This window comes from Dermochelys coriacea, chromosome 9, assembly GCF_009764565.3.
Source record: "Dermochelys coriacea isolate rDerCor1 chromosome 9, rDerCor1.pri.v4, whole genome shotgun sequence".
In the NCBI taxonomy this organism is placed as follows: domain Eukaryota; kingdom Metazoa; phylum Chordata; order Testudines; family Dermochelyidae; genus Dermochelys; species Dermochelys coriacea.
In genome coordinates, this window is record NC_050076.1 from 39,980,309 (window position 1) to 40,266,313 (window position 286,005).

The window sequence follows — 286,005 nt, forward strand, 5'->3', positions numbered from 1 at the left end:
CACAGCCAGCTTCCTTTCCTCCCCCCCCCCCCCATTCCTCTTTATAGTGACTCCAGTAGAGATCCTTTTATGTAACTCTTACACAGCCCTGGTTGCTCTGCAAATATTCCAAAGCTTGGAAAGCAGAATAGAATCACTAGCATAGCCTAGATCAAAGGACATATTATGATTCTTACCATTTCACAACCGAAATGGGCTTGTGTTCATCTAGGTCAGTGATTCTCAAACTTGAGTTTTGTTGACCCCTTTCACATAGCAAGCCTCTGTGTGTGACCCCCCCTTATAAATTAAAAATGATTTTTACATATTTAACACCATTATAAATGCTGGAGGCAAAGAGGGGTTTGGGGAGGAGGCTGACCACTCGTGACCCTCCATTTAATAGCCTCATGACCCCCTGAGGGGTCCCAACCCCCAGTTTGAGAATCCCTGATCTAGGTCATGGATTTAAAGGGGAATGGAATGGCATTAACTGCATTCAACTACTTGCATTTCAAGGCTCAAATTCAAACCAGCAGATTGCTCAAACATTTAGAGTAAATATTAGGAAAATATGTTAGGAAAATGTTCTTAATATTTAGAGCAATTTGGGCTTTGGAAGAAATGAAGTAGCTATCGGCCACACTAATGGGAAATTAGTAGGGACAGAGTGGAATAGCCCCTGAAAAATTTGAGGGTTAAGCTCGATGGCTCCTTTAGCTTTTCTATCCATATCAACCGGTGGACAAATTCTGCCTTCACTTACACTGGTGTATCCCCACTGCAGTAAGTCACTGAATTACCTAGTGATGAATTTGGCCCTGTGGGGTTGCACCAATATAACTGAAGGCAGAATCTGGCTCTTTAATTCCAAGTGTAGCACAGCTAGGCATCAGTCTGGCACATGAACCATGGTATTTTCAAATCTAAAGGGTCAAAAAATTCCCATTAAATTAAATGTCACCATTCATGAAGGCGAGATCCAGATGCTGCCCTGACCGATCTACAAGAGTCAGGTTTTAAGTAATGGGATTGTTCGACAAGCAATGCTGACTTTGCCGAGTCGCTGGTGGAGCAACCAACTGTGTCAGCAGAGCTAATGTGACGTTCCATTACCTCCAGTTTTTCAGATGAGTCACCAGACCACCTTTACTCTCTTCACTAGAATGGGGAGCAGTGGAGCCCGGACAGCAGGTCACCAGCATTAATCAAATCTAATTGCAGTCACACCAAGATTGGCTGCAGGAACCTGGCAGAGATGTGGTGGATTACTCTCCCCGCCACAAAGTTGTTCCATAGTGAGTTTAACTATTTCATCCTGGATCATTCCCAATGTCCAGAGGAGTCAGACTATAATTTTAAAACAACTTTCATTTATATGGAACCTTTTTCTTGAAAGGAGAGGTCACAAACAAACAGGTGACTGAACGTACATTTTCATGTAACCAGGGGGTGGGGACAAATCAACTGAAGACCCTTCTTTATCTGATAACTTACCGTCCACACTCAAGAACGCATGGATCACTGAGTGAAAAATGTGTAAGGATTATAAAGAACTGTTGAGTTGATGAATGAATATGGAGCTATGCCCAACTGAGATTATCATGGCTGGCAGATTCAGGCCTAGAGTCAAATACTCTGGACTTGACTCTGATCACATTTACCCAGGCATAAATCGGGAGTATTTCAGTTGCAGTCAGTGAAGTCACACCAATGTAAAACCAGACCAAGAAATCAAATGCAATATCGCTATCCCTTCCTTATCCTTTGCTGTGAGATATTCCCTAATTTTCAATTGCCATTCCGTCTCCTAGCTACACTTCCTTCCAGTCAATCAGTGATAAAACTATGTAAATTCTACAAAGGAAATTAAAGAGTAGAATCATAGAAGATTAGAGTTGGAAGAGACCTCAGGAGGTCATCTAGTCCAACCCCCTGCTCAAAGCAATAATTAAATGGTATATCCAATAAAGATACTTCATAAAACTACTTCACCACTCCAGTGAAATTGTTTTAGTTCTCTATGTCTACATATATTTCAGTGTGTTATCACAGCAGAGTAAGAATGGGAATTCAATAGGAAGAAAGTTTGCTTTATTCGTCCCAAATCCAGTTCCAGCTTTGATGGGTGCAGAAGTTCCTCCTCAGGAAGGAGAACCAGAGCTGTTCCATTGTGCAACATGCAGAAGAGTTCCAGCAGTTTCACACAGATGACATGTACCTGCACAACATAGACCTAAGCTCCTGGAGGGACCCCACACATGGTAGTATGCAGGCATCAGGTAGGGACAAGGCCATTAGTGGGTCAGAAAAAGAACAGGAGGTTCCAGACTGGCACAATCCTCCTGTCTCCTCTCGTTGAAAAGGAGAAGGCCATGAACCAGCCGTGAATACTATTTCTTTCACTGTTCTATGCAGCAGTTCTACTGCCACTCTTGCTCGTGAGGAAAGATTTCTATCACCACCCCACCTTCATCATCTAGTTGCTTTAGAGAAATAAATCTCATCTACCCAAACTTGGTGAAATTAGAATATATAGCAAAGCACAACAAGGAGCTTTTCATTCTGATACTGAAGATAAATATTAATTCTAAACATAGAAGAGCCATCATCAGACCTCTCATCAGCATGTTTTCCCCACGTCCATATGGTGCATGCCTATGACTATTCGCCGTTTTATCCAGGTATAATAAAAAGATGACACACACGCCTGCATCTTTTGTCTTGTAAAAGGATTTTCTCAGGCAAAGTGCCTTTTCTTCTCCACCTTTACATTTTTTCCTGTATAGATTCTTATGGTTTATTAGTAACATTTGCTAAAATCATGTTAAATAAAAAGCAGAAGGAAAGAAATATAGTGATAGGTGAAGACACTAATGTGCTTTTGGGCACACCTTTAAAAAGTGTTGAATTAGCACTACTCCTGCATATTTATACCACATTTTGTGGTTTGGAGAGATGTTTTATCTCTCACACCACACCACTACCAACCTAAACAAAAAGTCAATCACATGTTCCCCTCTTTTCCTTACCCTATCATTGTTCTGCTGTATAACCTCTGGCCAGGGCTGGATTACCCAATAGGCAGACTAAGCACGTGCTTAAGGCACCAGCAAAGCAAAAAATTAGATTTTTTTTTTAAATTTGATATTTCAAAAAAAGCAGTTCTTAAAACATATTTGGGCAATGATCGTGTGTTGAAATCTTTCTAATACTTGCTGGGAGGCACATGCAGTGGCAAAAAGTGCAATTCTGGAGTCCTACTCAAACATTGTGGATGCATTAGAAAGTATAGCTGAAGACCATCACAAAAGGGAGAAACTATACGAGAGGTAGAAAACATTGCAAACAAGATGCAAGAACTAGAGTTTGTATTTATGTTGACGATGTGGAATGAAATTTTACATCACTTTTTACCAAACAAGTCAAGCTCTCCAAGAAAAAGAATTGGATTTGAAAACATATGCAGACCTCCGTCAATCATTAGCAGACCACTTACACAATTTGAGGAATGATTTTGAAAGATGTGAAGACTCTTTCATGATGTGAAGACGTTCCCCTCTATTCGACACTGGTGAGGCCTCATCTGGAGTACTGTGTCCAGTTTTGGGCCCCACACTACAGGAAGGATGTGGATAAATTGGAAAGAGTACAGCGAAGGGCAACAAAAATGATTAGGGGTCTAGAGCACATGACTTATGAGGAGAGGCTGAGGGAGCTGGGATTGTTTAGTCTGCAGAAGAGAAGAATGAGGGGGGATTTGATAGCTGCTTTCAACTACCTGAAAGGGGGTTTCAAAGAGGATGGCTCTAGACTGTTCTCAATGGTAGCAGATGACAGAACGAGGAGTAATGGTCTCAAGTTGCAATGGGGGAGGTTTAGATTGGATATTAGGAAAAACTTTTTCACTAAGAGGGTGGTGAAACACTGGAATGCGTTACCTAGGGAGGTGGTAGAATCTCCTTCCTTAGAGGTTTTTAAGGTCAGGCTTGACAAAGCCCTGGCTGGGATGATTTAACTGGGACTTGGTCCTGCTTTGAGCAGGGGGTTGGACTAGATGACCTTCTGGGGTCCCTTCCAACCCTGATATTCTATGATTCTATGATTCTATGACATACCAAAAGATATCTTGCCTGATACTAACTACAAAGAAGCCCAGTCCCACAAGCGAATCAGGAAAAAACAAAGCAAATGAGAGCAGCGCAACAGAAACAGCATTGAATCCTAGAAACAAATTTCACGTATCTACTTACTACACTATAATTGATGCACTTGAAGCTTATATGAAGAGGAGAGGTGACGTGTACAAAGACGTATCAAGTTCATTTTCTTTTCTAAACGATATGGACTTATCTGACGAACAATATTCACAAAGTTCCCAAAAGCTAGGTGACTTGTACCCTGTTGACTTGAACATGAATCTCTGTGGAGAAGTACGGCACTCCACTGTTATATGCGCGCAACATTTAGTGAAACAGGAAAAATGAAATTCAGTCACATTGATCTTCATGACACAATATTGAAAGACGGAATACAATGTCTATTTCCAAATGTAGAGATCGCATTACATATTTTTCTAACATAAGTTACACCGACACAAACATTCGTGTGCACAGCACTATGTTGGCGAGAGAGCTTCTACTGCCACCATAATGTATGCGGCTTGCAGAGGTGTTTTTTTTATGCTGACAGGAAAGCTCTCTCCTGTTGGTACAGAGCGTCTTCAACAGATGTGCTGCAGCAGTGCAGCTGTATCAGTATAGGTGTGCAGCTATAGTGCTGTACATCTAAACATACCCATCCTGAGTTGTGTTCATGGAAAGCACATAGACTTCTGTAAAAGAATTCCCAATCCATAATATCCTGGAAATCCCCTCTCTCTCTCTGGCTTTGGGATGAAGGAATCTGCCTAGTTCAGAATGCTTCCATATACCCAGTCGGATGGAATACTGAGATGCCCACAACGCTTTTTTAAAAAAACAAAACAAAAACAAAACAAAAACAAAACACACCTTTAATTTTACCCCAAAGACAAGAATATTGCAGCAGAAATGAAACAGTGAGAAAGAGGCTTTGGCATATATTGAAATTGACAAATGCAACATGTAGGCTTCTCCTAAGGGGCAATCTACAGGTTTCTGCTGACTTAGAAAGCAATCAGATGGGTGATTTTCTGAAACCATGTTTGTATTTAAATGGATTTTGAAAAACATTGTGAGCCTGAACCTACTAATTCAGGACAATGCCTCTTGAAGTGATATTCACAAGTTTAAGCCAGCTCAGGGAGTAATTCATTGAGCAATTTCCAAGAAGTTGGATTCTATAAATACAGAGCTCTGCGGAGTAATGCCTCTTGATGTGAAGAAATTGACAGAATTTTGTCCAACCCAGGCAGCATATCAGATTGGCAATTTCTGCACTAAACTTTCAAGCTTTAGGGGGAACAATCATGACCAGAGTCCCTAACAAAAACAGACCACCACATTCCTCCCTTTCCCCGATTCTGATTATCATATCATTTCAGGTGTAAGTTTTCAGGATGGAACTCAACTCAGCTTTAACAACCTAAGAGTGATTTCTAAGAGTGGAGAAAAGCCATGACACTTCTCATTGTACTTCTGAATCATAGCAATCTGGTTGAAAGAAAGGAGATTTTATTTGCAGAAAGTAAACACTAGGGTTTGGGGGTTTCTTTGAAAAAGGATTTCAGACCTTTCAGGTCTCACTCAGCCCACAGGCTACTACCCCTATGCTACACTCTCCCACTGATCTCCCCTGTTTTGCTCTTAAATTCCTTGATATTTTCTTGGCCCACGCTCCGAGTTTTGAAGGGTCAGGGCAGAGCAACAGAGATCTTCAGTATTTCGTGACAGACCACAAAAGACATCACATGGCTACCCACTGACTTTGTTTACACATTCTTGTAAAAATGTGAAAGAGCTCAAGTTCAGCCCTCTGTTGGCTATTTTTTTAATCACCAAAGGGCATGAAACCTAATAATTCAGTTCTCTCCAATCCGACACCTTCTCTTAGTGAATTGTTTTCAAACTTGGTACACTAGCAGTACAAATAGTATTATATTTCTTTGCAGGATTATGAAGCATGTGCTTTGTTAAGAATATATTATAATAAAAACATAGGGTGACACCTTGGCTTCACTGAAGTCAACGGGTGTTTTGCCATTGACTTCAAGGGGCCAAGATTTCACCCACAGCATTTTTTCAGGTTTCAGAGTATCAGCCGTGTTAGTCTGTATTCGCAAAAAGAAAAGGAGTACTTGTGGCACCTTAGAGACTAACAAATTTATTAGAGCATAAGCTTTCGTGAGCTACAGCTCACTTCATCGGATGCATTTGGTGCAAAAACAGAGGAGAGATTTATATACACACACACACACACACACAGAGAACATGAAACAATGGGTTTATCATAAACACTGTAAGGAGAGTGATCACTTAAGATAAGCCATCACCAGCAGCAGGGGGGAGAAAGGAGGAAAACCTTTCATGGTGACAAGCAAGGTAGGCTAATTCCAGCAGTTAACAAGAATATCAGAAAAAAGAAAAGGAGTACTTGTGGCACCTTAGAGACTAACAAATTTATTAGAGCATAAGCTTTCATGAGCTACAGCTCACTTCATCGGATGAAGTGAGCTGTAGCTCACGAAAGCTTATGCTCTAATAAATTTGTTAGTCTCTAAGGTGCCACAAGTACTCCTTTTCTTTTTGCGAATACAGACTAACACGGCTGCTACTCTGAAACATGGGGAAATAGTTTTACTTTGTATAATGACTCATCCATTCCCAGTCTCTATTCAAGCCTAAGTTAATTGTATCCAGTTTGCAAATTAATTCCAATTCAGCAGTCTCTCGTTGGAGTCTGTTTTTGAAGCTTTTTTGTTGAAGTATAGCCACTCTTAGGTCTGTGATCGAGTGACCAGAGAGATTGAAGTGTTCTCCAACTGGTTTTTGAATGTTATAATTCTTGACGTCTGATTTGTGTCCATTTATTCTTTTACGTAGAGACTGTCCAGTTTGGCCAATGTACATGGCAGAGGGGCATTGCTGGCACATGATGGCATATATCACATTGGTAGATGCGCAGGTGAACGAGCCTCTGATAGTGTGGCTGATGTGATTAGGCCCTATGATGGTATCCCCTGAATAGATATGTGGACAGAGTTGGCAACGGGCTTTGTTGCAAGGATAGGTTCCTGGGTTAGTGGTTCTGTTGTGTGGTGTGTGGTTGCTGGTGAGTATTTGCTTCAGATTGGGGGGCTGTCTGTAAGCAAGGACTGGTCTGTCTCCCAAGATCTGAGAGAGCGATGGCTCGTCCTTCAGGATAGGTTGTAGATCCTTGATGATGCGTTGGAGAGGTTTTAGTTGGGGGCTGAAGGTGATGGCTAGTGGCGTTCTGTTGTTTTCTTTGTTGGGCCTGTCCTGTAGTAGGTGACTTCTGGGTACTCTTCTGGCTCTGTCAATCTGTTTCTTCACTTCAGCAGGTGGGTATTGTAGTTGTAGGAATGCATGATAGAGATCTTGTAGGTGTTTGTCTCTGTCTGAGGCGTTGGAGCAAATGCGGTTATATCGTAGCGCTTGGCTGTAGACAATGGATCGAGTGGTATGATCTGGATGAAAGCTAGAGGCATGTAGGTAGGAATAGCGGTCAGTAAGTTTCCGATATAGGGTGGTGTTTATGTGACCATCGCTTATTAGCACCGTAGTGTCCAGGAAGTGGATCTCTTGTGTGGACTGGTCCAGGCTGAGGTTGATGGTGGGATGGAAATTATTGAAATCATGGTGGAATTCCTCAAGAGCTTCTTTTCCATGGGTCCAGATGATGAAGATGTCATCAATGTAGTGCAAGTAGAGTAGGGGCATTAGGGGACGAGAGCTGAGGAAGCGTTGTTCTAAGTCAGCCATAAAAATGTTGGCATACTGTGGGGCCATGCGGGTACCCATTGCAGTGCCGCTGATTTGAAGGTATACATTGTCACCAAATGTGAAATAGTTATGGGTCAGGACAAAGTCAAAGTTCAGCCACCAGGTTAGCCGTGACAGTATCGGGGATACTGTTCCTGACGGCTTGTAGTCCATCTTTGTGTGGAATGTGTTGGTGTAGAGGGCTTCTACATCCATAGTGGCTAGGATGGTGTTTTTAGGAAGATCACCAATGGACTGTAGTTTCCTCAGGAAGTCAGTGGTGTCTCGAAGATAGCTGGGAGTGCTGGTAACGAAGGGCCTGAGGAGGGAGTCTACATAGCCAGACAATCCTGCTGTCAGGGTGCCAATGCCTGAGATGATGGGGCGTCCAGGATTTCCAGGTTTATGGATCTTGGGTAGCAGATAGAATACCCCAGGTGCGGATTTGTTCTTGTGCTTTTTCAGGGAGTTTCTTGAGCAAATGCTGTAGTTTCTTTTGGTAACTCTCAGTGAGATCAGAGGGTAATGGCTTGTAGAAAGTGGTGTTGGAGAGCTGCCTAGTAGCCTCTTGTTCATACTCCGACCTATTCATGATGACGACAGCACCTCCTTTGTCAGCCTTTTTGATTATGATGTCAGAGTTGTTTCTGAGGCTGTGGATGGCACTGTGTTCCGCATGGCTGAGGTTATGGGGTAAGCGATGCTGCTTTTCCACAATTTCAGCTCGTGTACGTCGGCGGAAGCAGTCTATGTAGAAATCCAGGCTGCTGTTTCGACCTTCAGGAGGAGTCCACCCAGAATCCTTCTTTTTGTAGTGTTGGCAGGAAGGTCTCTGTGGGTTAATATGTTGGTCAGAGGTGTGTTGGAAATATTCCTTGAGTCTGAGACATCGAAAATAGGATTCTAGGTCACCACAAAACTGTATCATGTTCGTGGGGGTGGAGGGGCAAAACGAGAGGCCCCGAGATAGGACAGATTCTTCCGCTGGGCTAAGAGTATAGTTGGATAGATTAACAATATTGCTGGGTGGGTTACGGGAACCATTGTTGTGGCCCCTTGTGGCATATAGTAGTTTAGATAGCTTAGTGTCCTTTTTCTTTTGTAGAGAATCAAAGTGTGTTTTGTAAATGGCTTGTCTAGTTTTTGTAAAGTCCAGCCACGAGGAAGTTTGTGTGGAAGGTTGGTTCTTTATGAGAGTATCCAGTTTTGAGAGCTCATTCTTAATCTTTCCCTGTTTGCTGTAGAGGGTGTTGATCAGGTGGTTCTGCAGTTTCTTTGAGAGTGTGTGGCACAAGCTGTCAGCATAGTCTGTGTGGTATGTAGATTGTAATGGATTTTTTACCTTCAGTCCTTTCGGTATGATGTCCATCTGTTTGCATTTGGAGAGGAAGATGATGTCTGTCTGTATCTGTGCGAGTTTTTTCATGAAGTTGACAGATTTCCACTCTATACGGCTAAATTCAGTGCCTTGCATAATAACAGGTTTCAGAGTAGCAGCCGTGTTAGTCCGCTTCCTCAGCTCTCGTCCCCTAATGCCCCTACTCTACTTGCGCTACATTGATGACATCTTCATCATCTGGACCCATGGAAAAGAAGCCCTGGAGGAATTCCACCATGATTTCAACAATTTCCATCCCACCATCAACCTCAGCCTGGACCAGTCCACACAAGAGATCCACTTCCTGGACACTACGGTGCTAATAAGCAATGGTCACATAAACACCACCCTATATCGGAAACCTACTGACCGTTATTCCTACCTACATGCCTCTAGCTTTCATCCAGATCATACCACTCGATCCATTGTCTACAGCCAAGCGCTACGATATAACCGCATTTGCTCCAACCCCTCAGACAGAGACAAACACCTACAAGATCTCTATCATGCATTCCTACAACTACAATACCCACCTGCTGAAGTGAAGAAACAGATTGACAGAGCCAGAAGAGTACCCAGAAGTCACCTACTACAGGACAGGCCCAACAAAGAAAACAACAGAACGCCACTAGCCATCACCTTCAGCCCCCAACTAAAAACCTCTCCAACGCATCATCAAGGATCTACAACCTATCCTGAAGGACGACCCATCACTCTCACAATCTTGGGAGACAGGCCAGTCCTTGCTTACAGACAGCCCCCCAATCTGAAGCAAATACTCACCAGCAACCACACACCACACAACAGAACCACTAACCCAGGAACCTATCCTTGCAACAAAGCCGTTGCCAACTCTGTCCACATATCTATTCAGGGGATACCATCATAGGGCCTAATCACATCAGCCACACTATCAGAGGCTCGTTCACCTGCGCATCTACCAATGTGATATATGCCATCATGTGCCAGCAATGCCCCTCTGCCATGTACATTGGCCAAACTGGACAGTCTCTACGTAAAAGAATGAATGGACACAAATCAGACGTCAAGAATTATAACATTCAAAAACCAGTTGGAGAACACTTCAATCTCTCTGGTCACTCGATCACAGACCTAAGAGTGGCTATACTTCAACAAAAAAGCTTCAAAAACAGACTCCAACGAGAGACTGCTGAATTGGAATTAATTTGCAAACTGGATACAATTAACTTAGGCTTGAATAGAGACTGGGAATGGATGAGTCATTACACAAAGTAAAACTATTTCCCCATGGTATTTCTCCCTCCCACCTCACCGCCCACTGTTCCTCTGATATTCTTGTTAACTGCTGGAATTAGCCTACCTTGCTTGTCACCATGAAAGGTTTTCCTCCTTTCCCCCCCCTGCTGCTGGTGATGGCTTATCTTAAGTGATCACTCTCCTTACAGTGTGTATGATAAACCCATTGTTTCATGTTCTCTGTGTGTGTGTATATAAATCTCTCCTCTGTTTTTTCCACCAAATGCATCCGATGAAGTGAGCTGTAGCTCACGAAAGCTTATGCTCTAATAAATTTGTTAGTCTCTAAGGTGCCACAAGTACTCCTTTTCTTTTAGCATTTTTTCAGTTCATTAATTAAAAAACTAAAAACACTATGCAAAGTCAATGATGCAATAGGAAAGCCAGCGTGGCAGCTGAAAGTGGAAAATAGAGGCAACAGTACCTTAGTGTTTCAGAGTAGCAGCCGTGTTAGTCTGTATTCGCAAAAAGAAAAGGAGTACTTGTGGCACCTTAGAGACTAACAAATTTATTAGAGCATTTGCTTTGTATTTCGAAACCTTATTTGTCAGGTAGCCTACTATGAGCCTATGTTAACCTTATTTACAATGAATAGCACTTTATTCCACAAGTAGTGCCCTTCATCCAATGGGACTGCTTGCAGATTAAAATACTACTCAGCAGGATTAATGGTGGCAGATAGTGGCCCTATGTTAGCACTGAGGAAACAATGAAAAGCCAGAGAAACACCACGATAGAAATATATTCCTAAATCATTAAATCTTTTAATAACAAATACAATATTAGGAAAATTTTAACTGAAGTTCTTACAAGAAGTCAAAGGGAGTAAGTGCTCACTGGCAGTAAGGTATGCACATGTTTCATCTTTAGAAGAATGTTCCTGAGATAATACAGTAGTCATTAGTAGTCCTGTAAGCAATTCATTAGTAGAAGTTTTCCTCATTGCCTCTCCCTCTCATCCTTAAAAGTGGTTCCTCACTGATAGGGTGAGGCAATGATCTCCATTACCATTACCATTACCTGATCTTTCTGCTAATGCAATTAAAAAGGCTGCTAATCAGGGCCAATTCTGCTAGTGCTTAGTACATATCCTGTACTAAGAAACTCCTTATCAAATAAGGAAAAGAAAACTAGCAGAAAAGATAACAGCTACTTACCAGATAAGAAAGAAAAGAATGCAGCAAGCAGAGACCAGTTCCAAAATGGCCACTTACAGACTGAAGCTGCTTGGCTCTGCCAAATTTAAAAGGCCAGCCCAAGCAAGGGCTGCTGGGGAAAAGATCTGTATACAAAGGCAACCCTGCAATACAGAGAGCTGGTAGATTCCAGAGAATCACCAAAGAAGAAGCTCCTAAAGAAGGAGTTGCTTTGGGGTTATTTTATATTGCACCACTAAATAACCATTAGGTTATTATGAAAGGTTAGTTTGAAAAATGGCAAAAATAAATTTTAAAAGTGTTATTACTGAAATGGGCAGCATTTGAAGCCGCTAGACATTAAAGGTTCTCGGAGCCATCTTGTCCTTATGTTATTTTAAGGTAAAACTCACTCAGCTGATGCAATTATGATATTATTATTATTACTATTTATATTACAGTAACATCTAGAGTAGTGGTGGGCAACCTGCGCATGCAGCCTATCTGGGTAATCTGATTGCGGTCCAAGACATTTTGTTTATGTTGACTGTTCGCAGGCATGGCCCCCTGCAGCTCACAGTGGCTATGGTTTGCCGTTCCCGCCCAACAGGAGCTGCAGGAAGCCGCACAGGATGCAGGGACATGCTGTCCGCCGCTTCCTGCAGCTCCAATTGGCTGGGAACGGCTAACCGCAGCCACTGGGAGCTGCGAGAGGCCGTGCCTGTGGATGGTCATCATTAGCAGAATCTCGGCTTGCAATCACCCTGATGGGCCACATGTAGCCCATGGCCTGCAGGTTACCCACCACTGATCTAGAGGTTCCAAATGAGACCAGGGTCCCATTGTGTTAGGCACTGTACATACACCTTACACATAGTAAGAAAATGTCCTTGCTCCAAAGAGCTTAATGTCTAAATAGATAAGACAGACAAAGGGTGGGAAGGGCAAGAGAGCTGAAGTGATTTGTCCAAAGTCATAGAATAAGTCAGTGATAATAGAAATAGAACCCTGATCTCCAGCTTCATAGACTTGCAGCCTATCTACTGGACCACATTGCTTCTCCTAGATGAGAGCATAATGTTGGCATGTAGGATTGGACGCCAAAGGCTAAAAATAGGGAATGAACGTTAAAATGCTGATGAAGTGTCACTGCCACTTTATCCAGCTTTGACCCCTTAACAAACACAAAAAATGACACCACAGCAAATCTTCCTCAGACAGTTCCTTGCCTCACCCCCTAAAATAACATAACAACATGATTTAAAATTTGTAATGTCACTTAGATTGTTTAAACTCTCACGCCTTCCTCTGGGAGGCCACTTTAAGTTAATGACTGAATAAAACAGAAGATTTCCATTTTATTGCCTTTCTTTATGCTCTTGAAGTGAATTTGGGGGGTTTTGTCTTGCTGATTTCCGAATGTTCTTTCTCTGTTTTATGCTGTTACCTCCTCCTTTCAGGTTTCAGAGTAGCAGCCGTGTTAGTCTGTATACGCAAAAAGAAAAGGAGGACTTGTGGCACCTTAGAGACTAACAAATTTATTTGAGCATAAGCTTTCGTGAGCTACAGCTCACTTCATTGGATGCATTCAGTGGGAAAAAAAAATCAGTGAATCATCTGAATTTGGAATCTCATCAGGTCTATGTGTTCAGAGCTGTAATTCTAATTAAGCTTTTGCAAAAGTAGATGTTAACTTTTACTATAGCTATAAACCAGTACACGAGAAAAAAACATCAAGAAAACAGTTTTGAGGGAGAGAATCTAGAGTGTTGCTAGGCGATGTGGCCGTTTGTAGTCTTTGCTTTTCTTCACTGGACACTTTCTCCATTCTTTGTAGCTCATTTTAGGCAGCTTTTCCTCCATATAGTTTTCATCAAAGTGGTTAAAAGATGACAGCAGCGCAGCCTTGGATCTCTCGTCCACTGCAATCATTTACGCAATTCTCCTCTGCACACATGGACCTAGTTTCCCCAAAAATTAAGTAGCTGGATTTCGGCTACGTTCTTTGCTATTTTTGCAGCTGATGTTTCAGAAATCTGAGACTATGCCATTTAGGAAGAAGATGATAGAGGCAAGGGGTCAGGCATTCAGAAGCTGCAACCCATCATCACTACCCAGTGACCCAGGCTTCCACTGCAGTGAAGCAAAAGACAACATTTCTACATGCTGGGTAAGGCAGTTAAAAGGTCATACATAATTCATATTAAAGAGCCATATTTTCAAAACAAGGCACAGAGGTGCACACTGGGGAAATGTATGTCTCCTGAATTCATGGTTCCATATGCACCTCAGATAGTGATACGCATGAAAGGTGATTCTCAGGGGGGAGGGGTTTATTGGGGATCCAGTATCAGACATGCCAACTCTCATGAATTGATCATGAGAGTTGTGTTTTCTGAGAAAAATTAAGCCTCACTCATGATTTCAGGAGAGAACTCTCAAATGTCAGGATTCTTTTTTCTTCAGCCAGCACAAATGTGTTTCCACTTTCAAACAGGAGTTATCCCACCCACCCTAAACAAAGGAATGTGGTTTCTCCACCGGGCAGTTAATTCCAAACTATTTTGAAAGACAATGAGAATTCATGTACAAATATCAGACAAACAAAGCTATCAAGTTAACCAGAGACAGGGGGGCTACACCCCAGCAGAGAAGAGAAACTTCATCTGAGATATAAAGAAGGTGAGGTTTCAGAAATAAATTTCAGAGTAGCAGCCGTGTTAGTCTGTATTTGCAAAAAGAAAAGCAGTACTTGTGGCACCTTAGAGACTAACAAATTTATTAGAGCATAAGCTTTCGTGAGCTACAGCTCACTCTAAGGTGCCACAAGTAATCCTTTTTTAAAGAAGGTGAGGCCACCCTCAAATAAGTAATTGAATAAATTGGAAAAAAAAATCCTGACATTTGAAAGTCCTAAAAGTGAGGCTTAATTTTACTTAGGCTTTGTCCACACTGGCAAGTTTCTGCCCAGTAAAGCAGATTTTTGTGGTGTAACTCCCAAGGGGTACACACTGCCAAGCCACTTTGGCCTTGTCTACACTGCCACTTTACAGCGCTGAAACTTTCTTGCTAAGGGGTGTGAAAAATACACGCCCCTGTGCAATGCAAGTTTCAGTGCCATAAAGTGGCAGTGTAGACAGGGCACCAGTGCTGGTAGCTATTCCTCTTGTGGGGATGGGTTTTTTACAGCACTGGCAGAGCTCTCTCCTTGTGCTGGTGCTGCAACTACACAGCCACGTTAAAGCACTGCCATGGCAGCACTTTGATGTTGGTAATGAAGACATATCTTTAGTGTGCAGAAATCATGCAGTTGGAGTGCTGTAAAAAACCCCACCCCCACGAGAGGGGAACAGCTTTCTGCGCTGGGGCTATAGCGCCACAGTGCCAGTGTAGATACCTTGGTCGATTACAGTGCTGTGATTGGCTTCCGGGAGGTGTCTCACAATGACTGTTCTTGCCTCTCTGGTCATCGGTTTGAACTCTACTGCCCTGCCTCAGGTGACCAACCGTCATCCCCACCCCATACATTCCTTTGCAAATTTGAAAGTCCCCTTCCTGTTTGCTCGGTGATTTGTGCAATGGTCTCAGCGCATCTTTCCAGGTGGCCATGCCAGCTCCATGCACCAGGTGATCCCCCGATTGGAGCAATGCCGAGTTGCTGGACCCCATCAGCATTCAGGGAGAGGAGGCAGTCCAGTCCCAGCTGTGCTCCAGCCATAGGAATTATGATACCTATGGACAGATTTCACGATGCATAACAGAAAGGGGCCATGACCGGGACATGCTACAGTGCAGGGTCAAAATGAAGGAGCTGCAGAACGCCTACCACAAGGCGCAGGAGGCAAGCCGCCGCTCCAGTGCTGCGCCCATGAGCTGCCAGTTCTACAAAGAGCTGGACTCAATATTCGGAGGTGACCCCACCTCCATTGCAAAAGCCACTGTGGATACTTCGGAGGCTTGTGTGCCAGCTGAGAGCGGACTGAGCCAGGAGGAGGAAATCTTGCACAAGGAGGGGGAGGGAGACCCAGAGGCAGAGGATGACTAGGACGTCAGAGATGCATGAGTCAGGAGCTCTTCTCTATCCCAGAGGTTAGCCAGTCACAGCTGTCAGAGCTTGGCAAAGCACAAGCAGGAGAGGAGCCCCTGTTAAGGGGCTTTGATTTTGGGAATCATTGCAAAGAGTTGTTGGGGACAGGACAGTTGTAAAAAGCAGGCCTTTCTCTGTATGATGCAAGCACCACCACATGCCTAGTCTGAGCGGCAGAACAGGGTGTTGATTGACTCCCTCACTTCATGGGAATCTGCCTCAGAGATCTCCAGATCATGGAGATACTGGGCAATCCGCTGCTGAGTTTCTTTGGCAGAGCTGCTTTGTTTCTTACCCCATTAAGGGTAACTTTCCCGCACCACTCTGCCATCACTGGGGCGGGGAGAGGGGACAATTGCTGGACACAGGTGAGCCTCATAAGGGCCAGAGCAGAAGCCACAGTCTTGGAGAAGACCCTCCCTTGATTCCCTGATCACCCTCAGCAACAAGATATCTTCCATAATGAACACAGCCCTATAGTGCTGGCTGTCCCCAAGAGCCACATGCCCAGTGCACAGTACAGTCCTGGAACACTGATTTCCCCTACCCCGTGGTTACTCACGATTTTGGGGGTCTTGTGGCTCATGTGTGCTTGCCTGCGGTCAGCCAGTTAGCGACCAGTATGTGAACACTGGCTCTGATTTAAATCACTGAATCAGTGGTCTGTGTGTTGCAAACAATACTGCTTCTGTAAAATGTTGCATTTTGGCTTCACAGATATGACCTTGGGAGCCCAGCCTCCCTCTTTGTGATTGCCAGCTGAACGGCTGCGCAGAATTAGAAAGTGACCACAAAGAACTAAAGAGGACTTTCTGCATGATGTCATGATGCACTCTGCAGCCCAAAAACAAGAATTGAAGGAGTGGTGGGACAGCGAGAAGAGGGACCAGAAGAAGAACATGGCACACCAGAACGAAGTCACGGAGCGGCTCTGAAATGTTATGGAGCACCAAGCGGACACGCTCCAGGCGCTACTAGCACTGCAAACCGAGCAACTCTGTACCCTCGCTCCTCTGCAGCCGCTGTCGCAAAACTATTTCCCATGCCTCCTCCCCCCACCCCCCACCTCCCCAGACACTGCCAACACACTCTTATCAACCTCCTGGCTCCAGTCTGTTTCCGCACAGCATTCCACTCCTCTCCGTCACAGTCCAGCGCTGCCGACTCCCAGCACCCAACACTCCTCCCACTGCAGTTTAGCCCTGCTGAAGTACACTACCCACTGCACTGTACTCCAAAGGACAAAGTTGCATATGATATCTAGACATACACAAATCTTTAACCATCCTGGGACCCCACCTCCTCCTGGGTCCCTCCCTTCCCCCATCCCCCACAGTGCTGATGTGTATTTTTGTTTGTCGCTCTCCTCCAGTTGTTGTGTTTTAATAAAAGAATTGTTCTGGTTTGAAAGCAATCTTTATTCTATTAATTGAAAGCAAACAGAGTCCTGCAAAGCAACAGGCAATTTTCTTAAACCTTCATATTGCATCATCTGCACCACCACAATCACCTCCTAGCATTACAAGTACTGCACTCCCAAGCATAGCAACAAATATTAGTGGCTTTCAGCTTCAAACTGCTGCCTCAAGGCATCCCTGATTCTTATGGCCCCGCGCTGCACTCCTCTAATAACCTTGGTCTCTGGCTGTTCAAACTCAGCCTCCAGGGCTGAGCCTCTGTTGTCCAGCCCTGAGTGAAGCTTTCACCCTTCCCTTCACAAATATTATGGAGCATACAGCATGCGGCTATAAGCCTAGGAATATTGTCATCGGCCAAGTCCAGCCTCCCATATATGCAGTGCCAGTGAACCTTTAAATGGCCAAAAGCACAGTCAACAGTCATTCTGCACTTGCTCACCCTGTTGTTGTACCGCTCCTTGCAGCTGTCAAGGTTTCCTATGTATGGCTTCATAAGCCACAGCATTAAGGAGTAGGCAGGGTCTCCCAGGATCATAATGGGCATTTCAACTTCCCCTATGGTGCTCTTCTGGTCCAGGAAGAAAGTCCCGGCTTGCAGCTTCCTGAACAGGCCAGTTTTCCGAAAGATGTGTGCGTCATGCCTCTTTCCGGACCAGCCTGCACTAATGTCCGTGAAATGCCCGCAGTGATCCACAAGCATCTGGAAAACCACAGAGAAATACCCCTTCTGATTAATGTACTCAGTGGCTAGGTGCCAAAAGTGGTCTGGTGCCAAAATTGGAATATGCATGCCATCTATCACCCCTCCGCAGTTAGGGCAGCCCATTTGTGCAAAACCATCCACAATGTCTTGCATGTTGCCCAGAGTCACAGTTAAGATGCGATTAATGGCCCTGCACACTTCCGTCAACATGTGTCCAACGGTCGACTTTCCCACTCCGACCGATAACCAGGAGTTATCCGATAATCTGGAGTAGCCAGCTTCCACAGTGCAATCGCCACGCACTTCTCTAATGACAAGGCAGCTCTCATTCTCGTGTCCTTGCGCCGCAGGGCTGGGGCGGGCTCCTCACACAGTCCCATGAAAGTTCTGCAGCCACGGCTCATCATCCCAGATGTGCGTGACAACGTGATCCCACCACTCAGTGCTTGTTTCCTGAGCCCAAAAGTGGCATTCCACTGTGGTCATCACCTCCGTGAATACTACAAGCAATCTCGTGTTGTAGCTACTGTGTGTGGCGAGATCAATGTTGAACTCCTCTTGCCTTTGCAGTTTAAGGAATAACTCCACTGCCACTCGTGATGTGTAGTGAGAGCAAGCAGCATATTGGTCAACAGTGTGGGATCCCTTCCTGCAGCCCGAAGAGGCAGACTTCATCGTACACAAACCATTGAAAGATGGCGCCAAATGTGGACAGAAGCACAGGGGTAGCTGGGATGCAAAGCAATGCATCTTGGGGCATTAGGACAGGACCTAGGATGCCCCATTACCCCCTCTGCCTTCCCACAACTTTTAGCAGCAGAAGAGGAAGAGATGCTTTGTGGGATAGCTGCCCAGAGCTTCAAATACTATGGCAAATGCCACAAGTGTGAACATGCTATTGCGCAGGCAGCTGTCAGTGTGAACACACAACAATGGTTTCCCTTCAGAGCTCTCTGAGCAGCGATGTAACTGCCAGCACTGTAACTCTGTAACTCCGGTGTAGACATACCCTTAGAAATCCTATCAGCTGCTCTAGGTGCAGCCATGCTCCAGCTGTCAGGCCCAGTTTGCAGCCCACTCCCCAGGCCAGGAGAAGGTAAAGAACCCTAGGAGCAGAGGTGAGGCAGGCTTACGGGTGGGCTGAAGTGAGGAGGGTGGGGGCTGATGGGGTGGAGGGGCTGTATTGATGGTGGGTTCTGAGCAGATGGGGTGAGTGCTGGGAGTGTGAACTGAGGGCAGTGGGGTCAATGGGCTGAACTGAGGGGGGGTGATGATGGGGGCTGAATTGAGGGGGTTAGGTGGGGAGAAAACTGATGGGGCACTGGGAGACAGGACTGCTGGGCGGGAGACGGGGGCAAGAGCACCTGCAGCCAAAGATCACCTTATCCAGTACGTGTGAGAGAGTGGGCACCACTAATTGTCACACGCACATACCTGGGGATGAGCAGAGGGAGTTCAAAAATCAACAGACTGACCTAAATAGCACAATATAATCTTTTTTAAAAAATGTCATGATTTTTGGGCCAATCTCATGACTTTTGGTGGTCAATTAATGATTTTTGATCTCTTGAATTTGGCAATACTGCATTGTGCTAGGTGCTGTACAAACAGATGGTTCCTGCCCAGCTGAGCTTACATTTGAGAGAAGACAGGCAAACACCAGGGGAAGGGCTAGAACAAAACAGCAGAGTGAACAATGTGATGGCAGCAAACAATGTTAGTTTCACAATATTTTTGTGGTTTTTATTAATATTTTTAATTAATATTTTATTTTGTGGTAGGTTTATTTAGGAGGGGATCAGCTAAATGGAAAGAGAAAGGACAGAAAAGGATGTGAGTGAGACAGGGCACGGGAGAAGATGGGAAGAGGGGCAGGTGTGGAGAGGACTGTGAGAGGGCGAAGGTTTCAACAAACTCAGTGAGCGCAGGGCAGAGAAAATGCAGTCAAAACAGTATAAAGTTCGCTTGATGCTTCTGCCCTGTGGGCTGGTTCCTCTCTGCAGCCCACATAGGAGACCACTTGAGTCCAGATTGTAAGGCGTGTCTCCTGCACGGTTCTGGGTCTAGGAGAGTAGGAGCAGGGGTGGCCCTGGCTGAGCCCCCATTTTACCCTCTCCCCTCAAGTGTAACAGACCCTGCTTTGGCGGCTTCTGCCCCTATTTGCTGGAGTCTCTTGATGGCTCCTCTCTGCCTCCATTATTTCTATTTTTACTATTATTGTAGGGGGAGTGGATAGTGCTGCCAATAGTTAAGATTGTCTGACACTTCCCACACCCTGTTTTCAGTTACTTGTAATGCTCTCAAATTCTATTGTTTTGGGCTGAATTTTTCCATGCTTGTTGTCTGCTTCGGGCTGAATTTTAAGTTTAATCTTTTATTTCCATGAACAAAGTTCAGGAAAACACAGCCCCACATTCTTCAGAGTACAGTGTAAGTGTCTCAAGTTGGGCACCCAAAATTAGTGAACATTTTTGACAATTTTGGCCTGGATCTTTCTGTGCCTCAACTTCACAGCTGTAAAATGGTGTTAAGAATACCATCACCTATCACAAGTGTATTGTGAAAATAAATCAATTGATGTTTGTGAAGCACTCGATTACTATGGTGAGAACACCACAGAAACACCCAAGTGTAAATGAATACTGTTATTCGGTGCAGCGTTGGAAGATGTGTGGGAAATAAGGCCTAGGGCCACACACTGAATGTGGAGGATAAAAAAGAATAGTGAATAACTATCCATTCACTAAATGAGACAGGGTCCCGTGGAAAAAAATAGTACATGATTATTAATAATTAAAGACCGTATCATAATGCATGCATACAAGGGGGATGAATTAAGATTACTTAGGGCGTACTCTGGCATTTCCTAACTTTGGCATGCTTGACTTTGCAAGCTAATGTCCTTGTAACATAGTTTTTTAAATGTAATGAAATATATTATGGGAGTGCCTACTGGCCCCAAACAGGATTGGGGTCCCACTTTGCTGGGTGCTGTTAAAAATATAGAAAATTGGCAATCCCTGCCCTTCAGGGTTTACAATCTGAAGATAAAGTGAATCTATTGCCCTTTGCTCAGCAAAGGTAGCACATAGGACATTATGAGCTAGACTGGGCCCCTCTTATTGGGCAAGGGAGGGAGTAATGTAGAGTAAGAGTCCTGTCATCATATTGCTTTGCCTACCTGGACAGTGGGTCTGATGTGGCCCCTATTCTCTGGTCACTCCTCCTTATGGGCACAGAGGGGACAGAACCTTGGCTGATCAGAGAAGTAGGCCAAGCACATGGGAAAAGTAAGCTTTGCCCTTTCAAGGGCATTCCCACCCCCCAGCCTGAGCAAGACAGGTGTAGGGGACGAGTTGTGAAACTGAGTCACATTTCCTTTCCAGAGCTGCTCCTGGGGTGGAGCAGATATGTGCCATCCCCCACTCAGAGCTGAGCTTGAAGGCTCAATCTAGCTCTCAGAGTCTTTTAGCTACTTCCCCTTGATCCCCCCCATGAAATATGGCTATTTTTAAAATATGAAGAAATTACTTGTGCATCTGAGATCTAATATATTGCTATTTGAAATAAGAAAAGCAAATAGTGACACAGGTGCTTAGGTAGAATATCATAAAAATACCACCTAATGGTTCAGAGAGACTCTTGGACTGTATTTATCCTCTGGATATTTCCCATAATAGTCTCCCTTTCTTATGCAGTATTTTCACAAAGATTCCAAGAGCTACATTACAGTATTAACAAGAGATGAGCCAAAGCCTTTCATAACCATTAATTAATCAAATAAATGAATCAGAGATGGAATTCTTCCAAACAAGACCAATGTTGCCTCAGCCCATTCTGTCTCTAAGCACAACACAAACACAAACCTTCTCTCTCTCTCTCTCTCTCTCTCACACACACACAGACACACGAGTCACATCTCCTTTATTAACACACTTATTTCAAGTGTTCCCCTGCAAAAAGAAAATCTGTGGAAAAGCCTTTGATAGGCAGTCTGAACACAGACATGTAGCTAGTGCTCAGATACTTAACTTACTTGTTTTACTGAGTTGTCAGTTATCTCCCTGTCTCTTTTCTCATCATCCCAGCATGGCCTCTTAAAATGTGACTCAAACGTGCAGTGCATTTGACCTTGGTAGACTATTAAAGGAAAAGGGATTTGGGATTGGTATATAAAAGTCTAAAGGCAGCAGGACCAGAAAAGAACTCTGATGGACAAAAACCCAGAAGCCTGACAGTATTAGAGGTGGGCTGAAGATAAGCCAGCATGTCTTGTGTTCTTTTGCTAATAGATATGGAATGAGAAAGCTGGTGCTAATAGAAGAGCAATCCTTATTAATGAACTAACTATGGGAGGATGATTGTGATAGAAAGGCCAACAGGATCTGGACCCAGATTATAGCGTCTGGCTTTTCATGACAAGTTATTTGCATTTCATGTCTGAAATGACTGATATTGTTCAGACATACTTCTTGTTAGATCATAAAACTACTATAATGGTAGAAATGTGAAGGTGAGTTTATTGTAATTCTTGCATTGTTTTGAGGTGGAGAATTTCTCAGGACCAAAGGGCTGGGTAATATGCCCATCCCATTCCTCGCCTTTGGCAGCTATTGAGCATTGTTATGGGATGGGAGCCAAAGTGTCTTTGAAGTGACTTAGAGTGGGTGCACTTAAAATGTTCATTCTAAGTCTAGAGCTAATACTGCTTTGAGCAGTATTCCCCATTTTACCAATGGAGAGTTTGACTGGTACCCACTAATATCTCTGTAACCAGAATTAACTCTTTCAATGTGCCCATATTGTAGGACCTTTATTTAAGGGCAATTGGAATGAAGTTATTCTACAAGGATAGGCAGTGCATACTTCCAAAGTATGACATACTTTTGTGTTTTATAATCTTAAAGGGAAGGCAAGGATTTTGAGTGGGAAACTCTGATCCATTTTTTTGGATTAAAGATATGTGTTAATGTAAAATTGTCTTGAGCTTTAGAATTTTTAAACAGACAGATCTTTGAGAGTTAAATTTTCCAATATTATTGTCCATTTTATCAAAATGTGGCAAATTAAGCTTCTCACTAGTTATTAATTGCCTGATCCTAGCTATTAGTGGGAATTAGTTAATGAAAAGATTTCCCGTTGTATTTGTATGGACAAATTTGGGTGGAGTCTCTTTTCAAGCTGGTCAATAAACACAGATGGGATTTCACACTGACTTTCATGGAGTTGCTCCTGATCTATATCTACCCAGTGCAAGGGAGGTGAGAATCACACACATTTTGTGGTGCATGTGTATGAGGGGTGTAGTAATATGTGTGAAAGAGTGTGCAAAAATTACTATTCCCTGTTACTTTTCAAAATATAACTTTTTATTGAAAATTGTTAGGAAATTAAAAAGCAATAATTTCCTTGGTCAAAAATGAAAGTTAAATGCAGTTATGGCAGGACTGTTGTAAATTATACACTGAGCTACAACTACCAAATGGGACAAACCCTTTTTGGACAAAGGAAGCCTCCTTTTTAGTTTGCTTGCCAACAACAATGCCAACTACTAACCAGCATTGTCTTAGGTCAGACTTAAGCTACCGCAATGTGTAGGACACACACAAGAGCAAGCTCAGGCACTGGGAAAGGAGTTCACTAATTGATTCAATCTGCTCCGGTGTCTACCAACAGCTGGCAAGCAACACAATGAGGTCACAAGAAGAGACCTGGGGGAGGGGGGGAAAGGTTGGAAAAGCCTCAAAAGAAAATAATGAAACATTAGGAGACCCTGATTTTTTTTAACTTCACCTGTAAGCAAGTCAAGGCAAAGCCCAAGTACAAAATACACAAGAATCATCATATTTCTCTTTTCCCAAGTGTTCATAAAGGTCTGTGAGCATGGCACACACCCCAGGGAAGAAAGCTAGTGCACAGAGGCTGTCATCCTGGGCCATCTCTCAACAGTCGGAGTTTGTTCTGTTCAGAACTTCCTCCTGGTTATAAATAGGCATCCAACTTCATTATCTTATGAAAGAATTGGCAACTAAAATCAAATATTTGCTCAATAAAGGTCTGAAATGTCTGATACTCCCATAGTGCCACTGCGAGGCCATGCAGAGGTACAGCAAGGGAGCGCTATGGAGAGTAGGAGCTGCAGAAAGTGTCCCCAAGAGACTCAGAATCAGTAGTGCCAACCCCAAACGTTCAAAAATCATGAGTCGGGCTCACTAAAAATCATGAGATTAGCTTTAAAATCATGAGGTTATGTAAAAATAATAGATTTGGTGTTCTTTTTATTTGCCTTCTGTTTTTTGAGCCTTTAGGGGTCACATTTTGAACCTTTTTCCACAGCCCCAAGACTAGAAACTTACTTTTTCTTTAAGAATGAAGGTTGAAATCATCACATAGCCCCAGCTCCTGGAGTCAAGGGGATTTAAGGAAAACAATAATTATCATGAGACCCATGCTAAAATTATCAGAGTTGACAACACTGAGAGTGATGGTACCTTGCAACCCTCTGATTGGTCAGGCCCCCTGTTTAACCCCATGGGTTGCCCCAGGAAATTGTCTGGACAACCACACAGACTTTGGCCTGCTGCAACACCAGTCCTTGCTTGATCTCCTGATCTCGAGCCTCTGACTCCAGCCTGATTCTGAAACTGATTCCTGCCTTCCAGTTCTAACCGGGTAATGCCTCTGATTTCCGGTCTCCAACTCCAGCCTGATTCTGACCCTGGCTCTTGCTTACGGAACCTGGCTCTTGCGATTCCTCCCGCAGTTGCCTGGCAATTACCATCCCTCGTGGGCAGACCTCAGCCCAGCCATGACTGCTAGGCCAGGCTCCCTATGCCCCATTCCATTAGAGTCCCCTGATGTTTCACAACAGCTAATGGGTCCCTATAGTTCCATGCTGCAGCAATACTCAATGGAGAGGACTACAACATTCCCTGTTCAGTGATTCCTGCCCACTGACCCTGTTAGGGGAACAGAGTGTGCCATGTCTATATTCCCCACCTACCCAGCCTCCACATGCTGGCAGCACAGGAGTGTTGCACTGGGGTCCAATGGGGCTATGTTGCAGGCTGTCTTATGATTTCCCAGAGAATCTTCGCAAGATTTGTGGTGGCTGGGAGGAGATAATGTGCATCTTCTTTGCCCTGCCCCACCCCTCCTCCATGTGCACTTTATCAGCCTTTTCCCCTATACATGACTCTGCACCATGGCCCACTGGAGAGTCATACAGAAGTAGGAGGATTCTCCCAGGGAGGCAGCTGAGTCTCTTTTGCCCACAAGAAGGGAGCTGTTCATGCAGAGGAACCCACCTAGACATGGATCTCAGGGGTGAAATCATGCCCTCTAATACTTACTTCTGAAGTACTGTCAATATGCTCAGGCTGCTGTACAACATAAGAAAAACATTGCTAAAAATACGTTGAAACATTATTAAAAAATAAAACTCTCCAGTTATAACATCAAAACAAATAGGCCGTGCACAAAGCACCTACAGAGCAAGCTGACTTATTGCTGTCATAAACGGCAACAATGTCTCAGTGTAGGAGCAGGATTTTATAATTGTACTATAAGAATCGAGGTACTAATGTATGTCTTGATTTCATTTTAAGAATGACCCTCTGGGACATTGGTAGGAATGCATCTGACAGACTGCCAGTGTCTGTACTGATGTTAAGGCAGGGACAGACCAGAACAATCCTTATGACTGATTACGCTCACCCTTTTGTTTTAGGATAAATTATAATGTCTACTGTGGTTTCCTAGATGTATTACAAATTAGGCACTCTAGTTAAATATACATTTCTTTGTTTTAAGGTTTAGTAAGTAAAAGATAGGGTTTTGTATTGTGTCTATGATAAATAGATTAGAGAAATGTTGAAGGCCTGAAGCCCCAATGTGAATTGTTTTAGTTATAAGATTTAGCAAGACTTAATTTACAATGTATTCTGTATACCTTTGAAGGTTTCTGTGAGAGACTGTTTGTGTGAATGAGGAATGCATGCATCAGGAAAAGATAAGGTGTGAAAGCCATCACAAATGTCCAGATGGTCAAGAAAAAGTGAGAGACTTGGAAACATCAGAAGACAATCAGAAAATATCCATTGTTTCTGAAGCTAAACATATTAACAGCATTGATGACCTCAGAGGTGAAACAGGCACTCCTGAAGGCAAGACAACAAATAAATGATAACACTGGAAAACCCCAAGATTACCACTACTTAAGGACTAATGATTACAGGATGACATTGCAAAATGCATGGACTCAACTGGGAATTTACAACTATAAAGATGGGGTGTTTTGCCATGGAATTCTGGGTTCGGTCCTGCAAAGCCTCGGAGCATTGGATCGCGACCGACAGAGCCTAGCTCCTCACTCGTACTCAATCTAACTGGCCATTAGATTGACTTGAGCTACAACAGACTGGTAACAATAAAGACCATCTGCAGGACTGTTGTGTGTATGTTGTGTGCCTGAAAATCATATGCTAACTGTTGTATTTTCAATAAATATGGTGTATTTGCCTTCTCTCTTATAAAAGATCCTGTGTGCTTTGTATAGCATAACATCAGGATACAGTACAGTTCATTTTTCTACTTTCTCCAGGTTAGATTTAATGCAGCAAATATATACATCATAGAATACAAAACTCCCCATCAGACGCGGAATTGTCACAGGAATAATAATGCTGAAACAATGGCACAAACAGGTGAGGAAAGAGGTTCCTTATTAGTGTCTATTTTGGAGAGGAAAAATTATGCTTTTATTAAAAAGAAAAGGAGTACTTGTGGCACGTTAGAGACTAACAAATTTATTTGAGCATAAGCTTCCGTGAGCTACAGCTCACTTCATTGGATGCATCTGCTGAAGTGAGCTGTAGCTCACGAAAGCTTATGCTCAAATAAATTTGTTAGTCTCTAAGGTGCCACAAGAACTCCTTTTCTTTTTGCGAATACAGAGTAACACGGCTGCTACTCTGAAACCTATGCTTTTATTGTAATTGTGTGTAGCAGTGGAGAGAATTAACAAACTGCAATTAGCCAGGAAGTATTCTCTAGTTAAAGGCTTTAAAGTAGACATTACAGAACAAACAGAAGGAAAAAGTGCTTAAGGGGAAACCCTGCCAAGACAAAGTACAGATCTTGCTGTAAGGGTCAGAACTTGTGCTATTAACAATGTCCTATGTTATTAAAAATGGGGAGGGGAGAATCAAGAGCTCTATTAGCATCAGTACCAATTATTAGGTTCTCCCTCCAGAGAGCAGAGGTGGGTAGTGCCTCTGGGACACTGAGGCAGCATTGCAGAGAGGATGCAAGAGACAAATGAGCTGGAGGTGGAAGTGGGTTGGGAGGATGACACATCAGTAAAACAGTTAGCAGAAAATCAGAAGCCAGAGATTGCCGTTGTCTAACCAACGCCAGACAGGAGCGATTTAGGTATCAAGTGCCCAGTATCTGAACCAACGCTTACTGAGTTTTGTTTTGTCTTCAGATGAATGCATCGGTACCCCTTTGTTACTTGCAGCTTATCGGCAACAGTAAGTCCACTAGACATGTGGGCACACCAGCCAAGCTACCTGCAACTCCTACTGCACTGAGATCCCAGGGTCTGCACGTCTAGCTCCAAAAATGAGCAGAGCTGGCCCAAAGGGAGTGGGCTTAGGATAGGTGGGCCATGCACTGATGCAAATCATCTCCCAGGGATCCTCCCACTGGCTGTGCTGCGATTTTAAAACTACCCCTCCCTAAGAAACTCTCCATAGGGCACTAGTGGAGGAACAGGGACATGTTTTTCCTGAAAAGGGAGATTGTCCACCTGTGTGAGAGCCAGGCACAGTGAAGCCTTCTCTGATGTCCACAACCCACATAAGGGCCATGCTCATTTGCTGTCCCTATGCTGAGCAGTGCTGCCTCCGTAATCCCTAGGGCACACTAGTCAGAAAGGGACAAGGTGCGGGGAGAGGGAAAGTCATCAATACTTTCCCTTTCCAAAGCAGACTCCAGTGTGGGCAGGGGAGATTATGATGAACCTCATAGACGTATGCAGTAGTAGATGTATTTGCCACGGAACTGCAACTCTGTGTAACCATCTCCAACACAGGCTATGTCTTAAGGACAGCTGAGCCCATAGTGAATAACCCTGCTAAGGAGCAAACTTCCTCTGCAAACAATCCTAGCAGTCACTGTGATTTAGCTGTGTTTAGAGGACTAGCTTTTCAATGAAAGGGGCTGGTAACACATTCTTTTATAACCATGAAAGAAAGATTTCAGATTCAAAGGAAGATTTTTCCCCTGAGAGAGATGTAGTCAAAAAATGTGATCCTGGAGTAGAAACTATGTTTCCGTTGTAACTTTAGAGCAAAGTTCTGCATCCCTTCCCTGATAGATACTTATGTGGTAGATAGGATTGGATCTAGTTAGTGTTGATATAACAGTCAATTATTCATGGATCCAGCACTCAGCCTGCACAGTGTTAATTCTCGATATGTATGTATTAGTTATACTGAAACAGCATTTTCCCTGAGTCTCATGCAGGTGTATAACACATGTGCATTGTATGTCTGAAAATCTGTTTTGTGCTTGATCTCATATTACTGTCAGAAACACTTTGTCGCACATGCACAATAAAGAATTTACCTTGTAATCAAATGTTTCCATGTTGTCTACACAGCAGTGGCTGAGCATTTCAATGCATTCAGGGAGATAAAAGGAAACCTGTAAGTTAGTTAAACTTTACACAAACAAAACTATTGGCCTTGATTCTCCACTCCATCCAAACACAACTTGGATGAAGCAGAGAGGGCCAGTAGGCAGCAGGTTGCAGGTCCCTAATTCAGAGCCGCCTGGCTCTAATGCAAGTTAGGGATGCACAAGGAAAGTGCTAACTTATACCACTGGAGAATCAGAAGTAGCAAAGCTCTGCTCTGCCACACCCCCTCTTATTGGTGTCCTGCCTGTATCCTGCTCCCGTAATGTCCCAACCTGCCCCCTCCTTCAGTTTTCAGCTGGGGAGAGGAAAGGGGCGACTGATAGGAGCCAGAGAAGCTGTGTCTGCCAGATTTCACCAGTGGGGTACAGGGAAATTCTCCTTTGGTCATCTCCAATTGATCTGAGCGACTTTTGCAACACAATGTGGCATTAATGGACTGATGAATCAGCCTGGGGCCTGTGTCAAAGGTGAGAGAAGATTCAACTCTTTCATATACTATAGCCCTATGCCCTGATTTTTGACCCTACCAGAATCATGAAAATCAAATTTGCTAGGCACCTACTGGGATTTTACACTGAAATCAGGAGGAGTTAAATGTCTCACCAGGCACCATCTGTATCTTTAAAATCTCACCCTAAGATCTGAGACTTTCCTTTTACCTCTTCAGTTTAATTTATGTTTCTAGGTCAAATGAAATAGTTTAGGTCTTAAGCTTTATCTGCATGCAGAGGAGTGCATAGACAAAACAGAGAGGGTAGTTTACCCAATTATTTGAGTAGGTCTATATTTAAAACCTTGCAGCGGCACAGCTGCCAAATATGCTACTATGCCAATGGGAGAAGCTCTCATGTCGGCGTAGTTAATCCACTTCCACGAGAGGCCGTAGGCAGTAGCTATGTTGACAGGTGAAGCCATCCTGTCAACATAGCGCTCTCTACACTGCAGGTTAGGTGGGTATAACCGTGTTGCTCAGGGGGTGTGGATTTTTCACAACCCTAAGTGATGTAGTTATACCATTGTAAGTTTACAGTGTAGATGTGGCCTTTATGTAGCCTTAAGGAAACCAGGTGAGTTAGGTGCTGAATCACTGAGAAGCTCTCATTTCATCAGAAAAGTTTTTTTCACACCATAGAAAATGCTTTTAAAAATAGGTTTTGTGCAATCAACCAAATTTTTCTTAGCAATTATTTTGCTCTGGAATATCAGCAGAGAAACCTTTCAGATGGGTTCCATTCCTTTTCCTTTTAATGACTCATTAGCAAAATGCCTTCTTACCAGGCTTCACTTTAGACTGCACCTTTCTCTAGTGAGCCAAAATCTAAATGCAAAGGTCAGTCATATTTGCATGTCACCACTTATGCTATAGTAATCACAGCACCACATTCTTTAAGGAAAGTTATCAATCATCTTGAACATAATTAAACAATAAAGTGAGCAAACAGCTCACAACGGTGATCTCTACTGTTTTTCGGCCAATGAATGTTGTAGTATATTCCGTCTGTTCAGAGAAATGCTTTGGCTTGTGTCTCCCTCCGCCATTCCTTTATTGTACAAGGTAGCAAGCATAAATTGCACCTTTTATCATTAGTTTTGATAGCACAGACATGTATCTCCAACTGGCTGCAGTTCCTTGAGTGTGTGCTTTCCCAGATGTAGTCCAGATGCCTCCTACATGCATGTGGCAGGAAATTCTTAGCAATCTTTCTGTTTCCCATATATTATTGGTTTATAATTGCTGCTATCCATCATAATTTTTTTTAGCTACTGACTACTGCCCTTGCGTTTTTTTTCAAAGAGTTTTGCAGGTGTGTAGATGAAACTCAGGCCCAGCAAGCTGAGCTAGTTTTGCATCTGTCTCAGTGAGGAGAGGTTCAGCTAGTCATTTAACATTAGCTTAAAGGGACCCTATTGGAAAATTCCAGTGTAAACAAGGTACTGAATATGAATATGCATTGCATCCAGAAGAGTAGCATGCAGCTCCTGACAAGCAATTCTGCCATTTTCTTGAAAACTGATTTAATTAGGGGAAAGATTACTTAGAAAGGTTTCAGACATTTTCTTTTGTTAACCTAAAAGCTGATTTTTACATGGAAAAGAGGAGGCCTAAGACAGGGTGATAAACTGTATGTAGGACCAAGTGTGTAGCATAATAGGCTATTTTGGTCTAAGCTTCAGCTTAAAAATGCCCATACAGGACTAAGATGCTTTAGCTGATGGATGAAAATTCACACATGAATTTGTGTGCTTTAGTCTGAGCCATGTGAAAAATGTACTCGAAAACAAGTGACTACTCCAATGTATATAATCATCATAATAAATAGATGACTCCACATTTTCCAACTTTCATGATTGTATTGCAAGTTTCACAATATTTTGGAATTTTTTTTCCTGAGGCCACTGCTGCTGGAATCAAGAGAATCTCAGCTTTCATTCAAAAGACTAAGTAAGTTTCTAGTCCTTGAGGTTGCAGAGAAAAGCTTGAAAATGTGAAGTATGTGCCTCCTGAAGTCTCAGAAACCAGAAGGCAAAGAATAAAAACCCAAAATTTAATATTTATTTTAAAAATCTCATGATTTTTCTGTCATTGTCATGATTTCTTTGGTCCAGACTCATGCTTCCTGAGCACTGGGGTTGGCAATGCTTTGACACAATCATTTCACTCACCCTAATGGAAGGTTTTCAAAATCAAAGCAAAGAACCCCAAAAGAGGTCAGAAAATGAATACAATTCAGGCTTGACTGAACCTACCTGTATTTTTCCTTAGCTTCTATCTTTGTGAGAAAGTGCCAGCTCTTCAGGGATAAGAAAAGGGAAACAACAAAAGTTAAGGACCAGCTCAAGAAGAAGGATGAGGAGCAATGAAGGAGATACAGCAAGCAACAGACCTTTGCAAAATGGTGGGTAAGAGTCTGTGCTGCATTTCTAAGAACCATCGTTGCACCACCCTAGCCCTGGGGGCTTACCTTAGTTACTGTAACCTCCCTGAGCTACTGTATGGGCTGCAAACCTGGGGGGCGGCCTTAAAGCTGTCTTCCACATTTCCTGTATTGCAGGACTCCTCCCCCTTTTTTGCAACCTTTACACCACTCCAGCTTTTTTACCCAGCAGTATGAAGGGGTCAGAGCAGGAAAGAGGATCTCACCTGGCCACCTGAAAGTGGATGCTACTTGACAGTGCTAAATATGAACGAGCTGACCCAGAAATGCATGCTGGGAAATGTCTATATAAGAAGTCAACTCCTTACTGAAGAGAGTTGGTAGGTGCTAAGCAGCCACAAAGATTGGTGCCTCCGTGTGTTACTGCTATATCACAATTATTTTGTATAAGATCTAGTATTGAAGCTGCTAGAAAGATACAGTGCAGTGCTAACTTCCTCTCCTTGAAACAAAAATCAATCACAAAGGCTTGAAGTGTTTGGGTCCATGTTATTTTTCTAATCACTTAACTCTAAAGTTTAGTGCTGTAATTGAGTCACTGTAGCTCTTACAAATCATTCTCAGTCAACTGATTTGGCTAAAAAGTGAACTAGGCAATTGGGAGTGTTTTTAAACTTGTCAGAATCTTTAGTCCTTGGAGTTTCTGTGATTAGTGATTTATTGCTTATACAGTAGTCAAAGTTTCTCCCTCATTAGATTAGTGGTGATGAATACTTGATATTGATTTTTTTTTCTAATCTACCTCATCTGCTTTATGGACTTTTTTCAGAGGCCAAGTTAGGTGTGACAATAACAATTTTTTTTAATTGAGAATATTTTAGAGCTCATTCAAATGAGCAATTGTGCACACTAGACAGAAGTAGTTATAATTGTACTGTACAGACTTGGCTACAAAGCTCTGCTAATACATCTTATATCTGACTTGTGCAACAGGCCCATTATTCTAGTCTTGGATCTCTCTGCCGCATAGCTTGCCATTCATCTTTAACTGCGTGGTGGGTTTGTGATGCACAGAGAGAACTAGGATCATCCATTTAGCTACTTCTACTCACAATTTCCAGCCACACTGATCAAATCTCATTAACCTATAGACAATGAGTAATGCTCAACAAAATACTGCTGGTTTAGTAATGAGCTTAATTCATGCCATTTTGGATTGGAATAAATCTAAACTTTTAAGAAAACTCAAGTGGTACAAACCCATGAGAATCAAAATAGACCAAAAAAGTTAATTTCACCCTGTAGAAGAACAAAACTAGTAAGATACATGCAGTCCTAGTTTGGGCACTCAGTCCCCTGATCTCAATTACTAGCCTTTATCCTCCCTGTATGTATCTGTGTGTGCGGAACTGACAGAGAGTATTCTCCTTTTCAGAGTGGTAGCCGTGTTAGTCTGTATCAGCAAAAAGAACGAGGAGTACTTGTGACACCTTAGAGACTAACAAATTTATTTGAGCATAAGCTTTCGTGGGCTAAAACCCACTTCATTGGATGCATGCATTGGAAAATACAGTAGGAAGATAGATAGATAGATAGATAGATAGATAGATAGATAGATAGATAGATAGATAGATAGATAGATAGATAGATAGATAGATAGAGAACATGAAAAAATGTGTTTTTTACCTCTATTCTTTGTCTCCTCTCTCTGCTAGGTTCCACTGCAGCCCTACATGGCTAGTCTATCAATACTCAGTACACTTGGTTCAAGGGTTTACCCACCTACTCTCCCATCTATCAGCTCACAGTTCTTTAATTCACTCACACATTCCCTCATCATTCATCAGGCCATTTACACATTCTCCTATCCATTCACACATTCTCTCTCACTCTTTTTCATTCACATGCATATTCCCTTACCACCACCACCACCACCACCCCTGTCATTTTTGCATCACTTCCAGTTGTTACAGCCTGTCTCTTGTGGGCTCCACAGCGCCGGCTTTCAGAGTACAACACAAAGTATTATTGTATACCATCTTCCATTCAAAAGTACCATGAAACACTTCACAGCTTATCACAGTCCATACCTGCAAATACAAGTGAATTATATAGATTCATTGGGCCGGTTACCTCAGCGTGTTCCTGCTCCAAGCCCTAACTCCAGTTATTGACTTTGGTTTGACCGTTGGTGCAACTCTGACTTTGACTTCAGTTTAAACCCTTGGCATGGCTTCTAACTCTGACTCTGGCTGGACCTCTGGCGTGACCATCCATGATCCTGTCTCTACTCTGAGCTCTGACTAGTAGGTCATACCACCTGTGTACTGCTCTGACACCACCGCACAGCAAGCCAGGGAGTGATCAGACAGCAAGAAGCACCTCCCAAGCCAGTTGTTTACATGAACCAACTTCAAGTACCCATCACTCAGGAAGGGACAATGCTGGACAACTGAAGTTAATGGAATAGAATAATAGAATCGTAGAAGATTAGGGTTGGAAGAGACCTCAGGAGGTCATCTTAGTCCAATCCCCTGCTCAAAGCAGAACCAACACCAACTAATCATTCCAGCCAGGGCTTTGTCAAGCTGCGCCTTAAAAACCTCTAAGGATGGAGATTCCACCACCTCCCTAGGTAACCCATTCCATTGCTTCACCACCCTCTTAGTGAAATAGTGTTTCCGAATATCCAACCTAGACCTCCCCCATGGCAACTTGAGACCATCACTTCTTGTTCGTCATCTACCACCACTGAGAACAGACTAGCTCTATCCTCTTTGGAACCCCCCTTCAGTTGAAGGCTGCTATGAAATCCCCCCCTCACTCTTTTCTTCTGCAAACTAAATAACCCCAGTTCCCTCAGCCTCTCCTTGTAAGTCATGTGCCCCAGTCCCCAATCATTTTCGTTGCCCTCCACTGGTCTCTCTCCAATTTGTCCACAACCCTTCTGTAGTGAAGGGACCAAAACTGGATGCGATACTCCAGATGTGGCCTCTTCAGTGCTGAATAGAGGGGAATAATCACTTTCCTCAATCTGCTGGCACTGCTCCTTCTAATACAGCCCAATATGCCATTGGTCTTCTTGGCAATGAGGGCACATTGCTGACTCATATCCAGCTTCTCATCCACTGTAATCCCCAGGTCCTTTTCTGCAGAAGTGCTGCTTAGCCAGTCCCCAGCCTGTAGCGATTCATGAGATTCTTCCTTCCTATGTGCAGAACTTAGACATGCCAGCTCCCAAATCAAGAGGGTTTCCACACTCTGAATAAAAGTGAGTCACAATAGGCTAAGAGAAAAGAGAATAAAGCCTTTTAAAGGAAGGCTTGTGTCTGAGGTTTGGCAACAGGAAACCGAAGGGCAGGTCTTTGTTGTGCAAACTGTTAGCGTATCCTCTAACAGTCTGTTGTGCAAACTGTATGGAGTGTGGGTGCCAAACAGAGCTGATAACTGGGGGACTGGTTTCACTTGTGAAGGGGAAAATGATCTGAGTGTCTGGTACTTAAGAACTCAGGGAGAGTGGATTTGGAGAGACTCGGGATTGAAAGGGCTGTTGCTGTCACCCTGTCACCCTGCAAGGAGTAAATAGTGGAAGCCAGGGTGAGAGCTTGTGCTTGTAGGCAAGCTACTGAGGTCAGGGATCTGAGCCATAGAAGCATAGCATTAAGGTTACAGGGCAGACAGTGACAGAACTCCTTATGGGTCTGGGTGATCCCCAACACATCACATTGTTAATTTTTCTGTAGGGACGATGACAAAGGTAAGGTTTAAGGAGAGTTGTGAAGGTAGAAAATGTTGTAGCTTTGCAGATGTTTATGGGGAGCTTCTCCCAAGTGGGAGAAAGCAGAGAGGTGCTTGTGGGGATTTGAGGCTGGCCTCATGTCAGAAGTGGGAGTCAATATCTTGGAAGTGAACAAGAGATGATAGTTAGGCTGGGGATAAGCTGGAAAGTGAAGACAAGTGACTTATTCTTGGCTGAGAGGGAAGAGGAAGCCAGTGGAGGAATTCAAAGAGAGGAGTCACAATACAGCAGCATTCTGAATGGATATGAATGGGGCAAGATTGCATTTGTCAAGGAAAGAGAAAAGGATGTTGCAGTAATTTAGATAGAAGATGAGAGCCCAGCTGAGAGCGTTAGCTGTATGGATGGATAGGAAGTCCATATCTTAAACTTGTTAAGCAGAAAGAATTGCAAGACTTAGACATGGCCTGAATGTGGAGACCTAGACAGTAGTCTGAATCGAAATGATGGCCCAAAGGATGGGCCTGAGTGACAGACAGGATGGTGATGTTGTCTACAATGACTGAAAAAGGAAGTAGTGGGGAGGTTTTGGGGGAGGGAAAGATTAAGAGCGCTGCTTTTAGCCTTGTTGAGCTTGTGCTGACAGCTAGACATCCACAAGAAGATGTCAGAGACACAATGTAAGATTTTAGTTTGGACAGAAGGAAACAGGTATGGAGTAGAGAGGTAGCTATATAAGTCATCAGCATCGAGATGATAGATGAACTTATCTGGAGACAAAGTGTAGTGGGAGAAGAGAAGGGGATGAAAGACAGAGCCCTGTGGAACCCTCACAGAAAGTTAGAGAGAGGATGAGGAGGATCTTGTGCAAGACAAGCTGAAGTAACAATTAGAGAAGTAGGAGGAGAAGCCAGAGAGGACAGAGTCAGAATCCTGGAAGCCAGCGGAGGATGGGATTTCAAGAAGAAGAAACTGGTCAGCAATGTTGAAAGTGGCTGACAGGTCCAGGAGGAAGCAGATGAAGTAACTGTATCCAAACTATGGTGCTTGTATCCCCCTTTACCTACACCTTGACATTTCAAGTGGTATAACTTTTGGTGGTCTACAAGGCCTTAGTGACCACAGTGTAGAGGTAGAAGTTGGGAGGTATAAACCCCAACCACAGAAGACCAACTATGCAGCCACTGTGGCTGAGCAGAGATTGAAACAGAAATACAAATGCTGCTCCAATGTCAAAAATACAAAGTGAAAGAAAGATATTTCCTCAAACTATCAGGAATCATAAAACACATCTAATAAAAAAGCACTGAGGATAAATTGTTCCTGACCCAGAGAGAAGGAGATAGACATCAGAATTGGCATCATGCTATGTATCAATTTGGACACTGGATCAGGCATGGGCAATAATGACAAATAGACACAGGGGATCATTCACAAACACATCATGTAACCCTATCCTGGATGGGTCATACCAAGCCTCTGATAGACCCCTGAGAGGTATGTCTTTTTCCTGCACTTTGGCAAAACTTGTATAGTTTGTCATGGCAATAAAGTCTCAATGAATTGAACTGAATTAGAGGGAAGCATGGGGAAACAAAATGAATTCTGTCATGAGTAGTGGAGGGAAAGTCCTCAAAAATAGGAAGAGAGATGAATGAGATCAGACTGGTGAGGTAAGTCAAGCCCAGAGAGAGTCTGGAAGACCTGAAAGAATAATTTTTTATACTGGGTTCTGAAATGTCCAGGGAGCCAGTCATTATCACAGAGGATAAGATTCCTGCTTCCAGGATGGATTGAAGTGGTTTGAACTGGCCCTAGTGGGGACCATTTAGGGTGGGAGGGAGGATGGTGAAGATTTTATGAACCCATGAATCAGAGGAGGAACTGAGAAATGGTCATGGGCATTTTCAGTGGGAAAATGTTTTGGAGATAATGGTGGGCAGATTTACAGATTATGGAAGAGGTGAGAGCCATAGGAGTTCAAAGAGACAAGTCTAAAAGGCCTCGCTTACTCTGCCATTCATTCCTGACCCTCTAGAATACTTGGGGTTTATGATGAAAACACTGACACAAACTTTGCAATAAACATGTTAATTAATTAATTATCTAAGGCCACTGTCATAGTAAGACTTAGATAGATTGCATTCAGAAAAGATTGTCACTTACCAAATCAAGTTACAGTCAAGGGAAAATATTTGTGTGGGCTTTTCCTCCCCTTTTTCAGGCTATTGCAGAAATATGATGATGTGTTAATGGGTCAAAAGTACCTTTGGCAAGTTGGTACAGGGCTCAGATTTCATTGATAATCAGCAGATGAATGAGCTTGTAGTAATCCTTCAGAGTCAATTCTGAGCGGTTGAGTTCCTTTACACTCTCCAGAGCATTCATGTGGTTTTGATCTCATTGCTAGCTACCTTGACCAGAGAAGATTACTGATAGCTTTTTTGGGGGGGGGTGAAATGTAAATTTCTAGGGGATAGTTTGTTGGATTTAACATCTTGGAAGCTTTTATTTCCTTTAAACTACAGCCAAAATGACTGGGTTCTAAAGGAACTGTAACCACTATGGAAAGATTTCAGAGTAGCAGCCGTGTTAGTCTGTATTCGCAAAAAGAAAAGGAGTACTTGTGGCACCTTAGAGACTAACAAATTTATTAACGCATAAGCTTTCATGAGCTACAGCTCACTTCATCGGATGCACTGAAGTTGTTTAGTTGGGGGCTGAAGGTGATGGCTAGTGGCGTTCTGTTATTTTCTTTGTTGGGCCTGTCTTGTAGTAGGTGACTTCTGGGTACTCTTCTGGCTTTGTCAATCTGTTTCTTCACTTCAGCAGGTGGGTATTGTAGTTGTAGGAATGCATGATAGAGATCTTGTAGGTGTTTGTCTCTGTCTGAGGGGTTGGAGCAAATGCGGTTATATCGTAGAGCTTGGCTGTAGACAATGGATCGTGTGGTATGATCTGGATGAAAGCTAGAGGCATGTAGGTAGGAATAGCGGTCAGTAGGTTTCCGATATAGGGTGGTGTTTATGTGACCATCGCTTATTAGCACCGTAGTGTCCAGGAAGTGGATCTCTTGTGTGGACTGGTCCAGGCTGAGGTTGATGGTGGGATGGAAATTGTTGAAATCATGGTGGAATTCCTCCAGGGCTTCTTTTCCATGGGTCCAGATGATGAAGATGTCATCAATGTAGCGCAAGTAGAGTAGGGGCATTAGGGGACGAGAGCTGAGGGAGCGTTGTTCTAAGTCAGCCATAAAAATGTTGGCATACTGTGGGGCCATGCGGGTACCCATCGCAGTGCCGCTGATTTGAAGGTATAGGTTGTCCCCAAATGTGAAATAGTTATGGGTGAGGACAAAGTCACAAAGTTCAGCCACCAGGTTAGCCGTGACATTATCGGGGATACTGTTCCTGACGGCCTGTAGTCCATCTTTGTGTGGAATGTTGGTGTAGAGGGCTTCTACATCCATAGTGGCTAGGATGGTGTTTTTAGGAAGATCACCAATGGACTGTAGTTTCCTCAGGAAGTCAGTGGTGTCTCTACTCTACTTGCGCTACATTGATGACATCTTCATCATCTGGACCCATGGAAAAGAAGCCCTTGAGGAATTCCACCATGATTTCAACAATTTCCATCCCACCATCAACCTCAGCTTGGACCAGTCCACACAAGAGATCCACTTCCTGGACACTACGGTGCTAATAAGCAATGGTCACATAAACACCATCATATATCGGAAACCTACTGACCACTATTCCTACCTACATGCCTCTGGCTTTCATCCAGATCACACCACACGATCCATTGTCTAAAGCCAAGCTCTACGATATAACCGCATTTGCTCCAACCCCTCAGACAGAGACAAACACCTACAAGATCTCTATCATGCATTCTTACCAGTACAATACCCACCTGCTGAAGTGAAGAAGCAGATTGACAGAGCCAGAAGAGTACCCAGAAGTCACCTACTACAGGACAGGCCCAACAAAGAAAAGAACAGAACGCCACTAGCCATCACCTTCAGCCCCCAACTAAAACCTCTCCAACGCATCATCAAGGATCTACAACCTATCCTGAAGGACGACCCATTACTCTCACAGATCTTGGGAGACAGGCCAGTCCTTGCTTACAGACAGCCCCCCAATCTGAAGCAAATACTCACCAGCAACCACACACCACACAACAGAACCACTAACCCAGGAACCTATCCTTGCAACAAAGCCCATTGACAACTCTGTCCACATATCTATTCACGGGATACCATCATAGGGCCTAATCACATCAGCCACACTATCAGAGGCTCGTTCACCTGCGCATCTACCAATGTGATATATGCCATCATGTGCCAGCAATGCCCCTCTGCCATGTACATTGGCCAAACTGGACAGTCTCTACGTAAAAGAATGAATGGACACAAATCAGACGTCAAGAATTATAACATTCAAAAACCAGTTGGAGAACACTTCAATCTCTCTGGTCACTCGATTACAGACCTAAGAGTGGCTATCCTTCAACAAAAAAGCTTCAAAAACAGACTCCAAGGAGAGACTGCTGAATTGGAATTAATTTGCAAACTGGATACAATTAACTTAGGCTTGAATAGAGACTGGGAATGGATGAGTCATTACACAAAGTAAATCTATTTCCCCATGTTATTTCTCCCCCCCAACCCCACCCCCCACTGTTCCTCAGATATTCTTGTTAACTGCTGGAAATAGCCTACCTTGCTTGTCACCATGAAAGGTTTTCCTCCTCCCCGCCCCCCTGCTGCTGGTAATGGCTTATCTTAAGTGATCACTCTCCTTACAGTGTGTATGATAAACCCATTGTTTCATGTTCTCTGTGTGTGTATATCAATCTCCCCTCTGTTTTTTCCAACAAATGCATCCGATGAAATGAGCTGTAGCTCACGAAAGCTTATGCTTTAATAAATTTGTTAGTCTCTAAGGTGCCACAAGTACTCCTTTTCTTTTCACTATGGAAAGAGACCTTCATGACAATGGATATATATCTGTTCAGTGTGTACTCATGGTCAAAAAAAGCAAGCAAAATATTAGGTTACATAAGGAGTAGGATGGAGACTAATACTGAAAATATTATAATGCCATTATATACCATCACCTCTCATCTGGAATACTTTGTTTGGTTCTGGTCACCCTATCTCAAAATAGATATAGCAGAAATTAAAAAGGTACCCACAGAAAGCTGATGAACTAGTCAGAGCTATGGAAAGATCTCCAGATAAAGAAATACTGAAATGATTGGGCCTCCCCAGAGCCTTTATTCCAGTTGCTCCACACTGCTCCACACTGCTGCTAAGCAATTAGAGCTAGCAGGGAGGATTTTCAAAGGCACAAATGGGAATTAGGTGCCCAACTCCCATTGATTTTCAATGGGAATTGGGTGCCCATTGCCCTTTGTGCCTTTGGAAGTCTCATCTGACCTATCCAAAACTTGTGTCTTGGGAGGATCCCATAAGCCGCATGGTGGCCACTATACTAACCTTTTTGCTGCTGGTGTAGAGGCCGTACTGTCCTGCAATTGGCCCTTTGGGCTATTGGTAGCTAAGGTAACTTAGAGCTGCCTGGAACGTAGCTGGCCTAGAATCAAGGGAGAGCAAAGACCATCTTTGCATTCAGACTCCTACAAAGTTTCACAGTGCAGTTCTTGGCCGTAGCAGAGGATTTAGTCCCATTCCACTCAGAAAGGAGAGGGACAAGCATGGGAGCAATATGCCTTATCTTTATCATTCATTATTTTGTACATGGAGTGCTCCTACTCACCCTTTCAAAACATGAGAAAAAGGTACTGCCAGTGACAAAGAAGAGACAAAGTTAAAAGCTATTAAAAGAAAATACTATTTTCCTCAATGCATTAGAGGAAAGCATGACCATAGAACTCTCTGCCACAAGATTACACTGAGTACAAGAGCTTAGCAGGATTCAAAGAAAGGATTGGCCATTAATATAAATTAGCTTCCACAGCTATCCCATATTTATTTTTAAAATCATTTAATTAATTAATTAATTAATTGATAAACTCTCAGGCTTCAGGCCAGGAACCAACCATTAACTGATGGGGTCAGGAAGAAACTACCCCTATAAGCAGAGTATTCTAAAATTGTCTGTGCGGAGGTATCTTACACCTTCCTATGAAGCAACTGGTCCCAGGCCACTGTCAGAGAGAGGACAATGGACTAGAAGTCCAAGGGTAGGCTCTGATATGGCTTTTCTTATGTTTCTATCAAAATTATAGCCAGAGAAATCATTTTATTGTGAGCCTTCTCTGCAAAATCTTGTAGTGTTCCATCTTGTTGCATCTATTTCATAAGTGGCATGTCATTAGTAATGTTCTTTTGTGCACTTTTTCATCGGGGCTGGTATTCCTTTCCCAGAATTATTGTTAAAAGCCAGTGTCAGTTTCAGAGTTCTATAACTCTATGTCACACGTGAAATAACAGAGATTAAACAAGGCTGTTGAAATGTTGATTAATGAAAAAGAGCATGAAATCCTGTAAGCTTCTGGCAGAAACCTTAAAGGAACAGTTTTCCATATTCTTTCTTCATTTATGTATATGACTTTCTATGGGACTCAGCACTACAGTATCTGAGCACCTCAAAGACGTTAATGATTTAATCCTCACAGCATCTCATTCAGGAAGAGTGGTAGCCCCATTTTACACATGGGGAACTGAGGCACAGAAAATAGAGTTTCAAAAACACTCAGCATTGGCCTAACTCTGCAGTTAGTGAAATCAAGAGTGAAATTCTCATTGACTTCAATGGGAACAGAATTCGGCAGTGCTGAGCACTTTTGAAAATCCCCCTCATAGAGATAAAATGACATGCCCATGGTCACACAGGAAGTCCATAGCCCCAGGGCTGGCTCTAGGTATTTTGCCACCCCAAGCAAAAAATTTGCCACCCCAAGCACCGAGAGCACAACTGCCCAAGCAAAAAAAAAAAAAAAAAGTGGATGGCCAGAATGCCACCCCTGGAATTGTGCCGCCCCAAGCACATGCTTGCTTTGCTGGTGCCTAGAGCCGGTCCTGCATAGCCCAGCCGAGAACAAAACCCAAATCACCTCAGTCACAGGCTCATGCCATAACCACAAAACCATCTTTCCTCTGATCTTGTGGCTATTACTTCAGCAAGTAATGCTGAAGTCAGCTCTCTTGAAAATTCTGAGTCCAGTCTGAGCAAAACAGCTGGTAGTCTCCAATCCGTTCCAAGGAGACAGCAATCTGTTATGCACAAAACTACCAATGCAATTTTTATTATATTGCATTGATAAACACCCTTGCTGGCAGTGTTAACACACACCAAGGAAAGGAAGAACAATGTGGAGTCTAACCTGCCTTCTTCAAGGGCATTGTCAAAATACCTTGGTGGAGAAGTGTGTGGAAGAAAGTGCACAGATTCTTCCTAGGTTCTACATGTTCTGTGTCTGTATAGAGGAATTCAGACTACTAAGCTGCCAGTCCAGCATTTTTTCATAAGTTCTGAATTCATTTAATTCACCCATTAAGCTTGTACTAGGTTTATAGACAACTAGACTTTGAAGGAAAAAACTCTTTCCAAGATCAGCTTCAGTGAGCCAATTCAAAATGGGGCAAAGCTTCCAACTACACAAGTAGTATATGAAGAGTGTGGAACAATTCAGAAAAATGTTTCTTATTGATATGCCATTTCCTACAACAGTCACCAAATATTACATATCTTAGAAATTTGCTAAGAGTTTACTTTTTACCGAAAAGTTTGGAAGAAAAGATTTCCCCCCTCAAGATTTCTAGTATCTAGTGAGAAAGATATCTCTTCTCTCCAAATGTTACGGTGACACAGAGGGTCAAATTCAGCACAACTCTTTGGAAGTCAATGTAATTTCACCTGATTGTGATCTTACATTTATTTTATAACACATTTAGGCTGCAGTCCTGCCACGGGGCCCACAAGTGAGGACACAGACACCTGCGTCGAGTTCCAACGGAGTGCAAACCGAACTTCCTGGAGTGAAATGCTGGCCCCATTCAAGTCAATAGAAGATTTGCCCTTGATTTCTATGGGGCCAGAATTTCACTCTGTGGGAGCATAACACTAGCAGACTTTATTGTGAGATTGAAGTATTAGTTTTACACCAGAAGCGGTACAGGAGTCCCTATATTTTTAATAGGCCTAAAGAGTAGTGGTTTTTTGGTGCCCCAGCCCGAGACACTGCAAAAGGAGCTGATATTTTAGAGGGCAGGGGCACAACACTTTCTGAGACCAGGCCCCTTTAAAGTGACAGAGTTGGGAGCCCAAGAATTTGGGCAGCCAAAATTCGTAGTCATTCTTGAAAATCTACACTGAATGTTATTCTTTGCTGAGTCATCAAATATTCATCTAAAGCAGAGGTGGGCAAACTATGGCCTGTGGGCCACATCCGGCCCGCAGGACCCTCCTGCCCAGCCCTGGAGTTCCTGGCCTGGGAGCCTAGCCCTCAGCCTCTCCCCTGCTATTCCCCCTCCCCAACATCCTCAGCTCACTGCACCGCCGGCGCAATGCTCTGGGCAGTGGGGCTGTGAGCTCTTGCCAGGCAGTGCAGCTGCAGAGTCGTGGCCTGACCCAGTGCTCTGTGCTGTGCAGTGACATGGCTGGCTCCAGCCGGGCAGCACAGCTGCCTGTCCTGGTGCTCTCAGTGGTGCGGCTGGAGCGCTGCCAGCCACCAGTGCTCCAGGCAGCGCGATAAGGGGGCAGGGGGATTGGATAAAGGGAAGGGGAGTTCAGGGTGGTAGTCAGGGGTCAGGAAAGGGGTCAGGGCAGTCAGAGGGTGGGGAACAGGGGGCTTGAATGGGGGCAGAGTTCCTGGGAGGGCAGTCAGGAAGGGCAGGGGGTTGGATGGGGCATCGGGGGGCACGGATTCCAGGAGCAGTCAGGGGACAGGGAGAAGGGGTGGTTGGATGGGGCAGGGGTCCCGGGGGGGCAGTCAGGAATGAGAGGAGGGGTTGGATGGGGCGGTGGGAGGCAGTCAGGGGCAGGGAGTCTGGAGGTAGTCAGGGGACAGGAAGCGAGGGGGTGGATGGGGTACGGGTCCCAGGGGAAGCCGTCAGGGGACAGGGAGGGTTGGATGCAGCAGGAGTTCCAGGGGGGATGTCAGGGGGTGAGAAGCAGGGAGGGTTGGATGGGGGCGGGGGCCAGGCCACACCTGACTGTTTGGGAAGGGACAGCCTCCCCTAACCGGCCCTCCATACAATTTCGGAAACCCAATGTGGCCCTCAGGCCAAAAAGTTTGCCTGCCCCTGTTCTAAAGAAACACTGTCTACTTATATATAAGAAAAGCCATAGCACAGTGAACAAAACATTGGGAATAGCCAAGATAAAATACACTTGCCAAAAAAATATATTCCACAATTCTTCCCCAATTTACCCATTGTAACAGATAGAATTTCAAAGCCATTTCTCTGTAAGATGGTGATTATTCTGGAAGTGATGGTCACATCTGTTAACTTCAAATAGGAATCCATGAGCAGAAATGCAGGGTATTTTGGTGGAACAGACAAAGATTCTCTCTTTCACTTGTCTTTACTTTGTTATCAGCCACATTAGGATTTTCCTACCTTATGCTAAGAGACTGATCTTTGTCACTTCACTCTATGAATCTTTCTCAAACTGCTTTTTATTTCCAAATCAGAGCACTAAGCTGACTGCCCTACACTACCATTTTTAAACATATCTCTCACTTCTGACCCTTGCTTCTCAACAAACAGCAACTCCCCCAAGAGGAAGATTGTCCCAACAGCTGGGAATATTGAACCAATATTTTAAAACATAGGTACTGGCAGGACACAATCACCCTTGTGATACTGGGGGATGCCAAGTGCTTGATTGCTAACATTTTTATTTTGCTGTTCTCATGAAGTTTATATCTCCATGAACCACTTGCCACTTCCTTCCCAAACTCGATGTTGTTTATGCTAAACTTCCAGATGCCATTGCTCAACCCCATGGCTGTTACATTAATTAGAGACTTGTCTGCGTTTAGAATTGAGAGCCCTCTTAACATCCAGAATATACATATATGGTTCTAATAAATCCTTTATGCTGAGAATCAAAATATAAATAAGGAAATTTTAAAAAGCCACCTTTAAAATAAAAATAGAGTCAATGCCATGGACTATACTGAGGCAAAACAAGAGCTACATTTCAGCATTATTGCAACACATTTCCTTAGCCAGACAAGAATAACCCTCTCCCTCACTTGATGGGATATTACATTTTATAGCTAAACCTCTTTTTTTTTTTTTTTTTAAAGACAGCCAAAAGCTCTTTGAGTCGTTTAGGGTTTCCTTAATTTCTTTTGCATGTAATATGTTTTGATATTTTTTAAGAGTTAAACCCGCTGTATATTGGCCCAGGCAATAGAGGTCTTTAAAAATGTTAAACAGTTGAAATCCACAACATCCATAAACATTTTTATTATCCTTTCTAGCTTAGCGGAATGGCTGGCAGCACGCGTCTTTCATTTGGCACAATAACTAGCATAATTTTGGAAGTGAATGAGCATAGTAACATTATCTCACTTTAGACAGTCTAAATAGAGAGGGGAGTCTAAGTACACTCTTCCCGTAGAGCAAGTGTTATTAGTGCTATAAAGTGTTCATGACATAAAACAGCAAAGGAATCTCAGGGAATTTGTATACAGAAGAGTCGCTATTGTTGAAGGTTGATTCATGATGCTGACAGACACATTACTATACGCAATACCACTGCTTCTTCTAGCAACCACAGGCATGATGGGGACCTTGCTGAGTGAGTGCTAATGCCCTCTGGACGAGACAGCATCACATCTCTGATAATGAGTTGGCTGATGATTTTTCAGTTCTATCAACCAGAGAAACTAAAGTTTTTCCAAGTACCAGAGCTGTAATCCCTATCCAAGGAGTCAGGTAGGCACAGTGGGAATGGACAGTTTTCATAAGATCAAGGATCATAATTTATGGGTCTGTTTTAACTGGGAATGAATTTCTGAATCACTGTAATAGGTAGGATTTCAAAGAAAATTGGTAGCAAGCATCATTAGAGCATTCCAGTGAATTGAAGCCAAGAGCTGGTTTCCTTGATGTCAGTTTTTCCATTGGAGAGAACATAAGTGTATTGCTAGTGTTTGATACCAATACAAGGTGAGTGTCAGTCTCAGCTATGCATTCCACCAAACATTAAGCTTCAGATTTAAAACAGGCTCATACCACAAAAATGTACCTAATTCTTATTCTCATTTGAGGTATGATATATTGCCTTTTTATTACCTCTAAACTAAGCTCTGCTCTGGTTTTAAAACAAGCTCAGTTCGCTCAAATGGGATACTCTGCGGAATGAATATATTTGCTAGAAAGCTTGCCCAAAGATTATGATCCCAATCTTCAACCTCTGGTGGGGTCTTTTGGGGCAGTCACAGTAAAGGAACCTTATATCAGCTTGAAAGGGGCCACTGAAGATTCCCCCAGCATAAAACTGGCTTTGTACCATCTATTCCCTCACCTCTGGCCTGGGGAGCATGTTGAGGTGAGGACTGCAAGGGGAAGCTCTTTGTTATTCCCCAGGACCAGGGGAGCAAGAAGGAGGTTACAGGCACCTTGTTCTCCCATCTTTTGAGTTGTACTGGGTATGAGTAACTGGTCTCTGTGTGTATGTACATATTACAGGCAGGCCTGGTAGCATGACCTATTAAGGTTGCCCAACAACTCTCATTATAAGATCCTGTTCTAAATTGCTTATCACTTTGCCTAATGTTAACCATTCAAGCTGAAATATTCTATGCAAGGTGTCTGCCTCAGGCTGATTCTTTTTGGAACATCTTGGCCAAAACAGTTCAGCCATTTCTGAGAATGAGGATAGGGGAAAATATGTTGTTTGGCACATGTTAAAAAACTCTGGCAACCCTTTCTTTGAACTATTCTAGTGCCTTCATGCTTTGGAGCAAGGACTTGAAATTTAGCAGAAGAGTGGCCCTTGTGTCTGGCCTTTGCCCACCCCTGTGAAAATCTGCCCAGATTTGGCCATATTGTAATCTTCGAAATATCATAGTTCCCACATGCTCCGTAAAGTCTTCTTCAATTTCCAAAGATTCCATTCTCACCGAGCATGTTTGAGCCTCTCACAGCTCTTAGCACTAACTGGGTTGTGCGCGCACCATCCCCACACAGGTCCTAGTGCTAACCAAGCTGCATATGAACCATCCCCACAGAGCAACTGAACATGCTCCATCCCCTTAAAGCTCCTATAGGTGACTGGACTATGCATGCAGCATTCACACAGAGCAGCTGAGCAAGCTCCAGCCCAGGGCTATAGTTGAGAACCTGGACTTTCTCTATAATGGCTGCTCCCGGCTACTCTGGCTAGGATGAGGCCAGGAATCCAAAATAACAGTGGGAAGCCTGTGTCTCCTGCACTCTCAATTATCCCCCTGTTGGCAGGAAGTGTGGAAGAGGAACCCATCTGATGTGAATGCAGAGAGGGAAAAGGCTGGGTGGGGTCAGATGGAAAGGAGGATATTGGAACAATTAGTCTTAAATTGGGAATGGGAGGGGCATGGGAGAAACTGGGACTGGCTGGGAATAGAGACTGGGACTGGAACCCAGTGTACAGAAACTGGGAAAGGAAGAGTGAAGAAATGCTGGGATTGGGAGCTGGGTGGAGAGAGACTGGGACTGAGAGCTGGCAAGGGAAACAACGACTGGGAGCCAGTTGACCTCGGGATGTGGGGTGGGGCGGTGGAGCAGGATACTGAGATCAGATGAGGAGCTAGGGATCCATGGTGAGACTGGAACTTGCTGGACAAGAAACATGGATGTGGGCAGGGAGGGCAGGGAGGGGAGACAGATTGGACAAGAGGCTTGGGTGTGAGGAGAGAACTGGAGTTGATTGGACAAAGAGACTGGAACAAGGATCTTGGGGGGAAGGACTGGGGACAAGGAACTGGGGCAGGTGTGGGGAAGTGGGAGTGCTAGGCAAGGAGACTGGAACTGGGTGTGGGCAGGAGGAGTGACAGAGTGGGTGGGAGTTTAGGACTTAGATAGCAAGCCCGGAGGAAGACACTAGCACTTGCTGGGCAAGAGGACTGAGTCTAGATGAGAAGCCTGAGGAATAGGGAGTTGGACTGGGAAGGCATTTCCTGGGTGCCCAACTTGATACTCCAGGGTAGGGGTGGTGGAGTCTTCCCAAAAGTGGGGGACCAGGGACTCCCCACCTCCTCCGTGGCCCCTCCTCTTCCCTACAAGGCCCTGCCCCCAGCAAAGCTGGAGCTGGCCAGGGAGCCCAAGACCCCCCAACTGCCCGAGAACAGCTGCTGACCCGTGTCCCCACCCCCAGAACTCCCTGACCCACAGCCTATGGAAGGTCCAAGGCTCCCCACAGCTCCCCATGCAGCTCTTATCCCAACCCAGCTCCATCCAGGGGGTGGAGCCTCGGAGTGCAGCCTGGCCATGGTGAGAGCCACAGACCCTCCATCTGCCCTGCAAATTTTTGACAGGCTGTGTGCGCAAAAACTTTCTTCTGTGTAAATTTTTGACAAGCCGTGTGCACAAAAAATTTCTGTGTAAATTTTTGTGCTTCTGCGCAAATTTTGTGTGTGTGGTGTTTTGCTGCGTGCGCGAGGTTTAGGATCTGTGTGTGCGTGCACACGCTCACAGCTTAGAGGGAACAGTGGCTGCCAGTCTGGCTGGGGAGTGGGGCTTTGGGGGAGAAGAGCAGGGACAGAACCCATAGTGAAAAGTAGACAGGCCAGGCCTGTCCACTTTCAAAAAGTGTTCCAGCACCCCTGCTCCAGCGTCTGATTAGCAGAAGTGCTGAGGCCTTCACCTGAAGTCAATGGGATTGTACGCTAAACATAGAACATGCTATATAATGCTCTGTATTCTGAAAAATCAGTTCCTAGGTGTCTCAGATTGGGCACCCACAATTATTGAAAACTTTTTATCTTAATCTCTGTGACAACTCCTCATCTGTAAATTGGGGATAATATGACCTCCTCATCTCACAGAGTTGTTGTGGAGAAAAATGAATTAAAGCTTGGGGATGTCAAGGTTCCTGCCCCACTCTGAACTCTAGGGTACAGACGCGGGGACCTGCATGAAAAACCCCCTAAGCTTATTCTTACCAGTTTAGGTTAAAAACTTCCCCAGGGTACAAACTTTGCCTTGTCCTTGAACAGTATGCTGCCACCATCAAGTGTTTTAAACAAAGAACAGGGAAAGAGCCCACTTGGAGACAGCTTCCCCCAAAATATCCCCCCAAGCCGTACACCCCCTTTCCCAATTTGTACAGGTGAACACAGACCCAAACCCTTGGATCTAAAGAATAATGAAAAAATCAATCAGATTCTTAAAAAAAGAATTTTAATTAAAGAAAAGGTAAAAGAATCACCTCTGTAAAATCAGGATGGTAAATACCTTACAGCGTAAGCAGTTTCAAAACATAGAGAATCCCTCTAGGCAAAACCTTAAGTTACAAAAAGACACAAAAACAGGAATATACATTCCATCCAACACAGTTTATTTTACCAGCCACTAAACAAAAGGAAATTAACACATTTCTAGATAGATTACTTATAACTTAACAGGAGTTGTAAGGCTGCATTCCTGATATGTTCCCAGCAAATGCAACACACAGACAGACAAACCCTTTATCCCCCCACTCCAGATTTGAAAGTATCTTGTCCCCTCATTGGTCATTTTGGTCAGGTGCCAGCAGGGTTACCTTAGCTTCTTAACCCTTTACAGGTGAAAGGGATTTGCCTCTGGCCAGGAGGGATTTTATAGCATTGTATACAGAAAGGTGGTTACCCTTCCCTTTATTTTCATGACAGGGGAGCATTCAGATACAGTAGTGATGAGTATGGTGGAAAACCCCATGAGGAAATTAATAATTCTTTCTTCATAGCAGTGTTTGAATAGTGTGCAGTAACAAGGCCTGGGTCCCTACATTGAACAATGAAGATGAAGTATTGAATAGCTGCTATTTAAGTGAGCAAAATCCATCTTGTAAACTGAATGAGGCAGGGGTCCTGTGAAAAAACAGTATGTGTTCATTTAATTAAAGACTATCATAATGCATATATACAAAAAGGTTGAATTAAAGTTGCAAAAGCAATGTTATTTTGGAATTTCCTAACTTCTGGAGTGCTAGACTTTGCAACCTTAATAATATTCATTTAGCAGGCTGAGTTTTTTGTTTTGTTTTTGTAATATTTATATATATTCCATTTTACTTTGATATCTATTAGACATCACTTGAAATCAAGAAAAGACCACAAAGCATAAATGTATTAAATAGACAATGCAATCATTATATATATTTCAGACAAACCATCCAATCCTTCCTCAGCACAGAGGTAAAACATCCAAAGGCTGGGGAAAGCAAGCAGGGATAAAAGCAGAGCAGGGTTTCTACTCCGTCCACCGACAGAATATACCTCTTTTTTTTTTTTACTCAAGTTTGCAAGCATATTCATGTCAGCTGTTTCAGGCTATCTGGGCAGTAGCAAGAGCCAAGAGCACTTACTCACATCTGCTGCACAAATAGATTGAGACTTTTTCTTCTGGAAATTTTGCCAAAACTCTCCATGCCTTTGTCCTCCATGTTAGATGACAGCAATGCCTTCTATATGAGCAGAGTATTGAAGGGCTCATAGAAACTTCAGCTAGTACAGAATGGGGCAGTCTATTTATTAAGTGGATGTTTATGCAGACTCTTACTCTTGGGGGAATTCTGCACCTAAAAATTCTACACATAATATTTTAAAATTCAGCAAAATTCTGCATATTTTATTTGTCAAAATAACAATATAATCACACCAGTTTCAATTATTTTTTGTCATTTATTTCAAAATATCTGTCAGCAAGCAGGTCTGTAACAATACAGACAACAAAAAAGATTCAGGAAATGTTTTTTGACAGATAGATTCCTTACTAGGCATATTAATACAGAACTCTGAGTAATAATTCATTTAAACTACAATACAGAACCGTATTTCCTGCACCCCTCAGAAGCAGTGCAAAGGCTTGGTGGAGTCAGGGATAAGAGAGGGAGAGGGAAGTAAATTGCTGGGAAGGAGCCTGGGTGTGAACTTGGAGGGTTGCTGGGTATGGGTGGGAAAAGTATGGAACAGGTATTTTGGGGGGGGCGGGGAGGGATTGTTAGGGAACTTCCCCCATGCAGACCTTAGCCTCTCCCATTCAGTCAGGCACATCTACCCCTGTCCCCATGGGCCCCGGCACCCCTATGTGTCCCTCCACCCCCACTCAGACACACACTCCCTCCATCCCCATGTGGCTCTGTGCCCCCCACCCAGCCACTCCCCTGTCCCTCTGTGTCCCTGCTCCCACTCCCCTCATCCCTATGTGGCTCTGTGCCCCCACAAAACCACTCCCCTGTCCCTATGTGTCCTTGTCCCCCCTCCCCATCCCAATTTGTCTCTATACCCGCTCCCAGCCACTCCCATCCTTATGTAGCTCTGCACCCCCACTCCACCCCCCGTGGCCCTGTACCTCCACTCCCATTCAGCCCCGTCACAGTCTGTCCTTTCCAACTTGTCCTTATGAGTCCCCATCTGACCCCCCAGCACCCTACACTGTCTGTCTCCCCAGTGCCCATAACCCCTGTCTCCTGACCTGGCCCTCTGCGAAGAAGGCTCTGCAGGCTCTCTATCTTCCCTCACTGGCTGGGAGTTGCTGCTTTGTTCTATCTTCACAACTCCCTTTGGAGGGCAAAAGGTAGAACTGCAGAAGTTATTTTCTGCTGGGAGTGGCTGCTGTTCTTTTGATACAGTGCCCTCTGGTAGGTAAAAGGCAGAACTGCAGCAATTATGCATTAATTATGTGCATGTGCAGTAAGTCAGAATTCCCCCACGAGTAGCAGACAGAACATTTACACCAGCCATGCATCCTAGTTGCTATGTTTATATACTGGTTTCTTGATGAAGGCAAAGGTGAAGACGTTGGATTTTAGAGCTGGTCAGTAATTTTCTGATGAAATGTTTTTCCATTTTTAAAAATGCTGATTTGTCAGAACCAAAACTGTTCACTGACAAAGGCTGATTGCAACAAATCTCCCAATTTGAAAAATAAAATTAAAAGGTTTTAATTTTTTCAATTTTTTGGTTCAAAATGAGTTTTCATTTAAAAATGGAGTTAATTTATTCTTTCAAAAGAGCATATTTTGAAGTATATTGAGATTTCAACTTTTCATCCCAATTCTAGACAGGAAGAAATTTCAAAATCTTGAAAACTCGCAGGGTGGGAAAACTGTTTCCTCCCAGCTCTATAGCGGCCCTGACGTTTTGAGGAACCACATCTCTCCTTAGGTCGTGCTTTACAGTTGTGATCAGGTAAGGCCCTAAAGCCAACATCCTCAGCTTTAAATAGGAGGTGGCAGGGCATTTTCAGTGTTCATTCCTAAAATCTGACACCTCTTCACCAGATCTCAGACTCAATGGGGTTAGACTAGATGCAGGGCCTGCTCCAGGCACAAGCTAAGGAAGCTGGTGCCTGGAGCGGCAAATCAGAAGGGGTGGCACTTCGGCTGTTTTTGGGGCAGCACTCCGGCTGCTTTTTAAATATTTTTTCTTTCCTCGGCAGCACTTCGGTGGCAGCTTTTTCCTTCCTTTCATTTTTTCTTCTTTGGCAGCTGCTTTTTTTTTTTTTCCCCTTCGCTGCTTGGGGCAGCAGGAAAGGTAGAGCCAGCCCTGACTAGATGACCCTTGCAGTCCCTTCTAACCCTATGATTCAAAGAGGCACTACCACAGTTGTTAGCCCTTACCACTGTCAAATTCCTTCAGTTATTTGATATTCCAGACTTCAGTGATTCTGTAATGCAGCTGGTACTTTACAGAAAATATCAAGCACTTATTTAGGTCATTACATTTTCAGAGAACTTGGCAAACATTAACTAATTTTCACAGCATCTCCGTGGGTCTTCTAACTATTGTTATAGATGCAGGAGTCAAAGATACTTGCCCAAGACCACATGGTATCAATTAAAATTCCAGATTCTCCTGGCTCCTAGTTCTGTGGTCAGGCCACTTGAAAAGAATGAAAAGGCCAGTTGTACTAGTGCACTCAAATTGAGCCTGATTCCCCTCTGTCTTTCACAGATTCATAGAATCTAAGTCCAGAAAGGACCATTCTAATCATCTAGTCTAACTTCCTATATAGGCACAGGCCATAGAACTTCCCCAAAATAATTGCTATTCCATAAGTACCAAGGTGTAGCAGGGTGATCACCTGCTCCGGCCCTGAAAGGGTTAAAGCCAGCCCTGGGAGAAGGCTGGGGCTGCAAGCAAAGGCTAGGCTGATTGGGGGAAGCAACCGCAGCTGGGCCATGCCCCAACCAGGACTCACCTGGCCCTGTTATAAGGGCTCATGGAGGAGCTGGGTCAGGACTTTCCCCTCTAGCTTCAGAGAGAGAATCATAGAATCATAGAATATCAGGGTTGGAAGGGACCCCAGAAGGTCATCTAGTCCAACCCCCTGCTCAAAGCAGGACCAAGTCCCAGTTAAATCATCCTAGCCAGGGCTTTGTCAAGCCTGACCTTAAAAACCTCCAAGGAAGGAGATTCTACCACCTCCCTAGGCAACGCATTCCAGTGTTTCACCACCCTCTTAGTGAAAAAGTTTTTCCTAATATCCAATCTAAACCTCCCCCATTGCAACTTGAGACCATTACTCCTCGTTCTGTCATCTGCTAAAGACCTAGAAGGACCTAGCTGCCCAGGAGCTGAGAGTGTAGGCAACCAAGCAGGGCTGGGGAAAGGTGAGAGGGGCAGGGGAACTCCCTCCTGGCAACTCCCTAGGCTGCAGGCCTTGTCAAAGGCCAAACCAGGTACTGGGGTTGCAGAGGCTGCAGCCCAGGGGTTAGACAAAGGCAACAGGTCCAAACCCCTCTTTGCCAGTGATCAATGGCTTACACACTGCAGTCTGCCCCAGTGAGTGGGGACCTAGATGGTGACTGGCTGTAGCCATAGACTGAGATGAGGTGGGGATAGAGGGTTGGGGGTTCCCCTGTGTGGGGAGACCCAGAGAGTGGGTGTACTGCCAGGGGGCTGCACCCAAGATAAAGGGGCACAAGGGTCTGGGAGGGACACAGGGGCCTGGGGCAAGCGGGACACCAGCCTGCAGAGGATGCTCTGGAGGCAGGAGAGCTAATTCCTAGGATGACCAGCAGGAGGTGCCATGCTGGTGAATCCTGCCTTGCTACACAAGGCAAAGTATCAAATATGAATTCTCCCTCACTTTCACCAGTGGTAACCTTTTAACATCTATATTAATGAGTGCACATGGTATATGACAGTGAAGCATCAGATCTACTATTGCATCACCTTTTATAGTGCACCAGTTTATTTACTAACTAATGAAAGGTATGTTTGACATTTGAGAGCTTTCCTACCCACTGCAGGTAGGACTGTTTTTAAAAATTAAGCAATATTTTGAATGCTTTGCACAAAAACTGAAACACAGACAACTCTCAAGGTAACAGCAGAGTAGGGGATGCCTTTTTTTTTTCCTCCCTAGAAACTTCAGCCCTCCCTCTAAATTAGATAAATCAAGGATTTGGATCCAGATTTGATTTAAGCCAGAGTTTGAGTCAAACCAGAGCTAATGTTTGGGCTTGAGTATCCAAACAAGGACTAATGTTAGATTCAGTGACACCAAACTCTTTATTCTCTCAAGCTAGTTCTGTGATTATTTCAGCACCAAATGATGGAAATATTATGAGATTAGCTGTTTTCATCAGCTTTCTGAGCTCTTGGGTTGCATCTGACCTATACTCAGAAGAGATCTAAGATTTAGATTCACTCTATACTCAAAACAGGCTAACATTTGAAACCCCAGGACTGTGTAAGATACTCCAGTAACCATCCTAAGAATTTCTTTATTCTATAATGTCAGTGCTATTATGAATGCAGAGGTTTATTAGCATATATGACACTCTATGTAATAGGATGATTTGAGATCTAAATGACTGGATTAAGGTCCCCACTCCACACTGTATTTGCAATTCATGATGAATGCATTTGCTGTCAAACTGTCATTTTATATTAGAAGTGAATTTTCCTGCTCTTGATTCTCTTTCTGCTTATGCTTTCCCCATTCTTCACTTCCTCAGCATTTTGGAAGAATAATAAAAACTGAAATATAACAAACTACTGGAGTCACTGAATACATTTTGCATGGTATTCATTTCCATCACCATCAACTTCAACATGTGCCTTAGAATGACATAGAAGAACCTGATGCAAATTACCATTAATACAGCAATGAATTTGAATAATGAGTCTGTTTTATAATAAACAAATAAATGAAGGCCTCTTGCTGTCATGTTACAGTGTAACTGAAATAAAGCTATTCAGCACAGTAGGTGTATATACACAATAGCAGTTAGTAAGCAAAGCACACAACTTCGGAAAACAAAGTCAGCACACAAATATGGCCAAGAAATTAGGTCTTGGATTTCAGGAATGAATGAATAGAGGATATCTGAGTTAAATGGCATTAGATAGCTTATTGTTTAAAAAAAACACTGAGGGGTACAACAACTGCCCTTGATGCATTCAGGCTAGATTCTACCCCATTAGTATGCCCCGTAAATATGGAGTTTCCCATGAGTTGGCTGAGACTGCCCTATGAACAATCATTCAGTAAACCTTCCCAAATATGACAGGTTTCAGAGTAGCAGCCATGTTAGTCTGTATTCACAAAAAGAAAAGGAGTACTTGTGGCACCTTAGAGACTAACAAATTTATTTGAGCATAAGCTTTCGTGAGCTACAGCTCACTTCATCGGACGAAAGCTTATTCTCAAATAAATTTGTTAGTCTCTAAGGTGCCACAAGTACTCCTTTTCTTCTTCCCAATATGTTACTCTCTTATACAAACATGAACACACTCCAAAAGTGCCTCAAACAGTTTATCTAGCTGCCTGTTTCTTCTGAGATCCATGAAGCAAAGTAGTATGGATGTGTTACTGTTAAGGTGTGTATCTAGCTCATCTTCCCCTTTTTGTAAATGGGCAGCAACGCTGGGCTAGCTGCTGGAGAAAGTGACAGAAAGCAGGATTGACTCTGAGAAGGGGACACTGATGAGATTCACAGTGCCTCAGAGTTGAAGCCAGACAGGCATGAAGGTGAGTTGGGATTTTTAGATCTAGAATGATGCTGCACAGACCCATCTCCGGCACTACTGGCAAAGAGGCAGGTGCATACAGATGTAAGACCTAAGATACAGATGTAGGATCAAAATTCTGCAGATTCATAAAGTGAATGGATAGTTACCTGAAGTGAAAAGCCAGGCTATTGTAGGGGGTAGAGGTAGCAGTGATTCATATCACAGTGGTGAAGTCATAATATCAGTCTGAAGAGCCTGCTGAGTTTTCTGATTCTATATTATGAAATGTGCCATTTTCGATGGCCCAGATAACTCAGGGTAACTTCCAAGTTACACAAGTTATTGAAGGAATGCCACAAAGTACAATGGAGAAATGTCATGATGCCTACCAATCTGTTTCAGAGTAGCAGCCGTGTTAGTCTGTATTCGCAAAAAGAAAAGGAGTACTTGTGGCACCTTAGAGACTAACAAATTTATTAGAGCATAAGCTTTCGTGAGCTACAGCTCACTTCATCGGATGCATCCGATGAAGTGAGCTGTAGCTCACGAAAGCTTATGCTCTAATAAATTTGTTAGTCTCTAAGGTGCCACAAGTACTCCTTTTCTTTCTACCAATCTGTATTATCAATGTCTGCTCACTATAGCTGCCTCCTGGATGCTCAATATTATGAAGTCATCAGTCACTTCAAGATGACTAAGGTGATAAAAATAAGGTGTGTGTATATATAAACTATATAAGATTTTATTCAAGTGTACAGTCAGCTGTTTATACTCCCATCTACATGTCACAGCATCCTCACATCACCACGACAGCCCTTCCCGCTGCATAAATAACTTGTTAACCCATCACTTCATAGGACAGCTTTGTAGCCAGGGCAGCTGGTGGTTTTATGTACTCTGCGCTGAACGTAAATTTCAGCAGCTTTAGAACACTAGCAACAGATATGAAAATTGAATATGTGTGTTTTCTTTGCGAACAAACAGGACTATCCATGGGCTAGTTATAATTGCAATGTGTTTATTACAGCACATAAGGCTGAGCTTTTCAAAAGTAACTAGAGATTTTAGATGTGTCCATTTTTTGAGAGCCAGTTTGAGACTCCTTAAAGGGCTCTGATTTTCAGAGGGGAGGGAGGTCAGCCCTTTCAGAAAATTAGCCCACTTTACGATGTCTCCAGCTGAGCACCAAAAACCAAAGCACCCAGAAGCACTAGTCACTAGGCAATACTTCAGGGTCAGATTCAATACACTTACTGTTCACAAATAGTTTCTTACTCATGCAATATCTCTACTGATTTCAATAGAACTGATTAGGAAGTAAGGTATGACTCATTATGAGCAGGGGTATCAGAACAGAGCCCTTTGTGAGCATATAAATGGTTGTATGCAGTATTCATTCTAACTTAAGAACTGAGCCCAGTTAAAAGGACAGCTGGGCAAATTATGCAACCACTTCTCCCCCTCAAAAAACAAACACCCCCACCCCCCACCCCTGTGAATTTTCATTCAAATATTTTAATTAGTCAAATTTTACTGGCAAGCCTATTGATAGATAGCAAATTTCAAAAGAGTGCCTGATTTGGATCTTACACCATTTCATATCTAGAGTACTTTGTTGACATCAATTGATTGATGTCAATGGAATTACAACTACTGTACAAGGGTGACTGTGAGAGAAAAAAAATCAGGCCTCTTCTCTGTAAGTATTCATGGGAATTAAATTTTAAATTCATTTGAGCTACAAGTGTTTCCATGCTCACTCAATTAGTGAACAGGAAAAAAAATCATGTGATTTATCAGACTCATCACAATTAACATAGCTCAAGTATTGATGATCAGGTTCCTAATGCAAAAATATTCAGAGATGTTCAATAAACAAATAACCAAAAACAGTAAAGGAATCATGCCTTGCTAACAGACATTCCAGGAGCAAGAGAGGTTTAATTCATGAAATAAATTGTGAATTATTTTCTCAATTCTAAATAAAATCTTACAAAAGAGTGTATCTGATCCCATGATTTGAATGCCCTCCTCCTACATTTGGAAACAAATGTTATTTTGAATCATTTCTGAGTGAAACAGGCATTTTTTGCCTGTCTGCACATCCCCTCTGTTTATTAGGCAGGACTTATAATCAATAAACATTAAAATAGCCCAGATTACAATGTACGGCTGATTTCTTTGTTTAAAGACCTGTGGTGCCTCTTCTTCCCCAGGGCTTTCAGCAAATGAAATTTTGTAACTTCTAGGGCTATCGTCTCCTAACCATTTGTAATGAATTAATCACATTTGCATTTGTGCAAATTCATCCAGTCACGGCTGTGAAGACTCTTTATGGGATGACTGTAACAGGTGGTGTGAAAAAATCAGTATCACATTGTGAGTGGACAAACCTTCAAGGGAAAAGAAGAGCAGGGCTTATGTATTACCTGGTGTCAATGACCAGGGCAGTATGTGACAGAACAGTAAATACCTGAATGGTTGTAGCACTTGAACCTGAAGGAACTGTTCAGCACTGGGAGCCCTGATGAATAGGATGGTCTAGAATAAGCTTTGTTTCCATTGGCAACAAGGCCTTGAGGAAACACCTGGGGAATTCTTCCTATACCCCGAGGTAAGTGGCTGCTACTTCCATACATGAAGAATGACAGGAGAATCTCACTGCTGAATTTCTAACCAGGACATTGCTGACCAGTATCTTAATTTAATGCTGCTACAGGAGAGGTGGGGGAGAGTCCCAGCTCACTGATGTAAATTTCATTTGACATGGCTAATATATTTCCCCTATTTGGTAACTTCTATTCTAACCACAGCCTTCATGTTCTATGACATGTCTCTAATACAATACAAATGAACAAACCTAAGGAGACTCTCTCAGCATGCAGCTTAATTTAGAAACAGTCAGTAAAGGTTTAAAGCAGCAGTGTACAGATCAGCCCTATCTTTGATCAAAAACACTTTTATTCCTCACTATTTAAGTCACTGTTCCCTTCAGGGCATGAAAGAAAATAGTGGGGACAGGTATTCCAGCCCTGAGGAAGTCTGCTGGGAGAATTTCAACAGCTGTGTCACACAATGGTGTTCATTGCCTGAGGCAAATTGGAACACATTCCTGCCTCCACATCTCTGGCTCATTAACTAGTCACCTGGGACAGAGCACCATCTCACATTGAGTAGTACCTTATGCTGCTGGTAGCTCCATTGAAATCAACATTTCCACATTCTTATTCGATTAGCCTGGCCTGATGATGGTTTCTTACAGAGATGTGACACACATACAATATTGAATGACCTCAGAGCAGAACTGAGATTTGCAATGGAGTGTCATATTCATTAATGGCCTGATCCAAAGTCCATGGAAGTCAAGGGGAGCCTTTCCATGGACCTCAAAGAGCTTTGGATCAGACTCTAGGTGAAAACAAACAACTTTTATAGCAGCATAGCTATGTGTTTTAGCACCCTACAATGGGTCAGGGTAAGTTCCTGCCCTGGAAGTAGATACACCATACAAATGCAGGGAGAAGGAAGAAGACAACAGGAAGTGAATGAACAGGGGAGTGTGCCACACTTTTTGTAGTTTCAGTATATTTTTATAATGATGTAAATGGGAGGTTATGAGCATTTCCCTAAGTGCTAATCTAGTAAACTAATGAACCGTTTAGTCAAGCGGGTTATGGGTAGAGATCACTCACATCCCTCCCCACCAAAAATCTCACATCTTTCACCTTTTCAGTCCAGCAGAATGCAAATTATGGCTGACCACTTTAAAGCTGTTCCTGTGTCCCGTGGACAGGGCATTGGCCTGGGATTCAGGTGACTGGAGGTCTAGTCTTGGCTCTGGTAATGACCTGGGGCAAGTCATTCTATGCCTGCCCTTTGTTGGTCTTGCCTATCGGTTAAGGATTTCTCTCACTGTGCATATGTACCCTGTCTAGCACAATTGTGCCCTATCTCACTTGAAGCTTCTAGGCCATAATGAAATACAACCACCAATTTTTTTTTAAAAGAAATATGAAAAGAAATGGAACTACAATCATCAACTTTGCCATTGTGTGCACTATACCTATGTAAGAAACCATCATCGGTCTAGGATACTTAGATAAGAAAATTTATGAATCATTTGGAGGAATTTTTAAAGCAATCTGTAATGCCATGTACCCAATATAGAGCGTAAACCTATAGCCTAGGCCTTGATAGTTCTGTGCTGTATTACATTAACACAGCAGCAGCAGAATATTTGTAAATTGCTGTAAATATTATGGTGAACACTTGCCTAAAAATAAAATAATTAATGTCTCCTAGTTCAGATGTGCCATCATTTACAAACTGGATTCTTAAAGAAGGAATTTTTCAAAAGCAGAAGAGTTTGTAGGACTCCAGCTGTCCACCAGCCAGCTCTCCCATTCTATAGCCCACGGGATATTGACTAGTTCCTGACCTGCTTGGGGTCACAAAAATGGGACTGATTTTCAAATGTGAAATTTATTGCATTTTTGATGATTTCCAATTTCACTGAAATACTTTGCATCCCTCTGATATTAGCCATCAGCAGAGGCATGTTCTCTTTCAAAATGGAGGATCAACAATCTGATGAGTACTTCCTCTTAGGCCTGGTCTACACTACAAGGTTAGGTTGAATTTAGCCAGGTTAGGTCGATTTAAAAATGACTACATCCATACAACCAACCCCATTCCGTCAATCTAAAGGGCTCTTAAAATCTACTTCTGTACTCCTCCCCGACGAGGGGAGTAGCGCTAAAATCGACCTTGCTGGGTCAAATTTGGGGTAGCGCGGATGCAAATCGATGGTATTGGCCTCCCAGGAGCTATCCCAGAGTGCTCCATTGTGACCGCTCTGGACAGCACTTTGAACTCCGATACACTAGCCAGGTTCACAGGAAAAGCCCTGGGAACTTTTGAATTTCATTTCCTGTTTGGTCAGCTTGGCGAACTCAGAAGCACAGGTGACCATGCAGTCCCCCCAAAATCATAGAGCTTAGAATGTTTCTACGCTCCCCCATCATCTCCATTCCTGAGGTTATCGCAGATTAGAAGATGAAAAAAATGCACTCGCGATGACATGTTTTCCAAGCTCATGCAGTCCTCCTGCACTGATAGGGCACAGCCTAATGCATGGAGGCATTCTGTGGCAGAGGCCAGGAAAGATTTAAGTGAGTGCCAAGATGGAGGCAGGAAGCGATGCTAAGGCTAATGGAGGAGCAAACAAACATGATGAAGTGTCTGTTGTGGGAGCAAATGGACATGATGAAGCATCTGTTGGAGCTGCAGAAAAGCCAACAAGAGCACAGACCCCTGCTGCATTCACTGTATAACTGCCTACCCTCCTCCCCATGTTCCATAGCCTCCTCACCCAGATGCCCAAGAATACGGGGGGGAGGCTCTGGGCACCCAGCCACTCCACTCCAGAGGATGGCCCAAGCAACAGAAGGCTGTCGTTCAAACAGTTTGATTTTTAGTGTGGCTACAATAAGCAATGTGGCCTTGTCCTTCCCGCCTCCCTCACCCCACCTGAGCTACCTTGTCCATTATCTCTTTTTTTTTAATTAATAAAGAAAGAATGCATGGTTTCAAAACAATAGCTACTTTATTTAAAAGGGGGAAGGGTGGTTGGCTTACAGAGAATTAAAATCAACAAAGGAGAAACAAACACACAACTGTCACACCGAAGCCTGGCCAGTCATGAAGCTGGTTTTCAAAGCGTCTCTGATGTGCAGCGTGTCTTGCTGTGCTCTTCTAATCGCCCTGGTGTCTGGCTGCTCAAAATTGGATGCCAGGCAATTTGCCTCAACCTTCCATCCTGCCATAAATGTCTCCCCCTTACTCTCACAGATATTATGGAGCACACGGCAAGCAGCAATAACAATAGAAATGTTGGTTGTGCTGAGGTCTGACCTAGTCAGCAAACAGTGCCAGTGAGCTTTTAAATGTCCAAAGGCACATTCTACCACCATTCTGCACCTGCTTGGCCTATAGTTGAACTTCTCCTTACTACTGTCCAGGCTTCATGAGCCATGGGTGCAAGGGGTAGGCTGGGGTAGGTGCGACCACGCGGTGCTGCCGGCTGGGAAAGCAGCCTGAGGTGGAAGCCTCCAGCTCACATGATATTCCAGGCAGGACTGAATCTCCATGAGACAAAACTTAAAGAAGAGAATGACCTGGGGTCTCTGGTTCCCATTCAGTACTCTAAGAGGAGAATAGCCATGTTTGTCCAGGCACCCCTGATCGATCTCACTGAGGTCTGCCAGGAGCACCCAGGAGACGTATGATGGCTATCAGTCCTACTGCACCATCTGCCTTGAAGACAAGGAGCTGCTGTTGTGTAGCAATGCAGTACCATGTCTGCCAGCAGCACCCAGAGATGTATGGTGATGGTGAGCTGAGCGGGCTTCATGCTTGCTGTGGTATGGTGTCTGCATGGGTAACCCAGGAAAAAAGGTGCAAAACAATTGTCTGCCATTGCTTTCACAGATGGAGGGAGGAAGGGGGGCCTGAAGACATGTACCCAAAACCACCTATGACCATGTTTTTGCCCCATCAGGCATTGGGAGCTTAACTCAGAATTCCAATGGGCAGCGGAGACTGCGGGATAGCTACCCACAGTGCACTGCTCTATAAGTCGATGTTAGCCATTGTAGTGAGGACGCACTCTGCCGACTTAATGTGCTTAGCGTGGACGTACGCAATCAACTGTATAAAATCCGTTCCTAAAAATCGACTTCTATGAAATCGACCTAATTTCATAGTGTAGACATACCCTTAGTGGGGCTCCAACAAAGAGGATCTGTTTCTTAGTTCACCATAAAGATGATAATGAAGGGAGATGATTCCTTCCCAATTCCTGCATATCTTACTGATCCAGCTACTGGGGCTTACTGTTTACCCCTAAATGAATAGCATTAGGATTCTGCATTCAAGCAATTAATTGGGCTATCTTTACGATCAACTCTGGATCAATGTATAGTATATAACAGTGTATTTGTGACCTAAGTTTCATTATTAAATAAAGTAAGCACAATTGAATACAAAAATCAAAAATTTCACAGTAATCCATATAGCAGTACATCAGTTAATGTTGCCATGCTGGCCGTACAGGGAGAATGATCATCTTAGATTTTTGGTGCATTTCATTCTGAAGGATCTCAAAAGAGCTTTGCAAAGGCACCAAAATGCTATACAAACTATACATATTATGTCATCATTCACCTCTGAGGAGACCCTAGCATCTGTTTAACAGCGCACCGCAATACTACACAGCAGTAGGGCAGGAAGTAGAGAACAGCTTGTTATATTGAAACTGCAGGGGAACTTGAGATAGAACAAATGTAATTATTCAATCTGGAATGTAGTCAGAACACCGGGGTTAACATCCCTTTCACTGCTTTGTCTAAAATCAGAAAAACTTTAGTTAATCTACCACTTTGTCTTAGGTAGCTTTTATTTTGCAGTGACATCTAGGTCACAAATACGGAAACTATAATTCACCACCAGTATGGTCCCACTGGTAAGAGCTATAGTGTAGATGGAGTTCAGGTGCTTCTATCTATAGGGAATCTAACCCTGTACCTAGCAGGGCTACGCAACACGATGATGAAGATGCCTGAGCTCTGTCTACACTTCCACCACTGCTCTCACTCATGATGGATTGCAGGTCCCATTTTTGCTAGTATAGATACAGTGCTAAAGTTTCCAGAAAATAACCTGACTCCTTTAGAGCTGATTGTTTACGTGTACTATTCTTCCTTCAAGTTGAATTGCCCCAGTTGTTGGAATGACTTGGGACTAAACAGTCTGCTTCCCTTTAAACCATTGACTAGAGTAGCAATAAGTATAACTGTGGAAACACTTAACTGCACCATATTCCTGGGCAAAAGTTAATTACAGTGATGGCAGAAGGTAAGAACTGAAAATGGAAACTATGTGCCAGATTCTGATACCCTTATGTTGAATAGCACTTTACTTCCCATTGACATCATTAGAGCTCCTTGGGGAGCAGGTATTGTTGGTGTAAGTGACAGTCAGCATGTCTACACTGCAAAAGAAGCCCTGTGGCAGCAAGTCTCAGAGACCAGGTCAACTGGTTGGGCTCGTGCTATAGGGCTAAAAATAGTTTTGTAGGCATTTGGGCTCAAGGTGAACCCCAGGTTCTGAAACCTGATGAGGCAGGTGGATCTCAGATCTCTGGGAACCAGCTCGAGCCTGAAGGTCTAAACTGCTATTCTTAGTCCTGTAGTGCGAGCCTGAGGCAGTTGTCCTGGGCTCAGAGGATGTGTCTATGTTGTAATTAAAAACTGCAGCTGGCCCATGCCAACTGTCTCGGGTCCATGTGGCTTGGGCTAAAGGGCTGTTTGACTGTGGTGTAGACGTTCAGGCTCGGGATGGAGCCTGGGCTCTAGGACCTTGTGAGGTGGGAGGATGGCAGGGTTAAGGTTGCAGCCCAAGTCCAAATCCCTATGCTGCAATAAAACAGCCCCTTAGACTGAGCCCCTTTAAACAGAGTCAGCTGGCACAGGCCAGCCATGGGTGTCTAATTGCAGTGTAGACATTCTCTGAGACTTGCTGCCATGATTTTTTTTTTTTTTTGCAGGGTTACATACCCAGTATCATAGCAATGCCTGAAGAAAGCCAAAATATGAGACACAGGAAGACAAAGAGCCCTAACTTTTCAAAAACTTGCATGTGATTCAGCCACATGACTACCATTAATCTTTATGTGAACTGTATTGATAAATACCAGGCAACTCTGGAAAATTAGACCAACATTTTAAAAATGTCAGTCACTACAGTTAGACACTTAAATCCATATGTAGGCACCTAAATAAATGGCTTGTTTGCCAGAGAGGCTGAATACCCATGAGTTCCTATTGACTTGCTCTGAAATTCAGGATACTTATTAAGGTGCCTAAATATGGATTAAGGGGCATAACTTTAAGCAGCCAAGTCTGAAAATGTTGACCCTAAAGTTTAAACTTTTATAAATTGAAGACTAGCAGTATTTCCTGAACTTGAGCTTTCTTTAAGACTGCAAACAAAACCTTATCTAGTATCTGTGGATTCTTCTTTGGAGAGACTATAGCCTGTCTTTCAACGGAAGTGGACTTTGTTACAATAAATAGCTTCCTGATAGGGGTAACTGCAGTTGAATTATGTATAGAAACTTCACAAAGTCTGCTCGCAGAAGGTGCTTGATGAGACAGAACAGTATAAATGAAGGAAAGATTAAAGGCCAAGCATTGCACTCTCTTGATCCTCTCTCAGTGCTTACACACTGAACAGAGTTGATGATTTAGTAGTTTGGTTTCTCTGTAACTATGTTCATCCTGTTACAACATATGTGGTTCTGTGTGCACACACACTAAGACAGAGGCACTGTTTGGATTTGTGAGAATGCCAAGCCTTGGAATGATTACACCTCCTAAAAAAACCCTTACCGCTTCAGCATACATTTATGTTCTTAGTATACATACTGCACTTTTAAATATATCAGTCATGAAAGGGGTAAGGTTTGATCAAGCATGCATCAAGCATGCCTGGATTCTATGTCTGGAGATCACCTCTTGTATACATTTTACTAAAGCAACCTGAGCTATCACCGACTTAACAGGAAATATTTCAATCTCTTTGGAGGGAAAGAAAGAAAGAAATGAAAAGTAGCAGATCCAGACAGTATATATTTTTCCCTATGGAGATTTTTTTGGCAGGAACCCAGGGAAGAAACCTACATTTGCAAACTCCTCTGGGTATTGAGGTTGCAGAGAAACTACAGCCCTGCCAAGTTCTGTGGCTCAGTTTTGACAGATGAAAAGTCATCATATAGTTGTACCTGACTCGCAGTTCTCCACGTCAGAAACTTTGAAGAAGAAGCTGTACACTTTTGAAATGCTTAAGTGCTTTGGCAGGAGACGTCCATGAAAATAATCCAGCCGTGTTTTACACGACAGATATTAGAAATGTAGGACCTGAATCCCTTATCGCACTGTAAAAATATCTCAGTTTGTAAAACTGAGACACTCATGGTATCAGGAAATGCAGCCTTCTCTTTATTTTAGGTCAGATTAAACTGCACACAGTACCCCATTATACAGACATACAATTGGCACTGAGATCTAGAAACTCTGTTTAGTTTATCCTTGAAATGAATGAAAACCAAAAGAATTTGGCAGAATTTCTGCAACCATCAGTATTTACGTACATATTTTTTACCCTTAGCTATTGATAGATAAGAGGGCTGGTTGAAACTTTTTGGTCAAAATTCTATTTCCAAATAAAATTGGAGAGTGAGAGAGAGAGAATGTGTGTGTGTGCAAAGCATGTGCACGTGAAGTGTCTCCTTTCCTTAAAATCTTTTTTAAGTTTTGGCCCAAAATGTTGGGTTTTTCAAGGAAAAATTGACATGTTCCGTGGGGAAAAATAATTTTTTCTGACCAGCTCTCCTAGGACTATATTTTAGGAAAGTGGGTCTATTGAATTAACATTCAGACATTTTAGGTAATATGTTTATAACCCTTCTGCCAGGTGGAGCCAACAGCAACAAGGGCCAAGTTCAGTATCTAGGAGTTCCTTTTCACCAGTACAACACAAACTGGCTCAAGCCCCTATCCAGTGACCTGGGACAATTATACACCACCCCCTGGGTGCCTCAAAGAGGCAATACTTCCCCTCTTACAAGCACAAAGTCTGAGTGTAGCAAAAACTTTTAATAAAAGGAGGGAATTAACTCAGCATTAATTTGGGAAAACACTGCAAATAGGGTTCATAAAAACAAGCCATGAACAAAAGACCCACCCTCGAGTAAGGTGGGCAGTGCCCTTTTCCCCTCAGGGTCTTATGTCCAGCAACCCAAGAGTCCCTTTAAACACTCCCATCCTTTCTCTGTACCCCACTCATAGTTGCTGTCCTTGGCCAGTGCAGCCCCAGAGTTCAGAGGTTCATCCACAGAGTTCACCTCCCACCCTGTGTAGAAAGCAGAGGGTGCAGGTAAGGAGACACCTTTCACACTGCGCTGCTCGGGCACTCGCTCATCGCCCCATTGACTGAGTGCCACGCCTCTGCAGGGCTCTGCTCTGGTCCTCTCCACCAGCTTCTCTTCTGGCTGCTTTCCACGTCTCTCTGCCAGCCATCCTGCTAGATGCTTATCATGCCTCTCCAACAGCTGCCCACATGCCAAACTGTCTTCAGCCCCCCCACCCCCCAACACACTTAACATAACTCTTGGTGATTTCAGCTGTTAGTGGGGGAGCCTCACTGATGGTGCACACTGGGAAGTCTCTTGCAATAGAGACTGTCCCAAAGTAGGTCTAATACTTAGACCCAGGTATCAGTGATTTCAGTTCTGCAGTGTGCAACAAGACTCTCTATTGATTCTAAATTAGCTCTTTTATTATACCATGGAGAGAGGAAGGGTCAAATGGTGTCTATGCCCCTTAAACAAGGCCCACACCACCAAGTATACCCTCTCTCAACTCATTGGGCTTTAGAACCCATGTCCCCTGCCTAGCGAGTGCAGTGAATCCCTTCATTGGGGTATGCCAGCTATAGTTCCGCTGTCCTCAGTCACACAACAAGGATAACAACAGTTTATTACTCCTACCCCAATAACACCAACACCATCCACAAGTGATCATTTGGGCAAGCAGGGTGGATGTGTCCATGCAAATAAGATCAGCTTCTAAAGTCTTTTCCCACAGCTCACCATTAGATGTCAGGGGAAAGCTCATCCAGACTCTGCTTAAATGTTAATGGGATTTGTATCAATGCTGTGTGAAACAGCAGTTGTGGATCACAGGAGTTCATGCAAACAAGTTCTTGGTTTATGGAAACAGAGCTCCACTTTAAGATTTGGGTTTAATCAAATTCAAATACTCCAAGTAAAACAAACAAAACTAGCAATGTTTGCTGCCCAAAGGTGCGGGACAGCTCCTCAGATGGTATTAATTAGCCTAGTTCCATTGATATTTAATTCCTTTGGTCTTTACTATGCAGGAGCTCAGACCAGATGATCATTGTGACATTGCACTCTATATGATTTTATGAAAGTATGCTGATGAGTGTGAATATAATGTAACTAAGATATGCTTCATGCAAAAGGTCTCTTGTAAGGTATCATTACAAAACTTATCTACTGAGTGCAGTCATCCTATTTGTATAAGTGTATCACTCTTGTATCTGAAACTAGAAATATGAAATATAACTCTGAGGACCTATTGTAATTATACAAAGTGTGGGCCATTAATGGTGGTTTGAAATCTTGATGGCTCCTATCAACCAGGACAATTGACTATGGATGGCTCTGTTTGCAGGCAGGCCTTCCTATGAGTCAGACTGGGAGGAATGAAAGCTTGGGGTCTTATTGTGACATGTGATCATGTCACCTGAACTGGACTTCATCTTTAACCTAGTGTTTTTCCATTGAGAAGTAGGGGTGGAAACCCAGAGGGACAAAGGATTCCTGCCTTATGCAAAAGATATATAAGTGGGTGGAACAGAACAAAGGGGGCAGCCGTCATGAGAAATCCCCTAGCTACCACCTGAGCTGGAACAAGGGCTGTACCGGGGAAAGAATTGTGCCCAGACTAGGAAGGCATCCAGTCTGTGAAAGAAACTTATTGAAATATCTGAGGGCGAGATTTTATCTGTATTCAGTTTCTTACTGTATTAGACATAGACTTGCGTGTTTTGTTTTATTTTGCTTGGTAATTCACTTTGTTCTGTCTGCCACTACTTGGAACAACTTAAATCCTACTTTTTGTATTTAATAAAATCACTTTTTACTTATTAATTAACCCAGAGTATGTATTAATACCTGGGGGGGCAGGGACAAACAGCTGTGCATATCTCTATCACTGTGATAGAGGGCAAACAATTTATGAGTTTACCCTGTATAAAGTTTATACAGGGTAAAACGGATTTATTTGGGGTTTGGACCCCATTGGGAATTGGGCATCTGAGTATTAAAGACAGGAACACTTCTTAAGTTGCTTTCAGTTAAGTCTGCAGCTTTGGGGCATGTGGTTCAGACCTTGGGTCTGTGTTGGAGCAGACTGGTGTGTCTGGCTCAACAAGACAGGGTGCTGGAGTCCCATGCTGGCAGGGAAAGCAGGGGCAGTAGTAGTCTTGGCACATCAGTTGGCAGCCCTAAGGGGTTTCTGTGATCCAACCCATCACAACCATATCGCTGCTTGCTGGTCTAAAATATCTGAAATAAATGGAACTACAAAATTTTCCACCCTGATTATCTAGCCCAATAAATCAACTCAAATTAGCTTGCCTAGTCTTGCTTGCCCTTCTGTCCAGACTTGTGCCAACTTTGAAGAATATTTTGGCACATTTGGTCTGAATTTTATAACACAAGTATTGTTACAGACCTCTTGCACACTTTTCACTGGTAGAGGAAAACCTTGTTTGATGGCCATGTTGGACTAGATCTCCCTCGAGGTCTTTCCTAACTTCATCATTCAGTGCTAGTAGATCCATGGAATAATTATATTTCTTGCTGTTACCTAAATTCAGGAAGAAGAGAATGAACTAAACTGTTGATTTAAAATAAGATATTGGGCCACATTCCGATCTCAGCTACCCCAGTTTACTGTAAATTTAGAATAAATTAACCGGGCCAGATCAGCAGCATGTATATTGGCAAAAGGAGCTAGGATTATTTGCACCATCTGAGGATCTGACTCACTGACTTCAGTGGAATTATTCTGAATTTATGCTGGTATAAACAGAAAGCAAATTTATTACCTAAATCAAGGCATTTTGCATTAATTGGTTCATTTGCATAACACTAATTTATATTATCCTTACAATTAATTTCACTAAATACAAAAAGGCAGGGGAGGGAAAGCCTCAAAAGCTCCATAAATTATATTGATTTCCTCTTTCAGTGCTGTACTATTAAAACAATATATTTAAATTGTACAGTACATATTCTACAGGAATAGGAAGGAAATTCCCAGCATGGGAGGGTAACAGTAGGAGAGCAGAAAGAGGAATTAAATCACTGAAAATACAAAACAGAAAAGAAAGAGAGAGAGAGAGAAATACTTATTAGTACCATATAATCTAAAGGAAGAATCTGTTTAAACAGTCCAAAAATACACATTTGACACCCAGAGGGGGCAGCCGGATCAAATGAAACTTACATATCTTCACAGCACCTGAGGTCCCAAACATTACAATTACAGTAATCACATATTACCAACAGAACCTTCATATATTAGTCCATAAGAAATTACCATTTAATGCAGCAATGATAATAGATAATTACTAATCAAATGATAGATTTTTACATTGATGCTCATTTCCCATGAGTTAAAGCAGTGGTTCTCAACTAAGGGTACTCAGTACTTGGTACTGAGGGTACTTAGAGATCTTTCAGGGGGTACATCAACTCTAGATATTTGCCTAGTTTTACAACAGACTACATAAAAAGCACTACCAAAGTCAGTACAAACTAAAATTTCACACAAACAATGACTTGTTTATACTCCTCTATATACCATACACAGAAATGTAAGTACAATATTTATATTCCAATTGATTTATAATTATATGGTAAAAATGATATAAGCAAATTTTTAGTAATAGTGTGCTTGACACATCTGTATTTGTATGTCTGATTTTGTAAGCAAGTAATTTTTAAGTGAAATTTAGGGATACACAAGACAAATCAGACTCCTGCAAGGAGTACAGTACTCTGGAAAAGTTGAAAACCACTGAGTTAAGGCAATAGGAAGTAAATTGATTACAACCCTCCAACCTCAATGAGAGAGTAATAAAGGAATTAATGTATCAGTATCCACCAGCACCCATCAACTTGTTTAGAGCGACCATATAAGATCTCAGAGGGCAATCTGTAAATTCCATATGGGTGGATCTTTCCATAGATAGCTTCTCTTGCCTGGGAGCAGTTTGCAGATACTTCAGGAACTTCACAATCAATGCTCTAATGGGCATGGGCACAGTGTACGCCTGTTCGGTATCAAACCAAAAATCTATTGGCAGATCGAACAACTTAGTTCTCCGTTTTGGGACAAATTCAGAGGGTTTACTTTTCTCTTTTCCCTCAGGATGTTATATCATCTTGAGCGGCATTCAGATCTATTAACTTGGTCTTAATAGTCTTGATATTATTACAGTTCTTCACAACCTGTAAGTTGTTCTCTTTGTAAGCCTCTTCCACTTCAGAAATTTTATGTTCTGCTTCCCCCATCCATCTGCACTGAGATTCAGAGGGCACTACAAGCTCTGTCATGGTGGTCCATAAGGTGGAAACTATAGGTATAATTTCAACAGTAGCTGCGGCCACCTGTTGCAGCACAGCCATCAGCTGCATTCAGGCACCATTTTGTTTGTAGAAGAGAAGAAGGGCAGATCTTCTCTGGTTTTTGGTGCTTTCTGACAGAGAGGAAGTTGCAGAGCTACAAGTCACCTTGGGGGCTTCAGTAGTCGGTGGAATATTTCTTGGGGTTGGGTGATGTTTGGCGATTCTCCGTAGGATGCTTTAGGACTCAAGCAACCTGAATCCACCTCATCTACACCACCCTCGGGTGTCCCAAATTAGCATTTTTAATCAAATAGTCACAAATAGTTTTTGCAGTTTTCATTAGAGGCATCTGTTCAATGTTGACAGAATCTTTTAATTGAACTCTTTAATAGGTTTTACTAACATGTTCATACCTAATAATAATCACGGTTAGTCTGATCTTAAGTTTAAGACAGATTTTTTCCAATGACATACTGCTCACAAGTCATTACTCAACAGAACTCATGCACTGAGAGTCAGTCATCTTTGAACCAAGAGGGAAGGGCAGGTGGCGTTCACACTATTGCCTTTCTTTGAGAGTTTTGCCATGGTAAACCAGTTTTATTTTTCAGTTTAGAATCCTACTGGTGGAGCCTGCCAGAGGAGTGCATTGAATCAAGTAAATGACTCAGCTGGCTTGGCTATCCCATCTCCCAGCAAGCACTACTCAGGTTTGCGGCTGAACTTGCCAGCTCTGGGCCCTCTGTCACAGCAGGGCTTTGTTTGCACCTACTCTTGTTGCTTTCCATTTTGGATGGGCTCAATCCTGCTCTGACTCTGACCTATATTATCTTTGAAAAAAATCATACGAACAATCATTCAGTTCTCTTAAATTATTATTATACTGGAAGATATTTCCCCTGTTTCAAGGTTTATTTGAAACTTCCCCAGGATCTGTCTGCCTCCGGTGAACCTTCTAAATCCTGCCCCAACCTGGACTTTGGAGTCAGTACCCCATGTAGCAAAGCACATCTTTTATATCCCTTCCATGTTTCCTACAAGGGTACATTTCCTCCCCACATACATATCCCCAAATTAGACCAATTCACTATAGCTCAGGACAAGGGATCTTGTTATATGCTCTCATAAGGATGGATACACAGTGCAGTCGTCTAGATGTTTGAGAATGCCATGTCTGTTTAGATTCAAATTCTTGCTTCCTCTCATTCTAGTGACAGAGGCTGACATTCTGACCACAAAATAGAAATCTTAGCTGGCGGTGGACAAAACACTTTTAGTGTCAGGTACTGATGAGTGTGTAACTTTATAATTCTCTACCATGAGGTGTTAAACTTCATGATTTCTTTGTTCTCTGGCCTACTGTGTGCAATCTGACTTGTGTTGCATTAACAGTGGCTATTTTACAGTCACTGTGGTTGGTCTTGACCACAGGAGGGAGTTCTACATCTTTCTCCACTCCACAAGAAAGTGGGTTTTGGAAGTCTGAGGACGAGGAATGTAATATTAACTCCTTTTTCTTTAAAAAACAATCTTTCCCCAAGTTGACAAAATGACATAAAATATCCTGCAAAATACTGCAGGCAGCAATTTCTGCAAGTTGCACAAAGTACAGCTTTGTGATGTGTGCACGCACATGTACACCAGGAATCTCCAGCCTGTCCGACCAGAGCTGGGGCAAAGTGGAGGGGGTTGCATAGGAAGCTAGTTGTACTCCCTGATCCTGAGCTGCTCCGCCCAGGTGCAAGTTCATTACTTCTCTATAGCTCTAACTTAGGCCAGTGGAGGATCAAGTGGAGTAGAGCTCTTTTCCCACTACATCACCCAGAGTGGAGGTGGGGGCAGCTGGTGCCAGAGGTAGTGTAACCATCTCTGCCAGCTTTTTGCCAACTGACAACTCCCCAGAACAGGGTTATTACTAAACTGGCCATCTCCGGCAGCTATAAATCCACCTTGCACCGCTGCTTTCATGGTGCAAAGTGTACTTAGTGGAATGCAGAATCTGCCCTGGCCATTTCACTCCTATGAGATCTGCATGTATAAAAGGGGAGAAGGACTTTTAAAAATGGGAGATGAACTCACACACCTGAGCCCTACATGATAGGGAGAATAATGCTAGAAACATAAATGCAGCGAGACTATGAATTTTACACATGCGACTGTATCTGATGTAATAATTATTTCCACTACCAAGAGACAGAAGATAATTTTGTTTGACATGAAAAGTCAAGCTAAATGCTCCCTGCCACACGCCTCCTGCTCACAGTAAAACCTGCCCCTGTACATCTTGAGGCCCAATGGGCACAACATACACTCTTTTCCCTCAGTCCTCGGATTCTCTTCCAGGAGATCTGCAATTCAACACTGAATTGTGCAGTTTCCCCTGCTGCACTATCAGTCTCACTCCTTGAAAAGACCGGAAGGGTTAGCAGCAGTCAGGACTGTCTGCTAGTAGTTGTGGTGGGGCAGGGAAGGAGGGGGGGACTGTACAAGTCAAATGCAGGGTAGTGCAATAGGCAGGCCTTGGCATGGATGACCCTGGGCTCTAGACAACCTCAAGAAATCTGCAGATTTTGGACGCTGGATTGATTGCCACATCTGGCACTCCCTCCCCCTCCTTCCCATCTCTGCAACAGAAGCATGAGAAGCAAAATTTGGATTTGGTAACCAATTTATTGCTTGGCTTAAGCTTTTAAACTCTAACCCAACTTGCAGGGTAGTTGCCAATAGTATTATATTTGCCCCATTTCCATTACAGAGAAGTACCGTGTGGCACAGCAGCTGCCCCCTTTGGCAAGTTACCCCTGGTCAGGTAGCAGAAGATCCCGAAGTCAGACACAGAGGCAAACTGGTGTTCAATCAGCAGAGTGCCCCACCTCACATTATCATAACTCTCCATGCAAGAGTGGGAAATAAGAAAATTAAATGGAAACCAAAAACAGAACAAAAATTGGCAGTAGGGCTTCATTTTAAAAGCAAAAATAGCCAAGGCTGTATTCTGCACCAGCTCTCCGACAAAAGCTGCACAAATGCTACTAAATGCTTAGAGGCTCTTTCTAATTTCAAAAACTATGACCAAGTGACTGCCTAGGGCCAGGGAGATAGGATAATTATAGGTAGATTTTTCAAATTATCTAAGTGACACAGGATTCTAAGTCACTTCTGAAAATGGGTCTTTCAAGCCCTTTTGAAAATGTTACCCTATGTCTCTATATTCATCTCCAAATAAAGTGAAACTTACCGCATACATATCTATGAACAACATACAGTGTTTGAGTTTCTGGATGAAGCACTAGTAATTGACAGTGGCAGTTGCAGTCTTCAGGATGTAAATACCCAGTTCTTATGTAATTATAAAAAGTGAACAATAATTTTCAACATAGCTGAATATGAGTGGCAAGTAAAATGCTCCCTGTATCTACCTGCCCCTATAAGGGCCACTTCTAAGATGCAAGTCCCTGCCTTACACTTCAAAATATCCCTGGGGTTTCCAGTACTGTACAATTTCATTCAGACTTTAAAGACCAACCTTCTACTTGACAACTGATTTTTGCTAGCTCCTTGGGTGGTCTCTTAAGACAGGACATCGTAGAGTGTAAAAGCCTAGTGGGATCCATCAGGATGAAAGATGCTATTTACCCATAATTTCTAATTATCCATCCCTATGAAATGTAAACAAAACTGAAAATGCTCAGCAGAAGTTTGCAGAATGCTGCCCGGGCTACACATGCATATTAATACCACATGAAATAATCACAGATTCAGAAGAATGATGTACTGTAGATGTGAATGTAGTGACTGGAATTAACTGCAGAAAACTGACAGCATCGGCACTAACAGAACTGGCATTCCCTAAAACGCCAGCAGCAATTCATTGTGGACGTGCATAAGAGATGGCATTTAATTGCACTACTCCAAAATCTATTGCCATGGCTGACCAGAGAGAAGAGGTGGCCATTTCTTTTTGATTTGTTGGAAGTGCTCTAGAACAGAGGTGGGCAAACTACGGCCCGCGGGCCACATCTGGCCCACGGGACCCTCCTGCCTGCCCCCTGAGTTCCTGGCCTGGGAGGCTACCCCCAACCCCTCCCCCGCTTTTTCCCCACCCCCGCAGCCTCAGCTCACTGCGCCGCCGGCGCAATGCTCTGGGCAGCGGGGCTCTTGCTGCATGGTGGTGTGGCTGGCTCCAGCTGGGCAGCACGGCTGCCTGTCCTGGTGCTCTGGGCAGTGCGGTTGTAGCGCTGCCAGCCACCGGTGCTCCAGGCAGCATGGTAAGGAGGCAGGGAAGGTTGGATAGAGGGAAGGGGAGTTTGGGGTGGTGGTCGGGGTGGACAGAGGGCGGGGAACAGGGGGGTTGAATGGGGGCGGGGGTCCTGGGGGCGGTCAGGGGCAGCGATCCGGGGGGGGCAATCAGGAATGAGAGGAGGGGTTGGATGGGGCGGTGGGGGGTAGTCAGGGAACAGGGAGTCTGGAGGTAGTCAGGGAACAGGGAGAAGGGGGGTTGTATGGGGTAGGAGTCCTGGGGGGGCAGTCAGGGGACAGGGAGGGTTGGATGCAGCAGGAGTCCCCGGGGGGCCATCGGGGGTGAGAAGCAGGGGGGTTGGATGGGGGAGGTCCGGGCCACACCTGGCTGTTTGGGGAGGGACAGCCTCCCCTAACCGGCCCTCCATACAATTTCAGAAACCTGATGAGGCCCTTGGGCCAAAAAGTTTGCCTGCCTGTTTTAGAAGCAATAAAATCTAAAAGGTCCAGGTGGCATTTCAATGAGCGTGATGCAACAGTTAGAGCAGTCACCAAGAGCTGGATTCTTGGTTCAACATCTGGCGTCATCATTTACATTGGGAAAGACTCTTAACATCTGTCTCTCAGTTTACTCAGTGTAAAATAGATACAATACTGCACACCTACCTCAGGGTCAGGGAGGGAGGGAGGGATTATGAATTGTTTGGGCAGCCTCCAGTCATGCATGATACTAAATTACCTTCTATCTTCATTGTCTTTAATGAGTGTTGAAGGCACTCAGCAGCTACACATGAACGACCCCAAGGATAAATATTATTAGAAAGACAGTCTAAGCAATTCCTCACCGCCTTTTTCTGTGCAGCTCTGGATGTTAACTATAGGAGAGGCCAAGCAGTGTTGAGGCCAGGGCCCATTTCCAAGGCAATGGCTGAAGTGTCCCGACACTGGCTATGCAACCCACAACAGTGTGTCATATCTTAGCCACTTTAAAACTGATGCCAGAAAGCACAAAGTGGGATGGCTCCTTTTATGGGCATGAAGGGGAAAAGGAGAAGAGATTAAATCACAACTGAAAAATAGCACCCCAAGAGCAACAGGGAAACATCAATGTTGTTTGTGTTCTAGCACATACCACAGTGCACTGACCACGGAACTTCATTTACTCTGTAATTTACTACTTGTGAAAAGAGTGGGATTGAGCACATGGGAAAACAAAGCCCTCTCTTTTCTCACAGCCCAGAGACAATATGGCAATCCAAGCTTCCTCACACTGCTCCAGCAGCCTTAATCTTGTTCTGAAAGGACAACTTCTTTGGCTGAGAGAGGGTTCACTCTCACTACATTCAGTTCTTGGCTGCTCTGTTGATACTGCTGATTCACCTCACATAGCTACCAAGAGCCACCAGATGATAACCGCCGTATAATACCAACAACCTGGGCTTGGTTCAGTATGGAAAGCTAAATGCACTACCTCCTGTTACCATGCCTTGAGCCCTCCAGTTCCTACTCCGTGTCTTAGTTTTTAATAGTACAGTGTGACAATCTGCTTTTCTCCTTCCTCCCCAAACAGCTGACACATATATACACTTGGTGATTCTTTATCTGGTGCCTTTGCTGCCTGTCGCCGTTATTATATAGCCAGCCTTGATGCTGGGTTACTGGAACAGCCTGGGCAATCCCTCACTTTTCCTGAGAACTCTTTCCCCTCCAGAGTCCACCATGACCTAGGTGGGAAAGCAGCTGGGGCTAGGGACACCAAACTGAGTTCTCTTCAGCCTCCTCTAGTTCCCTCCTCAGAGGTCTACTAACCCTTTTTCAGTTAGCCCCCCTCTCCGGGCAAGTCTATCCAGGTCTTCTGTCTGCCCTCCAACTGCCTTACCATTCCCAGGTCTCCCACTCTTGAGACCCACTCTCCCACTATCACCTTGGTCTGTCCTCCGCTGAAGCTCTGCCCCCTCTGATGATGTCAAGGCTGGTGATGTCACCAGCCTCAGCAGTTCTTCCACAGTGTATTGATAGAGTATGTCTAGTGTGAAATTCAATTACTCCTGTTCTGTAATCCTCTTGATGATACAGCAATTGGTACGTTACTGCCAGTTTGTTAATTAGTAGTTCAGTTTGAGAGACAATGTGCTAAAAAATAAGCTGGTTTGCAAGACAGGCAAATAACCATCCCTTTCCATTTATTACACTATCACCATCTCTCCTGCTAACACAACTCCTGCATTTAATCCATCACCAGAAAGTTGAGAAATAGATACAGAAGACTGGATACCATCATGAATCTGCCATTCGGTGTCTGCCCTACTCATCCCAGTGTATTTTGAGCAATACCTCCTAGACGGAGGGACTACCACTAGAGCTGTGCAAAAGAAAGGACTTTTTTTCCCCAAGCCATTGTGCAAAAGACATGTAAGTTATAGGCAGTTTCACATGGAAAAATTAATATTCCCTGTTTTTCACATCAAATCACACAAAAATTAGTTTTGTACAACAGGAAGCCAACAAAAAGGGGTGACCCATCTGTACATATGCAAACATATAGTATTTATTTTTGTTAGCATTTCTCACCTTCCCATATCTGTGACCATTTTTCAGTCTTACTTCTCTGTATTTGCACAGTGCAGATTCCCTCTGCTTGCTGTCCCATTTCTCATCCTCAGATTTCATCATTAGGTTTTGCCTCAAACTCTCCTGAATGCAAAGCCAATTATGCTAGGGCTCAAGCCAATGCATTTGACCATTACAGTGTTCAAGTGGGTTTAAAATATGGGAAAGGAAGTTCACCCGTTCTAGTATCCTTAGTCATTTCACAAATGATATTGTATAAAAGGGAAGAATGGGAAATAACCTGCCTTGTTTCTGCCATGAAAATGCAAGAAGAGTATGAGTTTGAGAATCATTCAACACTCACAATCCCAGCTGTAGCCAATGGGAATGGTAGGTGAACTCAGCACCCCTGAACCAGGACCTAAGTTTTATTTAAACTAACAGGATGATTTCAGGATAGCAAGATTTTTTTTTAAGCTTCATTGTAAAGTGTCACCTGTTTTTACTTCTGTGCTGTACATTTGATTAAACCATTCAGTCAAGCTTTCCCGGTTTGTACATCTAAACTAATCTAATCTAGTCATTCAGGAAGCAAAATTATGGTCGTGTACCTAATATAAATCCATTCTCAACTGTCAATTGGACAATGAATGATACAAAAATTTTAGATCTAGTCATGAAAGTCATGAACGAAATTTAATAGCTTGCCTAGCTCATCATTTCATCTCCATAGAAGGGTCAGTGGTGTGAACATAACTAAGCCATGCAATGGCCATTTTTTTTTTAGCCCCTTAAATGCTGGATGTACAATACCACTTTGTGCGCAAACATTCCATCCTTGTGAATGGATGTTCAAAATGGAAGAAAAAGTGCTGGGACATAGGCATATTCTACCAACAGTAAAGAATTTTGTGAGTGCTGGGGGTGGTTAGTCTCATTTTACTTACAAACCTTGAAACAATACTGACTGCAGAACTTGCTGCACAGTTCAGTTATCACAATTAGTTCCGCCTGATCTAACTCCTAATGACTTCCATGGGAATTGGGTCGGACCCTAAAAGCCTGTGGCTTCAAAAAGGTGACAATCTGATTTTCCCGAACTATGCAATTTTTTTCTAATCAGCTGAATTTTTTTCATTTTAGTGCCTCTGCTCACTCCGTGTCCAGGTCAGATGGCTGAGGTGAGTATCCTGACAAACTAGCTTTACGGCTCTAGAACTGATGTCTCTAGGAATATATTACGGTTAATAGTATAAACATTAATTATGCCTCCCAACTGTGAGGAAGCTGGCTCAGATCATCTGTTCCATTTGGGCCTCTCTCTGTATTTTTAACATAAAGGAAACTTTGCCATCTTGGTTTATAGAGCACCATTCCTCCAGTAGATCCAGATTCCGAGGTTCTTTTCAGAGTAAACAATGGAAAACATGAGAGTGGCACATTCACTGACAGTCTTTACAGAGAGGCTAGTGAAAGAATGTGGATGGAGACCGAACCACTGTTCCAGATTAGCACTGAGGCATTTTTATGGGCCATGTGGGGAAGTCTGTGATGCTGATGTCTAGTAATAGAAAGCTTCAGTACACAGAGTTGTCATGCCTGTTCTTCTCATGAGCCCCAATTTACTCTGCTTCTCTCCTTCTCACCCACAAACAGCCCTAATTCTCTCTCTTTTTCAGTAATGCAAGTTTGTTTACAATGCTGCAAAGATACTAGTTTTAGTCTGAATTCTGGAAAAGTTCCAATAGTAGCAAAACCCTTAAATGAATTTCCTGCAAGTTTAAAATACTTGAAACCTTTAAAGATGCAGTAAATGGTTTTCTCCTGAAGGAATAAAAAAGCACTTAGCTTTTAAAATTTGACATAATCTTTACTTCGCTATAAAAATCAAGTATACAGCACTGTAACAGAGTATCTTAGAACAGCAACACATGGAAACCGCTAAAGACCTCCCCCACACCCACCCCCTTTTTTACCCTAATGCACGCACATAGCCACAGCGGTACAAACTGAGATGCCGAAAATGCTAGAAACGAAAACCAGACTATTAAAGCCCTTGCCCCCTTTTTCATTATTTCTTAGCATTTTGCTATGTCCTAGTCATGCAATTCTCTTTGTAGGCATTTCTTTTGGCTTTATATAAAGCTGAAGGGTCAATTACACCTCCATTTATATGGAATGCCCGGGTCCTTTTCATGGTGCTCTGCAAATCCATTGGCACTGAACCCACATTGTAAGTAATCAACATTAGTTCAGCTCATGCCTTTGTAGTAATTAAAGATACCAGGCTGGAAGTTTTGAGAGCACCATTCTAAGCAATGAGCTCTAAGTGCTGCTCTGTCCCTGTACTTTGACCCTCTTAAAGAGATCATTCTATGAAGAGAGTGTTGGTGCCCATTATTTTCTTGTCTGAAACTATGGTTACCTTAGATAAATGAGTTGCTGTGTGTATTTCTTGTTCCATCAATATCCTGTGCAGCCATACAAGGCCAGCTGTGAAAGAAAAAGCGGCATGGAAATGGAGTTTGAGGGAGGAGAGGAGGCTGTGGGTGAAGAGGGCTGTCGAGAAACAAAGAAATGCTTTTCATCAGTAACAGGTTCAAGTTGCCTCTGGACATTGACACTCACTGAAGTGGCACCTCCATTGCCTTGGGTGTAATGCAAAGTAGTGTCTGTGGGGGCTGCACACCTGCACCCTCTACTGGAGGCAAGCATTCCACCCCTCAGTCTATCTAAGGAAGTGCAGCTGTTTACCTTCCTCACCATAGGCTCTTCCACAGAGCCTCTTTTACAGTTTTGCATCTAGTGTTAGGTGTTACATTTAAGGAAAACGTTTCTGTTTCCAGTCAATTACAGAACTTTGAGCCTTCACAGGCTTGTATCTCACTGAGACCATTCTGATTGGTGAACCCCTAAAAGGCACAGACTGAGACTCTAGAGGGCTGGGACCCCATATAGGGCCCATAATGGCTGCTGTCAGCACTCACAATCACTCACACAGGCTAAACTATCTGCCCCGATTTCTCCTTGGGTACCCAATTCCAAGCAGGGCTCAAGTGCACGGTCTGTGATATCTTTGTCCTCTGAGAACAGGACCAAGAAACCCATGAACCTTCCATCCTGGCTACACTTCACCCAGAGGCCTGGAGAATAGCACCAAAAGCTAATTCCATAGACCCGTGGGCCTGCCACCTCCACATTCACCTGTGACATCATTTTACCTCCCGACACAAGGAATCCATTCTTGTACCCACCCCAACACACGACATTGACACCATATCATAGAGCCATCAGATCTCAGAGCAGACTTCTTGTGAAGAAAAAGCAAAAGAGAAAACCCCACTGTGGTACCCAGGACACACCTAATAAAAGGAAGAAAACAGACACTTTTCCCAAGATGATCCTCTGGAACAGACCTCTCTGGTGCACCCGGACGCAGCAAAGGGTTCAATGCTGCTAGAGGGTGCATGTGTGCTGCGGACACCAGGAAGCACCAGTCTCACAACTGAAAACATACAGAGGTCCTGCGATGGGCAGCACTTACTGGTGGTGCCGCACAGGGGCTTGGTAGTTGGGTCACAATTCAGTCCCATCTCTAACATCCCCTGCCAGTGGTCACTCCCGGGACTGTGACAATCTCCTTTCTGGTAGTATGTGACTCGGCCTTCCAGACACATTGCCAGTTGAGTCAGCCCCCTTCCAGGGGTTAACAGAATGCAACAAAATATGTATCTAATTTTTCCACAAACAAAAGTCTTCAGCTCACATCCAGGCCTCTGTGGGCTGCACGCCCTTGCCTTGGGGTTTACAATGTTTCTATCCCCCCTTATCTCCAGGGAGAAGGGGTTTGTATCCTTTCGCAGGAAAGGGGTTGGTAAGGGAGCCTAGGCCTTCCTCCTCCACTGGGTTCCAGCCCAGGAGCCTATGACAGGTAGCAATATCAAACACCAAGGAGTGCTTCAGGGCTGTCTCTCTGGGCCACTCCCTACCACTGGCCCTCCCAATCCAAAAGCCTCAGAAATGGTTCACCAGAAGATGGAGTGAATGGTTCCCTAGTCCTAGGGAAAGATTAGTCCTGCCTCTACGGCCTGCGATAGCACTGTTTGCAGCCCCCTCTCCCCTGCAGCCAGGGCTCCAGCTATGCCCTTGCTCAGGAGTGCCCAACATAGATCTCTCCTCCTATCCTGCCTGCTTCCCTTCTGAGCTGTCTGGCTATCGATATTTTAAGGTCCTCCTCCAGCTGCAGCAAGCTCTGCAGATATAATGGGGAGGAGTCACTTGGGCCCAGAATGCTCCTTAAAGCCTATCCCAGTGTGTGGTTTATATATCCCATTACAGGCCTTCTAACAGCAGCAGCTTATCAGCCTGAAGAATTTATTGCAGCAGCCCTTTGTAGAGTGACTTAGGGAGTTCAATGCCTACTTTAGACAAGCTGATCATTTTCAATAAGTTTCTTAAAAAGTTTGTTTAAAGTGAGCTAAATCTCTCAACTTGATGCACTCAGTACCCTTCCCAACCTACCAGAAGAACCATTTACATTTGCCACATATACAGAGGGACAGGAACCTTTCCTGTGGTTACACACTCCTAATGCAACATAAAAGACCTAAGATTTATACCTTTATTTCTCTTGAAGACCTTACAATGTGTTTATTAGCCCCCTACTCAGAAACAGTTTAATGAGGCAGAAAAAAAATTAAATTCAGAGACAATGAAAATCATCAATGAAGCAAACAGTTTGCAAGATAAATTTTAAAAACTGGGTATAGTAAAGAAAAGGAAGAATTATATTGAACTCAAAGCACATGAAAGTGTACAAATATTCCCAAAAACTTTATTTATAGAAATGTATTCAAATGCAGCATTTGAAAACGAGAGAGAGAGAGAGAGAGAGAGAGAGAGAGAGAGACTGGAATGCTGATCAAGTTAGAGAACCTCATGTTCAGTTACATTTTCTTTGATTAACTAGCACCATTAAGTCACAAACCACAAACTAAATCATAATTATTTCTAGACATGTAAAAAACTCCACCATTATAAAATGCAATACTCTAGACTTGAAAATTTTTCAAACATTTGTATTAAAAACTGGATCTGAAATAACTACTTGTAAGAGATGAAAGTAGTTCAAAAATGGAGTTTTCATATCTACTATGATGGCCCAAGGTAAATCATCCATAAAAGCAGGTTGTTCCTAAGTCTGTTTATTCTGATCAAGGAAAAGCATCTACAAAATCAGCTTTTCACAGCCGTTTGCAAATCAAGCAGGTAAGAAAAATTTAGTGCGCTATACATACACACCATACAGTACGTACTAGACTGGTCTTATAAAATAACATTGTCTTAGTCTATAAATATACTAATTGGACTACAAAATATCTGAGCGTTTAGTCAAGCTATCTTTCTGCCTCACACAGCCACTACATCAGACTGAAACGCATCGGTTTGTACCGCAGTCTATCAGCATGAATACAATTACTAAAAGATCCAAAAAATTTACCATAAGACTGACTGATTTAGTGTTCTAATTTCCCCCTCACGTTTAACTGTAATATTAGCATTTACTTATCTGTTTCTAGTGACAGTCACACAACCTTAACATTTCTGGATTGTGTTCAAACTATTTATGAAAGTGCTGAAAGTGCAATCAAAGAAGAGAAGTTTATATCCATTCATCCAGTACACCTACCTGAGGGACAAATTTTCAGAAGGCTGTGTGCAAAAAAGCATGCATACATTTGCGCATGCTCAAAACACATGCGTGTATTTCTGCCAACTTGTTCCCTAATATTTCTGGCTAAGGGAAGGATGTTTCTGTCACAGGATTTCTTTAGCAAGACTATAATACAGATGGTTGGAATTCATAAATACTTTTGATCCAGTGTGCTCCTTATGTATTAAAACTACTGTGATAATATGGTGGAAGAACACCATTTTGTTTATAAATTGTAACTTGCAGTGTCCAAATACTGCCCTGGAATATAGAGGAACCAAACCTATACTCTCAAACTTTTTCAAGCAATGTCCAGTTTACAGTAGCACACTTCATTTATCAATTAATTAAAGATAATTTAGCAAATGTGTTCAAATGCATAATAAAATAACCTAGCAAATTATTTTCTACTCCAGAACATCTAGAAATGTCTTCTGATGAAAATAAAACTGTATTAAAATCTGTTTCAAGCAATATTTTGTACTTTAATGTACAAGAATTGAAAACCCAAAAGGTGAACTCCAGCCCTTCCACCAATACAGATCTTGTGTCAATACACAAATTAAAATTTCTCTCTCTCCTCAACATTCCCCTTTAAAATGGTCTCCTGCGACATGCATCATAATAATTAGTGCCATTAAAAACTGAAAACATGCCCCTTTTGACAAAATGAACAAACTTTTCTAGAGGACACATGGGCTTCCTGGAATGCATGTTATGCTCCCGGCAAAATGAGGTCTGGAATGTGACATCAAACCCATTATACAGGATGCGGATAAAGTGTTCTCTGGGTTTTTTCCCATCCTGCCACAACTCAAAGACTAATCTGGCTGCAAATCTTGGAAACCTGGCTTCTGTAATGCCCAAGGCACTGAGAACAGGTGACAAGGTGACATCATGAGCTGAGTAAAGGACAAATAATTCTTCTTTCTTGCCATCTGCAATGCGCTGCATCCGGTTAACAGTCTGATTAAGGAGAGGATGAACAGCCAGTAGTGCATACCAGAAATAAAGTTTCTTTTCCTGTCTCTCTCTCTCATCCTCTAACTGATGTGTCTTAATTACCTTAAAGTGTTCAATGTCAATGCAGCCATTTTTAGTGCAAGGGAAACTGACATTGTGGCAAAAATGGCACAACATAGAATCTATTGGGTTAGAAGCTCTTAACTGCCTAGTGGGAATGCCAACTATTTTTGCCATATCCACATATGTTCTCTCCAAATGGCTGTTTTTCACCCTTAAGCTATACTGACGGCGTTGCTCCTCTTCTAGGTAATGGTTTCTCATTGGGCAATCACAGCTCCAAGAACAAAAGATAGTGCTCCACTGATGTTTTATGTTAATTTTCTTCCAATCAAAATCTGGAAGGAAGGTATATAGAAGTGCTAGCCCACTCTGCAGGGTTCGACTTTTTCCTGTTGTCTCCAAGTAGAGATGCTTTGCTGTCCATTCACTTGATAGCAGTTTATGTTTCTTTATATAAATTTCCCGTAATAGCTGTCCATTATGTAAGTGCTGTACAACACCTAGGAGAGATTTAAAAAATCCTGTTACCAGTGTTCGGATAAACGGGTTATAGGAAATGTCTAGAAGTGACAATTAGCAATTTTCTAACGTGTGCACAAATTAGTTAAAAAAAAAAATGTCGATCTTACCCAGGAACCAAATTTCACTTAAGCTTGGCTATTGTCCTGGAAGATTTCACAAAGTATACAAATATATTTATTTCTAAATCTGAAATATAGGTTAGCTCTGTATACTCTTCAGTGCAGAAACAGCCAGTTCTATAACTTTTTATAATAAAGCAGCTCATTCATGAGTAGTACTGGATACAGAACTTTAAAATAATAGAACAGGAAAGCCAGTCTGATGATCTATGAAAAATACTATGTAGTTTATAAAATGGATCCATATTCAGAGATTAACTCAGTTTCCAGGACAAATCTGTTAACACAGTGCAGCTTGCACAGATAAACAGCCATACAGTTTCAGAACAGCTCTTAAGAAGTGCATACCACAAACCCAGAATGGGTTAGGGGCGTGTAAGCCGGTGTGCAGACTCTCAAACTAGGGAAAGGAAATCAAGTTCCAAGGACCGGCCTCTTCACATTCTTTCTTCAGAACTTGCTTTATTTCCAAACCAAAATTCAAAGCCCACACAAATCAGCTCATACTACAGGATAACACCCTCCACATCTCAGGCCTTTACAGCTTCAGACAGCTGGGAAGGGAGAAGTCCCACCTTTCCTCTACAGTAAGTTCCTTTGCAATAGACTCCCTTTTCCCTTTATAACCTGTCCAGCACAGCCACGTAACGGGCAAGAACTCAGTTACCTTTTCCATGCCAAAGCATCTTAACATGTCACAAGGAGCATCAGTCCTGGATACTATCCGACCCATACAGCTGATGTACGAGTCCTGGGATGGGGTAAAGTTAGATTTAAGACTGATGTATAGGTTACCTGCTGCATGGCAGAAATCCTGGGATAGCTTTGCAGATTCCTCAGGATGGGTGGTATTGCAGGGGCTGAGGCCAGTCTCGCTCAGTGACTGATGCCCATGAGGAGGAGGATTCTTTTGATTTGACTCTGGAATTTATTGTTATGGTGACAGCCACAGGGCCACCCCAGATGATTTCACAAATCTAGGTGGCCACAATATGGATCTAGTGCTAGGAATGGGATGGAGAAGTTATGATTACACTCTCAGCATGGACTGGCCATTGTTTCAATGATCCACTCCAAGGTGGATGTTGAGATCTGACAGGCTCCAGAAGGTTGAGGGAATTTACTGTGTTATGACTGACCATTATCAAAAATCTGATCAGTCGAGACACTATAGCTGGTGCTTCCTCAATACAGAAGTGAGGCAACTGTTGGCATTCTCCACAGAGGCTCCTCGACTCTACAATGTGTTTATCACCCTCTTTGGCCAGAACCCAGATTTCTCTTTCCAGATATTTTGCAAAGAACTCCATTATTCACAGGCATTTGGGGAAGAGAGAGAATGGCTGCTGCTAATTAAGGTATAATGATGTTATGGGGCAGGAATGAAGAATGTGCAGGTGGTCCACAATGTATTCCTGGGCAAATTTTGTGCCACTGTGTAATGCAGAATTTTGAATAAATTAATATTGTGCATGCAGAATTTCCTTTTTTCCCCATAGAAATGGGCTGCAGAGATGTTAGCTGCCACTAGGAACCACTGGACCTGGCAGAGCTGAGCTCCCAAACAGAAGACAAGGCTGGGGGAAGGGGGAGGGAACTGGAGGATTCCCAGCAGTTGCAGTTCCCAGCATGCCCTGAAGGAAAGAGGCAGCAGCACACAGGAAACTCTGTGCAAGCCTGGGACCCAGCATCAGGCTGTTTCTCCCTCTGGATCCCTGGGCTCTGGGAAGGCAGGGTCTGTGTCTGATGATCTGGAGTGGGGAGATGCAGCTGGCCACTGGGGAGTGGAGTAGGGCTAGGGGTTGAGTGTTGAGGGCTGGGGGGGAGGTAGGGGGCACAGCTGGCCTCGGGGGGGGGGGGGGGAGAGGAGATGTGAGTGCCTTGGCTAGGGCAGGGCCCATGGCTGGGCTCTGGGGGAAAGGGGGTATGCGAGTGTGTAACCCCCTGGCTGGGCTCGGGCCAGGGCAGAGAAGCAGAAACTGCGTTGTCATAGGGGTTTCTTTAACTCTCTACTCCTGGGGGAATTTTTGTGCATCTGTATTGTTACCGAAAAACTTACTGACAGGTATTTTGAAATAAATTAACAAAATAATTGAAACTGGCGTGATTATGTAGAGTTATTTTGACAAATAAAATTTGCAGAATTTTGCAATACTGTGCACAGAATTTTTAATTTTTTGGCACCGAATTCCCCCCAGAGTAACAGTGGATATGAATGGTTCAGTATTGTTTTAAATATTGTAAAGGGGGTCCAGAGCACAGAGGAGCGTGCTGATAGTGTGTTTTTTAAAAAGCAAAATAAATCCATATACTAAGATAAGAAATCTAACAACAACAAAATTAATTCCTTGCTCACAACCACATTTCAACCCAATTGTGTTATGACTCCTTTTCCTAGGTTTACAGATAGTGATTTTTGTTTGTTTTATAAGGGTTTTTGTTAATTTTGGAGGAAAATATTTGGACAGCAAATAAAAATAAATGAACAAACAGGGATTGTAGCTTATACACAACAGGTGCTATACGTTGATCAGAATTGATAATACATATAAAATACACAAATACATTTGAGGACCGAGTCCATCAAGTTTTCATATATCATGTGATAATGACATTTCATTTTTATTACAATATTGAGGGTAATGTATCTGGTTGACCTAAACTGTAACATGGTTTTACAAACAGGAAACGCATGATGGTGCAATATAAAGGTTTTATTAGAATAAATGAGGGACAGAATGTTACTCATGCGGAGTGAAGCCATGATAGAGTTAAGCAAATAATCCCCATTTGCTACCAAATAAAAGCTATATACTGCATAAAGCCATGGTGTGTCCTATACATGTCATATTTTAGAGCCAAGCTAGTTCAGGAATGTTTTAGAATTTTTAAATTGTTTATTGCAATTTCCTTTTAATCCCATCATCTGTAAAGCTCGACTCCCTTAATATCAATTTAATCCAACTGAACAGAACTCAGAGAAAGAAAGAAAAACAAACTCGTACATTAAAAGCCCCTCATACAATCTAAAATAGCGTTTTCATTTCCTTATCAACAAGTGCCACAATTTGACATCTTCTCTCTCAGGATCTCCCTGGGCTAGAAGCAGTAACTTCATCACAGGGGAAAACTGGCAATTAAATCTTGCCAATCATTTCTAAATTTGATGGATCGTAAGATATTGAACTGTAAGCCTACCACAAACTCGGCATTAATTATTCTTCCTGGATGTTGAACTAATGTACATTTTTAGGGGATGCAGAGAGGAATTCCATGTTTGGGAGAGAAGGGAAAAGGAAATAATGTTGATTCTTTTTTAAGGGCAACCGTTTGCCGTTCTGAGGTTTAACATGTTAGAACTAGTCCCAACAGTGATGCATTAGTAGGCTGCATGTAGGTCTGAGACACTATCATGACTGTGTGTGGTATATGAAGCTTTTTACATGGCCATATCCCATCTACACTGGAATTGGAAACAAAGTTAGCTGGTAGAATAATTTTTCAACATGGTTCTACTTAATACACACTGAATTCCTATCTAAACAGGGTGATAGAGCCCTGGAAATGGACTATGTTTTGTTGGAGACCAAGAAGAAGGTAAATAAACGTGTCACAGGACCTTACCTGTCTGTGTAAGTTCTCCCATTTCACACAAAGAATGACTGGGGAAACGAGGCAGGCTGCTCAGGGTACCATCCATTTGGGCTTCAGAACCTTGGGACATATGCCTAACAAAAGCTTCAAGCTGAGGGTGAGATGGCTTCCTGAAGAGGTAAATCAAAACATGAACACTCCCGTAAGTGCATGCTCAGAAAAAATAGCTCAGAAAAGTGAAGAGTTCTAATTATGTCAGTTCACCCAATCTCATGATAAGGGGATATTTCTTTCAAGAAAACATCTGCTCCTGGTCAGGGCTTTCCTTAAAAAAAAAATCCTGCCACATAGCTGTGCACGAATATTAAAGAACTGGTGAAGACAAAATATAGGACTTTAATGTGTCCGAATGTCCAACAAGAATATCAAAAATTCAATAAAAGTTAATTTGATCTGGGGTCAAATTCTTCAGTTTAGTAACTTTTGTGGTTACTTGCACCAATATCATTATAATAATATTGGGAAAAATCCCTTGTGTGGAGGGATTTTTTTTTTCAGAACCAGAAAAACTACTCCATTTCAACAGCATGGTCTGTAGCCACACAACCTTGGTTTGTGATTTTTGTCAGGTCTGATAATCTAAACAAGGCTGACTGGGTCAGAATTTGGATGGGAGATCTTCAGGGAATTCTTAGGTACTATAGTGCAGGAAGTGCTCTTGGCACTGTAGTAAATCATGCTTTTCTCTGAGTCCAAATTACATTTCTACTCGGATTCTTAAAGGGCGCTGTGCCATTGCTGGAACTGTCTTTAAATGAGAAGTAAAAGCAACCTCCTAACTTCTCCTGACCATTAAAAACACCCTGGTGCTTTTTGTAAGAGTAGAAGGATTAACCCACATGACCTGGCCAAATTAATAGATAATTCATGGGTAACTACCCACCTGCAAATTCACCTTCAGCTTTAATTGAATAAGATACTCCTTGTACCAAATAGTATAGTGTTGGTCTATAACTACCCACCTTGCAAGAGTGCTTTTAAAAAACTATCCTTGTACATACTTTACATGACCTTACAGCTAAATTTTCATTTATATTGTAGTAGCACTCAAAAAGCCCTTTGTGCAAGGCACGGTACAGTCACATGAGAAGACATGCATCCTAATACTTTTGATTATGGATGAGGCCAAAACAAACCAAACAGTGTCATAGTAAGACTGAGGGGAAATATTCACAGAATGCTCAGTATTTTACCCAAGCAGGCAAACAGACAATGAACATCAAATATTCTCCATAATCTCTCTAATCTCTAATTAGATTAATAATTTAATCTAGCAGCAGAGTGTGAGAGAGAGTTATTTCATATAAATTGTCAGTGTTAATGGCAATATCTAAATTACGTATTCACAATTTAATAGAGTGACAAAGTAATTTTTTATGATCAAATATCCCTGCAAAGATACCCTGATGCCCTGATTTATATACATGGAGTATGTATTGCACTACTACTAAAACTTTCCATTTCCAAGCCTTTCAAAGTGCTTTACCACCATTAATGAAACATTCATCAATTTTCCCCAAGACAAGTATTTTCATTTTACAGACAGAAAAACTGAGCAGCACAAAGCTTAAGTAAGTTGCTCCTGGACATGCAGTCATAACACGGACAAGGATCAATATTTAAACAAACATTGTTTCAACAAATAATTTCAGTCATGTGGAAAGTAAATATTTGGCTTCCCTGCTACTACAAACAAGAAACATATCTCTAGCTCTGAAATAGTCAGGCCATGGCTGTTACTCCATTTCAACCTTTTGCAATGTCCCAGGATATAGGGCACACCTAGGAACTTGCAGTGCCACTAAAATCTCTGATGCTTTGAAGCTTCCAAGGTGTCTTTGGCACTGTGGCATGTAACTAAATGGACAGCTGTATGAGAATGAAACGGAGGGGCAGCAGTATGGAGCAAGGAGGTTGATAGATCCTGGCCTTTCCTTCTCATCAGGGAAGGTGGCTGTAACAGAAAGATGGGGTGTAACTTTCGGATGGGGTTAACCATCAGGAGGAGATGGCTACTCCATAGCTGTTCCTTTGGCCTTTCACTAAGACAGCTGGGGAAGCAGTGTTTATTTTAAGAAATTAAAAAACAAATACACATGCAGTAAAAGTAACTGACTGCAAACATTCTCTTATCATACAAGTGTCATGGATACAACTGTCATGGATATAAGCAAAAAGTATCTGAAATTACACAACAGTTCAAATTAATGGAAGATGTGTCTAAATCCCCTAAACTGCTTTGAAAATCTCAACCAAGGTGTTATTCCATACCACAATATGAACTCTTACATTATTGCTGTTGGTGGGTTACTGAAGGAGGTATTTGAAGATTAAGCAAGATAATAATAATAAAAAAAAATTAGAGGAGAGAAGCAAAGGAACAGACTGATTTTTCTGTGTATGGGTGGGAACTTAAAACTCCCAAAAGTGCAAGTTCAAATTCCATGACAGGACTATATCACATATGTACATGTTAAGTCATATATTTACCGCATGCAGAAATAATATATGAAACACACACCTAAGCTTTGAAAATCATAACAATGGTGTGTTTGTGTTCTCATATTCCATTACATACAAGATACACTTCTAAAAGGCTCTACTTTTTCATCTAGTCCAGTGTCATTGCATTTCGCCCCATTCCCTCCATCCAACTCCTACCTCCCATTCCTATCCCAACTATTCCAGCTCTAGGCAGCTCACTTAATGGAAATCCAAGTCTGTTGACATCTCTTCAATATGGCTTTTAGCTATCAATGAGATATAGCCACCCATTTCTTAATATTGCTTAGAAACAATTAATTCGACTGGGATTTTGGTTTTAAGCAGAACTGACTTTGACTTTATAAAGAGAAATTCTTAAAGGGTCTCTAATACTTTTATGGAGAAGTTTATATAGAACTATTGAAAAAAAAGAGCGAGAAAGACACACCCCTACACCCTCCTGACTTTTGCCACAGCAATATACCAAACTGATATGAAAACTCGTGTCTACGAACATTATGCTTTTCTCTGAAAGTTATCTGAGCCACTAGAGGGTGCCACAACGCCATCTGAATAAAAGCATTCCAAAACAAGAAATCTGGCGTCAGATTTTTCTCAATATAAAGGCAACAGTGCTCACATGGGATCTTCCTAGATGCGTTGTTCCAAGGGAGCAGATGTCTTTTGTTAACAAGAATGGATCTAGCATGAAAATACACTAATTGCATTAGCTCTCAGGCAAACAAGTTCCCTCAACTGGGATCAAAATGCCCCTTTCTTTTTTGCTTGCAGTTTTAAATCGATTCCCAAAACCACTGTGTGTATTATATTTTTCTTTATACAGGGATTAGAAAAAAGTTGTTTGTACATTACTGTAACTATGTAAGTGGAAAATCATTAAGGAATGACAAATTGTGAGAAAAGAAGAGCATAAAGAAAAAAAAGTTTAAATTTTACAGTATTAATACAGGTTTCAGAGTAGCAGCCGTGTTAGTCTGTATCCGCAAAAAGAACAGGAGTACTTGTGGAACCTTAGAGACTAAAATTTATTTGAGCATAAGCTTTTGTTAGCTACAGCTCACTTCATCAGATGCATGTACAGTCTGGAAGGAAAACAAATTTATAGGATTTTGGCAAATTCAATGCTGTTTCCAGATTTTGGAAATTTTTATGTACGTCAAATGAAGTGCAATGTTAGGAAAGTACAGGCCATAAAAAGTGTCATTTCTAGATCACTTTAGGTTTCCTGTTATACCAACTTTGGCCATGTACCACAGAGCTTAATGCTGTTCTAAACATGGAACTTGCACTAAACTTTTTATAGATTTATTTATTTGACATGTCTCAGGAACAAGAAGCTAAAATGAAAAATACATTTAAAGAAAATTATTTTGTACGTAATCCTTCTGCCGACAGGTTTGTACAAAATTTGAAGGCTAGATCACCACCACAATTTTGGGGGGGGTGGGGGGCGGGGAGGGGTACGTGAACCAAAAAAAAAAACAACCTAAAACTTGTGGTCTTTTAATAAACTTTAGCCTGCGTAAACCGCCATTTGTAATTTTCTCCCAGCAATGCTTCCCTTTAATGAAATTTCTAACTCTTTCGTTAAGCTCTTCAAACAACATAATAGTGAGACAATTGCAAGAGCTGCTCTATTACTTGCGCTGCTGCTTCTGTTATATCACCTGTAATTCTAGTGGACTAAAACCTTCAATGGTGAAACTGTTAGGAATTATTTGACAGAAACCACATAGCAGATAATATCTCTCAAATCATTGTTATTACTGGTACAATGCACAGAATACTAGGACAGAACAAGTAATATCCAGGACTTAATAGCAACCTTTGCATGTCAATGAATTACAATACATGAAACAGATATATTAGGTTATTTAATTTTTAAGTTTTTTTTTTTAAAACATACAAGCATACACCCACAGAAATCATTAGAGAAGCTTACTTGATTGGATTTCCTATTCTGAAAGCTGGATTTCAGACCTGGAAAGCTTTCTGGTTGCTTCCTATAATTTCAGAGAAGTGGAGAAGCAATCCAGACATAATGGAGATTTTTTGCCAAAATGGGACATTTCAGACTAAAATGTGTTTCTGCCTTCTATTCTTATTGTAAAACTCCAGCATGAAAGAAACACAAAAAAATATTCTAGTGGTTTTACTGTGGTAAGTTTCTATATAAGAGTAAACAGAATTCTGCAAGTAGTGTTGAAAAGCAATCCTTGCAATAGTATTTAAACTGGATAGTTGACAAATTCCTTTTTCCCAAAGATTTTTTTATTTAGATTATCAATCTTACTGTTGAATCAGCCAATTTACAGATGCCACAGGAGATGGAGTATCTAGGCAACACTGCTAAGACTGCTTGGACTGCTTCTGAGCAGGAAGCAAAGAAAATGACTCAGTTGTGTAGTTGAAAAGATTAAACCCTCAGAGAAATTTGTAAAATTTAATTTCCATAACATCACAGAAGACTCAAAGTGCAATAAAAGGGACTCATTGTGTAATTTGACTGACTTCTTTATTATTGTATCAGAGCATTACAAACAGCAGTTGAGGAATCAGGAGTTAATATACCAGCTATTTCAAATCAATCCAGTCCAAAATTTGTTTTTAAATTGTCAGCAAGTACATTGTGAGATTCATCAGCTGTTATCTAACTTTATCTGATCATGGACATCTATTTTCTAGTTATTAGTTCAATGACTTATTTGTAGGTTTGATTTTTTAATTATGTTTTTATTGCTGTAAAATAAAAACAAAATACAAGAATTTATTTCCCTTTAACAATAACACGTGCTTGCTTTTTTCATGTTACTTCCTGTTATCAATGCACTATACTACACTTGTGTTAGATACAGATCTATATTGGGATAAAAAACCATTTGCCAGTTTCATTTTCTGGCTTTCATGCATTAGCACCAATGTGGAAGAATGTTTAAATCCAAACAAACATTTTTTTTAAAAAAGTCATTAAAAGTATTTATATTAGATCTTTTAGAATCCTTTTTAGAAAAAAATAAATGTATGCCAAAATTATGACACCATTCCATTCATGTTATATTGCTATTGCTATGCACTAAGAAAAGTATATTGTGGAACTACATAAAAAGGAACCATATATACACCAATGCCAAAAACTTAACTGACTCATCGTGAAATGAAATTGTCCTTCTTTCTGTTGGGTTAGATGTAAAAATCTGGAGATATTTTAGCTGGTTTGATGAGAAATGAACCATAACTTCCATTTTGTGGTTTAAATTATTAACTAGTTGGATACCTCTGAACTTGTACAGCACACTGGGAAATCCCTATTTCTGGTATCTGTTTAAAAAAAATTCCTAAACTGCAATAAATACAGAACCAAGAGGAGCCATATTGTAGAATTTGGGTCCAGTTTGCCATGGAGTACACAGTGGGGGGAGGAGACACACACACAAACACATGGTTTTAGGTATATACATGTTTTTCCCACATGCATGAAATGTGATTTATGCACAAAATGTCTTGTTAAGTCCTCAACAAACTGGACATACATTCTGCAGCAAGGCCCCTTGCTTTTGTGACACTCTGAGGAAGCAGCTTGGAAATTCTGCTGCAGTTATTTAAAATTTTTTTAAATGGAGGTTTTTACTGACTCTGGGAACTCAAATCAGTACATGGAAATTGTCAGGGAATAGCTGGAACTTTTGCCACTGAGAAAGGTATTGCTCTTGGTACACCAGAAGGCCGGGGAGGTCATTCAGGATCATACAGTAAACTCATTAAGCTGGATGTGTTCATTCAAATGCAGAGCATAAAAACAGATCAACTCAAGACTTCAGTGTTAAAACAGGGAGATGGAGATGGACAGTTCATGCATCTCAGACCCACTGTTTGAGGCTGACTCAGGAAAACAACACTGTCAATGCATCCAATTTACATCTGGAAGATTTTCTTCACAACCATCATGGTTAGAACCTTTTTTTGATTAATAATTCAGATCACATTCTGTGGCACAACTGTATTCTTGCTATAAGTAGGCTGCATATTTTAAAATATTATTTTACCACACAATGTGGATTAAACTGAATAGAAAATTTTTTGTTTTGTTTTCTTTCCAATCATCATGACTACTTATGACATTTGACAAACCACTATGCTCCATATGTCTGTTTTAGTGAGGTTAAAAAAAAAAAAAAAAAAAAAAGAAGAGATACTGGAATCCACAAGTCATTTGAGATTAAATTTCCACGAAAACTACAGGGTCAAACTAAGTAATAAAATGATGGAGTACAGCATTTATTAGTGAAACTGACATTAAAATCTTATCTTGACAAGAAAATATATGTTTATTTTTTAATAATTTAAGTATTTGTAAAAAATCATAAATAGAATAAATAATGTAGCTTCCCCCAACATGCAAGATGCTAAAGACAAACAGAAGACAAGCTGTCAGACCATGATTAAAGGAAAACTGCGCTGTAATATGATATTTATTATGTCCAATTATTCAGTCAGATGTTTTAAAATGTGTCTTAAATATAGCAAGAAGGAAAAGTTAAATGAATAGTTAATAAAATAGGAAGCTGCCAATTTGATAGATTAAAGATGTACACAAGAACGCAGTGGGGTGCACCCTCTCTGTTAAATCTTTCTCTGGCAAGGTGCTGTGTTCACAGAACAGGAATCTGTGCTCTGAAAGACATCTGCACACCTCAGGAGAGAATCTGTGGAAGTATGTGGGGATACCCAGGAAAAGGGATTCCTCGCCTCCACTTGTCCACAGGAAAGTGGAACTTGCTGAAAGAATGTGAGCAAATTTCCCATTCTGTGTACTGATTGGAATTACTGAAGTCAGGCTAGAGCCAGTCAGACGCGCTCCAGAAGATGAGAAGTGGACAGGCTTTCTCATCCTATGAACACCGAGCATCAGAATCCAGATCACACCACTGGTTTACTTGGTGAGATAGAAACACAATAGCAGGCACTATCTGAGATCTCCCTCAATAGCTCCTACTGATTTGTCAAGCTTTTGTTCACACATGGCTCAGATCCTTCTCCCTCTCACTCCTGAGGGGAATTGTGCCACAATTAATAAACCGTGGATATTTTTAATATTTTGCGCAGAAAAAAGCATCTGCTGGAAATTTATTGCAGTTCCTCCTTTTGCCCAGGAGAGGGCGCTGTGATAAAACAGAGCAGCCTCAACAGAAAATAACTTTGGCTGGAAAGTTGCTGCAGTTCTGCTTTTTGTCCACCAGAGGGTGCTGTGGTGATAAAACAGAGCAGAAGCTCCAGGCCAGCTAGGGAAGATAAAGAACCTACCTTCTATACAGTGCCTGTCAGCCAGGTCAGGAGACAGGGGCTATGGGGAGACAGACAGCATGGGGCTGATGGGAGGGGTCAGACAGGGGCTCACAGGGGCTCGTTGGGGAGGACAGACTGGGGATGGTGCTGAATGGGAGTAAAGGTGAAAGGCCACAGGGGGAAAGAGGTGCAGGGCCACATAGTGATGGGGGAGGGGGTACAGGGCCACACTGGGACAGGAGGTGGCTGAGTGGGGGCACAGACACACATGGGGACAGCAGGAGAGGGTGCGGGTCCACATAGGGACAGGGTTATTGAATGGAGACAGGGAGAGAGGGTGAAGGGCCACATAGGGATGGCGGGAGTGGGCGTCTGAGTGGGAGTGAAAGGACACATGTGAACAGGGGGTGCAAGGACACAGTGGTGTGGGGACACATGGGGATAGGGGCAGATGTGCCTGACTAAAAGGGAGAGGCTAGGGGTCAGGCAGGATCTTTATGGGGGAAGCTCCTTAATAATCCCTCCCCACCCCTCAAAACACCTGTTCCATACATTTCCCACCTATACCCAACAACCCTCCAATTTCCCACCCAGGCTCTTTCCCAGAAATTACTTCCCTCTCCCTCAGCTCCTCTGTTACCCCAAAACTCCCCTAAGCCTTTGCACTGCTTCTGAGGGGTGTGGGAAATAGATTCTGTGCTGTAGTTTAAAATGAATTATCACAGTTCTGTGTTAATATGCATAATAAGGAATCCATTTTTCAAAAAAAAAAAAAATCCTGAATCTTTTTTGTTGTCTGTATTGTTACAGACATACTTGCTGACAGGTATTTTGAAATAAATGACCCAAAATAACTGAAACTGGCGTGAATATTGTGTTATTTTGACAAATAAAATATGCAAATTTGAAAATATTTTTTGTTGCTGAATTCCCCCAGAAGTATGCCTTTAAACGAGGGGTTCTCAAACTTTATTGCACCACAACCTACTTTGGACAATGAAAATTACTACATGCCCTCAGGAGGGGAGACAGAAGCCTGAGCCAGCCCAAGCCCCAGGTGGAGGGTGCGGGGGGGTAGGGAGGGGGCAAAGCTGAAGTCCAAGGGCTTCAGTCCCAGGCAGGAGGCCTGTAACGTAACCCCAGTGCCCAGGGCTGAACACCTCAGGCTCTGGTCCCAGGTCCCAGCAAGTCTAAGCCAACCACTTTGGGGTCCCAACCCACAGTTTGAGAACCGCTGCTTTACACCATCTTATTGTATTTATATTTTAATATATTCTGGCTCACGGTTATACTGAAACTAAATCCAGTTTTTCTAATGCTTACTGAGTTCAGGTGATTTTATAACTCCACAAGGGAATCACATACATTTTTATGCAAACCTGGTGTCAATTTCTGAGCAGTCAAATAACTACAGATTGAGGGAATGGATTATTTCCCTCTTTGGAAGACAAATGAATGGCCAGAGATATAGGATTAATATATTATCCTAATCTGCACAAAGAGCTTTGAACAGAAACACAATACAGTTTAGCCGTATTTACTCACTAAACTGCAGCAACTTTCACTTTCTTAGGACAAACTCTCACGTCACTGGGCACGACTCCCCCAAAATTAGTACTTTTCAGCTTTTGTGAGCCTGTAACTATTTTTGTAGAAGTACTACACTTTCTAGCCATGCCATATGCTTCTGCCATGTGGTTTATAGGATGGTAAGTGGGTCAGTCTCTAAATAGGATTTAGTATAATTCTTGACAGCCTCTGCACCTTATTTTGAGAGGACTCAGCTGTTATTTTTTCTGTTAAATTCTCCCAACACTGCACTACCCTGGTGACAGCAATGGAGCATGAATGTAACCAGGACACAGGGACTATTACAGGCCTTCTAGCACTGGTGGGAGTACAGCAGCCTTAACGACCACAGACCAAATTCCCTGCTACTGTAAGCAGATACAGGCCTTCTGAAGTAAATGGCATTGCACCCACTTGTGTACAAGACGTACCCAAAACTCAAATATTGTTACTTAACTTAGTCACATCAATATCTCACAAGCACTTGCCAATTAAACCAGCAAGCTATTAAACTGGAACATGCTTCTGTAATGGTTTTAATCCCTTCTGATTAAATTTTTCTAAATACAATTTTCTAAATACAACTGATGTTCTCTATTTTTTTATGCATTTGACATATGATCATCATCAAGTATTTGTTACAGAGGGAGGAAAAACGTGACCAAATAGTTACTTTGTTCTTAAAAAATGGAAAAATTTGGATCAAAAGCATAAAAAATAATTTGTCTCATGGAGAAAAATGTGTTTTTAAGTTCCCTCTGGAAATTTGCACTCTGAATGTTGAAAATAGTAAAAAATGTTAACTGAAGTTACAGACAGAAGAAATCTCCAAAGAATTTCATCCATTTTTCTTCTATTCCATATTTTATGTACATGCCACAATCCGTAATTCAGAAAGCCCAAGCAAAGCTATTTTACATATCTATTAAAAGTCCATCAGGCTGCAGCATAATCTATGTAATTAATGAATTTAATCAGCAGAATACTAAAATCAAACAATGAATGGACTGAATCTGAATGGCATACTTATCAGAAAGTAAAGTCCAAGCAGTTTAAACAAATTGAAATATTAGACACCTCTGATTAATTATTCAATAGCAACAAACCTACAGTTCAAAAAAGTGCCAGTTATATATCTTTTAATATTCTGACTACAAATTTGCCATTAAAAGCCAATATAAAGTCATAAAGGAAATCAAGGCTGACAGGCAAAGACACTATACATCCTCCTGATATTGAAACAATATACCATCCAAAATGATGGCAGCAAAATTAAAATGCCAGTGTTTTTACCTAAGGGATCCACCTCTGCCAAGACTTGAAATTATGGCACATGCACCTCAAGCTGTCCCCTTCACTGAATGCTGCACTCTTCTGGCAGGCAGGGTTTTAATTTACAAGAGGATTGTTCTCAGAGAGACAGTGTTTCAGTTTTAGATAAGTTCTCATTTTCAGTGGCAATGAAAGGTGGTCGATACACAGATCTGAAGACTGACATTCTATTAATCCACAAATTAACAACAGGCATGGGCAAGTTTCCTCAGACTGCCATGCCTTCCACCTTGCCTTAGTGGGACCAGAGGTAAGAGGACTCTTGAATTATAAAGCCATTAACTCTCTGACCTGGCCATTCTGCTGAGAATGCCAGCAGGGTTACCAGTCACTTAAATTTTATGGGTAGTTTTCATGATACAAATTCCTTTCTACTACAATACATATGGAGATCCCAGGCAGAATCAAATAGCTGTCAAACAGTAACTATTTTCAGTTATTACTGACCTACACCCTTTTCCTACAATTTGATGCATAGTAAAGAACCCTTACATCCATACAGAATCCTGCTAGCACAAAGGGGCTCCACAGAGTAGACTAATTTATATCAGTGATTTAAATCACTGAATTAAATTATGATTTAAATCAGCAAGCAGAAAACCTTGATTTATATAATTAACTTTAATCATGCTTTGCTTTTGCACTTTATATTTTCCTGAAGAAAGCTTGATTTGCATTGAACCATTAAAACACACTGATTCACAACTAAGCATAACCTTTACATTAAATTTGGTGTTTCTTTTTGCTAATCAGGAAGATATACAACATCTTCACTCATTTATTTAGGAAACTATATAGCTTAACTTGTACTTAGATTTTCAATTTTACTTTTTTATGTCAGAAAATGGTGAATGGTACATGTCATTTACAAGATTATTCATTTTTTACTTGTGATTTGTGTCAAGCTCCATTTGGATGGAAATTCAAATGCAATTAAAAATGGACAAAAACATTTAATATATTTTTACTAAATAAAACTAAATTAAAGAAGTGACATTAAACTGTTTATCAAGCCCTGTTTTGGACTGAAAACTGATTTATTAAACCAAGGAAGTATTATGTGTAGTTGGTTAATTGAACTATTGTTTCTGGTCCCGCTGTCCTTTAGGATTTTGGAAATAGTAGATCTTATCCTCTCACATCTAATTTCCATTCAGAGACTGAAAGGGAAAAATAAGCTTTCCTGCCTTTTCAATGCCTAACTAATTTCTTAATTTTGAATGAACTGAACCAGTGGAATAAACTGAAATGAAGAAAATACACTCTACACCTGCAGAAGAGATTACTAGCAACACTGGTTTCACTTCAACTAACTGATTCCAGGTGGTTAGCCAGTGACAAACCGCTGAACTGGTGGGAAATATCTTTAAAACCTGTCAGCAAATATGTACCAATTAGTTTTACTTTTTATTTAATTTGCATGATTTTAATAGATTATAATTAGTTGTGATCTTAACACAGATTACAATTTTAAATAGTTTATTTTAATTCAGTTTAGGCTCCACATGAGTGCAGGGGTCTGCCTGCATAGATCAGATTGCAGATTCAGGTCCCTGGGTAGATTGAGCTAGTAGCCTTCAGGTGAAAAGCTCTCTCTCTTTTATTTAAGCAACTCCACGGAGCAGTCCAACTAAGAGGGAGTAAGCAGTTTAAAACAAGCTGTGACTTTTGCATGATATTTTTAAGTAGAGACAAGGAACTGCAGATGCTTTTTTTAGCCATCCATCAACCTTGACTTCTCGTTAAAAATATCAAACTGAAGTCTCTCATCCCCCTGTAATCCAGAGAAAAATCTAGTCACCCAACATCATCACTTCCAGTTATCTTTGAAAAGGAGCTTTCTTGTATATATTAAAACATAGCAGACATTCTTTGAGATGAAAAGATCAGACCCTTTATGATCTCTAAATGGATTTGAATTATGTCTCCTTTTTTTCCAAAGGAAATATCTCACTCCCTAAAGACAGATAATTAAAAATCCTATTTTAGCAATTAGCTCCTGGTTCATCTTGTTAGAGAAATTAATTGCCGTCTCACCCCAGTGAGAGAGTTATTTGGTGGCATACAAAAGACCAAAGTCTGGGAGCAATCTCAGCTTTACATGACCTAATTCAGACAGTAAGCTTGATTTGTGGAGAGTGCTGACCAATGTACTCTATTAGTGTCCCATACTGCCCACTGAATGAAGACCCTCTAGGTAGGATGCTGTAGATTATTAGTTGTTTGACTAAATACGTGCTTCAGTGACAGAAGCAGCGTGAGAGGGTAAGAAAAATGGCACGGGTGGTAGCAGAAGAAAGTTTTACTTAAATTGTAAAAGGTAACTGACCACCACATTTGGAGGATTAGCCTTTTCATTTTCATTACTATGGGAGCCACAACCAGGAAACAGGTATTTTTTTAAAAAATGCTGTTATAATATGTGGCTTATAGCCAGAGATAAATACTCTACCATTTTGCTGTGGAATATATTCAGTGAAGGTACTGAAGAACTGGCACTCTCCTATCAGCATTTATGCCCTGTTCCTGCAAACAAAACAGTTAGAAATGCTAATGTTAAAGTGAACTATATTCATTGCCCCTCTGTCCTGAACTCACCACTGTATTGCAAGAAGAACAAAGGACAGTTACTTACTTTACAGTAATTGTGGCTCTTTGAGATTCTGTAATCAGTGTGGATCCCACTGTATGTGTGCACGTGCCTCATATGCAAGATTGAAATCTTTTGAACAGAAGCAGCTGTCGGGGCTGCGCATATGCCCTGTGCCTCCTTGTACTCCCATGAAAGGGCAGGCTGTGGCCCTCCCTCAGTACCCTCAAAATTCAAACTCAGTGTTGCTGAGGACTCTGAAAAGCAAGGATAGTGAGTGGATTGTAGGATGCACTTGGACACCAACTCAAAGAACCAGTTTCTGTACAGCAAAGTAACTATTCTTTCTTCTTAGAGTACATGTAAGCATGGATCCCACTGTAGTGACGAGCGAGAAATATCATCTCCAGAGGGTGTGATGAGGAGCCTTTGCCACATCAGTTAAACAGATTGCTGTACAGCTCTCCTGAACTTAACATCTGACCAGGTGGCTATCTCAAAGGCATAGTGGGTTGCTCCATTGTGTTGCTTCATAGATTTCTGATATTAGTACATTTCTGAAGCAGGCAGATGATGGGGCTTGTGTTCTGGTGGAATGAGCTGTAACGTTTAGTGGGAGAAGTACACCAGCTAACTGGTTACACAGTGAGATACACTGTGCTCTCCGTTTCAATCACATCTGTGACCAGATGGCCTGACCATTAAAAAAAACCGCTCTATTGCCAGTGTGACGAAGTTCCTCCTCCACCTCGGTGGGTCTTGCGCTTATTGGCAGATTTGCTCGCCTCGGAGATTCACGGCAGCCCTCAGTTTGGCCATTTTCGTGAACCCACAGTCCAGGTCAACTTCTCCTGTGTCTGACCAGGAGTTGGGAAGTTTGGGGGGGGTCCCCTGGGCCCACCCTCTACTTCGGGTTCCAGCCCAGGGCACTGTGGAATGCAGCTGTCTAGAGTGCCTCTTGGAACAGCTGTGCGACAGCTACAACTCCCTGGGCTACTTCCCCATGGCCTCCTCCCAAATCCTTCTTTATCCTCACCATAGGACCTTCCTCCTGGTGTTTGATAATGCTTGTACTCCTCAGTCCTCCAACAGTATGCTTTCTCACTCTCAGCTCCTAGTGCCTCTTGCTCCCAGCTCCTCACATGCGCACCACAAACTGAAGTGAGCTCCTTTTTAAACCGAGGTACCCTGATTAGCCTGCCTTAATTGATTCTACAAGCTTCTTGATTGGCTGCAGGTGTTCTAATCAGCCAGTCTTAATTGTTTCCAGAAGATTCCTGATTGTTCTGGAACCTTCCCTGTTACCTTACCCAGGGAAAAAGGGACCTACTTAATCTGGGGCTAATATATCTGCCTTCTATCACTCTCCTGTAGCCATCTGGCCCAACCCTGTCACACCGGATACAACCAGGGGGACAGTCTGAACTGTTTTGTTCTGCCGATGTAATAAATAAAGTCCTGGAAACATCCAGAGCATGCAATACCCTCTCTCCTGGTGCAAAGTGTGGCTTAGAGGAGAAGACAGTAGCTTGACTGACGGACAAGAAATTCTAAAACCACCTGCCGATGAATTTTGGATATTTCAGCACCACCTTATCACTCTGGAAGGTTCAGTTACAAGTGCCTGAAGCTCTCTGGTTTAAGTTATAGCAACTAGAAAGAGAATCTTCAGAGTGAGAGGAGACAGAGCACATTCCAAAAGAGAGTCAGAGGGAAGCTCTGTGAAGAGGATTAAACTGAGGTGCTAGATAGAAGTAAGTTCTCTGACCACTGGGTAAGTAAGAGACCCTAGAGAAACCTCACTATTGCTGGGTGAGAAGAAATCAAACTACTGCACAGGTAGATGACAAGCAGAGACTGATGAAAAGCAGGCCTTAACTGAGCTGAATGGAAGGACAGCTGTTTCAAGTGCTACAAGTAGTCCAGGATCTTTGGTTCTGATATCTGCCCTAGGTCAAGTCCCTGCTGGGTTGCCCATATTGAGAACCGCTTTCATTTAGCTGAGTAGGTCCTTCCAGTGGGCGTCTTCCTGCTCTACATTAGGATTTCATTAAAAAAAAAATGAGGAGTCCTTGCGGCACCTTAGAGACTAACAATTTTATTTGGGCATAAGCTTTTGTGGGCTATAACCCACTTCATCAGATGCATGAAGTGAAAAAAAATAGGCAGGTATAAATATACAGCACATGAAAAGATGGGAGTTACCTAACCAAGTTGGGAGTCAGAACTAACTAAACCAATTCAATTATGTGGCCCATAAGCATACAATGAGAAACTCTGCTTGCATCTGATACAGTGTGTTAAGTTAGGTATTAGTAAACATCTTATCTTTATTTTTCTTGTAACAATTTGTGACCTTTATGCCACATTACCAGTACTCACTTAATCTCTTTGTAGTTTAACTTTTTTATTTTTTTATCTAATCCAGTGTATTTAAATTGAAATGTCTGGGAAATTTCATTTGGGATGACAAGTTGTGTGTACGTTATTTTTTGAAAGAAATAATGGAATTGATATAACTTGTGTTGTCCAGAAGAGGGCTATGCAGTACAGGACTTACATTTCTGGGGAGAATCCAAGACTGTGTTGGGGTCACCCTGCAATATGATGATGGCTGGTGAGAAGCAGAGTGTAAACCAAATGTCACTGGAAGGCTCCAGACACAGACGTTCAGAGTGTGGCTTGCATACTGGAAGGCTATTTGTGACCAGCCCACGTGGAAGCTACTTCAGCAAGACATTGTAAGGCACCCAAGACTGCAGGGTAGGGGTGACATAGCTGCTCATTAGTCTGGATTGTACCCTGGTTCATCACAGTAAGGACTTCATTGATGCCAAGGGTCACAAGCATCAATACACCAGTGCTGGCTTTGCAGGTATCCTCTTTGTCTTCCTTTCACTTTCTGATCCCAGAGCATGGCATATGCTCAAATGAAGCGCTGGCCAATTATGACTTTTCCAGCTACACTCTTGTAGATACCATCACATCAGAGTCCAAAGTGACCCATGTGAACTGCTCTAGCAGACATAACTTGAGCTGAGCATCCCTGGATTTGCGGAATCTAGAGAAGATTTTCACACAGAGCACCTACCTGGGATGTGATTCTCCCCTAGCCAACAAAGGCACTATGTCCGCCTTTGATGTGAATCAGTACATCACAAGACGGGCAGGTTTGCCTGGCAGTTTGAGTTCACAGTGAAGTATAGCTTTTGGCACAAAGCGCCTCTCTCCACTTACTAGGGCATATATGGAGGAAGAAGTGACCAATGCTTGCTGCTTTTTTGGTTATGCACAATTTAAGGAAATGGAAGTGTGAAGATTAACTTTTCTTATGTGAGCGTAGTTGAAAAATCTGACTGTAGTCTCTAAGAAGAGTAGCAGCAAGTCCGACGCTTGTTGGGTTCCATCTTGCTGCCAAAGGTGCAAAGAGGGAACAGATAGGACCTCTCTGCCTTTTATGCCCTGGTATGGGAGAACGGGGCGGGGGAAACACAGGACACGTGCCTGCTCCCACCAGACTCTGCTATTCAAGAGAAGCCAAACTCACATGTAGGAGGCACATGCTCACTAACAGCGGATTTCAGTCTGACATTCTTTAACAACAAGTGTTTTTACACTATAAATTATCTGACTAAATAAATAAATGCTTAGGGCATAATGTTTGAGATACTGGAAACTGACTGACTAACCACATGGAACATTTTTAGAATGGATCAATCCATACTTACCTAACTTTGCCCATGTAGATAAATGATTAGAATCCTGATTGATTAATTGGTCCTTTTACCTAAGTTTTACACTTTTTCATCTTAGAACTGGATGGAGCAAATTAACAGAACTATTGGTCAGGATAGATCTCTGATTTTTTGTGGATCTAATACAGTATCCACAGGGCCTTTAAATTTAATGGTAATTCACCGTGACATGTTTCAAAAATGTAACATATTTGGGGTAAATAATAGTATGCAATTTTAAACTGTATCTAGCTTTCTAAACACAGTAAACAGTATATATTTGAACCTGTACACAGCCAAATATTTTTCTGAACATTATATCAAAGAAATTTTTCACAAAATAGCATGCACTTTTCATACAATATTCCATGTTTTAACAAGATAAATGTTAAAATTCCTGAAAAAATGTGTGTGCATTAAACTAAATTGACCCTTGACTATCAAAGTCAAAGTACCCACAAGCCAATGACTCACAGGACCAATGCAGTTAAAACACATCAATTTCACAGCCAATGGTACACTAGGGAGTAATGTGGCCAGCATCACATCTGACTGCCCTAACCCGATGGATCAGATATCTGTTTGCAGTTAAGTGAACTGGAGATGGCATTTCTGCGTGAGAGAGAGACACTCAAATCCACAAGCTTCAGGACTATAGTTGAGCATGTGAAGCAAGGAGATTCTTTTCCTCAAGAATCAGGCAGGCACAGACAATACTGAAGGGGGTTTATTCAGGGTACTGGGCAGACTGATAAACAGCTTCGAAAGCGTGGGGTTACACCAGTTATGTACCTCTCATCACTTCATTCGCATGTATCTTGTTCTTACAGAGACAAACACTGTTTCAGAAACAGAGAATGCACTTAACATGACAGTGACAGGAACAGAACATATGCATCAAAACTATTTTGATTACATCAATTATCCATGACTACCTTAAGGTAAGGGATGGGGTGGGGGCTGAGTGTTTACAAATATCCAGAGGGCTGTGAAGGGACAGTTTGTTCTGTTCTAAGAGCTGAGTTACAGGGCAGACATTTGACCATACAAGTTATCAAGTGTTTACAGCTACTAGTGTACTTGGGTCTCTGGTGTTTGTTTCCGACTCAGCTGCTAACTAAGTTTTTAACTCTTGCCTAACAAACGCTTTAACCACTCAGGCACTGCACCTCTCACTTGACCATATCAGTGAAAAATCACAGCAAAAGAGATTAATACTCATGTTGCCTTCCAAAGTGAGGGTGTACAGGTAATTTGTTTTCCCTAAATTTCTGCCCATGATCTTTTCTATAACTGTTTGTCTTTTGCAAAGAGACAATGAAAATAATTATTTGACTCTTCTGCTTCTTAATGCAACATTGTACATACCATATGGAGTCCTGGTATTGACTGATGTTTTGTTTACTTCTGTTCTACCCTGAATTTTCCATGCCTAAGAAGGAATAAATGCTTTAGAAGTGGATACAACAAGGAGGGGAAAAGGCCTTAACATTTTCTGTTTCTCTTTTCAAACATGAAATGAAATGTTAAAAAAAATCTTTAATAATGGCATAAACTTCTTGACCAACAAAATGGAGACAATGTTGCTATTATCTTGACATGGTTATGGAAGAGGATCTTATTTCCATTTCTTTTCCATAAATAATTTGGGCTGTATTACAGAATAGAAGAATGATAACCTAAATAAAGTCTGAAGGGCCTTCTGAAGTACATTTTCTTCCTGCTGCTACAGTAGATGCACTGATCGAGCAAAACAGATTGTGCATACGCAACTCTGCAACTCTTTGTGGAGTCATCCAATCAGAGTATTAGCTTGGTCAGCTATATGGTTACTGTTTAATTATTCATGCTTGGTTATAATACTGTCTACTACTGAAGGCAATATCTTAAATATTGCAAATTGCAGAACATATACCTACTTCTGGGTTGTTTTTCTTATGCAGTCAGATATCCTGACTAAAAAAAATAAATCTAGTTGTGATAGGGTGTCCATCCACACAAGGCCTGAAGGGGGTTAAGGTGGCTAGGCAGGCTAATTATCCACCTACACTGTACTTGGAGGAGCAGCAAGGGGGCAAGGACTAATTAGATATGAGGTTCAACTGGACAGGAAGGGCCTGAATAAATCCCAGTAGCTCAGAGCTGATGGGCTGCAGTTACTCTCAGGGTGAGAGAAGGAAATATAGGAGCAGCCTAAGGATACAGCAGTACAGTTCAGGACTGTGCAGACCTTGACTGCTTGTAGCATCCCTGGGCTGGAACCCAGTGTCAAGGGCAGGCCTGGGTCCCCACCAGCCACTGGGCAGAGGCGCCATTAAGGGGCAATGAGAGGGAAGAGAGCACTGGACAGCGGATCCCAAGAACTTTTCATGCCCTGGAAGGGGTGGACTACAGTGACCCAGCCGGGGGTCAAGTCACAAAGCGGGAGCATTTGAGTCTTGAGACTGCAAGACTTAGAGACAGAGGTGGAGTGAGCAACTGCAGCAGGGGGCATCAGACTAGCAGAGCTAATTCTCAGACATGACCATAAGGAGGCGCTCCTGTGGTGAGCAGAGCACCTCATGTTTCAGTATTCTTCAGACACTGGATTTACCGAATTCAATCTCGGCTAGCTTTTCTGCTCATTTATGTTACATGTCTAGTAAATTATCCTCTTTAGTAAAGGTTCCTATTAGTTTTATGAGTATGGAATTAAACTATGCTTAATGATTCATTCCAGATAGTTTTTCACACCAGTTCTGCATATGTTAGCAACATCCCCATCATGCAAGATTATTAAAGTAACTGATTTTAATATAAGCAGAAGGGCAAAGAATTGACACGGTCTGGGACTTGTCTAATATTTTCTTAAATTGAACTGCTCAAGACTAGCCAGTCAGGGAGACAAGGAATATCACAATACCCACTGTCCAGTCATTAGTTACATAAAAACCACTTAGACACTGGCCAGGTGAAGTAGTCTGGTTCTAAAGACAAAACCACAGGTGCTGCTTATGCTGGAGGCATGGGGGACACGCAGGAAGGCATCTTATGCATTTCCTGAGACCAGAAGTTTACATGCAAGAATGAAATCTAAAAACCAAATTAAATCCATCCAAATTCCTGCTCTACTACCCTTAAAATGCACCACAGAAAAACCACCTCTCTGCCTGATTCTACAGTGCAGGAGCAGGAAGAACTGGTTGGGAAGGAAAATGGAGATCCTGTGTGCTGCTTGGAGGAGTAACTTCATGCTTGCTCATCTGTTGGTTGGTTCTTACCTGAGTGACATGTGGAGGAAGCAACACGCATGCATCTATACTATTGGCACTGGATTCCAGAGCCTACAAGAAAACACTGCAATTCAGACAATCCTGCTGACACCTATGCTCTTGACCCTTGCATGGTTGAGGGGACAGTAACAATAAAGCTTCTGGTTTTCACTGAACTGCAGCCAACACTAGCTTAAGTTCTAAAATATACTAGCTTAAGAGTTTTTCAAAATGCACTATGATTCGGCTTCTTTAAGTACAAAATGCTCAAGCTTAATTTAAAAGATTTTTCTCTTTAAAAATCATCAATAGTGTGACAGTGACAATATCCTGAAATATGATTAATGAACTTTACTGAATTAGGTTCAACTTCATTGAATTAAGTTTAACATCTTTGGAGTCCATTTTATTAAAAATACAATTGTGTATGTGTTATTGTGGAAGATTGTGTATTATATTATTATTATTATTGTGTATATACTCTCTCTGGGAGACTGACTAATCTCTGGAAGATACTGAAAATTCAATAGACTTTTTTGGAACAGTACCTGTGAAGTGGATTTTCTAGGAAATACCTGGGAAATGAAAATGATCCACTTTAAAGCCAACCTTTTGAAGATACGCCCGGGGGAGAGAGCAGGGTTGTCCCTAGGTATTCTGGGGCCCTAGGCAGCCCCCCAGCAATCATCAGCGGCGCAGCTGGGGCTGGGTTGCTGCACTTCCTGTCGCCGGTGAGTACAGGCCCAGCCCTGCTGCAGACCTTAGGGGAGTGGCGGCGGGCTGGGTTGGTGCAGATGCGGGAAGGGGAAGGAGCTTTGGCGAAGGGGTGGAGTGGGGGCGAGACTGTGGCGGAGCAGGTGCGGGGGCCGTGGGGAAGAGGTGGGGCAGGGGACTGGAGCAGCACGCAGCTGCGCAGGGCACCAGGAAATTTGGTGCCCCAAATTTCCTGGTGCCCTACGCAGCTGCGTACTTTGCGAATGGTTACGGACGGCCCTGGGAGAGAGACCCATAGTGTACCAATTACCTGTTTCTGGTAATTCCAGATCAAAGATGCCTGAACTGTATGAAGGGAGAACTAAACATGTCATGAGTGTGCTTTGTTCTGAGCTGAAGCTGTGATGGACTGGTAATCACAAGAACTCCCCTAGGATGGGGTGCTGAAGAATTTATCCTGCCAGAACCTATGTTAAAGTTGGGGTGATGTCTGGTAAGCTTATTAGCATGCCATAGGTTCTTTTAGTGTTTTTACCATGTTTTCTTTAATGCTTTTTTACCTTAAGAATAAAGTAGGCTGGAAAAAAGTACTGTGTGATCCCTTATAACTGTAGCAATTATACCTGTAACAGTTGAGAGAGCAGACAGGTCTATTAAGGAAGGCTGTCTTTGCTGGGACTAACACAGTGTTGGCAGGGAACTGTACAGCCGGGACATACTCCAATCAGAAGGGAGAGAGATGTGGTCTCTGCCAAAAGAAGCCAATGGCTGGGGAGCTGGAAGCCTGAGAGTAGGAGTGCTTGCCCAACCACTGAGAGAAAACACAGGTGGGGTTTCCCCTCAGTGATGACATATGGTATCAGGGAAACATTGTTTTACAAGAAATATTTTTATACATATAACCAGGATGTGAGAACTCTGTCAGATAATGAACTAACTTCTCCTACTCCTTACACTAAATTGCAGCTATTTTCAGGTTAGGAGAGGTTTCATTTTCATTGCATTTGGCAGTTTCCTGAAGATATCTGGAACTCTAGTAATTGCTAGGAAGTACTGGAAATCTTACAAAAACCTAGCCCTTGTCCAAATGAGATTTGTAATCAACTTCCCTATTGCTCTAGTCCACAAACCTGCTATAGCAAAGAAGGAAAAAGAAAGACAAAGGAGTATAGCAAGACATTACTTAATAACACTGTGCTCTCGCACGTTGCTTTGGATACATTGATCTGAAAGCCCCTCACCATGGACTGTGAGTATCATGGAAAGAGTCAGGTAGTCCCAACTTTACAGAAGGACAAATATATTTGAAGAAATATATAACAAAAAGTTATTGCAGCTATTCATTTAGTCTCAGGTACTCAATATACTGATAGAAAAGGATATTTATGTTGGGCATTCATTTTTTGTTTTTACTTTCAGCTTTCAATATTTTGAGGGTACGTCTATACTACATTTCAAAACTTGTGACAGCGCGTCTCAGAGCCTGGATCTACAGGCTCTGGCCCAAGCTACGGTGTTAAAAACGGCTGTGTGGATATTCAGATTCGGGCTCTGAAGCTCTGGGAAAGGGTGGGTTTCAAGGACTGAGCCAGAACATCTACACAACTGGTATTAGCACTGTAGCATGGGCCCAAGTCTGTAGACCCAGGCTCCGAGACTTGCTCATGCGGGTTTTGAGCGTAGACATAACCTCAGAATGTTCACTAGGGAAAATTATATCCTTTGGGAACTCAATCACCACCAATGCCTCAAGTACTTATTGCTTTGTTTGGTTTTACTTATAATAAGTAAAACCAAACAAACTAGGGTGAAGTCTTTTTATACTGTATCTTTCTAATGTCCACTTTTGATTGTTCCATACTGCACCTCACATATCACTGAGCACTAAAGTAAAAAAGAACAAATGTTGCTACCAAAAGTTGCGGCAACACTCAGAATGTCTGCAACCTGAATTGGGCCTGCTACCAGTGGAAGTGCTAGGCTGGAGACAGCCTTATAGTGTGAAATAAAAGAACCAAGCATTCAAATTAAGTGGTTGTCATTAAAATATTTATTACACAGAGGTAACTGACATACCATATTTTTCTTTTTTACTTTGGCTTTCACCCTAGCAGCTCAAATAGCACTGAGGGGTAACTGTTGGTAAAAAGCAATTTTTGAATAGTGACATTGTATCTGTTTATCTCTAAGAGCTCAAATTAAAATGACAGATGTGCCATCTCCCTTCCCCCCACCCAAAAAAGATATTCAATACAAAAAGAAACTAACCTGAAGAAAAAGTATTATTTCTCTCTTCAACACTAAGGATAAATGTTAAGAAATAAAAATCAAAGGTAACTTATACATGTGGAATATACATATTTTTAGAAGTTTCAAAATTTCTATAGCAGAGGCTGGATCTGAACTTACTGAATTGCAAGAGATTGCAATTTACTGTTATCATGCAGGAAAGAAGATTTGATTAACAGATGGAAATTCTTTCCTAGTGATGTGGAAAAAAGCAGTCAATTTCTAATGCTTTATTTAGATAAGGGACTAGAGGTATTTAAAATTTGAAAGAGGCAGTGTATGTAGTGTAGATACTCAATTAAATTGGTTTTGTTTTTTTAATATGCAGATGTAGCCCAGGATTTGCAGATGTAGATAGATAATCCCTAAGAATATGTGCTGCTCTGAACTAGTAACAGAATATGATACTTTTATTTAAACGTAACATGTTAGTCATAAGATTATCTGTATTACTGTAATGCCTCATAGCCTTAATCGTACACCATGACCCCACTGTGTTAGGCACTGTACAGACACAGAATAAAAAGACAGTCCCTACCCCAAATTTACAGTATAAGTATAAATCAGGAGACCCCCAGATGGATAAAGACAGATGGGGAGTACAAGGAAACAATACTAGTCAGCATGACAGGCAGTGGTCTCTAACCACCGTCAAGTTTTTTGTAGGCATCACTGAAAAGGAGAACATTTTAAGGATGATAATTAAGTAGTTTTGTGGATGTTTCAGTCTTGGGAGGAACTCCCTGTAGAGGCAGCACGGGAGAAACAGATTGGTGATTGTTTGAAAATGTAAGCAGTGCATGATGGAGGCTGGCACAGTGGGCCGACTGGAGGTGGGCAGTGACATCTCAACTGTGAATGGCAGACAAGAAGTAGGATGGAGGTAAATTGTAAAGGGCCTTGAAAGTGAAGACACGTAGTTTTGTACGATGTGACTGAGAAGGGAGATGCAAAGCGGTAACATGGTCAAAGTGACAGGCTAGGAAAATTATCTTTGCTTAAAACAAGCTACTGGAGAGAGGACATGACAAGGAAATGGTGCTCTGGAGTTTGCTGGGGTGATGGTTACCTCAAAAAAGAAGCAGGACAGCACACAAGACTTTAAGGCTGCTGCAAACTAAGAAGAGGGATAGGGATGAAAGGAACCTAACGGGAGTTCACAGCAGTCAGACTTGCTCCCAGCAGAGAGGAGCCAGCTTGTTGAGTTAGGAGGAGAAGAGAACATGTGAAAATGTTTCATGTGGGGCCACTCAAAGAATATGGTCAGAGAGCCGGGTCACAAACAGGATACTTACAATAAGATATACCAAACAAACTAAAGGCCTAGAGACTTATCAGCAATTGGGGGCAAGTTCAGTCTGAGACTGTAGGTACCAGCAAGTGGGCAGCTATTTGACTCCAGATGGGTCACAAATGGCCCCCATGACCCATGCCATCCTCAACCATGTTGAATTCTGTTCAAATACTTGTGTGAACGGGGCCAAAACATACTCAATGCCCACAGCAGAAAGTATGCTGAGCGCTGCAAACCAGCAGAACTTCATTTATTCCAGCAATAGAACTAACCAAGGAAGCTTCACTACCAAGAAGTACTATGAATAAAGTAAAATTACTACGGAATAGGAATGACAGATTCAGTTTACATACCAACAGCACTTCCAACTACCAATTCAACCTGTAGTTGTGAACAAGGACATTAACTCTGCCCTAGTACTCAGGAGTAGTATCTCTCCTCAAGTGCTAATCACATCTGTCTACAAGTACCCAAGATAACATAAAACTAAGCTCCACTTATCCACTTCCCTCAAGAACTATTAAATACAGGTTGAACCTTACCTAAAAATAGCAGTCAAAGTCAATTGTTTTACCAATTAAATCAATTGAAGAGTTACCATCATCTTCAGCTGAATTTCCTGTCTGGCCCCAGGAAATGGCCTCCTTATAGAAATTTTATTACATTTTATTATTTTTGCTAAATATCTTAATTTTTAAAAGTAGATTTTTTTTAAAGAAATCTATGATTCTGTAACTTTCAAAAACCATCTGAATTGTCTTTTAATATATTAGGTTAAAATTTAAAATTGTTCCAAATTCCAGAAATTGAAACTATGAATCTCACACAAAATGACAACAAATTGGCCATTAAAAGTAAGGCATTTATCTTAATAATAATATATGTCAATACAAAACCTATACATGGATGAGTGAGCAGGATTACAGGTTTTAAGAACCATAACTTGGAATTTCTACACTTTTATCCAATTAATCCTAATCAAAATGCTTCATTAATATAATTTAATTTGTGTGAAAAATATTCATAGCACCTGTGCGCTATTATATCACTTGATTTTTACATTTTTAAGGACCAAATGAAGAGATTAAATATAATCTCAATGCACAGGGCCTGCTATGACAGAAGCCATCTTTTCAATGACAAACTATTTTGTGTGTAGCTAACACACACTGGATTTTTTGATAATGCCATGACTCTCTAACTATATCCAAGTAATAGACATGCTAAAGAGACTTCAAAACAACAGACTGCTACATGACTAATAAAAAAACTTGGCCAACTGTTCATAGCTGGTTGAAGAGATAATCAACCATTCCCAGATAGCTGTTTTACAAACTGGATGCATAACAACAGTCATTTCTCTCTCTCTAATTTTGTTCATGCACCATGCCTCAGCTCTTACACAACATTTGGAAATGTTACAGTAAATGTCAACATTGAGAGAGAAATGGTAAAATCCAGGACGTTTACCTGCTAGACACCAATGTACAGTCAATCTCTGGTCTTTTTGTTTTGGGAATGGCATACAGTGGATATCTATCCCCATGGCGAATCAACACATGGACAGACACAAGCTTAAAATAATGGGGTGCATGACCTATGCAGAAGGAAGAAGTAAAATTAAACACCCGTCTTAATCCTCTCCATGTTTTCCAATTCTACTATTCCAAGTAAAAAAGCATGCATTATTGTTAATTATTTGTTGTTTATCAACACTGTATTCAGTACTTAGAGAATATGGAGGAGAGACAGTCATTTATCTCAAAATAATTATTTCAATTTAAATAATAAGAAGACACCTATAACGGCTCTAGGCGCCCAACACATAATACTACAATAGAACCCCAGAAATGTCAGAATAAATTATTCAAAAAGAAACTCTTACCATAAAGCTCCTTTCCTCCCTTCTTTAATCATTCTGGGAAGCATACCCTCAGCCCTCTCCAAAATCCCAATTCAGCAGATGACTTTTCCAGCATGCCTAGAAAGTCACCAAATGTGGGCTACTCTGGATCCAAGTATTGTTTTTTTAATCTTTACCTTAGGTTTACTTTCTAAGGGGACTGACTGATATAAGCATTTAACTGACATTAGTGGATGATACAAAGATATAGTGATATAAGATGCTTTGTGCCATACTATGGGTGAGCAGTCCAAAAAGTGTCTTCCTCAACTAAATTTAGAGCCTGCTTTCCCCTCCCATCATTATCTCTTTCCATGGTTCCCACCAACTTAACCTGTCATTTCTGAGGAAGCACCCCAATTGCTTGTATCCCAGTTTGAGACTTCAGCATTAACATGTTCAAAATTTCATACCACTAGGAAATGATTAAACTGTTTCAAACAAAATGCTAAATATTTTTAAACAGCTACAATCTATATTTTCTCTCCTTATTCCCCCATCCCTTTGTGGATTAACTGTCAGAAGAACCTTTGTAGGTCTCCTTTAGCAACCAACTCCAAAATAAAAATACAAAATAAGGGGAAGGAGGAATTGAGCATTTTTGGCAACTGAATATATTTCAGTAGCCAGTCAAGATTTTTGCGGCTAGCTCCAAGTTCTAAAGCATTTACAATACATACTTAAAATCACCATTTCCAGTGCCAACATGTAGGACCTAATAATGAAATAAACCTTGTCAATTGTCTACACCATGTAACACAGCCTACCTTCCATGCTGCTTTCAGTTATGCTAGGAACGTTACAGTAAACACGAGCTTCATAAATAGGATCAATTGCAGGGGGTTCAGTCAGTGGATCAAGCATTATTCTCTTTCGGCTCTTAGGGTTCAGCCCATCTTCCTTGACTGGGTTGACTGGAATTAAGTGCACTAAAAGACAAAATTAAAACATTTGTAATAAATTAATACTGGTCATTAAATCCATATTATGATGTTAATAATGTGCAAAATATTCAGTTGTAAAAATTGGTTATTTTACCAGGAAAGGGACTTCCATGAAAATCAGTCACACTAGACCACTAGGTTCTGGGTTCATCCTGTCAATTTTTGATGCCGTTACATAATAAAATCAGGAAGACCCTAAAGAGCTCTCTTTGGAGTAAGACCTCTGAAATGTATCTGGATATCAGAGTCACTGTTTTTGCCATTTGCTCTCTTTTCCTTGAAACTGCTTCTTGTGTTGGATTTTTCCATGGGTGACAAGAGCAGCAGCAGGACTAGGAATTTAAAAACCTATATCAACAGTCAGTGGATAAGACGCGAGTCATTATCTCCCATGATTGCGGATATACTGACTCTTCAGCATAGACCCTGAGAGGTCGGACAGGAGTTGCTGAAGAAAAGAGATACACATCTTGGTAAAGGAACTTGTAGCCACACGACTATTGGGACTTCTCTTGGTAAAAAGCAGCTGAGAAAATAGTTTAGGAAATCTAATATTTAGAAAAGGAACTTCACCATATAAAGGGGGAAAAACATATTTTGGTCTGTTCTTTATGGGGATGGGAAAGACTGAATTTCCCCAACCTCTTCTTATTCTGAAGTCAGGTTTAATAGCTCAGGATAGTATTAACTCTGTTAGGCACTCTTTACAGTAAATATCACAAGCATTTACTTCAGAAACTTGACTCTACAGAGTATCTTAGTTGGAAACATTGCTTTGATTGCCTGCCTGGAGACTAGTTCAGCCAGGAAGACAACAACAGATTGTTGGCTTTATATTTCATCATCTCCTTGGAAACATCAGAAGTCTTCACTGCCGGTAGTATAGAAAGAACACCCAGTGAACAGGTCTAAAGTACCCTTATTACACTTCTAACATGTCATCTTTTTGTGAGCGGCAGCCAATCTTGTTTTACACATAGGACAATTTAACCCACTGAAAATTTTCAGTACAAATGGTCATCAATTTAAGGTATATAGTGACGACTGGGGCCTTGGGAAGTACCATGTATGGAGAAAGTAGTAAATTTCAGTTTTGATTGTTCTATCTACCTAATTTACGATCTAGTAAACGGTGAGAATGGAAAAAGTAACATAGGAAAAAATCACATCAGTCCAGAATGGTTAGGTGATAAGAAAATTCAGCTGAAGTAATGTTTTATATCACAGAATATTTCCCAGCCCAGGGATCAAGCATGGCCTAACCACTACTTGTCATGCAGGATCACTTCTTGCCCATCAGCTGTCCGCATGGACGCACTTTCACAGGAGGACCAGTGACTGCTGTCCAACTGGCAGTCTAAAGAAGCAGTTTTTTACATGTGAAGCTAACTGCAGTGGGCTCACATATTCCTAGACATTTCCCCTTGAAAGCTGTCTCATAGATAAACTCAGGTTTCAGAGTAGTAGCCGTGTTAGTCTGTATTCGCAAAAAGAAAAGGAGTACTTGTGGCACCTTAGAGACTAAAATTTGAGCATAAGCTTTCGTGAGCTACAGCTCACTTCATGTGTCCGATGAAGTGAGCTGCAGCTCACGAAAGCTTATGCTCACAAACTGGTTAGTCTCTAAGGTGCCACAAGTATTCCTTTTCTTTTTATAGATAAACTCGAGTAACTTGTTTTTAGTAAACTTTGATTTTATAATTTTCAGATATCACCCTTTCCGCCCATCCAGAGTTGTTGTTTACTTGTACAATAAAATATTCATAAGGATGTCAAAATATATCTAATAATTTTTATTCACTTTATAATCATTGAACTTGAAACTGAAATGCTGTACACAGATGAAGTTTAAAAATAGAATTCACTAATGTTAGATGATAGCACAGACTTTTTAAATTGGAAAAAGCTATTAAATATATGGGAAAAAGCTAAATTACATTAGATCATGCATGGAGCCCACAACATCTCAGTGTCCCTTTCAGAAGAATGTAAGAAATATGGATTTTAGAAATATACAGAAAAAATTACCCAGGTTAACTATTATGGATTTACCCAACTAAAACAAAAACAAAAAGTCAACAAAAAAGTGAACACTAATGTCGTTGTGAAAATGCCCTTGGCAGTATCACACTAAACTGAAAGGGACACAAAGTCAACTCAAACTTGGATTTGTGAAACAAAATAAATGGAAATATTTCTCATAGGTCTTTTGGCTTTGCAAAAGCTTGTTTCTACAAAATCCAAATATTGGACTAAGCTGAGTTGACAAAGTCTCTTCAGATTGCCTAGGTTTGAAGATTATTTCCTGTAGTAGCCCTTGAAAACTGCAGCCATAATAATGAACTCTCAAGGCTTTGCCCCTGTCAACATATTCCTTTCAAGGAGGGAAAGATTTTCTTATTGAAAATGATGGGAATGGCGTGGCTAATGTGATTAGGTGCTATGATGGTGCCACTTCAATAAATATGTGGACAGAGTTGCCATGATTGACAGAGCCAGAAGAGTACCCAGAAGTCACCTACTACAGGACAGGCCCAACAAAGAAAACAACAGAACACCACTAGCTGTCACCTTCAGCCTCCAACTAAAACCTCTCCAGCGCATCAAAGATCTACAACCTATCCTGAAAAATGATCCCTCACTCTCACAGATCTTGGGAGACAGGCCAGGCCTTGCTTACAGATAGCTCCCCAACCTGAAGCAAATACTCACCAGCAACCACACACTACACAACAAAAACACTAATCCAGGAACCTATCCTTGCAACAAAGCCCGATGCCAGCTCATCTTAATTAATTAGCCTCTTACTCTACCTTTTCATGTTCTCTCTCTCTCTATATCATCTTCTTACTATATGTTCTATTCTATGCATCCGATGAAGTGGGCTGTAGCCCATGAAAGCTTATGCTCAAATAAATTTGTTAGACTTTAAAGGTGCAACAAGTACTCCTGTTTTTTAATTATACTAATAAGATTATACTACCAGCCTCTGTAAATGCAGATTGTTAAAGGAGATCAAAGTAGTTCCTATGCCTAATAAAACAGTTAATGGAGGACTCCAATTACCCCCATATAAATTGATCCAATTTCCCAAGGAGACAAGGTTTACACAGACAACTTTCAAATGCTATAAGCAGTTGCTTTTTGGAACAGCTAGTTCCAGAGCACACAACAGGAGAGTGCAGGTAACATACAGGGAACACAATATAATTAAGTTCAACATCCATTGGTGGGTGGTTGGGGGAAAATCATACCAACAACTAACACAGTGACACTATATCTAAAGTTAAAAAAAAAAAAGTCAAAATCATTAGACTTAGCTCTGAAACTATTAAGTATAAGATAACAAAGAAGATGTGTAACCCTTAAAGAAGCAAAAACAAAAAATAAAAATAAAAATGTATGTAAGTATACTAGAAACAGAAAGCCAGAATCAGGGAGAAAAAAAGAGCAATAAAGAAGATAAAGTTATTGCAGAGAAACAAAATTATTTCTTTACATCAGTCTTTACCACAGAGGGTATGAGGGAATTATCTGCCACAGGCCAACCCTATACAGTTAACGAAGATGAGGTACTACCAAAGATTGAAGTATCAAAATAATTAGTACTGGAACAATTGATAAATTAAAGAGCAACAAATCACCAGGATCGCATGGTATAAACCCAAGAGTTCCAAGGGAATCAAATGGCTAAACTGCTAAAACTAATATGCATTCTCTGAAAATCAGCTGCAACTATTCATGATTGGATGGTAGCAAATGTTTTACTTACAGAACAATTGACAGTGGGCTATCCCAAGTTTCTCTACAAAGACTAGTATTGCTTAATACATTTATCAGTAATATGGAAATGGGTGAACAGCTGAGTGGCAAAATTTTCAGATGAGACAAAATTATTTAAGTTAGTCAAGAAGGAGAAAACTGAAGAACTTTGGAGGGACCCAGAAAAGTAGGCTGAATGAATAGCCCAACCACAAATGGAATTCCATTTTCACAAATACAAGATAATAATGCACATTGGAAGGAATGATCTGAACTACTCAGACAAATTGAGGTTTCTAATTACCTGTAAAACTTGGGTTAAAAAGACCCAGGCAAGAACCCTGGACAAGAATGTGGACACACTTCAATTTAAATTTCTGCTTAATGTGTAGCAGTGATCAAAAAAGCAAACTTTTTTTTCTGAATGTGTAAGGAATGGGTTAGGAAAACAAATATTATATAGTTACATTATATCAGTCTATTATAGAAGCCCTCAGTTGGGATATTATGTTTTGTTCTATTCAGATACAGGTTTGATCTGGTACAGCAATTTCTATACTCTTAGTGGCTGTATACAATAAGGTTATTTCTACTTATCCAATGTCAGAAGTGAACAATAAAAAAATACTATAATTTAAATACCTCTTTGTGCCTCTTTTTAAAGTTTCAATTCTATATCTTTGACTCCGTCCTTTCTCCCCCTCCCTCACTAAACGATAATATCCATTCCCACTTTGCCCTGTGCAATCTCAGAATTTCTCTCAATTGTTTTCAACTTCTCTTTTTTCCCTTCCCTTCTGCCTTTTCTGTGTCATCTTTTCAGTCTGATGTCTTTATTTATTGTGCCTTTTCCCTTTCTGATTCTATTGCTTGTACTCTTATACTCCCTAACTGTCTAATTCTTCTTTGCATGCTCCCCCTCCTCCTCCCATTGCCTGGCTCCTCCCCCACTCCCCACTACTTGGCGCACATATTTCCTTTCTCCATCTGTGCCACCTCATCTCTGCTCCACAAGCAGCAGCTATTTAAAGCTCTTAGAAGAGCAGCAGTTTTCGCTGTCAGTACTCCTTACTGAAATTGCTTCTCCTTAGTGTCAATCCTGTTTCTGCTCCTGAGCAGAGCTATTGACCAGTAAGCCCATGACAATATGGGGTAACAGGGATCGCTAGAGCAAGTAACTCATGGAGTTGGCTACCTAATGTTGTCCCATCTCTTTGCTGCTTTTTCTGCTGTAAACTGCTGTAAGGTTAAATCTCTACTGTACAATCTATTTTACATTACAATAAATGGCTATGACATATTATAGTTATTTTTACACTATGTGAATTCAGCCTTTAGTGCTATCAATATAATACATGCTGTACAGGATCAAATGAAACTGAGCTAAATGTATCTCCGTGGAACAATCAATTCTCTGTCAGTACTTACATTTTCAAACTTAGAGCCTCAATTAACAGCATTTTAGAATAGGGCCCTTATCCTGCCAGGACTTAAGCATTTCTCTTGTCAGGAGAGGGACCCAAAAGTGTAAGATGAAAATTTCAACAGATTTAATTAATTTGTTATCTGAGCATTTCCAGAAGTCAGTGCAATGGATAAAAATGAAGATTTAAAGTATACTCTTGGAGGTTTTTGGAAACCTTTCCAACACTGAAACTATGCTATACAGACTATGTATGTATATCATTATTATACAAACAACAGAGATGAAATGTAAGTAGCTTAGAAAGTTCAAAACTTGTAAAAATGTTTAAAACTAGAGGAGCAGTAGTATACAATTATTTTAAAGGATATTTTAAAAAGTCAGGACTAATAGAAACAAGATACAATAAACAATTTTTTCATTAATATCCAAATACAACAGCAAGGAAGCTCTGACTGTTGTTCTGTCACGCCAGAAATGTCTGAAACATGAAAAAAAAGGAACACGTTGGCAAATAGACAAAAATAAAAAGGTGCCAAAATGGGCAATCTGTACAGTTAACTCTAAAAGAATTGCAGGAGGCTTCCCAGATGGTAGGAAGAAAAAAAAATCCACCACCACAATCAATGGTCTAGGAATCTTTATGTCTGAATTCTCATGTGTTTTGTATTAATAAAAATTTTAATTGGAGAAAAGGGTCCAAACTCTCAGCTAATGTAGGTCAGGGTAACTCCATTGAAGACAATGAAGCTAAAACAATTTGTACCAGCTCTCTGTCCCAAGATTTTCATTGTATTTTTAAATTTATTAGCTATGTAAATATCTGAATTGCATATTACAGAATATTTAAACAAAAATAGACTTATTTATATAAATGAGTGTATTACAAAAAAAGTTTATCTTTTACAGAAGTCAAGGAAACATTTTAAATATGAAAACAGTTTTGCCTAAGCAAACAGAGAAAATCTTGTGTATGAATAAAAAATAGCTGCTTTTAAAACATGTTAAGATTCCTTTGAATAGCTTTATCTTCACTGTATTTTAAATGTGACCTATTAAATCTAAAAAGGGTCTGATTAATTTGTTCTCGTTTTTGCAGAACAACTTACGAACTCCAGAAAGTGAGCTCACAGAACATAACACTAGACATATAGTTTCTAAGCAATGGATGCAATCATTACAACAGGCACTTGAAAATAATTGTAACCATGATTACAGGAGAAGTAGTCCCCTTCGAAAGAAAGCATAATTGAACAAATCAAATATTATACTCAGATGAATAACTGTAGCGAGGCAGTTCTACTATATAGATTTTGAGTACGTAAAAAGAATACAGATGAAATTGACAGGAACAAAAAACTACACACTGCAGAAAATGAAATTATTACAAACTTCAGTCCACACAGAACAAAGCTTATGCTGTATAACATTAACTATCAAACTATTGCATTACAAATACTTTCCATTTTTTCCAGTATGGTTTTGAATATTAAACACATACATAATGGTCCTGTAGCAATTTATACAGAAGAAAGACAGTTTCAGAAAAAACTAATATTTACCAAGAAGCATAAAAGTAGACAACAAAGCTATATCCCAAACTTTTTTTTTCCTTTAGAACTGCAATGGGTCTGAGAAGAAAGTGTGAAGCAAGGCTAAAATGGCCACTTGCATTTTTTTTTTCTTGATACAGAGTGACCTAAAATTTTTCTACATTTATAAGACAGATGGTTCTTTCAGTTCCATGTGAGCAAACTATTTAAAGCATTGACATGGAACTAAGCCACAGAGCAAAAACGCAAAAAGACTATCCGGTAATCTTACACTAGCCTGTAAAAGCAAACAAGTATGTCAGGAACTACAAAAAAGTTACTTATCCCTCTCTCCAAGGTAAAGATTTTTTGGTATTAATAGGTCATTCCAAGGGTCACATGGTACACTGCAGACCAAACAAGTTTCTGAAATCTTCATGATAGCCGCAGGGTTTTTGTGTTTTATTTTGTTTGTTTGGGAAGAAAATGGATGGATAAAGCAGAGGACTGGTGAGGAAAGAACAAGAAGAAAGGGTAGAGGGGTGTTGAAACAATGAAACATGGAATGGAGAAGGAAGAATTTTCTGTCAGATACACAGCATTAAAAACAGTCTGGAAAAGAAGGTTTGAATCGCAGAGGTGCTAGTGTAAAATAATACCTATAGTGCTGTCAAATTTAAAAGCAAATTTAGCATCACAAGTGCACTCACCTCAGGACCCTGCCATCCTGCCATACCAGTTTATGATTCCTGCCATCCTGCATCCTCTCTGTAGGGCCACTTCTAGAGCTTTGCTTTTTATACAAATGCATATGTGAACACCAAGTGACATTCAAATATGCTTGTGTGTGACACAATAGAATCCACCTGTCCAACTTGAATCTTTCTGATAGCTGTAAATAAAAGTTTTGTAATTTTGTGATACAAGAATGTCTTGCTGCAGCTGAGCACTATCACCTTAAGTGCATGTACAGCTGTACAATTATTTGTTCCATTCAACTGCTACCACATCAGAGAGAAGTTGGTTTGGCCAGTGCTGGACAAACAATTCTCACTCAATAGATATCATATTCACAGCCATTATGAGTAGAAGGGTATTTAAAAAAAAAAAAAAAGACATTTAAGAGCTAGTCAATCAATGCAGGTCGGGGAAAGAGACTGGACTTTGACAATGTCTGGCATTGGAACAGGAGACTTGTCAGTCCAGAGCTATTCTTGGAGACACGTCTCCCTCCAGGCCATCCACAGCTGAAACCCAAATTCTTCCTTGTGCTCAGGTGACGGAGGAGTGATTACGTAACTCTTGGGGTAAGTTTGTTGTCAGTAGTTTGTGTGTTTGTGGTGTGCTTGCTGCTTGACTTAAATATACCATGTGGTATGTTTGTTTGGGGTATAGGCGCCTGCTCTGGGTCTGCAGCACCTACAGGAAAAAAAATGGTGGGTGCTGAGCACCCACCGGCAGCCTCCCTACCAGAACCTCCCCCTACCCCCAGTGCCTCCTGCCCATATGCAGGCCCCGCTGATCAGGGCCCCTCCCTCCCACTGCCTACCGTGGATCAGCTGTTTCGCGGCATCAGGATGCACTGGGGGGGGAGGAGCGAGAGCGCAGCATGCTCGGTGGAGGGGGAGGAACTGGGAGGGGAAGGGGTGGGGCACTGGGGCAAATGAGTGGGGGCAGGGCCTGGGCGGAGCCATGGGACCACTGTCTGTCAGATTACAAACTCGGCGCCTATGGTTTGAGGGACCATGTGCTGAGCCTAGTGGCCTGCTAGGCAAAGCTGAGAGCTTCTTAATAAGGCTTTGAACCCCTAAGCCCTTTAGCACCCATCAACAATTAGCAGGGGGTGAGGCTACTCAGGAAGACCTGCTCATAAGTGACCAAAGAAGCTAGTGAATAGGAGCGGAAAACAGGGGAGTTCTGCGAGGGAGTTGAGTGGGGGTTACATTCTTTAAATGTAAGGCCAAACCCCTCCACTAATAAAAACAAAACAGCAACAAAGGAACGAGCTGCAGAAGTAAAAGGAGAATGCAAGCAGAAGTCCAGCAACAGAGTGAGGGCTATCCAGATTATTGCACTCAATGCAGCATGTATAATTACCTGCCCTATGGGCAGCTTGCGTATGTGTACATTTGGTGCAAGGAGCTCCTGGCCCTCAGAGATCATGTTCAGGCTTTGGAGACCTGAGTGGCTGAACTGGAGGAGCTAAGGGAGACAAAGAGGAACAAATATGAGACTTTCTCCGACACAGTAGAACGATCTCACCCCCAGTCTAACAGCCCATGTGCTGTTCAGGAGGATGAAAGTCTCAGGGAAGGGACCATCCAACAGGAGCTTAGGGAAATGATCCCATAGTTGGGACCCTTCTTCCAGATGATGATGTGGTATCCTCTCGCACAGAGGATACCTCTCCAGGGGGAAGGAACTCCAGTTATTAGGAAGAGACAGGTAATAGTTATGGGGGATTCAATCATTAGAAACATAGATAGCTGGGTTTGCGATAAATGGGAGAACCACATGGTGACTTGCCCTCCTGGTGCGAAGATTGCGGAACTCGAGACATCTAGATAGACTTATGTGTAGTGCTAGGGAGGAGCCAGCAGTCATGGTACATGTAGGTACCAATGACATAGGGAAGGATAAGAGAGAGAGGTTCTGGAGGCCAAATTTAGGCTGCTAGGCAAGAGATTGAAATCCAGGACCTCTGTGGTAGCATTCTCTGAAATGCTTCCAGTTTCACATGCAGGGCCAGTCTGACACGCAAAACTGCAAAAAGGAGTAGTTGTGGCACCTTAAAGACTAACAAATTTATGAGAGCATAAGCTTTCGTGAGCTACAGCTCACTTCATCGGATGCATTTGGTGGAAAATACAGAGGGGAGATTGATATACACACAGAGAGAACATGAAACAATGGGTTTATCATACACACTGTAAGGAGAGTGATCACTTAAGATAAGACATCACCAGCAGCAGTGGGGGGAAAGGAGGAAAACCTTTCATGGTGACAAGCAAGGTAGGCTATTTCCAACACTTAACAAGAATATCTGAGGAACAGTGGGGGGCGGGGAGAAATCACATGGGGAAATAGTTTTACTTTGTGTAATGACTCATCCATTCCCAGTCTCTATTAAGCCTAAATTAATTGTATCCAGTTTGCAAATTAATTCCAATTCAGCAGTCTCTCGTTGGAGTCTGTTTTTGAAGCTTTTTTGTTGAAGGATAGCCACTCTCAGGTCTGTAATCAAGTGACCAGAGAGATTGAAGTGTTCTAGAAACAGATTGACAGAGCCAGAAGAGTACCCAGAAGTCACCTACTACAGGACAGACCCAACAAGAAAACAACAGAACGCCACTAGCCATCACCTTCAGCCCCCAACTAAAACCTCTCCAATGCATCATCAAGGATCTACAACCTATCCTGAAGGACGACCCATCACTCTCACAGATCTTGGGAGACAGGCCAGTCCTTGCTTACAGACAGCCCCCCAATCTGAAGCAAATACTCACCAGCAACCACACACCACACAACAGAACCACTAACTCAGGAACCTATCCTTGCAACAAAGCCCGTTGCCAACTCTGTCCACATATCTATTCAGGGGACACCATCATAGGGCCTAATCACATCAGCCACACTATCAGAGGCTCGTTCACCTGCGCATCTACCAATGTGATATATGCCATCATGTGCCAGCAATGCCCCTCTGCCATGTACATTGGTTAAACTGGACAGTCTCTATGTAAAAGAATCAACGGACACAAATCAGACGTCAAGAATTATAACATTCAAAAACCAGTTGGAGAACACTTCACTCTCTCTGGTCACTCGATTACAGACCTAAGAGTGGCTATCCTTCAACAAAAAAGCTTCAAAAACAGACTCCAACGAGAGACTGCTGAATTGGAATTAATTTGCAAACTGGATACAATTAACTTAGGCTTGAATAAAGACTGGGAATGGATGAGTCATTATACAAAGTAAAACTATTTCCCCATGGTATTTCTCCCCCCACCTCACCCCCCACTGTTTCTCAGATATTCTTGTTAACTGCTGTTAACTCTTAACTCTTGTTAAGTGCTGTCATGGGATAAGAAGGAAAGTTACCAATCCATGAGAGGACCGTTAGAAAAAAAGGAAACATAGGATAGGAATAAATGGTCAGTTTTCAGAATGGGGAGAAGTGGTGTCCCCCAAGGGCCTGTTCTGGGACCAGTACTATTCAGCATATTCATAAATGACCTGGAAAACAGGGTAAAGAGTGAGATGGCAAAATTTGCAGATGATACAAAACTACTCAAGATAGTTAAGTCCAAAGCAGACTGCAAAAAGCTATAAAGGGATCTCACAAAACTGGGTGACTGGGCAACAAAATGACAGATGAAATTCAATTTTGATAAATGCAAAGTAATGCATATTGAAAAACAATTCAAATTATACATATAAAATGATGAGGTCTAAATTAGCTGTTACCACTCATTGAGAGATCTTGGCATCATTGTGGATTGTTCTCTGAAAACATCCACTCAGTGTGCAGCGGCAGTCAAAAAAAAAACAACAGAAGGTTGGAAATCATTAAGAAATAGATACAGAAAACAGAAAATATCATATTGCCTCTATACAAATCCATGGTACAGCCACATCTTGAATACTGCATGCAGATATGATCACCCCATCTCAAAAAAGATCAGACAGCTGCAGCGGCACAGGAGCTAGCAAACAGAGCTCTAAACAGATGAGTTTGAGTGGGAGTTCTGTTAAAGGAGAAGGTAGTTGTACTTGGTTTTGTATTTTTAGTATTTGTGTTTGTGTTGTGCTGGGAGAGCAGCTGAGCCCTGATTAGGGAGTGGGGCTTTGTGCTGGGAGAGCAGCTGAGCCCTGATTAGGGGTTGGGGCTTCTGACTAAAGGTCCTATAAAGATAGCCAGCCAGTCAGGCAGTGGCACAAACAGCTGCAGCAGCACAGGAGCCAGGAAACAGAGCTCTAAACGGGAGTGTGCGTTGTGGTGCTTGTTTGGGTTTTGCTTTTGCGAGGGGGGGGTGTCTTTTTGGTGTGGCTTGTGTTTCCCAGATTAACAGGATTTAGGTGGGAAGGCGATGACAGATACAGAGGCAGCTGTGGGAGTGACTCCTATAGTGGAAGACACATTGAGGATGACTCGATGTGGAAGCTGTGGTATGTACATGATCCTGGAGGGGGGAACTGGTAAGAGTTTTTTCTGCATGAAATGCCGTCTGATAGAGCTCATGGAGGAAAAGATCCGAGGTTTGGAGATGCAGGTGGAAAGTCTCGTTGAGTTTAGGAAGGGGTTTGAGCAGATGATGGAGCAAAGATATGAGGTATCTGAAGGGAAAAGCTCAGACTCGCGGATGGAAGCAGGGCTGGGAATTTTGAGGGAAGACTGGGTGAGGAAAGTGGTCAGTGGAAACATGTGACTAAAAGAACCAGGCAGAGGAAAAGATGGGCTAGTGAAGGAGAAACAGAGCTTAGGAACAGGTTTGCAGAGTTGGAAAATGAAAGGGCTCAGCAGGTAGTTGCTGAAGGTTGAAGGGTAAGGAAGAAGAGAAGAGAGGCTAGTCCTATAGGAAAAGGGGAAGAGTCAAGGGAGACTACACCAAATACGAGCCCCAGGAGGATACAGGATGGGTTGAAGAGGATTATAAGGGAAAACAGGAATGGAAAGAACTTGCAGCCAAAGGGAACAGGGGAGAGACTGGAGAATAGCACCGTCACCAGGAAAAGGCAGGTCTATGTGATAGGAGACTCTTTATTGAGAAGAATAGACAGGCCTGTAACTAGAGCTGATCCTGAGAATAGAAGGGTGTGCTGTCTTCCGGGTGCTAAGATACGGGATGTAGCCCTGAGGTTGAAAAGGATCCTAAAGGGAGCGGGAAAGAATCCCCTAATTATCCTTCATGTGGGAACAAATGATATGGCTAAATTCTCGCTGGAAAGTATTAAGGGAGACTATGCTAGGCTGGGGAAAACGCTTAAGGAAATTGAGGCTCAGGTGATCTTTAGCGGGATCCTCTCTGTTCCTAGAGAAGGGCAACAAAGGTGTGACAAGATTATGACTATCAACAGATGGCTTAGGCAGTGGTGCTATAAGGAGGGCTTTGGGATGTATGGCCACTGGGAGGCATTCACGGACAGAGGACAGTTCTCTCAGGATGGACTTCATCTGAGTAGGGAAGGAAATAGACTTCTAGAATCGAGGCTGGAACAACTAATAAAGTTGTGATAAAACTGTGTTTTAAACTAGAAATTAGGGGGAGATGGTTGGGAGATGTCCAGGAAATCTCCACGCCAGATTTTAGCATTGAGACGAAGAAAGAAAGGATACAGCCGTGGGTAGGAGAATGTATATAAGGAGCGAGGGCGGTGTGGATACTAGTTTAATAGGTTATACTGGCTGTAGAATGACTGTGCCTAATAGGGTACAAAATGTGAGCGAGGCCAAACAGCAAAAATTAAGATGTTTGTACACCAATGCGAGGAGCCTAGGTAACAAAATGGAGGAACTAGAGCTACTGGTGCAGGAAGTGAAACCAGATATTATAGGGATAACAGAAACATGGTAGAATAGTAGTCATGACTGGACTACAGGTATTGAAGGGTATGTGCTGTTTAGGAAAGACAGAAACAAAGGTAAAGGGTGTGGAGTAGCATTGTATATCAATGATGAGGTAGAATGTAAAGAAATAAGAAGCGATGCAATGGATAAGACAGAGTCCATCTGGGCAAAAATTACATTGGGGAAGAAAACTAGTAAAGCCTCTCCTACGATAGTGCTTGGGGTGTGCTATAGACCTCCGGGATCTAATTTGGATATGGATAGAGCCCTTTTTAATGTCTTTAATCAAGTAAATACTAATGGAAACTGCGTGATCATGGGAGACTTTAACTTCCCAGATATAGACTGGAGGACCAGTGCTAGTAATAATAATAGGGCTCAGATTTTCCTAGATGCGATAGCTGATGGATTCCTTCATCAAGTAGTTGCTGAACCGACTAGAGGGGATGCCATTTTAGATTTAATTTTGGTGAGTAGCGAGGACCTCATAGAAGAAATGGTTGTAGGGGACAATCTTGGCTCAAGTGATCATGAGCTAATTCAGTTCAAACTAAAATGGAAGGATTAACAAAAATAAATCTACAACTAGGGTTTTTGATTTCAAAAGGGCTGACTTTCAAAAATTAAGGAAATTAGTCAGGGAAGTGGATTGGAGTGAAGAACTTATGGATCTAAAGGTAGAGGAGGCCTGGGATTACTTTAAATCAAAGCTGCAGAAGCTATCGGAAGCCTGTATCCAAAGAAAGGGGAAAAAATTCATAGGAAGGAGTTGCAGACCAAGCTGGACAAGCAAGCATCTTAGAGAGGTGTTTAAGAAGAAGCAGAAAGCATACAGGGAGGGGAAGATGGGTGGGATCAGCAAGGAAAGCTACCTAATGGAGGTCAGAACATGTAGGGATAAAGTGAGACAGGCTAAAAGTCAAGTAGAGTTGGACCTTGCAAAGGGAATTAAAACCAATAGTAAAAGGTTCTATAGCCATATAAATAAGAAGAAAACTAAGAAGAAGTGGGGCTGCTAAACACTGAGGATGGAGTGGAGGTTAAAGATAATCTAGGCATGGCCCAAATTCTAAACAAATACTTTGCCTCAGTCTTTAATAAGGCTAAAGAGGATCTTAGGGATAATGGTAGCATGACAAATGGGAATGAGGATATGGAGGTAGATATTAGCATATCTGAGGTAGAAGCGAAACTCGAACAGCTTAATGGGACTAAATCGGGGGGCCCAGATAATCTTCATCCAAGAATATTAAAGGAATTGGCACCTGAAATTGCAAGCCCATTAGCAAGAATTTTTAATCAATCTGTAAACTCAGGAGTAGTACCGAATGATTGGAGAATTGTTAATATAGTTCCTATTTTTAAGAAAGGAAAAAAAAGTGATCCGGGTAACTACAGGCCAGTTTGACATCTGTAGTATGCAAGGTCTTAGAAAAAATTTTGGAGAAATTAATTAAGGACATCGAAGTCAATGGTAAATGGGACAAAATACAACATGGTTTTACAAAAGGTAGATCGTGCCAAACCAACCTAATCTCCTTTTTTGAAAAGGTAACAGATTTTTTAGATAAAGGAAATGCAGTGTATCTAATTTACCTAGATTTCAGTAAGGCACTTGATACCGTGCCACATGGGGAATTATTAGTTAAATTGGAGAAGATGGGGATCAATATGAACATCAAAAGGTGGATAAGGAATTGGTTAAAGGGGAGACTGCAACGGGTCCTACTGAAAGGCAAACTGTCAGGTTGGAGGGAGGTTACCAGTGGAGTTCCTCAGGGATCGGTTTGGGGACCAATCTTATTTAATTTTTTTATTACTGACCTTAGCACAAAAAGTGGGAGTGTGCTAATAAAGTTTGCAGATGGTACAAAGCTGGGAGGTATTGCCAATTCGGAGAAGGATCGGGACATTATACAGGAGGATCTGGATGACCTTGTAAACTGGAGTAATAGTAATAGGATGAAATTTAATAGTGAGAAGTGTAAGGTTATGCATTTAGGGATTAATAACAAGAATTTTAGTTACAAGTTGGGGACGCATCAATTAGAAGTAACGGAAGAGGAGAAGGACCTTGGAGTATTGGTTGATCATAGGATGACTATGAGCTGCCAATGTGATATGGCTGTGAAAAAAGCTAATGCGGTTTTGGGATGCATCAGGAGAGGCATTTCCAGTAGGGATAAGGAGGTTTTAGTACCGTTATACAAGGCACTGGTGAGACCTCACCTAGAATACTGTGTGCAGTTCTGGTCTCCCATCTTTAAAAAGGATGAATTCAAACTGGAGCAGGTACAGAGAAGGGCTACTAGGATGATCCGAGGAATGGAAAACTTGTCTTATGAAAGGAGACTTAAGGAGCTTGGCTTGTTTAGCCTAACTAAAAGAAGGTTGAGGGGAGATATGATTGCTCTCTATAAATATATCAGAGGGATAAATATAGGAGAGGGAGAGGAATTATTTAAGCTCAGCACCAATGTGGACACAAGAACAAATGGGTATAAACTGGCCACCAGGAAGTTTAGACTTGAAATCAGACGAAGGTTTTTAACCATCAGAGGAGTGAAGTTTTGGAATAGCCTTCCAAGGGAAGCAGTGGGGGCAAAAGATCTATCTGGTTTTAAGATTCTACTCGATAAGTTTATGGAGGAGATGGTATGATGGGATAATGGGATTTTGGTAAGTAATTGATCTTTAAATATTCAGGGTAAATAGGCCAAATCCCCTGAGATGGGATATTAGATGAATGGGATCTGATTTACTATAGAAAACTCTTTCCTGGGTATCTGGCTGGTGAATATTGCCCATGTGCTCAGGGTTTGGCTGATTGCCATGTTTGGGGTCGGGAGGGAGTTTTCCTCCAGGGCAGATTGGAGAGGCCCTGGAGGTTTTTTTGCCTTCCTCTGTAGCATGGGGCATGGTTGACTGGAGGGAGGCTTCTCTGCTCCTTGAAGTTTTGAACCATGATTTGAGGACTTCAATAGCTCAGACATGGGTGAGGTTTTTCATAGGAGTGGTGGGTGAGATTCTGTGGCCTGCGCTGTGCAGGAGGTCGGACTAGATGATCAGAGTGGTCCCTTCTGACCTTAATATCTATGAAAGGGGGGATATTATACAGGTCTATAAAATCATAACTGGTGTGGAGAAAGTAAATAAGGAAGTGTTATTTACTCCTTCTCAAAACACAAGAACCAGGGGGTCACCAAATGACATTAACAGTCAGCAGGTTTAAAAAAAACAAACAAACAAACAGTATTTTTTCACACAACAGACAGTCAACCTGTGGAACTCCTTGCCAGAGGATGTTGTGAAGGCCAAGACTATAACAGGGCTCTAAAAAGAACTAGGTAAATTCACAGAAGAAAGGTCCATCAATAGCTATTAGCCAGGATGGGCAGGGATGGTGTCCCTAGTCTCTGTTTGCCAGAAGTAGGGAATGGGCAACAGTAAATGGATCACTTGATGATAACCTGTTCTGTTCATCCCCTCTGGGGCACCTAGCATTGGTCACTGTCAGAAGACGGCATACTAAGCTAGATGGACCTTTGGTCTGACCCAGTATGGCTATTCTTATGTTCACTCCCCACATCTTGGCTGCCCACAATGCCTGCCATCATTCCACATTCTACACCCCACTCTAAAACCCTGCTTCACCCATCCTGGTACCATACACCCTCCTCCCACTCACTCACGCACTCCCCCTTGGCTTTTCTTCCCGTTTAGCATCAGTGCTGTTGGGAACCCCTGAAGCACAGATAGCTCAGCAATGGATACTGTTGCCTGATGTACCCGTACAATGGCTCAGTGTGTCAAAGGCTTCCCACAGTGCTGCTGTCTTGGCTCTGCGACCTACTGAAGAAACAAGGGGAATGTGGCGTAGCGAGGTCATGTGGGAAACTGGAAGAGGAGGAGCAATAGCATTGATAAAGGGATTTAACTGGGGGAATAAGGGAAGGAGCTCCACTCTGACAAACCTCTTGCAGCTTAATCAGCGCAAAGCTCTCTGGCAAACCATAGGAGGATTGGTTGAAGTAGAGCTCTTCTCCAAAAAAAAAAAAAAAAAAAAAAAAAACTAGTTTAGTCTAATAGAAGTACTATTTTCAAGGCAAAGTACACAGACCTTGAAAACTCCTCCAACTTCAAGGGGACTCTTACCCTTTCCTCTAGAAGCAAGCATCTCTGCTCTTTCAGACTTACAGATACTTTCAGAAAACAGGAGACTCAGAATAAGCATTTAATACTAAGCACAGAAAAATAATCCAGCCATCTGTATTTGTTCATGTGCCATAAAAGCAGATAAAGAGCACTATATCATTATACAAAATTTACTGGATTTTTTTTTCCTTTTACAAAAATATTAGGTAGAAATAGTGAGCTATGTATATTACCAGTTCTGAACCTAAAGCCCTTTATACATAAATGTCATTTTTGTTGTTTTTTTAACCAACTGGTAAACTGATTAACTATATACAGATATTAGCAGCTTATCAAAATTGTACACATTATTTAAAACAGATCTACATTTTCTCGTGTCCTCTGTACTTTTTTTTTTTTAAACCAAATGGCTAAGTACTTATGTTTAGGAACTCTGTTTCCATACACTAATCTTTACTCCTGAGATTACGCAATAGTTTAAATAAATAAATAAAAACCCACTACCCACCTGTCAGTAGTCCCACTTTAGAATCCTCGTACTCTATGGCTTTTGTTGTGTTTGCAATTTAGAAAACTACTGTGATTGTGCTTAACAGGGGAGTAAATTGTTGACAAAGTTACTACTCTAATTCTGGATTAGCGGAGAAAACAATCCATTTATAAAACATGTTTCAGAAAGTTGATTTACAATAAAAGTCTTAATTTCTGGAGACGGTTAAGAAAATAGCGTAAAACAGTGTACCTCAATTCATCAAGCTACATTTAGTGTCTTTTATATGTTTTTGCAAACTTTCAATTAAAAAAAGTGTATAGTAGGGGCCAACTATATTGCTAAAATAAATTAGTTTAGAACTATGAGTCAAATCTCCTCCCCCATTCCCAGCCCCACCTTTGAACTGCATAGAGCCATCCCCACATAAACTTACCTTGTACAGGGGTTGTGCTAGATACCAAAAATTCAATCCTCTTTTTGCTCCCATGCACATGGGGAAAGGACTTGAAACAGGCAAGTGGATTATCCACTGTTGTGCAGATCCACCAACCCAGTCCCTTGTCCAAACCACAGACACAAGAGCTAGATGGGGGCAAATTGCAACCTCAAGGTCACAGTACCAGCCACACAGCAGCTCAGTGGTCAGAACTGGGGGGAATGAGGAAGGGAAGGAAAGAAGAAAAGAAAAAGGAGAATTCCTTCTTTCTCCTATGCCTCACAGAGAGTGCTCCAGCACCCTACCCTGTTACACAAGGTGAACTTGGGGCTGAGCAGTGTGTGCACGCATAGAAAATCTGCATTAACTGTGGATTATAGCATCTACTATTGTTCCTCATTTATCTGTATTTAGAGTCATACTGATTGAGGCCATGTCTTTTGGAGACAGCTAATTCACAGCAGAATACAATTCTGAGCATCCTACACTGTGATATGAAGCTCAGCTAGTAACTTATAAACTGGGAAGTAGATCTGAGGGCCAAAGAGTTCATACTGCAAATATTTAAGCAAAATATTTAAAAGCACAGTGACCAAGGAATAGATATCATTGAATAAACATTCTTGTCAGGCCAATGCTTTTCATTAACAGAACTGAACAAATACTTGCTGTGGAAGCATTTTATATTGCAGTTCACCTTGACCATAGATGTCTGCAGCAAACATTCAGCACAAAAGTATTTTGACAAGAGAACCAAAACATCATCAAAAGCCTACTGGAGTAGTTCTCTTTATGCTATTGGGTGCAAACATCCTTTCCTACCAAAGATAAATAAATCCATGGACTGTCTGATGGCAATGATCAATACAGCAGCAGGCATTTCAAAGAGAATATTGTTTTCTGAACTTTTAAATATACACATTAGGCTGCCAGCAGTAATCACAAAATCCACAAACTGAGTTTTCATTTTGTTCACTGACCTTTGGAGGGTCTATTTCAAGATCAGACTGGATAATATTAGACATTTACAAACATTTTTTAAAATTTCTTTTATTGCTCTTTATTGCTGTATTTGTAGCCTTGGGAGCACAGGAAAGTTTGCGGTTCAAAATGACAAAAGGCAAATTATATTCCCATTTACTGGTTAAATTGCTTTCTGCTCCTCGGTTGAGACAGAAGATGGGGGTTTCCCTCTTCATTTGCATTGACGGACCAAATGAGGACCAGTCCCTAGAGAGTCTGGGTATAACTTCCCCTGCTAAAAAATCTGTTCACCCAGAGCCAAGAACACAGTCCCCAAACCCCACAGATGTGGGGCAATTGGCAGACAAAGGCCCCTGAAGAAGAAGGGAAGAGAGATCACTATCCAGTGACTGGGAGGATACTCTTGAGAGACTATGGATAAGGATCAAGGAGTCTGAAGAAGTGAGTAGGCTGATTTTGATTGTCTTTTCCAGCCTGAGCGACAACCTTAGCCACTGATTTTTCTGCTTTGAGGGGTGTGTCTGCCCTGCACAGGGCCTTCTCTCCCCTTTTGCAGAAGCAGCATTTTGATTTCCACAGCTTCAAACACACACTTATGTCCCTCACGTGAAAGTGCAGCTGTAGGAAGCACACTTGAGGGTTGCCTACTCTTTTTATTTAACCTTCTGTCACCAAGAGACAAAAGGCAGATTGATATGGTGGCAGTAGTCACCTTCCTGCTCTGAGACACAAAACATCTAACCGGAGAAGCAGAGTAAGAAGTCCAACAGAGTGGGAAAATCCTCGATACTGATTGGTCATCATCCTACTCATCACGTGGGTGAGTGAGGAGCCCAACAGCGTTTTAAAACTACTAAAATTCGGACATTAAAACACAGCGATTAAGATGACATCTTAGAAACTAACCGTTGAAGATGGCCCTCCAGTCAAATTGTTATTAGGCACAATTAACAGCTCAGCCATGCCACACCTGGCCATAACGAGAGTCCATTCAGAAGAGAAGAGGAGGCAACTATCTTTGTCAGATATCAAGAGGGACAGTTGCAGCAGAGAGGTGCAAAACAGGAGCGTGCCAACAATATTTTGAAGTCACTCCATCAGTTTTAACCATTTTTCTAAAGGGGGCACAAAGAATGCAGGTTGATACTTTCTCTTTTAATTATTCCAGTCGACAAGGTTTTTTTGATATTGTGTATGCCCTAATAATGTTGCCTACCCAGTTCCTTAGAGATGAGATGTGCTTACCGTCTGGGAATATTACTACTATAGATGGCATGCACACACACACACACACACACACACACACCTATAATTAAGCTTACCTTCATGTTTCCATTATTATAAAGTGTCATTTGAGGTCTCTTAAATTTTCTCAATTTTTTAATTCTCTTAAAATTTGGTAGGTGTGCTCTAAGCCAAAGAGAAAACCCTCCCTCTCCCCACCAAACTCCCCCAAATCTAATTTTAAAAAGATTGAGCTATTTTTAAGCACAGGAGTAAAAGAACGTAGTTTTTCTGTTAAAGGAAAAATGTCAGTTATTTTCTTAAACAGCCTGAACACCAAGGAAAGTTGGTGGAAAGTGAAAATTTGGCAGGGATACTAGGTTGTGGACGTTCCCCCTTTATTGATCTGATCAAAAAAAGTCAGATTTGATTTGACAGAGCCAGAGTTCTAGTAGTTTAAAAAAAAATTGTACATAAACTAGTGTGAATGCTAAATAAATCTAGGGCTGTCAAGCGATTAAAAAATTAATCACAATTAAGAGCACATTAAAAAAATCACAATTAATTGCACTGTTAAACAATAGAATACCATTTATTTAAATATTTTTGGATGTTTTCTCCATTTTCAAATATATTGATTTCAATTACAACACAGAATACAAATTGTACAGTGCTCACTTGATATTTTTAATTACAAATATTTGCACTGTAAAAAACAAAATAGCATTTTTCAATTCACCTAATACCATTCAATTCAAAATACAAGTACTGTAGTGCAATCTCTTTATCATGAAAGTTGAACTTACAAACATAGAATTATGCATAGAAAAACCGCATGCAAAAAACAAATCAATGTAGAACTTTAGAGCCTAAAAGTCCACTTAATCCTACTTCTTGTTCAGCCAATCACTCAGACAAACAAGTTTGTTTACAAATGCAGGAGATAATGGTGCCCTTTTCTTGTTTACCTGTCACCTGAAAGTGAGAACAGGTGTTCGCCTGGCACCGTTGTGGCGGGCATCACAAGATATTTACGTGCCAGATGTGTTGAAGATTCAGATGTCCCTTCATGCTTCAACCACCATTTCAGGGGACATCCATAATGACAGGTTCTGCTTGATAACAATCCAAAGCAGTGTGGATTGGTGCATGTTCATTTTCATCATCTGAGTCAGATGGCACCTGCAGAAGTTTATTTTCTTTAGCAGTTCGGGTTCTGTAGTTTCCGCATCAAAGTGTTGCTCTTTTAAGATTTCTGAAAGCATGCTCCACACCTTGTCCCTCTCAGATTTTGGAAGGCACTTCAGATTCTTAAATCTTTGACCCAGTGCTGTAGCTATCTTTAGAAATCTCACATTGGTACCTTCTTTGCATTTTGTCAAATCTGCAGTAAAAGTTTTCTTAAAACAAACAACATGTGCTGGGTCATCATCCAAGACTGCTAGAACATGTAATATATGGCAAAATGTTGGTAAAAACAGAGCAGGAGACATACAATTCTCTCCCAAGGAGTTCAGTCACAAATTTAATAAATGCATTATTTTTTTAATGAGCATCATCAGCATGGAAACACGTCCTCTGGAATGGTGGCCGAAGCATGAAGGGGTATATGAATGTTTAGCATATCTGGCACGTAAATACCTTGCAACACTGGTTATAAAAGTGCCATGCGAGTGCTGTTCTCACTTTCAGGTGACATTGTAAATAAGAAGTGGGCAGCATTATCTCCCATAAATGTAAATAAACTTGTTTCTCTTCGTGTGGCTGAACAACAGGTAGGACTGAGTGGACTCATAGGCTCTAAAGTTTTACATTATTTTGTTTTTGAGCTCAGTTATGTAACAACGCCACAAAATAAATATATATTTGTAAGTTACACTTCCAGGATAAAGAGATCGCACTACACTACTTGTATGAGGTGAACTGAAAAATACTGTTTTATTTGTTTATCATTTTTACAATGTAAATATTTGTAATAAAAATAATATACAGTGAGCACTGTACACGTTGTATCCTGTGTTGTAATTGAAATCAATATATTTTAAAATGTAGAAAACATCCACAAATATTTAATACATTTTAATTGGTATTCTACTGTTTAACAGTGCATTAAAACTGCAATTAATCACAATTTTTTTATCACAATTAATTTTTTGAGTTAATAGCATGAGTTAACTGTGATTAAATTGACAGCCCTAAACAAAACTAATATGCTCCCAATATCCCATTCACAAGACATATGGGTGCATGTAGAAAAAGAGGAAATTTCCACTGAAATTCTGAGACCTCACTCATTCATTAAACATGCAGTTGCATGATTTAACAAAGTGGAATGGAATTTAAGTTTTCAAAAGAAAGGGACTGTGGAACAGATGCTGCTCAGGTTTCTATTGATAGACTTTAGAGTGTCAAATGAGTTTTTAAAAAAACAAGACTTCCCCCAGCCTATCGTGTCCCCACTTCCCTCCAAAAATAGGGGGGAGGGTGGGTCAGGAGTTCCCTTCCTACCCTGCACTATTGCTTTTCTTTACAGTTTAGCATTAGCACACATGGAAGCAATCCCACCTTTAACAACACTGTGACATTTCAAACTCCACTTAGATGTTAGTTTTAATATTGCCTTGCCACTACTATTGCCATAACCAAAACAGGGTCATCAGTACGGAACTTTAACTGAGGAGGCGTCTAATATGGAACTTTACTGAATTATGGTACGTGAAATGCAACTTTGAAAAAGTTAGTAAACACAAAACCAACTTCCTCGATCATGTGGGGCAGACATTTGACTTTCCATTTTCTCCAGACACCCATCTTCTCTGCATGCAGCCACAGTTAGATTGCTTTTGTTACGGCCCTATCTATGTCCGATACTGGGGAAGAAACAGATGCTGCATGGCCCATGTCAGAAAAAAGAAATAGAGCACCTGCACGCAGATGGCATTGCAGTCCCACTAGCCTCACCATCTCCAACTGAGATTTCTGAGGATTGCTTTACTATTTCCAGACGCGTTATCTGGAAACTTTGCAAAAGTTCAATGAAGTAAACAAAACCAGGGGTCACTGACTATTGTGCAGTTGGCACGCAAAGGCAAGGTTCTACACCGATGACATTACTTTTACCAAAGTGCAACAGGGAAGGCATAACAGTGTTGTGTTTTGAGACTGAGTTAAATTACACCTGTTAAACTGTATAATGGAGGCTTGAATTTCATCACAATACACCTATATGGCTCCAGAACACTTTTATAGTCTTTTTTTTTTTTTTTATAATTGGCATAACAACAAGGATATGTGGTATTGCTTAGAGAACTTTCAGCATTTCTGACTTGTCAAAAATAAAACCACCATACTGGTTGTAAACATTTTCAAATTCTATAGAAGACAAATGTAATTCTGCCCTTTGAAAGCATTATTAAAATCAATGTATTGTTTGTGCTATGGGTGATCTAGTAACAAGATGTGAACACAATTGCTTACATACAGTAAAATGGGCATATTATTTTCCAACCCGCAGGGGCTTGTTTGAGATCATTGGATGAAAGGTGGTATGTAGAGTGCAATGTAATCTTGTATATTGTATAATTTTTACCAGTTTATCTAGAATGCTGTCATAGCACATCAGATTGTGAGCTAATTAGGACTGATCCCAGTCAGTACCCTAAAGTCTGCCGAACAAAACTCAGGATGAAAGATATAGAGACTGAATAATGTACTTACTGATGGTAAAACAAAGTATGCTTGATAGATTCTTGACAAAAGAAACTAGTACAAGTTAACCGTAACAAACACACAAACATGAACACCAATTGCTGCAAGTATCCAGTGTAAGGGAAGAAAACTGGGAAAGAACCTTGGTTTTAAAGAACAGAGACATGAAATGTAGGTGCTCTGTGTTCTAGTTTTCTTTGTCTTCATCTGTGGCACAGGTGAAAGTGTGCAGCAGTTCCTTGTTGTTGCCTGAATTGTTCTTTTTCTTCAAAAAAAAAAAACACAAAAAACCCACCCTCAGAAACCTTTCATTTCCCTCTGCATTTCCCGAAACTATTTTTCTCTTTTTCTTTCCCTTCAAATTGGTCAAGTGATTGGCGAATTATGATACTAGACATCTGGTTCTTCTACTTTTCAATGTTTGTAATTCAGCAGTGGCCATTGAAATGAGAGGGTTAATAGGCATATTAATGATGGTTAATCCTTGGAATGTGATAAAGGTAACATTTTCTGTTCATTTTTTAATTCCAAAGCTTTCTTACAAGAGACAAAATGCTAAGGATATAAATCTGCATTTTCTTCCGAAGTATATATTGCTACATAAAATTGGCGGGTTTTCCCTCTTGTGCTTGACCATCTGCCATCCTGAACTAATCTTTCGTTTCTTTTATTTTATCCTTGCACTGTTAGCCATACTGAGGGATGCCCTGCTTGGCAAAGTGTTCACAAAACCAGTTATTCCAAATTACAGAGCTAAGCTGCGCCTATCTCACAGTTGGTCATAATGGCCACTAGGACCTGGATGTTTGCCTCAGACTATCAAGGAGCACATGCCCAAGAGGACATTGCTGAAAAGTCTTCTTACAGCAACACTACAATGGAGAAGTTTACGCTGAGGAAGCACACAATGTTAAATGTGCAGGTCAGTGTCTTGTGGACTTTGGAGAAGTAGAGCTCAAAAACTCCACCAGACAGGCACCTACACAGTGACTTGTGCACTGTGGGAGAAGAGTTTGCTCCACTGGGACTTTTATACAAACATGTGCACCTACACCAGCACTGAAGTAGCAGAGCCTGGCACAGAGAAAGTCGACAAAGGTTAGCCTCGCTTGTCTGCTCCAAACAGCGGCGTGCGCATCTGTGCATTGTGAATGCTGGGGGTCCAAAACAAGAGTTGGCACGCTGAATTCCTCCAAATGAAAATGGGAATGTTTCAAAACACTAATTTTACCCGTGACAGATATAGCAGTGTCCTGCCACATCCTTGGGAGACTTTACTGAATGATTTTTTTTTTTTAAAGTAACTTCAGGAGAAGGGATTCCATTAAAATGTAAGTGATCAAAACCTGCCTGAAGGGAAAGCATTAAAATCCACAGAATCAGCATGGAAGCAACTTAAGAAATCTCATTCGTCAGCGAAGATATGCAAACCCTGGAATACAAGAAAGGGTTAGGAAAAACTCCTGCATTATTAAATGACATGATACTTTAGTCTGAATAAACTTATCTCTCTTCAAAAAAATGGAAACCAGCACAACTGAGGATAATGGAACAGAACAGACTGATGGATAAAATGTAAGATGAAGATTAAGAGGGCTAAGAAGAAACCTGAACAGCTAGCCAAAGAAAAAGGAATTTTAAGTGTATCAGAAATAAAAGCTTGCAGGACCACCTGTACATCTACTAGAACGCCAGGTTGTAACAAGGGGGCAATTGAGAAGAATAAAGGAAAATTCAGGAAAGATAAACTATGACCTATTTACATTCTTCATCACAGAGAATGATTACGAGATACCTATGCCAGAGTTATTCTTCATTGAAGGGTAAGGCACAGCCAGAGACAAAAAGTTCCAAGCAGAATACCGATGAACTATTCTGAGAAATTAGATTGCAATTAATAACTGGGATTAGATAGTATTCATTTTGAAAGCTCTGAAGAAACTAAAATGAAATGGGTTAGACTAATGCATTCTGAATTAATTGTGAGCACTCAGGAAAATGATCAAGCGTGACTGAACAGCTCCAACAAAGCATCAGTCTAAAAAACAAAAGAGGCTGTATTAAAAGGGGGCAGAGTACAACAGAGATGTAAAATGTCACTATGAAAGTTAAAGGTACTTTCTTACCTTAAACACTGTATTTAGTTTTGATCATAGCATCTCAGTAAAATCCAGCATAAAAAGAAGAGTCTACAAGAAGGCAACAAATAGAGGTCTGGGTGGGGGCAATAAGAAAACTTTCATCTGACAATGATTTAAGAAGCTACTAGGGGCTAGATTCAAGTCTTGGTATACCACCCCAGCAGCAGAAAGCCTACCAGGAGCAGGATGGTGGAATTAAAGCACCCAAACTCCCTACCACTGAGTGGCACACAAACAGCCAGCACAACCCAAAAAGAGTGGCAGTATTGGCTCCAAAATACATCCCTCTGGGTAACCCTCAGAGGTGTGGTGGCTCCTATTCAGCCACAGTTCTAACTTAAAAGCTGCACTACCATGGAAATCCCAAGGAAGAATGACATTGCAAATGCTGCACTAAGAGGCATATATGCCATGGGACATAAGGGGCCAGGCTGGCTCAAGCTGATAAAGTTTGCACCTCCCTGAAAGCAGCAAGCTAAATTTAATCCTAGGGCTACATAGTTTGGAAAGAAAGATATGATAAATAGATAGACAATAATAAATCGATGCCAATCAAGCCCTGCCTATTTATTCTTTCCTGTAAACAAAAACAATTTAAAATGGATATTGATATGCAAAACCCAAGTTTACGCAATATATAAACTCTGGAACCAACTTCCACAAGATATTGAGTCATGTAGCATAGAAGATAAAAAGATACTGGAATCAGAAATGCATCTTTAATTCCGTGAAAAGCAGCATGACTCAGAGCAACAGTCAATCAATGGATGGAAAGGAGTTTTTGTAGGTGGCTGGCTGGTTGAATAACTGTTGAATTATCTATCTTGGTAAGGATATATTAGGAAAGAAAGGACTAACATTTTCAAAGTGAAGAAATCTAGTTTATACATTCAAAGGTGAGCAGAATTTAAAATCAAATACATATGCAGAATATAAAATTAATAGTTACATTTCTAAAACAAACAGTTAATTTCAGAGGGTGAAATCCTGCCCCCAATGAAGTTAAACTCCCTTCAACTTCGATGGGGAGAGGATTTCACTTAGAGTCTTTTGAATAGACTTGACGGGTATAACTTCACAGGCAAAGTGATAGTGTAATAACCAAACACGCAGGTATTCTACAAGACTCCACTTTGATGGCTTAGTTATTAGAAACAAAACCGAGAATTAGATACCAAGGTTAATTGGACACGGAAAGACTCAAAGATGGGAAACTCCTAGCAAATATAGTTTGGTTCCAGTTTAATCCAAAACCATTTGCCTGGTTGAATCACAGTAGTTTGAACTTCTTTTACTATTTATCCAAAATTCAAACCAAGAATTAAAATGGAATTAGGATGCATTTATTAGGGTTCCAACTTTTTTAATTTGGAAGCAGGAATTCGTTTTTTATTTTGATGAATATTTAAAGTAGGAATTATATTAATAAAGATGACTATTACAATTACAAGGCTTAAATATAATTGTTAATTACATGCAACACTTTTTGCACATTCAGTCACCAGATTCAAGCCTGCCTGTATGAGATAGCTATTTGTTACCAACACTCTTGATTTTCCATTCTCATTTCCCTCCTGCTATAATTTGGTCTGAGTGATGTCTTAAGATTTTTAGAAACCTAGCTATTGATTTAGAATTAGTTTTTGCCAAATATTAAGCTTGCGCGCTCTTGCTCTCTCTCCCCTCCCCATATATATATATATATATATATATATATATATATATATATATATATATATACATATACATACACACACACACTCACTCACTCACTCATCTTTAATCATGTTTTAACCCGACGCACACAATCTGCATTTAGAGCTCAGCAAACCATCACAGATGGGGTCAAAACATAGGATTAAACTGAGTTTACAAACAGTTCTGTGGCCTAGAAAATACTTTTTCCCCCCCCCACACACTTTTCCATTTTAACTGACCAAATCCTGTTTAAACCAAGTCAGCCTGAGCTGTGGTAAAGCAGAGTTTTTAAAATGGTTCCTCACATACTCAATTGTGGTCTTTGTGGAAAGAAGCAGGAGCTGACATCCATCCCTATGCATTCATTGTGCCTTTTTCTCTTAGAGTCAATTTCTTGAAAATGTAACAGATTCTGTCACACACACCTACCTCTGTCTCTGTTTAATGGATAATATATTGTACCATAAACTTTAGGTGGTATGATTTAAAAACATGGTATTTTAATATATAAACCACACATGAAGAATCATTACTATTGTTCATTCTCTCAATTCAACATACTAAGTTTGGGTGTTTTGTCCTTTATTTTTTTTTTGCTATACAGTACTAAGATTAACAATCGGAGACCTTCACTATGCCAAGGTTTATCTTACTAATTTGTATTAATTTGACAGCAAGTTGAGAGAGAAAAAAAATTTGTCTTTGTTTTAATTTGATTTTCTTTGGATACAGATGACAGCCATAACAAACAAAACAAATGTATTTGCACCACAGAAGATAATTCTAAAGTTAAGCTAAATTCAAAGTTGCTATATTCTCAATATAGTTAACCTGGTGAATATCAAAGTGTGTTTTTGTATTTGACTTCCCTTTCTCACTAAAAGCATAAAGTAATTTTCCCTGAAATTGTCAATTTAAGGAGTTGCATGTTTATTATGCAGCAGCAAGGAATTTTCTTAATTATGGAAGTTTTATTCTAATTGAAAACTATAAAACTAGTTATCATTTAACAAATTATTCCATTATTGTATGGAATGTTGTTCTGCATCCAACTACTTCACCTTGGAAATAAGAGACTATTAACAGAACTAAATAGACAACTCTGGGAAGGATGGATGCTGTGGGTTTCAGGGAAGTCAGTTATCTCAACCAAAATAAAGCAATGATACAACTTAGATAATCCAGTCCCTAAAAATTGTTAACTGTTACTTAAAATTGCTTTTCAGTTTCCTACATAAACCTCCATAGTGTTGATCGAGAAAATTACCAACCTGAAATTCTGCTTCTCTGAAGTAGAACTGCCAGGCTTCAAGAAAGCCTTTACATGGCCAAACAAGTTGTAGTAGTGACAAATCAGAAAGCTATTTAGGGATGGTCCTTTGGGTAATAGCCCAGTAAACTGGCATTAAATGAAGCAAGAAGTTGGGTGGTCTTTCAAGGGCATTAGTTCACTTAATAGATCTGTGAAGTGTGTCTCTACATTGAACATATGAGGAAGAGGGACCGTGTGAGTATGAAAAGAATATAGGCAGAACAATAAACCCATTAATGTGGGAGTCCAGTGACTCACTACAGGAGAATCTTGTATGGCTCTTTAGCACCATCCCACACAGCTAAACCAGAAACAGAAAATGAAAAACAGGAAAGCAAAAGTACCGAAGTGGAGTCAAAGGAGGTGCTCCAAAATACAACCAGAATGACTATTGTGCCACATACACAGGCACTGAAGCATCGATGTAAGTGCCCAAGCAGTAACAAAAAAACCCCAATTCCCAATTGCTAAGGCAGGTGCTGATGCACCACAAAAAACTAGGTGGGACAATCAAGGCCCACGTTAAACACAAAGAAACAAGCACTCTACCAATACAGCATCAAAGCAGTAAAACGCAAGGGCAGATGCCAAAGCCTCCCACAGTAAAAACAGGTCTGAAGCACTTCCCAGAGTGCCAAGGCACCCAAGCAAAAGGGTCTCACAAAATTAATTTTTTTAAAAAGTACATTGAACCTGCCCAGAAGGATAACAGAAGTGCCTAAAACAGTCTTGGGAGAAGGGCCAGAGTAGCAACTGGAAAAGGCAGCTCCTGCAGGGAGTTGCTTGCTGATTACAGAAGAAAAGCATTTAGGCTCAGTATGTGGTTCCTGGCCACCAGCAGGAATAGCTGGAGCCAATTACCCCAGAGGCATCATGTGAAGGGGGGCACACAGGGTCCTGTGCCCCCGCCCTGCACTTTCTGCCTTTCATTTGGCACAGAGGTTCTAATTCAGGGGCATGGTCAGGTGGACACCACAGTTTGATGGGAGCCACTCAGGCCCATGGCAGCCATAAGGCAGCCAAAAACAGTATACAAAGAGGCAAAAAAGGGATATCATGGCTATTTAGAGGCATAATGTTATATAGAAATAAATATATAATCACTATTTACATGTGAAACATTACTGTACTCAGATATATTTGCAACAGGGCAACAGCTCACATTTACCAATAAACTTCAATTGTCAACAGTTGCATACAGTTTGAGATTTAGCCTACCACATAATAATTTAGGGTTGTAAGATCTGCTAGTTGAAAATATGCTGTGGTATCTAGTAGTCAGAGACAATTAGCTCAATTAGAATTTTGTTTTAAGCAGCACTTACTTTTCTATACTATTTAAAAATGTAAAGCATACATCAACTCAGAGGCACCATCTGTTCAAGGAAACCTTGCTTTATAGCTGTGCTGATTTGAGTTTAATGTGGTACAGTTTGTCAGCAGATCAGCCAAACTGAAATTGAGAACATATCTGGTTCCTAATCCTTTACTTAAAACACTAGACCACACAATCAATAAAGTAAATTTAAAAGATGTCCAGAACTCCCTCTGAAACTAGTCTTTTAAAAAGTTTTATAATATATACTTAAGCAAAATATTACAGAAAAATGCTGTGAATACTCTGTGCACTTGCTAGAAAAAGTAAATAAAAGAAAAAGTTATCCATGAACAAACCCCCTGCACATATATCAAGGGGAGGAAAATAGAAAAAGGATTTATGGACATAAATAGATGTCCATTACTTGAAAACATTACTCAGAATATTTACTAGTTGTACAGATTGGGGGTCTGTCCAGCTGCTGCAATTCACTTCAGTCATCATGCATTTCAGCAGTTGAAGTCCTAGGCACTAATTTAGCTGAAGTTGCTAGGGCAGGGATTGAAAGTAGAGTCTGATGCTTTGCCCCCAATTTCAAAATCCACATGAAGCAGACAAATCAGGAGCCCATCTCCTCCCACTCTACTGTGAATATAAGAATGGCCATACTGGATCAGACTAATGGTCCATCAAGCCTAGTATCCTGTCTTCCAACAGTGGCCACTGCCAGGTACTTCAGAGGGAATGAACAAAACAGGCCATCATCGAGTGCTCCATCCTCTGTTGTCCACTCCCAGCTTCTGGCAAACAGAGGCTAGGGACACGGATGGGATTGCATTCCTGACCATCCTGGCTAATACCATTGATAGGCCTATCCTCCTTGAACTTATCTAGTTCTTTTTTGAACCCCATTATAGTTTTGGCCTTCACAACATCGCTTGGAAACAAGTTCCACAGGTTGACTGAGCATTGTGTGAAGAAGCACTTTCTTTTGTTTGTTTTAAACCTGCTGCCTATTAATTTCATAGGGTGACCCCTGGTTCTTGTGTTATGTGAAGAAGTAAACAACAACATTTCCTTATTCACTTTCTCCACACCAGTCAAGATTTTATAGACCTCTGTCATAACACTTCTTAGTCTTCTCTTTTCCATGCTGAAAGTCCCAGTCTTTTTTAATCTCTCCTCATATGAAAGCTGTTTCATATCCTAATCATTTTTGTTGCCCTTCTCTGTACCTTTTCCATTTCTAGTATATACGTTTTGAGATGGGGCAACCAGATCTGCACGCAGAATTCAAGATATACATAGATACCTAGATATTAAGGTCAGAAGGGATCATTCTGATCATCTAGTTTGACCTCCTGCACAACACAGATCACAGAATCTCACCTACCCACTCTTGAAATAAACCTCTTACCTATGTCTGAGCTTACTGAAGTCCTCAAATCATGGTTTAAAGACTTCAAGGAGCAGAGAATCCTCCAGCAAGTGACCCATGCCCCATGCTACAGAGGAAGGCGAAAAACCTCCAGGGCCTCTTCCAATCTGCCCTGGAGGAAAATTCCTTCCCGACCCCAAATATGGCAATCAGCTGAACCCTGAGCATATGGGCAAGATTCACTAGCCAGATACCCAAGAAAGAAAAGGATATGGCCGTACCATGGATTTATATAGAGGCAATAGGACATTTTCCTAATGGTTCTTAACACTTTTTTTGACTGTTGCTGTACCTTGAGCAGATATTTTAAAAGAACTATCTACAATGATTCCAAGAGCTCACTCCTGAGCAGTAACAACTAATTTAGACCCCATCATTTTGTATGTATACAGAAGAACTTCAGAGCTACAAACACCACTGGTCTGACCCAATATGGCCGTTCTTATGTTCAAAAGGGGGTCGGAGCGCAATGAAGTTAGAGAAACACTGCCTTATGGTGGCCTGTTGGGATCAGTAACAAATGCCACTTCACCTTGATTGGTCCCTTGAAATGTGTTAACTTATGATAAACAATCTGTTCCACCTTACATTCAGCAGAGACACTAAGTTTCCCGGACCTGGAGAAGAGTGCTGTCTAAGCACGAAAGCTTGTCTCTCTCACCAAACAGAAGTTGGTCCAATAAAAGATATCACCTCACCTTGTTCCACTATCTTCCATATCTTGTTCCACTAATACACCATTTAGTAATAGATTCACAGATTTATATTAGTAGGAAGCATTCATTTCCACTCTTAACATTTCATGAGATATCTGGCTTCAAATGCATCTCTGGCTCCTCTAACTTACCATGGTTTGGGTTTTTTTCCAGGTCTAAATATACTAAGTCCCAGACCACTGTAATTACCACTCCATGATTTGAAACCAAAACATAAGGCAATGAAATTAAATTTGCGTAAGATAGCTTGGGGAAATTGAAAGTTTGGAAACTAAGTTTTGCAGTCTAATAAAACAGAAAATGAGCATGTTACACTTGGATGAAAAAGCATTATATATAAAATACATCAAACCTGAAAGATTATTTACAACCATTTTGTGTAAAAGTGGGAACCAAGCATACTGTGAGGAACATCTCTCTTCTAAAGGTGACGGTGAGCTATGTTTCACTGACATCATAATAGACACTGTACTGTATGAAATAATATTAGAATAACTGATGAATTTTTGAGGGAGGAAGCCTGAAAGAGGATTTATTGCAACATGACCAAAACAAGCATCAAAATGAACAGAAGTCTTCGGGGGGGTAGAGGGGGAAGGCGCTGAACGACACAAACTTAAGTATTTCATGCCATAATCGCAGTAATGTGATTTGAACATAACAAATAATTTGGGTGCAATGAAAAAAAAAATTAAGAAAAGCTATAACAACAAAGAAAATGAAGCAGCATCCCAGGACTACATAGTGGACAACTGTACGGAGCTGTGTCAAGCTATTATGAAGCATGTAAGTAATATTTCAAAGAGACTTCAGTGTGTAATAAAAGATAAGATGGATACATACACTAACTAGAATGACTGAAAAAAAATCCATCTTCCTGATACACTGATTTACCTAGTCCACGGTAATTTATGGCTCATGGGGCTTGGCACTTTTGAATCCTCACTCCCCATTATGAAGTCTTCTGCTGTGTGTAATGGAATACTGGGTATGATAAACATTCCTTTCAAAACATTTGATTCCTGTGAACTTAAGTTTCTTATATGGGAGATCATTTTCCTGGTGATAGTGACTTGCTTGCTGAGTGAGTGGGCCTCAGGCTTGGTCTACTCTATGAAGTTAGGTCGACGTAAGGTCAGCTTATGTCGACCTAATTATGTCAGTGTACACACTACAGCTTTGCTCCTGCCGATGTAAATGCTCTACTACAACGACATAACTCCACCTCCACAAGAGGCACAGAGCTTATGTCTATGTAGTTAGGGCGACAGAGCGTCTGTGTAGACACTGGTTATTTACACAGAGTTGTTGGTGTCATTCTTGTCAATTTCAAGGCACCATTCTTGAGCCACGAAATTGACAAGAAAGCCAGTCCCTCACTGCAGGGTAGGTGTGGGGGAGCTCTAACTAGAGCCTGGCTGCTGCCTGGAGGCTACCAGCTCCCTAATGGGAGCCCGGGAGCTGCCTAGACTCCAGGCACAGAGCTCCCCGCTGAGAGCCCGCGGGGACAGCCAGGCTCTCAGCAGCAGGGAGCCGAGAGCCAGAGGATGAGGGAGTGCAGCCCTGCGCCTATGGGGGTACCCAGGTTCTCAGCCCCACACATTGCCCCTCTTAAGTTGGTGGAAGCACTCCGAGTGCTTCTACCGCACTACCCACAGAAGGAGGGCAGTGTGTACATGAACCACTGCAGTAATCACTGCGGTGGTTATAAGTTGACCTAACATAGGTCAACTTAAGTTTCTAGTGTAGACATGCCCTCAGACTTTAGTACCTGACTGATTGTATATCAAATTTGAAAAAGATAAATTGGTACTACAGACTCATTTAAGATTCCTCTCCAAACTTTTCTTGGAGTTCCACCTTAAGGAGAACAACATCCTGCCAACATTTTTTCCAAGCTGCATGCTCATCCAAGCCAGGCCTTTCTTGACACACTCAGTGTGAACAGGTCCTTGAAGCAGAATCTGGAGCTGACAAAAGATCTTAGGAACTCCACCCAACTTTCTGTTTGACACTGATTTGTTAGGCACTGCTCTTTCCATGAGGATCATGTTTAAATAGACTTCCAGTTGCATTTCCTCTTGTTATCTGGCTGGCCTGAAGCTAAAAGGCCAACTTCATCAAAGGCAAGGTTGCCACTTCCACAAGCTTACTAAGAATTCTTGTTTTGATTCAACCTCTCTGTACTCCAGAATATTTCCATGATAAAGGGAGCTCACCTCTCCCATCTCCAAAAAAAATCCAGTTTGTTTCGGAAATGTTATTTCTTTTAATTTTGGCTAAACCTTTCAGCTAATTGAAGCTGTTACTTGTTTATTGGCAGATTACCTGATTGAGTTTTAGTCCATTTGGTTCCTGCTGGATGGTCTTTTAGTCCTCTTTATATAAAAACTCCAATTTTATTCCACTGTCAGTGCTACCCTTGATTGCTGCAGCCTACTTTCCTTTTGAAATATCCTTCTGTCTTCTTACTCTCCAGGTGTCATGCGAAAATGGTTTCTTTAAAGAAGCAAAAATTACTTACCTGCCTTTTTGAACACATTTCACAGGATTCTCACTCATCTACACACATCCTCTCCGAGTAAGGATTCTTCTTTATGGGGTATCTATTTTTGGTATCACACTCATTTTTACATTTGAGGTAATATTTTTCTGTCTCACATTTTAACTGGCCTCTCTCTAGGACTATCACCTCCCACACAGAAAATTAAGGCAGAGGCACGTATAGCCATAAGGCATGGCATGCAGCAGCCTACAGTGTGCCTGGCTCGCATCCTACCCAAGAAGGGCAAATTCTCTAAGAGGATTTTCTTTTTTTTGAGCCATAGGTTTTTGGATTACATTTTGCAGAAGAGTAGTTAATGCAAAAATGCAATGTGAAAACCCTGTGCTTGAAAAACCAGTTTAATATTATTCAAGATATAGTTTTGGATGATACATTTTAAATGCAAAGTACAGTAGAGCCTCAGAGTTATGAACTGACCAGTCAACCACACACACATCATTTGGAACTGGAAGTACTCAGACAGCTGCAGAGACCAAAAAAAAAAAAAAAAGGCAAATACTGTACAGTACTGTGTTAAACATAAACCACTAAAAAAAAATCAAGAGAAAGTTTAAAAAAAGATTTGACAAGATAAGGAAACAGTTTCTGTGCGCATTTCATTTAAATTAAGATGATTAAAAGCAGCATTTTTCTTTTACATAGTAAAGTTTCAAAGCTGTATTAAATCAATGTTCAGTAGTAAACTTTTGAAAGAACAGCCATAACGTTTTGTTCAGCGTTATGAACATTTCAGAGTTATGAACAACCTCTATTCCTGAGGTGGTTGCAACTCTGAGGTTCTTCTATACTCCTTTATAGGTGTTATTTTGGCTGCTAAACAGAGCACATTTTACTCCATGGATGTGAAAGAAACAAAGAATTACAAGAAAATTTGATAAAATTAAATACAAGGGCTGAAGAGCTCAAGTATTTCCTAACTAAACTACACACATCATCAAGTGTAGAAGACATTTCCCTAAATTCTGTCTATACTTTTCTCCTTACCTTCAGTCAACACGTATTTATTTTTGTTTGTAATAGTAGAAAGATTAGGTTTGTGCATAGGCCTCACCTTCACTAGGAAATTTCATTTGTAAAGCTGATTTTTAAGTTAGCTGACACAGTGCTGCCTGGAGACAAGGACAAGTCGGGCTTAGCACTGCATCTACTAGTTTTGGGTAAGCCTTACTGGAACTACCCATGACTAGCTGACAGAACATGAATTTACCTTTTTCTACATCAGCCAGTCGCTTGTGGTCAGCATTGTGTCAGCTAACTCAATTGTCAGAAGTTTTTGTTAAAACTCAGTTAAATTTCCTTGTGCAGATAAGATGAAAGAAGGGAAGAGTCTCAGCGCTCAGTACTGTCAGAGCAATACACTGGATTTCATCTTGCTTGCTCCAATATAAAATAAATCAATGTTTTTGCCTACATCAGCTTTGTATAACTTGATCTTTTGTCAAATTGTCCTGATTTCATAATAGGGTGCGCAATGTACCATTTCACTATTTTTAGTCTTAAATTATTTTACCTTCTAAAAGGAAATTTAAAAGACAAGAAAAAAAATGTACATTTATATATAAAAAATGCTTAACAAAGGACACAAGGCTTTTTTTAAAGGAAAAAAACCTAACATTTGGTTACGCTATGGGCATATTGTAGGCAAAACAAAAGGAGGTTTTACTTACAGAATTGGAGGCTGAGGCTCAAAAAGGCTAATAAGGCTGCCAAAGCCAGCAAGATCAGAAAACGATTTCGGAAAAGCATTATTAGTCGTTCTGTTTTCTCTTCATGGTTTCATCTCCATACATGAACACTTCCTGTGAACAAAACAGACAAGCGTATATTTAAACAAGTAGAAGCTTACAGCTACCCTGAAATAAATCCAAGTATAATTTTGGCAGGAGTACAAGAGAGACATGAAGTTATTTCTTGTATGCAAGTTTCAGAGATGCAGAACCTTGATCAAGATACAAAGACTTCAAGTCTCTTTCTTGCCTCTCAGGCCAGTGTATCAAACTAAGCAAATTTTGCAACAAAGTAATTTTTTTCTCTCCAGTCTCCAACAATTATCTTGTAGTGCCAGGGCCATCCCTAGATATTTTGGTGCCCTATGCAGTGCCCCCGGAGAGGGTTGGTGGCCCTAGGACTCTGCAGGGGGCCTGGCTTGGGGACCGGGGGGAAACCTCCCCCCAGCACAAGCCGGTGGAGCGGAGATGTTTGGGGCTGGGTCACTCCACTTCCTTACGCCTGGTGAATGCACCCCACACACACGGGACAGTGGAAAGTGGAGTGACCTGGCCCCAACCCGCTCTGCTTTGCTCCTCTGGCTCCCAGGCTTGGGACTTGTGGGGCAAGGGGAGACCGCCCCCCACCACTCATCAGCGGTGCGGAGCGGGCTAGGGGTGAGTCGCTCCATTTCCTGCCGCCCATGAGTGCAGGGCACCCCGACCCCTGTTGCAGTTCCCCGGGACATTGCTCAGGGTAAGGGGTGGAGCAAGGGTGGGAAGAGGTGGGGTGAGGAGCAGGGGCAGGAGCCACGGGGAAGAGGCAGAGCAAGGGCAGGGTCAGCTTTCCTGGGTGGCTCAGCCGGTCGGGGGATCGGGCTGGCCGCTGGAGCACAGCACGCAGCTGTGTACGGGACCAAGGAAACTGGGGCAATTTGGTGCCCCAAAATTTCCTGGTGTCTTACGCAGCTGCATACTTTGCATATTGGTAAGGACGGCCCTGTGTAGCGCTCTGCTATTTTGAGGGCTAGTTCCTAATCTTAACAACTCTAAAATTCCTTTAATTAAAAGCAGTCTCTCCCTACCTTCCTGAAAAATACAGGTCAGAAAAGCAACATACTTGCCTAAGGACTCCTAAAAGCAACCCTTATTTACCTTGCCAGGAATGTTCTAACCATCATATACTCTGTATCTGAACTGTTAAAGAGACAGGTTAAGAATTACTCCCTCTAGGGGGCAGCACTATTGTTAAATAAATTATAGGAATCTTAGGTTAGAGAATAAAGATTCAGAGGAGGCGTTACGAGTAGAGCTGTGCGTAAAACAGAAATTCTAGTTATGACAATTGACTTTTTCTTGTGTTGACTGCAAGATGCAGGAATTTCGTTGGTCTTGAAAGAAGTATTTTGCAATTCCCCATCTCCTTTGATTTGAGGTCTGTTTACAGCAGCACAATATGTTGACAGAAAAGGACTTCTTTTCACCAATGTTTTCTCTTATCCCAGTACCCTGATGTTTGTATGGAAAATGCCACTCTTGGTACATCCCTGTTTTGGAGAAGAAGAGACTGCTTTGCTTACCTCCTTGCTGGAATTCTGACCTTAGTCCTTTTGATTGTTTCCAGTCCATGGGGGTTCCCAATCTCAAAATTGTCAGATTATTATTTTCACAGATTAAGGAGAAAATCCTTGAAAAACCACTCTTCGATGTCACAAAGCAGTGAATTAACCATATTAGTAAATTCTTTCTACTGGTTCCTGTCTTGATCTGCTAAGCCAGAGCAAAATTTAGGGACCTGTATGCAGCATTCCCTAAGAGTTGTGATGAATGTATGAGACAAAGATGATCATCTATATCAAGGCAGCACTGGTTCTGTCCTGGTGGGCCTTTTAATCTTTGTGAATCATTTTCAAAGCAGCACCACTGTAGCCCTCTGGGTTGTTTCTTGGGTGTCAAACAGTGTTAAAGGCAACTTAACTAATCAAACGGGCAAAAGGAAAGAAACACAAGGGCAACATCAAGAAGATTACACAGTTACTCAATGTGGCTAGCACACAGCACGATGGAGCATATATTTATGAGGAGGTAAGTCAAGAGAATGAAAAAGTAGATGTCTAGTCCGGAATGGAGGAGCCCATTTATTAATTAGAACTTACACTGGGGTGCATACTGATGCACAAGAAATCTGCACTATTTACCTGGGGCCTTCTAGATGGAATTCAAAGTACTGGTATTGACCTTTAAAATCCTAAATGGGCCACCTTTCTGGAGCGACCACCTCTTCCCTCAAATCATTATTCCTGCAGCAGTAGTCAGTGAATGTGCAGAAAGGGGATGGACTGGTGGCAGGGGTTACCAGCTTGGAAATGCTCTTCCCCACTTAGACCCCCGAGCCTTGATTTGTTAAACTTTTAGACACACTGAAAAGCTTACAATTTCCCTTGAGAATAGGACAGGATAGGAACTGGATGGGGTATTTGTTAACATGATATAATTAGACTGTGGGGATGAATTAACCACCTCTAAACTTTTAATCTTACACTAGTTTTAAGCAGCCTCATGTAATTTTGATTATTATGAGTTTTAAGTATTGTAATGGGGACCTGTGCTTTTGTGGTAATAATTAATCAGATTTCTCGGCACATAAAGCAAGGAGGTACAAGTCTTTGCAAGACTTTATCTCTGTCTCAGAGAATACTGACTGTATTGGGAGAACTGGCTTTCCATTTTGTTATACTAATTTCCAAGAGACTATAAAGAACTGAGGGTTCTGAGAAACTAGAAACCGATGCATGTTATACTTTTCCAAAATGCCACCAGTGCCACAGTTGGCATGGGAACACAGTAAAAACTGCATGGCAAAAACGAGACAGTATAAATGGGGAGGAAGGCCTGTAGTTTAAAAGGGCCCTTTTAACTTTCCAGAATAATAGCTCTCACTGTAACTAGTGTAATCTCTTAACGAGAGGTGTGCCAGCCCACTGACTGATGCTAAACTGAGCTGTGAAGGAGAAAAAAGTGAGACATACGGATAGATGATTATAAACCACCAGGAGAGAAAGAAGCAGTTAAAATTAAACAGATGGAAGGACAGAAGGAAAGCTACAGGAAAAGCAAAATTAAACATACAGGGGAAGAAAAGGTATATGAGGAAGAAAAATCTCAAGAATTAATACCAATTTCCCTCACCCCAATATCATTAGTGAATAATGTTGGTATATAATGCAATATGCCACAAAAAGTGGAGAGACAGAAGCTTAGAGAAAGTAGGGAGAACAGATGCCTTTCATAAATATCCCAGCTAATGTAAGATGTTTAATTAGCTTAAACTTGCACTCTTCTTGCAATTAAGATTTAATGTTTAGACTAAGTAGTTCAGAAATTGTAAATAAGAAAAAAAGTTGTTGTTGTTTTTTTTTAAGTATACATGTTTTGGCATGCTAACAAATTATAATCATTATGTTATGATTGATTTGTTACAGTTCCTGTAGAGTAATTGTGTTCAATAAATGGTCTGGCAATAAAATTCGTTATCTGCTCTCACTTGATATCAAATATCATGGGATCAGATGCACATATACAACATCTGTGAAATGAAACAACAGGTTTAAAATATCGATAGGTGTGGTATTCAAGAGAAAAACAGCACTAAGACTGCAAACATTAAGTAGAAGCAAATACAATCAGTAAGAATAGATGTGGGTTATACTGGCTGGACATTCAACTGGCAACTTTGAGAAGTATATGCTAATTGAGTAGTACATAAAAAGAGGGAGGTTAGAAAGTGTAAACAAAGGGCAGGAAACTAAACTCCCCCCAGAAACCAAAACCCCTCCATGTGATCACAAAAAGATGAGGAGGAGAACACACAGTCAATGTGCTTTTGGTGTTAGGCCTTGTCTACATCACAAAATTAAGTTGACCTAAGTTAAGTCGACGTACAGCCACCAGAGTAATTCCTGCAGTGCTTCATGTCCACTCTATGCCCCTGTCTGTCATACGCATCCTCACCAAGAGCACTTCCACAGACTTTACTGCGTGGGGCACTGACAGCTGGAGCCCCTCCACCATGGGGTCAACAGCCAGAGCTGTTGGCCCTGGGGAAAGGGGGGCTCCAGCTGTGAGCCTCATGTGGGGCTGACAGCTCGGGCTGTCAGTCCCAGGGTGGGGAGGCAACAGCTGTGAGCCCTGCACAGGGCTGACAGCCAACAGGCAATGTTGGTAATGCAATGTCTACATCAGTGGTGGGCAACCTGTAGCCCGTCAGGATAATCTGCTGGCGGGCCGCAAGACCGTGTTTACATTGACCGTCCACAGGCATGGCCGCCTGCAACTCCCAGGGGCCGCGGTTTGCCATTCCTGGCCAATGGGAGCTGCGGGAAGTGGTGCAGGCTGCAAGAACATGCTGGGCGCCACTTCCCCCAGCTCCCATTGGCCAGGAATGGCGAACCTCAGCCACTGGGAGCTGCAGGCGGCCGTGCCTGTGGACAGTCAATGTAAACGCTGTTTTGGGGCCCATCAGCAAAATTACCCGACAGGCCATGGGTTGCCCACCACTGATCTACACAGACACTGTGTCAACCTAACTACATTTATCTAACCACTACTCCTTTTGCCGAGGTGGAGTTATTAGGTCGATGTAGTGGGAGACTTACATTAGCGGGAGCAACATTGTAATGTACATACTTACAGACGGAGGTCGACGTAAGCTGCCTTATGTGAACCTAACTCCGTGCTGTAGACCAAGCCTTAGAAATACACAGTTACAGAATTAGAGATACTACAGAATTAAAGCTCACAGTATTACAGAGCAGCTGCTGTTTGGATGACATTTGCAGTATATTGATCTTTATCTATTTACTTGATGGGTGGTTCAGAGTGCAGGTCATGTCCTAGCCTCACTGTCTCCACCTGAAAGCTCTCAGTACCCGAAGGCCAATTTTATCACCAACAATTGACATAACATTGGCTATACTTGTTGGCTCGTGATCCTCAAGGCTTTGACACTCTTGTTCTAAAAGATGAATAAATACTGTACTGCTAGAAATGCAGTCCACATTCAGCATTCTCAGCACTGGCATTCTATCAGCAGGTTAATAAATTGGTATAAATCACAGCATTTATTGCACCTAACTGATGATATAGATATTCAGCTCAAGACATAATGCCAGTCTGGATAAAGAAATTCTGCTGAACCACAAACTTCATTCAGATATTATTAATCATAAGACATACAAAATCAACCTAGAATTTAAAAACAAATAATGTAATACCTCCTATAACCAAATGTACTCAATAATTAACAGAAAAGCTATTCAGACTCCTAATACAGTATATGTCCTTACTATATGATATTTTTTATTTACCTCCTTCTTAAATTGTATTCAATATTTATTCTAACAAATCACAAAGGCAGAAGATTACTGATCTAGTTTAAAGTATCCCCACTGTCACCTACTCAAGCACAAAGATGTCAGTATGTACTAACTTAAGTTGTGCAACTTCTCGCATATTCACTCAAGGCTGAAAAAATGGTACTGTTAACAGACAGGAGAGAGGGAGTCAGGAGACCTGGAATCCATTCCTGCCTCTACCAGACTTCTTCTGGGTTCTTGGACTAGTCATGGCTTCTTTCTGCATCAGTTTCCTCAACAGCAGAAGTGGATACCTACTTGACAGAAACGTTGTATGACTGAATTTGTGAATGCTTGGAAATCACTGCAAGGTCTTCTCAGGTTTATGTAAGAAAGGTGGTTTTTATTAGTATTTCACACAATGCACTGAAAATATATAAGGACTTTAAAAGTTCTTGAGAAATTACACTTGTCCAACCCTTCCAAAATAATCATTACCCTTCTGTACATCTGTGCCACTTGACTAATAACATTACCTCTAAATTAGCTGCATCCATCTAGGACGTAAACCTACCATCTTACTTAGAGTGCAAGCACATTATCTCACTGAATCACTATGACAGCTGAATGAATTTACTTGATTAAAATAGCATGTACCCATAATAATCAATACTATTCTTCAAAGTCTGCTTCCAAACAATTACTATACTTATCTCGTATGCCAGATCCAGCAATATCACATCAAAATGACACAAACTGCTAAGATACAAGCGAGCGACAGTGGTCATTACGAAATGGAGAAGGGAAACAGTCACAGTTGTAAGGAAGAAAGCTTCAAAGTCTATAACTGAATGATTGCCAAAGACAACAAAGAAACAACCATCATACTGTGCTATCAGGCTCTGCGGTAGCAAGACCAGTCTGGAAATTGAGGAGAGACCGCCTGGAAACAAAAAAAAAAAAATTATATATATATATTTTATATATAGGCTGGTGCAGGGTGACATTCATGGATTAATTTGCGGACGTTATTGAAGAATTTAGGCAGCTCATTGACTAGTCCCATATCCACTACTGACAGTTCTCTCTATTTGAGAGCTTTCAATTGCTTTTGATCTGTCTTGTATCCTTTCATTGCATAGTAAGGATTTTTTTCCTGCATGCAAGAAAGCCTTGTTTTGAAAGTAACTGAACAGAAAGTGATAGTAGAAGATGTGATTATGAAAATTTTTGTTCTATTTTCAGTTTCCATATTCAGACTTGAATTGTTAGAAGTACTTTACTTTTGAAGAGTCTATTTTAAAGAAAGGAAAGAACACTGAGTAAAGATCTTTGAAAGCAAATATATAAAATTGCACACAGTAAGCGTCTCTCTATATAACAGAGCGCAGATATCTTATTAATGCCTCACAAACAGGACCAAATTCAGAAAGTTATATAGTAGCTTACGTGATTCTATTTGGGTGAGCGAGGGAGGAAAAATGCTTCTTCACTTAGTAAAATACCTACAATAAGAAATCTCTGATTCCCCACTTCTTTTTGGCTAGGTAGACCACATTAGTGTTATCTACATTCATCAGGACATCTTTGGGTAGCACCAAAGCCCAAAATAATTCCAGTTTAAGGTCCTAAAAAAGATGTCTAATTATAAGAAGGGAGCTGACTGTGACAATGCACCCCATATTCATCATAGTAGTATCACTATTATATGATTATGACATAGTTATGGTGCATCTTGTACAAAATGTGTCATGTGAGGTATCTAGGAAAAGTAATGATTTGCTGAATATGGTTATCCTATTTGTGTGCATGTATAATTTTTGTATCTGAAGTTGTGAATATTGACTATGCACCTGTATTTCAAATGTGCTTACTCTGGGTAACACCCACAACTAGTCTTTCAGGTACAACAATGAAGAAGCTAAACTGTTTTTGCTGATGACCACCAGCACTGACAATGGACCATGGAAGAGCTAGCCTTCCTATGAACACTTCAGACAGCCTATGGATAATGGCTGCTATGACTCAGCAAGGCATGCAAAGGCATGTGACCAGACCACATGACACTGAACTCTATTTTGGTACCTGTATTCTTCCACAAACTGGGCTGGAAACTTAGCTTGAAACAAAGGGTTCCTACCACAGGGAGATACTATACAAGGTGGAGAGTAACATCATGACTGGTCTTCACTCCCCCACAACTCAACACCTGAAAGAACATCTGGAAGACAAAGGACTTGGAACAGGGGAGGGGGACCCAAACTACAAGGCAGATGCAGCTTGTGCCTCAAGAATCTGTAAGCCTGCTTGTATCATCAGACAGGGTGAGATACTGCTGATACAAATCCTATTTAGTGTATTAGGCTTAGTTTGCGGTTTTGTTTATTTACTATGTAATCTGCTTTGATCTGTTTAATATGACTTATAATCACTTAAAATCTATCTTTCTGTAGTTAAACTTATTTTATGTTTTACCTTAACCAGTGTTTTCTGAATGAAATGTCTGGGAAAATCTCAGCTTGGTAAACAAAAGCTATTGCATATTTTTGCCACCTCAAGGGGGGGAGTGGGGTGGTGAATCCCAGTGCAGTGCAAGATGGTACAATTCTGGGTTTATACTCTAGTAGGGATGCAAGGCTGGGGAGCTGGGGAATTGGCTGGTGCTCTGTTATAAATCTATAAGTGGCTTAGGTAGAGCACTCAGGTAACTGAGCTGGGTGTGTGGTGCCACCTGCTCTTATGTTGTGTGATAACAGGGCCTGGAGAGGCTGGCTGTGTACACCAGCCAAGCAGTGTGGGAAAGCCCAACCCAGCTGAAGCATTAGGGGGCACAGTGGTTCCAATGGCTCCCAGACTGCACCCCGGGGATGACAACCCATCACACTGACTACTAAGCAGTATTCTTTTTAACTACTAATACACATTAGTCTGTTGTGCGTTCAGATCTCAGCAAAGATGACCAGCAGACATCTTTCCTTACACACAAAATAAAGGTAAGGGGAGGACTCATGAAGTATATAAAATAAGTGATGTTGGCAGCTGGTAGGTGGGGTAGCCCAAAACATTTTTTTTTACCCTTTGACTTTGTCCAGGGACACATTTCTACAGAGGTTAGGGAATAACAGTTGTATTCACATGGATATGGCCAGATTCACCATTGCTCAAGTAAGGCAGCAAAGAAAGACATAGTGACACTGAGCAAAAATGATTCAGAAGATGCCAAAGATGTTGACAGCTTTGACTGGTCATGGCTGCACCTAATTAGGTAAATGCTAACTCCCACCCACTCCACCTCCCTCCTCCTCCTCCTCCTCTCCCCCCCCCCCACTCCCTGATATCAACCACAGCTGGCATCCTTTCAATATTCCACTGGAACTTCAGCATCTTAAAGTGGATACACTATTCCTGGTACATCAGGCAATACTGCAGGTGCACTTTGACTGACATCCCAGGAACATCATGCAGCAACAAAACAATTAGCCTTAATATTGTTAATCTCAACTATGAATGGTCCTTATCCTCATACAGAGAAGATTATACAATCAGTCTCATATCTCTTGACTGGTTCTCTTAAACAATGCTGAGCAGTTCACTTTAAATAAAATAATTCTCCATTCACAACAGGTTGTTCCACTTCCTAGACATATATTTTCCTCATGTAAGCCAATCTGCCCATCACTGTATAAAATTATACCCACTTGCCTCATTCAACTTATCCTACCCTCCCTTGTGAAAAGCAGGCGGCTTCGAAATTGACATGGCTCTACTGAACAGTCTGTCAGACTAACCAATACAATCTCTCATCTCTTTAAATCAATTATATGGAATCCAGAAAAGTTTTACAAAAAATGATCTATTTTTTTTCCTAACGCACATTATTCTGACTAAATATTAAAGCTCCAGCTATTTCAAAGGTTTCTATTTGTTGAAAAGTATCCAGAAGCCTCTGCAAGTCCTTTGAAAAGGAAATCTCATCAATGTGGTAAGGCAAGCAGCTCCAGCCTCAGCCAAAACAGTCGGAAGAGCATTAAGAGAGCAGGAGAAGACATCTTAAAAGAAACACAATGTGAGAAAAGGATCTGGGCTGACAGCAGCTCCCGGAATTAAATTTCAATTGATTTCTTCTCTAATAGGGCTGCCAACTTTCTAATTCCAGAAAACCAAACACCCTTGCCCCACCCACTGCCTCACCCCTTCCCGAGGCCCCGCCCCCGTTTACTCCATCCCCCCTCCCCTCCACCCTTGCTCACGTGCTCATTTTCGCTGCAAGGCCCAAACAGACATTTTGACAGATATAATATGCTAATTACAGGTTTTATTTGTTACAGGATGCTAGAGCTGGCAGCAAAATAGTCAAAAAGGTTAGTTTTTTTTTTAAATGAAATTTCACAAAGGTTTTCATGATTCTCTCCCTCTCCCCTCTTTACATTTTTTCTAACCAGCTCCACTTTTTTTTGTTCACTCAAGTTATTGTAATTTTATGTGTGGAATTAGGACCACACATTATCACAGCTATAGTGGGTCCATTAAAGGCCCACTCCTGAAGCCGAAATACAAATCCACAGAGCACAACCACAGAAATGCACACCTGTCCAGATACCTATATAAATAAATCTGTGGCAACCGACTCCCACACCTACATGCAGATACACATGTGTATTCATGTGTACACATCTAGCATGTACTAACATACTTCCACATTATTTATTATTACAATTGTTGTTTAGTGCCTAGAGACCCCAACTAAGCTCAAGGCTCCAGGGTGGTAGGTGCTGGACATTCACATAAAGAGAGTCTGCAACAAAGTTTATAATGTAGCTAGACAAAGGTGGGGAGAAATGTATGATACACTGGTTCTTCTGCAATTACTAGTCACCAACATTCACTTTTTAAGAAATAATTTCTTTTAGGAGTTACGTTTTCTTTTAAAGACTTGTTATGAAATTAATACACATATTTTAGGTCATCAATTTTTTTGTGCGCAAGCCAGCAAAAGGAATAAAAGTCAAAGAGTTAGGCTGCAAATTTTATTCATACAGACATATACACATGCAGCAATACACCCACCTCCCTACACAAAGGCACACAGTCTCTTACACACATACAATGCATGCATGCACACACTTGCCTATACAGACACACCCAGGTGGGAAGGGAGGAGGGTGGGCTGGAGGGGAAAAGATGGGGCGGAGGTGAAGGAGAGAAGATGGGGAAGGAAAGAGGCCAAGGACAAGAGCAGGGTTGGAGTGAGAGGGGGCAGTAAAGGAGAGAGGAGGTGGTGTGAGGGGGTATGTCGGGTGGACAGGGATGCAGAAGAAGGCAGTAGTCTACAGGTGCATGAGGATGTGGGGGGCACAGGGCTCTATAGGGACCTAATGGAGTTCAACAATGTATGGAGGTGCAGGGCTGTGGGAGGTGAGAGACACGGGGGTGGTGGCTCTGGGAGGTGGAGAGGATGCGTGGGAGAGCGCTGTAAGGGTACAGGCCTGGGATGGGTAGGTGTGGGGGGTAGGGTGGGATGGGACAGAGGAGGGATGCAATGAGCAGGATCGGGGTGCGGGGGGGGGGTTGGAATGGGATGCAATGATGGGGATTCAGGGGGTGGGACAGGGAGGGATGCAGTGAGGGAGATAGGGTGCAGGGGGGTTGGGACAGGGAGAGATTCAGTGCAGGGGATGGGGGTGTAGCCCCATTCCCAGCACTCGGAGACAGGAATACATACCTCCAACTCCTGGGTGCCAGCAATAGGGCGACAGAGTGCGGTTCGCCACAGGACATGCGCTGCAGCTCGAGCCTAGCCACACGAGGAGCATGAGAAGAGTGCCAGGAGAGGCACGCACCCCACGCCCCCTCAACAGCTGCCTGCTGAGCACTCGCGAGTCACGCTAGTTCCTCCCCTGCCCTGACCCAGCCAATGGGAGTTGTGCCAGCAGGTGGGGGGGGCAGCATGCAGACATACACACGCGCACACACGCACACCAGCCCCTAAGGCTAGGAGCCGGACATGCCGGCTGCTTCCCAACCTGGGAGTCGCACGGCGCATCAGCTAGCAGGCAGTCTGCCAGCCCTGCTGCGCAACACTGCAAACCGGACAGTCAACTGACCGGAGCCGCCAGGATCGCTTTTCCACTAGGTGTTCTGGTCCAAAACTGGACACCTGGTCATCCTATTCCCAGAATCTTCCATATGAACATGTGGAAAGTTGGAACCTTTCACAGCTCACATGGAATCAAAATCTCACACCCTCAAAAGTGACAGGAATGGGAAGTCCAGGACTACCACAATCTTACATTTAAAGCTTCTCTGGAACTAATTTTAAGTGCTTAGCTTTCACTGGTAGCTGGACAGGATTAAAGTCCCTTTGACTCAGACAATTTGGTGACAGAAGGGAGAGAGAGTTGCTTTCCTCGAGAAAAGTTCATTCTAAATGCTTGGTGTAAGCCAAATACATAATACCTGAAAACACAAAGTGAACATGTGTTTTAAAAATATCATGTTTATTCAGAATCTTCATTAAAGCTGGCAAATGTCAAACTTTTAATTTTCTAAGACAAGTTATTTATCAAAATAGGAGTATGTTTTCTTGCAAGTTAGAGTCCAAGAAAACACACGCAGCACAGACACCAGAAACTGGACTTTTTTTAAAGTTGATTTTTTTTAAATAATTTCCTTAAGCTTTTTGATAAATAATAAAAACATAGAAGAGCTTGTCACTGCTATAGCATCATCCTGAAGGATCATGCCATTTATTTATTTAAAAAAAAAAAAAAAAAAAAAAAAAAAAAAGGAGGATACTATACTCATGGCGTGTACCAACCCAACACTGGGCCTCAGGGAGTTGAAGAGAGCCTGAAGGTGCAATCAGCCTTAGCCCACTATGCCTGCAGTAGATGTCAGCCTGGAGGGAAGAAATAAAAGAAGAAAAGCCCAGCTCAATGGTGAGCGACGAAGAGGGAACAGACCTCTTGAGCTAGATCTTCAGAAGTTAATATGCGGCTCCTTGTATAGGCACTGACTCTGGGGCTGGAGCTACAGGCGCCAACTTTCCAATGTGCTGGGGGGGGGGGAAGAAGAGGTGATCACTGCTCAACCCCTGGCTCTGCAGAGGCCCTGCCCCCACTCCACCCCTTCCCACCCCCTCCTCTGAGCCTGCCATGCACTCGCTCCCCCCGAGCCTTCTGCACACCATGAAACAGCTGGTGGGGAGGTGCGGGGAGGAGCTGATGGGGGGCTGCTGATGTATTACTGTGGCTCTTTGGCAATGTACTTTGGTAAATTCCAGCTCCTTCTCAGGCCCAGGTTAGCCACCCCTGAGCTAGCCCTATGAAGGATGGCTTGGCTGGAACCAGAGCCTAATTAGAAACTGCCTTGAAGCTGTCTGGAAGGATGGATCAGCTTGGACTAGAGCCTAGCCAGAGCCTCCTTGGAGCAGACAGGCATTGTGAAGAACCTTTTTGTTTCTTTCTGTTCCTCAACTAGTTTGGATCCCCTTTGTTTTGGCACAAAAGTCAGCCAAGGAAGCGAATGTAAAATGTCTGCCTGCAGGGCCTGCTAAGAAGCAATCCAGGGATACAGAAGAGGATCTGAACAAACCCAGAGTAGAGGGCATGCCTGGATTTCCCTACTGGCCCTCCTAGGGCTGGCAGGTCCAAATGACTGAAGGTGGGCCAACCCAGATCTGGGGAAACCCAAGTTCAACCCACCTCTGAAGGGGTAGGATTAAAAGTGACCTGGCCGAAGGCTATGTCTCAGGAAGAGGAATCATAGAATATCAGGGTTGAAAGGGACCTCAGGAGGTCATCTAGTCGAACCCCCTGCTCAAAGCAGGACCAATCCCCAACTAAATCATCCCAGCCAGGGCTTTGTCAAGCCTGACCTTAAAAACCTCAAAGGATGGAGATTCCACCACCTCCCTAGGTAACGCATTCCAGTGCTTCACCACCCTCCTAGTGAAAAGACTAGGAAGACTACCACAGGCCCAGAGAAATTGGCACCAAAGGAAGAGAGCCGTTATGCCATGCCCAGCCTGTAGGTGAGTCACATGCATAAAATACATACAAGGGGTTATTCATATATGTCAGAAATATCAGCAACACCTTGAAGACATCCTGAATTAGCAATATGATGCAGTAGTTGGATTTTATGCTGGAAAGATAAAATTACAGTGGGGACACTAGTTATATGGGAATTTGGTCAGATACTAGAAGTAACCTCTACTTTTCTTAAGAAAAATTTTCATTAGATTCATACTAAGTGTTTGAGACCTCAATTTTAAGTCTCATCTGAAAGACCAAGTGCCAATGCAGAAGCCATTATAAATAAGCATTTAAAAAAAAAAAAACACATTTGCTTAAATTAATCAATTTTGAGGTTTGAGATGAAGTGTTCCAACGTTTTGTTAACTGCAGAAGTTAACGGAAGTCTTTGGCTTACCACCAACATCCAGTTTTCAAGTAGTAGACCAGCTTTTCAACACTGTAGCCTCTTTAGCAGATGGAGAGTACATTATCCATTGAGGCGTTAAACTTTTTACTAGTGTGGACCACACCACGAAAAGGAGAGTCTCAGTGCAAATGTATGGTTAGGTGGTCAATCGCATTCCATCCTACAGTTCCTATAGCAGTATTTTAGGTACAGTAACTCCTTGCTTAACGTTGTAGTTATGTTCTTGAAAAATGCTACTTTATGTGAAATGATATTAAGTGAATCCAATTTCCCCATAAGAATTAATGTAAATGGGGGGAGGGAAGAGGGGAGGAGGTTCCAGGGAAATTTTTTCACCAGACAAAAAACGATAGATAGATATACACAGTATAAGTTTTAAACAAACAATTTAATACTGTACAGAGCAATGATGATTGCGAAGGTTGGTTGAGGTGGTGAAGTCAGAGGGTGGAAGAGGGTGGGATATTTCCCAAGGAATACTTTACTGCTAAATGATGAACTAGCACTCGGCTGAGCCCTCAAGGGTTAACACATTAACAACAATGTAGCCTCACACTCTGCAAAGCAGCATGAATGGAGGGAGGGGAGACAGCATGGCAGAGAAAGAGACAGACACACACACCCTGTATGACACAGAGACATGCATTGCACCTTTAAGTACGCTGACCCCACTCTAAGTATACTGCCTTTTTAAGTAAATAAGCAAGTTGAGACAGTAGCTGCTGCCAGCAAGCTCCCTCCGTCCTGAGCCCTGTCATGTCCACGCCTGCTCTGTGGAGATGGGGTAAAGGAGCGGGGGCAGGAGCAGGGGAAGGGGGACACCCTGACATGAGCACCCCTTTTCCCCCCCTCCTTCTTGCATAGCAAGCAGGAGGCTCCCAGGAGCAGCTCCAAGGCAGAGGACAGGAGAAGCACAGGGCAGCAGCGGGAGGGACAGCTGAACTGCCCAGCAATTGATAGCCTGCTGGGTGGGTGGCTGCTACACAGGGAACTTAGGGGAGATGATGGGGGGCTTCCGGTCCACCCTGGTTCCAAGCCCCCACCAGCTATTTCCAATTGGCTGTTCTTTTTGCAGGCAGTGGATAAAGCAGGCAACTAGCAAACAATGTTATAAGGGAACATTGCCCAAGTTTAAAAGAGCATGTTCTCTAATTGGATCAGCAACATAACAATGAAACATTAACCAGGACGACTTTAAGTGAGGAGTTACTGTAAAATAATATTAGGAACATATTTATGTAATGCTATCCGTCTACAGTGCAAGAAGTGTTCTTGGGCGGGGTGGTGGTGGTGGAGGAGGAGTTAGTCAAACTACATTTACTCTTCGTTTCTTCTCCTTCTTCCATCTGGAAATAAAGAGAAATCTCCATATGACCAGCATACTCACACACCAGCAGCAAGTGCTCTGCAGACCAATCTAGGAACTACTAAGAGAGTCTATTCTGGAAACTGACAGAGACTAGAGTAGTTAGGAGAGTTAAAAATCTTGTTCCAAGTAATGGTGGTATATAGCTCATGAGGGCACAATGAAAGGACTTTGCATCTTTTAGGGCTGCAGTATGAAAGTAGATGAGGGAAGAACAAGTTTTATATATTGGCATTGATTGTCACATTCCGTTTTTTTTTTTTTAAAAAACATGTATTTCTTTTGTAAGCAAATCCTAGTTTTCTTAAGCCTACTGGATACAAAACTTTTAATAAGCCTGGTCTCAACACAGTGATGCAGAACTGCACATCAAAGATGACAGTCACGACTGATACGCTTAACAATAGATGCAATGCTATAACCACCTTGGGCTACACTTAGTGTGCTTTCCAGTACTGAAGTCTGGCTAATTTTGTAGCCACAGATCTCCTCATTTTTGGAATTGCCTTGACTTAAGTCAGCCCCTTAACAGTTTTACATAACTGCGGATTTGAGAAAATATTCCCATCCCTATAAAAAATTGGATACACAAGAAGCTTCAAACCAGAGATGTGGAAAAACCATAAAGACTAAAGATGGACTATTAAAAGTACAGTAACAAGGAAACATCGTATCTCAGTAATGGGTTTTTTTTTGTTATAAAGAAACAACCCTAGAGACTTGTTAAAAATAATTTTAAAAAATTATGGGGACTGAAATAGCTTGAAATAGTCATTAAATATCTGGATTCTTGCACTCATATTATACATGTGGTAGTGATACCCACGTAATAAACTTCACCTCTACATGAGGAATAGCATACAATATTCATTTGACCATCTCGCCTGTACTCTACCCATTAATTCATCTCTGTAAGGACTATTAACATTATATGCTTCTGGCAGCTTCAAACAGCAACATTTAAAAAAAATTTCAAGTGCCTCGAGAATATGTATCTCTCTCATATTACAAACAAGTCTAAACATTACTTAAACAAAAAAAAAACAAAAACAACAAAAAACAAAACCAAGCTAGTCACTTGAATAGTAAAATATTACTTTGGCCAGACAAGCCACTACTACTTATGGTAAGTATAGCCATTAGAGACCATCAATAAATTCAGCTGTTTCAGCATAATCAATGATCCCTAAAGACAGACATTTGAAAAGAAAAATTAATATCTACTAATTTTTAGTAACAGGAAATTATAGGGACAGGACACAAGGTAGAGTAGCTTATCTAGATCCGCCTATGGGAGTGAGCATTTTTCCCCTGTTACTGCAGCTACTGCATATGTGTCATGCCACAAGAGTTTCACAAACATTCTCAGTGGTGGTGACTGCACCATGATTTTATTTTCTAGGCTCTGCACTACCTCCCCAAAAGCCTTCCCTTGCTACTAGTCTAAGATAATATCAAATAGAGTGCTCAGGGGAAGGAGATTAATTCATTTTTTTTTTTTCAGAATTGTCTCCACTTCAGAGGAATAATGTTAAGACAACTTGATCTCACCCTGCCTTTCTAGGAGTATGGCAATGTCCTTATTGCAATTGTTCTACCTCCTTCGGTATTATATTTATAAAGAGCTGTAATATGTTTGTCAGACAGGACAAAAAAATAACAGGTCTTTGCACTGAGGAACTTACAAAAGTCTAAATTAGCCATGATAGGAAACAAAGGGTGGGAGAAAGACAAAGAGGATTCCACGCAGAAGAGATTATGAGTTGCACTTATTGTTACATCCGTCTTATTAGCTCCTTTTTATTTTAGATAAAACATAATAAACTTGGAAAACGTTTGGACAAAATGCCAGGGTGGAGGTCAACTTTGAAATCCTTGTATTCTGTAGACTAGTTCAAGTATTTACTCTTCGTATTAGTTCCTTTATTTACATCTGCAATCATGTCTTCTGTGGCATTCAGAACCAAATCTAAAATTGCTTCTGCATAATTCTGTTCTTTACCATTGACGTAAGGAAGGCAGGTATTGTCATGCACCCATACCCATAGGACTACTTCTCAATTCTTCCAATAGAGTACTGCAACCATAAGTCTGGATTTGAATAACTGATTTCTCCAATTATGAATTTGTTTGCCCTTTCCACGAGGCCTCTGAATTTCCAATTATACTCATGCTGATGATCCTTCTCATCAGATGGCCTATAATAAAACCCTATCAAATAGATTTCTTTTGTCTCTAATTTGCACCAGATAATTCTATCCCCATCTAAGGTCCTTGATCTCTGTCATTTATGTTACAAAACATAAATCCATCCTTCTAATCTGGTCTCTTCTGTAGAGTCTGTGGCCAGGACTACAATAAAAGGTAGGTCTACCCAGCTATGTTGTGCAGGGGTGTGAAAAATTCACGTCCTGGAGTGATGTGGTAAAACTGATCTAATCCCCAGGATAGACTATGCTAGGTCAATGAAAGAATTATTCTGTTGACATAGCTACCACTTCTTGAGAAGGTGGATTAACTGTCTGCAGTTAATGGGAGAACCCCCTCCTGTCACTGTACTGTCTACACTGAAGCATTGCAGCTGTCGTGTAGACACAGCCTGTGTAACTCTAGGTACTTTAAAACCCACATATTTGCTTAGCCACCAACCCCCACTCTTCCCCATTTCAACTTAGAATTCTGTCTTTATGCTTACATGCAATTTGTATTTCAAATAGCCAACTATCTAGGATTTGTATCTCAATATCAAGATCATCTATAGTGCAAATTTATTTATTTTACAGTATTTTCCATTTACATGGTTCTTTAGCAGGACAGCTGCAGGCGGAAAAGATGGTGGGGAAGCCTTGAGATTGCTGTGTAACAGAACTGTTATTATGCATTTATTCTAAGTCTGTGTTTGTTATAGTTTTTTGTTATGATTACAAGCATTAAACCAGATCAAAGCAGTTTTATTTTTGCAGCAGCTGATCAAGAATAGAAGATCACCAAGAAGTAACTGGTGATGGAATGTGACGTATCTGGGTTATCTTGCTATGCTTATTTCTATATCTGTGCATAGAAGCTTGTGCATAAAAATACAGGAGCAACGGTGCATGATACAGTAGATTTAGTGACTTTTTTCAATTTAGAGTTTACAGATGCATGGTAAAAAGTAATTCCATATGTACCTTGTTTTGTGGCTCTGTTTACAGTTAGCTTCAGTTATTTTGATGTTTCCAATCAAATTAAATTCATCCCTTGGTTTCAATGGACTTAATCTCAATTTACACCAAAGTAACAGTAAAATTTGGCTCTTCATACACTAATGGATACTATTTCATGACATTTTTCAGCAGTTTTCAGAAGAACCATAGCTTCAAAAAAAATGATCTACAGATGTAATATCTCTAAGCCATTTCAGATTTCCTAATTTTGGACACTCAAGTTTAAAAAATTAACATTTGTTATAGTCCCACTAGTTAAAAAAACAAACAAAAAGCTTAGCCAATATGATAAATAAGTAATATCATTTTAAGTTACTTACCAGTACACCTTTACTAAACAAAAGGAAGACTTTAGTATCACTACAGACCTATCTATAGGGGAATTTTTTCAGAAAAGTTTCTTGCATTACGTGTCTGTCGTCATACCATATGACAAAATTAAACAATATATTTGCTGTAAACTTTGAATTTCCAAAGACATACTATTATTTCTTTAACATCTGTTAAGGAAAAAATTATACAGTATCTTGCCACTTGTTGCAATCCTCTATTACAGATGAAAAAAATTAAACCATTATCCACACTCCTTGCATTCAACAAAGTAAAGAAGAAAATAGCAAAAAATCTACCACCAGTGCATTAAGTACAAGGAAATGCTGTATCCAGGTGAGTTTCTGTCATAAATATAAAGGGAAGGGTAACCACCTTTCTGTATACAGTGCTATAAAATCCCTCCTGGCTAGAGGCAACATCCTGTTACCTGTGAAGGGTTAAGAAGCTCAGCTAACCTGGCTGACACCTGACCCAAATGACCAATAAGGGGACAAGATACTTTCAAATCTTGGGGGAAGGAAGACTTTTGTTTTGTGCTCTTTGTTTACGTGGTTGATATCTCTCGGGACAGAGAAGCCAAACAGAAATCCATCATCTCCAATTTTGCAACCAGTATAGGTAAGCCAGACAAGGCGGATTAGTTTATCTTTTGTTTTATGCGAATTTTCCCTGTGTTAAGAGGGAGGTTTATTTCTGTTTTCTGTAACTTTAAGGTTTTGCCCAGAGGAGGATCCTGTGTGTTTTGAATCTGAATACCCTGTAAAGTATTTTCTATCCAGATTTTACAGAGATGATTTTTACCTCTTTTTTTTTTTTTTTAAATAAAATCCTTCTTTTAAGAACCTGACTGATTCTTCCATTGTTCCAGGATCCAAGGGTTTGGGTCTTTGATGATTTTGTAACAAATTGGTTAGGATATTATTCAAGCCTCCCCATGAAAGGGGGTGTATAGGGCTTGGGGGAATATTTTGGTGGAAGATGTCTCCAAGCAGTCTCTTTCCTTGTTCTTTGTTTAAAATGCTTTGTGGTGGCAGCATACTGTTCAAGGACAACGCAAAGTTTGTACCTTGGAGAAGTTTTTAACGTAAGCTGGTAAGAATAAGCTTAGGGGGTCTTTCATGCGGGTCCCCACATCTGTACCCTAGAGTTCAGAGTGTGTAAGGAACCCTGACAGCTTCACTAGCACTAACTTAAAAGAAGCCAAGTACTTTTTGCTACTCTCTTCATACTCCTCTGCCTACCCCGAATATGCTGTTAAATTTACGTTTCAGCCTATTGGGAGTATTCATTTTATGCTAAGCCAGTCACAAACCTGTACGAATGAATATCCTTTAAAAAAAAACCTCAAAAGATTCTGCATATTTTTACGTTTCCAAAATGAAGACTGAGAAACTAGATCACTGCAGCAGAAAACCACTTACAAACTACTGCTGTAAAATTTCTGTAAATGGAGAAGTTGCTATTAAGACTTATATGAGTTCAAGTTTAATACATTTTACAATGGAAAAGAAGATGCTGGACCACAGATTGCATTGTACATTAAACCACCCCAATATATTACTTTATAATCAAATCAAATGATGAAGCTTAACAGTTTTCAAATAACTTTTGATCATAAACAAATCCTTTAGTTTTAGACTTTGTGGCATGCCCCCATTAAAAGTACTATACAGCTATGCCAGAAACTATTACTATAATATTAGAAAATGTTGTGCAACCTTAACAACCCTCCCCTCCCATTTTCACATGCTCTTCACTTGCTGAAACATTGTTTTTTGGAGCTCAAATTATCCATGCTTAGGTCTGACTGGACTCAAAGGTCTTGCTTTAAAGAAAATCCTTAATATAAGGTAATTGTGCTCGTGAACACAGTATACTTATTGGTGAGACAAGGGGAGAGAGGGAGAGAGACATGCACAGAACAAAATACAAATGGGTGTTCTTAGCTCAGGCTTCATTTGGCCACCTCATACACCAGGATCCCACTTTCCCGCAGAAGTAGTGAGATACCAGATGTCACCTTTTGGTCCAAAAGCTCCTTTCACTCCTTCCTAACAACTAATTCAGCTTGGCTGTGAAATCTAAGCATGAGCAGCCTGCAGTGCCTCTTCCTGCCTAACACTGCTTCAGGGCTAACTTCATTCTTGCTCTTTCCTTCTCCTTCCAAATTGCTGTCTGATAACCCAACTGTCCAGGGATTCACTGTGCAGGCCCCACGAGGCACAGACTTTACAAACTTCCTGAACTGGTATGTTTATATTCCATAAACCACATCATATGAAAAGGCTAGAATGTCAGGGTAATCCCTTCCCCATTTAGTGAGATGGTGGGTTTCTAAAGGTTGAAAAAAAAAATTTAAAAATCCCTTCAGCCTTCTGGATGTGGAAGGAAGTAAAAATACATTTCTGCTTTAAAAAAAAAAAATTGAGCATCACTTTGTTAATAAAGCTACTCCAAAATTAATTTGGAACTTGAAAGGAGGCAGAGAAGTAGTGATGGCCCCATGTACTCTGCTTGACTGACTGCAAACATCCCAGAATATACACATTTAATTAAATTATAATAATGCACCAGTGGATATGGAATGACTGAGGCCTGGTCTATACTATAGAGTGAAGTCGACGTAAGGCAGCTTACATCGACTTAACTCTGTAAGCATTTACACTACAATGGTGCTCCTGGCGATATAGGTCGGCCACTACACCAACTTAACTCCACCTCCATGAGAGGTGTAGCACTTAGATGAGCATAGTTAGGTTGACATAGTATCAGTGTAGACACTGTATTAACGGTTCCAGTTGTCAGCCCCTGGTGGCTGTCAGCCCTGGTTGGCGAGGCTCTCACTGTCAGTGCCCCAAAATGCTTCACACTGACAGCTGGCTCAAGTGCTCCTGGTAAGGATCTGCACCGCCAACAGAAGGAGCAAGTTTGGACATATAAAATCAATTTAATTACTGCGGTGGCTGTACGTCAACGTAACTTAATTCTGCAGCATACACATGCCCTGATACATTCAAATCTTAAGTGGCTGCCATACACTCAGAACTGTACCACCATGCCTTCTAAGAGCTTTACAGTGTAAATAGACAACACACAGTTCACAAACAGTGGATGATCAGAAAACATTATGACCTCAAAAAAGTTGCAGGCTGGGGCAGGGGAAGATGGATTTTTTAAACACTTCTGAATTGCTGAAAGACCTCCCTCAGGATATGGATTATTATCCCCCTTCTACACAGGCAGGCAGGCAGGCAGGCAGGCAGGCACACACAAACACACCCCTGTCTGTAGTTTCATTATCTAATCCTTTTCATGCATATTCTGCCTTCCATTACTCCAATTGCCCTACATTCTCTTCTGCTGAAAATACAGTATTCCTCCCTGCCCCCACTCTCCTCCCCAATCTCCTCAAATCACCACAGGTCAGAGTATGGTGACCAGTCATGAATTTTGGAGACAAAAATCTTTAGCTTGTCTGGAATAATCAAATCTTGCAGACTACTCTGCAAGCACAATGTCCAACACTTGAATTAGTACTAGTATGAAGGAATACATTTCTTTTTGATTATCTAGCTTGTAATAAAAGTTACACATTGTCCTCATCTTGCGGAAAGTCAATGTGACTTGTGTTCTTAAGTCAGTTTGGCTTTTTTGAACTCCTATAAATGCATCCGATGAAGTGAGCTGTAGCTTACGAAAGCTTATGCTCAAATAAATTTGTCTCTAAGGTGCCACAAGTACTCCTTTTCTTTATGTGATCCTGTATCTCTAGCTGTTCTCCACCTGTTCTGTATCACAACCTAAATATCACACCTTAGTGGCAGCTAAGGTTGGAGATGTATCCATTGTTATACACAAAACCACCCTGTTTTGGTGTATTGTTCCTCCATCACAGAATCTATGCTTTGGCCTTTAATGTCTCAAGGGGTAATTGACTAAACTCTTCTGTCCACTCACCAGATTAGCCTGGAACTTCCCTACCACTTTAAGCCAAACCTTGCATCCAGTCATCTAGCTGACTTTCCCTTCCGATGAAGCGAGCTGTAGCTCACGAAAACTTATGCTCAAACAAATTTGTTACTCTCTAAGGTGTCACAAGTACTCCTTTTCTTTTTGCAAATACAGACTAACACGGCTGCTACTCTGAAACCTTTCCCTTCATTGGCAACCAGCTTAAAATCCTACAGCATCCAACCATTACAGTTCACCTGATTCTCACTAACCCCCAAAATAAAACAATTTTCTTCTGCAGTAGTTGTCACTAAGGTTTTCACCATACTTTTATATCTAATTTTACTGAGGTGCTTCCTGTGGTAAATACAGGAAATATCACAGCACAGAAAGTGTTAACCAGTAAAAATAAAAATTATCTATGCTCTGTACTTCCCAGCTTGGATTTCTGGTTCCCATCTTCAGATTTTTTTTTGTGGTCCTACTCTTACTACGGCGGCTGCTCCCTCTCCTTGAATGATGGGTCTCCTGATCACTTATCTATCCTTCACTTTTATCTACACTGTGATGTCACAGAGCTGAGGTAAAACTTTGAAGCAGTTAAGTGCCAGAACTGCTTCCTGCCCCCTCTATCCAAAAGAGCTGGGCAAGTGTGGCTCTCCATCCCAGCAGACTGTGCTCACCCTTCTTTCCCTCAGCTATTTTTTTTTACATCTATTATGATTTATTATTGCATTAGTATCAATTTTTATAGTTTTAAAACATCTATGAGTTCTGCCAGAAATGTACATAACTAACTTCCAGCATTTCAGGATTTATTTTTTCAGTGCAAATTTCACATGCTGAATGTGTAGATTCACTTCCCACAAAGACACTTCAGGTAATTCGGTAAAATCTTGCCGCAGCAGTTACAGGTCTCTAGCTTCATGATCACAACACCCAACAAACAGGGGTTCAGCTACTATTGATGGGCAGCAGCATATATTGAAGCCACTCTCCCATCTCTGCTTTGCAGGAACACAGCTAAGACTGTGTTTAGAAAGTTTAGCTTCCTCCCACCTGACATTGGGCTAGTGGTGCATTAGGAGCAGGCAGGATCTTCTGTTTTCTTCAACCCAGAGTTTCACTGGAGATTTATCTAGAGCATGTAGTGGGGATAGAGTTCAGTGCTGATTCCACTCCATATCTATAGAGAATGACGCATTTTCTTGGGGGAACAGCAACTGTGACTTTAAAGCAGGTTGAGCCCCACGATACTACAACAAGCAAAGCTGTGGAAATAGCATGGGATCTTTCAATTAAAGGCTATTAGACAACGTATGCACTAGCAGGCAGATTGATGGTTGGATAGTCCACCTAAGCTTTTACTCCTTCTGACTTCTAAATGCTTTCCTGTGCAAATTCAATGTTTGCACGATAGTTTGTGTTTTGTTTTTTCCATTTATTTCTAAGATTCTTTTCAGGAGTCATAGGCCAGATTGCCAACACCGGGAATGTCTGTCAAAACATTAAGCAGAAATTCAAGTAGCATGAAACAGAAGTCCGAATACATGGGGAACGTAAGCCAGCCCAAGAAAAAAAATATATGAAGTCAAATGAAGTGAGCATGGTAAAAATTAGTGTTGGTATTAGTTTGTCCCTTTAAAATAATCATTAACAATTTCACTCACAAGAGAACATCAATGGAAAAAGAACACCACAGGACAATGATCTACTGCATAAATACTCCTGGCTTGTTGTGCAATTTATCAAAACAGATGCTGAGACAAAGCCATTGGGTTTAATTTTCAAAACAGGTCACAGTAATCCTATGACAAATTTCTGTGATGCTGACTTTATTCCTATTATATCATCTGATTAATGCAGTTTTGAAAACTGTATCTAACAGATGGGTCACCTGAGTAATGCTTACTCACTGCAACATCATTGAATATCTTCTTTTCTTATTGGCTCAGAAAACAAACCTAATTATTTCAGCTCAAAAAATTAGTTCTTTTAAAGCATACTCTACATGTCTTCTTGTTTAAATAATTTTACTTCTTGTTGCCTGAATTTTTATTTTATTTTGTTTAAATCAAAATAAATAAAAATTTAAATCAATCTGATTCTGAATCTGAATCCTATTTATGCCCTAAGCGTCAGATGCTGCTTTGGGCATGAACAAGTCTCTACCTCCCGTGTCTGTTCAATCTGATTGTCTGGCACATATTTCATAACTATACAGCATAATGAAAATATCTTTGCTCCTTAAGATCAACCAATTAAATTTAAAATACATGCCGTATATTAAAATACCATCAGATATATATAAGACATGTACCAAGATATCAGCTCCAACACTGCAAGTCTCATCTTTCATCACCTCCTCTGCATATGCCTCAATTTCTTCCCTGAGTGAGACAAAAATCAAGGTATTGGGGCAGCCGTAATCAAAGATCACATGACACGTCACACAAAAAATGAATGCTAACCCCTGAGTGCTGCCAAATTCCAAACTAAGATCCTGATACTGCAAAGAGAATCACATGAATGCTCCCGCGTGGAGTTTCACTGACTTGAATTAAACTGAGGCCCAGGTACTTACAATCAGCCGATCTGGAATAACCTGTGCAGTTTTAAGAGAAAGTATTCATAATTTTCTGCCCTTAACTGTTGTGTAGTATTATATGTTCACTAAGGAGTCACTGTTTCACCGCATAGATGGCAGATGAAGTAATTCATAATTTAGAGAGCATTTGGTATCTTTCCGGATAGAATGGATTATATACATTTTTAAATAAATTTAAGTCATTATCACCTTGTTACTGACCTTATGATTGACTGCTTTAATTTATACTTGCCAACTCCATGTAATTTATACCTACACTTACTTCTTTAAGGCATTTCAGGATACATTTTGCCTGAAAGATGCTACACAGAAAAAAAAAAACATACTGTAAAATGATATTTAGTAGACAATCTCCATAGTATTTCAATATAATTACCAGGTCCCTCTCAAAATACCTGTAAGTAGAAATTCCATTATTTAAAATCTCCACATAGACTTTTGGTGTTCCTAAAATGCCCTACAGATTTTAAGCATTTTTTTTTTTTTTAAAAGAGAAAGGTTTCCAAGCTACAGTATTTTTATAAATAACCTTTTGAATGTGAATCAATGCAGCGCTGCTATCTTACTGGCTCCATCATCACTAATTCATGATTAGTCATGATTACAAACTGTATTCAAACTCCTAGAGTGGTTTTGAACATAGCCAGCAAACATGGACACAGCCAAACCCTGGTCAAAATTTCTCTCCAAGGACAATTTCAGAAATTGGGGTGTTTGAGGTGTTAAGATTTTTCTTTTAAACAGACACTTCAGAGTTTTGAAAATAGTCTAGCGGCATCCACACTTGGTAACAAAATGTATTCAAAACCATTCATTAGAGCACCATGCCATTTTTCTCATACCCTAGTTTCCAAACCCATCCTGTATCACCTACAAAAGGCTCCATCCATTTTGTCCTCCCACAAATCTGTGTACACCCCTTTATCAGATTCCCCACCTCCCCAACACTAGCAGTTGTAGATGTTTGGTGTAGTAGTCGGTTATGGTGGGAGAGGCTAGTTTTGGAGTTTGCAGAAGGATGATAAAGGGAATGTTGCAAGGTATTGTCCTAGGCCAGGGGTTCTCAACCTTTTCCTGAGGCTGCCCCCCCTCCCCAACATGCTCTAAAAACTCCATGGCCCACCAGCGCCACAACAACTGGTTTTCTGCATATAAGAGCCAGGGCCGGCGTTAGTGTAGCAAGCAGGGCATTTGTCTGGAGCCCCATGCCACAGGGCTCCATCAAAGCTAAGTTGCTCAGGCTTTGGCTTCAGCCACAGGTGGCAGGACTCAGCCCCATGCGATCGGGCTTCTGCCCTGGGCCCCAGCGAGTCTAACACTGGCCCTGCTTGGAGGACCTCCTGAAACCGGCTTGGGACCCCAAAGGGGCCCTGGATCCCTGGTTGAGAATCACAGGACAGAAGTAAGTTTCTAGTGCTTGATATATGATGTACAGTGTTTGTGGTAAGGTATGTGGGGGAAAAGTAGAGGATATATAACGTTAGGTTGGTTAACTTTTCATTTCTTTGCTTTTGTGATTTAGTGTCTGCTAGGTTGTGAGTGTATCAACCCTAATTGCTTCTTAACAAAGTTGTTTGTGTATTCATCGTCTAGATTTTTGTAACACTACAGTCAAGGTGGGAACTTGCGTTGGAGGCAGAAGCGCAGCAGCAGCTGGAGAAGCTTTTCTCCATTTCTCCATCCGTAGCTGTGCAGAAAACCTTGTGTGTCAACAACTTCAAAGGAAACCCTTCTCTACCATGTGATAAAGTGACAGGAAAGGTAGCTCCTGACAGGGAAGATTTTGTGCACCCAGCCTCCATCACTCAGATCTGCTTGCTCTTTTGTGTAAGATTTCAATAATAATATAAAAAGCTGCTAAAAAACAGCCTAAATCCAATTAAAAAAGCCTACCCACTGCACCATATCTACTCAGAGCATCCACCTTCTGCCAAGTTTTGTAGAGATGGACAATCTTGTTTTAAAAAGAAAGTCAACAACAAAGTCAGATTGCCACAGAAAAATTTCAGACAGCCCCATTTCAAAGACTTCCTATTAAAAATTTATGAAAAAAAAAACCAGACAAGAGCTGCAGAGAAAATTCAAAAAGAGAAAATTCAAAGGGCTTAAAATGTTACAACAACTGGTCAACTACTTTTACGAAAAGAAAAAAACAAAAAGCAGGAATTTATGGCCCAATTTAAGATCATTCTAGAATGTAACCCTAATTATGGAAGTATTTCCATAGGCACCTTCATAGCAAATCAGACTCCCTCTATTTGGGGAGGAGATGGTCTAACAGAAACTCTCTAGGAGACAAGAAGCTGTGCCTACTTTTATATTACCTGTTACAAAAATTAAAGTAGTGTTTTACTAATGCTGAGTTTACACAAAATATTTAAATGACTACAATTAAAAACCACTACGATAAGGTTAATATGATTTATCCTTCTGTGCTACTTTAAGTCACCTTTTTGAAAAGAGATTAAAAAAAGAAGCTTTTCCTTTTCATTTGACTCACACCCACCCACTACAAATTCTGTCTGCTTTAATCCTCCTTCCACAGATGTCAAAACAGGACATCGGTATTAAAACTACTCATTGCCAAAATCTGTTAGTTTAGCATCCCATTATTATTGTAGTGCTGGCACAATAACTTTATTATAATGTGTGACAGTTCATGCAGCTACTCAATGCTAGATCCACTTGCTCCAGAGATTTTTTTCTCTACCTATAAAGAATTATAGCATAAATATTCTTAAAAGGTGAAGTTTTGGATGAAAATAGGTGCTTGTCCCTTAATCGGCAGTAACGAGGTCATCCCCTTGGTCATTCTGTTTTCATAGCACTTACATAAAGTCATCAGCCAAGAGTTCAGTCTTCAGACAGGCATGGTTATGAACATCTCTTTTAACCCTTTCTTTTCTCACACTTTTTGAAGGAACTCACATTTTACTCAAATTAAGAGGCAAAAATTCTGTACAACTAGGGCCCTACCAAATTCACGGCCACAAAAAACACGTTACGCACCATGAAATCTGATTTTTTGTGTGTTTTTACCCTATACTATGCAGATTTCCCAGGGGAGAGCAGCATTTCTCAAATTGGAGGTCCTGACCCAAAAGAAAGTTGCAGGGAGGTTGCAAGGTTATTTTAGGGGGGTCGTGGTATTGCCACCCTTACTTCTGTGCTGCTTTCAGAGCTGGGCAGCCAGAGAGCAGTGGCTGTTGGCCAGGTGCCCTGCTCTGAAAGCAGCGCCCCATCAGTAGCAGCACAGAAGTAAGGGTGGCAATACCATGCCACCCTTACTTCTGTGCTGCTGCCTTCAGAGTGGCCAAAGAGCAGCAGCTGCTGACTAAGGGCCCCATTCTGCAGGCAGCAGCACATAAGTAAGGGTGGCAATACTATACCATGCCATCCTTACTTCTGTACAGCCTTCAAAGCTGAGCTCCCGGCCCGAAGTCGCCACTCTCCAACTGCCCAGCTCTGAAGGCAGAATCGTCACCAGCAGCAGAGCAGAAATAAGGGTAGCAGTATCACAACCCACTCCCTACAATAACCTTGTGACACTCCCGCACCCACAACTCCTTTTTGGGTCAGGACTGCTACAATTACAACACTGCGAAATTTCAGATTTAAATAGCCAAAATCATGAAATTTACTTTTTTAAAAATCCTGTAACTGTGAACCGGTTTCAGAGTAGCAGTCGTGTTAGTCTGTATTCACAAAAAGAAAAGGCGTACTTGTGGCACCTTAGAGACTAACAAATTTATTAGAGCATAAGCTTTCGTGAGCTACAGCTCACTATGCATCCGATGAAGTGAGCTGTAGCTCACCAAAGCTTATGCTCTAATAAATTTGTTAGTCTCTAAAGTGCCACAAGTACGCCTTTTTTTTTTTGGTAACTGTGAAATTGACCACGAATTTGGTAGGGCCCTATGTGATACGTTCTATAAAGGACCCAGTATATGCACAACACAAGAAATTTCAAGGGAGGTTCAATAAAAGTCAAAAAAGTCTGTTCTAAACAAAAAAAATTTAGGATGAAGTTTCTGTACACTGAAAAAAGTGGACTTTCCTTAAATATATTAAAGGCAGCGAACTTCACAAAGATTGAATTTTTTTAAAAAATTGACACCAGACATACTACACCACTTAAAAACATATCATAGCTAATGGTATGTTGTGACGTTATCTGATTAAATTATGACCATATAGATCATTGTTGCAGCCACTGTTATATATTTGCAACAAATATTGTACAAAAGGTTGTCGAGTGAGGCGTCTATGAAAAGATTATGACTTGCTGGTTCTGATTAGGCTATCTGTATACATGTATCATTTTGTATGTGAAGTTATAAGTATTGGCTCTATACTTGGTTTCAAATGTTTGCTCCTGGGGTAACACCCACAAGGTAACACCCAGCACATCTTGGAGGGACTTTTCAAATTAAGTGGCTCATCAAGCAATACTTGGTTGATAATGGATTATGGGAGACACCCATCTACACCGAGTGGACTGTCATGTAAATGTGCTGTCTGGAATGTAGGTAATGGCTTCCTGCAATGACTAAGGGAAATGGGGTATGAACATGTGACTTGCCCATGTGACTCCACACCATCTTGTTGCTGTAATTTTCCACAGTAAGAACAATGGGATGCCCTCCATCTGGCAAAAGCTATAAAAGGTCCTGGGAACATCTCCATTGTGTCTTCAATCCTGCTTCTTACCTCTGGAGGAACTTTGCTACAAACTGAAGCTCTGAACAATGGACTGAATGACCCATCCAAGCTGTGAATATACTCCAGAGACTTGACTTAAGCCAGCAGTTTATTCCATCACTGCTACAAGCCTGAGCCAAGAACTTTGCCATTACTGTATGCAATTGATTCCTTTAACCAATTTTAACTCTCACCTTTCTTTCTTTTTATAAAAGAACCTTTAGATTTTAGTTAATAAGAATTGGCTGTAGCGTGAATTTGGGTAAGATCTGAAACATTCGTTAAACCGGGAGGTAATCTGTACGATCCTTTGGGATTGGTAGAACCTTTTCTTTCATATGATGAAATAAAGATTTACAGAAATCATCATATTTGACGTGGGTACCTGGATGGAGGCCTGAGGCTGGATAAGTTTAAGGGAACTGTGTTGTTTGGACTTCTGAGTAACCAGTAAGGTAATCAAGAAGCAGTTTTATGCTTGTTTGGTAAAATGCAGGTATTGGAATATCCACCAGCTTTATGGGGACTGTCTGCCCCATTCTTTGCAGTTCACCCTAATTGACTGACCACAGTTGGCTCCCCATTAGGACCCCGGTCACATATGTATACACTGAAAATGGTACAGCGCTTCAAAATACACTCTATCTATGCCAACAGGAAGCGTTCTCCCATTGGTACAGGTAATTCACCTCCCCAAGTGATGGAGACTAGCTTGACAGAAGTGTTCTGTCGACCCAGCCCTGTCTACACCAGGGTTAGGTCAGCATTGCTATGTCCCTCTGGAGGGTGGATTTTTCACACCCTTGAGAGACGCAGCTATCCCAATGTAAATTCCCAGTGTAGATCAGCCCTAAGATATTACAAGAGCAGCCAACACTTTTTTTTTTTGGGGGGGGGGGCAAGGCTAGTGTTATGAAGCGTACGAGTGCAGGCACAAATCTAATTATCAGTATGTATATTCTGGTAGCACCTGTGATATATTAAGCACTGACCACATGAATAGGAAGATACAATCCCAACCTCACAGCTTCTGTCTAATTCCCCATTCCTGCAAACACCTATACGCTTAATCTTCTACGCACTTAGTTTCACTGAAGTCACTGGGATTACAGTACACGCTTGCTATAACATCCTTCATAACAACAAACCTTTGGATATAATAAGCCCCTGGATCCCACCTTGAGCCCTGCAGCTGCACCTGACAGCTCCTCCAGCCCCCTTCCCCCATCCCATCATGGCTGGTCTCTTTTGCTATCACAAACCTCTGGCTATAACAAACAAATGGCTTGGATCTCAAAGGGCTCATTATACCCTGGGTGTACTTGCATGCATGCATGCATGCATGCATGCATGCATAAAATTAAGATTTCCAGGATTGAGGCCTAAGTGTCCAGCTAGCCATTGGCTGGCTAATTTCTTAGAGGCATCATGGCACAAGTGGGTCTTGAGAAAGAATTTAAAGGAGAGTGGAGCCACCTTATAGATCAGTTCACGGAGCACTATTCCGTGAGCGAAGGATGGAATGGAAGAAAGCACAGACACTTGTGAGGGAAGCAGACAAATCAAGTGTCAAGGGGGAGAGGGGGCAATTCTATCTAGCCTTTGCCATTATGAGGGATTATTCTATTTTTTTTTTTTACTATTAATATTACTTATTATTTATTTAGCCATTTTAAAAAAAAGTTACTTGCCTGGGATGCTGCCACCAGTAGACCATTCAGACTGGCAAGTGACAAGCTAGGGGTAAAATTTTCAGTCAACGTAGGTGACTTAGGCTCCTAATTCCGATTTAGGTGCTTAGAAGTTTAACTTCTAATCAGCAAATTTTAGGATACAATTTTCAGAAGCACCTAAGGAATTGTCTATAAGGAAGTTTTACTAGTTATACCTCCCTGTGTGGACACATTTATCCTGCAAAAAGAACAGGAATACTTGTGGCACTTTAGAGACTAACAAGTTTATTTGAGCATAAGCTTTTGTGGGCTACAGCCCACTTCATTGGATGCATGCAATGGAAAATACAGTAGGACGATTTTATATACACAGAGAACATGAAACAATGGGTGTTACCATGCACACTATAACGAGAGTGATCAGTTAAGGTGAGCTATTACCAGCAGGAGAGGGAAAAAACCCTTTTGTAGTGATAATCAAGGTGGGCCATTTCCAGCAGTTGACAAGAATATGAGTGGAACAGTGGGGGGAGGGAGAATAAACACGGGGAAGTAGTTTTACTTTGTGTAGCTCACCTTAACTGATCACTCTCATTATAGTGTGTACGGTAACACTCATTGTTTCATGTTCTCTGTGTATATAAAATTGTCCTACTGTATTTTCCACTGCATGCATCTGATGAAGTAGGCTGTAGCCCATGAAAGCTTATGCTCAAATAAATTTGTTAGTCTCTAAGGTGCCACAAGTACTCCTATTCTTTTTGCGATACAGACTAACACAGCTGCTACTCTGAAACATTTATTCTGGTAAGAGTAACTTTTTCCGGTTTACTTTTTACCTCACCACAAGCAACAGACTGAACTGAAAAAAAGCCATTTTCATCCCAAAGTTAGTGTCCACAAAAGGAGATCATACCAGGATAACCATACAGGTGTAAAGTCGCGCTTTAGATTATACTGACAAACTTTCCCACGTAGACAAAGCCAATGGGTAAAATGACTTTGGATATGTCTACACAGTCCACAGAAGCAAACCTCCCAGCCTGGGCTGAGAGACTCCAGCTAGTAGGGCTTGTAGCTTAATGGCATTCTAAAAACAGCTGCACAGATTGCTCTGAAGTTGCTGCTCTGGTCCCAGCTCCACACCCAGCCACAACTTCAAAGCGCTGTCTACACTGGCTACCACAAGCCCAAGCCTGTCCACTGGGACAGGGACGACTGCTGCCGGTGGCTGTACGGACATATCCGTAGGAATTTAGGGGGCTAAATCTCATTGGATAATCCACAATTTTTAAAAAAAGTGTTCTCACCTTTTGTTAGTGAACACATGGTAACAAAGGGAAATCCTAGCAAGGAGAAGGCAGTTCGTAGTTTTTAGATATGTTGGCAGGTTGAGATAAACTCTGCATCAGCGGGCATGAGTGAAAGCTACAAACTGCCTTGTCTTCCTTATGTCAAGGTAAGAACACACATCTGCCCAACTGAAGACAAGGCCACTAAACCCGAATGTTTCAGAGTAGCAGCCGTGTTAGTCTGTATTCGCAAAAAGAAAAGGAGTACTTGTGGCACCTTAGAGACTAACAAATTTATTAGAGCTTTCGTGAGCTACAGCTCACTTCATCGGATGCATTATGAGCTGTAGCTCACGAAAGCTTATGCTCTAATAAATTTGTTAGTCTCTAAGGTGCCACAAGTCCTCCTTTTCTTTAAACCCGAATGGGCTGTCACAGCTTAATCTTCAATGCCAAAAGGGAGGAGTTTGGGGGGGGGGGGTCTTTTGGGGGGAGCGGGTTACAGCAGGCAAGCTTTGGGGCTGTAAACACGTTTGTTTGGTAGCTCTGTAATTTCTGAAAATCTCACCCCATCTCTTTGCGCTCGGGATGTCGCTGGAGAGCCGCTGCACTGTTATTATTAATTAAGGGATCGCAGCACCTACGGGACCCTTTGCGAACCAGACCCCGCCGCGCTAGGAGCTCCCAATCCAGGCGGCTGGAGACTCATCCGAGCCGGAGCGCGGCTATCGACTGCCCCTCAGGGCACTGGGCTACGTGGGTGCCCCACGCTGGCGCCGGGCGAGCTGCCCCGCTCTGGGGGAAGAGACACTAGCCCTGAGGGAGCGCCGGGCGCAGCCCGAGCCCACCCCGGAGCAGGGGCCGCCCCGCCCCACGCTCCAGCCCGGCTGCTCTGGCCGCGACCCCGGGAGCGGAGGAGCCCAGCGGGTCACACACCGCGGTGGCTCCCCCCGCACAAAGCAGAGGGCAAGGGGAGCTCGGCGGCGGCGGCCGGAGCGGGGGCGGGGAAGGGTCCGCGCGGAGCTGGGTGCCCGCTGGCAGCGCTGCTGCCCAGGTGCCCGGGGGGGCGCGGAGCCGCGGGTGCCCGCTGGGGAAGAGGCTGCCCGGAGCAGGACGCGCGGTGGCGGCGCTGCCCGGGGAGCCCGGCGCGGGGGAAGGGGTGGCGGCTCCTACCTCCTCCGCGGCTGCCGTCTGCTCCGCTCAGCGCCTCCGCCCGGGGCTGGAGCCGGAACCCGCCGCCTCCCGCTGCTGCCGCCGCCGCCGCCGAGCGACAGCCCCAAGTCGGACTCCGCAGAGCGGATCAAGTTCTGCCGAGCGCCGCCTCCTGCCCCGCCCGCACACGCGGGGCTCCCTGGGGCCCGGCCCAACAGCCGCCAGCGCCCCCTGCCGCCGCAACCGGGAGGCTGCAGCTTGGGCTCCCTCCGCCCCCGAACGGGGAGCAGCGCGGTGACTCCTCCGGCTCAGCCGCGCTGCCCACAACCGGCGTTCCGCGCTAAGCCCGCCCGCTCTCCTCCGTGTGACCCCAGACGCTCAATAGGGGCGAGGCAGAGGGGAGCCCGGGTTTAGGGCTGGGCTCTCCTCCCAGCGCGGGCACTGCCTCCCCGAGTGAGTGACCCCAGGCAAATCAACCCTGCCCGTGCCTCAGTTTCCCCTCTGCACAGAGGAGGTGATTTGGTTTCTATTCTAGTGTCACCCAGAGGCCCCGCTCAGGATTGAGCCCTGGGCATTGGGACACCCCCCAGGCCACAGGATGAGCTCCCCAGTGCTTGTGACTTCACCAGTGTCATAATGCGTAACATACAGAATCTGAAACTTCTCTGTTTTTCCTTGAATTGGTGAAGATCAAAAGCTAGAGCTAGGTTTAATAGTATTGAATTATGAATACATACTTGCGGATCAATGTAATGTTCTCACTACCTCCTATTGCTCCCAAGATTTATGTGTATGGTGATTAATTCCCTGTATAAGAAAACAAACTATAGTTGACCACCATGTGCAAAAATACTGATAAACTCTGTCATCATAGGTTTCAGAGTGGTAGGCATTTTAGTCTGTATCAGCAAAAACAAAAAGGAGTCCTTGTAGCACCTTGCAGACTAACAAATTTATTTAGGTATAAGCTTTCATGAGCTACAACCCACTTCATCAGATACATGGAGTGAAAAATATAGGAAGCAGTATATATATACATAGCACATGAAAAGATGGGAGTTGCCTTTCCAAGTGGAGTGGGGTCAGTGCTAACTGAGGCCAATTCAGTTAAGGTGGAAGTGGCCTATTCTGTTGAAATGGCCGACATCCACCTTGATTGCATTGGCCTCGTTAGCACTACAAAATTAATTTTCCCTCTCTTGATATTCACCCCTGCTTGTCAACTGTTGAGAATAGGCCACTTCCACCTTAATTGAATTGGCCTCGTTAGCACTGATTCCCCCCATATATATACACTGCTTCCTGTATTTTTCACTCCATACATCTGATGATGTGGGTTTTAGCCTACAAAAGCTTATGCCCAAATAAATTTGTTAGTCTCTACGGTGCCAAAAGAACTCGTCGTTGTTTTTGTCATCACAGTTGCCTTCCTGAGATCTACTGTTGAGATCTGGCATGTCTTTTCAGGATTGCCCCTTTAAGAAAGACAGATTTCAGTTACAGACAGAGGAACACTGTTGGAATTTCCAATAAAAGATAAAATTGAGTTGGACTTCTTATTTCATAACTCTATGAACTACTTGGAGACATTGATAATCTATAACCCTCAACTATTAAACCAGTCTTTTTCCATAGTAGAAGATTGTTCTACACCATCATTGTCCCACATTTTCTTCTAAAGTCTGTTCTTTTGAATAAACCTTTTTTTTTTAATCTCTGGAACTATTAAATTAAATTGTATAGATTTTTGTAATCTTAGTGTAAAACCTACTCCCTTCTTTGACTCATATTTAGGTACATAACCTACATTTAAAAAGTTGAATAATTCTGCTTAGTGACACAAATTAAATTTAACAGTTAGATGGTATATAATGGAGATTGGACACCAGCTGTTGACTATCAAAAGAAAAAGCAAACAATACATTCAGGTCTGTAGCATTAACCCTGGGGCCCAATCCTGCAAATATTACCAAGAACAGTCAAACTGTCATGACTCATCTCATTGATTAAGCCATGGTAGTAAGTGCTTTCAAGGAGAGTTACATCCCCATCTGGGCCTAGAATTAAATATAACTCACAAAGGATTTGGCAGTTAGGAACTCCCAATCTGTTCTCTAACTAATGAAAAGGATTTAATTTCCTTCACGGAATCCTTTTGCTCTAGAGAATAACACATTTCTCTGTACACACAAAAGAATTTGTAATTTTCTTGGAGTTAAAGACATTAGGTTATTTACACTATACCATAGTATGTGGGAGGCAAACTCCACTCTCACCCTGAATCCAGGGCATGTGGACTACAGCTCAGGACTCTACTCCAGCATACAGCCTGGAATAGTGGCCACAGTCCCACTTTATCACATCTAATGAATTTTCATTCAACTGGACCTACATACTTGCAGATCCTATGGCCCTTTTCCCAGTCTATATCCAAAACCCCTATAGCCCTATAGGTCTTTGTATGTGTAGCAGAAATATTCTTTTCATTACACAGAAACCACTCTGCTAGCAACACCACCAGGTATCCTTGAATCAGGGTGAATTTCAACCATTGTAAAAGTTTTTGTGCAGTAACTTAAAACTTTAGCAAAAAGAAAAGGAGTACTTGTGGCACCTTAGAGACTAACAAATTTATTAGAGCATAAGCTTTCGTGAGCTACAGCTCACTTCATCGGATGCATTTGGTGGAAAAAACAGAGGAGAGATTTATAATTTATAAATTAAATTTATATATAATTTATATAATTTATGTAGCTCACGAAAGCTTATGCTCTAATAAATTTGTTAGTCTCTAAGGTGCCACAAGTACTCCTTTTCTTTTTGCGAATACAGACTAACACGGCTGCTACTCTGAAACCTTAAAACTTTAGCAGACTCTTACTACTGTGAGTGTGGAAACAAAACCTGTCAACAGGCCCATTAACTGAATCCAAATTCTTGCTGACGCAAGGCGTTATGCATTGGGTCAAAATGGAGAGGATGCTATGAAATTACCTATAATGTCATGTGGCCCATCTGCCTCTGCTAGTAGCAAGTATCAGTACACTAGATGGGGAATTCTTTTCCTGGAGTCTGGCTGGTGATTCTTGCTGACCTGCTTGGGGCCTAATTGCTTGCCATATCTGCATGCTGTGTCAGATTAGCAGAAACCCTGGAGGCTTTTCACTTTTATCTGCAGCATGGCGCATGGATCATTTGCTGATTTGAACTAGAGTAAATGGTGGAGCCTCTGTAACTCGAAGGCTTTAAATCAAGGTTTGGGGAATTCAGTACTTCAGCCAGAAGTTATGGGTCTATACAGGAGCGGGTGTGTGAGGTTCTGTGATTTGCAATGTGCAGGAGGTGAGACTTGATCACAATGGTCCCTTCAGGTTTTAAAGTCTAGGAGTCTAAAATACTCTGATATTTCCCTATTTGACTTCTGTCCAAGGCTCAACAGGCAGACCTGCAAATAAGAAATTATAGGTGACTGAGAGACCCAGCCCTGTCAGGTTTTAATACAGCTTCCTCCCTCTGGAGGAAGGGTGGAATTAGTTTCATGGTTTAACTAGTTTTTAAGGTACTGCTTGATACGAAAATGAGACTCTCAGATCTGACTTCTGCCAACCCCGAACCTGGCCAAATTAAGAGAATATATTATTTTATTTTAAAAAGAAAATGAAGTGTAAAGTACATTATCACCAAGCAGCCCTTGTTCTGTTTGTACCTGGCTGCCTCCTTTTCAATATTTTCATGAGACTCTCTTTATGTTATTATCATTTCCTAGGGAGCTAAACAGCAGATACAAGATGAGGGGAAAAATAGCAAGACAAATGTATTCATAGATGTGACATAAATACTACGATCTCATTACAGAAAAGAAACTCGGGATTATAAAGAATTAAATTATACACCCACAAACCGAAGGAAAATGTACTTTGTACATACTGTGATACAGCATGGCCAGAAGGCAGCAGAAGAGTGATATAGGAAAGATATGTAAGTCCCAGGATGAGGAGAAGCCTTATTCCCTGTAAAGGGAAGAAAGGTTTCTATAGATTAATTAAAAGCACCGGAAGCCAATTAGAGCACCCGCAGCTAGTCATCTGATAAAACCCCCCTGCTTCAATCAGCCAGGGGAAGGAGTTGGAGCAGAGCAGAGCAGAGCAGAGCAGAGCTTAGCTTAGCTTAGCTTAGCTTGGAGAAGTCCTGTGGCTGGTTACAAAACCCTAGGTAAAGAGACACCTGCCTGGGGGGAGAAAGAAAGATGGAAGCCCCACAAGCTGAAGAGCAGGAGAGGGAAGTAGCCTAGAGGAAGGAAGCACTAGTTCAAGTGGTTTACCACTATCCCTAGGGCCCCTGGACTGGGTCCTTCCCTCTCCACTACACTTGTCTGGGTTACTAGTAGGACTGTAGATACCCTAGTTCAGGGGCAGGAAACTGTGCCCTCAAACTCCCCCCCTCCCCCAGAAGAAAAAGTGTGGGACACATCATAATTTTACTGGCAATTTGCCACAATGCAAAGAACAAACTTCATAAATCACTTTTATTTAACCAAGACCACCAATAGTCTTTATTTACTGCAATTACTATAAGTCTCACCTGCCTCAGTGTGAGACTCCATATGATTCACTCAAGACAGCCTCTGGGTAACAATTCAGGCACTTGAGAAATTTTTCCTTTGTCTCTCAGAAAGAAAAGAATTCTTTAAGCGTTCAGTCTTAAACTATTTAGAACAGCCTAGCTATTCACTGCTCTCATACCACCACCTCAGTGAGGCAAGGCAACTTGGTTCAGATTCTAAAAGATACCTGGGCACCTAAACCCCAGATTTGGGAACATAAATATCTGATTTAGGGGCCTAATCCCAGTTTTGGGGCCACTGTGATGGACCCAAACTCCTTGTAGGCACCTACCATTTCAAAATAAAAGCTCCCTAGGTGACTCTTTCTGCGTCTAGACATTCACACTTCTGCCTCTGTCTAGGGATTTGGATGCCTGTCTCCCACCTAAGCTCCTGAGCAATTCACAAATCAAAGGAAGAAAGGTGATAGGCCGCCTAAGTTGCTTGCAGGGCCCAGTCTGGTAGATGTGTTCAGAGACCACCTATTAGATTGGGTTAACTGAAACTCCAGATGGAGGAGGAGGTGATGCCCACCATATAACTTTTAGCAAAAAACTGAGCTATGGGATATTCTGACATGGACTCCCTCAAGCTCTCCTCTTGAAACTGTTCCACTGTGAATAAATGAAAGAGCGATTGGAGCAGGGAACTGGGCCCTGGGTCTTCCAGCTCGTGTCCTAACCACTGGATTATAGATTCTGTGTGTGTGTCTCTCTGGCCTAAAGATTGTTTCAGTATGTATCCACAGTGGGACAGTAACTGGACTGCAGGGAGAGAATGAGAATGATACTGTAGCCCAGTGGTTACTGAACCGAATTGGAGTTAGGTGCCTACATACCTTTGAAGATCTGAGTCCTACTGTGTATTTGAATTTCAGTAGCAATGGATTTATTAGCATAAAGTCAAGGGTAAAGTCACTTGCCATATATGGTACAATATACAATTTCTGACCATTTGTTTACACTGGAAATTGTAAGAATCCTTGTAAACTTAAATGTTATCCATTAGAAGATTGTGTTACCTTACCTGTAGACTGCCTGACCTTCTTGGATAAGATAAGATAATGTGTTCATGAACCTCTCATGTCCAAGTGTTAGGAATGCATCATGGGATCTAGGCACTTCTGAATGCTGCAAAGAAAGTTAATGCTGCAGATAAACAAACTCGAACTTTACTGAGAAGTAACTAGAACTTTGAAGCCTGTTACTACCCTGACTCACACCCACAAACAGGAAGTTTTCTTTCTCCCAATATACCACAATCCATTACATTTGCCCCTGAAGATTTCTGTTCCATATAACATATTCCTGGAAAATGTCGTAATGTTGATGCCAGTCTGGATAGACAGTAACTGGTTCATCATTAACTTTCATTTCAGGCCATCACTATCTTCATTCATCTTATTAGGATCTGCAGTGTCCTGTGGTTGTCTTTTCTCCCCTACAGAAGTGATATATATGCGATGGTCTATGCCAGGTTTCTTTTTAGGTAGCTCCTGTTTCTCTAAGAGATACCATATTTTGTAGTATCAGTGTGATAAGATTTGGATTCTGCTCCTATTCTTGATGAAACACTGTAAGACCCCACAGGTTACTCCTGGGGGAGTTCTGCATCAAAGAATTAAAAATCCTGCACACAATATTTTAAAATTTTGCATATTTTGTCAAAATAACATAATATAATCATGCCAGTTTCAATTATTTTGATAATTTATTTCAGAATACCTGTCAGCAAGTATGTCTGTAACAATACAAACGACAAAAAAAGATTCAGGAAATGCTTTTTGACAAACAGATTTCTTACTAGACATATTAATACAGAACTTTGAGTAATAATTCATTTAAACTACAACACAGAAATGGATTTCCCTCACCCCTCAGAAGAAATGTAAAGGCTTGGGGGAGTTAGGAGTAATGGATGAGCTGAGGGAGAGGGAAGTAATTGCTGGAAAGGAACCTGGGAGTGAACTTGGAGGGTTGTTGGGTATGAATGGGAGAATTATGAACACGTTTTTTGTGAGGGAGGGATTGATAGGGAGTTGAGGAGCCTCTCCCATTCAGTCAGGTTCATCTGCCCCTGTTCCCATTGTCCCTGCACCCTCCCTCTACCAATCCCCAGGTAACCCTGAACCCTCTCAACCATCCCACTCCCCCATCCTCATGTGTCCCTGCACTCCCACTCAGCCACCCCAGATCCCATGTGTTCCTGCACTCTCAATCAGCCATCCCTCCTCTTCCATCCCCAAGTGTCTCCACACAGCCACTCCCTCCCCCCGTCCATGTGTCCCTGCACCCCCCATTTGACCCTGCACCCCCACTCCCATTCAGCCCCTGGCTCAATGCTGTCACCCCACTAGCTCCTGTGCCCCTGCCCTAGTCTGTCCTCCCCCACTAGTCCTTCTGAACCCCAGTCTGTGTCCCCCCCCAGGAACCCCGTGTGCCCTGCTCTTTCCATTCCCCCTGCCTCGTATCCTGTGCCTCTTCACCTGGCCCTGCAGGCAAGTCGCTGTGAGGAAGATAACCTATCTCCTTCCCCCTCCCATTCCATATCAGGCTGAGCCAGCAGTCCTTTCTTCTGGAATGACAACAGCTCCTGGTAGGTAACACTGCAGCGCCTTCCTGGCAGAATGTATTTTCTGCGGGGAGGGGGAAATCTGTGGGGGACATGAATTCTGCACATGCACAGTTCTGCTGAATTCTCCCAGGAATAATGGGTCTAGGAGGCCTACAGAGCTAGCGGGTAGATGATTGTTTCAGGCTGCTACCCAGCAACAGCTGTAACCTGCTTATGCTTCAATGCACATGACCCACTGTGGACACAGACTATGGGAAGTCCTGCCTGAAGGGGTTTGACAGGCAGCAGGCTCATGGCTCCTGATTGGCTCCCCACTCAATATAAACACAAGGGGCAGTTCAGATAAGTGTGGATTTTCTGTAGCTGCTATGGCCATGTGTGCTCTTGTCTTGATTTGGACTTTGCCTTCAGACCCTGAAACCTGATTAACAACTTTTCTGTTACTCCTAGCCTGAGGTTTGATGCTGCTCTAACCCTTGGATCTGGCTGTCCGTATTATGATCCTGACAGATAGTAATTAGCCCCGGGTAACATTTCTCTCACATTTCATTGAAAGCAAACAGAAGTCAAATAAAAACATACCTTCTCTTGCTAGAAGGTATATAACATAACATTTTATTTCTTAAAATTCAGAATAACACACACAAATCCAAAAACAAGAAGCAGCCTGTTTTCTTTAAGGCAGAAAGGCAGAACTTGCTGTTCCATAATTAAGATTAAGCTGAGTTCTACACTTAAAAGAGAGATTCAAACCACTTTTATCTGAAACTGGGCACATCTAAAGTACATGCCAATCTATTTCTACGTGAAATACCAATTAGCAATTGAGCAGAAGAATATAACATACCAGTTCCAGGGCTATTTCTTAAATCTAACTGAACTTGAGGATCTATTTCTCCTTTTTAAAATCATAGTTTTAACTACCTAATCATTCTTTCAGTTATACTGTCTGATTGTGGATACCCTGGGCTTGTATTTCTCTAACATGTTCCTCAATGCTTTGCTAAATCTTTAATCTCTCATCTAGACAAAGGTCACTAACCATTTCTGATAGTATCCCGTTACTAGCAAACTCTGCTTTAAGCTTGTTAATTACAGGCTGGGATGCCTCATCACTCATTTTCAGTATGTATAAGCATTTAAATGAACAGCCAATAATCAACTAAAAAGAATATCCTTTGAAATCACAATTCTGTGCCTGCCTTTTGCCACAGCATACTTGGAAACTAATGTGGTCTCCCAGGTTCTTTTGGGTTGCTTTGTTCATGTTGTACACATTTTGCATGTTTCTAGAGCATTTGGAATGTCATATGACATACATGATCAATGCCTGTCTGAAGTAGCCCTGGTTTTATTCCTTTTAATACCCTGATGACTCACGCACATGTAACTGTTCTAACATTATATTCCTACTTCCTCCTGGGATATTGTATATTGTTACCTATCGATATTAGTCCATCTGGAGTTTTTGCAAAAATCTTTCATGACATTCAATTGGTGACTATGACATTATTCAGTCAGCAAAGCCAGTCACCCACCTCTGTATAAGTGTACCATTGCATTTCAGCATCTCTTCCAGTTTCCTTTTAGAGTTTGTTACCTCAGTCTCAGATGTCTGCCATTTCTACATTTATGAGCTTATGATATTTAAATTATGACCTTGGCTTGCTTTCTTTGGGAATCGCCACATTTACCCTCAAAAAGCTTTATTTTGTATTGTATTTTGTTCCAGTTAAATGTGGTATATTCATCTCTTGCTCTTGGCATTAACTTCCTGATAATGTTATCATGCTCAGATTCATCAGTTGAAGCAATAATCAAGTAAACTGCAATTACAGTACATACAGTCCAGGAATATTACTAACAATTTCCTTCTTTTTCTGGACTATTTCATCAGTTGACTTAATTCCTAATGGTAATCTACAAAATCTGTATTGTTACAATAGGGTATTAAACAAGCAAAGGACACTCCTCCAGCTGTACATACAAATACCCTTCTTTCTCTTGTAAAAATCGCCCTTTGTGTATTCTCTAGTATGAGTGCAGAACTGTGCTAATTGTTAAGTTTTAGCTTTCTGGGATATAAATAATGGGCCTGCTAGCAAACTAGTAACCTGTTCAGTTGAAACATCAGATCTCTTAATTCCAGCATCTTCAAAAACAACAATGGTTTTTCTCCCAAGAGAAGCAAAAAGTATCTTTTTAAACTCATGAAAATGGGGTAACATTTCTGGCAATACAAACGTGCTCATCACCACAAACACATCAACATACTCTAATTACAGCCTCTAGGGTAGCAAATATTCTCTAGAGACTGCAAGCTTCACTCTCTGCTGTAAGTTGTAGCACTTCCCTTGTTTAACATCAGCGTAGACATTACTCCAGCTACACAGCAGGGCAACTTACCTTTAATATAATGGTGGGACATACCAGGTGGTGCTACAGCAGTCTTACAAGTGCTTTTACCTAGTGTGTAAGTGAGGTATAGTTTTTGAAAAAATGTATTGTTTTATGATGCAGTTTCTTTATGGAAGGTTTCTTTGTGTTGTAATAGCTTTAAATTGCTGGGGTGTACTTGCTGTGAACATTTTTCAAAAGTAAAGGGTGCGTATGATAGAAGAATGGTAAGGCCAAATTTGAGTGATGTGAGGCTCGCCATCCCTCTGTCAGCATGACACGGGGGGTGAGGGGGGTCAGCTTTTAGGAGTTTTGTGACCTGGTACATGGGGTTACAATATCATGCAAATTTGACCTGGCCACCTCCATTAGAATTCTAAATCCGTACAGGGACACCTCTTCTCTTGAATTTCAACTGGGATGTAGCATTGCCAGAGTGGGTCAGATTCTGCTCTGGCAGCAAAATGGAATAAAAATACTTACCTAGTCAGGACAAGCAATTTTGTTTAGTTAAATAATGGATTCCCTTATAATACAAGGCTGTTGGCAACCCTACTCCCTGGGAACCAGGCATTGGATTTGGGGCTTGGATTTCCAGAAGAGGGATTTGCCTGTGTGCCATTTGTGACTCTCTGTTTAGGGAGTGGTGAATAGAATACCAAATTAAACTAAGAAAATACCCACACTCCATGTTACTGATTTTTTTTTTCCAGTGGGAAAACCAACTTGCATGGTCCTGACATCTGCTACTGCTTTGCAGAGGTTAAACAGTATTTTCTGTAGCCAAACCCCATTCAGCATGACATGTTCATATCAGGCCTAGTACAGTATTTTATCAACAGATATAACTTTGCTCAGTGCCATTGGAAGAGGAGTTTGAATGGCACTCTGTGATGTAATTTTTTGAAGCGCTTTGTACTAAGAAGCAACGTTTACCATTTGTTGTCAGGAATGGTGACTGTTGCTTTTCTCAGGAATTGCAATTGAGATCTAATACAGTGCTGCTGATAATATCTTATAACTAAAGATAGCTTTGGATAATTTTGTACACTCAATTTAACAGCATAAGCAAATGACTTTCTTGCCTAGCGTTTGTTGCCTTGTTCTAAAATCTGCTGTCATGATGGGTTAATAGGCTGATAATTAGTTATGACTAATTCATATTCATAGTTCTAATACTGTATCTGAATGCTGTTTAGCCCACCATCCTCCATTTTGAATAGCATCTATTGCTCCTTCTTCATACCCCTGGCCCCTCAATTTCTAGCCTTAAATCACCAATGACCTTGTAAGGTACTAGGCAGGCTCTTAAGGGGGATAACTAGCTGGCCTGCCACACCATTCAGACTCCTCAAAGGGTGGCCAGCAAAGTAAGGCTACTCCCCAACCCACCAGTGAATATATCTCCATTTTACAGTAGCTGCTAATATTTATGCTAGTCATCAAATTTGTCCATTTACCCATCCTCGCTCACGTAGTCAGTATTTTTCTAGCAGTGTTAATTGTTAACTTGGAGCATGGCTAGGATTAGCCCCATTGAATAACCCAGATCTCAAAGGATTTTTTTTTCCCCCTTGTACAAGTGAAATGCTCTTTGCTATGGCTTGCATTTTGGGTTGAGTGATTCAGATTAAGTATCACTGTCCTAGAGCCAGCAGACACAAAACAAGCAAAGGCAGAAAATCAGCATAGCCTGACTATATCCCATGTATGTACAAAGCTGCCCTCCTAAATCCCATATTCTCTAGGTAGCTCCTCCTCTCATGCTGCTGAGAGAGGCTATTTATATAACCTTAATTAGTTATAAGGGTAACAGGGTCCACCTGTTCTGTCTGGCACAGCTGCTTTCTGTTAGCCCAGACAAGCTGGGGAGGGAGAAGCTCAAAGCTACCTTCTCTTCATGAGTTCCACTCCCATAGTCTCAAACCTGACTAGAATCTGGATTGGAATTTTAAACAGATCCCCTAGGAACTGCAATTGGCTTCCTAGGCAACCGCTGGTGGCCTGAACACATTACTGCAGTATTTACATGGTAATTGACGCGTTGTTTGAGTAGGACAGTTATGAGGGAAGAGGAGTTTTCAGATCATGATGTTTCTGTCATAAATGGTGCGTATTATTTTTTTGTGGGGTTTTAGGTAAACTCAGACCCATGCAGGAGCCATGTTGCCTGGGCAGTGGTGTTGTGAAACGTGCCAGCTATTCTTGCCCCTGTTGTGTCCCTCCACAGTGAGGGGGATAGAATAAGGTGGCATAGAGCCAATAGTGCTGGCTTTAAGCAATCTGTGGATTCTCTTATGCTAGAGAAATCTGTAGATGCTATGTTAGGGAAGGGGTTTTTTTTGTTGTGTGTATGGTTTTTTTTTTAACTGTTTAATAGTTGGATAAGATGAGAATCTGCCCAAGAAACTCCTGAATTTTAAATATATTTTTACATTTTTCTAACGCATTTAATGTTCATGAGAAATGCTAGCTTGAAATAGTGAACATGGAAGTCCCCTACTTAACAGAAGAGATACAGTTTGGGCAGTGGCATTGCTATCTTCCTTACTGCCCCTTCAGTTACTATGCCTCAATCCTGTCCAGGAGGGACCACCTCTGGGTTTAAGTGCTACCCGGGGTTCTTTCAACCCAAATCTCTTGGTAACTTTTACTCTGTGCTAGTTGGTGTCAGGAAATAAATCGGGGGAGACATTGCAGTCTGACCGATAGATGGCTGGCACAAACAGAACAACACGAGTGCTTTCACTTAAAGCTTAGCTTTACTTAGTCTCAAGCACTTAGACAGACGTCCGCAAGTGGTTAGTAAAACACCCCCAACCCTTGATAATTACCAAAGCTGAATGTGGCTTTCAAGCGGCACAGCAGCAGCCCATCTGCTACTGGGGAACATGAGATGCATCTAGAGGGAGAGTCCAGTCCTGAAGAGTCCCCCCCCCATCTCAAATTTTCCCCTTATTTATACATTAGTAATAGAATGACATGTCCCTTAAAGCAAACTTGTTAAGTAAGCAGTTTCAATGGTCAAGCGAGAGGTTGCTTCTGATTATCGATTAACCAGGTGTGGGTTTTTCCAGAGTTTGCAGCCTTGAGGCCCCAGTAGACATTCCTGGGGCACATCCTGCTCTTCTAAGATGCATGTATCAGCAACTTCAACACAATTCTTATCAGGAAGGACGCGGGGTCAAGCTGCCCTCTCTGTGGCACCCAAACCCCCCCCCCTCCTGCCTTGGTTAAGCTAAGCCTGCTGACTTGTGCTGCTTTTAGCAATAAGCCATAGTGGTTTCAGGCACTTTACTGGTTTGCCAAAGTCTCTCCATACATAAAAGGGTATGAAGATACCTTTAAAATCCTTGGCCTCCCCTTGCCATTAAAATTGCTACTAACATCTAACAAGTGTATTTACATTTCATATAACACTGTACCTATTACCACTTAAAAAGGTAATAAGCACCTTAAAAAGATTAGATGGAGACACAGATGAGCTCAAGTTAACACAGGCATAATTCACTCTCTAATAAGATCTGGTACTGTAAAAAAGAAAATAAACCCGAAGACCATACAAGTTACTAAAATCTTTCTTCCTAACTTCTTGGTAATATTGGTATATGTTAGAGCAGGCAAGTACAATTACATTTGCAAGGGAGATCCTCTAGCATCCCAAGCTGCTGTTTCATCTTATAAAGAAAGTAAACACAGTATGATTGGTGGTGGTGGAAATGTGTATAAACTAGTTGTGACAGATTGGATCACAGAAACCCCTTTGAGACTGCCACTTGGTATGCCTAGACTACCTGTGAGCCCATTTTCTCTGCCAGCTTGGGACCTTGCCTTCAGTACCTTGCCTTGTTTGAGTCAGACATGCTTGCCTGCTGTAAACACAGATCCAAGTCTGAACCACATCCCCCCACAAGCTGCAGGCTTAACTGAAAACAGCTTAAGAAGTGCTCCCATCTCCAGCACTCAGATACCCAGCTCCCAATAGGGTCCAAACCCCAAATAAATCTGTTTTACCCTGTATAAAGCTTATACAGGGTGAACTCATAAATTGTTCGCCCTCTATAACACTGATAGAGAGAGATGCACAGCTGTTTGCCCCTCCTCCCCAGGTATTAATACTTACTGTGAGTTAGTTCATAATTAAAATTGATTTTATTAAATATAAAAAGTAGGATTTAAGTGGTTAGAAGTAATAACACACAGAACAAAGTAAATTATCAAACAAAATAAAATAAAACAGGCAAGTCTAAGCCTAATACAGTAGGAAACTAAATGCAGGTAAATATCACCCTCAGATGTGCCAATAAGCTTCTTTGAAAAACTAGCCTCCTTCTAGTCTGGGTCCATCAATCACTTATACCCCTGTAGTTACTGTCTTTTGTTCCAGTTTCTTTCAGGCATCCTTCAGGGTGGAGAGGCTATCTCTTGAGCCTGCTGGAGACAAAATGGAGGGCTTTCCCAAGGACTTATATAGTCTCTCTCTTGTGGGTGGAAACCCCTCTCTCCCCCTGTGTAGAATTACAGCTACAAGATGAAGTTTTGGACTCACATGGGCAAGTCACATGTCCATGCATAACTCAGTTCTTTACAGGCTGATGCCATTGTCCACATGCTAGTTTGAATGTTCCCAGGAAAGCTCGGATGTGGATTGGTGTCTATCAAGGTCCATTGTTAGCCAAGTACTCCCAATTATTGAATAATCCCTTCACACTATCTTCACCAGATTTGCCTTAGGTGCTTCCTAGAGCAAACACTTTAAATACAAGCATAGAGCCAATCCTAACAACTTCAGATATAAAAATGATACATGAATACGAATAGGATGAATACAATCAGTAGAACATAACCTTTGCAAAGATATGTTACATGGCATATGTAGCATAAAACATATTCCATTTATGTCATATTTACATTCATAAGCATATTTCTATAAAGCATTATGGGGTGCAACATCACACTAGTGTGGTTTGCTTACTTGAGGAAACACTAATATGACTTAATACTTGTGACACCAAAACTGCTTTGTTCCCCATTTCTGTGTCTAGAATGTAAGATGTGTAAAAGCTGGAGCTGTGTCATATCTAAATGAAGATTCATACCATTGTGAGACTCACCTCCAATGTCTTATCCCTGCTTAAAATTAACACCTGCTGAGGGATACTGGAAATCAGTCAGGGTCTCTGCCCTATACACGTTGTCTGCCTCTGCAGAATCTCAATATACACTGCAACTGCTCTCTTCCCAGTTCTTGCTATATAGATTATTTAATGTACTGTGCATCTAAACAGCATCTTAACCCAAACACTCTGAATTTATCTTACTGCCTTAATTGTATTCAGGGATTATGCAGGCTTGGAAATGTATCTTTCTTTCTGTAACCTGCCCACAGTGAATAGTGCTCATTATCAGAAATACAGCCCCTGAGGAAGGGTAACAGAACAGAGCCATTAACTATCAGGAAGCAAAAAGAATAACAGAATGCTTTAAGGTAGTGAATGTAGTAGATGGTGGGCTGGTGAAGGGTTTTGGCAGAGACCAGGCAAGGAACAGACACCGCTTTCTGAGACTGCAAAGGGAAGACAGGAAGAGCTGTCAATGGGGCTGGGCTATCCTTGTAGTGGCTTCCACCACCACATAGGGTGGCCATTTCAATTATCCATTGCTTGATCTTTATTTTTGAGTGAAACTTGTATGAGTGAATACAAGTGACCAGATTCTGTACAAATACAGTCAATACTGGGCATTCATTCCAAACTTAATCTCAAATGAGACAGTATAAAAATAAACAATCATCCCCATCAAAATCTACATGAGTTTACTGTGAACAGCTGCAACCAGCAGGAGTGGTTCAATGAGCTGGAAAGGTCCAAATTGGGAAAAGGCAATTGTAACAATGCCTCGCTACTTTCAAGATCAGGCAAGTCTCCCTGTATTCATGATGGCTCTTATAAGTACTTGTGTGGCATTTTGGGGGAAAGATCTTCAGTCTCCTTTACAGCTGTGACATTGTACCCAGTCAGTTGCCTACTTTTTTCCTGATTGCCCTGGAGAGGCCAGAGTACTTAATTTCTCCAAGTTTGTCTTTCATTAACACTTCGGCTATCCAGGTCTGGTCTTCATCAGAATAAATCTTTAATTTTAGTGATGTAGAATAAAAAAAATTAAATAAGAGCTAAAAATAAACACTATAGAGAAAGCATTTTTACTCTGGCATTGAGCTTAGTTACAAACTAGAGGCTCTGGGCCAGATCCTGGACTGTTCAGCTAGCTGATTTGCACTGTTCAGGCACGAAAACAGAGCTGGAAAACTGGTGGGGCAGCTGGGGAGTCTCCTGGCATAAGAGAATCCCTCAGTGCTATAAAGCCCACTCCCACCTCCCCTTTCCTGGCACAGGGAACATACTGGAGACCAACCCTGGCTAACAGAACAGTCCCTAAGAAACTTACTGACTGAATAATGGAAAGTAGCCCTGTGGCCCAGGGTAGTCCTAAGATCTGTTGTTGGACAGGTGGCTTAAAGCCACCTTTGCCTGGGGTCCTGCACCAAGCATGGATCAGAGATCCAAGGATCTGTCAATATGTTACCTGGGTCCGCATGTGGCAAAAATTTATCTTGTCATGCAGCCTAAAGTTGCTGCTTTTCCACCAGTTCGATGTCCCCATTGTGATGTCACAGAACCGCTACATAGACTCTTTTCTGACAAAAACAAAACAAAAAACAGGGTTTAGCATGCTGATTTTATAAGGGCACAGCTCTATTGTCTACAATAGTTATTCCTGATTTAAATCAGAATAAGGCCCAAATGCCATAGTCTCTTGAAGTCCAGGAGTCAAGAATCCTTTAGTATTTGGGATGACATCCTTTGTTTAATGCATACGTTCCCTTAGATTTTCATTTTATAAACAGAATGAGTTTACTGCTAGACTTCCGCTGTGTTTTTTTGTTGTTTTTTTTCCTTGACACTGACATCAGGCAATATTCCCTGTACATATTCATTTCCAATCGTTCCTTCAAATATAATGATGATGCTCAGTTTTTTGCATACAGCTTATTAGCATGTCTCAAGGGCAGGGAAATTCAGGATAGAGGTGGGAGGGATTCGAGTCTAGAATGGAAAAAGAGTTGGATTGGGCATTGTGTGACCAGGAAAAGATTTTAATAGCCTCATCCCTAGAGAATAGCTAAATAACAGCAACTGCGTATGTTGCACAGTTCCAGGGATAACTGCACCTCTGCTCCCTTTGTCGCCCCCTCACATGGACCCACTTAGCTGATGGCAAGAGGCCAAGACCTTTCTCAGATGAGAACCTGTGTTCCTCTCCTTCCAGATCAGAGTCTTAGGGCTGTCATCCCCTTGTCATTCACTATGCCTATCCCAGTAGATGTGATTTTATTTTTTAGTTCAACACCTGCAGTTCTTCTGTCTCAGGGACAATGACAGCATTAATCAATGACCAGCCAGCGTTAATCAAAGCACCATAGATGTATTTAGGGCAAAAGCAATACAGAGAAAGCATCATAAAACAATAGTCTACATGCATGCTACGCGTACTAGATGTCACTCATCCTCTTCCTGGGATCCTGGTAGGTTCATACACACATCTCCGTTCTTTATTCCAGAGTGAGTCTGCTGAGCCAGATCAGTCTGACTCTTTTACAGTGTGGGAACTTTGTCTCCCAGGTCTCCTGACCCAGGTAATGCCAGTCAAAGCTACTGCCCCCATGGGGTGAAACTTCAAAGGGCTGGGTATCTGCATAGCCAGCACCGAAAACATGCAGTAATTTCCTTCCCATCCTGTCTCCCCAGTGATTCCAGATTCCCCAGAAAACCAACCAACCCACCCAGCCAGAACACAGTACATACACCACTTATTGATACAATCGTTTATGAATATCCCAAGTGTCCATAGCCTCTGGCACATCTCCTTTGAAGTTTCTAGGCTTCCAAGGTCTCCTATCTGTCACAGAATACATAAGAGACATAGTATTCATTATGAAAAGGAGTGCCCAAGCAACACTCAAGCACTTAACTCCAAATGCCATATCTGAAAGCAAACACATTGAAATGGATCAACCCGTCAATATGAAATTCATTAATCCCATTCTATCCCCCCAAAGAAGAGTGATCTACCTGTAGGACCTTTTGATGTGTGTTCTCATATGTGGAAGTGGGGAGAAAAGGAGAATTTCTTTGCTGCCATAGGACCAAAGCCTCAGGCCCAGGTATATGAAAGTAAAGGGTATATTAGCCTGAGGCTAGTCTGGCCATTGCGGAAGGGACCACTGAATGGTTCCAAGTAAAATCCATAGAACTTCTCATGTTTGTGCAGCTCTGCAAACAAGACACAAATAACGTACATATATAGCATTGCATACTAATGCACAGTCAGAGCATGTTTGCTCTTCATGCAGTAAGTGTCACTCACACAGTCTGCAACCACTTCCTAGTTAATTTGGTTTCAGAGTGGTAGCTGTGTTAGTCTGTATCAGCAAAAAAACCTGAGGAGTTCTTGTATCAGGTGCATCAAGTACTCCTCGTTTTTTCTAGTTAATTTGGAATCTCTTCCACATACCTGTACTGTGGCAGAATTAGATTTGAATCTGTATCCTAGCACCAAGCACTGCATGATGTGTGCCCCAGTGTGCAGAAAATGGAACTATTTTCCTTGACATTAATTAAAGCAAGCAGTCATCACAATCATCATTCTAGGCAACCATGCAGCTATTTATCTCTCAGTCTCCAGGAGGACACAGTCAAATATTTTGAGACTTACTCCCTTCCCCCACATCCACTGTTTTTGATATCCCATTCAGAATCTATTGTCTCACTCTTACCATGCTTTGATCTCTCTTTTTTCAGGCTTGAAATGGCATTTGAAATTAAAATAACATTTATGTATGCAATGCCATTTCCACTGACATCAACAGAGCTTTGGAAGCAGCAATGGTGGGTAACACAAAGGTACTTTGGGGACTACACCCTAGGTTTAGGTGCCTAAGGACCAATTTTTGGCTGAATTGCAATCCACAACTCCTGTGTAACCCTGTAGCCACCTAAACTCACGTGGCACCTAAGTTTTCAGGGTAACAGTTCCCTTGGCACCTATGTTTCTGCCTCTAGGCATGTGCACTGTGCCTCACTCTAGGTGTCTGGACACCCACTTAAGCTTCCGAGCAATTCATGAACCACTGGAAGATAGGTGTTCATCTACTTTCATCATATGCAGGGCCTGTTCTGGTAGAAGGCCTCTGAGGCTGCCTACCAAGTCAGGTCTCATGCAAAATGTGGCAGCAGGTAGTAGCATGGCTCAGTTTATAACTATTAGCTAAGTGGTTAGAGCTCTCACCTAGCATGCAGAAAACCAAGATTCAATTCCCCTGTTGGCCAAAGGGGGAGATTTAACCACTGAGCTATTCTGATGTGGGGCACTCTCAGTCTCTCATGGTAAAGCTGTGGAAAAATAATGGAAGAGTGAGAGGAGGAGAACTTAGACCTTGGGTCTCTCACATCCTATATGGGTGCCCTAACGACTGGACTGGAGAATCATTCCCACTCACTTGCTTTCTCTCTTGCCCAATCACTGTTCCGCTATGGATAAATATTTAAATAGTTCAATTCCCCTCTCTGTCTGTGAGGGAGAGAGGATTTGAAGAGGGGGCTCCTACTTCCCACGTGAATCCTCTAAACACTGGGCTAAAAGTTGTATAAGGTCAGCTTCCGCTCCTTTACCTCCAACTGTTTTTGTGTGGAGCCATGCAGGTGCCTAACTCATTTTCCCCCCTCCACCTCAAGAAACAGTTTACATGTCTAAGCTGCTTGACTCTGGAGAGAAGTTTCCATTTGTGGATTGTTAAACAGAGATAGCTAGCTATCTCTGAGAGGGGTGGGGCTTAGTACATGATCACAATATTGTGCCTGTGATTTTTCTAGGTACCATGCCACAGAACATTGCAATGTCTAAGTTCCTTTGCCGATCCACATCCATGTGTATGTTTATTCTGTAACCACAGCAGAGTACAAAACACTGTGGGTCAGGTTCTGATTTCATTTACACTAGTATAAATCTCAGGTTTCAGAGAGTAGCAGCCGTGTTAGTCTGTATCTGTAAAAAGAAAAGGAGTACTTGTGGCACCTTAGAGACTGACAAATTTATTAGAGCATAAGCTTTCGTGAGGTACAGCTCATTTCATTGGATCCCCACTATATTTTCCACTGTATGCATCCGATGAAGTGAGCTGTAGCTCATGAAAGCTTATGCTCTAATCAATCTGTCAGTCTCTAAGGTGCCACAAGTCCGCCTTTAGTATAAATCTGACATAGCCCTTGTGACTTAAGATCTGCACCAGTGTGAATGAGAGGGGAATTAGTTCCTGTATGATAGCAGTGATTTTCCTCACTGGCTTGGTAGTACGTCCCGGGCATCCAATGTGCCTGCTGAGACCTCGATTGCGGAAAGTACTTGTATGCATGCTTAACTTTAAACATGTGCTTAGGATCCACTGAGCATATGCTTAAAGTTAAGCTTCTGTGCCCTTCCTGAATAGAGATGCTTTTCTGAATTAGGGCTGTTACAGAATGAGCTGGATCTTTAAGGGGGCTGGGGCTCAGCTGCACTTATCCAAGGCTTCGCCCACCTCTCCAGGTGAAGGGAATGAGTCAGTTGGGGGGAGAGGGTCAATGTGATGGGACAGATGGCTCAGAACCAGACCGCTGGAAGTTATAAAACGCAGCCTGAGCACTTTGGGAGAAAGAGTTAATGGCTTTAAAGAGCTATTGTAAGGCAGAGGCTTTCCAAAGCTCCTGGGTAGGAAGTAATTATAAGAGGGCTGGTGGGTGTAGGAGGGGGCCTACTGGGAAGAAAGCAAGTGACAGATTTCTAGAATTCCCTAGGGAAGGCCTGGGTGAGAGACCTACAAGGCGCAAGAACTTGCTAGAGAGAAGCCTCAGCTAGGGGAAGTCTTACTAAAGGACTGTAACCCCTGGAAGGAAGGTTATACACAAGGAGAAACTGAGACAGCAACATGGCTGAAGCCAGACCAGGTATGTCCTGCTACAAGGGACTAAGGGCCCGATTCTGCATGCCCTTGCTCAGAAGTATATCACTGAATACAATGGGAGTGCTTGTCAGAGTAGAACCCTAAAATACTTATCTCATCCCACCACAAACTATGTTCTTAGGAGGCTTTGTATCGTTACTAGAGTAAGTAGTCTTGACAATCAGGGTCCAGACACTCTTGGGGGAGAATGGAGTTTGAACGCCAAAGAATATTCAGAGGAATCAACAGATCATATACAATGTGACTAGTATAAAAGTATATCAAACAAGGTCTTTATGAAAGCTTGTAATGTTCTAAGATTTGCATATGAACTGGTTATGAATACTGTGTGGGTATGTAACACTGCGCTCATAATCTGAGCGGCAACAGTCAATTCTACTCATAGCAGGCCATTGGGCAGCCAGGCAAAAAGAGTTGCCTTCCTAACCAGAGGAGACTAGCTCCCAGCACCGAGTATTGTACAACCCAGGAAAAGACAAATGATTGGCCACTAAAGTTAAAGGGGAAAACTCTGAAAGAGCCTGATACTGAAAAGAGAACCCTAGTCTTGGGAAACTAAGAAATGAGGGTGTTTTCCCCACTTTGAATAGCTATAGTGACTGAAGAAGGGGAAACCCCCTGCAAGCCCTCTTGAAGAAGGAAAGGGTTTGAATAGAAATTGATCCAGAAACTGAGAAACAGTCAATGCTGTCCAAGAAATGCAGCATCCCCTGTGGGAAACAATAGGTAGCTTGTATTAGATATCTCATTGGAAAGTTAGACTGTGGTTGCGCCTTTGTTAATTTTCTGTATAACTTGAATGTTACTATTCCCCGTACTATTTCAGCTTGGCATCTGTTATTTTTCTATTTAAACCTTTGTTTATTTTTACCTCCAAGCAAGTCTCTAGTGTGCAAACTGAATTGATAACTGGGAGACTGGTTTCACACCTTTGAGGGTCACAAACCAGAGGGGACTCTGGTTGTTAAGAACTCGATGGATGGATTGGGGGGTGGACGGGACTGGAATGGCTAGTCTCACCATGAAAGAACCAGCTAGGCTGGTGGAAGCCAGGATGAGACCTCTGACTGTGAGCAGGATATTGGTGTCAGGGCTCTTAGCCATAGCAGAAGAGTATTAAGATACCCAAGGTTACAGGGCAGGCAGTGATTGAACCATTTAGCAGTCTGTGTAATCTCAAAATGACACAGCTGTCACATTTGGGTTTTTAATAGAATGTAAGACAACTTGATGCTAAATTTCTCCTTCGTAAGGGAGTCCTCCAGAAATCTAATCCATCTAATGCATTTAGAGCACTTGGCAGTTACTGACTCATTTTACCCTGACAAGCTAAACATTTCCTTGAAAAAACAAATATATTTAATTGCTAATTATTATACTTTTACCAAGAAGCCTTCACATTCTTGCATTGCTAATACATACCCTGATTAAACATAGCAGATTTCAGCTTTATAATAGCTTTCTCACTTATTAAGTAGAGATTAGGAGATATATATATATATATATATTATTAATTATCTTTAAAAAAAACACTGCCATTTTAGGGACTGGTGGCTTCTTTCAATGGCAGGCAGGGTTTGTAATAACAGGAATAGTCAGCCCCTTCCCTCAAAGACTGTGCTTCACTGTCTCAGTTCATCATGTTTCCAATAAAATGGGGTACAGCATATGCAAGATTACTCCCAACTCCATCTCATGCACTGAATCATTAGGCTGGCTTATTACTATAGTGATATATGTGTTTTAATCCACCACTTGTTAACTTTATCACATTTGTAAACTGACCTCTCAGTAAAAAGGAAAGGAGAACTTGTGGCACCTTAGAGACTAACACATTTATTTGAGCATAAGCTTTCAGTGTAGCGTTCGTGTTATAATTTGAAATGCATCCAAGCTCATCCTATCCAAAAACCAGTGACCAAGATTTAATAATGGTTCATCACAGTGGTGGTATAACTTACTCAGCAGGTGAGGGGGTGGTGTCTAATGATAGACAAGATAACACAAATGGTGGTGTTTTTTTGACTGCCAGAACCAGGTTTTTATTTAAATCAGAATACAGGGAACTGGATTCCACCTACCTACAATAACATTAAATATATACAAAACTAATACATTCAAATACACACACTAATTTATTACTAAGTATACTTAACTAAATATAGCCCTCTACATAAACAATATTTCTCTCTAGCTCCATATGTACTGGCTATTACCTTACAGATTATTTTATTTTTAGTTCAAGGTTCCCTTTCCTGCAAATCTTACTGGGTGCTGTCTAATGCCCAAGTCAGTCTTTGAACCTCAGAAGTGCCTTTTTTCAAGTCTATCCGTTCAGGAAGAGATGTCAGCGCTGCTTGCTTGTGGGGGTGCACATTAGAGCAGACCCACAGGATCTAAAGGACATCTGGTTCTCCTGTCCCAGATCTCTGGGACCACATGAATCAATGATAGGGACAGATGTTCAAGAACATGCCATCAAGGAGCACTTAAAGATGATAAAGTAATCACAGAGTAACTAAATGAATTCTTTGCTTCAGTCTTCACGGCTGAGGATGTGAGGGGGATTCCCAAACCTTAGCCGTCTTTTGTAGGTGACAAATCTGAGGAATTGTCACAGACTGAAGTATCACTAGAGGAGGTTTTGGAATTAATTGAGAAACTTAACAGTAAGAAGTGACAGGGATCAGATGGCACTCACCCAAGAGTTCTGAAAGAACTCAAATGTGAAATTGCGGAACTATTAACTATGGTTTGTAACCTGTCCTTTAAATCAGCTACTGTACCCAGTGACTGGAAGATAGCTAATGTAACGCCAATATTTAAGAAGGGCTCTAGAGATGATCCTGGCAATTACAGACCGGTAAGTCCTGGCAATTACAGACCTGGCAATTACAGACCGGTAAGTCTAACCAGGCAAATGAGTTGAAACAATAGTAAAGAGTAAAATTGTCAGACACTTAGAAGAACATAAATTGCTGCACAAAAGTCAACATGGTTTCTGTAAAGGGAAATCATGTCTTACTAATCTATTGGAGTTCTTTGAGGGGGTCAACAAACACGCGGACAAGGGGGATCCAGTGGACATAGTGTACTTAGATTTTCAGAAAGCCTTTGACAAGCCTTTCACCAAAGGCTCTTACCTAAATTAAGTTGTCATGGGATAAGAGGGAAGATCCTTTCACGGATTGAGAACTGGTTAAAAGGCAGGGAACAAAGGGTAGGAATCAATGGTAAATTTTCAGACTGGAGAGGGGTAACTAGTGGTGTTCCCCAAGGGTCAGTCCTAGGACCAATCCTATTCAGCTGATTCATAAATGATCTGGAGAAAGGGGTAAACAGTGAGGTGGCAAAGTTTGCAGATGATACTAAACTGCTCAAGATAGTTAAGACCAAGGCAGACTGTGAAGAACTTCAAAAAGATCTCACAAAACTAAGTGATTGGGCAACAAAATGGCAAATGGAAATTTAATGTGGATAAATGTAAAGTGATGCAACTTGGGAAAAATAACCCCAACTATACATACAATATGATAGGGACTAATTTAGCTACAACTAATCAGGAGAAAGATCTTGGAGTCGTCATGGATAGTTCTCTGAAGACGGCCACGCAGTGTGCAGCGGCAGTCAAAAAAGCAAACGGGATGTTAGAAATCCTTAAAAAAGGGATAGAGAATAAGACTGAGAATATCTTATTGCCCTTACATAAATCCATGGTACGCCCACGTCTTGAATACTGCATACAGATGTGGTCCCCTCATCTCAAAAAAGTTATACTGGCATTGGAAAAGGTTCAGAAAAGGGCAACTAAAATGATTAGGGGTTTGGAACGGGTCCCATATGAGGAGAGATTAAAGAGGCTAGGACTTTTCAGCTTGGAAAAGAGGAGACTAAGGGGGGATATGATAGAGGTATATGAAATCATGAGTGGTGTGGAAAAAGTGAACAAGGAAAAGTTATTTATTTGTTCCTATAATATAAGAACTAGGGGTTGCCAAATGAAATTAATGGGCAGCAGGTTTAAAACAAATAAAAGGATGTTCTGCACACAGCACACAGTCAACTTGTGGAACTCCTTGCCTGAGGAGGTTGTGAAGGCTAGGACTATAACAGGGTTTAAAAGAGAACTGGATAAATTCATGGAGGTTAAGTCCATTAATTGCTATTAGCCAGGACAGTGACCCTAGGCTCTGTTTGTCAGAGGGTGGAGATGGATGGCAGAAGAGAGATCATTAGATCATTACCTGTTAGGTGCCCCAGAGGGAGTGGACCTGGCATTGGCCACTGTCGGTAGACAAAAAAAATAGGAGTACTTGTGGCACCTTAGAGACTAACAAATTTATTAGCGCATAAGCTTCCTTGGGCTACAGCCCACTTCATCAGATGCATAGAATGGAACATATGATGGAAGTTGCCACTTGAATAAATATGTGGACAGAGTTGGCATCAGGCTTTGTTGCAAGGATAGGTTCCTGGGTTAGTGTTTTTGTTGTGTGGTGTGTGGTTGCTGGAGAGTATCCTTGCAACAAAGCCCGAGGCCAACTCTGTCCACATATTTATTCAAGTGACACCATCATAGGACCTAATCCCATTAGCCATGCCATCAGGGGCTCGTTCACCTACACATCTACCAATGTGATATATGCCATCATGTGCCAGCAATGCCCCTCTGCCATGTACATTGGCCAAACCGGACAGTCTCTACGCCAAAGAATAAATGGACACAAATCTGACATCAGGAATCATCACATTCAAAAACCGGTAGGAGAACACTTCAACCTCTCTGGCCACTTAGTAAAAGATTTAAGGGTGGCAATTTTGCAACAGAAAAGCTTCAAAAACAGACTCCCAGGAGAAACTGCTGAGCTTGAATTAATATGCAAACTAGATACCATTAACTTGGGTTTGAATAGAGACTAGGAGTGGCTGGGTCATTACACATATTGAATCTATTTCCCTAAAGTTAAGTATCCTCACACCTTCTTGTCAACTGTCTAAATGGGCCATCTTGATTATCACTACAAAAGTTTTTTTTCTCCTGCTGATAATAGCTCATCTTAACTAATTAGCCTCTCACAGTTTGTATGGCAATTTCCAACTTATCTGTATGTGTGTGTATGTGTGTATATATATGAAATATATATATATTTCTTCTTACTATATGTTCCATTCTATGCATCTGATGAAGTGGGCTGTAGCCCATGAAAGCTTATGCTCTAATAAATTTGTTAGTCTCTAAGGTGCCACAAGTACTCCTGTTCTTTTTCGGATACAGACTAATACGGCTGCTACTCTGAAACCTGTCAGTAGACAGGATACTGGGCTGGATGGACCTTTGGTCTAACCCAGTAAGCCAATTCTTATGTTCAAATGTGGACTCACTTTGACCATCCAGCTTTAAACTGACAGGACCCTCCTGCACATCTGTCCTGCCCAATCTCTGCCTTTCCACTCACTCTTGATTTCTCTCAAGTCCAGTTTGCCTCTGTCCTTCTGGCTGCCCTCTCTCCTCACCCTATTTCTCTTCACTTACTCCTAAGCTCTCTCTTGGGCTCCCCCTGCCTGCCTATGTCACTCACCTTCCACCCTCTTCTCCTCTGTCACTTCCCTCCCCTAGAGGGGAGGCACCACCTCCTCCAACTTTCTCAGAGGGAGTGGCTACTTTCTTGCCATAGAACAATAACTGCACATTCACTGTGAACACAGCCTAAATCATATAAGACCATACAGGGTTGAGTCCCTTTACCATATTTACCCATTTTTAGACTATATTTTCACTGATTCCTATAGTATACATTCAATTCTCTTGGAACAGGATCCAAAGCCCATTCAAGTCAATGGGCTTTGAATCAGGGCCTTGCTACATCAACCATTATTGTATACACTCCTAAATCTTTGGGCCAAATCTTGTGGTTACTTACACACTAGGGAAACCAATACACCGTCACAGAGCTTGGTGCCTGGCATGTTAACAGTAAATGTGGTTGGGTGACTATTTCCTTCTAAGGATGTTCTAGCATGCTAAATACAAGTAGAAAAAGTATTTAACTCTCTTGCTACTCAGAGGATCTCCTCTGTGACTGATCTGACGTATCCATGTCACCCATTTCTAAAGCATATTTTTCCAAGCTTTGCAATAGCAAAGGAAAAGCTTGCCATTTTGTAGGATACTTTTCTAATTTAACATTACTGTTGATATCAACAATAGAAAGAGGTGAGTAAACAGTGATTTGATGGAAAAAATGGCTAGACTGTAAAATGAATGCACTGAAATTGGAGTATTTGCATTGTACTCAGAATAGTTCTGTTTTTCTAACTTCACAAAGGAAAGGCACATAAAATCAAACAGTGCTGACAGCTGAAAAATAGCAACGATCTCACAGGTGTTCCCACGGAGCTTCCATTTGAAATGAAATGGAGCCTCATGGGGTAGCTAATCTCATTCCTACACAGATCTTGCTATGTGTTCAGTTGGCAGCACTATATACAGATTAGAAAAGCAATCTGGAAAGGCTAGTTACAAAGCTTAGGGTAAATCTTGGCACAAAAAACTTATGTTAAGAAAAATGGATGATGGATCAGACTCCAAACCTCCAGAGGAAGGTAAAAACGTGTTTAAAACTCTTCAGCCTCTCCTCAGCACATATCCCTGTTCTTCCACAAGCAAATCCAGCACTGGTGTAAACAGGCCCAACTCCTGTTGCACAGTGCAGCCCATATGGCACATAAGATTATGCACTGTTTATGTATCTCCAAAATCAACAGTACTTAGACACAAAAGCATTTGTTGATTAACATCGTGATAAAAGGATATGTGACTTGAGATTTAAATGACCAAAAACATCAGTTGTATTTAGGAATTTCCTTGCCTGAAGTAAATCTGTTCTGTTTTTAAAAAATTTGAAGTGGTCAGCCCAAAGCTATGTATTTGCCCATAAAGTTGCTGTCCCTGTAGGAAACCAGATGGTATATCTGAAGTACTAATGTTATCATTTGGAAAGAAATGCACTGAGAGCAATAAAACAATGCACTTAGTCTGATGTCTCTACCTCTGCAGGCATTTTAGGCTTTGTACAAAGGAAATGGCCTTTAATTTTCAGGCTTTGATGAATAAGATGACAATTAAAAGGGGAAACCTTCAAATACAAGTTGATCTTAAAATTTCCTAAGGTAAAAGGTGTTCCTGAACTAATACATTCCCCTAGCCTTTTATTTCAAAGGCTGAATCAAAGATGCCAGTGGAACATCTTTACCTACCATCTAAGATTACAAATAAACAAAATGTGCCAAGCTGCTAGATTACACTTCTTATCTTCATCATTCCCATTCACCAGACATTCCTTAGTTGTAATGCCAGTATCCATTCTTCCAGGCACAATGTCAATCTTCTGTTAAGGAAGACTATTTTCATCATGCAATCCCCGAAACTGTGGTAAATATTTAGATGTAGTCAGAAGCTGTACATTTTGTTAAATGGGGAAATAAACCTCACTCCATTTACTTTGTTTCACAATCTTTTCTGTTTTCTCGTTTCCTCCATAAGACAACGTTGTCAGGACCAGTGAAGTTGTCACAACTTGCAAAAACAACATGTCTAGTATTTCAATAGTTTTCTCAACTGCTTCCAATGGAAAAATTTGCTCATTTAAGGAGTTTTGAATTGGCTACTATTCGCTTCTTGGCTCCTTGGAGCTAAAATCAAAGTGTAAGTAGTCTCTTGGTCTATCCAAGCCAGTGATCAAGTGTCTTGATGTTTTTGGTCTCTTTGGCCCCGAGATGAAAACCTTGTCTGTGTCTCCTGGACCGTGAAGTGCAAAAGTTATCTAAGTTAATTTGTCTGTTTGGAGCACTACAAATTGCAATCAGCGTATGGTGGCTCTTTTCGCCCTAGGATAGCACAAATCCTGGTGGGGCAGAGTGCTACCAATCTTGGATCAGTGTCGGAGACTGACTACACTGTTTGGTGGTGGTACTAAAGTGTTTACCAAATTGTCATTTATATAAGTGCAAAGTGGATATGAGACCCTTCTAAATAGGACTACTGTTTTATACCCACTCTGTACTCATGCTGCACAAGTGAAAATAACTAGACAGAAGGTCCAGTAAAGCAGTGGAGAATAAAGAACAATGTGATTTAGTAATGTTTTCTTCTAATAAAAGGTTTTTTAATGGATCTTTGACATTTGTACCATAGCTATCCCATCTAATTCTAGTCACTTTGAGCCTAGCCTTGGTAGTAGCCCATAAAGTTCCCCAGTTAATGTTTCTAAAAGAAATTGGTCTTCCCTGAGATGAGCCTCAGCCATTTATACTAATGTGCTGTTTATAATACAAAACTAGAAGCACTCACGAGAATTCTTAAGGGTAGAGATCTCAAAAGATTAAAATACTAATGGGTTTAATTTAAAAACCTCATTGGATGTGTCACCAACTCATGCAACATAGTAACATTTCAATTACAGTGGAGCCATATAACATGCACAGTAGGGCATATGGTAGCTTGTAGAGTTGGAGATTGTTTCTTGGTTGTGAATTGGTTCTGGGAAGAAGTAAGCAGATAATACCAAGTACTATGTTCTTTTTTTAGAAAGAAAAAATAATTTAAACCTTCAGTCCTGTAAAATTCTGTATAACCAAAAATTAATATTTTAAACTTTTTTAATGTGATTTCTCAAAGACAGAAAGAAATATTAACACTGTAAGTGAATGAGAGGGTTGGCTTAGTTGTCTGTTTGAAATACCTACTCATTGAAATCACTAGTTCAAATTCCTAATAGGGCTTACTCAAATTTTAATCTTTCCAGGGCAGATAGCAGACTGAAGGGGATTCAGTCTCTCTGCAATTCCAATGACACCTCTAAAAATTCCAGTCTTGTCTCTTGTACATGGATAATAAAGATCCCATGCACTCTCTGTGAAAGCACTAGTTTGCTCTGGTGTCCTTGGTGAAACTTTCCCCTTGTCCATGTTCATTGTGCTGTGCACCTTTTGGTAACCCTGTTTTGCCCCTACTGCCCCCCACATGTGGTTGCACATTAGTGGTGCTGTGTAGGATGAAAGGCACTATATAAACATAAAAAAACCTTTCACACTCAGTGGAGCCTCTTCAAATAGTTTAGCTCTGAGAGCTGTCTGATCTCTGCTGAGATCAATTCTTTTGTCAAGTAAAATCTAATTGTTTGATCTATCAGAGGTGGCTGTAGTATCTGATTTTATTTTTTTTTCTTTAACCAAGGCAATTCATTGGCATGGAGGAAATAAAATGTTCCCCATTGTCAACAGACATCTCCTCCTCCCAATGACAAACACAAATTAGAGACCACTTAAGCCCTACTGTGATTTGTTTCAAGTCAGTTGAGTTACCCCAGTGATAAAACTTGGCCCAGATATTCTAAGATGTAATGTTCAATCACTAAAACCACCATCTTACATCCTCGTCCATTCAGTTGTATGGCAGGAGTGTCAGCACTTCATATCTAGTTCCTCTTTGTACCTGGCAGAAGTATAGCAGCCTCCCAGTTCTTAAAGATCAAGGCCCTGCACATAAAGGAGAAGTTTCATTTTATAGCTTGTTGCCTGTGGTTTTATTACTACCTGTAAAAACAATGGTCAGGTGTCATGTTATTGACTTGAACTGGGACCATATAGAACATGGTTGCAACCCAGGTCCTGTCGTGGCACCAAATCTTGTATAAAGGGGATCAAATGAGGAGTCTAAGGCAAGGTTATAGTTTGCTGGTTATGATTATGCTGTCTATATTTGTGTATAATTTTTGTAGTTAAAGTTATGAATATTGGCTCTATATGGTCTGTATTTCAAACTTGTGCTATGCTTCTGGGTGACACCCCAGACAAGTTGGTGTCCACTCTGCCTAGCCTGCTTGATGGCCCATTAAGGACCATCAGCTACACAGTTGACCCATTGAGAGAAGGCAGACACGCCTTGCAACTCAGCAAGATATGCAGGGATATGCCTATGGACAGAACTCTGAGGTTTTCCTATGCCATGTGAAGGACAGCTTGTCTTTGGAACAAAGAAAGAAAGACCACATGGCAAAAGAATATAAAAAGCTGCTGCAGCTCCTCCATCTTGTCTTCAATCATGCTTCATACCTCTGGAGGGACTTTACTACACTGAAGCTTTGAACCAAGGACTGAAAGACCCATCCCAGCTGTAGATGTACTCCAGGGACTTGATTTGAACCTGCAGTTTATTCTATCACTGCTGCAAGCCTGAACCAAGAACTTTGCCATTACTGTATGTCATTGATTCCATTTAACCAATTCTAGCTCTCATCTATATATTTTTCCTTTTATGAATAAACCTTTAGATTTTAGATTCTAAAGGATTGGCAACAGCATGATTTGTGGGTAAGATCTGATTTATATATTGACGTGGGTCTGGAGCTTAGTCCTTTGGGATCGAGAGAACCATTTTTCTTATACTGGGGTATTAGTTTTCATAACCATTTGTCCCCATAATGAGTGGCACTGGTGGTGATACTGGGAAACTGGAGTATCTAAGGGAATTGCTTGTGTGACTTGTGGTTAGCCAGTGGGGTAAAACCAAAGTCTTCTCTGTTTGGCTGGTTTGATTTGCCTTGGTGTGCATTGAAACCCCAGCCTTGGGCTGTAACTGCCCTGCTTTAAGCAATTTGTCCTAAATTGGCAATCTCAGTTGGGTCCCGCCAGAACCAGCATCATTACATCAGGGTAGTCATTTATTTAATTATTTAATTTAATTAATTTTGGTATTCCTGTTCACAACACTCCAGATAGGAGCCATTGTTCAGACTGTGAATTTTTACCTCTAAGCAGCCTTTGTGGGATATACTCTTTTCAAGCATTGCAGAAAGCAGGTTGTATGGGAGGCAGGTTTGTTACAGAGGACAGAGTAGCCTTTGTGCTTTCTAACACTTTCTCTTTATAAAAGAAGAAAGGGCTAACCTATCTCCTATCCTCCCTCAGTAAAGCCCATGGAAGGGAAACAGAAGGTCCAGTGAACTAAGCTTTTGAGTAAAGCTCCCCTCAGGAGGAAGGGGAGCTGTACTGCTTCCAGCCCCGCCCCTAGCCCTCCTGTCTGGGGTCTGTACAGTCCCTCTGGAGGGCAGGGTTGGGGGCAGTACAGCTGTGCCCAAGGAGCTGCCGGCCTGGGGCGCTGGCTCCTGGGAGCAGCTACCCCACGTTCTACTCCTTTTGCCACTGCCCTTCCTGGGAGAGCCCTGCAGTTCAGTGGATATCAATTGCTATCTGCAGATATCCGCATCCATGGGTATAAATTTGTATCCATGCAGGGCTCTACAATTCATTCCTGAAAATGTCTTTCCGGTACAGTGTACTGGCAATAAATGTCTTAATGGTACAGCATACGTGACCATACCAGCTTACTTGTACCGCTGTGGAGCTGTAATTCCCCAAAGTGGACCCATCATGCACATGCAGAAGAGGTGCAAGTGTTTACCCAAGGAGCAAAGCTGTTGAGAATTAGGACTATTGTTTTTTAAGAGGCTTATTGTAGTTGACTACTCCTTTATTTCAAATTTACAAACTCACAAAGTAAATTTGAGTTTTGTGAACATTTTTGATAATCAAGGTCTGTTTTTCCACGGAGATTTGAATATTAAAGAAATCATTTTTACAAAGGGATGTCTGCGTGGCAAAAAGTAAGAAAACATGAAAAATTATTTTTTCTGTTGCCAGGAACATAATAAATAAGCCAGACCAGAAGCCTTAGAGTGGGTAACCCCTGGATTCTACTGGGAAATATGCCACACATAGAATACAATGAAACAAAACTGAATTGGGTATTTAGGGCCATATTGTAAGCCATACGACCCTCCAACAGCAGTGGTGACTCAGGCAGTAATGTCCTTGGACATCATTAGAACAGATATATAACTTCTCAGGAGCTCTGTTAACACAACAGATCAGGAGCTGAGAAGTCACGATAGCAGGTGCCCAAAACACGTGTGCTGTTTCTATCTGGGAGGGATAGAGGAATTTCTCAAAAGCAGTGGTGATCACCATAGTAGAATAATTTAATATCAATAATACTTAAATGGGCATTGGTGTAGCCAAAGTGGTGGTAGCAATGGTGGGAAGTTTTAGAGAGAGAAATGTAGCCTGGACAAGGCCTCAGACTACATAAAGCAACATTTGATTTGGTCAAGAGACACCAAAGTGGATTCTTTGAGCATTACATAAGAGTATCGAGGAGAGCTGCTCCAAGAAAAGAGAAGTGTTATGTTTAGTGCAAAAAAAAACAAAAAAAACACCTTTGTACAAGTTTCTGAAACTCAGATTTTGATTTTTTTTTTTTTAATTTGGAGGAAGGGGGGGGGAGCCTGAAAACTTTATAGTTTTCAGAACAGTTTTGGGGATTTGGTTCTACCCTCTCCTTTTTTGTCCTTTTTCCAGAAGGGGCGGGGGGTGGGGGGGATAAAGAAAACTGTAAAAGCAAAACCTGAAACACGGAAGACTGAAAATGAACTCTTTTTTGTTAAAATCAAAAACTTAAAGTTCATTGAAAACATTCATTTTTGTAAGGGGGTGGGAAGTTAAATTTCTTTTTAATCTCAAACAAAAATGTTGACCAGCTCTAGTATCCAGTAAATAGTTATAGTGCTGGTCTAGAATTGATCTAGGGAATGGGAATGTACTGGTGGGAGATTCTTGCTAGTCACCATTCTGGCAAATGTTGGTATTTGTGTGCCATCCTACAAGCATAGATTCTACATGCTTGAAATATTCAGAGAGCATTGTTAACAGGCCATGAAAGCCAGTAGTAACAATTTCTTTGAATTGAATCATATTAATAAGTTCTATTACTTCTCCGAAGATTTTTTTTATTATTAACTATGCTAGCAGCAGGACATAACAAATGCAAAATACTTGTTCAAGATCACCACTGTTTTCAGCAGGGAATAATTAAGAATACATTTCAATAATATTTAGGATTCTAATGAATAAAAGATAACTCATGTAGGCAATTCAGAGCACTGCATAATTTTCTCCAAAGGGGTTAAAATGCATGATGAGTATCTAATTCATAAGGAAGCACTTCTGGGTTTTATGTTTCAGTAGCAGGCAGCAAGGGCTCAGGTAATGCAGAGCCCAGGATCCTTAAAATTCCACCTTTTCTGTAGGAAGGCAGAGTTTCTTTAACAAGAATTCAGTATAATTCAACATAACTCACCCTGTGAGGCAGCATACCCCCTGCAGGAAAGATGAAATTTTAGAACTTCATGAGTGTATGAACAAAACAGAATCAAATCAAATATGGCCATGGAGAAACTTTCCATTTTTATTCATAGAAGAAGTGACTGCTTTTTCCCAGCTGGATCTTACTCAATAAACAAGTTCTAAGCACAATTGTGCTGCAATCGCCACAAAAACAACATAATGAAGGCACTAAAGAATATGACAATCAAACTCTGGCTTTCTTTCATGCCCTGCTCCATTCCTCTCCTCTCTTCTAAGGGCCAGATGTAACTCTATATTCTTAATCACAAAACTGCATTGGTCTTTAAAAGAAAGGTTTTAAAAAAGCACAGACAAGTTATATAGCACTGAAAATTTGGGAGGGAGTAGGGGTAACAATCACTAACACATTTTAAACTCCACTTGTCTATAATAGGTGCAAAGTCCTACTTAAAATTGGGTTAGTAATTAGAACTAGGTGGGAAAGAGTTTTCCCATCTATGAATTTTTTGCCATTTCAAAAAAATGTCCAGGTCTACATCAGGCTGAAACCAAAACCTTTCATTTAAAAAAGACCCACCCCAGAATACTCAATAACCCCTAGACCCAAGTTCAAGTCCCTACATCTTCTACATTCCAGGTGAGTGCCTGAACCACTAGGCTATTGGCTATTCTTGGATGGGTTACTCCCTATCTTGTTTTGACCAGAAATTGCATCCTGGATTGGAAACATTTTCCCAATGAAAATTTGGTCTAAACTGATACATATCCCCCTGAAAAGTTTCAATTTTGCCAAACTGGTATTTTCTGATGAAAGACCATTTCACTGAAAAAAATCTCACCCAGCTCTATTCCTCACAACATGTTAGCTAAAATCTTTTTAAAATACAACCTGTTTTCCCAGTATAGTCATGATATCTATGGGATGGCACAAAGGGGCTATGTCCCTGACTCTCCACCACTTTTAGTACCTCTTCTGGGAGGCTGTATGCCTTAAGGAGAATAAAGAGAGAGCAGTCTCTTGAGCCAATGTACTGCAGTTGTGCCTAGGCCTTATTTGGGTTGTGGGGAAAAGGGGAATTGCTCCTTATGTCCTCACATCCTGGTGAGGGCCAAGAGCAGTCAGACACTTAGGCCAGATCCTCAAAGGTATTTAGGGACCTGACTGCAAGGCATACCTTTGAGGATCTGAGCCTGAGTGCTGCTTAGTACTGTAGTTCACAAAATAGGTAAAAGTGTTGCTCTCAGTATTTAGATACTTGTAAGTGTTGTTTCCTTTGTTCCAGATGGTAAACTTCAGCTGTTTAAGTTACTCAGATGAATCAAATGTTCTCTCCATCAGGTCTGTTTCTTTTCTTTTTCTTTTCTCTCCCCCCCCCCCATACTCTCATAACTCCAAAATAGTTGAAGGGATTTTCTTCAACTTTCCCAAAAACATTTACCTCAAGGCTGAGACCAAGCAAAGAGTATCGCTTATTGAGGAGATTTCTTGGACAGGACCACACCACACCACACTACAACACCCTGCCCCCATGAAGAGCCACAGAGTAGCCTAAGTTTTGGTGAGTTAATTCCTAGCGAAGTTTCAGGGAGTTTGTTCACATAGGAACTCCCGAATGGGAGTCAATTACGTGCAGCTGGTCCTCTTTAGACTCTTTAGTATATTGAAGAGGGGCTGAAGTGTTCAACAGCAGTCCTGGGAGTTCTGGGGAAGTAAGAGTGGTTCTGTGTAGTTTGTTCTGTATGTGGCGTTTATTTTTTGTAGACTGCCTGACCAGAACCGAGCCAGACACATTGTTGCCAGTTTTATCTGGGCTGCTAAATTGCATCTCCCTACCCTGAAGTGCCTCCCTGCTGTACCGCTGAGATTGCTGTGTTGTAGACAGCCAGCCACTGTCCTTCTACCAGCCGCTGTCAGCTAAAGCAATAGTGGGTTTAAGAAGACTTTGTCTCTCTCTCTCTCTGCTCCCTTGCTCTTGCCAGGCCAGTGTGGAGCCCCTGCAGGAGGTGGGGGAAGAGGGGGTGTTGTAAGCAACTGATAAGGAGCAAAAGGGGATGAAGCAGTGGCAAGTAGAGACCATGAGGGGAGGCTGCCCCAGGTCCTTCCATATCCTCAAGTTCCTTCACCATCACAACCACCACAGGTAGTACTAGGTCCCCCACCGCACCTCCTTGCTCGAAACACCCTTCATGCTGTTCTTCCCTCCAGCAATATTGTAACCCTCTATAATCTGTTCCCTGATGGCTCTCTAATACCCTCAACTCTGTATGGCTCCCTGTTTCTGAAAGGAATGGGTCTTTCCCACAACTGGGCAAGGTTGGATGCACCCAAAGGAGAAATTAGTGACTGTTTTCACCAGGGAGAAATATCACATGGGAAGCAGCATTGTCAACTCCCTCTCTCTCAATGTTCTCATACTTGATGTGGTTTATTTTCTTAATGACCAACCTCCTGGAATCATGTGAATGTGAGAATATCAGCTCTTTTTTTGTTTTGTTTTGTTTTTTGTTTTGTGAAGCAAGCTTCTAGACCTTATGGCTGCTGAGAAAAGTTTGAAAATGTGACCTGAGTGAATGCTGATGCCTCAAAACCCAGAAAGTAAGCAAAACAAGCGCCCACCCCAACACATATTATCTTCTAAAATTTCATTTAAGACCATCCAATGGTTTTGGTGTGTCTGACACACTAGAGGCAGAACTGGGGGCTGTAAAAACTTGGCAGATGTGATTTGGTTACACTGGAGCTTTCAACAGAAAAAATAAAATCTTAAACCCAGACAGGGCTGGACAAGGGTTTGTTCTAAATATTAATGCACATGTTGACTTATCAATGCCCTCTTTGCAGAGTCTTGGCCTCCTTTTCTCTTTCCTCACACTAAACCTAGTTACTTTTCATACGAATAGGCTATAGATGAGGATCACAGCCAGAATATCAGAGCTGTAATAAAACTGACTTGCACAATATATGTGTACCATTCTGTACATTTGCCAAAACTTGTCCAATAGAGCATAATCCTACAAACTCTTCGGTGAGTCATCCTTGAATTCAAGGGTACTACTTCCCTGAGTAAGGGTTTGCCATATTAGACTTACAACTTCTAATTGTTTTATAAAGGGTGTAAGTGTTTTAGGATGAGCAAACTATAATGAACAATGTGCTTGGAACACTTTGGGGCAGACCAGGGGAGGAGCCATGTGAGTCATATTTATTTTGGACATACAGCACAAGGGACTGTCGCTGCTATAGAAGCACTGTCTATAAAGTGCAAGTCACCTACACAGAGCTTTGTTACTCAGGCTTTTATGGATGAAACGGATTTCATCTAAAGGGAATATTGTAGTAAGTTATATAACTTTTAAAAAGACAGTATGCCAAACTGAGGGAGGATCTATACTGGTAAAAGAGATGTTTGTTAAATGGTCCTGTAACACTGACAGGGCCGGCTCTAGGCACCAGCATTCCAAGCAGGTCCTTGGGGCGGCACTGTGAAAGGGGCAGCAGTCCATATGCCGTCAGGGCGGCACTCGTCTCTCCGCGGCAGCGGCAATTTGGCAGCAGCCTCTTTCTTCAGGCTGCCACAGCGGCAATTCAGCGGCAGCTTCTGTCTTCAGTCGTCCTGCTTGGGGTGGCAAAAATGGTAGAGCCAGTCCTGAACACTGATACAAATAAAGAAGGAATAAGGGTTTTCATATATACTAGGGATGTAAATTAAGAAATGTGAACCAAAGGGCCCAAAAAATGATTGGGAGGCATAAGACCTTTGTACAAAAGGTGCTTACATCCTGTAGATCCTGGGATGTTTGTAGGACTAAACCACAGCCTATTCCATGGTGGCGATTAAGGCCCAACTCCTCTAACAGAATGGTCTACAAAAACTTCATGGAGTTTGCTGCTAATCAACCCTCTCCTGTAGGTATTGTATATTTCTCCTAACAATGTTCTGTAAATCATGGACCGGGACTCCAAAAGCAACTCCCCTAAGTTCAGTGACTTCCGCTGAAGTAAATGAAATAAAAATCTGGCCCTAAGACTGTTTTAAGGAGGCAAAAAGTGTAAATGTATTTCTGAAAATGTCAGTTACAGTACTTTACTGGAACATTGCCTAATTTGCTAGGGGTAGTACTTGGTTTTACTGGAAATGATTCTTTTAATTCATGGTAAGCGAGTGATTAAAAATTATGATCCATTCAAGAGACAGTAGGTCTGAGGTGCAGTTCAGAGTATAGATCAATAATCAGAAAAAAATTCAAAATACTCTCTCTCTCTCTCTGCTAAGTGTTAGTGCATATTTTCCTCATGAAATTAATATAGTAGCACTGCTCCACTGGCAACCTCATCATTCAGCACTTAGCAGACACAGTAATGACTTTAGGCAAATGTGAACACTGAAACTCAAAGAACCTGTCAGCTTAAGTAGGAAATGAGGGAATGACTTATTATAGTTATGTTTTATCTTAGCACTCATTCCCCAACAACAGCGGAATAACAATGTACAAAACAGGAATACAAATTTTGGTCACATTGCTCCTTCCATTGGAAAAACCCTCCAAGGAGAGGTAGGAAAACCCTGTAAGGTTTCCCTTAAGGAGTTTGTTGCTAAGCTTCTCCTCAAGGAGGAGTAGTTTGAGGCCCTGAAGGGCTCACAGGGGTTGACATCCCTAATGTATAGCTCCTGGGCATCTGCAGGGATGGCCAACTCCAGATGCATAGAGGCAGGAGCCTAGATCCACATGGTGAATTACTACTCTTTCTATGCTGCTTTACTACTCTTCCCCCACACCCAGCTGTGGAGGGGACCAAAAGACTTTCTGCATGAAAATCCAGAGCTGAGCCAGGGATGATGTCACTGCTGGTAGTGCATTTTAAGATCCTCATGTGAAACATGCTACTGTGCAAAGTGTAGTGCAAAGCACTATTGTTATCAGATTGTTATTATTAATATAACAGAGCTCTTTATTTCAATTAATAAGGTGTCTTTATTATTTGATAAAATGTGTTTGTTTAAGCTATTAAAGAACAGTACCAAAAAAATTAGGATAATTAATAGAATCTGTTAAGACACACTTGGTTCATTCAGGGTGAATAATTGGTGCCCACTCTAATTTTGATAGCTCGTTCAGTCTGTAGAACTTAATAATAAATAATAATTTCCTAATAAAATCTAAAATATATTGACTTTTTAAAGATGGGCTGAGGATTTGATTTTTTATTCCCCACCCCCAGAAGAACAAAACCAGGTTTCTTAAGAGGGTGTAGATTGAGTTCAGGTTTCTCTTTCTCAAGTCTAGTTGCTGGCATGAGAGAAACAGTCTGCTTTTATAACATTCCAGTGAAAAGGTGCAGGAATCTCTGATTTACACAATCTCTTCCTGAGGTAATATTCCCACCGGGCACCCAGCAAGTACTATGCAGAATGGGTTATTGAACCTCATTGACTGAGCGGGGACTGGCAGCTATTCCTGAAGCAGCCTCTTTTGGAAGACAGTTGCAGAAACATACTGTACAATATTGTGAACACTTTAATGATATCACACACCTATAAAAATCAGGACAGAATAAAATAGGAGATGAAGCATACAAATTCTTCCTTTTTTATGAACATGAAGGACTGATTAGCTTTTCTCTTTGTAGAAAGAGAATAGATGGAGCAATGACCATTTCAATTGAGAGAGAGAGATCATTTGTCCCACCACAGCAGAGTGCAGTCTCTGGTTCTTAATGGATTAGAATTACAGTACTTTTGGCTGCTCATGAAAGATCTTTTTTTTTAATTTTTTAAAAAAAAGATAATAAATAATACAGGATGTTACTAGCTTTAAGAATAACAATTACTAAGGTTAAGGTCACTGCACTGCTGATATTGTAGGTGTACCGTATATATTAAGTAAAGACATTTTAGAGACCTTAAATTCCTGTAAAGTCATGGGTTTTGTTTGTTTGTTTTGGTTTTTGGTTTTTTTGGGGCAGGGTGACAAACATTGTATAGTGGTGATGCAGTTATAACTTGCTGTCTTAAGCAGCTACTTGGGAGACCAGCACAAATCAGTTGCCTCAGACAGCTTAATTTCTACCTAAAGTTTGAATAAAATTACACTGGTAATTTTGATGCTTTAAAGTGATCACTCGAGAGTTGATTGCTTATTGGAGTGGGGGGTGTTTAGTGTGGGCTGTGCTGTAAGAGAACAACAGGCTTCAATTAGCTGGTATTTCTCATAGCTACTTGGACCTTAATATGGTTTGACAAGATTCTTTTAGAAGATCATATGGTGGTCTTTACAGTCCTAATGCTTTCTGGATTTCTTAAATCTCCATGGCACTTTTTGAAGTGAATGAGGTTTAAATAAACTGAGATCTATGTCAGTATTTGTTATACATAATTGTTATCCATCCTCTGAAAATATTATTGTAATAGGCTGGATGAAAGGGAAGCCAGTCTAGCATACTCTCTCTTAATGACGTCATTTGGATAGTTATGAATCTAGAAAAAAAAGTAAGGCAGAAGCCTGACTCTCTCACTAAACAGTCTGAGTCTAGTTTCACTGGTATATACAGAGCTAATGTTACTTATTTCTGAAGTACTGTATTGCTAAATCCCTAGCTCTTCTAGTAAGTTATTTGTTCTTCAGACAATGCAAGACCAAGTAAGAATAAAACTTTGGTCGTCCTGCATGACTGCATTGAAGTAAATAACACACCATTTTCAAAAGATTATTATGTCTAGGGAAGTTTTCTGAGTTGTGTTATAAGCAAACTATTCATCTATAGCCAGTATTAGAATGAAATGATAGTCCTTTTACAGACTTTCCCAGCAGCATTATGGATATAGAACAAAACATATAAAATTTAGTTTTCAGAGTTTATAAGATGATCATAGAAAATAAACTACTACATCTCTGGATACATATCTGGATCTTGCAAACCTTCTGACAGTAGTTCTTACCTAGTAGTCTTCTTAAGCTGAGAGTGCTCAGCACTCACAGTATATCAGGCCCAAAAGTAGTAGGTCAGTTCAGCATTATAAATTGTTCATTGTCACCCCTTAGTATTTAACAGTAAAGTAACTAAAATAGCAGTTATAGAGAGGACATTAAAAACAGACACACCTATGACATTTCAAGCACTGCTTTTTGTTTAATATAGTAGTATAGTAAAAATGTAGACTAACTAAACATTAGGGGCTTGATTACAAGCTAAATGCAGTTTAACAGCTAACTACTAAGGGATTGACTCTATTTTTCCATTCACACACATGAACAATAAAAATGCGAGCCAGAGCTTATTTCCCTTTTTGAAACATAGAGGCATGCTTAGGCACTTTAAACCCAATCCTGTTTCACTGATGTCAACAAAGCTTTGCCACTGCCTTCAGCAGGAGCAGAACTCTAGATGATGTGTCCCGATTTTCAGGGGCACTGAACATCTCCCAATTCCCACTAACAATCAGTGATTAGTAAATCCTTTTAAAAAGGGGCCAGGCCCACAACCCACATCAAGATATTTTAATGTTTTCTCTGGTCAACATCCAAATAAAGTGTTTTAAAGGGATCCCAGTCCTGAAGTCCTTGCTCAAAGGAGTACTTCCACTGAGTTCAATGGGAGTCAGGGCCACAGCATTAAGCTCCTACTGTCTGGTTTTTTAGGGGGTTCGGAGCTACACAGTTCCCTTGAGCGGTCACTGGAGCTACAATGGGTGCTCATCACCTCTGAATATCTGGCCTTTCTTCTTTATTCAGGCAAAACTCCAACAGAAGTCAACACAAAGAAAGGCTTCAGGATTGGCCCAGTCAGTCTGCTAGGAATATTTGATTCCACATAATCAGACTGTTCCTTTTTATTCTTCTCTAGTATTTGGGGAGTGTGGCAGAAGTATGTTTCTAAGAGATAACAGAATGTGGATTGGGGATGGGGGCAAGTGGTTCTCCTAGGGCATAGTCCTGCATCCATTGAATTCAAGAGCAGGACTCCTATTGATTTCAATAGATATAGGACTGGGCCCTTAACAACTGAGGACAGAGCCAGTATATAGAGTAACATGGGAAACTGACAAAAATGAGTGGGAGAAAGATTGATTAAAAACAGATGAAGCAGAAGGTGTGAGAGAAGCAGGAAAGAATAAAGTTGTGCATTTTCAATAGTACGCAGGGATGGGACTCCAACTGGTAAGTTCTTTGGTTCACTGCTTTGGCAGTAACAGCCAAGGCCGTAACCAGATTTTTTTTTAACCCAAAAAACCTCAATGTTGTTCACACTGCACTCCCACGATTATACCAATACTGTGGACTTCTTTAGGTAGCACTTCATATAAGATACTCTGTCACTGGTAAATCCCAGATTCAGTTTAAGCACATTTATAACAGAAAATGGAGCTGATGAACATGTATTCCGTAGGAGGTGCTAAACTGACAAACTGGTCTGATCCAGTAGGATCGCTATGTTCTTATCTGTTTGTTCTCTTCCACTGTAAAACCAAGCCCACATTCCTTATGAGCTTTTCTTGAACTTCCTACTTTTTCCTGGCTTTTGTAGCAAGAAAGACATCTGTGAAAGTTATGTCCCCCCTCCCCCCGATTTTGCACTGCTACTGGACCTGAAACACCGAATGTTATTTTTGCAATAATTGAAATATAGCAGATCTGAACCAGTGTAATTTTTAGTGTGGTTGAGAGACCACCCAGAGAGTGCACCATTTCCCCCAAAAGCTTGTAGACTTATTTCAGTTGCAGATCCATGGCAGTAAGACTAGAAACAGAGAATGCATATTCTGACATCCTTTAAGACTGCTAAGGTCTACACTTAAAATTTTGATTGACATAGCTGCTTTGCTCAGGGGTGTGAAAAATGAGGAGTGCCAATTTTTTCTCACCTCTATGTGCCTTAGCTATGCCATCCTAACCTTGGTGTAGACAGGGCTAGGTCAACAGAAACATGCTTCTGTCAACCTAGCTACTGCCGTGTGGGGAGGTGATTACCTACAGCAACAGAAAAATGTAGAAAGTTCCTAATCTTTGGTGCTACAGCACCATTATCGTGCCCCCATAGTGCCTGTAGTCTAAACAAGCCCTTAGTCATTCAAGATCCAAACTTTTTGACTGACATTCTGACTCCACAATGTATTGATGCAAAACACCAGGCCTGGCTTTTACCTGAGTTAAGAAGTGAAATGATTTATGAGTCTAATCCAACAATACTTACTCACACAAACAGTCCTATCAAAGTCATGAACGACTCAGAAAAGCAAGATTTGCTCATGCGCGGAAGGACTGGGCTCTGTATTTGCTTGATTATAAGAACTGCACATGTTCAGTGCTACTTAATGCTTAAGTGACATCACTAGAAGCTCAGGCCTCTCCAATGCTCAGACTAGTCACTAAAACAGGGGTGGGCAAACTATGGCCTGGGGGCCGCATCCAGCCCTTCAGATGTTTTTAATCTGGCCCTCAAGCTCCTGCCAGGGAGTGGGCTCCGGGGCTGGCCCCACTCCATGTGTTCCGTGGCTTCCCACAGCTCACAGAAGCAGCAGCATGTCCCCTCTCCGGTTCCCATGTGTTGGGGCAGCCAGGAGGCTCCGCACGCTGCCCCTGCTTCAAGCGCCGTCCACTGCAGGTCGCATTGGCCAGCAACCGCAGCCAATGGGAGCTGTAGGGGCAGCACCTGTGGACAGGGCAGAGCACAGAGCCGCCTGGCCATGCCTCCATGTAGGAGCTGGAGGGCGATATGCCGCTGCTTCTGGGAGATGCTTGAGGTAAGTGTTGCCCAGAGCCTGCACCCCGACCCCTTCCAGTGCCCCAACCCTCTGCCCCAGACCTGATCCCCATCCTGCCCTCCTGCACCCTAGAGCCCTCACCCCACCCCACCCCACACTCAACCCCCGCCCCAGACCAGAGCCCCCTCCCACACCCTGAATTCCTCATTTCTGGCCCCACCCCAGAGCCCAAACCCTCAGCCAAAGCCCTCTCCCCCTCCCTCATCCCATCCCCCAATTTTGTGAGCATTCATGACCCACCATACAATTTCCATACCCAGATGTGGCCCTCAGGCCAAAAAGTTTGCTCAACCCTGCACTAAACAAACATGCTTGGACTAGGAATAAGTGTTTTATCAGCATTTAAGTTGTGATGTTTGTATTATTCAGGACTCAGCAGGGGTAAAACTACACAGAACAACTCATTCAATGCTGCACTGTGACTCCAATCTGAGGAGCTGCAGAGCTGAAGGATAAGTGGCAAAATAAATGTGACAAGCCTCATCAGGCCCTTGGATTAACTCTTCTCATTCTCTTCCCACCCACCCACCCCCTTTCTACTCACTGAATGTTTCAAACTTAATTTTTCAAGTGCACTGTTAACTCATTCTAGAGAGAGTCTCATTTGCTACTAGACAGATTATCAGAGGAGAACGAGCTCCCTCCGGCTGCATTAGAATAATGGCTCTCTTTGCTTTCCCTGTAGAAGACTCAGAAGAGTCCCCTAGATATATGCATATAGAATACTTTATATAGTACTGTAATTCTGCATGACATTTTAGAGATTTAACAAATAAAATACAAGGCAAGCTTCTACTCTGAAGAGTTTACAACTGAAATAAGACATATAGAAAATGAAGGTAACATACTAAGGAATGGGTAAGGAAAGGAGGGATAAGGGATCGAATCTTGCTATTATATGTACAAAACAAGTCCTGATATCAGAGGGGCAGCAGGGAAAGAAGCAGGAAGAGGTTTAGAAAGCAAGGTGAAATAAGTAGGTTTAAAGGAGAGAATTGAAGGAGATGGAGGATATGTGGCATTCAGGGAAAGGCATGAAGAGAAGATTGCGAGGAAGACAATCTGGGCTTAATTTGTGCCAGGGCTGAGCCCCAGCACCTCCAGGCTTGGCAGTTCATAGCCCTGGCAGCTCTGGGCTTGCTGCATCCGTTATGAAAGTAAAACAATTGCTTGAGCCCCAGCACCTCTTTCATTACAAATCAAGCACTGAAGACAGTGTAAGTAAGAAACAGGGAACAACAAGATCTGAAGAGAGAGGGTAGTGCAGTGGGCTTTCAGGAGAGCATAAGGAAATAAGAAGAGATGTAGGCAGGAGCAGAAGCTGCCAAACTTTTAGCCTCAGGAGATACTTATGCCACCTGTGTAGGCACAAGTTGGAAACTCCAGTGTGAAACTATGTTAAATAGAAGATATAGTGGAACCTGTGATGTTCCCCATGAGGCTGAGCCTAAAGAGAGAGAGCCTGATTCCTCTCAGGGGGGTTAAGTTATTACTCCGGTGCTCTATTATGTCGGGTAAGCTGCTTCATGCCAACGAAGAGCACTGGAGTAATAACTTAACCCCCCCTGAGAGGAATCAGGCTCTCTCTCTTTAGGCTCAGCCTCATGGGGAACATCACAGGTTCCACTATATTTTCTATTTAACAAGAAACCTCCATCCAGTGCCCCTCCATTTCCAAAGGCACCCACACTAGTTCTATAATGTTCCTTATTTCTCCCTCACCGTTACTGCCTAGCTGGCATGGTGGTAGGGTGACCAGATTAAACGGAGAAAATATCAGGATGCATGGGGGAAGCAAAAAAAAAAAAAGTGGCCAGAGTTGCTGAAGCAAAACAAAAACAAAAAAACAAAAAATGCTGGAACGGCCAAAGCCGCAATATCGGGACAAATGGCGACCCGACTGTGCATTGGTCGGGACGTGGGACTAAGACCTAAAAATCGAGACAGTTCCGATTTTATCGGGATGTCTGGTCACCCTACATGGTGGAGCAACTTGGGGCAAGAGGTCATCTGCTGAAACTAGCGGCAGGGGATCTAATCCAATAATTTTGCTGGAGTCAGGTCTGGCACACTGTGTGTGCGTGTGCATATTCGTGTCCTTAGTTAGCTCAATCAAGCTAGTTTTACTTGATTGAAAACCACACTCAACACCAATAGAGACACATTTAGCTTGGGTTTTAGCCGGCTGAGTATTAGCCAGAAGGGAGTTACTGAGTCATATGTTTTGCTACTATTTGATCCAACTCCCATTAAGATCACTGGGAATGTTCCTTATAGGAACTGATTTAAATACCTTGGACCCATGACCATTTGATAGTTATAGTAAGTTAACTGGGGCCTGGTCTACATGAGGAAATTAGGTTGGTGTAACTACATTGCTCGGCGATGTAAAAAATCCACACCCTTGATGGGAGAAGCCCTCCCATCAACAAATAGGCTGTGTCTTCACTGAAGTGCTACAGTAGTGTAGCTGCAGTGTTTTAAAGTGTCACAAAGCCCTGGGTTCCCTAACTTGGGTTCTAGGCTGGGCATAGAGTCTTTCTAAAGTTTCTCTCAATCTCTTACTGTAGCAATCTTTATTTCACTGTAAGCTCTTTGGGGCAGGAACCTTCTTTTCAGTATTTTTGTAAAATGCTCATCCCGGATTAGAGCCTCTCAGGGCTACTTCAATACAAATAAAAAGAATCTATTTGTATGGTGAAAACTAAAGTAAAAAGGGGAATTGAATCCTTGATGTCATAAAATGAAAACCAGTCCATGCCTCATCATTGATCTAGAGATTGTTTAGCGTTTTGTGTGTGTGTGTGTATGAGTCATGCCATAGCAGGCTGAAAATACTGCAGCCAGAATGTTCATAACTGGGTGTCTAAAGTTATCATCCTAATTCCAAGTTTTGAAAAATTTTGATCAGCAGTTTCCTGGGCAGGCAAAAGAGTATTCAGATACGTCTGAGGTGCTTTTTCTGATACCACGGTGAAAAGTGCAATATAAACATCTAGGTAAATATGAGAGAAGGGTTCCAAATGAGCATGACTCAATAGTGTTCAACGGTTAAATAAAAATCAGTGACTCTGACTGGTATTATTCCAAGGCATCATTTGATGGCAAAATTATGTCACAGATTTAAAATGTTAATCTAGCTAATGTAATTGAAGATGGTAGTTCTGTTTGTATAAGAACAGCTGTTGCTCTTCCAAGCATACTAAGCTATTTGTTTCAGTAATATCCTAGAACAGTGAGTTCCACAAATGATGTTCTGTTAAAACAAAAAGTTTCCCTCTGCCTGTTTGGATTCTGCCTTTGAATGCAAGTTAAATCATCTTTTGAATATCCTCTTGTACTTTTGTTATGGGAACAACTAAGCGAGACTGCAAATTTGGCCTTCTGTAAATCATTTCTTGATTTATTTACCGCTATTGTATCCCATCTTCTTTCCTTTTCCACATAAATTAGTACAAATCATTTTAAAAGTTCCTGTCTCCAACCTCTTCACTATATTCACAAACCTCTAACCAGTTTGGTTGCCCTTTTGACTTCTTACACTTTTTCAGTATCTTTAAAAAGAAAACTTATCATGAAGCAAAAGATTATTCCTGCAGGATGGATCTTATTCAATTCTTAATTAATATTCTTCAAGTCTAATACTAATACTTAGCATTTCAATGCTTCACAGAGCCTTGAGATTACTTAGTGTCTCTCCTGCCACCTAGTGGTGACTTCTCTGTAGGACACATTGGATTAAAAAGAAAGCACAATGTGCTTAGTAGTATCCATAACTCTCATGTCAGCATCTTGGTAACGTCTCATTATAGGGTTATTCTAGAGAGGTTTTCAGAAGCTTCTGACAATTACAAGTCCAATAATTTTATCACTAATGAGTGTCTGAGCTTAGGAACATGTTCCATATTGGTTATGGGATTTAAATGAGTATCAACATTGTAGAATTGCCATTTCCATGGCAAGCAATCATATCAGTTAAGCAGTCTTGTTTCTCCTGAGGTTTTATGTTTTCTTCCTTATTTTACTTTGTGAATATTTAAGATATTTTTGATAGCTTGAGGAGATGCTTTTTGTAGAATCTATCTGTACTTGCTCCTCCTATTTCAGATGCAATTCATCATGCATAGGCTGTGGTATCAGAATAATTGGGAGCAATGTCTTAGGGTTACTACAATGTTAGGACATGAGAGTATTAATAAAGCACAACTCCCAACAGAATTTTCAAGAAACTCAAGGGAAATTAATGTAATTGTTAGGATGTGACGTGAAGTAAGTTCTTCCTAACAGAACAACTGCTTTCCTCTCAGGATGTAAGATAGAAAGAAATTTTTGGTCTCTCTAATTGATTTTAATCCTGACCTGAATTTAAAGAGAAGGAAAAAATTAATGATACAATTTATGAAGATGTAACAAACAAGACTTTTACTCTAATTAGAAATGAAAATAAAATGGTAATCCTCTTGTTTGCAACATGGGGAAGGGAGAACATCTGAGAGGAGAGAATATTTCTCGGTTTCTGCTGCTGTCCAGTGCACCCTAGGATGCATGCATCTCTCTGCAGCCACATTCGCAGGAAAGGATTCGGCATGTTTGCTTCACAAAAACCCAGCTCATAAAAACCTGACAATCTCCACCTCCCACTACAGCTTAGAACCCAGAGCACTTTGGCCTAAAGCAGTGAAGTAGTGAGACTTTGGACATCTGGGGGGAGAATCACAAGCTTTTCACTGGATAAGAGAGTGGGGTGCTTTTAAACAAATGGTTAAAAGAATTTTGCTCACTCACTTGCTATATTCTTTATTACTCCTGTTTATCTTGGGAGTTAGAAAGAAGCCCTATTAAAATGTTGACATTATGGTTCCTACATTGTAATAACAATATTGAAACTGAACAGGGACGGCTCCACCAATTTTGCCACCCCAAGCAGTCGCCGCCGATTTGCTGCTGTGGGACACGGACTGCTGCCCCATTCTTAATGCTGCCCCGAGGACCTGCTTCGAAAGCTGGTGCCTGGAGCCGGCCCTGCAACTGAATGTATTGCATTCTGGAGGACAAAGTCAATTATTTAGCTTTGGGACAGATGTCTGCGCAGCTGTCCTACAAGCTCTTCTACGTTGCCCACTCTGCTCCTGGAATGGCTTCCTTTGTGGTGACGGTATGCCATTCTGCATGCCCATTCAGTCCCCCTTTTGAGGCAGCCAATAAAGGAGCCATAGTGATCCACAAACCTGGAACGGCCTGGCCACAGGACTCAAATCTCCCAAATAATAACTCATTTCAGTTGCTACCAGCCTCTGGCAGATTTGCGTGATTTAAATAGCACAAACCACATGTGGAAAGGTCCCTAGAGTAAGACTGATCTTCAGCAGACAAAATGAGGAAGATGCTTTGAGTTGGCTTGCAAGCTACACATTTTTCCACCTTTTGAACCTTTGGTTAAAGTGGCATAAAGGCCTCCGGTATTGATAAAACTAGAATTTCAAAACTATTACCTGCATATTATATTGAGAGTTTAATATTTGATAGTATATGTGTGTGTGTAAGTGGCAACACTTAGCTGTTAGTATCACCTAAGCAAGGTGACTTTGAACTGAATTGACATTCTTTGTTAACAAATTGTCTAAATTGGAACTTGAGTTGTTTGGCTGAACTGCCACAGGCAGACCCATAATTTTACTGGTTTATAAGACTGATTGGAAATGAATGCGGATGTATATTTTTAAGGATCCATAGTGCCACATTGGAGGGGTTAGAGGCCCAGTCTACCTCTGACAGCTCTGCCAGGGGAATGAGCCAACCCAGGTTCACCTGGGGACAGTTAACAGCCTAGGTTATTGGAAAGCAAAGTTTATTAAGCAAAGAAGCACGGGGACGAATAAAAGTCTTTTGACAGCTGCTAAGGAGGGGTCCCTGAGGAGGAAGGAAGTTCTGGAAGAGATCCCAAAGGGCTTGAATTGGCTAGAAGTTGTGCTCTCGGAGCTGGGGAGTCTGACTTAAGCAGAAGGTATGCTCCTGGGACACAGAGCCTAGAAGAAACCTGAAGAGAGGACTCGGGTGAGGGCAAACAGAAAGGGCCTGACTGAGTCTCTGAGTGGGGAAGCTGAGACAAAGGGTTTTGTTGTGCTTTGTGCAGGTCTTTTTCATAAATAAATGAGACCCTAAGGGGTGAGTGCTCTGAGTATCTGAAGCTTGTTTGGATTTTTTTTTTGTACTTCAGATTGAAGGAAAATTGATGCTGGTCTCCTCAGGTGCACCATATCCAACTGCAAGGGGGTCACACCAGGGACAGGCCTGCACTAGGACAGTACCAAAATCACCTGGGCAGAAGATTACAGAACAAGTTAAAATGTTCGTCTCTGTAATAAGACTCTCATAAGACCCAAATGAATTGAATTGGTTTATTATTTCTTGGTGAATTCCACATGGAATGTTACAGTTTAATTTTTGACATTGTAAACATGGTCATCTTACCTTTAATGGTAAATTACAGGAAAAAACAGCTTTTTAATTATAACCTTCACTAATAACTCATGAATTTTTTATAATTCTTCAGTCTGCACTTTCTCTAAGGAATAGAGAGCCAAAGAACAATGATAAACTAGCAGAGTTAATTAAATTAAGTAACCAAGGTGTGTGTTACGATGTAAGTTTCTTATAAGATGATAAAACAGAGTTTGGCCCCATGGATGCTGGCCCACCAAACCATGTTTATATAGTACCCAGTCTAAAGATGAAGACTCCAAATATCTTTACCAATCTAAGCTATCCACACTGAAAAATATTTTTTATTAAAAATAGTTATACAAATTATTTAAAAAGCAAAGATTTGTTCCAGGTAGAGCTTTAAAAATCATTAAATTCTGCTGAAGACCTACAGGCTCTAGGAGATTTTTAGCTCCCTAATTCTACTAGTGATTTTGAAAACCAGCACTTTTAAGTCTCTGTTGGGAGTTGAAACTGAAAGGTAGTTTTCTTTCTCTCAGTTATCATTCTACTCCTGTTGCAATAGAAATGGGAATGAGAAATACTGTAGATTAAATATGGAAGATAACACTAAGGGCATGGGTGAAGTCAATATTCCATATCTTTGTTTCCTTCATGTCTGAATATTTGTCTCACGCTTTAGGTAAAATCCTGGCTCCACTGAAATCCATGGTAAAACCCCCATTAACATAAAACAGTCTAAAGTATGTGGGAGGGATGGATTCAAGCCATAGATGAGGAATAGCATCCAGTGTGTAACTTGAGGCTCCAGCAAATTCTCTTTACTACAAAAAAGAGTTGTTGATTTGGTTATCACATGGAACACTCAAATTCTTCTCTGTTAAGAAATCTAACTGATAAAATGCAACCCCGTACTGGAGAGGGTCTAGGTAGAATGGATTACTCTTTAAAAATTTTTATGTATGTATGGGGAAAAAGTGCAAATGTTTCAGTATCAACTCCTCTAAAGCTATATTTAAAAGAATGTCTATAATGATAAATAAAAATACTACCCAATGAAAACCACACAAAGTGAGTGAGGGCTCTTCGCCTGATGCTAACACTTCACAAACCTATTTGCATTTGACAGAGAAGTGGAGACACAGTCACTCCTGGCTATTAGACACAATCCAGATATAAAGTATCTTTCCAGATGATATTATGTGTGCAACTTACTGTTATTTACAGAAGCCCTAGAAACATGGGTTATAAATAAGGCTGTTGAATAATCACAGTTAAGTCAGGCAATGAACTCAAAAAAATTTATCGTGATTAAAAAAATTAATTGCACTTTTAATCACACTGTTAAACAATAGAATACCAATTGAAATTTATTAAATATTTTTGGATGTTTTTCTACATTTTCAAATATATTGATTTCAATTATAACACAGAATACAAAGTGTACAGTGCTCACTTTATATTATTTTTATTACAAATATTTGCACTATAAAAATGTTAAGCAAAAGAAACAGTTCACCTCATGCAAGTACTGTAGTGCCATCTCTTTATTGTGAAAGTGCAATTTACAACTGTAGATTTTTTTTTTAGTTACATAACTGCACTCAAAAATACAAAACAACATCAAACTTTAGAGCCTACAAGTCCACTCAGTCCTACTTCTTGTTTGAGCAATTGGTTAAACAAGTTTGTTGCAGGAGATAATGCTGTCTGCTTCTTGTTTACAGTGTCACCTGAAAGTAAGAAGGAGGCGTTCACATGGCACTGTTGTAGCAGGTGTCAAAAGATATTTACGTGCCAGATGCACTAAAGATTCATATGTCGCTTCATGCTTCAACCAACAATCCAGAGGACATGAGTTCATGCTGATGATGGGTTCTGCTTGATAATGATCTAAAGTGGTGTGGACCGATGCACATTCATTTTCATTATCTGAATCAGATGCCACCTGCAGAAGGTTGATTTTCTTTTTTGGTGGTTCGGGTTCTGCAGTTTCCACATTGGACTGTTGCTCTTTAAGATTTCTGAAAGCATGCTCCACACCTCGTCCCTCTCAGATTTTGGAAGGCACTTCAGATTCTTAAACCTTGGGTCCAGTGCTGTAGCTATCTTTAGAAATCTCACATTAGTACCTTCTCTGTGTTTTGTCAAATCTGCAGTGAAAGTGTTCTTAAAATGAACAACATGTGTTGGGTCATCACCTGAAACTGTTATAACATGAAATATATGGCAGAATGTGAGAAAGAGAGCAGAAGAAATGCAATTCTCCCCCAAGGAGTTCAGTCACAAATTTAATTAACACATATTTTTTAAACAAGCATCAGCAGCAGGAAAACATGTCCTCTGGAATGGTGGCCGAAGCATGAAGTGGCGTATGAATATTTAGCATATCTGGCACATAAATACCTTGTAATGCCAGCTACAAAAGTGCCATGTGAATGCCTATTCTCACTTTCAGGTGACATTGTAAACAAGAAGCAGGCAGCTTTATCTCCTGCAACAAACTTGTTTGAATGATTGGCTGAACAAGAAGTAGGACCAAGTGGACTTGTGGACTCTAAAGTTTTACATTGTTTTATTTTTCAGTGCAGTTATTTTTTGTACATAATTCTACATTTGTAAGTTCAACTTTGATAAAGAATTGCACTACAGTACTTGTACTAGGTGAATTAAAAATACTATTTTACAGTGCAAATATTTGTAATAAAAATAATATAAAGTGAGCACAGTACACTTTGTATTCTGTGTTGCAATTGAAATCAATATATTTAAAAATGTATAAAATATCCAACAATATTTAAATAAATGGTATTCTATTATTGGTTACCAGTATGATTGATTGTACAATTACATTTTTTGACTGCCCTAGTTAGAAACTATATTTCAGTGTGTGGTGCAATTCTACTTTTTCCATTGTTCCAAATTATTTCCTTGGTGACAACCAGCTGATGTCAATCAGCATAGCTCCATTGAAATCAAGCCATCATTTCTGTCTTTTGAATTGAAAGAAGCAATTGTAAATTCCTATAATTGAGCAGTTTTCTCCAAAAACATTTTGTTCCCTGAGTTAATCTGTGACACTCCTGGAAGAGAAAAGGTATCAACTAAACCCATCCAATCCAAAGACTTACAACATTTGTACAGGTTTTTCCACATCCTACTGCTACTAAACAAAAGTGTGTAGGTTAAAGATTACTCTAGTGTAATCCACTGGAAGACAGCAAAGAACACTTTTTAAATGTTCAGATGCTAGTAATATTTTGTGCTTTAGCTTGTATTTTTTTTTGAGAGAGAGAGGTTCTTATTCTTTGCATATGATAAACATTTTATAGAGGATTAATTTAAAAAGCCTGTTCTGGGATGAGAGGTATTACTGGCCTCAGTATTTCCCCATTTTAAGTATAGGTACATTGCACCTTTGTATTTGTTAATGATATAGTATGTATGAAACATAGATGTCCTATGTTGGCTCAAATAGTCATTCTGCACATTTTAATATTTTTCTTCTGTTTTTTTTTTGTTTTTAATATATTTTATTAAATTAATGACGTTTTTTATTTTTAAACCACTAGAGGGCAGATTACTACAGTAAAACTACATATGGAGCCACATTTACAAAAATGAAAAATTTATCCAAGCCGCTTGCATTAAAAGGACATACATTTTTAGTATGACACTTTAGTCATGAAAGCTAAATGAAAATAGAAATATAAAATGTCTTTAATTGTAAGACAGTGCAAGATAGTTAGCAGTGAAGCTTCGTGTGTGTGTGTGGTGAGTGATCATAATTTTCCAATGGAGAGCCCAATCTCCATTTAAGGCACTAGAAAGTTGGGCCCCATAATCCATGTGTCTTGTGATAGATTTAATAATAATAATAAATTCATATAATGTGAAAGAGCCCTTCGTCTATGAGAACATACTAGTTCCTGTGGCTGGTATCGCAGTAACCCGCAACGTCCAGAAGAACAATTACAGGGAATATCCTGTTCTGGCTCTAGGGTGAAATATTCTCAGTGGCTCTGTGGGGATGGTGCATGCACAGTCCATTTGGATATAGGAGCTGTGAGGGGAAGAAGCAAAGTCAGGACAAACAGAACTCTCAGAGGATTTAGGTGCCAAATTCTAACTAGTCTCTACCAACCCTGTGTGAACAGAGAGACGTGAGAAGCTTAACTTGGCCAAATGCTGGCAAATTTTCATAAGGAGAGCAAAAGGCACATCCAGGGTGACACCTGGGCAACCCCTCTGCCAAATTTAAAGTCCCTACTCCAAAACATGGAGGTGCTACTGCTTTTCAGTTAAATGGTTATAAAAATTTTCCTTAACAAGGGCAGAACTACATATTGTTCCCCACGCTTGTTCTGAAGAACAGCTGAACTGTTTTCAAGCTAAAATTTGCATGCCTCTCCAACCAAAAACAACCTTTTTTTTTTCTTTGCTTTCATATAATTCTAACTATGGCCCTAAAATGTTGCCAAAAAAGTAAGATCTTATAGTTACAAACCTGCTCTAAATACAGTGGAAATCTTATTTGGGGGAAGCTTTTGGAAAAAGCATTTCCTTCTGTTCACACAATTCTTCTCTACATGATCACATTCGGGTTTGTCTGAATGCGTTACTGGTATTCAGGAACTGGTGAAACAGAAGATGCTTATACTCCTGTTGACTCATGCACTTTATTACTACCAATGTGATCAGCTATAGACTTGCTTTGACAAAAGGTGTAAGGAGTGACTATTTTTCAATCTAGGGCTAAAAACAATGTCCTAAATTGACAACAGCTACAGTGCTTAAGAACCAGAGTAGAAGAGAACAATGTGAAAAGTTATCAGGCCAAGCAAAATGGTCAAAAATTCTCATTGGCAAGTTCATCTCAGATTTGGGATAACTGTAGATCTTTTTCTTTAGTGCAAAATTCCTACTGCAAAATATTAAGAAAATAATGAGTTTGGAAGGGATCTAAATCTTCATTCTCCAAGACATAAGCCAACACCAACTATGAGGATTTGGGGGAAACTTTCCCTGGGGCAGGTTACCCTGTAACTACTCACTTTAGTATTTCTTGCATCTTGCACCTTTCTCTGAAGCTGCTGGTATTCGTCATTGACAGTAACAGGATATTAGGCTAGAGAGACTGCTGTGGCAGGTCCTATGAACTAGGTCCTATAAAAATGCTGCATTGCTTTTGGCAGCAGTAAGATGACATTTTGTCCACCTTCCAATCCCCTTTCCCTCTGTCTTTCCTTGTCAAAACACAATGGGATGTCTAGGTATCAGATGTGGCCATGTTAATTCAAAAAATATTACCTCTGTTTGCCTAAGACTTGTCCCACCATCTTTCTCTGGAAGCCACTAACTGATGCAAACCCATTCAAAGGTGAATGGATTGAGATGTGGACTTGTTACAGTTTTAAGGGCGAGCCTTTAATAAAATGAGAGAGGAGGAAGTTTTTCAAGGGGAACTTGGGTACTCGCAGAGACAGAACTATGCTATTTTTCATCAAAAGTTGGCATAAATGCTGCATTCTCCCTATTGGAGAAATCCAGACATTCTCATGAAAACATGCAACAACAGATCTTCCAGGCAAATACTCCCAAACTGAAACATGGCACTTTCACACAGTTGTAATGACACTGCTCCTTGAGCCCCTTCGCTAAAGATGGGTGGATGTGTAGCCAGGCAACAAGTGGCTTTCCAGTTGGCTTCAGCAAACAGGAACCATCCACCAAATAATAGAGGCCATCACTTCTGTAATTCCTCCAGACTCTGTCCTGAAACCCTGAGTGTCGATATCTAAAATGAAAAGACAGACTTATGCAATAATCCCAAAGAAATCATAATATGAGTTACGATCATAGGCCCTGATCTTGCATTTGATAATATGGGCAGAGTGCTGTGCCCACACAGAGCCCCAACCGCAGTCTGGCTATGCAATATCAATGAAAGATTAGGGTCAGAGTCAGTAATAACAACCTCCATATACTTTTAACTTTGAGGAGTGACAGGGAGCAGGGGGATCAATGCCTGAGTGACATCAGTACAGCATAAAAGCCTGTAGTTTAGGCCTTAAGATAGTACAAAACATGCTGGGTCACTGTTTCATGAAGTGTTCTCTAAACAACCCATTCTGTAATCGGTGACAGCTTGTGGCTGTCAGCACATCTGAAAATCAGGGCAGTAATGTAGATCCTTAAAAATGGATTTAGGCATCTAACTACTAACACCAAGGTTTCAAAATGTCAGCCTGAGTGTCCGTCATCCATTTTTATACAACTGCTAAAATTCTTAATTTCATCTAACTTTAGTAGATTTACTTTGAATTTACACAGATGAAACTGTCCTATAATCTGGAATATGTAAGGATATAAATAGTAAAAAATGTCCTTTGATGCCTTACCATTCAGTGAGCTGTGACAGTCATCTACTGAAATCAGCAAATGTATTTGGATTGAGACTTTCAGCCGAGAAGTTTGGAGGATGAAAGAGGAACAATTGATGGAGAACAAAGAACGGCAACCACAATAGCTGAAAACTTTTCATCCAGGTAATGAAAGCATTTAATCATCTGCAGTGCATCCAGCAGCCATCTGCTCACAGAATGTTTATAAAGATGACTCAGAGGTATTGAATGTGCTTTTGAGTAGGGTGAATCATTTTAAATGGTCACTTCTGCCCTCAGGAGTTATTAGTGAATTGTTCATCTGTTTCCTAAACAGGAATTTTAGTGAATTTGTGCAATAAAACCCCCTGTTATGTATCTAAGGATTTGGATTTAGGAAATATAAACATAATCAGAATATAATTATTGTAATCTTTTGCTAAATGATCATACCAGTTAGGTCAAAATGGATATGAAAAAAGAGACAAACAACTCCACGTGGAATTAGACCATAGGGATAGACAGAATGTATGCCTCTAAATGTTTCTCTACGGAGGTGTCTCCACAAAACACAGTTGAATTATTAAGAGCTCTCTTCTTAATGTGCATACATAACCCTCATTAGCAGAAAGAAAAGGAGTACTTGTGGCACCTTAGAGACTAACAAATTTATTAGAGCATAAGCTTTCGTGAGCTACAGCTCACTTCATCGGATGCAGGTTTCAGAGTAGCAGCCGTGTTACTCTGTATTCGCAAAAAGAAAAGGAGTACTTGTGGCACCTTAGAGACTAACAAATTTATTTGAGCATAAGCTTTCGTGAGCTACTAAGGTGCCACAAGTACTTCTTTTCTTTTTTCCTCATTAGCAGAAATATCCCGATCAAGAGGGAAAAAGGTCCCCCCATGCTAAGAGTGGAAAGTTAGATGACAACCGATACGAACATTATATTGTCATTGGGTACATGTGTGAGAGCAAATACATTACATCCTTGATATTTGTAAATGTAAACACCTGAAGTGACCAGGGAGTGCTTTTATACTACAAATTAATATGCAGCTATTAGTTTTAAGAAGGTCCATATTGTCCCTGGTCCTTGCATGGTTGCCCAGAGGTAGAGAAGGGTGCAAAGAGTCTTTCCCTGCCTGGCATGCCTCACAAAAGACCAAGATGAATCAGTCCATTGCACTCAGGTATTTCAGGAGTACAGGAAATGCATTTCATACACCCCAGAGTGGGTGGGGGAATGTGGTGGGGCAGTGCAGTTATCTTGTACACCAGATTGCTCAGAGAAGAATGAGCCTCTTGGACATACAATCCTTCCCTTAGCTCTGCTGGAACAGAGTGACTTTGCACCATGCCCTGAACATTGCTGTTGACCCCTGAAGGAGCCTTATTTTTTCCCCTCTAAAAAGATTTTAACATTTCCTTTAAAAAAAAAATCTGAGTTACAACATTTTGATTCTACTTTACTTTTTTGCTTCTGCTCATATTCCAGGGACATGTGGTTCATTGATGCATCTCCTCATGTTTCCCCACAGTTTGTATGACTTATACAGCAATTAATTGCTCCTTTTGTTGACTTTTTTCTCATGTTCTGCCAACTGTTTAATTTGATTCCTCTCACTGTGCAGCAACATCCCATCAAATTAATTACCTAGCTGCTGAAAAATATATTGGGCCAATTTTCTGGTGCCGTAACTCCTTTGAAGTTATACCAACAGAGAAACTGACCCATTTTTTTTTACAAGCATTAGCAGCTAGTAACTTAAAACTAGACAGGGCTTAACAGAGTGAGAGGAAATGTGGTGTAGTGATTAGCACACAGACAAATTGGGAGCCAAGACTTCTTGGTTCTCTTCCTGGGTCTTAATCTAACTCATTATGTGACCTTGTATAGTTCATTTAATATTGTTATGCTTCAGTTTACCCACCTGTACAACAGGTTTTATAATAAGTAACTATATCTCAGAGATGTGGTATGGCTTATTTGGGGTTTGCAGAGCCTCTGAGATAACATGCACAACAGCCTTTCATCCAGCTAAGTGTTGTTTTATGTGTATCTTAATTACGTTCTGTATTTAAAGGGCTCATCACTTCCGTAAGTTTCCACTTCTGTAAGGGGAGAAAGAGAGGGACAAGGAAATGTAAAAACGTTATCTGTTTGCAGATAACATTAAGGCTCGACTTAAAGATCAAATAGGCAATTGGGTGCTGAGACAAACTTAAGGTTTAATGTCTACCTTCTCAGACCAGTTCTCAGTGAATAAGTGGCCACCTCCACAACTGGTACTAATTTGTAACCCTTTGGCAGTCTCAACAGATATGCCCACTCAACCCTTGGCCTGGGATCATTCTGACATATATTCTCACCTCAAAAGGAGACCTCTCCAGGTCCAGATAGGACAATGGAAAATCGTGGGTAAACAGGAAGGGAAAAACAATAGACACTTGTTAGTAGCAACATATGGGTGCCCTTTTGCTATGTTGCTACTAAGCGGCTGTTGATGTTATGGGGAGTGTCATCTGACCAAAGGCATGTGAAGAGTTAAGGGTGTTTTGGAAGGGGTGGGGGCAGCTACGGTGTGGGAGGAGAATTGGGGTGGGGTGGGGGAACCCCAAGTTTGGGGGGAATGCGACAAGGGAATCTTGGGTTTGGTGGGGAGCCTCCAATCAGAAAAATAGCTGAGCGAGCCCAGCTGCTGGGGACAGCTTGAGGATGCTTCTGCTGGCAGCTTCGTACTCCACTCTGGCAAGGGATGGTTGGCTGGGAAGGGCACCGTGTGCAGCTGGAATGGAAGTGGGAGTGGCTCCTACCAGAGACAGCAGAGATGGAAGGGGACAGGTCAATGCCCTTGGGAGGGGGTTCCCCAGGCCCCAGTGCAAAACAGCACACCCACACCCCTCTGCTGGCAACCAAGATGGAGGGGATTGCTCAGTGCACGGGGGAGTCCCCGATACTCCCCTCTGCAAAATAGCAACCTCCACTGCCTGCAAGCCAGATGCTGAGGAAGGGAGGAGGAAAATTTCCAGCTGCACCTCTGCTGCTCCCCTGACCCCAGCTTCCCCCACTCCCAAAAAATCCTTCTCTTTCACATTCCCCCCCGCCCCAAAAAAATCCCCCCAGCACAGGCTCCTCACTCAGGCTCTGTCAGGCAAGGTATGTGGATAGGACTGTGCACCCTGCTTGCCTACAGACTCTGACCTCAATTCTGACTCAGTGCCTGTCGCTGGACCCCACTTTCAGGATATTCCCCCACACACACAGCCCAGTCCTGACCCTACATCCAGCTTCGATTGTTGCTCCAACCTCCAGACCTGCCTGCCTGGAACCAGAGCCTTGACAACAAGAAATAGGAGCTCAAAAACCAGACATGGAGAAATGCTGATTAGAATAATCATCTACTTTGAGTCAGATTAGATCAGAAATTTAAGATCTTCCTAGCTGGAGCTGAATGGAGCAATAATTTTTAAAAGCCTTCTGAGATACATAATAAATGCCAAGCTGTGGTGGAAGGGATGTGTGAATCAAATGACAATTACAAAGTATTCATACATAAGGGTAAGCTCCACAGACTTTCCACAGCAAGCTATATGGAACTCAGAGCCCAATAAGAGCATGGGTAAGGGGAAAACAGCAAGACATGAAAAGTGAATACACTGTGAGCTATTTGAAAGTAAAGAACAGAGAAAAAGTCAGCAACAAGAAAGTCCATGATCCAAGCTTCTCTGAAGGAAAGCAGGGGAGATGAGATGAAGGAGTTATCAGTGACAGGGCAATAGAATTTTTATAATTCTATCAAGGACAATGATGGAACATAGAAAAAAGATAGCACTATGGAAAGAGGCAGGGGTTTTCCAATATATTTGCAGGAATGATTATAGATAGCCAGGCCAAGCATCCTCACTAAGGCCCAGAATATGCCTAGGCCTAATGTGTGATAGGGTACAAGGAATCTTTCTGCATTGTGGCCTGGGTAAGGGAATTGCCAGGTGCTCAGGTGGTGAAGGTGCTCTGATAACATGAAGCTGGGAACAGTGAAGAACCTAACTGAAATAGAATTCCCACTCCAAGGTTGCAGGTGAAGCATAAAGGACTGTAGTAACAGGCATGCTCCCCGTGTGTACCAAGAAGTTGAGAGGCATTCAGCCTACCAGAGACGGAATATATAACAGTGTTCCTCTGGAATGTGTTTGGCTCCACAGTACCCTTTACCCTGGGGCTATTTAACCGGTTCTCCAGCCTTGAGTGATTTTTCAGGAAGTCAACAGGTAAGCTGGGGATACACTTCAGTGGAAACATTTTCCTTTCTTATGTGTGTTGTGGATTTCTAGTACACAGTCTTTATTGGTTCTGAACATGAGGAATTTCCACTAGAAATTGGAAAGGGGTTTTTTTTTGCCAGTTTTGGTGAGGAAGGATGTCACAATCGAGATCCCTTCCAGTCCTACATTTCTATGATTCTATGAATGTCCATCTGCAGGTGGTATAAATTCCAATGGAGAAGAAAATGTGTAATGAGTATTTCCTCAGGAAACACTTATTAATTATGAATAAGGAGAAGATTTCAAGACTCACTCAGTCAGAAGACTTTAACCTCTGAGGCATAGTTAAGGTTATGAAGGAGCTCAAAAGATAAGAGCATAAGCTGTGTGAAATGTTTTGATGGAAGCTCTTTTCAGGAAAAAAAAATTAAAAAAATGTATATTTGGTTTGACTGAAACATTTCACTTCTTCACCAAATTGTTTCAGTGGGGCAGGGAACAAAATTAAAAAAAAAATCAGAAATATTTCAGTTTTTGACTAAAAATTTGTTTGAAAATTTGTTTTATTTTTTTTAAATGTAGTTATTTGTGTTGGTTTTGTTTACCCTGAACTACAGTTTTTCACTCAGTTCTAATTAGAACTGAAAAAAGGAGCATATGAAATGAGCCATCCCCTTCAGATCTCAAAACCTGGTCTGAGAAACAAACATTGTCCTGCTCAGAGATGTTCTACTTGAGGTACTATAGGTAGACATCATATTGTCCTGACCTTCTCCAAGACAAAATACAGAACCTGATTGAATTTGCATGTCACCTTTAACAAGAATAGTTATCAATGGTTTGCTGTCAAAGTGGAGGGAGGTATCAAGGGATCCTGCAGAGTCTTGAGTCTGGTACTATTCAATATTTTCATTAACTAGTTGGATAACTGAGTGGAGAGCATGCTTAAAATATTTGCTGATGACACCAGGCTGGGAGGGGGTTGCCAGCACTTTGGAGGACAGAAATAGAATTCATGGCCATGACAAACCGGAGAATTGGTCTGAATTCAACAAACTGAAATTCAATCAAGACAATTGCAGAGTACTACACTTTGGAAGGAAAATCAAATGTACAGCTACAAAATGGGGAATAACTGACTAGGTGGTAGCGTTGCTGAAAAGATTCTGGGGATTATAGTGGATCACAGATTGAACATGAGTCAACAGCATTATGCAGTTGTGAAAAAGGCTACTATCATTCTGGGTTGTATTAACAGAAGTATTATATGTAAGGCACAGGAGATAATTGTCCTGCTCACGCAGCACAGGTGAGGCTTTAGCTGAGTACTGTGTTCAATTCTTGGTGCCACACTTTAAAAAAGATGTCGACAAATCAGAAACAGTCCAGAGGAGAGTAATGGAAATGATAAAAGGTTTAGAAAATCTGATCTAGGAGAAAGGGTTTTTTTTAAAAAAAAATAACTTGGTATGTTTAGTCTTGAAAAAAGAAGATGGAATGGGGGACTTGAAGTCTTCAGATATGTTAAGAGCTGTTATAAAGAGGACTATGGAGAAGAACTGATCCTGTCCACCAGAAGTAGGACAAGAAGTAATTGGCTTTATCTGCAGCAAGGATGATATAGATTAGATATTAGGAAACACCTTGTCACTATGAGGGAGTTAAGCTCTGTAATAGGCTTCCAAGGGAGGTTGTGGAATTCCTTTTGGAGGTTAAGAAAGGTTGGGCAAACACCTGTCAGGGAAGGCCTAGGTTTACTTGGTCCTGGCTCAGCCCACAGGGCTAGACTTGATGACCTCTCAAACTCCCTTCCAGTCATACATTACTATGATTTTATGCAACATAGATAATGGACTGAAAAAAAATAAGAATGTTCAACAAATGCAAATATGATACACTAAAGAAATTTCAGTGTCTGATTCACCACTGCCTTGTACTTTGTGGAGTCACACCTCTGCAAAGTGAGTATAAGAAATTATGGGTCTGATCTCTCTGCCAGTGTAAAGCAGCCTTAAAATTGGTGTAAAAATAATTTACATCAGGCTTAAGGCCCATTTACATTGCCAGAGTTATGTAAAGGAACTTTAGTGCAAATGTGGAATCAGACTTAGCAAATCAGAATGGTAGCATTTTATACCAACTTTGCAAAAGCATAAGTGATTAAACAAACAGTAGGCAGTGGAGACTCAGGTTCTTAGTTTTATTTATTGTCGTGCCAATAATTCAAGAAGTATGTTGACAAATTGATAGGGTTCAGAGAAGATCTGTGAGAATAATTAAAGGTTTGGAAAACTTGCCTTATAGTAAGAGAATCAAGGAGCTCAATCTTGTTTAGTTTAACAAGGTTAAGGGGTGGCTTGATCACAGTCTAAACTGCCTACATGGGAACAGAAATTTGATATAGAAGGCTCTTCAATTTAGCAGACAAAGGTAAACAAGATAGACTAAAAATAAAATTCAAAATTTTAACATGTGGACAGTTAACTAATGGAACAACCTACTAAGAGTTGTGTTGGATTCTCCATCACTGGACATGTTAAAATCAAGGTTGGATATTGCAAAAAGGAATTAAATTAGGTAAGTTATCTTGGAGGTCAGATTGGATGATCATGGTGGTTTTCTGGCTTTATAATCAATGAATGTTAATAGTCTGAGCCAACATTATATATGCCTCAGGGAGCATATGGGTGCACACATCTCTTGCTAGCATTAATGGGAGTTAGGTAAATCTTGAAAAAGATGACTATTTTTCTAAACTAAAATATAACAAGACAGACAAGCCTCTTGGTAAATTATACAGGCAATTGCTTGACCGCAGTTTGGTTCATTATGAAATATGTTCAAGAGAGCAAATAACAAGTGTCAGTCAGGTTTATTGCTCTAAGCCAAAGGTAATATTGTACAGGAAAAAGGGTCTTTATGATACCAGTCTCTCTTGGAAGCCATCTTGTGCAGCGATGTTATATTCACCTTGTGAGGAAGGCATGATTCCAAAGTTACATATTTCAGAAGGTATTATTTATGATGATGATTTTACAAGTTACACATCTCTTTACAAGTATCAGGGGTAGCTATGTTAGTCTGTATCCACAAAAACAACAGGGAGTCTGGTGGCACCTTAAAGACTAACAGATTTATTTGAGCATAAGCTTTCATGGATAAAAACCCCACTTCTTCAGATGTATGGAGTGAAAATTACAGATGCAGACATAAATATACTGACACATGAAGAGAAGGGAGCTACTTCACAAATGGAGAACCAGTGTTGACAGGGCCAATTCGATCAGGGTGGATGTAGTCCACTCCCAATAATAGATGAGGAGGTGTCAATTCCAGGAGAGGCAAAGCTGCTCTCGCTCTGTCAATCTGTTTCCTCACTTCCCCAGGTGGGTACTGTAGTTTTAAGAATGCTTAATGAAGATCTTGTAGGTGTTTGTCTCTATCTGAACGATTGGAGCAAATTCGATTGTATCTTAGGGCTTGGCTGTAGACAATGGATCACGTGATGTGTCCTGAATGGAAGCTGGAGACATGTAGGTAAATGTAGCGGTCAGTAGATTTCCGGTATAGGGTGGTGTTTATGTGACCATGACTTATTTGCACTGTAGTGTCCAGGAAGTGGATCTCTTTACATGTCAGTGAAATCCAGCCCATCAGTTTGTCCCAATTTCCTAATTTGTTCTGTTCCTTGTCTTTTTGTTTGGATACTAGCATGCCAGGTACTGGTTCTAATTTGTATTAAGATCGAGAAAAAATGTATCTTGACTTTGATAAGTTTCCTGTTTGCTTATGCCAATGCTTACATCAGCCAATGCAAGGAGTTATGGGATATTTAGCATAAGTGAACAGGATTATAGTATAGGCCATTTTAGGCTGTGTTGTTATAATTGTGCTTAATGCACCTATCTATAATATAAAAATATATGAGAGGATAATACATAATATGATTGATATATGCTGGCTAATATATATTTTATATATATATATATATGTCAACAAACATAAGACAATGAATCAGGATAGGGAAGGCCAGGAGGTTATTGTTAAGTATAAGGGAAGAGGGGATTTCCTGAACAGGTGTGTTTGAAGGAGGGGAGAGGATGATGCCTGGTAGAGGAACACAGTAAACAAAGTTTTGATACTGTAACATTTCAGTTAGTTATATTTAATAGCATAATTGAACAGAGGAAAAAGTGAATACTCTACCTTGTATTAGTGATTAGCTTACGTGATTGCTCAATTCTGCTCCTGGTAAAGTCAACTCAATGGCAAAACTCCCACTGACTTTCAGTGGGTGCACTTAAAAAGTTCATTCCAGGTCTGGTGATATTACCAGATCTAGCAGTAACCATGGTTTTAAATGCAGGGAATATTGCTGGAACCAGTAACATAACTAAAGCCAGAATGAACTTTTAAGTGCATGTGCTATAGGTGAAGTAGGATTGGGGGCCCTACATAAAGTCCTAAATAGGATTCATTACAAAAGTATATTTTCATTAACACTGGTTTCCTGGAGTAACGGCCAACAAAACTTAAAGCTGTACCACAGTGATATAATTATGCTACCCCCATGAAGCAGTTAACCAGTTCTCAGGAGTTGCTAGACAACAGTATGCACACTAATAGGAGCTAATGGGATTTTTTTCCCTAATAAAGCAGTGACCCTTAACATAATATCCTTGCTAATGCTTTTGATGGTGGAGCTCTGTAAAAGCTGGTTTAAAGGCTGGTTCTAGCTCGTTCAGAAGGAATACTCGTGTCTTTCCTGCTTATGAAGTTGAACAAATCTCTCTTTAAAGCTCTTACTGTTTGTATAATTGACCACTAGACTTTTCAGTAACTCTGCTGGCAACAAGCTCCTTTTGGTACATGCAACAGGGAGGTATTGGATCCTCACTTCCATCAAAACACAGGGACAGACCCTGAAAACAGAGATTACCCACAGGGTTAAGTACTCAGGGCCCAGTTCTCTGACGCATTAGGACTCCTTAGTGGCACACCAGCACATAAGGCAGACCTAGACATGATTTAGCTGATCAGTGGAGGATTCCCCCTGTGCAGGAGAAACTTCTAGTGTTATAAAGCCACTGTAGCTGTTCCAGCCTTCCTCCTCCATGTAGGGGACACAGCTGGATTTAAGGATACAGACTGTGTAATTGCTGCCTCATTAACCCTGGCAGATCCCTCGTTACTAGAAAAGCCCTCAGACTGGGACCATTGATAGTTGGTATGCCCTGATGACTCCATGAATGGGGGAGTGCAAAAATATCTTAAAGCCACCTTTGAACCTCTCCTGACTCTGAGCTGCTACAAGTCCTCCTACAGCACAACACAGGATTTAGGTAATAGTTTTCAAGACACTAAACATTTTGTCAAAGGCAGCATTTCCATATTAAATATGGTAAAGGAACAGGGAATTCTTGCCAATGTACAAGATTATTGTCATTGTCAAAAACTTTTCATTCCACACTGGAACAAAATCAAAACTTTCAGAACATTTTTCAGAACATGGAGTTATGCTCTCTCTCTTTCTAATGAGAAGTGTCCAGAGAATCCACCTTGGATCTCAGAAACCTTGCCATCAAAAACATTGTCAAAATCAATACATCTTTTCAAAACATTCTGACTTCAACAAAAAAGCATTCAGGCGGAACCTACCAGCTTGGACAGAACTACACCAGTGAGATGCTATGATGTGGACAGAGGGAAAGGCTTTGCTTTGCTCTGAGTATGAAGGCATCGGCAAGTGCTTGATGGCAGATACCAAACTTGATAGGCCAGCGGTCTGCTCTGTTCCCATGAATCTTGCATTTCTACTATCTGGGTTTGAAAATCGATTCAATCTTTATCCAGAAGTCTGTAATGCGATAGTCACTTTCAAATCTGTAATCAAAGCCAAACAAGAATAGAAGTGTGCTGTGCCATGCATGGAGTGCACTGCTGTAGTGTGCATTTACTCAGAATGGAATTGGGTTACATTTTTGATCTCACACTGACATGTAGTGCACAACACTTTACAGAAGTCTAACTTGGTAGGGATTAAAAAAAAAATTTTGTCCCTCTCTGCCCAGGGTGCAAACCTTTTGGATCCCAGCTAGGGGTGAGGCTCACAAGAGGGAGCACTGTCTTCCCTGTATCATTCTCTCCTTCCCCCAACCCTATGGAAATTCCTCCATACAACTCAGACTGCATGGTTATAGACAGGGGAGGCTGAGCACTGGCCCAGGAGGGCTACCATTCTCTACAGAATGGGCCATACAGTGCTGCAAAGCTCCCCTCACATATGAAGAGGGATACCCGACCCAGTGATGGCAGTTGCTGGCAAAATGGCTCCTTGTAGAAACCATGTTTCCAAGGGGCTTGATGGGATCCAGGGAGGTCTGGAACCTGTAAAAAGTCACAGAGACTTCATGAGGGTGGCCTGCGTGTCTGTAGATTTCAAGGATCCACTGGTTTTAGGTAGTGAAACCTTGTTATTTCTATGGGGTGGGGGGAGGGGAGGGAGGGGCAATGCCCCTCCCCTCAATGGGAGAATACACTGGAAACTTTCAGAGTGTAAATGTTTGGAGTTTCCTGTCTCCTTGGAGCACAGCTTTCAGAGAGAATGGTGCTGCACAAGTAAAATATTATGTTCTTCCTTCCTTTCAGATGAAATAGCATGAAAGAGATGGTGGGAAAAATCAACATTTCAGCACAGCTGCCTTTGTCAAAGTGCAGTCAAATATCTATAAGTAGTGACAGTGATATAAAAGGAAGAATTGGCTTTGTTGGTAATGTATAAGACTGGACATCAAATCTGAGTTGGGCAACTTCAGTAAGGTGAAATTCACCCCTGCACCGAAGGCTGTCACAGACTACATGTCTTTGTCTCAGTTTCCCCATATGTAAAATGAAGCTAAAACTTCTCTGCTTCACAGGGGTATTGTGTGGCTAAATTCATTGTTTTCTGAGGCGCTCAGATACTGCCCTGATGGGGGCCCCTGGTAATTATTAAAAATGAAATCAGTGTAGGAGTTCATGTATGCTTTGACTGTATCATTTTAATGACACAGCTTGATATTTTTTCTCTTATCATTTACATCAGTATAGTTAGATTTAGTCTAGTGTGAATGAAAAGAGAATCAGGTCCCAAATAAAGTAAAACCCACCATCAGTGAATGGGCTTCTTGCTGACTTTGCACCAAAATAGAACGAGGAAGCAAAGAGGAAAAGTTTTCACCATATTACATTTTATAGAGAATGCCATGCTTACAAAATATTCTTTCTACACAAAGGTGGCATTTGAAACTGGTGGCCAGGTAATGCTATCTCACTGTGGGAACATCTTATGGACAAAGGCCCAGGTTCTCAAAGGTGGTTAGATGCCTAACTTCCATAGGTGTCCATAGGAGTTAGGCATTTGAGGATCTGAGCCAAAGTACTTTTGAGATCTGAATGAAACTGTACAGCCTTGGGAGTAGATTAAGCATTGCTTAACAGAACTGCTGTTGTCTGGACAACTCTAATGAGCTTGCAGAATCAGCAAAGCATCGATTATTATCACTTGGAAATGCAGCTATACTGCTTCAATTCCTTTCTTTGTGTGCAATGGGTCAGGGAGTTATGTATGCTATTGATTTTATTATTGTCCACCTAAATTAATTACCCTATATGCATATCACTTTTCTGGCCTGTTGATATTGGAATAGGCAGGAAACTTGATCCAGTGGCAAAGGCATGAGACTTTGAGCCAACAGAAATGGGCTCCAGTCCTTGCTCTGCTGTTGGCGTGCTGGGTGACCTTGAGCAAGTCAGTTAAGGTGACATTATGAAAGCCAAGGAAAGAATCTACTTCAGTGGGGTTTGGATTGTGCTCTTAGTTCCTCAGTTTCCCCATCTGTAAGAGGGGTTTTATAATGCTTCCTTTAAAGGCTGATTTAAAACAATTTGTTTGTGGATTATGTCGTTTTGCATTTAGCTTCTGGAAGACAAGTCTGAGATTTTTACAGATCTGAGGCTCTATTTCAGTCAAAGACATTAATAACTGCAGTATCTATAAAAATGACCATATGACTCTTGACTACCTACCTTTGTGACAGATTGTCACTATTACAGAAGGCAAAGTCAACCTCAATTCATGTAAGTGGTAAAAATAATCCAGTTTAATTGATAGCTACAATCATGTTCACTCTGTCTGAGCCTACTCTACCTCGCAAATATATTTATAATACAATATTTCCTGATACAATGTCGTGGGCTTGACTGAGACATTCAGGCACAGCACTGTGTTGGGGCTGGGTGAAGCTCCACTGCCCCAAAGGGAGCACCATGAGGTATTCTAATGTGCTTGTGTGCACACTCTGCTACACCCAAGTAAAGGGATGCCAGATATTTGCCCCAATTTCTGTTGATTGGTAGGGGCTGATCACAGAGCTTCACCTGCACTCCATCCCCCCTGCGGGGCACCATGCACCCCTTGGGGCATCGAAAGTGATCAGTCTCTGCACTCCACTAAATGCAGGCACTGTAATTTTGCCTAGCCCTCATACATCCAATTTTGCCTAGCCATCACTTATCCAGAGACTAATAATTTTTTCTGCTTCCTACATCATTATGAAAAGATCCCTTTCTCTGTAACCCATGTAAACCCTTCAACAGGAAAAAAGAAAAGGAGTACTTGTGGCACTTTAGAGACTAACAAATTTATTAGAGCATAAGCTTTCGTGAGCTACAGCTCACTTCAATAATCTCAGAAATGTGAACATATGTTTATATGATACTTTCGTCCATAGATCTCAAAATGTTTACAAAAAAGGTGAGCTCTAATGGGTAGAGGGGTGTGTGCATGTGTGTGTATTGTGACAAAGCTCTGTCTTTGCCTCCATGGGTCCCACGTTTCCTGGCAGATTTTGCTAGCCTTAGAGACTCACTGTGACTCTCCACATAACCCTTCTTTCTCTAGAGACAAGGGTCACAGTCTACTGAGCCATTTTCATCATAAGCCAGCGAGGGAGGTGAGGAGAAGTTATCCTTCCTTGCACAATCTCTGTTGTCTCAGTGATTAATCAGGGGGAAAAGGTGGGGCAGGGGGAAGCCCAGGCCTACCCTCTACTCCGGGCTCTAGCCCAGGGACCCTAATAGTATCAGCTATGGTAGCTGACCTTTTAGAAACATGACATGTACAATTCCCCGGGCTACTTCCCCCACAGCAGCCCTCACTTCCTCAAGCTCCAGTTCACCCTTACCTCAGGGCCTCCTTCCTTGTGCCTGATAAGGTGTGTACTACTCAGCCTCTCCAACACATAACTTCTTCCCACAGCTCCTTACATGCCCACTCACCTGAGGGGCTGGGAGGCTTTTAACTAGTTTCAGCCAGCCCCGATTGGCTTCAGGTGTCACAATCAACTTAGTCTTCTCCCTGCCTTTTGGAAAGTTCTTAATTGGCCACAGGTGTCTTAATTGACCTGGAGCAGCTGCCATTTCATTTATCCTGGTACCAGGGATTTGTTTAGCCTGGAGCTAATATATCTATCTCCCACTACTCTTCCATAGTATGGTCAGCGCGGGCGACTGAGACCGGCTAGAGCTGCCTCTCACTCTGGCCGAGTTCTCGGAAGCCCTCTGTCGCATGCCCACCAATAAATCTCCGGGCATGGACGGGCTGACCGTCACCATCTGGGCTGAGTCTTTGCAGAGCGGGGTCCTCCCTCTTTCGTGAAGGCGAGCCATGCTCGCCTTATTGCCGAAGAAGGGGGACCTCCGCGATTTACGAAATTGGCGTCCCGTCTCGCTCCTCAGCACGGACTACAAAGTCGTGGCAAAAGCAATCTCGCTGCGGCTAGGGTCCGTGCTGGCGGACGTGGTCCACCCAGACCAGACCTACACCGTCCCGGGCCGCAGCATCTTCGATAACCTATATCTGGTCTGGGACCTTTTGAAATTCGGGTATAAGGATGGTCTGTCATTTGCCCTCCTGTCCTTAGATCAGGAGAAGGCGTTCAACAGGGTGGATCACGGGTATCTCCTGAGCACTCTGCAAGCGTTTGGCTTCGAACCCCAGTTTGTGGGTTTTCTCCAGGCGCTGTATGCCTCCGCAGAGTGTCTGGTCAGGCTCAACTGGACCCTGACCGAACCGGTCAGCTTTGGGCGAGGAGTATGGCAGTGGTGGCCCCTCTCGGGCCAGGTGTACGCTCTGGCAACCGAGCCTTTCCTCTGTCTCCACCGAAGGAGGTTGACAGGGTTGGTGCTGCCGGAGCTGCGGCTGGTCCTGTCGGCGTAAGCTGATGACGTGCTCCTCGTGGTTCAGGACCTGGGCGACTTGGCGCGGATGGAGGCTTGCCAGGCCATCTATTGGGCAGCCTCCTCCGCGTGGGTCAACTGGGTCAAGAGCTCTGGCTTGGTGGTAGGGGACTAGTGGCAGGTGAGCTCCCTCCCACCCGCGCTTCAGGCCATCCGGTGGAGCATGGGTCCGCTGCTCTATCTCGGCATTTACCTTTCTGCCACGCATCCCTCTCCTCCGGAGAACTGGCAGAATTTAGAGGGCGGGACAGAACGGCTCCAGAAATGGACAGGACTACTCCGGTGCCTCTCCCTTCGAGGGAGAGCGCTGGTGCTTAATCAACTAGTCCTATCCATGCTCTGGTACTGGCTCAACACCCTGGTCTCGACCCCGGGTTTCCTGGCCAACCTCCGGACATTGATTCTGGAGTTCTTTTGGTCAGGACTGCACTGGGTCCCTGCAGGGGTTCTCCATCTACCTGTGGAGGAGGGAGGGCAGGGCCTCAAATGTCTGCTTACTCAGGTCCATGTCTTCCGCCTCCAGACCCTGCAGAGGCTCCTTTATGGTGCAGGTAGTCCGGCGTGGAGCATACTGGCGCACGCCTTCCTGCGCCGCTTCCGAGGGCTCGGATACGACCGGCAGCTCCTTTATCTCCATCCGAGAGGTCTTCCGCGAGACCTCTCCGGGCTGCCGGTCTTCTACCAGGACCTCCTCCGGACCTGGAAACTCTTTACAACGAGCAGGTCCGTGGCGGCCACCGAGGGGGCAGATCTCCTCGCGGAGCCCCTGCTACAGAACCCCCAGCTCCGTTTGCAGGTGGCGGAGTCCCGCTCGGTGCGCCAGAGGTTGGTCCTGGCAGAGGTCACAAGAGTCGGAGACCTCCTGGACTATGACCGGGGAGACTGGCTGGATCCCCTAACCTTCGCTCAGCGCATGGGGCTTTCCAGACCTTGTACTCCCCGACGCATACTTCAGGAGGTGAAGGCCGCTTTGCCGCCCGCTGCTCGGGTTTATCTCGACCGGGTCCTGCACGAGGGCACGCCCCGCCCACCCACTACCCCAGGCCCGCCGGACCTTTTAATTGGACCCCTCCCCCGTGGACCCAACCGATCCCTTCACCCCTTCACTAGAAGCCGGCTGCACGAGATGCAGCCGGTCTCTTTTCAAACCGCGCCAAGAAAACATCTCTACACGCTCGTGCTCCACACCCTTCACGCCCGCACCCTCGTGTCCCGCCCCGATACAAAATGGCGGGACCTCCTGCCACCTTTGGAGGGTGCAGAGCCCCGGTGGGCCAGCCTATATTCCATCTTAGTCCCAAAGCCCGCCGGGGATGTCAGTTGGCGGCTCCTTCACGGAGCCGTGAGCACGGGCGTGTACTTGGCGCGGTTCACCACAATCCCAGACACCTGCCCCTTTTGCGGCATGAGGGATACCCTGGCACATGTCTACCTGGAGTGTGCCAGGCTGCAGCCCCTATTCCGGCTCCTCACCAATATCTTATTACGTTTTTGGTTGCACTTCTCCCCTCACCTTCTCATTTATGCACTCCCTATCCGTGGCCCCACAAAGTCCCGGGATCTCCTGGTCAACCTCCTCCTGGCCCTAGCTAAAATGGCCATCTACAAAACCAGAGTGAGGAGGTTGGCCGATGGAGTCTCCTGTGACTGTGGGGCCTATTTCCGATCCTCGGTCCGTTCACGTATCCGGGCAGATTTCCTCTGGGCGGCGTCCTCTGACTCCCTTGACGCCTTTGAGGAGCAGTGGGCTCTGTCCGGGGTCCTCTGCTCGGTGTCCCCATCCGGTTCCCTTCTTTTGACCCTTTGACCGCACTCCTGTCCCTGTTATTTTATTAGTTGTCCCCCGGAATTTTTTGGGTATCTAGGTCCTGTGGATCCCCCTTTTAGGCTGGGGGGGACCCTTTAGCAGTGGACGGGCTTCGCCCGCCCACTTCCCGGATCCCAATAAGACTACTCTTCCATAGTATGGTCAGCGCGGGCGACTGAGACCGGCTAGAGCTGCCTCTCACTCTGGCCGAGTTCTCGGAAGCCCTCTGTCGCATGCCCACCAATAAATCTCCGGGCATGGACGGGCTGACCGTCACCATCTGGGCTGAGTCTTTGCAGAGCGGGGTCCTCCCTCTTTCGTGAAGGCGAGCCATGCTCGCCTTATTGCCGAAGAAGGGGGACCTCCGCGATTTACGAAATTGGCGTCCCGTCTCGCTCCTCAGCACGGACTACAAAGTCGTGGCAAAAGCAATCTCGCTGCGGCTAGGGTCCGTGCTGGCGGACGTGGTCCACCCAGACCAGACCTACACCGTCCCGGGCCGCAGCATCTTCGATAACCTATATCTGGTCTGGGACCTTTTGAAATTCGGGTATAAGGATGGTCTGTCATTTGCCCTCCTGTCCTTAGATCAGGAGAAGGCGTTCAACAGGGTGGATCACGGGTATCTCCTGAGCACTCTGCAAGCGTTTGGCTTCGAACCCCAGTTTGTGGGTTTTCTCCAGGCGCTGTATGCCTCCGCAGAGTGTCTGGTCAGGCTCAACTGGACCCTGACCGAACCGGTCAGCTTTGGGCGAGGAGTATGGCAGTGGTGGCCCCTCTCGGGCCAGGTGTACGCTCTGGCAACCGAGCCTTTCCTCTGTCTCCACCGAAGGAGGTTGACAGGGTTGGTGCTGCCGGAGCTGCGGCTGGTCCTGTCGGCGTAAGCTGATGACGTGCTCCTCGTGGTTCAGGACCTGGGCGACTTGGCGCGGATGGAGGCTTGCCAGGCCATCTATTGGGCAGCCTCCTCCGCGTGGGTCAACTGGGTCAAGAGCTCTGGCTTGGTGGTAGGGGACTAGTGGCAGGTGAGCTCCCTCCCACCCGCGCTTCAGGCCATCCGGTGGAGCATGGGTCCGCTGCTCTATCTCGGCATTTACCTTTCTGCCACGCATCCCTCTCCTCCGGAGAACTGGCAGAATTTAGAGGGCGGGACAGAACGGCTCCAGAAATGGACAGGACTACTCCGGTGCCTCTCCCTTCGAGGGAGAGCGCTGGTGCTTAATCAACTAGTCCTATCCATGCTCTGGTACTGGCTCAACACCCTGGTCTCGACCCCGGGTTTCCTGGCCAACCTCCGGACATTGATTCTGGAGTTCTTTTGGTCAGGACTGCACTGGGTCCCTGCAGGAGTTCTCCATCTACCTCTGGAGGAGGGAGGGCAGGGCCTGAAATGTCCACTTACTCAGTTCCATGTCTTCCGCCTCCAGGCCCTGCAGAGGCTCCTTTATGGTGCAGGTAATCCGGCATGGAGCATACTGGAGCACACCTTCTTGTGCCGCTTCCGAGGGCTCCGATATGACCAGCAGCTCCTTTCTCTCCATCCGAGAGGTCTTCCGCGAGACCTCTCCGGGCTGCTGGTCTTCTACCAGGACCTCCTCTGGACCTGGAAACTGTTTTCAACGACCAGGTCTGTGGCGGCCACCGAGGGGGCAGATTTCCTCGTGGAGCCCCTGCTACACAAACCCCAGCTCTGTGTGCAGGTGGCAGAGTCCCGCTCGGTGCACCAGAGGTTGGTCCTGGCAGAGGTCACAAGAGTCGGAGACCTCCTGGACTATGACTGAGGAGACTGGCTGGATCCGCTGATGCTCGCTTAGCGCATGGGGCTCTCCAGACCTTGTACTCCCCGGCGCATACTTCAGGAGGTGAAGGCCGCTTTGCTGCCCGCTGCTCGGGTTTATCTCAACCGGGTCCTGCATGAGGGCATGCCCTGCCCACCCCCTACCCCAGGCCCGCCGGACCTTTTAATTGGACCCCTGCCCCATGGACCCAACCGACCCCCTCACCCCTTCACTGTAAGCCGGCTGCAAGAGATGCAGCCGGTCTGCTTTCAAATCGCACCAAGAAAACATTTATACACGCTCGTGCTCCACATCCTTCACGCCCTCACCCTCCTGTCCCACCCCGATACAAAATGGCGGGACCTCCTGCAACCTTTGGAGGGTGAATAACCCCGGTGGGCCAGCCTATATTCCACCTTAGTCCCGAGGCCTGCCAGGGATGTCGGTTGGCGGCTCCTTCCCAGAATCGTGAGCACAGGCATGTACTTGGCGCGGTTCACCTCAATCCCAGACACCTGCCCCTTTTGCAGCATGAGGGAAACCCTGGCACATATATACCTGGAGTGTGCCAGGCTGCAGCCCCTATTCCAGCTCCTCACCAATATTTTATTATGCTTTTGGTGGCACTTTTCCCCTCACCTTCTTATTTATGCACTCCCTATCCATGGCCCCACAAAGTCACGGGATCTTCTGGTCAACCTCTTCCTGGCCTTAGCTAAAATGGCCATCTATAAAACCAGAGTGAGGAGGTTGGTCGATGGAGTCTCCTGTGACTGTGGGGCCTATTTTCGATCCTCGGTCCATTCACATATCCGGGCAGAGTTCTTCTGGGCGGCGTCCTCTGACTCCCTTGACGCCTTTGAGGAGCAGCGGGCGCTGTCCGGGGTTCTCTGCTCAGTGTTCCCATCCGGTTCCCTTTGTTTGACCCTTTGACCACATTCCTGTCCCTGTTATTTCATTAGTTGTCCCCTGGAATTTTTTGGGTATCTAGGTCCTGTGGATCCCCCTTCTAGGTTGGGGGGGATCCTTTAGCAGGGGATGGGCTTCGCCCGCCCACTTCCCGGATCCCAGAAGGACTACTCTTCCATAGCCATCTGGCCTTGCCCCGTCACTATATATATATATATATATGTATAACTATCGCTGCTAATTAGAAAGGTTTTCATCACCAATTGAGCAGTATGTGCCACTACACCGGGATCTGAATTCAATGCTTGAGCTCTCCTACTTGTTCCTTAGGCTAGCTGAGACTGGGAGCGCTGCAAGGAGAATACACTCTGTCCTTTGTGGTGGGGTTTCTATGTGTGCCTTGGAACTCGGTAGCAACTTCTCTGATCAGCTGAGAAGCAGTGTACAGGGGAGCCGCATCTAATTCTTTCTCTGCCAGCAGGATAGTTAACTCATCAGGAGGGCTCTTAGGTCGGGAATGGGGTGGATAAAGGAGGGAAAAGGGAAGAGCACAAAGAAGCTCTTTGTAGCATATGTCTGATACCGTTCAGCAGCTGGCTTCATGCACAGTACATCATGAGATGTAGTGACAGCTATAGCAACCCTTCTCTTGTAATCAGGCACTACAAGACAAAAGGTACATACATGCCCATCTTGAAACTTGTGCTTGCCTGAGGCATGTCCAGTTTATGAATTGGCCTTTCAGAAAATGTTCTCTTTTTTTTTGTCCCCCTAATGACTAAGATAAGGTAGGTCATTTGAGCTGATATGCTTCTATTTCCTGGTTTGTACGTTTCTGGTTTGTACATCTGAGAAGCATTCAAGAGACATGGACTCAAGGTTGAATTGAACATTTTCTATCACGTTCTATTCCATGCATATTGTGTGTGGTGAATTTAGTGCTCATGGAAGAGAGTACTGATAATGCTACAGGTTCTAGATCTAGCCATACCAAGGCATTTCATTACTGGAGCACAGTAAGCCTGCTCTTCTCACCCTGCGCGTCCCCTGTGTGGAAGGAGAGACATGCTGAATTGTGTGGTGATTGACAAAATGGGGAGTAGAATGAGACCCAGCACCTGTTTCCAACTCCTGGAAACATTAGTTCAGCCTCAGGCATAAGAAAAGTATTCACAAATTGCATTTATCTTTCTGCAAGAAAAATAAGAGGACAACTGAATAACAAGTTTCATCCCTTCCTGGCCTCTATGTAATTTATTAGATTATAAGGGGCCTTCAGACTGAAAAGAATACCTTCTATAGCACCTAATTAGTCTAACATGCTCATATCTCCCCCCCATCCCCTGCCCGCACACACACATATATACGTGCTTTGTAATAATGTGACTAAAATTATGTTAACAAACATGTATGATGTAAGTTACTATCTGGTAACAGATATATATAGTGGTAAAGTCCAAAAATTTCAAATGTGGGTACCTGAAGTTAGATGCCTAAATTTGGATTTAGGCACTTTAAGAAGCCCAATAGGTACTGAGCACCCACAAATCCCATTGAAGTCTGTAGGACTACTCACATGTTTAAATTTGTGCTTAAGTATCTTGCTGAATGAGGGCCTATATGACAGCTGAGAGTGTGCAAAAGATAGTAGATGGGATTCTTTTTTAAATGCTAAACTAATCACTAAAGTGTGCATTTAGCATCATGACACTAATATACCATATTGCTATTGTGAGACCACTAAAATTACAAATGTTTAATTACCAGTTATTGTACTACTTAGTACTGGCAACAAATACCTTCATTTTAATTCTAAATAGATTTATTAGAAAGTAATTTAATTTAGTGGTTTTTTTAATCCAGTGACTATAATTATAATTTCTCCTGCCTCTTACATTTGCTAGTTCATAGTACCAGAGCCACTTACCATCATTGTGTAGCTAGTAAAATTTTTATTTTAGCAGTAATATACTATTTGTAAAAAGTTCAAAGAAGTGTCACTACATGAAAAAGAACAAAAACACACACAAAAGCATTTAGCAACATATGAACCGAAGCCTCTTGAACAGCCATTATGCAGAAAAGTCTGCCATCTCAGATCCAGATTTCCTATTACTCACACAGCTGGAGTTATGTAACTGTGTTACTAACATTAGAATGATGAACAGTGGGATTATTTTTTAAAAAAAATCTGTCTAGTTGTTTCCAGTTTTACATAAACAACAATCCCTGTCAGTGCAGGTTTTATCCCAGGTTGTGAGGAAGCACAACTCCTCTCTAACCCAAGTCAAGGGATATTGTGCGATGCTAGGGCCTGCAGTAAAAACCAGTCTTTAGTGCTTAGAAAATATACCATTGTACCAAGACTTATATATAATAAAGTCCAGTAAAATCAATAGAAACCTTCCAACTGAGCTTAATGGCCTTTCGGTATACCTATATTGCTCATTTCCCAAGCTCCTTCACTGGGAGTTTTTTCTGAGAAAGGATTATGGATGAAATCTTTGTTGTCTTAATATATTTCTTCCAGATTTATGTTTCATGAAGTACACTGTAGAATACTTTGTGTCTATTTACACAACAATTAGCGTACGCAAGTTGTTAGATTCCTATTGGATACATATTGCAGTGGCTGCTATCGGATACCCAAGAGAGATAAGATTTGGGTTAGCACCAATAGTGCTTAAATCAGCCAATGCACATCATGGAACATGTTTACTTTCTTATTTATTTGTTGAAGCAAATTCATGATCATGCTAGAGTGCTTCATGGACATTTGGCCCCAAAGTCACATGATTTTGAAAGGTTTCAGAGTAGCAGCCGTGTTAGTCTGTATTCGCAAAAAGAAAAGGAGTACTTGTGGCACCATAGAGACTAACAAATTTCGTGAGCTCACGAAAGCTTGTGCTCTAATAAATTTGTTAGTCTCTAAGGTGCCACAAGTACTCCTTTTCTTTTTATGATTTTGAAATAATCATTATGGTTGGAACTGTTTTATTATTCTTGTTTTGCAGCATCTAAAGGTGATTTCTGTGTCGCACAATACAGAGAAATCACACATGAAATAAAATGCAGAAGTGTCTAAGGATATGTCTACATTGCAGCTGGGAGTGAGCCACCCAGCCTACTTAGACGGATGCTCACTAAAGGGGCTCAAGCTAGCAAGCTAAAAATAGCAGTGTGGATGTTGTGGCTCAAGCTGCTTCTCAAGCACTCAAATCCACCTGAGCCTGACCCCCTAGACTAGAGATCCTGAGCTGCAACATCCACACTGCTATTTTTCATGCACTACCTTAAGCCCTCCTAGTGCGAGTCTCTCTACCTGGGCTCAGAGGTCACGCCCAGCCCCAGTGCAGACAAACCCAGTGGCACTGGAACCTATGTGCTATTTTCAAAAGTGATATAGGTTCAGATCTTCAGAGGGATTTAGGTGCCCATATACCTTTGAGGATCTGGGCCTGTCATAAAAATAAAGGGAAGGGTAAACACCTTTAAAATCCCTCCTTGCCAAAGGAAAAATCCTTTCACCTGTAAAGGGTTAAGAAGCTAGGATAACCTCGCTGGCACCTGACCACAATGACCAATGGGGAGACAAGATACTTTCAAAGCTGGAGTGGGGGAGGAACAAAGGGTCTGGGTCTGTCTGTGTGATGCTTTTGCTGGGGACAGAACAGGAATGGAGTCTTAGAATTTAGTAAGTAATCTAGCTAGATATGCGTTAGATTCTGATTTCTTTAAATGGCTGAGAAAATTAAGCTGTGCTGAATAGAATGGATATTCCTGTCTTTGTGTCTTTTTTGTAACTTTAGGTTTTGCCTAGAGGGATTCTCTATGTTTTGAACCTAATTACCTTGTAAGATACTTACCATCCTGATTTTACAGAGGTGATTCTTTTTACCTTTTTCTTATAACAAAATTCTTCTTGTAAGAAATTGAATGCTTTTTTCATTGTTCTTAAGATCCAAAGGTTTGGGTCTGTAGTCACCTATGCAAATTGGTGAGGATTTTTATCAAGCCTTCCCCAGGCAGCGGGTGCAAGGTTTTGGTGAGGATTTTTGGGGGAGAGACATTTCCAAACAACGCTTTCCCAGTAAACCCAGTCAAACGTTTAGTGGTGGCAGTGAAAGTCCAAGGGCAAAGAGTAAAATAGTTTGTACCTTGGAGAAGTTTTAACCTAAGCTGGTAAAAGTAAGCTTAGGAGGTTTTCATGCAGGTCCCCAAATCTGTACCCTAGAGTTCAGAGTGGGGAAGGAACCTTGATAGGGCCTTAGGGAAGTCAACCTAGGCCCCTAAGGGTATGTCTACACAACTCTGTGGCAGCAAGTCTTCTAGCCCAGGATGATAGACTCAGGATCACTTTAGTGCTTTAAATGTAGCTGTGTAGGTAGTGCCTTGAAGTTGTGACTCTGCCTGGAGCTCTGAAGCTCACTTCCTGAGCTTCAGAGCCTGAGCTCCAGGCCGAACTGCACTTCAAAACTGTCTACACTGCTATTTTTGGAGCGTTGAAGTGAGCTGTGCAAACCCAAGTCTATCAACCTGGGTTATGGGTACTGTGTAAACATACCCTAAGTGCCCAAGTCACTTTTGAAAATGTGACCAAGGTGCCTTCATTGCCTAGGCACTTCTGAAAATTTTACTCATGCTCCTTACATTTAGAGCTGGTTGAAAAATGAAAACATATTAATGAAAAAGTTCATAATTTCAAAGTTGTGCTCATTTCAAAGTGTTTGAATAGACCCCTTTTTTAAAAAAGTTCCTTTTTTTTTCAATTTAAAAATGAAAATGTTTTTGGAATGCTTATAAACCTTTTTCCATTCACTGAAAACACAGCTTTAGACAAGATGTAATAAAGGGGAAAACAAAACCCTGGAGCATGATGGGGGAAGGAAGAACCCTAAAGTTACCCTAACAAGGTTATGAAATTAGTCAACAAATGCATGTTCTAGTTTAAATTCAGAATGAAACTATGCTTGGAGGTCAGACTAGATCGGGGTGGGCAAACTTTTTGGCCCGAGGGCCACATATGGGTACGGAAATTGTATTGCAGGCCATGAATGCTCACAAAATTGTTGGTGTGAGGCTGAGTGCTCTGGCTGGGGGTGCGGGCTCTGGGGTGGGGCCAGAAATAAGGAGTTCAGGATGTGGTGGGGGTTGGTGAGAGCTCCTACACAGAGGCAGAGCCAGGCGGTCCTGTGCACTGCCCCATCCGCAGGCACCACCCTGTCTGTAGGCACCACCCCTGCAGCTCCCATTGGCCATGACTGCTGGCAAATGGGAGCTCTGGGGGTAGCATTTGAGGTGGGGGCAGCATGCAGAGCCACCTGGCTGCCCCTACGCATAGGAGCCAGAGAGGGGACATGCTGCTGCTTCCGGGAGCCATGGGAAGCCATGGCACATGTAGAGCAGGGCAAGCAGGAACTCGAGGGCCAGATTAAAATGTCTGAAGGGCCAGATGCCCACCCTTGGACTAGATGATCACAATTGTCCCTTCTGTCCTTGAATTCTATGAATTTTATGAATTTGCCTCAGTGATAATATTTGAAATAATATGTAGTAGACAATTTTAGGATCTACTAATATAGAAATGTAGGACTTCAGGGAGATTTCATTTTATAACAACATATATGGTATTTTAGTAATATTTTAAATGTTTCATCTACTCTGACATAAATGTTAAATACATTCAGGTAGTGTATAAGAGATACGTGGAAAATGTCATATGTTTGTTTCTATGTAGAGTCCGCGTGTGAAAAAGCCTGTATAGTAGCATCAAAAAAGTTTCACATCAGTACAAGAAACTTGGAAAGATAATATCAAAACTTTTGGGAATTAGATGAATCCCAGGTCTGTGCCCAGGACTAGTGCTCCTGGGTGCTAACCACACTTAATACTGCTAATACTGAAACAATACAAGATGCAGCAGCCCTTTACCTACTGGTGCATTCCTGGTTCTCAGTAGAAATCAATGTGAACCGCAGCTACAAATCCAGCCCCCCTGAACTTTCAGGAAGTTTGGATATGTGTCTGAAATTTTGCAGCTAAGCCCCATCTCTCCAATGAGCCAAACCAAAATCTATACAGGATACAAATACCAGCAAACTTTGGGGTGGTTCAGATCTAGATTTGAACTTTGAGGTTTCCAGACAGAATCTTCCCATTTCACGTATATAGTGTTTCAAGTATATAGTATATAGAGTAAAAAGGATCTGAGTGCATCTCAGTGTTACAGCCTTCAATTCTGACCAAGGGGAGAAAGCCAACGTACAATTATTTTTCAAGGGAATTTAAATTAACCTGAAATGCTGCTGTTACTGACCAAGCCTTGGAATTTACCAGACTGTGTTCTTACCCCAAGCATTGTTGCTAGTAGCAGAGCAACCTGTCTTTTACTACATGATTTTTTAAAGTATTTATAAAAAAAGTAATTATATAGTGCTTTTTAAAGGGTTCCAGTTTTCAGTTCTATTTTGTGGCAAGAAAACACAAAGGAATAAAAGCATAATAACGTACATCCCCCTACTGCTTCTAATGAACAGCATCTCTCCTGCAGGAAATTAGACATTTTTAGGTCTTTACCACACATTGGAAGCAGAACCATCCTAGCTACAAGTTGTGCTCAGAAAGAATTCTTGTATACATTTCTGAGAACTCAGTTACTCTTGGTCAGTGACAAGATGGCAGCAAGATAAGACAGGGAAATGAAATAGGGTGAAAGGGTGGGAAATCACATCCTCATTCAGTAAGGTTTGACGACAGCCCACAGGATTATGCCGATGTTTTATGTTTAAATGCTCAGGATTCAGATTAATTTTCTGTGCTCCCTCAGTACATAGTGTAGAGTCACTTGCCTTGACAGGAATGGTAACTTTGATAACTGACTGCCTCATTGTCACTGTTGTAACTAGGTAACAATTTCATTCAGAGAATCACAACACAGGAGAGATGGGCTAAAACAGGGAGACCTAATCCAAACCCCTTAGCACTTAGACAGAGGGAGGTGAAAGTGGAATCCCTGGATCCAGACCTGCTCCTATGGGTTTGATTTTATGTCTGATCCAAAACAAGAAGAGACCTAACTTCTGATTCTGGTTTCTAATCTTCTGAGGAAAGCCAACAATTAATTATTAATATGGGCCCCAAAAGTACAAGGTGCTTTGATAGACCTATTCAAAGAGAGGGTGGCTGCCCAGAACCTTGCAATCTAATTTCAGAAGTGACACAAGATTTCCACTCATTTGGGGCCAAAATCTCCTGAGAACAGCTCACAAGATTTCAGTCCCATCATATCCAAGCCTGAGGCTCCAGATTTGGATCTGATAATGACTTCCTTGGATCATTGGACCTATTTTACTCTAGTATCAATTGGTTTTGCTCTCAAAGGTCCCAGCATACCACCCATGTTGGCAAGTCTAAAGTTTAAACAGTCTTCCCCTAACTATTGCATTACTTTTAATTATACCTTTGATACTGAAAATCTATCAAGCCTTCCAAACTGAGGCCTGTGAGACTAAAATCTTTGCTTTAGTGCTGAGTAACTCATCTAGGCACTGAGGAGTTTATTCTTCTGTATGTATATTAGCTTCCAAACTTTATCTTTAACTGATTTATTTTGCAAACATATGATAGATGAGTTTTTAATACATAAGACCTTTCTACATGTTGGTCCTAGCTCCATAATAACAAACTCCTTTGTTTTATTATTTTTAAATGTTTCAGATACTTTCCATAAAAATGTTTAACCACCTATTAAAATAAATCCGACCAGGAGTTATTTGCATACAAAAATACACCATTCTGAAAGCAAATGGATGCTCTTGTTTCCCATGAACAAAATAAACCCTTAGGTAGAATTCCTCTGATTTGAAGCCTGTAACCTTGTATGTTATCTCTCTGCTAAGATGTAGCCTTGACATTTTTTCTCTTTCTGCTGGTGCTGCAGAGGTTATAACCATCTGTAAGAAGTTTCCCAAGTTGGTTACTTAGTTGTATTGCATTACTCTGCTACTTAGGGACTGTCAGCATTCAGGTTTCAGAGTAGCAGCCGTGTTAGTCTGTATCTGCAAAAAGAAAAGGAGGACTTGTGACACCTTAGAGACTAACAAATTTATTTGAGCATAAGCTTTTGTTAGTCTCTAAGGTGCCACAAGTCCTCCTTTTCTTTTTGTCAGCGTTCAGTTCCTTTTCAGAGGTGGTGCATTCAAGTTATAGGAGTGTAGGAAGAAATGTTGTCCATGAGAGTGATCTCTTTTTAAATGATGTTGCAGCATAGATGGCAGGCTACAGTTCTATTGTGGCATCCTGGCAATTGTTGTGTGTAACTTGGAAGTTTTAAAAGGGGGTAATCAGAGCCCAGAAGAATGGAGTGGAGGAAATTAAAAAGGAAACAAGAAAATCCTTCATCTGGGTCCTGCTCAGTCTTGCCAAAGTAATATAGGACTAGATTCTAACCTTATAATCTACTCTAAATGCACAACTGCACTACCTGAGGGAGTAACCCAAGGAACAAATTCTGACTCAGACTCACCATTCCTCCCTGGCTCTCCTTTGCTCTGGGGGAGAAGTAAGTTATTTCACCACTTTTTGTGAACAGCTTATTCCTCACAGTGTGTCCACAAACTACTTTGGCTGGTAAATCTAGACATGGAGTTGGGGCTTATCACACCACCCACCACCATCTGCAGCCCCTGTCTGCCTCCTTGTTCACAATGGGGAAAGAGCAAATGAGTAGCCCCTATTCTCATCTGTATTTTTGGAGTCACCATCTGAGCAGGGGAGTAAGAAAGGGGCTTACTCCCCACTACTTAGGGTGGAACTTTATCCTCCCTATAAGGCTGGTCCAAATAAGAGGATACTGGCCTACTACTGCTACGTTCTAATGGAGTTACTACTTTAGCTCAAGCACTAGAAGCTCATTGGCTTTTAGCACTGAAGAGCTGAAGTTCAAACCCTGCTGATAAGCCAAGTGGGAGTCATCGTAAATAGTTATTCTGATTGGTTGCATTTTATACCCACTTTGCACAGCTGTAAATGACCACAGATGGTGCAAGGCAATAAAGAACCAGAACCATTTTAAGACTGTCGCCTTAAAAATGTTCAAAGCAAAAATCTTTATTAATATACACCTGACCAGTGTCTGTGACTTTTCTAATTAAAGGCTTGCATTAAGACTTGGGTACACCCAGAACCTGTGTGCAGAGTGTTCCTTCTGGTTACTTGACCATTACCAAATGAATCATTACTGCTTAGCCTAAAATCAGACACTATATGATAATGACTTCATTATTACCGAGGTGAGAAAAGTTGTTTTGTTCTATAGCATGCTCTTTCACATTTCACTTCTCTAGAAATTAGAGGTGGAGAAGACTTTTTAGTTCATCTACTTTATCTGCCTATGAATGAAAATTTGCATCCTACATTAAATATTGCTTTGCTGAAGTCTAGTTTTTAGTGCATTTGAGCATGGGGGTCTCCACCATTTCTCATGGAAGACTATGACACAATGTTACAGATCTCTCCATGGGGCAGTTTTCCTGCTATAATGACAAGTTTTTCATGTTCTTAATTGCATCAAATTACTTCTGGATATAGCCACTTGTACAAACCTAAATAATTCTTCTCTCTATAATTGGGTATTTATACCCTTCAAATTCGTATAGACAATATATTTACACCTGTCCATTTCTGCACCATTAGTCATTGCTTGGCTAAGCTATACATACTACTTTTAATTTCTTATTGCTATTAGACCAGGTCTTAACAGAACAAGGATGCTAGTCTTTAAAGCTGATAAGTGCTTCCCCAGTTTAGGCTTTGGTTTGTATAGTGACATGTTAATGTTAATGAATATCCTTTTCATTGTTAAGTGTTCGGGGCCTCCCCGCAGGATCTCAATACAGAGGCTCCCTCCATGAGCAGCTCACCTCTATCCCTTGCAAAAGAGGGTCAGCAGCCTCTATGGAACCATTCCTTCTTGTCCTAGGACTACTGAGGAGTTCCTCCACAGGCTCAAGGATCAGCAACATGTGTGGAGGTGGAGGGGATTGGAGAATGAGTCTCCCATCTGGCCAGCAACCACTGGTAAAACTAACCAGAAAGTTAATGCAACTAGAGCTTATGTTTCAGCCTTGCTCCTTCTAGTATCGGTAATATCACTACTTTGCTAGATCTCCAGCGAATCCGCCAGCAAAATCAGACTGGTATTTCTAATGTAGAAAGCAGACTTGAAAATAAAACAAACCCAAATCATGACCAGCTTTTAAAGACACCATAAAAATCTAAGGTTTCAGAGTAGCAGCCGTGTTAGTCTGTATTCGCAAAAAGAAAAGGAGTACTTGTGGCACCTTAGAGACTAACAAATTTATTAGAGCATAAGCTTTCGTGAGCTACAGCTCACTTCATCGGATGCATTTGGTGGAAAAAACAGAGGGGAGATTTATATACACACACACTCTGTGTGTGTATATAAATCTCCCCTCTGTTTTTTCCACCAAAGCTTATGCTCTAATAAATTTGTTAGTCTCTAAGGTGCCACAAGTACTCCTTTTCTTTTTATAAAAATCTAAAAGGATCACAATCACAATGTTCTTTTCTCGTTTGTAAGCCACTTTTAATTTGTTTTCTTCAATATTTGGAAAAAACAGTTCTGAAGTTTCTATTTCATACAGGCACATCCAAAGTGAGATTTAGCATCACAATAAATACATGCTGGCAAAAATACACTTGTGCTCTGTATAAATACATTCCTCGATATAGGCAACCTGATAGGTTTGCATCATCATTTTATCTGAGTGTTTTCCATGAAAAATAAACATAAATATCTCTCACTTCCAGCCTTGTTTAAGTTGATACAAGTATACAAAGTGCAAGTATGTTGTGTTTCAGAGGGTTGTTGTGTGGAAACTTGGTCTGAGATGAATTTTGCATTTAGTTTGGATTGCATCAAGGGCTCACTCTTATTTTGTCTAGAAGTGAGTTCCAGAGACATGGTTTGGATGCTGTGAAAGTTCTGTCATCAGAGGATATAAGTCTTCCCCTGTTTTGTCAACCACTTCTTTTTTCCAGTGGAGTGAAGCTGTTGTATGAGGTCATAATCACAGAAGGACAGGGTGCTTCTCATGTAGCAATGGTCCATACCAAGCAGGGCTTTGAAAATCAGCACTTTGACCTTGAACTGGACTTTGTGCTCAATGAGGAGTCAGTGTAGGGAGCAGCAAAAAAAGGTGATACATTTCCAGTAACCTCTGAGCATATGAGTTCCTGCATTCTAGACCAGTGGCTCTCAACCTTTCCTGACTACTGTACCCCTTTCAGGAGTCTGATTAGTCTTGTGTATCCCAGGTTTCATCTCACTTAAAGACCACTTGCTTACAAAATCAGACATAAAAAATACAGAAGTGTCACAGCACACTATTACTGAAAAATTGCTTACTTTCTTATTTTTACCATATAATTATAAAACAAATCAATTGGAATATAAATCTTGTACTTACATTTCAGTGTATAATATATAGAGCAATATAAACAAGTCATTGTCTATATGAAATTTTAGTTTGTACTGACTTTGCTAGTGTTTTTTATGTAGTCTGTTATAAAACTAGGCACATATCTAGATGTACCCCCTGGAAGACTTCTGTGTGCCCCCAGGGGTATGCATACTCCTGGTTGAGAACCACTATTGTAAAACCATTTGTAGTTTTTTCATAGATTCACCAATAAAAACTGTCTGAAAATGTTTTTTTAAAATAGCTTTTAAATTCTAGATATAAATTATTTACAAAGAAATTAATCAGATGACAATTCAGATGCTGCATGCATTGTAGTTGGAAATGAAATTTCAAGTACATAAAAATCTCTAACCTAAGATTCTGTTGCTTGTGAAACTTTGAATTTGGTGCAACAGAATTTAGAATATGTTGTATCTGTTTTAAAACAACTACCCTGTGTAGTACTGTTGGTCAAATGCAAAGTGTGCCATTAATTTTCTATTAAAAGGAGAGGATGAAACTGTCTGTATAAAAATCATAACATCCCAGTCACTTCTGTGGGACCAAAACTTTACAGAATATTTTAATTTTATAAAGAATAAAGCACAGCACAAGGAAGAGGGAAACAGCTCATGACTAGATACTATGGTGATAGGGAAATACAGATGGACAGGAACACACTGTAGTAACAGGGACTGAGAAACAAGAGAGGGATTACATTGCTTTCTTTCTTTCTTTCTAATTATGCATTCTTTATGCAATGCCAATGGCAGTCTACACTTTTTTTAGGTAATTATATTTTTGTGGCTGATCTTTGCACCCACAGTGAGTAATGAGTACAATTATTAGCAATTAGACATCTAACTACTTGATTTTTGGGTACAAATTGGTAGTTATGCACCTATACAATGAGTCTGCTTTGTCTATACATTGCAATCAAATTGGGATGCAAAATTGTTTCAGTAAAAGTAAAGGCTAGGTTGAGATCTGCCTGAAAAACACTCTAAATATTTTATTGAAGTTTTTGTGTGATGTGTTTGAACGTTCATTATATTTTCATGTATTTTTTTCTGCAATCATTTTGTTGTCATATAATGGTCAAATTGAAGCAGGGACAGTTCATAGGCATGTATCAAAGCACTACCTCCAGCAGTAATAGCACAGAGAGAAGTTGACTTCCTCTGGCCCTTCTGAAATGCCACGGAGAAGCCCTCCACAATAGCAATTGTTGAGGAGTGTTATGGTTGTGGCCTACAGGTCAGGGAACATAAACAACATGCTTGTGCTCGCTGACTTAACAATGGCCTCTGTAGAATATATTTCCTAAGTAGGCTGCACATGGGGCTGATCTCTTCCAGACTAGATACACACATTAATGCTTTTGCAGCATATGTGTACACCCACTTGGGGATACATTACACGTATTTCCAGCCAAAAGTCAGAATTAGACTTGATATCTATTTTCTACATTGTATGTTGATTTAATTATACTGCATCATATGGTTGTTGGACTGTACTGCCTGTAGCCCTTGTTTTCTGGTATTACAGTAAATTCGTCAATTTCTCTACCTATGTTGCGGGTTATCAGACAGTTAAAATAAGGTTCATTTGATGGTCCCCCAGCTGTTGGCAGACTAAATTCATAGTGGTATTTCATTGGGGACCTTCTCCTCAGGGGCTCTGTGTGTGTGTGTGTGTGTGTGTGTGTGTGTGTGTGTGAAAGAGTGTGTGTGTGTGAGAGAGAGAGAGAGAGAGAGAGAGAGAGAATTAAATTTGCATACTTGTCAAAAGCGCTTCCATTTGCAGAGCTCTAGGGGAAAACATATTAAATGGGACTCCATTTGTCTTCTTCCCTCATCCCCATGGTCACTAAAAGGACAATGAGCAAAGGCTTGCAGGATTGGTAGTACCATCCAACATTACTGTTTTACGTTTTTGCATGTTTGGCCTCATGTGGAGTAAGGAACTTGGGAAATAAGAAATGTAAATCTGTAGATAAGACAGGAACGTACAAAACTGCAGCCTGTGTCTCTGCTTTTGCTATGAGACACTGGCACAAGAGCAGCTGCGGCTAGCGTTTGCTGCCACTGTGCACAATCAGCAGATTTCCATTCTTTAGCAGCATGAAACTTGCATTTCGGTCTCCAAAAGCAGGAATTCTATAGCACCATGTGGATTGGATTGCTGCAGTCAAAAGGGGTTGAAACTGAGATTGAGTGACAGTGACTAATACTCACTAGAACCAACTCCTTGGAGTTGGAGAAATTAAATACACCTGTTAAAGGGAAAATAGTTTCACTTATCAAAGCTCTAGGACATGTTTTTTATTAGCTGGGAAAAGGGAAACATTGTCAAATCCAGGAGTATTCTATAGGTCAGAAATTCATTCAGAACTGTAGTGCATTTTTAAGGCCAGAAAGCTTCATTTATGAGATTGAACAGCCACACTATCAGAGGCTCGTTCACCTGCGCATCTACCAATGTGATATATGCCATCATGTGCCAGCAATGCCCCTCTGCCATGTACATTGGCCAAACTGGACAGTCTCTACGTAAAAGAATGAATGGACACAAATCAGACGTCAAGAATTATAACATTCAAAAACCAGTTGGAGAACACTTCAATCTCTCTGGTCACTCGATCACAGACCTAAGAGTGGCTATACTTCAACAAAAAAGCTTCAAAAACAGACTCCAACGAGAGACTGCTGAATTGGAATTAATTTGCAAACTGGATACAATTAACTTAGGCTTGAATAGAGACTGGGAATGGATGAGTCATTACACAAAGTAAAACTATTTCCCCATGGTATTTCTCCCTCCCACCCCACCCCCCACTGTTCCTCTGATATTCTTGTTAACTGCTGGAATTAGCCTACCTGCTTGTCACCATGAAAGGTTTTCCTCCTTCCCCCCCCTGCTGTTGGTGATGGCTTATCTTAAGTGATCACTCTCCTTACAGTGTGTATGATAAACCCATTGTTTCATGTTCTCTGTGTGTGTGTATATAAATCTCTCCTCTGTTTTTTCCACCAAATGCATCCGATGAAGTGAGCTGTAGCTCACGAAAGCTTATGCTCTAATAAATTTGTTAGTCTCTAAGGTGCCACAAGTACTTCTTTTCTTTTTAAGTTGGAGAAGTGATGCTAAATCTGGGCTCCTTTGTTTCATTTTGTGCTGCAGCACGAGAGCACTGAACATTTTATGTAAGCTCAGAACCTCTTAAAAGCTGTCCAATCCACTTAACTCTTTACAAACCAGGATTAATAATGATCAAAATGCAGCCATTGCATTCAGAGGCTCCAGTTAACTTCAGTAGGTCACAAGCAAAAGCAGAACTTGACCAACCTTTTCTTAATAACTAAAACCTGCAGTATGGTTAACAAAATATATAAAACCAAACAAACGGCTAGCCTCTCTCTTGCACAAGACTATGGGATCTTATTTTTTTCCAACCTAGAACTCAAAAAGGGGTTTAGATTTTTTTTAAAAAATCTAATATAGTGTCCTTGTATACAGTCGAGTCCATAGGTGCCGACTCCATGGGTGTTCCAGGGCTGCAGTACCCACGGATAAAATTAGCAGGTGCTTAGCACCCACCGACAGCCAATCTCTCTCCCACCCACCAGCGCCTTCCCCCGCACACACACTCGGTAGCCCCACTGATCAACTTCTCCCCTTCCCTCCCAGCATCTCCCTCCCACCAGGGGTCAGCTGTTCCACAGCATGCAGGAGGCACTGGGAGGGTGGGGGAGGAGCAGGGACAAGACGTGCTTAGGGGAGGGGGCGGAAAGAGGCTGGTGGGGGGACAGCCTTGGGGGAAGGGATGGAGTTGGGGTGGGGCCTGGGACAGAGCGGGGGTCAAGCACATCCTGGATAGAGAAAAAGTTGGCACCTATGGTCGTGTCTCTCCCTCAACCATCAGTACAGAGGTTCATAAATGTCATGCTTCAGGTCGCCTTGGTATATAGAAGACCTTTGACAAACTATATCCATGAGAGGAAGTTGTTGGCAATCATTTCTACGCTGAGGCCAAAGATTTTAAGGAATCTTCCTCTCCATAGCCGCATGCACAAAGTCTTGTCTAGGAGAACTGTTCCAGATGGCAGACAGCTTGGAGAGTATGGGCTGCCATCATCTGGGAGGAAGGGCAAATATTTGTTGCTGTGGTTCTTTCTTGTGGATAAGATGGATTGGCTGTGAACTAGACTGGCTGAATCTCTGGGGGGCAGATTCATAGCTGGAGGGAATAAATATCCCATTTCCATTTCAAGTTGAGTTTTGACCCATTTCACGTAACGAGTTCCTGGATGTGCGTGGGGAACTTTGGACTGCTATATGTGAGCTGGACCCATGCACTTTATGCTTAGTAAAATCAAGTGGAAAGATGCTGAATTCAGTGTTTGTCAATATTATTATTTCTTCCTAACGGCCTGCTGCAAGCTTCCCTCATAATTGGTTCTTGTTACTCTAAAGAAATGGTTTCTTGAACAATCTCATTAATCATCACGCTCTCTCTTGCATGTCATTTTTGGGCAACATTACTGAGAAGATGACAAGTTTGGCATTTACGGGAGTCCGTAGATTTCCTTGATCCCTACCTATCTGATTTTCAGGCTGTGATAATGATACAAAGACTACACTGGTTGTGTTGGTTGATTATCTCCTAGTGATGGGACAAAGAAAAACTGTGCATGCTAATTATCTTAGGCCAATCAGCAACCTTTAATATTTTGTCCCATTAGATATTATTGACTAAAATTGTTGGTAGGGATGGATAGTGTCACAATTGACTCATGTGGTTCCTACTTTTTAAGAGATATCCCAGATGGTGGTGCTAGGAAATTACTTTCTCAATGGCAGAGATTGTGAGATGATTTTGTTGCAATGCCAACAACAGCTGTATGTCTCTCTTTAATTGAATCTGGTTGCTTGAGTGTCTTATTTTTGTGATTTAAGATAGAGACTCAAGTGGCAGCAAGCTAGCTGAGGCTCAATTCAGAGAGGATGCATGTTTCAAAGTCTGTATTAGGGAAAACTCTAGAGCAGTGGTTGCCCAAGCTCAAGAGAGAATGGCAGGCGTGGTTTCTGTTCCCTTTGATAGAGAGAGCTTGTCAAAACTGCTTTATATCCTCTGCATTTAGCATGGCATTGGTGACTGGAAGTGTTTGTCTGATCTGGATCTAGCCATAATTATCCAAGCACTTGGACTCAAGATTGAATTCCTGTATGACACTTTATATTTGGCTACTATTGAAGACCTCTTGTAAACTCTAAGTGCTGACAATAGATCAGGCTTCTTCAGCATTTGGGTTCCCATATTTTCAGTAATTATTTATTTATTTCTGAGTTGTACCAATTTCTATCTCATATGAGTTCCCACTGGCAGAACCCACTCCACTGCAGTATCTTGAAAAAAACTACAGAAATATTGATAATCTAATGATGTCTGGTTTTCAGAGGAGTTGAGCAACTGCAGTCTCCTCGACTTCAGCTGGAGAGGCGGGAGTTCGAGATTTCTGAAGATCAGGCCCCTATTGAGTTTGTGTTCAAACTCTGCACAGCTTCCAGGCAATGGCTGTGAATTATACCAGAGAGTTAAAAAACAAAAACAAATAATAACAAATGATTCATTCTAAATGAGTTTAATTTTGCACCTTGCCTGGATGTTCATAAAATGTTAGTTTATGTCCCCTAATGATCTTATTAATATTCATTCTAAAAACCACTATTAAATTATTGTAGTGCTCCCTAGGAAGGAAAGCTCTATAATTAAGGTTGTAAACACTATTTTCCACTATAAACCCGTTTTCAGACACAAATTAACTTCCTGATTTCTCCCATTTGACAAAATTTCCATGCTTGGTTTCTGCACAGGGTTTTTTGGACATTTTGAAGAAATATCTGGCAACCATTTTTATATTCTGACCACCAATTTTAGGGGTTGGGGATGGATTTACAGGTAACTTAAAAATAACTTTGAGAGGCTGATTCACTATTGTGCTACTAAAGTTTTATGCTGGTATAATTCAACTGATTTCAGTGGAGTCACACCAACATGAAGACAGCATCCTTGTGGAGGAGTTATGCCTTAACTTAGGTTAGGTGGAGAGAGGGACCAAAAAATAAAGTTACAACTGAAAAATCTTAGCAGCGGTTAAACTTTCTGTCCAATCCTAATGACTACTGTTCCTTTTAAACATCACATATGGATAGAGGGTCTCACTCTCAGGCCTGTCCTGGATTTTATAGACTTTTCAATGCCTTCGCTATTGCTGGCTGGTGCCTGAGGTTTATTAGAATCATTGCCAGACAGCTGCTACTTGAGTCCATTCTATTGAGCAAGCAGGAAGATAGCTCTCCCTTCCTCAGCTACTCTTCTGTGCTCCAGTCAGTTGTCCCAGTTTAGAGATACGAGGGTGGCTCAGAAGCAGGAGATGGAAACAATTAGCACTTACCTCGGCTTGCCTGCTTAGCAGAGAAGCAGCCCCTGTCCCATGCATACCCCTATTGCAATGTGTGAAAGAGAAGGTAGCATATCTTTTTCCACCCTGACACTTCTCAGGAACTCAGAGGCAGAGCCACCATCAGTTCTTGGGGATGTGGGGGTGACAAAGCCATCATCGTTTAGAAGAGAAAGGAGACAGAAATAGGACACCGAGAAAAAGGGAACCCAGATTTCTGAATTCAGAATTCGCTTTCCATAAACATCCTCCAATATTCATTTCGCATTTGCTGTTCTGTGAACATTCCTGCCAGTAAACTGGTTCACTAGGCAATATGCAGAAAGGAAACAAAATGAGACACTAATACTAATAGAGTCAAAGTGAATTCATTTAAAAATCCAAACGCCTCTTTTGTGGATAACTTTTTTAAAGTATTCATTCAGCTCTAGATCTTTATTGCAATCTTATATTGAGGAGTGGCCACACATGGTAGCTCTGACTAATCTGTCTTGCATCTGGCTGTGACTTCTTGGGTACTCTTTGTATCATAAGTGTTGCAGAAATCAGTGATCACTCATTTAGTTGAAAGATGAATATTTTTGCCCAGTTTTGTGGTCTGGTGCCCACCTATATCTTGTGGACATCTGTTTCAGCACAGACATATATGCTGTTTCAGAAACACACCTTTCAGTACCGATGCAGGTGTTAGAGCTCCCTGTAAGTGTTTCTCCATCACAGATCAGACAGGAGTGTATGCCTTTAGGAATACTGGAATGTGCAAGAGCCAGCCACCACTGTCAGTCTCCTGAACAGTCCTTCTGCCAAGGTGCTTCCCTCGTCATCGGACATTCTGATTTTCAGTGGATGAATTACTTATTAAACTTTGCTGACTTACCCCGATGACACCCCAAACAGCATAATCACATCATAGTACTGTAGGCCTTATCACTTGATATTCCTAGGATGAAAAAAACGCTAGAAAACTATGGGAGCGAAGAATAGGGGAGAAGGATAGAACCAAGTTCCCTTCCCCCTTCTGGGCAGGCAGTAGACTTGGAGTGCACCATTCTAAATGCAGCTGCACGGCAGGGACCTTTAGCTCATGAAACAGAATTGCTCTTGGAGCTCTAATAGAGGTGGGCTGTCTCTCCACTATCCCCAAGAAAGGTCAGTGGCTAAATGTTGCATTTTAGGCCTATGGAAGGAATTGATGTTGTTGAGAACGACACTGAGGAGAAAATGTATTTATGTCCCATTTCACATTTAGATTCCAAAGAACTGAAAATAACATCACTGTTGACTGTTTAAAGGTTTACAGTAGAACCTCAGAGTTACAGACACCTCGGGAATGGAGGTTGTCCGTAACTGTGAAATGTTTGTAACTCTGAACAAGAGGTTATGAACTTCAGCAACAGGTGGGGGTTGGGGCTGCAGCCATGGGGAGCCCTGAGCCCCGGTGCTTCCTGCAGGGCTGAAGCCCTGACCCCCATCCCTGCCCAGAGCCCTGATACTCCTCATCCTGGGGCTGCAGCCCTTTCCCCAGTGAAGCTCTGAGCCCCAAGGCTAAAGCCCTGAGGCAGTAGAGTATTTGCTGTTTTTCCCCCCCGCATGTCTCCGCTGCTGCCTGATTACTTCCGGTTCCCGAGGGTGTCCAGCTGGCTGGTAAATACGTAACTCTGGCATTCATATATTTGAGGTTCTACTGTATGGGGAAAACAATGGTCTCAGTCCAGCTACTAATGCACCCATTGCCAAAAAAAAAAAAAAAAAAAATCTTGGGCATGTGAATCTTGGCAGCACTCTGAGCAGAGACCCCAAAGAGTAAATGAGCTTGAAGTCTGAAATGCCCTATTATCCCTCTGGTTCCTCTAGGGCTAAAGAACATTGGCAGGACACTGTGAGGAAGTTTGCATTGCCAATGCCTGTGCTGAACTGGTTCTAAACATAAATGGGGGGCTTCAGTGACTAGAACTACCAATCTGACACTTAATACCAGTGCTAAATTCACTATTTTAGAAAGGAAAAGGACATCACACTGTCAGACTGAGGGGAAAAACCCCAGATGTTTACCCTGCTTTCAACTGATATCTCAGTTATTTGACCTCTCAGAAAGACCAAGGCAAACACCACAGTACACATTTGTGATTTTTCCTAATCTCTTCCTAGCCACGCTGGTTTATTGACACTGAACTCTGATTAAATTCAATGTGGGAAGTTGTTTATATAGTCTAACTTTGAACATAAGGTCTGGTTCCAAGCCCATGAAAAATCAATAGAAGTCAGGCCCCTAGTGTGTTTTGCAACCTGAAACTCAATTGCTAGAAGTTAGATCTCAGAAATTACTGTCAGAGTAATGGATTATGTTTCTTTCATCAAGATCAAACCAACATTTGGGTGAATGTCTCTCATTCAACTAATGATTTTCTTGTATTGATTGCTATGCAGTTGCATAAGGTTTATATCATGGTATATGTTCTTTTGAGATAGTATATACACTTTGTTTAAAAAGCCATTGATTTCTAATACAATATAAATATACTGTTTAGTAACAATTCTAATATATATCCTAGTTTCTATATTTCTTTTCCCTTTTTCTAGTAGTGACATATGAATGAAACTCGGATCTATATTTCTGAAGGATTCCTCTGTTTCTGTTACTTATACCTTTCCTGAATTATCCTTTATCCTCAGTTTTTACCATCACAGTAATTTCCATATTGGCCAGTACTGATACCACAGACTGATTATAGATAATAGATATAAGATTATATATATTTCTGGTGAGACATAAGCAGTAGGTTATGCAGGAGAATTATTCAGAAATAAGAATCTAAATCCTGAGACTCTGAGCCCCACCCTCTGTAAATCCTCTGAAATGCCTCAAGACAAGCACCCAAAAATTAAGTAATCAAATATCACTAGTCACTTCTGAAAATTTAAGGCCTTGTTTTACAAATATCACTTATACTTAAAAATGCAGAGGGATGAAACATTTGGAAAGTATACAAGTAGGATAGTTTTTATATCTATCAAAGTTTGCCATGAAGTATCAGCGGCTCTTTACTTGTTCATCGATCATGTATGCATTGTGCTAGAGAGCGATATAGAATTGTTTAATGGGATAAGTTTTTGAACATTCAAACTTGTTACTGCTATTTTATTACATAATGATTTTATATTTATAGCCCTATGCTAAGGAACTAGTTGAGTAAAGAAGAAGACACAGAAAACTTTTGTATCCTCAGCATCACCAAGATGTTCCTTTTAAAGGTCTCCTAATCTTCTTGTGAGATCTGGCAAGCTCAAGGCCACAGTGATATAGTGAAGTTGTATTAACTTTTGTCCTGAAAAGGACATTAAATTTGTATCACTTTAATTATGAATTACTGTGTCCAACATTAATATAAAATAAAGCTTTGTGTTATAAATAGCCCTACTCAAAACTAGACCAGATCAAAACATGGAATTTCCATTTTGTGGGAAACTTTGACACTTTTAAATTTTCCACAAAACAGAATTTCAGTAAAATATTGTTCCTGATACACAAACATAGTATTTGCAAATCATGCTCCCTGGAATCCGCAGTAGCTGCTGGCTGAAATTGGCATGATTCTTGTCAATCATTGTTGCCCACCACTGAATAGCAGTTGTGAAACTGAGTCAGCCTACATGGTGGGACTACCACAGAGCTGCAGGCTCTGGAAACTCTGACTCTGGGGCAATCTACCTAGCAGGGCTTCCCATGAGTCATGGAAGTCTGTCCTAGGATTTCCAGGCTCTTGGCTCTGCAGCAGCGATCTGGAAGCCCCAGGATTCTGACTCCAGAGCAGTACTTCAGGCAGGCTGCTGAGGAGGCAGGCTAGTGAGCAGGCGAGTTTTGAAACCTGCCTGGCAGACAGACAGGCTTCTGTCATCCCTCTGTCTATGTTTTGATGGAAGATTCCTCCAAAGTAACATATTTCCACAAAACAAACACTTTCTGATTGAAAAACTGTTCCACTGGAAACTTTCCAACCAGCTCTACTCAAAAGAACTTGAAGAGCGGGTTAGAATTGCGGCGTATGTGGGCTGACATACTGGAGCTGTATTTGAAAAGACTCCTTTTTATTCTTTGTGTATAACAATAGCCTCTGCAGTCAGTGGATACTCACACCTTTCATGTGACAAGAGGGTCATTTTTTTGTAGCTCTCAGCCATGGCAATTGACTGGGGCCAGGAACAAGGATTATATAATTAGTAATTTAGAGTGCCTCAATATTTTGGGTGCCTGACTGGACACACCTTTTAGGAAACTATTTTTCAGAGGGTGGATACACATAAATTTCTGAAAATTAGGCCCCTCTAAGGAATCTCCAGTTAGGCAACCACTAATTGTGACACTCGAAATCAAAAGTCGCTTCTGAAAATCTTGGCCCAATCTCCTACCTGTACTTCTGTATGTCACATCTTTATTTTACAGTGTCTTCTTTCCCTTGTAAGGATGTG

At 41.7% G+C, this 286,005-nt stretch overlaps 1 protein-coding gene across 2 annotated transcripts; it reads right to left on the reverse strand.

Annotated features, from left to right (window-relative positions):
- Positions 1–83,028: 83,028 nt before the first annotated feature.
- On the reverse strand, positions 83,029–188,376 carry PXYLP1 (2-phosphoxylose phosphatase 1). Of its 2 annotated transcripts, XM_038416684.2 has the most exons (7): positions 188,153–188,334; positions 179,026–179,095; positions 154,012–154,143; positions 116,691–116,852; positions 115,491–115,617; positions 89,430–89,569; positions 83,029–85,664 (listed from the first exon to the last, which is right to left on the reverse strand). In XM_038416684.2, exons 3-7 carry the CDS (start codon positions 154,088–154,090, stop codon positions 84,733–84,735), a joined length of 1,440 nt encoding a protein of 479 aa, XP_038272612.1. In that variant the 5' UTR covers positions 154,091–154,143; positions 179,026–179,095; positions 188,153–188,334; the 3' UTR covers positions 83,029–84,732. The 2 variants fall into 2 exon arrangements, with proteins under 2 accessions (XP_038272612.1, XP_038272611.1); XM_038416683.2 differs by lacking the exon at positions 179,026–179,095 and having other exon boundaries at positions 188,153–188,376.
- Positions 188,377–286,005: the final 97,629 nt, after the last annotated feature.

What these genes read in the sequence shown, in the direction of transcription:
- PXYLP1 (XM_038416683.2), bottom strand. Translation starts at nt 154,090, where the DNA reads ATGCTTTTCCGAAATCGTTTTCTGATCTTGCTGGCTTTGGCAGCCTTA. An exon ending in AACTGAAAGCAGCATGGAAG is followed by an intron (nt 115,618 to 116,690) that starts GTAGGCTGTGTT and finishes CCTTCTGCATAG; the next exon opens with GTCATGCACCCCATTATTTT. An exon ending in GGGAGAACTTACACAGACAG is followed by an intron (nt 85,665 to 89,429) that starts GTAAGGTCCTGT and finishes AATCTCTCCTAG; the next exon opens with GTGTTGTACAGCACTTACAT.